General features: G+C 41.3%; 2 protein-coding genes across 3 annotated transcripts; both read left to right on the forward strand.

Annotated features, from left to right (window-relative positions):
* Nucleotides 1-24,141: 24,141 nt before the first annotated feature.
* On the forward strand, nucleotides 24,142-24,889 carry LOC118974991 (heterogeneous nuclear ribonucleoprotein H-like). Its single transcript, XM_037028602.1, has one exon. It carries the CDS (start codon nucleotides 24,142-24,144, stop codon nucleotides 24,715-24,717), a length of 576 nt encoding a protein of 191 aa, XP_036884497.1. The 3' UTR covers nucleotides 24,718-24,889.
* A 7,706-nt stretch (nucleotides 24,890-32,595) lies between these two features.
* On the forward strand, nucleotides 32,596-181,707 carry FAM110B (family with sequence similarity 110 member B). 2 transcript variants are annotated; one of them, XM_037028569.1, is made up of 4 exons: nucleotides 32,596-32,929; nucleotides 64,387-64,484; nucleotides 113,503-113,589; nucleotides 178,810-181,707. In XM_037028569.1, exon 4 carries the CDS (start codon nucleotides 179,132-179,134, stop codon nucleotides 180,242-180,244), a length of 1,113 nt encoding a protein of 370 aa, XP_036884464.1. In that variant the 5' UTR covers nucleotides 32,596-32,929; nucleotides 64,387-64,484; nucleotides 113,503-113,589; nucleotides 178,810-179,131; the 3' UTR covers nucleotides 180,245-181,707. The 2 variants fall into 2 exon arrangements, with proteins under 2 accessions (XP_036884464.1, XP_036884465.1); XM_037028570.1 differs by lacking the exons at nucleotides 32,596-32,929; nucleotides 64,387-64,484 and adding an exon at nucleotides 108,165-108,316.
* The last annotated feature ends 106,651 nt before the right edge of the window (nucleotides 181,708-288,358 follow it).

Below are 288,358 nucleotides of genomic sequence, written 5' to 3' on the forward strand. Positions count from 1 at the left end.
AAGTTTTAAGATGGCCCTGGCTGGTGTGGCTCAGTGGACTGAGCACTGGCCTGCAAACCAAAGGGTTGCCTATTCAATTCCCAGTCGGGGCACGTGCCTGGGTTTCAGGCCAGCTTCCCAGGGGCGCGTGTAAAAGGCAACCATACATTGATGTTTCTCTCCCTCTCTTTTTCTCTTCCATCCCCTCTCTCTAAAAATAAATAAAATCTTTAAATAATAAAAAAAACGTTTTTGAGATAGAAGAGAAAGGTGATCAGATGAGTTCAGCAAGGTGAGGACAAGAGTACCCGCAGACAGTTGTAAGGAAGGATGAGCTGGTCGTGAGTCATTTGGGAGGCCTTTGTAACAATCCCGAGTAGGAACTACATTGGCCTGAAACAAGGCTTGGAGGGGAGAGACCTGAAACCCATTTCAAAGGGTGAATCAACTGCCTGTTCACACTGTGAGAGGAGAAACATGACGTTTATTCACCCTGGGCTTGCTAGCTTGACTGACATGTGAGTGTGATGCTATTAATCGAACTCCTGACAGGAGAAAGAACATAGTTGGAATAGGTTTGAAGTTTGGATTGAGGAAAGAGGCTGGGTGGGCTGCAGGGAGTGAAAAGTACTAATGGTGAACTTGGGTAGCATTAAACTAAGGCAAGACAACAATGTGACTCTACCAAAAACCATTGAATTACACAATTTAAGGGGGTGGATTGTGTGCTATATGAATTATATGCCAATAAAACCCGTTTAAAAAAGAACTCAGGCCAGGAATGAAGAATCCACAAAAATGACAGAGCAAAGGTAATAGGAGAATTTCAAGGAGGAAAAGGTAAATATTCTCCAGGTTTCCCACCATTTTGCAAATTCTATTATTCATTATTCTTATTTTATTATTCTTTATTCTATTTCCGATGTCAAATTTCTATTTTTTAATTCCTATCAAAAGGGCCTGCAACTTGCTCTTAATGAGACCTAAATTCCACTGACTCTGATTCAGCGGTAGATTCACATTTCAAATTTCTTATTAAAACGCTCGTGACTGGAGAGAAATCGACATTTTTATTTCATTGAGCAAATGCAAATGTCACACGAATTTATTGCACTACAATAAAAAGTGAAATGTTTCATTTGGCTAATTTTTTAAAATGATTTTTGAACAACCATATCAGGGAAACTCAAGAGTGAAGCTTTTGCTCTGGTATACTATAACCATATATAAATACTAAAAAAATTGTTGAAAAAAATTTTATATGGCATAAAGTCATCATAATCCTGAATGTTTTTAATACCAGTAATAAAGTATTGGTACATTTCTGGTTATGTGGAGGACTGATATGTGACTTCAAAATCATGCTAGAAAATGATACCAGTAAGTTTTCTATAAAAATGATATTAATATTAAATTATACTCTTAACAAATTAAGCGAAGAAGGCCAATTTAGAGTAATCTTGTTGAAATGCAGGTCAGAGCCTTATGGTGCTGCTTTCTCCTGAAAACCTTCCCAAGCCTCCTGTCTCCTACAGAATAAAAAACTGTCCCTTCCATGGCCTATAAGACCCCATGCCCCTGGGCCGTTTCTTCCTTACTTACGTGCTTGACCTGTTTTCCTGCTCTCCGTCCCCATGTCACATATTCCCGTGATCCAGGCTCTCAAAGAACCTTAAACACGCCACTCCTGACATAAGGCAATGGCTCTGCTCTGTCCTGTGGCCAGGACACTCCTAGGCGGCACAGCCACGTGGCAGCTTCCTCAGCTCCTGCTAGTCTCCGTGGCCTCGCCCGCGATCTCCAGGTCCTCCGCTGCTCTACATCACCCCAGAGCGCCTGTCCCTTCTAATGCCACGTCACTTTTTAGTTGGTTTCTTGTCTCTCCCCCACACTAAATGTTAGTGCCACAGAGGCAAGGATGTTTGTTTTGTTCACTCGTCAGTCACCAGCACCCAGAAGTGTGCCTGGCACATAATAAGTGGCCAATAAGCATTTGTGAATGAAGGAAAGAATCGATTCCTTCAGGTTTGCACAATACATATTTATCCGATTAATACTGTGGAAGTCAATACTCTAGACAACTGAAAAATATTTTCCTCGTTAACCTATATTAAGTAGTGTAATATATTCCTTATTAGGACTGCACCTCTTTGAAGTCTTGGAGTCTTAAGTAATTAAATAATATGTACCCTATAAAGGAAATAAGTATATATAAAACATGTTTTTAGTCCAGCCTATGGTTTATTGCTATTAACATCTGTGTATGTATCAAATATCCATGAAAATCTAACTCAGTGAATAATGCTGAAAATTCTATGTATTTTTCTTTTTTAAAAAAATATTTTATTTATTTATTTTCAGAAAGAGCGGGAGGGAAGGAGAGAGGGAGAGAAATATCAATGTGTGGTTGCCTCTCATGTGTCCCCCACCGGGAACTGGCCTGCAACCCAGGCATGTGCCCTGATTGGGAATCGAACCGTGATCGTGTGGTTCACAGGCTGTGCTCAATCCACTGAGCTACACCAGCCAGGGCTTATTTTTCTATATAAATATAATTTTAGTTAAAAATCTTAGTGAAGTTCCTTGAATTATTTTGCACACATACATATGTTTTCTTTAAATATATTTTTATTTTTTTCTCTTGTGCTTTTTGTACTGTCCAATGATCAATTGTGAGTGCAGAGAATAATTTACCTTTGCTTTCTTTGTATCATTCTCCCAAGTTTTACTAAAGAAAAAGTATTTTTTTAAGTATTTTATTTTTAAGTATTTTAAGTATTTTAAGTATTTTTTAAGTATTTTATTTCTTTATCTTTAGAGGGGAAGAGAAGGAGAGAGGAAGAGAAACATCAATGTATGGTTGCTTCTGGTGCATCCCCTGCTGGGAACTGGCCCCTGCTGGGAACTGGCCTGCAACCCAGGCATGTGCCCTGACTGGGAATCGAACCGCGATCGTCTGGTTCGAAGGCCCGCACTCAATCCACTGAGCTACACCAGCCAGGGCCTAAAGATATTTTTTAAAGGCTGTAAATAAGTTGCTGGATGTTTGGAAGTCCATCAGGACAAGGCAGAGGAAGGCTGCATGAGGACACTGTTACGGCGGTCCCCAGGCCCTCCCTCTCTGGCTTCCTTGGTCACTCTGTTCAAGACTAACTCTTCATAGAGTTCTGCTCTGATTAAACACCCAAGTGAATCAGTCATTGAAAATCCTTGGCATTTATACTATTTGAAAAAATAAATCTCTTAAGAGATATTGAAAAAAAACGCAACTGCTCACATTCTAATAAGATCTATTTCAGAGTGTAAAAGAACATCTGGTTCATTTGGGGACATATATCATAATCTTAAGAATGTGGAGTAGCTAAAGCCTGAGAGAATAAAATTCAGTGGAAAAGTATATTTGGCATTATTGGAAATGTGTTTTATTGCAGACAGTAAAGATTTATGACTGAGTCATGAGGATTCGCAGTACAGTTCTTTCATTTTCTCTAATAAGCACATTATATCAATAATAGATTTATGAAATATCAGCAAGGCACAGTATAATTTTTAAGTTACATAATAAATAATGATTAGAAGTATTACTAAATCAATTAAAATTTGGATTCAAAATTTCCTAGTAAATTTACCTATAATTATTTTAGAGGTCTGTGAAGGTTTCCATTTTGCTGACCTGAATTAATTATTACTTAATGTGCTTTATGCACATATGTTCAAAATTATCTGAATTTTTACATAGACGATCATAATCAATGTCATATTTTCCTAGTCTAGTTGAAAGGTATATGAAAATGAAGAGAAATAACAGAGTAGAAGTTTGCTGTGCAATCTTTCACATCTTGAATTTAACAGAGTATAAATATTTGTTCACTTACAAATTCATTCTTCAAGGATAATTTTCTGAGCATAAATAAAAGAGATTCATAATGTTATATAGATAAAGCTAGGGGGATATTTAACTGGTCCATTATAGAAAGCAGAGTTTCTGACAGAACAAAATGGAAGAGTATTTCAGGACTTATAACAAATACCCTGACTTCAAATTTTATGATATCATTCCCTTCCACATGAGTGTTAAGAATATGGTTGGGATTCTGGTACAATTCTCAGAGCCCTGTAGTTAATGTGGGGTCAGAAGCCAGTTTTTCCGAGCCGGGTTTTCCTGTGCATTCTTTCCAGCTGAGCCCTGTAAACACCTGCTACAGGCACTTTTGCCTTTAAATAGGTCCATCTGCTCCTTTTAGGTACGTAATGAGACATTTACAGAAGTATGGTGTCACTCTTAGGCAAAGTTCCTCCAACAATGGTAAATTCAACTAAGAATGTTTTCTTACAGGAAGCGTCAAATTATAAAGTCTGGAACTTCCAGAAAGAAAAATGTTAAGCCCCAGAATAGAAATATCCCAAGAGCAAAGTATTTCTTCCACGACTTTTCTCCCAACCTCTTACCCTCTCTCTGACCATAACTTCTCTTCCCAGTTAGCATCTGTCACAGGAGGTCAGTCACTAGGAAAAAAATAACAACATGGTATTTTTTACCAAGAAGCCAACATGGAAGAACCCTCTGAGTCTAGTTTGGGGGTGCTTTCTTTAGGCTTTTTATTGTTCGGATGTCGTTTCTTCACTTCAGAGCCTCCCCAAATGTTCTTCTTCTTCCTCAGTCTGCTCTTTTCAGAAGCAGGACTGACTTTTTAGAGTTGGCAGACCTTGTTAGCAGGCCCGTTGGGGGATGGTGGACTGACTCTCCTTTATCCTCTTAAGACAACTGATATTTCGCCATCAAAGAAGTCTCCACAACTTTGGGTTTCCGTAAGAGAGAAATACCGATGGAAGTCGAATTGTTTCTAGACTTATTAGTCTGGTGGACACAGGGAATAATTTGTATTGCAGAAGACCAAGTTTCCAGGCTTTCCACTGTAGCGAGGGAGAGTGCAAGCACCACTTGGTTCACTTTTCGTGAAATTCCCATTAATATCTTGAGATAGTACTCATAAAATATATACAAAATGCAGTTATATCCGCATTATAAATGAGGAGGGACAGAAAATGATGTGCTGAGAGTCTAGGGCAAATTTTTACTGATTTCTGCATTAATAGGGCTCACCTGAGAAAAATATCATGGGTCACCCCACACTCAAACAGATATAGTATGGTTGGGAAGATGGAAATAGGAAAACTTACTGTAACTTACTCATTTTAATTTTTCATTCCTACCACCCAGCATGGACTGAAACAACCAGTAAATAATGTAGCCCACATCCTAAAAGGCAAAGAAACTTTACAAAAAAAAAAAAAAACAGTACTTGCAAGAACAAAGAGAAAAGTCCTCAAAGAAATGCGTACTACAGGATCTTTTAGTAACCAAACTGGACTACAAAAAACTCCTTTCTAAGCAGACAGAATGCAGCCAGTAAAAGAGAATAATACGAATCTCACCTCTCTTCTTAGTCTAAAAGAATGGCACTACATAAATATTGTATCATTCGAGATGCTGTCCATGGGAAATGACAGAAACCTAAATCACCTTAAGCCAAAGGGGGAAGCTTACTAGCACTGCAGTTAAGGCAGAGATGAAGCTGGCTTCTGGGGCAATATGTTCAAAGTATGGTAAAAGGCACCAGAGAAGCCAGCTCCATTTTAACCTTGACAGTGAGAGCCTTGTCTTGGGTTACATGCCCATCTCTGTGGCAGGGGAGAGAGTAACATGACCAGCGGGACCTGTATCATATATCCCTGTCACCATGGCTGTGGTCGGAGTAAAAGGAAGGTGGAAATGCTTTTGAAGAAAGGGTGGAAAAATGACATGTGTTTTCTACAAATGCCTGCCAAGCATCCAAACTCTTACTAAGTTGGCATCTTTCTTTTCAGGTATAGATTTGTTGGTATAACTTTGATATACATAGTTGTACATTTTAATATGTGAGGTGTAGTGTGCTTCAGTTATACTCCCTAGTTAGCAACCTGCCATGACAGACGTTAGTTTGGGAAGCAAGTTGTGGTCAGATAGAGGCTGAGATATTAAGAGAAGGGTCATGAAAAAGTTAATAGTGCTTAGATGAGCCTATAGACTCACTTAGATCACCCTAAATGTTGAAAGGTTTACTAACAGTTTAACAGAAAGGCTGAGGTTTAATTAGTTAACTTTCTTCCATACTTATGCAATCCTTGACTTTGACAATTGCCAGACCTGTTTTTTTTTAAGGAGACTTCTGGAATGATTTAGAACCACAGGGTTAATCCAGCTCAAACCAGCTAGAGCTGGACGAAGTGGCCTGGAGGACCCTCTACTGACCTCCTCGTGAACTTTCTCATTACACCCTCAATATAGTACTAAAATGTCCCCCTGGCGGGTGGGGTGGGGAATTCTTCCACTATTTTTGAACATGTGATGTATGTATGTGTAGGCATGTTTGCTAACTGTGCAGGCACAGGGACATCCCCACCTATACATGTGATGATAAGCTCACCTGGATGTTTCTGCATGATTTCCCTGAATAAGGATGGATTCAATTCTTTGTTCAGGGAGGTACTGCTCTGACAGTGATCCCCAGTGTGCTCCTGCTTGAAGGCTTGCAATAAAGTTTCTTCTTCTAACATCTTCTTAGAGCTGTCTTTTGGCTGGCAACTACTGAGTAAAAGATGAATTCAGTCTGGTAACAATAGTCACACTCCATTTACAGTGAAGTGAATTTCTTGATCAGAAATAATGATGTATGGACTATCATGATGGTGGATAAGACGTTCTGTAAGTCCATGGATGGTGGTTTTGACAGTAGCATTGCAAGTTGGGAAGGCAAATCCATATCCAGAGTAATAATCCGTTGACGTGAAAATAAAACCCTATCCCTCCCATGTTAGAAGTAGTCCAAAGTAATCAACCTGCCTACCAAGCAACTGGCTGATCCCTTGGGAGAAGGGTGCCATTGCTGGTACCCGGTGTTAGCCTCGGCTGCAGGCTGGGCACTGAGTAGTGATGCTAGTCAGGTTGGCTTTGGTGGGTGGAAGTCTGTGTTGCTGATCCCAAGCATAACTTCCATCCCTGCCACCATGGCCAGTCCATTCATGAACCCATTGGGCAATGACAAGAATGGCTAAGGAATAAAACAGACAGGTATCCACAGAATGAATGAGTCATCCTCTCTCCTTGGTCATTAAAATCCTGCTCTGCTGAGATCACCGTTTTATAAACATTCACTTGGAACACAAATAGATTCACGTTCTTTGCCCATTCTGTCCGGTCTGTGCACTTCCTCTCCCCGCGCCCCCCACCCCGCCCCCAGTGGCTGGCATGTGCATTTCCTTGAGAGCAGGATCCTCCTGACATTTTGTGTGCTGGGCACCTCATTTATCTCACCCTAGTCCTGGGCAGCTTCATATCTCCAAGACCACATTACTGAAAGACCAAGCAAATTCTATTTTAGAACTTCTACTATCTGACTATTTAGAAATGGAGGAGGAAGTTAAACATGTCCAAAGACTGAAGAGGAATACTGACCAGTCCTGACCAGAAGCCCATTTGTTTATGAATCATTTCACTTAAGGTCTGTTGTGGGTCAGGCTGGGCATTTTGGACTTCAAGCTGAGACATGATTAAAGCTTATGGAAAAAGAATGATGCCATTAGATTTAGAGTATACGTGGGTCTCACTATAGGATGGGCCATGGAACAAAGAGAGAAGGGACTGGAAACAAGAGGACACATATTCTTCCTAAATGAGTATAAACAAAGTGGTAGTCATTATAATCTACAAAGCTTATAAGAAAAGACCAAGTGGTCAGTTCTTCGCAAGCTCGCAAAGTTCTTCCGAGTTCTTCCCAAGTTCTTCCTAGCTAGTGGTTGGGAAAGGGGTATTATGGCAGTGGGATCAAAGAGGTTTCAAAGATGAGATGGTAAAGAGTCTGAGAAAACTGTGTAGATAAGTAAGAGATGAGAAAGGGGGGAAGGCATATTCTAAGTAAAGAGTGAACAAGGCGATAGATATCTAGTTTAAGAATTATCCGAGCATGTACAATGGCTGAAAACATCAGGTGGTTTATAGGGCGCAGAACAAGAAAATATGAAGAAATCTCAGCCCTTAGGGAGGCAATAACTCTTTCCATCAAACCCTGGGAAACTCTACCACAGGCACTTGGGCTCACACACAAGCAGGTAGCCTCTGCTTTTTGAAAGTTTGCTTTTATGAAAGGCCTACATTAGTTCATACCTGCGTTCACTCACTGATAGAAGAAATCTGAAGACGATTTTTGCTTTTTCAAAATAAAGACAAAATGGGCAGAGAGTGTAGCATTTCTTTTGTGGGGAGCGGGGAGCAAAAGAGGCAGCACTCACCCGCAGCCGCTAGCGCGGCCTGCCAAGCTCCTCCCCTGGGAACCACCTCAGTCTCTCAGCATCAAGCTGCCAGAGCTTTGAACTGTGGCTGTGAGCATCTGTGCTTTATCTCGATTTAGTCAATGCATCTGTTAGCAAGATGTGTGGCACGGTAATTGCTTCTTTGCCTTACCCCATTTCAGTTTAGGAAAGATTTGAAAGGTTTCAAAGGAAAACTCCACTTTCGGATAACAAGAGAAACCTGTATTTGGGCATTAATTCTTCCATGGTTCCTAGTTATCGTCCTCAGGCAATTAATTCATTTAACTCTCTCAGTCCCAAGTTCTTCTTATGTGCAATACTTCGAAGGTTGTTGAGACTATGTAAAATCTGATCCCATGCCCTCATGCATTCGCAGACACAGGTATGATTATTATAATTATTAATAATGGCAACTTGAACAATTGTGTAGTTGTGTAAATTTGTGACACCCCTAAACTGGTAATTGAATATTACCCTGAATATTACCCTGAAGTAGGACCTTGAATAGATTCTGTTTTGGGCTTACTCTCCTTTGGCCTTATTTAAAATATTAGCAATAGCTTCTATGTAAAAGGAAATACATTTTAATTAAATTTACAAATGACATCAACTTGGGAGCAAAAGTATGTCTGATAGCAAATGAAAATTCAAAAGGAAAGCAAAGTGGTGGCAGATGAGACTAATAGGCACAATTAGAACATCTAACAGGAAAAAAAGAAACAATGAATTAACTTACAATATCTTTCTGTTCCTCAAACACGCTGAGCCAAGAAATTCTTGCATTATGGCCTTTGCTCTACTTGCCAGGAATGTTCCACTCATTTTGCTGGGTCTGTTGTGTCCTTCAGACCTCAGCCCAAGAACCACCTTTTTCTAACAGCTTCCTTGGGCACCCTGTCTTAGCCCTCACCCCTCCTAACCAGTGCCCAGTTATCATACTACTTTATACCATGGCCTTCACATTTATCAAAGTCTAACAAATTTCATTTCATGAAGCTCTTTTGGAATGTGTCAGGAGCTTCCCCTTGCCTGATGTCTATTTCCCTGAGAAGATTCTTTGATGGCACTCACAAATCCAAGGCCTACGGTATACTGTTACCTGGACTCCTCACATCCAGACTCTACCAGACTCGAAGGATGCTCTACTGATCCCATAAGCAACTTCCTTCCTTCTTTTCAGGGAGTTGCAGTCCCCAAGCTAGCAAAAGGGCTATTGGTAAAAGTGGGGGAAAACAAATAGGGAGGCCATTGTCTGTTCTCTGAATGGGGGCATGCTCTTGTTTTCTGTTTTGTTTGGCAGGAAGTGAGGGAGAAGTTGCTGGATTTCAGCCTTAACTTTTGCCAGTAGCTTTGCTCCATTTCGTCTGACCAAAGAGCCTCACATTAGCAGTTGCGATTCTTAGTTCAGCTCCACTGCTTTTTAAAAAATACTTTATGGCAAATTGTCTCAGAAAATTATCTAATTTGGCAATAGATGGACACTTTTGGTATTTTCATTCTATTACCAGCATCTTCAGTGTGACTTTAGAGAAAAATTAACAGAAGTCAATTAAGGGCTCCTATCTAGACAACATTTAATCACTTCAGTCAACCTACTCATAGCACTGAGGCTTCTTTTACAATGGAAAGTGCTGGTATAAACTTCCACTCCCACCAGCTGTGTATTAGAGTTCTAGTTATTCCAAAACCTGTATGTTTATTTTTTTTAATTTTACCCATTCTGATAGTTGTGTAGTAGTGACTTATTATGGTTTTAATTTGCATTTTCCTGATTATTAATGAGTATGAACACATCTTTTTATATGTTCAATGCTTACTGACCACTTCAATATCCTCTTTTGTGAATTCTGTTCAAGCTTTTTGCCCACTTTTCTTTGGTGTCTCTTTACATATTTTACAAAGGAAATTTTTTTAGTCATAGGTATTGCAAATTCTTCCCCTTCGTGGTTTTCCTTTTAGTGAACAGAATTTCCTAATTTAATGCAGTCCGTTTTGTTAATCTTTTACTGCATGGTTTAATTATTGTCGCCTTTTAAGAAGTCTTGGTATAACACAATAGTAAAATTCCTCCAATTTTGCTCTTATTTTTCAAGGTAGTTGAATAAAATTGTTGAAACACTATTTTTTTGATTACACACTTTTTATACCGTACTTTATAAGTCACTGTTGACCTTAAACAAATAAATAGCTGGATATTTCTACTGCAAGATGGGCCTACTCAGGACAAGAAAGCACTTCAATTTGAGACATGCAATCTAGCGGCGACTCACAGGCCGTGTCCAAAGAAACAAAGGAAACAAAAAAGAAACACGAACCACATATGCATGTCCATTTTCTCCTCTGGCTTCCTGGACTCCTTTTTAAATGAGGTTTGTCCCTATTTTCACACTACTTAAAGGAAGAACCAACACTTTTTAATAAAAAAATGATAAACAAATTTTGAATTTTTTACTTCTTTTTTGAAATACAGTCTCTCTTTATCTATTCTCTTCTGTTAACTAGACAAAAATCTTTGCTGACCCCCAAATGGGATAACAGCATTTCTGTTATACTTTGGGCTATAATCTACTGCATCAGGCATTTGAGAGAATTTTAACTCACTTAGACATATAACATTGTTTCCACATCAGAGAATCATACAGCCCTCTGCTTTTAATAGATGGTCTGCCCAGAAATAATTGCTTTCTAACTTAGTGTTACAGAGCTACCAGACTCAAATCAATTTTGAAGTGTTTTGCTTCTCAAATCCATAAGTTCTCGGGACCCCGTGGCACAATGGAAGCATGTCTGACTCCATAAATTCTCCCACATAGCAAAATAGAATATTTTCTATTTCTAATGGATGACATTCTTTTATACCTAGTCTGTTATAGAAGTGCAGAACAACCGGTCAGTTTGCTGTCTGCCTCAGCACCCAAACTTTCATATAGTTTCAGAGTTTTATCCCTTCTCAGTTCTCCCATGACCTATTTCCAACTCCCTTAAAAATGATCTTGACTATGTTGAAAATGTCTTTCTCCAAATTTTGCCTTTCTTTCATAGAAACATTACCTATCATTCTCGCTTATGGTTGGTTGAGTAAATAACTGCTAAGTTCTCATTTTGCTTTGTGAATTCTGTGAGTCTATTTATGGACAATACACAAATATTATCTTCAGCATGTAAATATTTTAGATTCTTTGATCAATTGCTTTGTTCATAAATTATTGGAAGGCTTAGCCTGTCATTTGGTGAAGCATCAGAGATACTTCTTACTATTCCTGCCATTCCAGGAAGCTTATAAATGCCTAAAAATTCTCTTACAGCAAATATTTTCCTTAGATTCCCTTTTAAGAGTTTTGAAGCTTTTCTTATCACTGCAGAGGAAAGAAATTCAAGTAAATGCAAAGGAACAGAAGCTGGAAACTTGCAGGCATATTTGTGGCTGGAAGTGATTTCACTCCTTGTACATCATGCGGTTGACCTCAACGTGTGGAAAAATGCAGTAAGTCCTTCATCATACAGGGTGTAGTTATAGTATCAGATAACATAGATGGTTTGTTTTTATTGCAAATATTTTATGATAAATACACAATATACTGAAATCTCTTCTCTTCTGAATAATTGATGTCTATCAGCATAAAGAGTTTTTTATTGATAAAAGCTCTTTTTAAGAACTTGTATTTCTACCTCTCCTCACTTCTATTACAAAAGACAATCTCTGGTGACAAGAACCATCTGACAGGAACCAGAGAAGAGGTGGGATGGTATAAAGTGGGGGAGGGGGACAGGGTCTGTAGGAACAACTATAAAGGACACATGGACAATACCAAGTGGGAGCAGAAGTAGGGAAGGAGGTGGGATGGATGGGTTGTGGGGGAAGGTGGTGGGGTGTAAATGCAGACAACTGTACCTGGACAATAATAAACTAATTTTTTAAAAGTTCCAACCCCACCAATGTGGAAAATATCTTTAAGTTTATTAAAGTCACTTATTCATGGGAGTATATGAAATAAGTCAGACCTACCCATCAGGAAAGACAAAAAGGAGGAATTCTGAGTTATTAATGTATCAGATTTGCTTATGACAAAAAGTTTAAAACTTTTCTGCTCCATAAATAATTCTTCTACTCTTATTAAGGGTGGGTTAAATTAATGTGGGTTAAACACATAAAGAGTTTATGCCCCACAAAGTACATTTTTCAAAGTAAAATATATTTTAATAAATAATCCCCCAAAATCATTAAGCTATTTGTTTCAGACTCTGATGCTTTTCATGGCCTTATTGATTTCAGTAATAAGAAAAAGAAACACCTCTTGTGTGTTTGGTTTTAAGGATTAAGTTGTAAAAATCTACTGTTTTATTTTTCTTTGGAATCTTGAGAGCTCATAGGGACTTATTATTTCGCTGTATCTGTAATATTCTGATTTAGAATACTAATCTGAGCATAAAATTGAGATGATTTCAAAAATACAGACTAAAATTTATATGCAGTTTCAAAACATGTTTAATGTAAAAAATTGTTGAATATTAAGTCATAATTATTCTTTTTATTACTGTATAATTCAATTAACCCTGTCTTTCTTTGTACATTAAAAAGTCTTATTTTAGCTCTTTTTTCAGGCACCTCAGAAGGGATTGGCTGCTTCAGGATGAAGTTGAATGTTTCTTTCCCAGCCACTGGCTGGCAGAAATGCATTGAAATAGGTGGTAAATGCAAACTTCATGCCTTTTATGAGAAGCATATGGCCACAGAAGTTGCTGCTGATGCTCTGGGTGAAGAATGGAAGGGTTACGTGGTTCAAATCTGTGGTAGGAACAACAAACAAGGTTTCCCTGTAAAGCAGGGTTTCTTGACCTGTGGCCATGTCTGCCTGCTACTGAGTAAGGGGCATTCCTGTTATAGACTATGGAGTACTAGAGAGAGAAGATGCATATCCGTATTGTGGATGCTGATCCCAGTGTTTTTAACTTGGTCATTGTTAAAAAAAAAAAAGGGAGAAAAGTATTCCTGGTCTCATTGATACTATTGTGCCTCATCCATCGCCTGGAACCCAAAAGGCTTAGCAGAATTGGCAAACTCTTCAATCAATCCCTCTAAAGATTATGTCTACCAATATGTTGTGAGAAAGCCCCTAAACAAAGAAATGAAGAACTTAGGACCAAAGCACCCAAGACTCAGGGTCTTGTTACTCCATGTGTCCTGAAACACAAACGTCGGTGTATTTCTCTGAAGAAACAATGTACCAAGAAAAATAGGGAAGAGGCTGCAGAGTATGATAAACTTGTGGTTAAGAGAATGATGGAGGCCAAAGACAAACACCAGGAACAGATTGCCAAGAGTAGTAGGCTGTCGTCTCTGAGAACATCAAACTCTGAGTCTGAGTCCAGTTAAAAATGAGATCTTCTGCCCTGATGGGTGTGCGTCAGTAAGTTGGGTGTTGTTCTGTAGACTGAAAGGTCACTGGTTCGATTCCTGGTCAAGACACATGCCTGGGTTATGGGTCAGGTCCCCAGTTGAGGGTTTGCAACTGATCTTATATGGATGTTTCTCTCCTTCACTTTATTCCTCCCTTCCCCTCTATCTAAAAATATATAAATAAAATCATTTTAAAAATGAGATTTTGTAAGAGTAATAAATAAATAAAAACAAACATCAAAAAAGAAAAAGTCTTATTTTACCATTTAATCATGCCTGTCAACAATATTCAACAATAATGTTCTATATTAAATGAGATATAAATGACCGGAAATTCTCTTACAACCATCAAGAGTCTTTTGAAACACTGTTTAGAAGCAATCATTCATCAGGGCAAAAGCAATTTTACATTTGTGAGTGTGCAAAACAGTTTATTCTTACATTTATTTTTGTATTATTATTTATTAATTATTGTATTGTTTTCCATATGAACAACTAAAGTACATATACTTTCTAACTTAAATTGCTTTTTTAGAATTTGAGGTACAGAAACACAAACATAGTATCTGTTTCATCAACATATTACTTAGTTAAATGCAGGTTAAGAAGTATATTGTAGATATATAAAATGACTTTTTTATATTTATAAAACTACAGGGAAAATGCAACATGTCAGATGGGCTATAGACTCGTGGGAAAAATGTGATTGGGTGCATATGTACTTTAATGAGCTTAATTTAACTAACCAAAAGTATGAATATGAATATATCAGTGTATATAACTACCTAGATGAAGCCACAGATAACCCAGGCCATGCAGGGAAGCATCTATTCGGATTGTAAAAGGACAGTAGTTCTTATGCCTCAGCTTTGTTACATTTGAAGGTCACATCTTCATTTTGAAAGAAATAAAATTATGATTAAAGATATTATTATTGAAGAATTTTTGGTATATTTTGTTGATTATGCCATTACAGTTTTCATATTCTTATCTCTCTTTTATCCCTCTCTGCCCTGCACCCCCTCCTACAAGCATCATCCCCTTTAGTTCATGTCCATGGGTCATACATATTTCTTTGGCTTCTCCATTTCCCATACTATTCTTAAACTCCCCCTGTCTATTTTGTACCTACCATTTATGTTTCTTATTCCCCCATTCTTCCCACCCCCTCCCCTGATAACCTTCCACGTGATCTCCATTTCTGCCATTCTGTTCCTGTTCTATTTGCTAAGTTTGTTTTTGTTTTTGTTTAGGTTCAGTGATTGAGCTTCCTGGACTTGCAAATGTATTTTCTTTGCCAGATTAGGGATGTTTTCCTTCACTATTTTTTGAAATAACTTTTCAACCTCTTGCTTTTCCACTTCTCTTTCTGGCACCCCTATGATTCATATGTTGGAACATTTAAAGTTGTCCCAGAGGCTCCTAAACCTCTCCTCATTTTTTTTGAATTCTTGTTTTGAAGACATTTTTTTTAATCAAGTGAGTATTCTTGGATCCCTTGTTGAACATTAGTTGGCCATATACTCACGTGTGTATTTCTGGGATCTTGATTCTGCTTCATGATCTATGTGCCTGCTTTATGCTAATGCCATACTGTCAGAATTACTATAGCCTTTTCATATAATTTGAAATCAGGAAGCATGATATCTCCAACTTTGTTCTTCTTTTTCAAGATTGCTTTGACTACTGAGGGTTTTTTGTGGTTCCAAATTAATTTTAGGTTACTCATTATTCATACTGATGAAAACACAGTCTCTTCAATAAATGGTGCTTGGAATATGATATCTTCACACACACACACACACACACACACACACACACAACACAATACCCATTCACAAAAATTAACTCAAAATAAATTAAAGACTTAAATGTAAGACCTGAAACCGTAAACTCCTAAAAAAAAACATAGAAAAAGCTCCTTGACATTGGTCTTGGCAATTATATTTTAATATATCACCTAAAACACAACAAACAAAATCAATGTAAACAAGTAGGACTACATCAAACTCAAATCTTCACAGTAAAAGAAATGATTAACAAAATGAAAATGCAACCTATGGAATGGAAGAAAATATTTTCAAACCACATATCTGATAAGGGCTTAATGTCCAAAATACATAAGAAAGCATACAACTCAACAACAAAAACAACAACAAAAAAAAACAAATAAATAAATTAAAATATGGGCAAAGAATCTGAATAGATACCTTTCCAAAAAAGATATTCAAATGGACAACAAGTACATGAAAACATGCTCAACATTGCTAACCATCAGAGAACTGCAAATCAAAACCACAATGAGTTGTCGCCTTACTTCTATTGAATGACTGTCATCAGATGAGTAAGAAATGAGTGTTGGAGCTGCTGCGGAGAAAGGGGGACCCATGTGCACTGCTGGGGAGAACACAAGTTGGTGTAGCCACTATGAAAAGCAGTATAGTGGTTCCTCAAGAAATTAAAAGTAGAATTATCATATAATCCAGCAATTCCACTTTTGGGTGTTTATTCAAAGAAAGAGAAAACACTAACTCAAAAAAGTATCTGTACCCCTTGCTCATTCCAGTGTTATTTACCATAAGCAAGACATGGAAAAAACGTAAAGGTCTATCAACTAATGACTGGATGAAGAAAATGTGAGATATACACATTTACACACACACAATGGAGTGTTACTCAGCCATGAAGGAAGAAAATTCTGCCATTTGTGACAACATGGATTAACCTTGATGACATACACTGACTGAAATAAGTCAGAGAAAGACAACTACTGCATGGTCTCACCTGTATGTGGAATCTTAAAGAAGCCAAAACAACCCATAGCAACAGAGAACAGATTGATGTGGCGTAGGTGTAGGAGGTCATAGGTCACGTCAAAATTCCATTTACAAGATAAGTAAATTCTGAGGATATAATATACGGCATGGTAATAGTAGTTAACAATATTGTATAATTAAAAGGTACTAAGAGAAGACCTTAAGAGTTCTCATCACAAGAAAAATTGTAAGCATGTGAGATGATGGATGTTAACAAAACTTAATGTGATAATCATTTTATAATAGATACATGTATCAAATTATGCTGTAATTTACATACTGTATGTAAATTTGCATACTGTATGTAAATTTACATACTGTATGTAAATTTACCCTTAAATTTACATACTGCTGTTTACCAATCATATTCCAATAAAATTGGGGGGAAAAGAAAATATAAGCATAGCCATATTTTCCAAGAAGAGAAAGCAGGAAAAATCTGTCAGTCTTGCCCCCAAAAATCTTTGCTTGCGGGTTTCCAGTATTCTGAAAAGCTGGTTTTCCTCCTTCCCCCACCCCTCCACAGCCCTGCCTGAGCGATGCCTATTTTATTGGTAAGTACACGAACTCACATCACAATTCTATTTTCTCATTATAATATTTGCATGAATTTGTTTGTTTATTTTATCTCCTCACCCCAGAGCATGCTTATTGATTTTAGAAACAGAAGAAGGGAGGAAGAGAAAGGGAGAGAAACATCTACTGGTTGCCTCTGGCAGGTACCCCAACCAGGGACGGAACCTATATCCTAGGCAGGTGCCCTGACCCGGAATGGAACCTGTGACCTTTTGCTTCATGGAACTGTGCTTTAGCCAAGTGAGCCACACCAGTTAGGGCAAATATTTTCATTTAGAGAAAAACAACACCTAATTCATAGGAGGCTAACAAGAATATTTTTATTGTTTATATTCTCAAATATGTAATTTTGTGAATCTTTTCTAATCCAAGGAAAAGTTAGATCTTTTGGTAATCTGCCATCTTCATTCTTTCCTGGGTTCTGCTGTGTTCTTCCAGGTGGGAAAAGTGATTTGGTGATCATTGGGAACTGCACTGAGACCGGGGCTTCCCCAGGATGACAGCACTTCCTGGCACTCTGGTCTGGGTTGTCCAGGAAATGTGGCAGTGTGGAGACTTTATAGCAGTTCCTAGGGGAGGCAGGTCAGTGAATATAAAGTGACATCATAAGTATGCCACTATCAGAGCTCATTATTTCAGTGAGTTTCTGATGAAATTTTTTCAACTGCTCTGATTTTCCTAAGTAATGTGAGAAATTTGAAAAGGGGTTAGCTACATCCCTTTTTCTCATAGCTTAGTAGTGTCAAGGGACATTAATGAGGAGCCACCCAAGTACCATTAATTGAGCAGGAAAATTTATTAGTGCACAGAGAGGTTTGTGTTCTGAGAATTATGTGATCTAATCAATGTAACGTAGAAAGACCTTCTAAGAACAGCATAATTAAGATGTTTTCTAAGTGTTTGGGAATCTAGCCAATCCTAAATTCATAAGAGATTATTATGCTTTATGATTATGAGAAAATTGCGCTCGTATTTAAATTTTCTACTCACTACTTTGCATAAAACTCCCAACTAACAATTAAATAGGAAGCCGAGGCTGTCAGAGAAAGATGTGCATTTGCAAAAATGCCATAATTATACATTGACATTTCTGTAGCCCATGCTGAGTGTGTGTGCGTCCATACTTCTGTTTCATCAGAAACACCCAAATGACAACATATGCTGATTATTTCCCCTGGAAGATTTCAACATACTGTGATTTAGTCTTCCTGTATGTTCTCCAGCAAAACTTGGATGAAGCTTTTTGGACTGGGTGGAATGGTATGGAGTGGAGATACTCTCTTCCTCACCTCATTCAGTCTTTTCCTAATCTCCCTCCCTCAGTTCCTCTAACTCATCTGGCTTCTATGAAAAACTGGCTGGGACTTTGCAACTGCCCATGTTCAAAAAGGATGTCTAGCCGTGGGTGGCTCAGTTGGTTGGAGTATCTGTCACCTGTTGCACCAAAAGGTTGTGGATAGATCCCTGGTCAGGGCACATACTTAGGTTGCAGGTTCAATCCCCAGTAGGGGCACATGTGGGAGGCAACTGATGAATGTTTCTCCCTCACATAGATGTTTCTCTCTCTCTCCTCAAAATTAATAAACATATCCTCAGGTGAGGATATAAAAAATAAAAATAACACAAAACAATATCTATTTAAAAGTCCTGGCAGTTAATGGTTAAACTAAATAGCAGAAAAGTAAGGCTATGTGTAATTTGTGAGTAAATAAAACAAGCGACAGACATTAAACTACTGTTCAAAAGGTTGATCTTTTACCATTTTTGTAAATGAAAGAACAATCAAAGGAGAGATAATAAAGAATACATTTGACTGGCTGTGTGATTACACAATGAACTAGGAAAGTTATGGTATTAAGTGCAGGTAAGATGTGAATGACTAGATGCAGGAGTGAAAACACTGAACATGAGAGATATGGTGACAGAATGAGTGAGAAAAGAATAAGTGGTTCAAAGAGCTAAAATTCATAACTATACCAAAAGCATTTTGATATTTTTGTTACGATTTCTAATAATTTGCAGGTTATTTTACTTTTTTTTACTATTGTTCAATTACGCTTGTCCCCATTTTCCCCCCATTATTTTTCCCTACCCTACCCATACCCCACCGCCCCCACACATTCAATCCTTCCCCTCAGGTTGTATTTGTCCATGGGTCCTTTATACATGTTCTTTGACAACACTTCCCCTTCTTTCCCCCATTATCCCCTACTCCTGGCCCTCTGGTTATTGTCAGTTTGTTCTTTATTTCCATGTCTTTGGTCTGTTTCGTTCACTTGTTCCTTCAGTTGATTAGGTTCCACTTATAGGTGAGATCATATGGTATTTGTCTTTCACTGCCTGATTTACTTCACATATCATAATGCTCTCCAGTTTCATCCATGCTTTCATGAAGGGTAAGAGTTCTTTCTTTCTGCTATATAGTATTCCATTGTGTAATTGTACCACAGGTTTTTTATTCACTCATTTACCAATGGGCACTTAGGCTGTTTCCAGCACTTTAGCTATTGTAGATAATGCTGCTATGAACATTGGTGTGTATAGATTCTTTCAAATTGCTGTTTCAGGATTCTTAGGACCCACCATGGATTCCAGCAATGGAATACCCAGGTCAAAAGACAGTTCCGTTTCTAGGTTTTGAGGAAATTGCATACTGTTTTCCACAATGGCTGCACCAGTCTACATTCCCACCAACAATGTACTAGGGTTCCCTTTTCTCCACAACCTCACCAGCACTTGTTGTTTCCTAATTTGTTAATGATGGCCATTTTTACTGGTGTGAGGTGGCATCTTATTGTGGCTTTAATTTGCATCTCTTTGATGGCTAGTGATGTTGAGCATCCTTTTATATGTCTATGGGCTCTCTGCATGTCCTACTTGGAGAAGTGTCTGTTCAGGTCTTTTGCCCATTTTTAATTGGATTGTTTATCTTCCTGGTATGGATTCATGTGAATTCTTTATATATTTTAGAGATCAAACCCTTGTCCAGGGTATCATTGGCAAATATGTTTTCTCATATGATTAGTTCCCTTTTCATTTTGCTGATGTTTTCTTTAGTCATGCAGAAGCTTTTTAATTTGATGTAATCTCTTTTGTTTATTCTTTCCTTTATATCCCTTGCCCTAGGGGATGTATTGGTGAAAATATCACTGCATGGAATATCTGAGACTTTCCTGCCTATGTTCTCCTCTAGGACTTTTATTGTGTCACAACTTATATTCAAATCATTCATCCATCTTCAGTTTATTTTTGTGTGTAGTGTAAGTTGGTGGTTGAGTTTCATTTTTTTTTTTGCATGTAGCTGTCCAGTTCTCCCAACACCATTTCTTGAAGAGGCTATCTTTACTCCATTTTATGTTGCTGCCCTCTTTGTCAAATACTAATTGACTGCAGAGACTTGGGTTTATTTGTGGGCTCTCTGTCCTGTTCCACTGGTCCATGTGTCTATTTTTATAGACAGTGCCAGGCTGTTTTGATTATAGTGGCCTTGTAATACAGTTTGGTATCAGGTATTGTAATCCCTCTTACTTTGTTCTTCTTTCTCAAAGTGGCACCAGCTATTTGAGGTTGTTTATGGTTCCATATAAATTTTTGAAATGTTTGTTCTGTATCTGTGAAAAATCTCATTGGTATTTTTTCTAAAAATTTGTCTATTTCACACAGGTTTTCAAATTTCTTGGCATATAGTTGTTTGTACTAATTTCTTACAATCTTTTGTGTTCCTGTGGTATAGGAGAGTTGTAATTTGTCCTCTTTTGTTTTTTGATTTTATTTACTTAGATACTCTCTCTTTTTTCTTGGTGAATCTGGTTAAAGGTTTGTCAATTTTATTTATCTTTTGAAAGAACCAGCTCCCGGATTTGCTGATTGAATTGAATTGTTCTTTTTGTGTCTATGTCATTTAATTCTGCTTTTACCTTGAGTATTTCCTCCATTCTACTTGCTCTAGGCTTCATTTGTTGTTCCTCCAGTTCTTGTAGTTGTAGGGTTTGGTGGTTTCTTTGAAATATTTCTATCTTTTTTAGGTAGTCCTGTATTGCTATGAATTTCCTTCTCAGGACTGCTTTCACTATGTCCCATGGGTTTTGGATGGTTGTGTGTTCATTTTCATTTGTTTCCAGAAACTTCTTGATTTTTTTCCTTGATTTCATTCTTAACCCATTCATTGTTTAATAGCATGCTATTCAGCCTCCATGAATTTGAATGTTTTTGAGTATTTTCCATTAGGTTGATTTCTAGTTTTAAGCCACTGTGTTTGGAGAAAATGCTTGATATGATTTAATTTTGTTCAATTTGTTGAGTCTTGTTTTATGTCCTATCATGTGGTCTATCTTTGAAAGTAGATATGCGCACTTGTGCACTTGAAAAGAATGTATATTTTACTTCTTTGGTTTGAAAAGTTTTATATATACAACATCATCGGTTAAGTCCATTTGATCTAGTGTGACATTCAGTGCCACCATGTCCTTCATTTGAAAAATCTACACATTTTTAGCAGTGGGGCATTAAAATCCCTTAGTGTAAGTGTGTTGCTGTCTATATCTTTCTTGAAGTCCTCCAAGATTTTCCATACATAGTTCCATATTCCCATGTTGGGTATGTCTTCTTAATGGATTGTTTCTTTGAGTATTATGAACTGTCCTCTGTCTCTTTTCATGGCCTTTGTTTTGAAATCTATTTTGCCTGATATAAGTATTGCTACTGGCTTAGTTTTCCTGTCATTCTGCTTGAAATATTTTTATTCCAACCCTTCATTTCCATACTGTGTTTGTTTTTATTCCAACCCTTCATTTCCATACTGTGTTTCTGAGGTGCATCTCTTCTGGCAGCATATCTTATGGCAGATATGCAGGTCATGTTTTCTTTTTCTTCAGCACCCTATATCTTTTGATTGGAGCATTTAATTCACTTACATTTAAGGGTATTGTTGATAGATACTTATTCTTTGCCATTTTTCCCCTTTGTACCTGTATTCCTCTCTCTCTCTCACTCTTTTTCTTCATCTTCTTAAAGCAGTTCCTTTTAGAATGTCTTGATGGTTTGGTGGATGTGTATTCTTTTACCCTTCTTTTGTCTGAGAAATTCCTTATTTCACCTTCCATTTTAAATGAGAGCCTTGCTGGGTTCGTAGTCTTGGTTGCAGCCCTTGCTTTTCATTACTTGGAATATTTCTCGTGATCCCCTTCTGGATTATAGTGTTTCTGTTGAGAGGTCAGCTGTTAGCCTTATCAGAGCTCCCTTGTATGTTACTTCCTGTTTCTCCCTTCCTGCCTTTAAGGGTCTCTCTTTGTTTCTGAATTTTGCCATTTTAATTATAATGTGCCTTGGAACAGGCATCTTTGGGTTCATCTTGTTTGGGACCCACTGTGCTTCTTGGACTCGTGTGACTTTTTCTTTCATTAAATTAGGGATGTTTTCCATCATTACTTATTCAAGTAGGTTTTCTATCCCTACTCCACTTCTTCTCCTTCTAGTATCCTTATTATATGGATATTATTACATTTCACCTTGCCCTGAAGTTCCCTTAACCTTTCTTTATTCTTTTTGAGTCTTTTTTTCTTTTTTTTTTGCTCTTTCTGGGATTTTTTTTCTACCTTGTACAGCTATGTAGATTTGGCCCTCTGCTTCCTTTAGCCTGCTTTTAATTCTTTCTACTGTGTTCTTTGACTCATAAATTGTATTCTATATTTCCTCCTGGGTCTTTATGGTAGTTTGTATGTCCTTTTTCATGCTGGCATAGTTCATAGTAAGTTCCTGGTAGCTTCTCTGTAGTTTTTTAAAATTCTAACTGAGTTCTTTGAGCTTCTGTATAACCATTGTTTCCAACTCAATATCTGATAATTACTTGACTATTTCATTTAGCACTCTCTCTCGGGATTTCTCCTTTCCTTTTGATTGGGATTTGTTTCTTTGTCTTCCCATTTTGGAGGATACTCTTCTAGTTTGCCTCTGCTTTTTAAATTGATCTGTTTTGACTCCCTGTGTTTGTGGTGTGAACAATGGTAGAAGACCTATGTGATTTAGTAGTGCAGTTTCCTTGATTTCCTGAACTTGATACTCTTAGGATGCCTTTTATGCCACTTACATTGGCTCTCTACATGTAACTGAGTTTTAATCTGTGGTTGGCTGTCCTTTGGTGTGTTCTACCTTTCAACTGGTTGACTAAGGGCCACTCCACCCATCAAGTCTTGTATGCTATTGAGCACATATGTCAGAACAAGACCACAAAGCCCAGAAAACAAATCCATACCTTCAAAAATAACTCCTACCACAATCCCACTATCAAAAGCAAATGAACCAGTGTAATAAGAGTGTAAAGAGATTGACTATAAAAGAAAGGAGAGTGGATATGAGATGACCTACTGAAAGAAAAGTGGTTTTGAGAGAGCAGAGGGAGGAACACTAGAGCAATGCAAAAAGATAAAGTAAAATTTGCATCATGAATAAAAAATGGAACAAAGAAAGCAAAATGGAGTAAGCAAAGGGAAAACTGCAGTATTAAGTTTAAACAGAATTTTAAATAAATAATATAAAATAAAGTGAGAGAAAGAAACAAAACTGAAAAAAATAAATACAGAAAAATAGGAACCAAATTGGAGAGGAAGGTCCACTATAGCACTATCAACAAAAAATGAGCTAAAATTAATATAGATTGGATGAGAATAAGAAGAAAGGGAAAAAAGGAAGAAAAGCTTAAGAGATGTCTAGAAGGAAAGTGAATTTGAGATGATAGAAGAAGAGGGAATACTAAGATTGAAGAATAAAAAAGGTAAGAAAGGGAAAAAATAATATTTGAGACAAAAGATAAAAAAAGAAAAAAGGGCAGGATGAAAGAGGAAAAAAACAGGCTAAGACAGGCAAAATTAAAATCTGAGGTGAAAAAAGAGTCAAAGAGGAGAATGCTACAATTTGAGATATGAAATACAAAATTAGTGAAGATTTAGAGATAAAATTTAAAAAAATGCAACAACAGCTACACTATCCACAACCACATGTAAAGATTGCTAAAAATGGAGAGAGAACATGTATGGAGGCTATGATGATTACAATGGCTATAACGATGGCTATGGTTTTGGGTCAGATAGATTTGGAAGAGACCTCAATTATTGTTTTTCAGGAATGTCTGACCACAGATACGGGGATGGTGGCTCTACTTTCCAGAGCACAACTGGACACTGTGTACACATGCGGGGATTACCTTACAGAGCTACTGAAAATGACATTTACAACTTTTTTTCACCGCTCAACCCTGTGAGAGTACATATTGAAATTGGTCCTGATGGCAGAGTAACTGGTGAAGCAGATGTTGAGTTTGCAACTCATGAAGATGCTGCGGCAGCTATGTCGAAAGACAAAGCAAATATGCAACACAGATATGTAGAGCTCTTCTTGAATTCTACAGCAGGAGCAAGCGGTGGTGCTTATGGTAGCCAAATGATGGGAGGCATGGGCTTGTCAAACCAGTCCAGTTACGGTGGCCCAGCTAGCCAGCAGCTGAGCGGTGGTTATGGAGGCGGCTATGGCGGCCAGAGCAGCATGAGCGGATATGACCAAGTTTTACAGGAAAACTCCAGTGATTTTCAATCAAACATTGCATAGGCAGCCAAGAAGCAGTGAACAGCAGCTACTACAGTAATGGAAGCCGTGCATCTGTGGGAGTGAACGGAATGGGAGGGATGTCTAGCATGTCCAGTATGAGTGGTGGATGGGGAATGTAATCAATCAATCCTTGTCGCTGACTCTTGGTTAATATTAATGAAAAAAAAAACAAAAAACAAAAACATGAAACAGGTTTAACAGTTTTGCAATACCAGCTTGTGATTTATGCTTTAAGTGGAAATCAGGACTGTTTTAAACTTAAGGTTCAGTATTTTTGAACACAAATATCATCTAGGATGTAACAACTAAGTTGAGTAAACGATAACTGTTAAACAATTTTTAGCTTTTCTCAAGTTAGTTCTATTGTAGGGTGTACTTAAGCAGTAAGTATATTTAGGTTAAAGCAGTTGAATTATGTTAAATGTTGCTCTTACACGTTACCCTGAACACTGTTTAGGAGCATGTTGGAAGACATGCTTTTTTTTGTAAAACTCAATATAGGAGCTGTCCACAATTAAAAGTGAAACATTAAAAAAAAATAAAAAATAAACATTTTAAGATCAGGAAAAAGAATGTGAGATGACCATTGAGAAGAAAATATCGCAAATCATGGAGAAGACCATGGTGGATTTCATCTTGGTAGCATCTAGTATTTATCTTTGTTTTTTCTTTCTGGATCTGCCTCTGGTGATGTCAGAAGGTGATCCTGTCTGATCTTAGACAGCCTGTTTGAGACTTCCAGGGACCTACTGTCTGTGGCTGACTCCTTCAGTAGTTAATCTAGTCACTCTGCACTCAGCAGTCAACCTTAAGCACCACAGGGTAGGGTAGACTCCCTACTGGGGGAGGAGCTATTACTTCCACTCAGGCTTCTGTTCCTTGGAGGGGAGGGGTTTGCCCAAGCAAGATGGCTGCTGCCAGATGGGTGTGATGCAGCACCAGGATCCCCACTGCTACTCTCCAGATCTCTCCCCAAAGCTTCTTTTTCCAGTCTCTTCTCAGGTGTCTCTAGCGCACTCTGTCCCTGCCTTTGCCAGAGCCCAAGGTAAGTGGATGCAAATTAAAGTGTGTGTGTTGGCCCTTTAAACAGCTCTTTGTGTCTCCAGCCATCCATCTCTGGCAGAGAGCAACCCTATTGCTTTTCACAGCTGGTTGTTATCTGTGTACTTTTGGGGCTCTGGTACTCCAGGCTGGGGTTCCCATTCTTCTCAGGGGATCCAACCAGCCACTTAAATATCCCTCCAGCACTTCAGCTGCAGCTGCCACCTGTGGGTGCCCAGCCAGCCCTCTCACATCTCCACCACACTTCCTACCAGTCCCATTGTGCTAAAGCTGATTCCTCTTTCTGTCCGTCATTATAGGCTTCTGTCTCACTATTGTTCAGGTTTTTGTTCCGGGTGATTTCTCCCCAGTTTAGTTGTAATTCCAGATTGGTCCTGGAAGGAGGTTAGTATAACTTCCACTCACTCCTCCACCATTTTGGATCTCAGGTTATCTATAAATGTTAGAAATAACCACTGCTAATCCTTCAGATTAATACTGGGTGACTGAAAAAATAGAATGTCTACATGAAATTCTGAATAGACCTTTACCGAACATTTAGAAACCATAACATACACTTGAAAAAAGTTCAGAAAGTAAAGCATGAAAAAGCACCTTGAACCCTAAAGCTCATATGTCTGTGTATGTACTTTAAATGTGCTTTAAATAGAGAAAAATGGTTACTATGTATCAATACCATCTTTGGTTCAGAGACCTATTATTCCCTTACATGTTCTTTTCTCTTGGTCTCTCTGGCTTATCTATTTTGTTCATTAGCATCTCTGCTATGTAATGGTAGAAAGGAGGACAAAAGTTAAAATTAGTTCATTTTCCTGGCTACAAATGATCTGGTTTAATATTTGATTAGGAAGAGGTTTGAATGAAATTAGAGATTTCAGTTATTCATGCCACCTCTGATTTTTGATTCCAGGAAAAATGAGAATTAGTGAGCTCTGCACAAAATAGATGGATTATATTTCTCTTAAGTAAGTAGCTTAAGGTCACCTTGTCATAAATAGTTTAACAATGCTCCACATATTTCATACATTATTTCACTGTCTATGAGAATTCAGAAGGCATATATATTAACCAAATATTCCACATACTATGCAAGCAAATCCTGACAACTTAATCCTTTTGAAAGAATTGAAAATCTGGAAGTAAATGAAAGTTCTGAGCCAACTAAAAATAAGAGCTCATGTATTTATTTCATAAAAGCAGACACAGCATCTCAGCTCTGAAGCATAGATCAGTTTTATAGCTGGCAAGGACGTAAACAGTTTCACATCCTTTTGCAAAATTAATTTGTTAGATGCGGTATATGGTTATCTAGAGTTCCTCAGAAAACTTTTCATTGTGGTCAGTGTTAATAACAGAACAGGAAAATCAATTCGGTTCAGTTGAGTTCAATTAAACAGACATCACCTGTGTGCCCTCCATGGTCTCAGTGCCTGGGGAGCAGTCCTTGTTATTCCATTAATCAGTTTCCCTCACTGGCTCCTATTTCTTCATCTGTGCTCTTTATGGTGGAGATTCCTGCTCCTGCTAAAGTTGGGGTTGACTCACCTTCCCATTTGTCCTTTCAGCTTCCCTAGCACTTCTGTACATAATTCCCCATGTTCTTGTCCCATTCCCTATTTCCTGCCTGTGCCCTCATCGATGTGTCAGGTAAGGACAGGTGGTGGTAATGAGAATTAGGGGCCTCGGAGATAGCCAAGTACTCTCTCTATATTTTTGTTTTTACTTTCCAATCCCTTGTAGTCTGTTAAGTACATACATTGTATAAAATACAACATAATGTCCCAGCAATGTCAATTTGCTATAAAAATTTCTAAACACAAGTTTCCATTTTCTACACTTGTCCTGTTCTAGAGCAATAACAAGCAATTCAAAGACCACTCCTGGTCCACAGACAGCCCTTTGAGTAGCACCAGTCTAGTCAAGGGCTAGAAAAAAGAAGCTTCTCTGAGATCAGAAAATGAGGTAGGTGTAGAGATCAAAATTCTGGAGCCCCTTGCAAACCTGTGGCAGTTGGAGACATGCCACAGGAATTAGGAAAAAACTCCCAGAGAGACTGCATGGGCAGAAATCGAAGCAGGCTGAGGGTGGGATGTCAGTGAGTACTGTAATGAGGTCAACAGCAAACAGGCAGTTGAGGGGAACAGGAAGTGAAGGTAGGAACAGAGAAGCCAGATGAGAGAGAAGCATAGGTTCCATGCAGCCTGTTATTTGGGTCCATTGAGGTGGGCACCTTGCCTTGCATGCCAAAAAGAGGTACTTAGCTCAGTGTACTGTGCTGATTAAGGCAGGCTGCTACAAATGTTTGTGTACCCCTAAATTCACGCATTGAAATCCTGTCCCCCAAGGGGTGTTCTGAGTAGGTGATTAGGTCATGAGGGTGGAGCCCTCGTGAATGGGGTTAGTGTCCTCATAAAAGAGACCCTAACCGAGCATCTTGCTTCCCTCCCCTTTCTGCCATGTGAAGACAGTGAGGAGATGGCCGTCTATGATCCACCAAGAAGCAGACTCTCACCGTACATGGAATCTACCATCACCTTGATCTTGGACTTTCAAGCCAACAGATATCTGTTATTCACAAGCCACCCAGCCTATGGTATGTTTATGATAACAGCTCAAACTAAGACACGAGCACATAAATGTATTACATGTTTTAGAATTATATCAAAAACAGTTCATGTAAACGTGTTGGAGTAATTTACTTGAGAAATCTAGTCACAGAATACACTGCCTTACTTGATGAGACAGACAGCTGTGTGAAGCATCACTGACATATAACAGAACTCTCCACAGGAATGGGAAAAAATTTTTTTAACTTGTGCCATCTAACGGGATTTAGCCGGCCACATGTAGCTATTGAGCATTTGAAAAGTGGCTAGTGTGACTGAAAAACGGAAGTCTTCTTCCAATTTAATTTTAATTTATTTTTTAAAAATAGCCACATGTGGCTAGGAACTATCTGATTAGATAGATGATTCACATGACCCATACACAGGCAAGTTTGGTTTGGAGTAAAAAGACATATAAGGTTTGGGGTCACATGGTTTAGTCTTTAATCCTTTAATTACTAAGTCTATGACCTTAGATTGTCATTCATCTTCCCTGGGCCTGAGCTTCTTGTTCATAAAATGGGGGTCATATTTATGTTTAGGGCCATTGTGATGACTAAAAATTAGGCATGTAAATTGCCTAACACAGACCAATAAATGATAGCTATTACTTAATATCAAATAGGTCAGTATTCATGCACATAATTCAATTCAATTGTTTTGATTTCTCTAATCATCACCATCAACATGTAATAAGCTATGAAATATGCAATAAGAGATAACCTTTGGGACTATGGCCTCTGGTGGAACAGCCTCTGGACAACTTACTGTAGTAACTTGCAATGTTTTTCTAGTTAGTGATGCTCTTATCTCAGCCTTGCTCTGAGCTGTCCTTTCTCAGTGTAATTGTTTCTGGCAACTCCTCCCGCTTCTCCTGTGGAGCACTCCTCAGTGCTCTTTCTATAACCTTGGGAAGAAGAGAAGGCTGCTCGGGGAAATGACACACTGAGCTGATTCAATCACTAGCTTTGATTTCAAATACAATTTTAAGTCCGTGGTGTCTGATCAGACGGTTTCTCAAGTCTTTTTTCTGTGGAATTGAGAGCACACATTCTCAGACCGTATTTGCCTTTACCCTGGCTGAGCATCACAATATCTGGAGGAAACTTTAAAACAAGTGCAACTCGAACCCTCCTCTCCTCGCCCCGAAGGCCTGGCATTGTTAGAAGCACTCCAATGCCACCAAAATCTGTCACAGAAAAGTCTGAGGTCCATTAAAACAAAGTTAAATTAGAAAAAAATAAAATACAATAAAAAAGGAAGAAGCACTCCGGGCAATTCCGTTTCACGGCTTGAAAACCGCTGGCAAATACCTCTGGTGAATGCCGCGTTTCCAAGGTGAGTTCCGGACAGGCGGGGTTGTTTGAACCCCGATTAAGTGAGAGACTGCTAGGTGAGGAAAGGGCACAGACATCGCACAGACCCAGGACGTGGGTAGGGGGGAACTCCGGATACTCGACTAAAACATTCCCTGGGGAATCATAGTCGGTCACTGAACAAGTGTCACTCAGAGCTGGGCTTAGATTCCACAACTAATTTCTCTTTGCTTGTCCTAAGCCACCGTGTCATATTTCTGGAGATGGTTCACCTCCTTATACTGTTCCTTGTGAGACTCAAATTCATTTATAATATTCAGGCTCCGGCAAAAGTAATGCCTGCCTGAGTGTGGTTGGTATGGTAATAATATGGGTGTAATAATTTATAGTTTTAATTTGAACATTTCACCTAAAATGTCATGTGGTGTGCCCGAGTGTGATATTATGTTACAAATTACACGCTTACGATTTTGTAATAAAACGGGGGCATTATTTGTGCCAGGCCTTGCTTTATTATTCAGCTCATGGGCTTTTTTATATATGAAATTTGACACAGCAAGGTACATACTCATCTGAAAAAAGACTGGTAAAAACTCTGAACTGGTTTCCTCGTTTCTCATAAGAAACCACGTCTGTAGTCCGAGGCTCAGAGTAATGCCCTTAGGACCATCTGTCAGGCCTACCCCCAGGAAACTGACGTTCCCAGTGCTCACAGTGACTGTGAGTGTGGTTAAGCAACACACTCAGTAGTGCATGGATGCTTGTTAGGGAACTAGTCAAACAGTATTACATACTTTTAAAGACAAAAATGTCTGTGAAACAAAAGAATTTCAAGCATAGGCAAGTGGCTTACTTCTGAATAATACTCAACAAAACAAAATTCCAGCACAGCAAACCAATTTCAACAATTCCTGAGTCTGTAGCCGGTCATATAATTTTCAGCTCTAAGAAGAGGAATTGTCCTATATCAGCAAATACTGGAGATTGGGAAGGCACATTTGGAGTATTTGATAAGATTAAAAATTTACTGAGATGTTCTAGTTGAGACATTTTATTGCTCTCCAGTTCTCTAACCACATCTTTTATTAATTTTGGGTTTTGGCGAAGGCAATATGAAAATGTTAACTCTACACTGGGCAGTAGTAATCCCCTAAATGAGAACCTTAATCCTATTAAAAGTTAGGGCTTCCTACTAAGTGACCTCCTTGGCATATACTTTATCATGAAGAGGTAATTTAAATGATAAAGAAGCTGGAAGTTATTTCTGATTTTCAGAGCATGGCTCATATGGGAATCTTTTCTGGCTTTATAAGTGAGTGTTTTGGAAAGAAACGTAACTCAGAATAGCATAAGCTAGAAAGACAATGTATTGGTGCATTTCCTCAGAAGTCCCGGAGTTCTGACTGGTTTCAGAGATGGCTACCTAGAGGGGCTCATTAATGTCATCAGGGCTCTTTCTGTGTTGTTTGCTCACTTGGCTTTCCTGTCTAGGAGGCTACCTCCAGCTGTGCAGGTAGGCTTACAGGCATGGTCTCAGAAGCCATCATGTCAGTTCAGAAGGAGAACCCCCATTTTTCCTCACACCCTTGGTGCCCAGGACCTGGGATGCTTTCCAGTGGGCAAGCCTGAGTCCCATGTCACTGCAAGGCAGAGGTTTATCACACCCAACAGGAGGGAGTAATTTCCAAAGGAAGAGGTTGGGGCAAAGAATTTTGGAAAAAAAAAACAAAACAAGAACCATCTACTTTAAAGTAAAGTAGATGGTTGCATTTGCTATGAAATGATAAAGAGTAACTTCATTCTGCTGTGAACATGACTTGTTGGAGTTCATGGAGACCACAACATAATCCGTGATCACATGGAATGCATTAAAACAAAGTTAGGCCGTAGGAAGGTCCCATTGAAAACCCAGTATCACGTCACTTTCTTACAATGGCTGTCTTGTAGATAGCCAAAAATCTGTTATAGAAGTCTGATTTTATTTCTTTGATAATTTCTGAACCAAAGTGAAACAACAGTTGTACAATTTGGATATATATGATCTTTCTGAGAAAATGGGATGAATGCAATTGTATTTTAAATGTACTAAAGGTACAAAAGAAATCTTTGCTAAATATTTTAGAGAAGCAATTGTGCTGTGAGTTTCTCTCATTCAACCATTTTGATAAAAATGGATTTCATCTTTTAGAGTTCCCAATAGAAAGAAAATAACTATACTAGAATGTATTTGGTAGTTCTAAAATAACAAAACCATCGAAAAAACAACCAAGTCATTAAGCAATTCTAAAGGAAAAGCATTAGCAAACCATACATTATGAGATGAATAATGGCACACTCTAAAATATTTGCTTAATTTTGAAACACACTCTAGGGGCAGCATATCCATCCTGCTTGAGATTTTTTTCTATATTCTTTATTAGAGTTTAAAAATGTCTTCAGAAATTAAATCTACAGATATTAAGATGGCCCATGTAAGTATATGAAAGTTAGCAGAAAACATTGTCAGGCACCAAAGATCATCTGGGTGGCTTGACTACCTGGTGAGGTTATTACAGTCACAAAACAGGCTCTAGGTCTTGGTGACACGTGTTCTAATCTCAGGCTTCCTGACAATTGAGATCCAGGAGGTTCTCCACTGTTGGGGAGTGGGGGTAAGGACACTGGAGAGGGTTTGAAAGTGGGTTGGATAAGTGTGGGGGAGGGGTTTCGAGGTGGAAGTGTAATGGAGGGATTTGGGGGTGGGAGTGAGGGGAGGGGATGAAGATGAGGAAGGGGGCAGGGCTAGAAGTGGGGATGCAGGCGCGGTTAGTGGGAGGAGGTAGGGGCGGGATGGAGGCGGGGCAGTGCGCTCCAGGGGCGTGCACTCTGCTCAGGGACACACGCTCTGGGCCACAGCAACTCGCCTCAAGTTCCCTCCCTCGCTCTCTGGGGAAGCCTGCTTGAGTCCTCCCATTCGGTGCAGACTGAAGCATCGCGGGCCGCCTGCTAGCCGGGGCTCTCCACGGCCTTGCGTCCTGGGCCCGCTGGGCCCGCCCGGTCCACTCTCTGCTCGAGGTCCCGCTGAGGCGGCGACGAGGACTAGGCGGCCCCTGCGGCCCGCGCTTGGTCCTCCAGAGGCACCGGCAGCCCGGATCCCGTGTCTCTCGGGCCGACTCTCCCTCCCCACCATCCCGGGAACCTCACGCCAGGCTTGGGCTGCACTGCCCGGGACCGGGGAGAGCAATCGAGGTAAGGCTGGGCCGGTAGCCGCGTAGGGGGACAGCGCAGCACCCTGACTGCGGACAATGCTGAAGCCTCGCGCAGCTGGAGAGTAGTCAGGTCCGCCCCTGCAACCCACTACCCGGCTTGGGTGTCCGTCCAACCCGGCCTCAGGGCCGAGTTGGCCCAGATGGACACAGGACGGCTTTCTGGGCTGTGAGGGTAGGCTCGGTGCTTTTGCCCTCCCTGCGCTCCCTAAGCCCCCTGCACTCTCTGCTTCACATTCCCTGGTCTTCGAGGAGGAGACTGGGCAGGGGCCCCAGGAACAGTGCCGGGACTAGCCGTGGAGTGGGGGTGGGCTTGAGGCGCAGGAACGATGGGCTCTCAAAATGAAAACGAGCCCTCTGGTTACTGCGGGAGGTGTGGGGTTGGCCAGAGACTGGGACTCCGCGCAGCCAAGTCTCCTGGGAAGGTCTCTAACCTCGGGTGCTAAGTACTTTGGGGGTGTTAGTGTCTCCTGACCGCTGGCTGGGAGTCCTTGCAATAGTGTAGATTGAAAGGCTCTGAAAGTTTGTTTTTGGTTATGCCCACCATCTCCAGCCTTCGTATCAATTGTCTCTACTTTCTTTGAAAGCATACAGACGTGAACTAGAATTTAATTATCCTTGGCTCGCGCGTGCCCCCATCACCCAGACGAGATCATAACTTGGCAACAAAGCGTGTGCAGGCTATAAGCAAGCCCCGCTGCTCCCTGCCCAGCCCAGTGCCTGCACGGTGTGAGTGGCAGTGACAGTTCTCCCTCTCTGCGGGCTTGTGAGGAGGGAGGGAGGCGGAGAGAACTTTGCTGTATGCTTAAATTACTCTGGAAAGTGGAAAGAAAACACCTGGTGGCCGGCTTTAACCCTTTCCAGGTATTATTACTCAGGCTCCGAGTCACCAAATGAGCAGGCTTTCTTTTCTGTCGAAGATAAGGCTGACTCTGGGCTTTTCCTCCCAGCCGTGTCCTGTGCAAACTCTGACACACATCTGTGACAACATGGCATCGCTGGCACTGTAAGCACTACAAAAACTGGACTGTTTTTGAAAAGGGGAATATGAAAGTAGAATAAGCATCTTTGCAGTATAACTTAGTATGGCTTCCATTTTTTCAGTTCCCCTCTTAACATGGAAGAGACTTATTTAGCACACCCCCCTCAATTTACACTTGGAGTCCTTCCAGAGGAAATACTTGCATTCACTTGTACTTCATTTGTGATCCCACAACACCTGGTTTTCAGATGAACTATTTATTAAGCACGGTTATTTTGACATAGGGGCAAGTTAGTGGCCAGCCAACATTCTTTGCCAGTAGGAAATGTCCCATTCATTTACCCTATGGTATTTAACCTATGGAGTCCTTATAGATCAGACAACAGTAAAGTCACTATTTGTACAGGGGAGTGGTGATGCTTTGTCAGCCTGATATTCTGTAAAGGGCTTAGACTAGTGCCCGGAAGCACTGTCCTGGGTAACTGTCAGCTAGCTTTATTTTAAATTTTTATTATCAATCCATGTGTTTTTGTCTATTTGCAAAATGGATGTTTTCGTTTTGTGTTTGCAATTCCAGATCTTTTCAAATCGCGGTCTATTTTGAGCCTGTGGTTTAATTTTAGCTGAGAACTGGGGTTGAGTAGTTGTTTTGCTCCTGACTGACTAGCTGTTTTGTGTATTGTTATGCAAGGTGAGTTGATTTAGCAAACCGTGTGCAGTAGATCTGCAAGGGTCAGACCACAGCCAAGAACCTAGTCCTTCAAGGAGACTAATTACTGTCAGGGACCTGATTTTGTAAGGAGAAGCCTAGACTTTAGGAGAAACCTGGACTACTGACCCCACCCCCTCCAACCCTCTTCTTCTCTAGGTTCAGAATAATACTTCCAGTTCGAGGTTTAAAGAACCCTGTTGACTCAGCAGCTAGGTAATTCCCACGGTGTTAAAAGGCAATAAAAGGTAAACATGCACACTATATATTCATCAACCAGAGCATGTAATTCTTATTCGTGCTTTAAAATCTTCAGAGCACTATTTATAGCCTAACTAGCTAAGATAAGAAAAATTAAAACTACCTACTTGCCATGAGTCAGGAACCAAAAGATTATGTTTGTTGTCTAGACATTTTAAAAGATCGTCAGGAGTGTGCTTTCATTTTGAGATTTTTTTCCCCTCTCCATTTAACTGTGAAGTGGCATCTTTTTTATTCCTGACCAGTTTAGTTAGCTAAGCAAAGGCATGGTGTTAACTCTTGGGTCCCTGCAGAAGCAAAGCTGTCATAGGCCCCGGGCGGCAGTAGGTGGTGCTGTGGGTAGTGCTGGTGGCGGGGGCACGAGTGCTGGAGGAGAACTGGAGGGATGAATTCAGCAACCCAATCACTTGCCCTCTCCCCAAATGTACTCTCACCCCAAACAGTCTTTTTAGGAATAAACTTTCAAAAAGTTTGTCCTTTGCATTTTCAATTTATTAATACTATTTACTTGGCCAGACTTTTCTCTCTGAAAACCATAGTATTCCAGGGGTTAAGACAACCATTGCTTGTGAAACTATTTAGTCAATTGTGCCCTTACTCTTATTTCCCCACCACAGAGTAAGAGTAATCATTCTGAGCCTAAAGGATCCTCAAGTAACCTGGACTTTGTTTTGTTTTGTTTTTCACTACTTCTAAAAGGGAGAAACACATGATAAGAAACCTATTGGCATCATGACTAAATTAAATCATTTATTCTGATTTTTATCACTTTTCTGACTCCCCGTATGATGCAATGACGATTGATATTCAGGTTGAACCTCTGTAAAGCAATGACTCATCCAAACAAAGTAGAATTCATTCTATTTAGCACGGCACTGAGGATAGAAAGTAAATACACTCAGAACAAGGGTTTTCCGGATTACAATCAGAGTCATCTCTGGGCCAGCACTGGGACTGGCCTGGCCCTGGGCAGTTGACAACAGTATTCTGTCTACTCCTTTAACACAGAATGGTTGCTGTTATCTCCTTCTGCAGCTGAGGTGAAGCGACTTGGCAGAATCAGGCAGCTAGTAAGTAGCAAAGCTGCAGGTTTCTCCAGCTGTATGCGCTCCTCTGGTGCCCGTGGCTCCCTCCACCGTGCCATGTGGAACAATCTATGGTTTGTGCGTACATGAAGCGTTCACTATATTCTTTCTGGGTTTGATACCAACAAATCATTTCCTTATAACTCAATGACAAGCTTTGAAATCCCTGGGTAGCATTTGGTCTTAAAAGAGTCCAAAACAGGAGAAATGGAGCTGTTTTTGACTTTCAGAGGAGACTGTAAGATCTCACAACACTGTGTTGAAGATTACTTACTTGAGGAGAGTTGAGGAGAAGGATGGTGGGTTCAAGTTCTTTGAACCATGTAAAGGCCAATGCAAATGGTTTAGATTATGAAGTGATGATGTTGGGTCTATTTTTGGCCTTGTTGCTCAGGTGATCTGGCAAAAATCCTGCCGCTCCTGTATGTCCATGACTTTTTTCCTTTGGGTGAAAGGGCGTTTATTCATTTTGATCACTTACGTACATCAAGAGGATCATGATAATTAATGAAATATTGGCTCAAAACCCCATTCTGTGTATTTGTGTGTTTTTTTAAATTTTATACTTTATCCAGAGCTTAATTTATTATTTTTAAATGCCAAACATTTTGGTGTTCAAAACGTTTTAGCAATACCAAAAATAAATAAATAAGTAAAAACGAGAATTGTTCAGAAAAAAAAGCACGAACTATGCCCAAAATGTTTATCAAAGAAACTAAAGGGAGCATTGATTCTGAACTTTGGTAGGAGAAGGTATGGGATGATTTGTATGGAAGATTTCGGAGATAGTATTAAGAAATGTATTAGTTGATCAATTGTTCTTGGATGTCTTCAGCCCAACAATGAACAATGATGAATCCGTTATCAGTAAAGCTTCAACATTGTTGTGGAATACATTTTCATCCTGTTTTTAAACTTAAGTTTTTTTCTGGTTGATCTTTTGTGATAAAAATTAATAAACTTAGATCATGCATATTCCTATTTTGACACCTTTAGATTTTTCCCTACTTGTGGGAGGGGACTCTGTGTGTGTGTGTGTGTGTGTGTGTGTGGTTTTTTGTTTTTTTTTTTTACATTTTTAACATTTTACAGTTTGAACTCATAAGAAGATTCACATAAACACAGCGTTCAAAGACACGAGCCTTGTTTTGGGGGATGGTTTTGTTTTTAGGAAATGAGTAAATGAAACAAATTCCTTCCTTCTTCCAGTATGTTTGGTGATAAAAATAGTGAACGTGTGGATGATTGAACAATTTTAAACTGGGATTAAAGCTGGGATTTTAAAATTGTAAACACTTAGGGGGAAGTTCAAGAGTGAATCCTAAGCAAAAGGAAGCAATATGTTATTTGGCTGACAACTTTCCAGAAGAATTATAAGAATACTGTGGTGTGTTTTGTGTATCAGAGCAAAATCAGTGGGTTTTAAAATTGTCCAGCTCTGGATAGAGCTTTTCAAAACATAATTCGGAAGCATATGGACATTTTCCAGTGGTTATGTTGTAATGCAAAGCCTTTTTCCCCCTCACAGCCCCATTAGAAGTTTGTTTTTAGGAGGAATCCCAGGTAGGCTCGGAATAATCATTCTTGCCAGCCCTTTTTCTTTTTCTTTTTTTGGTTCCATTGACTGGAACTTAATGGCATTTTATGTGAAAGAATGTTTAATGGCTTCTTCTATTATGACTATGATATGAAATATATTTATAGAGGATTCATTGTGTGCCAGGTACTAGGGATAAGCAGCATCCAGGAATGACAAGGTCCCTGCCTTGTTGGGGATTTACTATGTAAAGTGGGAGGGGAAAAAAGATAAAAAAATAAAATAAATAAATGACAAGCTAGTTTCAGGCAGCGGTGAGTGCAGTCAGGCATGCGGGTGGCATTCCAATCTGGACTGTGTGGAGGGCCCCACGGAGAATGTTTCAGATAAAATTTAAGTGAAAAAAAAAAAAAAAAAGAGGCAGCCACTGCAATTTCCTGGGCAGAGAGGACAGCATGTGTCAAGGCCCTGAGGCAGGTAGAACATTCCTTTGTGAGGAGCAAGCGACAGCAGCAGAGCATCCAGGTCAGCAGGGCCTTGGAGGCCATGGGAGGAGTTTCTGTTTGTTTTGAGTGTAGTAGGAGCCCCTGGAGGGTATGAGGTAAAGAGGGCCAGGCTCAAATGTTCAGAACTGGCAGCTCACTCTGTCCGCTCTGCAGAGAATGGATTACCGGGAAGGAGGGGAAACAGGTAGCTGGTTAGGAAGCTGCTGCGGTGACCAGTGCCAGCTGGGCTGCAAGGAAAGTGGAGGAGATGGAGAGAACCTGATGTTTTCAGGATTCTGAATATGCCCTAATCCCTCACAGCCTTGATTTTAAACCGCATCATTATTATATATAGCACTAAGAAAGACATGTCAACGGATGGTCACTGGTGCCAGTTCAACACTAACAGGAGTCCCCAGTTTGGGGTGTGGTGAAGAAAGAAACTTTACGCAGTGCAAACAGCCCAGCTGTGACGCAGCACAGCTGCAGAAGAGCATGGCTGTGGGACAGTTCAGTAGTGTTACAGCTCATTAATGGGTTAAAGACGCAGTGCCTGTTCGGAATGGGTGGCAGATCACTTGGTGGTTAAAGGCTTTGTTTCCCTCTCTTACACCAGGGCAGGGGAAGGCGTGCTCACAGCCCCGGGGATTCCAGGCCAAACACTTAGATGTAGGACAGCAAATAGGTGAGTCAGTTCATGAGAGAGTTTTCTAGGTGAGTCTGTCTCGGTGCAAAGATTGGCTCTGTGTGAAGCTGAGAAAGTTACTGAGGCTATGGAACCTCAGTTTCCTGATCAGTTTCCTGATCTGTAAAATGGGGATGACCACAGTACCTACTTTATAGGATTGTTGTGAGGGGTAAGATGACGCTTGCAAAATGCATCTCATGGATTTCCTATATTGCTCCCACTGTCTCGTATATTCTCATCACACTGGTCAGAGGATGAAAGCCGCTTCTTCAGAGAGTCACTCTGACCACTGAAGCTAATGTAGCTGCTGCTTCAGCCACTCTCATTTCCATGATCCTATTTTATTTTGTTCAGAACCCTCATTCCTAACTGAAATTCTGTAATTTGTCTACGTGTTGGAAGTACATTTCTCCAGTTGAGAGGGACTCTATGATGTAAACTGCTCTATCCGCAGTGCCCAGAACAGTGTCAGGCCACATCTCAGGGCTTGATTCGTATTTACTAAATGGGGGGTGAGGGTAACTCTGCTGATCACGAGGACCTCGAAGGCACCGCAGAAGCAGGCGGGGATCTTCTCCCCACTTTGTTTTCTGTGCTCTGAGATGATCCATATCTCTGTTGGACAGGTTCCAAGCAGTCTGTGGTGGGGGAGGGCAATCAGGGGATTGGGAGAGTTTATATTTGGAAACATGGGTTTCTTGGGGTAGTTGGACACATTTATTGTTTGGCCTGGCATTTCAGACGGGGTCGCTTGCTTCATCTTCAAGCTCAATGTCACCTGAGGCCTACCCAATGCCTGAGATGCCAGCTTACAGGTACCTAACTCTTATGAAGGCCACAAGAGTAGACATGGTTGGGAACTGTGCCCACTATGAAAGTAGCTGATGCTTGTCAGACTGCTCTGGACACCACAGAAGCTGGCACTGAAATTGGGGCTTAGCTGGAAGCCTGATAGACCTGCCCACTCAGCACTCTGGACTTTGGGTTATTCATCTGGTTTCTACGTTGTTACTTCCGTTACCACATCTCGTTATAAAGACTTTTGTCGATGCATTGATTTTGATGCTATCTTTATTTTTCAAAAGGAAATCATTCCCATTTTAGAAATAAGAATATAGATTCTTCTCCAGTTTTTAATATTTCACTTCACTTGCTTATTGACTATAGTCTTTGGCTGAAGGTTAGTGAAGAAAATGTAAAGACTTATTTTTCAAATCCTCATACGTTATTCCACAGTCATAAGTGTGTGGGCATGTTTACTCACACACATGTGTAAGTTGTTAGTCACCTTCCTTTCCCCGGCTACCATTTCCACCCATGGGCAAAAAGAGAGGTTGGGAAACTGGGAGTTCAGCAGTGCTGGGAGATACCAAAGAATTCTGATAGCACTTTTGTGTTTTGACTCTGTAGTTTGAACAGGGTGAATTGGGAGGCTCATTGTACACTTCACTGTGAGTTGGGGATTTTTAAAATTCTTTTGATCTATCCCTGGCCTGTGCTCACTTGAATGACCATTCACTGGAATGTTGTGATTTTTAAGAATCAGATGTTTTTCTTCCCAATAAATTTTATTCTTGTTTACTGACCATGAGGGAAGAAGAGATATCATTGTGTTGGTTTTGAATGTACTAGACATGGAAATTTTCATTGCCACTGTGGGCTTTGTTCTACCCTGCAGCGTAAATCGGATAATGTGACTGAACTTGTTTATAATGTTTTGGCCAGGGTAGTCGCCATCTTGGAAGGGATAGACGGGCTCTCCAGTAACTTAGTTCGTTAATTTAAGGAAAATTGTATTTTTTTCTAATTCTTGTTAGTGAATTTATATTTATAGTTCTTGTAGGGAGAGAGAAAATTACTGTCACAGAAATGTTTACTTTGTGGGGAGTTGAAATATTATTAAAGGTAGTGCCATAAATTTGTGGTCTATATTAATCAGCAGTTTTCAACTTTTTTCATCTCATGGCACACATAAACTTAAGTTGTAAAATTTTGTGGCACACCCAAAAATACATTTTTTGCAGATCTGACAAAAATATAGGTGTAAGCACGTGCACTACCCACAGCACCACCTACTGCCACCTTGACTGACTTTTTAAAAAATCAGTCACCTATACTTGTGTATAAGGATATTTCTGGTACCAAGAATTAACCAATCACCTGCAACCTGTTATGCAATGTGACCAATAAGATGCAACTCTGTTATATGACCTGTATATTTATGGTTCCAGACCAGGCATTCACATCAGACAGCTATTGTTGTGTTGGCTGTTGTCGTTTCTTCATTTGTCAATCCAAGGAAAAAGAGGTCAGTGCCCCTGATTAAATAGTCAGGTATTATATGTTTTAAAAATCTAATGAACAAATGGAACTAACAAGCAAAATAGAGACAGACTCATAGATAAAGAGCAGGCTGACAGCTCTGGTGGGTGGTCAGGGGGTGGAGGGATGGAGCATAAAAGAAAAAGAACTCCTGGACATGGACCACAGGGTGGTGATCGCTGGAGGGTGGGTGGGGTGGGGGTGGGGGTGGGTGGAAGTGGAAGAGGACATAAGGGGAATAAATAATAATGGAAAAATACAATAAAATAAATTTAAAAAAATAATAAAAATTCTCATGGCACACTGGTGTGCTGTGGCACAGCAGTTGAAAATAGCTGGCCTATATTGTTTGGAAATTAGTTTTAAGTGAATTTTCCTTAGCAGTGATGAGAGTACCCCATAGGTCATATATAATTGGTTTGTGTGTGTGTAAATGTGGTGGATATGAGTGTGCATTTGAAGTGTCTGTGTACAAGCATATAAATGAGTTTGTGTGTGCAAGTGTGTTTGAATGTATACTTGTGTGTGTGAGTGTGTGTATGTATGGGAGTTTGTGTATGTGAGTGTGTTTGTGTATGCAAGTGTATGCATGTGTGTCTGTGTGTGTGCGAGTGCATGGGAGTGTATGTGTGGGAAGGCCCAGTGTTCAGTATGGGCTTCACAGTGGCGGTGTTTCCCAGTTTCCCAGAAGCAGCTCTGCTCTCAGCCAGTGCAGCCTGTTCCAGCTCCTGTGGCCTGATTCACTTCTCTGGTTTCTCCTACAGGTATTTTTCTTTTGGAATTCACCAGCACAGGACTAAACTGCTTTGGTTGTTAATTCCCCATTGCTGTTGCACATGCCTCTTCCAGAGGTAATTTCAGTGCGAACCATTCAGCTGTTGAAAAGCTCTGTCATTCCTTGGCCCTTTCCCAAAAGGCGTTTAGGCAGTGCGAGTTAGTGATAAAGAGACGACATCACAAGGCCTTTCATACAGCATCCAAGACATTAGTACACGTCTTTGTTCATTTTGTGTCGGAAATACTTAAATGTCTTCATTTTATTTGGGATTTTTTATTTAACCAGATGGTATTTATTAATCACATACACCAGAGAAACAGAACCAATTGGATCTCAATCTTAATATCTCTCTCTCAGTCTCTCCCTTCTCCCCACTCCATCCTCCTCATTATTTCTACTTATCCCTATCTCTACCTCAAAGAAACTTATTATAAGGAATTGGCTTATGCAATTATGGAGGCTGAGAAATCCCACAGTCTGTTATCTGCAAGCTGGGGACCCAGGAGAACCAGTGGTGTAAGTTCCAGTCTAAGGGCAGGAAAAGACCGATCAGAGATCGGACTCTTTCTTTGCCCACCATTTTGTTCCACGCAGGCCCTCAGCAGGCTGGGTGAGGCCCGCACACATTAGGGAGGGCAGTCTGCTTTTACTGAGTCTACTGATTCAAATGTTAATCTCATCCAGAAACATCTTCAACCAGAACAGTGTTCAACCAAATATCTGCACAACCCTATGGCCCAGTCAAATCTATGCACAAAATTAACCACCAACATACTTGTACAATAGTACAATCAAAGTGTTTCAGGAATTAGGTAAGCTAATTTCAAAATGTTTTGAAAACATTTTGTAAAGATGCTGTTTTCGAAGCCTGTTTAAATGATGTTCCTGGAACGGTGCCATCAGACGCCCGTCTGTCTAAGTCCTGCCCTACCACACAGGCTTCCTCAGAAGTGCTAGCAAGATTACACCTGTACCTTCCTGCTCAATACTTCCTTCACTGAGTCAGCGGACTGCTGTATTTTATGATGTGTGCTTGATTTGCGACTGTCTCTCTAGTGGGACGGTGTGCTCGTCAGGGGTGGAGATAGTATCTGTGTGCTTCCACAGAACATTCTTTGTGCCAGGGAGACAGTGTTGTCCCCTCCCGTCTTTGTGTGGTCTTTGCATAGCATACACAGAAAAGGTGTTCTTGGCCATGACCGTGATGGGCTAAGGCTCCACCCTATGGTGTCCCTCCCAATTTATGGTCAAATTTAAAGTGACAATAGTTACTTCGTATAATTATGTCTGATTTACAGTTTTTACTCTTACTTGGTCGTCAGATTCCAACCAAGTAGGGAAATGGTTTGAATCTTAAAAACATACATTTTCTGGTTTCAACATCAGACTTGATGGTAGATACCACTTATTATACCATTCACTATTATACCATGATAGTGAATGTAGGAAGAAATTGAGTGCTATATAATTTTTGAAAAACACTTAGATTATTCACGCCTCTGATTTTTCCTTCATTAGCACATGCAATCAATCATAATGCTAGTGATAATGATTTTATTGGGTCAGACTCTACACCTGCTTACTGTGTTACTGGCACTGTTCTCAGCACTTTACTGATATTCTTTGTATTTGTGTTTGGTGCCCTCATCTTCTTGTTGGAATAGTTGATATATTTTCGTTTAGACATGATTTTATCTTTGTTTTCTGAGACATTTGGCTTCGAGAGGTCAAGAACTAATTTTAAGTTGCATATACTTAAAGTCATTCATTTCTCCAAGAGTTCACATTTCTATTTACTTGTTTAGAATTCTCTGGCCTTTCCTAAGTCCCCTCTTTTGTTTCCTTTTTGGCCAAGAGTTGGTTTGAGACTAAGATCAACCACTGGTAACAGCTTGCTACGAGGCCCAGGTGACCATGACAGTGGTGCATAGCTTCTGACCAGACAATGTGGAATATTCCAGTAAGCTGACTTATGGGTCTTACTACACCCCAGGGGAGAGTTTTCTCTAAAAACCCAACTGAAAATGAAGTTGGCCGGGGCAGAGAGTATGTACAGCTAAAACTTCTTGCCTAACCTGTTGCACCATTAAGATGCTTAATTGAATTGTTCTCTGAAACCAGTGCTTAGATTTTTGTCAGCTGATACAGTGAATAGTGGTGACCCCAGTCATTGGCAACACTGTCATTTCTTGGTCAGTACATGCTCTAGTGCCTGCTGTGTGCCAGGGACCATGCTGCCAACTGGCTGGGGGGAAGTTGAGTCTCCACTCATGCTGAAACTCGGGCTCTAGGACCTACAGGCCATTTCTCTTTGAACTTCACCTTTATCGCCAGCCATCTCTTAGTTGGAGCTTCACTTCCCTAGTCCTAACCCCAAGTATACTACCTGGTGTAAGAGAATTGAAGTATCCTGCATGGTGCTTCTGACATTGTCCATCCTCAGAAATGTGCTGTTGCCCTAGTTGAAACTGGTAGTGCCCTGTGAGTTGGTGTCACGTGCATCACCTGTTGTCTACATGACTCAGGGGATGCAGCATCAATGGAGGGAAGATTCATCTTTTTATTATAGGGTGAAAATCATGTTGTCATTTTCACTGTCCCTTTTTTGGCCCTTCTATCCCCTTTAAGCAAAAAGTAATACAAAAGAAATATTCCATCAGAAGGTATTTTTTTTTCTTGCCTTTTGGTACGTAAGGTAGTGGAGCTACAAGAAACTTCCTTCTACCAAAAAAAAGGTAACTTCCTCAAACCTAAAATAGCAAGCATAGCAATAACTTGAGTCTGTGCTCATAGATTTTTTAAGAGATTCGTTGATGCTTGTGGCCTAATGAAGTGACAGTGTAGAAATCAGGAAAAGTTTGCACTTGGGAAGAGGGAAGGTGAGTTCTCCCTGCCTCTGAGGTGAGGCTGACACCAGACATGCCCCCTGTGAGCTGGAGAGGCTTCCTGACTGACAGCCAAAGACGGGCCCATATTCATCAGCCAGTGCTCTTACCAGGGGATGCTCAGCAGCTCACTTGCACCGCACAGTGATACCGTAATTAGGCCCCCGATTCCCTCTGGTATCCTCATATCTTGGGTTTCCCCACTGTCTAACCCTGAAATGTCTTTCCTGCCTGTCTGTGCTTTGCGTTCCTGGTACACCTTCCACCCTAGTGCAGGATTTTGTCATCTCTTCCTTTCTGTCTGATCTCCCTGCCTCAGCCTTTTTCCCTTTCCTGTCTCTACTGTACTGCCTCCAGTATTAGCTGATATCGTCCCGTCACATTGCTCAGCTGCTCCAAGCCCTGACCATGTGTCCAGTGCAAAGTCTTGTTAGCATGCTTTTCTGTGTCTCCCCTTCCTTGGCCTCCGTGCCCCTCCGACCGCTTCCCTGGACGTATCCCTGCCTTTGCACGTTCTGCTTCCTGTGCCAGAGTGCTCATTAATCTCTTCTGTGCTTCATGCAACCTTGGTTATTCTAAAAGGCCTCTATTATGTCTCCTCTTTAATTATTTTCCTCCTGTAGTCTGAATAAAAGGAATAAGAGAAGCAATCACATCTTTCATGATGCTCGAGTAACTTCAATGCAAAGTCATAAAAGTGTATCTCCGCCTTATCATTTCTGTGAGAATTGACAGAGTGGAGTAAATCATGTTCACGGCAGCAGCTTCATGTGAAACCGCTCTGCTACTCTGAGAGTAGTTTGTACCTCGAGATTGAGGCGAATGGTCTCTCAGGTGCTGAAGGAGTTTGCGGATGGAATCAATATATCACTATTGATAATATTCTGAAAGATTGCATCAAAGACAAGAGATGTCAGGAGTAAGACATACCCTGATTTTGCAGAAGGCACCGAAAGATCCTAGATCTGTGCTGTCCAGTATGGCAGCGTTGGCCATAGGCAGTTACTAAGCACTGCGTTCGTAGCTGACCTGCATTGAGATGTCCTGTAAGTTGACCTGCATTGAGATGTCCTGTAAGTCAATATACAGCTGACTTTGAAGATTTAGCTTTAAAAAAGGATGTAAAGGGGCCCTGGCTGGCATAGCTCAGTGGATTGAGCACAGGCCTGCGAACTAGAGGATCACGGTTCAATTCCCAGTCAGGGCACATGCCTGGGTTGCAGGCCAGTTCCCTGCAGGCCAACTCCCAGCAGGGGATGCACAAAAGGCAACCATACATTGATGTTTCTCTCCCTCTCTCCTTCCCCTCTAAAGATAAATAAATAAATAAAATCTTTAAAAAATTCTTTTAAAAAAAGCATGTAAAGTAACTCATTAGTAATTTTTTACATTACATGTTAAAATAATATTTTGGATTTGGGGGGCTAAATAAAATATATTATCAAAATTCATTTTACCAAATTCTTTAAAATTTTTAATACAGCTCCAAGACAATTTAAAATAATGTATATGGTTCCTGGTTTTGATTTGCCTTATATTTCTTGGGGAAGATGTTCTAGACTCTCTACAATTCATTGATATTACTCCACATCCTTGGCAGCATTCTCAATCAGAGTAGTAAGCAGATGGTTGTGTACTTGTAGAAAAGGAAGAAGTAGTAACTAAAAGCAAGAATAGTTTCACTAGGAACAAATTATGCATAGCTTCATTTTTTGTATGAAGCTACTAGGCTAGAAGATCAGAACAGTCCTATTTGGACAGATTTCTATTTGGATTTCTGTAATACATTTGGATCATCTCCTCTGATAAAGCTTGGGACGATTTAGAGAGCAGAGTTGTGGTTAATAATGTAGCTGTGCTTGTAACAGGTTGAACTCCGTTCTCAGACTGTCTTGCATCAATTGTTGTGTCAGAAACAGGCTGAGAGATGCCCTCAGCTTCCCATAGACATAGAGCTTGTCTCGTGTCAGTGAAGATAAATCATTGTGATGAGGTCAAGTTTGTTCAAGTTCTGGTGGTCTGAATGAAGGCTGTGCCGTTCCACCATGTTCTGCTGAGTGGTCTGGAGACATTCATTGGCCACATTTATTGAGTGCATATGTGCCCAGGCACTATGCTAGTTACTGAGAATAAAAAGTAGTAGTACTATTAATGTATTATCCCTGACCTTAAAATTTTGTCTAGTTCGAAAGAGCACGACTTGAGTAAAATCGAAGACCTTTTGGTAGCACGCTGACAGAGGCACTTATGAGGAGGGTGCTAGGCAGTGTGGGAGGTCTCGCCCCGCCTCTGCTGGTTTGTTCAGAAAACCTGTCTTGGTCCTGGTAGCTAACTCTTGCCACAAAGAATGGCTTAGAATTAATTGGACTAAAACTAAAAGCATTACCTTTAATGGCTCATATCCAAGAACTTAGTATATAGCAAATTAATTTGTGAGAAAAAATCCTTAAATCTGTTTTATTTTTTCCCCAGCTTCATTGAGGTATAGTTAGCAAATAAAAATTATCCATATTCAAGGTGTATGAGGTGATGGTTTGGCATGCATATACAACTGTGAAATGATGACCACGGTCAAAGTAATGAGCACATCTATCATGTAGTTTATGTATTTATGTATTTACTTATTTATTTATTGTGGTGGGAACACTTAAGATGAACTTTCAGCAAATTGTCTGTAGACAGTAAGGTATTATTAACTGTTGTCTCTATGTGGAGCATTACGTTTCTAGAACTTACTCAGCTTATAACTAAAGGTTTGTACCCTTAGACTGATACCGCTCCATGTCTGAACCACCATTCTGCTCTCTGCTTCTGTGAACTTGACATTCTTAGATTCCACGTATGAATATGTGAGATGTTTCTGCAGCTCTAGTAGAAAGCTTGGTAATATCTTGAATTGCTTCCAGAGATGTCCAGGACAAAATCATCCTGACTGTACTTTTGGAGATTTACTAGATTCATGTAATTTTACTTAAATCCACCTGGCTTTGCCTACTAGGTACCTGTCTGGCTGCATTCATCCAGAAGCAGGTAATTATGTACTGTGACCAGGCTTTTTGAACTTGAGTTGGAAGTTGTTAAGCCTCTTAACAATCTAAGAGGCTTGTTGTTACGGAAGGTCCTTTTCAAGAGTTTATGTAGCCCATTGACTTCTTTGGTTCCTTCAGCTTGGGTCTTCCAAGTATATAGTGAGTGGCTGTAGGCAACATCCAGGGGGCATGGTGGTATCGAGACCCTCGAAGTACCTCGCCCCTCCCTGACTGAGCGTCCTCCCCCCCCTCGCCGCCCCGGCCATCCTGTGCTCCACTTTGGTTGAAGGTTATTTGAGGGGCAGCTCCAGACATTTCTTCCTGTGTTTTGGTGGAGAGGTTGTAATTCTTACATTGTTATTTCCTGGTATGATCTACACTTCTCACATTTTAAAAAGTTGGCCAGAAATGTGCAGGGCAAATAATTTGATTATTTGAAAAATAAACTGTAAATAGCGGGTAAAATCGAAGCTCAACTATTGTAACTTAGTAGGAAATTATGGCTAGTTTTTTCTGTATCATAACCTCTCTTTTTATACTTAAATTTCCTCTACATCCAGAAATTGTATTTTCTGTCTTCCTCTGATTTTATTATTATTTTTTGTAGGTGTCTCACATCTTTTTGTGAAAGAAGGCAGAATGTAAAGTTAAACTAGAGGCTTTTTAATGTCATTTTCAGTAAGCTGTTTGTGTAAATTCTTTACTCTGGGCAGGTAGGAGTTACATATTTGACCTTGTTGGAATTTTCACATTAAATGTTAAATATTTAATCAACGGTCAGCAAGTTTTTAATTTTACTTATGATTTTATGTAGATGAGAAAATATTTAGAAGTCATTTTTCCACTAAAAATTACAAGTCTAATGAGTCCTATGGAAAACATAAATAAACAGTTTATTTCTTGTGTAGACTGTCTCAAAGGGGGGTTTGGTTGTGTTTCTGGGTCATGGCCAGGGCTCCCTGGGTGTTTGGTTGGTCACAGTGTGTGTGGGACAAGCAGTCCTTTGGGTTCCCATGACTGCGTGAGGTTGCTGGAGGTCGCGTAGGGTTATTTCATGTCTTTCTCAGAAAAACCTTGCAGGGTTGACATTACTGAGGTCCTGCTTTACTAATGGGGACATTGGTGCCACCTGGTGAGGTAGGATCTTCAAGCCATTCATGGAGTGGAAGATCACACACTTGTGTGAACTCTGGCTGTGCGTGACTTTGGCCATTCGCTGGATGGCTCCCACTGCCCAGCTCGGTCGGGGCTTCCCTGTCTTGGGGTCATGGCAGAGTGGAGTGGCGTTCCCACCTTTGCCTCCCTGGCTGGTGCCTTCCTGCCTGGGCTGCTCCCGCAAGCCCTGAGTTTCACTCTGCCCAGGCCTGGGAGTGGTTGTTGGTAATCCCAGGATAGGTTTCCTGGAGGCCATCCCCTCTTGAAGGCTATGTCTAGTATTGGATAATGTGCTCTCTCTGGAACTGGCATTAGCTGGGTATTACCAACAAAGATTTCTCCCAGTACTGCAAGGAAAGCAAATACCTAGTGTAACAGAATATTTATCTAAATGTATTGAAGATGGAATATAACAGCAAGAAGTGCTAAGGTCAGCATAAAGTATGAAGGGTGAGGGTGTGCGATGTGCCCAATGGTGGGCCTCAGATCCATGCACACGGCAGGTGGGGAGGGTGGTGCTATCCCGTCCGAGGTAGCTGCCTCCCTCTGGCACACAGCTGGGCTCAGGAAATAGAAGTTGGCCACATTGGAAAGGCCTTTGTGGGGTGCTCTGCAGATTGCTGAGCAAAGACCCATGAGGGAAAGCAGGGTTCAACTTCATGAAGGTGAGAGGTGACCCAGACTGGGATGGACTCTGTTGTGGGGGTGGGGCGGGAGGTCCTGGGGGGACTGGACAGTTGGCTCTCTGCCCTGTGTGCTGAGGTCAGCCCATGACTACCGTTGCTGTTGTCATGTCCAGCACCATCTTTTTCTTGTTTTGGGTTTGTTTCATCATGTCTCAGAAGCTCTGAGTCTGCCCCACAGTAGACTTAATGGAGTCTACTCAGGGCACCCTCTCTGACACAGTGTTGAAAAATAAAGTCACTCCTTTTTAACATGGAAATACACTGATAAACACTTGTAAGCTCAGTGGTGGAGGAGTGGAGTAGCTGGCCTTTAGTTTGGAAATGTTTGTTTCCGTGCTGGGACTGTGACAGGAACATGGGCTTCCTTGGAATGGTGTGGTTTGGACATTACAATCCTGGCATCTATGTGTGCAGAGTTATGCTTCCATCTCCGGCTTGGTACAGGCCCAAGCAAAACGGGCAATATCGGGGTTAATGTGCAGGGGTGGTGATCAGTTCCTCCCGCAAGGCCCTTCAGGATCACCACTTCATGGCCGCAGCCAACCCAGTAAGAACACTGGAGATGCTGGAGCTTCCTGGGCTGTCCTCCTCGAATGTGAGTTGGGGGACTGCTGAGAGTGTCTGGAGGTGCCAGTGATGCACAGGTGGCTTCAGGAGCCCTGACTGGGTCAGCAGTTCCCAAGGAGCACACCGGAGTCATCTGGAGGGCTGTGAACACACCCATGGCCCGTTGCAGGGGGCGTGAGGGTTTGCAGTTGAACTTGCTCCCTGGTGAGGTTAAACTGCCCGTCTGGGAGAAGCCCTCATTTCAGAGGTGCACGGTACTGAATGTGAGAGTTTCCAGACACAGGAAGCTTGGCAGAATCCTGGGTGGGAGGGAGGGTGGGTGTCTGGTAGGGAAAATGCTGCAAAGCCAGAGAGGGTTGTAAAGTTTCTCCCAGAGAAGGTGGCCTGTGGTGTCACTGGCTTTAACTTTTTCATCACGATCATAAGTGAGTACATAATTTTTAATACAACACTTCTACTTAATAAGACACATGTATACCTATTGTTCCCTAACCATTTTGTATGTCTTTAGGCTGTGTGGATTTTCATATATGAAATATTAGTTCAGTTGCAATTTTTTGAGGCACCACTTAATTAAACATTTTAGACACTTGGTAGCTAAACTATATGATCTTTATATTTTATTTTATTTTCCAATTTTTTTATTTAATTATTTTTATATTTTATTTTAAAATAAAATATTTTAACAGAATCTGTTTTGGAGCATATTCATAGCTTTAATAAAAACTTAAGTGTAGTTGGTTATATCTTTGTTACATCAATAATTTGGGCCGTGAAAATGTACTTATTTTCTTTGATTTGAAATAATGTTTCTGCAAAATAATATTCTTTTCTTGGGAATTTTATTTTTTTAATTTTATGAATTGAGTTTCTTTTTTAATTTTCAGATAGCTTGACTATTTTTTGTTAGAGTACATACAATTTAGATTCTTGGAATACTTTTATTTCAACAAAAATTAATATTAATTGATTAAATTTTGGGCAATATAGTGAAGATAATTTCTAAAGTTAGTCTTAAGTTCTTAAGTAAAAATTCCCTCTGGTGAGCATGCAATGAAATATACAAGTGATATATTATAGAATCATATACTTATAACTTATAAAATGTTATTAACCACTGTTACCCCAATAAATTTAATTTTTTAAAAAATGCCCTCCATGAACTGAAACATGTTTTTTAAAAGTTACAAGTATATAAAGTGAAACTTAGTAAAATATGTATTCTATAATTACGTCCTATTTGGAGACAAATTTAACTAGTGGAATATTAAACTATTTCTTATTAGAGCATTTAATTTATTCTGTTTTTATGGTTTAATTATATAGTTGGCCCATTTACTCTGAATACCTCACAACATAGAAATTAGGGTGTCTTTCAAATGGTTTTTAAATATGAGAAACTTGATGTCTCTGTGGTGTGGCCATAAGGGACTAGAACATGTATACACTATGCCTCTTTGGTGATTTTTTAAATCTGTGGAATAAGTACTTTTAGATAAATGATTATACTGGGCAGAAGGAAAGGTGGGAGCTGAAGTACAAGATGTATTATCTCTTGTTGCATAGCAAACAACCCTCAAACTCAGTGGCCCGAACAATAACGCTTTCCCATCGTTCATGTTTCTGTGAGAATTACGGGTGTCTCAGGAGCCACAGCCTCAGTGTGGCTGGGGCTGCAATCACCTGGAGGCTGGATGGGGCCTAGGGGACTGCGTTGGATGGAGGTGATACAGCCAGGTGGCAGGTGAGTTGATGCTGGCTGTGGCTCAGTGCATCCTGCCTGGGCCCTTTCCTGGTGATTTTTGAACTGTTGGCCATAGGTCAAATTCTTGGTCAGGGAATAACGTCCGAGACTTGACCCAGCTCCACATATCCAGCAACTTCAAATACCATCATATCAGGGGTCAGGATCTCCACATATTAGAATAATTTGAGGGGGAATACAAATATTTAGTCCAATGCAATAATAGCATTATTACTACGAATAGTTGACAAGCATTGCTTATTTACTTTGTTTCAGGGTCTAAGCCAATAGTGTCAAACCCTGAGTAGAACTGAGATTCAAATTTGGGATAACATATTTGATTGCAAAATATGTATCTAAAACCACTAAGCTATAAATACTACCTTGTTTAACCTAATTTTGATGATTAATCAATTTATTTTTATATGTCAGACCAACAAGCAGTATTTTATCCAAAACCTACTTTTTTGTGGACATCAATTTGAGATAGATGTAAAATAATTCAAAGACTGTGTTTTCTTTTTAAACAATTCTTTTTTTTAAAAGATTTTATTTATTTATCTTTAGAGGGGAAGGGAAGAAGAGAAGGAGAAAAGTATCAATGTATGGTTGCCTCTCGTGAGTCCCCTGCTGGGAACTGGTCTGCAACCCAGGCATGTGCCCTGACTGGGAATCGAACCACAATCGTGTGGTTCACAGGCCCACGCTCAATCCACTGAGCTACACCAGCCAGGGTCAAAGACTGTGTTTTTAAACATATCATTTAGTTGGGGATGTATGGGTTACATGAAACAGCCAAGTGGTCAAAAATTGTTGCAAAAAAATTACATAATAAATGCTGTACTTTATGGAGTAAGTTGTAGTTTTTATAATGCAAGTCCATATCACCATTAAGATAGCAAAATTGCCTTAAATGTAATGGGGCCATTAATTTGCTGTTTACTCATAGTGTAAATCATTTCTGGCCAGTCATCTGTATTGATATTATCCCCAAAGCCCTAAAGATAGCATAGACCAGACATTAATGAAAAGTTCTGTTCTCAGTGAAACCTTACCCTCTCTTATCTTGCAGACATGCCAGGTGGCCTGGCTCACAGACCCCACTTGCTTACTTGCTGGGGTCTGGCATTCAAGGTTTCAGGCACACCCTAGCAGAAAGGAGACCAGAGCAGGGCTTCGTGGTGCTGCTGATGCTGGTCCTTCCTAATCCTGCGTTCACAAACACAGTGACTGATATGTAGCAGGGCCTCACCGGGAAGACGCCCCTGACTCTACATTTCATTTGAAGGCTAAGGCTTTCCCGTGGCATGAGAAGTAAGACGTTCCCAGTAGACACAGGCTACCGTGTGGATGGTACCGTGTGAATGCCCATCCCCTAGGGCATTCTGGGGGGTGAAATGATCCTGCCACAAAAGAACAAGCACTGTGTAATCCCATTTAAATGACGTGCTTAGAGTAGTCAAATTCATAGAGACGGGAGGTAGAATGGAGGTTGCCAGGGGCTGAGAGGAGAGGAGAATGGGGAGTTGATGTGTAGTGGGTCCAGAATTTCGGTTTTGCGAAATGAAAAGAGTTCTGGATGTGGCTGGTGGTGGAGACTGGACAAGTGTCAGAGTTCTTACTACTGCTGAACTGTACACTTAAAAATGGCTAAATGGTAAATGTTATGTTATATGTTGTTTACCACAGTAAAAAATGCAATAATATTAAACAGAATACCTTAATAAAACCTGCATCTGACTGTTAAAAAAGGTGCCCAGTAGATTGTATTACATTTTATTTTATTTTCTATCTTGTTAATTTTTACAAAAGTTTATTCTTGCCCTGGCTGGCGTAGCTCAGTGGATTGAGTGCGGGCCTGCGAACCAGAGGATCACGGTTCGATTCCCAGTCAGGGCACATGCCTGGGTTGCAGGCTGGTTCCTTGCAGGCTAACTACCAGCAGGGGTCGCACAAAAGGCAACCATACATTGATGTTTCTCTCCCTCTCTCCTTCCCCTCTAAAGATAAATAAATAAATAAAATCTTTTTAAAAGTTTATTCTTAAATGTACAACAGGCTCCAAGACAACGCTTCATTCTAGCTGTAGATGGCAAGAGATGTTATGACAGGGAATCCAGATGTCGAAACAGGAATGGAATGAAGGATCACCTCACTTTTGGGCATGAGCTCACTTTTTGCCAGATTTCTTCCTTCCACTCACGGCCAGGGGGCCTTTTAGCCCCTCAATTCTCTTCTGCTCCTCTTTTTGCTTCTGCTGGATGCCTTCTCTCTTCCATCTCCTTGGGCTGCTTTTTGGGGGCTGCTTCAGGGGCTTCTTCTTGCCCTCTTTGCATATTGCATTTTACTAACATTGTGCCTAGTGTTTGTAGGAAGCAGAAAATACCAGTGTGGATGCTGGCATTGTGCTCTACACTTGCTTATTAACAAAACGACTTCACTTTTTGACAGAAAGATGAAAGTAGAGATTCTTTGGCCTAAAATCGTTGCCACCTGTTCTGGAAAGCCCACGAAGGGGATTCCCGTTAAATTATACTCCTCAGCCAGCCAGGCCAACACCGAGCCTCGGCGTTGTTCAACACGTTCTTCCCCTGAAGACCGAAAGTGCAGCGTTAGAAAGCAGTGCTCCGTGGGCTTGATGATGAGCGGAAGGGGTGTGCGTGTCTTCAAACTGCTCAAGTGACAGCGAGTCCTGTAGTCCAGCATTCCTGTGGAGGCTAATTTTTTTTAAAGATTGTATTTATTTATCTTTAGAGGGAAAGGGAAGGAGAGAAGGAGAGCAACATCAATGTATGGTTGCCTCTTGTGTGTCCCCTCCTGGGAACTGGCCTGCCACCCAGGCATGTGCCCTGACTGGGAATCGAACCTCGATCCTTTGATTCACAGGCCCATGCGCAATCCACTGAGCTACACCAGCCAGGGCCCTTGTGGAGGCTAAATTTTAAGGCAAAAGTGGAGAGAGACTTGAGTTTCACTAATGCTCTCTCTTATTTGATATTTGGAGATGCCTGGAAGGAAGGAAAAGGGCCAGTTTATAATCATACCAGGAAACAATTTTGTTGACATAATTTCTCGGTATGATATTCTAGGGTTTAAATATTTAAATTACTATATTACACTTTCAGTTTTTATTTTTCAAGAAGCATAGTGCCTGATTTAAAAGATAGTCATTTAAAATGTTTAATATTTTAGCATCTCTTTTTTTAATTTTTTTTTAAATATAATTTTTATTTAATTCTTGTTCAAGTACAGGTTTCTGTCTTTTACTCCCACCCCAGCCCTCCCCACCTCTCTCCCATTTCCACCCCCCCTCCAGTTTTTGTTTATGTGTCCTTTATACTAGTTCCTGTAAACCCTTCCCCTTTTCCCCTGAAATTCCCTCCCCTCTCCCCTCTGGTCACTGTCAGTTTGTTCTTAATTTCAGTGTCTTTGGTTATATTTTGCTTGTTTGTTTTGTTGATTTGGTTCCACTTATAGGTGAGATCATATGGTATTTGTCTTTTACTGCCTGGCTTATTTCACTCAGCATAACGGACAAAGCCAGAGGGGGCTAGGGTCAAGGGCAGGAAATGGGTATGGCTGGGGTGGGAGAGAGTGATGGGGGGAAATGGAGACAACTGTACTTGAACAACAATTTTACAAATGTGAAAATAAGAATTTAAAAAGAATAATTCTAAATAAAAAATTCTGCTTTCATAATTTATAAAAGTAGAATTATGATATGACCCAGCAACTCCACTTCCAGGTATATACCTGAAAGATTTGAAAGCAGGGTCTTGAAGAGATACCTGTACACCCACGTTCATGGCAGTGTTACTCAGAATAGCTACAACGTGAAACACAAGGGTCCATCAATGGATGTATGAATCCGCAAAATGCAGTGTATACATACAATGTAGTGTTAGCCTAAAAACGGAAATTTTTATACATGCTGCAACATAGATGGACCTTGAGGATATTATATTAAGTAAAATAAGCCAACCATGAAAGACATATATTGTGTGATTCCACTTATATGGAATACCTAGAGGAGTCAAATTCATAGAGACAGAAAGTAGAATGGTGGTTGGAGGGCCTGGGGGTGGGAATGGGGAGTTAGTGTTTAATGGGTACAGAGTTTCAGTTCTACAAGGTAAGAGTGTGGGGATGGATGTTGGCCATCACAACAATATTGAATGTGTTTAATACCATGATGTGTACACTTCAAAACAGTTAAGATGGTGATTTTTGCGTGTATTTTATCACAATGAAAAAGTTGGGAAAAAATAACTTAAAGGTCAGCCTCCAAATAAGATACATACTTTCTGCCTCAGGTTGTAGTGAGTTCCTGACTCCTGAGTTTGTTGTTGAAAACAACAAACACTTACTGTGTTTTTCACAATGTAAGTTAATAAGGGATTTTTCACATATGAATTTGAGTAACAACAAAATATGTATTTTCTACAACAGTTTCTTCCTGACAGAGAAGTATAGTGACTTTGGAAGAACATGCTGACCAAAGAAGAAACAACTCTTTAATATACTTTGGATATAGGAAATCTCTGGAGTTATATAAGAAAGCAAGTTTTTACACCAATAGCAAAATATCAGGAACAGAAATCAGGGGAAAAAATCCCATTTGCTATAACAACAAGAAAAATAAAGTACCTAGGAAGAAACCTAACCAAGAAGGTAAAAGACCTGTGCTCAGAAAACTACACACTGAAGAAAGAAATTAAGGAAGACACAAATAGATGGAAGCAGATACCATGTTCATGGATTGTAAAAATTAACATCATCAAAATGTCTATATTACCCAAAGCAATTTATAGATTCAATGCAATCCGTGTTAAAATACCAAGGACATATTTCACAGATATAGAACAAACCTTCCAAAAATTTATATGGAACCATAAATGATCCTGAATAGCTGCAGCAATTTTGAGGAAGAAGAACAAAGTAGGAGGGATCACCATACCTGGTATCAAACTATATTACAAGGCCACTATAATCAAAACAGCGTGGTACTGGCATAAGTTAGACACATGGACCAATGGAACACAATAGAGAGCCCAGAAATAAACTCCAGTTTCTATGGTCAATTAATATTCAGCAAAGGGGGCAAAAGCATAAAATGGAGTAAAAATAGCCTCTTTAACAGATGGCGTTGGGAGATTGGACAGCTACATGCCAAAAAAAATGAAACTCGACCACCAACTTACAGCATACACAAAAATAAACTCAAGGTCAAATATTTTTAATGAAGGAGATTCCTTCTTCTATTCTTTCTAACCAAAGTATCACATTAGTCCCACAGAATATATCAAAATCATTCTTCTTTATATGTTCTTCCTGGTGGAATTTAGGCTGGGAACCACTATAAACTCTGCTTTTTAATTTTATTATTTTTTATAAATGATAATTATGTTCAGCTACTAACTCACAAGTATTAAAACCCTAGAAAATGACAATATTAATTATTGGATCATGACTAATAATGTGCTAGGTTTAAAACCATGTATTAAAACCATGTAGAGTGTTAAAAATGAACATTTGAGATGTGCAACATGTTTTTAAATATATACTTTTGGAACCAGGCACATTTACCTTGAAAAGAACTTTGAGACACTGACATGATCGTAAGCAGTTTACAGCTTTTTCCATTACAACCTTTTTCAGAAACTTCTATCTTGGACATAACCTCTCTTTGAGTATATGTGGGTTTGCTAAGTGTTACTGTTTTTGGAAAATCAATGAACAAAACTGATGGGCTACATCTGAGTGAATTTAATTGCACACCATTGTACACATCCAAGTGAAACTTTGCAGTGTGCTTTTTTTCTTCTTTTGTATAGCCTAGAGATAGGCAAGGATCTCAGTGAACTCAGTCCAAATGAATGATTCAGTAGAACACATGGAAGCCCTCTGTGCCGTTGTCTTCCCAGCACATGAGGAGCATCGCAGGGAGGTGGTTGTGTTTTGCTTTGAACCTCAAACGGATGTGTCTCTGGTTGTGTAATCTTGCCTTTTTGGAGAGGAAAGATAATTTTCCAGAAAGTTTTGAACCAGTGATTTATACTCAGGGGACTTTTCTATACCTTGCCTTTTTACACATGTTTGTTGAAACACTTTATTCCAAAGTAGGTGTTATTTCCATTCGTTGATGGAAAAGTGGGTAGGAAGAGGTTGCTGAGGACCAGCCAACATGGAGTGTTTTTCCCTGCACCGAGTCCTTTGCTGCCTTCTTTCTAGTAAGTTGGCATTTGATCTTTAGAAAGGCCCTCTGAAGTAAGGGGTCTAATTGCCTCTATTTTACAGACCAGGAGACCTGGGCTTTGAAAGGTTAAGTTACTCAAGGCCATGTAGTGAAGGCATGGAAGCAGGATTTGAATGTCCCGCAGCCTTCAGAATGCCTAAGAGTATCCATGAGGAAATCATTTTAGTCTCAATATTGTATCCCAACTTCAGCCTGCCTGGATTTTTCAGAGAGTTGCTCACCTCTGTTTTCTGTAGCCTCAGAAAAATAGCTTTGGCCTGGGCTCATTCTGTCCCTCCTACACAACCCAAGTCAACACTGCTGGTGGGTCTCAGATCAGACAAGACCTACAGAACTGGAATATCTTAGAATCCCTGGTTTGTTGAGAAAGCTCCATGAAGTGTCACCTCCTGGGCTAAATCCTAGGGACTAAGATAACCGGACAGGGGTTAATGGTTTATCAGGGAGACAGAGCCATAACTGGTCCTTATATCTGGGCTGATGTGTTCATGGAGATGAGTGAGGCATGACAGCATGAAGGGGAGGAAATGGTGAAAGCATGAAGGAGTCAAGGGAAAGCATCTAAAAGTAGGGGTTGTTGGAGCAAGGCTGCAGATGAGGGGGCTGAAGTCTCCAGACACACATCAAGAGGTGTAGGGTATTTCAGACAGTGGACATTACGTGCACAGTGTGAAAGCAAGAAAAACGAGGCCCCATGAGCATGTTCTGCAGTCATTCAGAATTGCTACGCACAGCGTGTGGGGAGAGTGGTAGAAGAGCTGTATATTGACCGGGAACTGGCCGGCGTGGCGTTTGATCCTGTAGAGGGTGGAAAGCCACCAAAGGAGTGTAAAGATTGTAAAGATTGTAAGCATGGGGCAGGGGGCAGTAGGAGGGCATAGTCATTACTAGATAAGAGATCAGTTTTGCTGCCCTGTGGAAGGTTGAAAGGCTGAGCATTGGAAGACAAATTATGAGATGTTGGCAATGATTCAGGTATCACATTAGGGCGAAATACGAGGAATAGAATATGGTTGAATTCTTAGTTCAGTAAACTTGCCGACACCGGGTCCCCCTGCCTTATGAGGCAGTCTATTCAAATGTGACATTGTTCAGTGCCGGAATGCTCCTATCGTGAGCCATATGTGCCTCCCTGTAACTGCACCACTCAGAATGACGTCTCTTCCTCCAAATGAGTCCACCCCACCCCCACCCCCACCCCACCCCCCACCCCCGCTCCCAGGTGCTTCCTTAGTTGATTTAAATATTCCCAGGTTCCCTNACTTGCCGACACCGGGTCCCCCTGCCTTATGAGGCAGTCTATTCAAATGTGACATTGTTCAGTGCCGGAATGCTCCTATCGTGAGCCATATGTGCCTCCCTGTAACTGCACCACTCAGAATGACGTCTCTTCCTCCAAATGAGTTCACCCCCCGCTCCCAGGTGCTTCCTTAGTTGATTTAAATATTCCCAGGTTCCCTTTTTACCTGCCCTTGCCTTCGTTTGTCAGGTGCTGAGAATACTCAGCACTTTTCCATCCTGACTAGTGTAGTAGATACAGCGTAATTCCCAGCCCATGCATCATCTTAGAGATTTAGTTGTGGGAGGAAGGACAACACTACAGAGGATTTGTGCACCTAAGCTGGGCTTTAGAAGGGAGTTTAAAATGAGTACCTCCGCACACACTCGAACGTGACCTATACCCCTACACTGGCTAGCCAATTTGGACAGAGTAGTGCTTGTGTGTATTTGTATTGAATTTGAGCCTTCTCTTGGTTCAGCCTGTAATTTCACTGATGTTTATGCCATAGTTTAGGGTTGCCTGACAAACTCAAACTCGTAGGTCTTTTTTCAGACTAATTAATTAGTTTATACCTTCTACCGCGGGAGTGCATTCCTTACATTTCTTGGATGATGAACTTTGTAAGGTCAAGAGCTCTTTCTTATTTAATCTTGGTGGCATTTTCCATCTGGTGTAGGGACCAACACATGGTAGTCCCTCAGGAAATATTTGTTGAATGAATGAATTTGGTTTTTTTTCACTTATATTTTACAGTAATGCTATAAAATTGTTTGGTTTTCTCATATTTAGAACTACAATTCTATTATATAACATTTTAGCCATTTTAAAACTTGAATGAGCTATGTCTATGATAAGCCTGTCTCATATCTTTATTTATGTGATAAGTATAGTCATTAGACTAGGACAAAGCCTACTGGCGCATCAGAGGTGCTTCCCAATTAATACATCAAATGTTTTCACAAATAGTTTTAGAGTTGATTTTAAATTTACTTATTGTAAGTGTATTACTCAGTGAATTTCATAAGTATACACGATAATGCGAGCACTACTACCTCTTTACAGTGAATCTCTTCCCCCACATCCTCACCCTTGGCAACAATTGATCTGCTTTCTCTTGATACAGTTGCGCCTTCTCAAAAGTTTCATGTAAGTGGAATTACACATACAGTCTTTTGTGTTCCCTTCTTTCCCATAGTATGTTTTTGAGATTTACTTATGTTGTATGCATCAGTAATTCTTTTCTTTTCATTACAAAGTAGTATTCCCTTATGTGGTATAGTATGATTTGTTTATCCATTCAGCAGTTGGTGGGCATTTGAGTTCTTTCGAGTTATGGGCTCTTATGAATAAGGCTACTAGGAGCATTCTCGTGCAAGTCTTCGTGTGGAATGTATCTTTCACTTTCTCTTCGGTAAATGCATAGGAGTGGAATTGCTGGGCAATATGGTGAGTGTGTGTATGGAAACTGCCAAATTATTTGTCAGAGTGCCTGTAACATTTTGAATTGTCCACCAGCATTCTATAAGAATCCCAGTTGCTCCATTACCTTGTAAACACTTGACATTTTTGTCTTTTTAAAAAACATAATCTTTATTATATTTTTTCCATTGCCATTTAGTCCCCTTATACCCCCACCCCCAGCAATCCCCACACTGTTGTCCATGTCTGTGAGTCCTTTCTCCTTTTTGCTCAATCCCTCCACCTCCTAACCCCTGCTTAACTAGATATTTTTGCCATTTTAAATGTAGTCATTCTAGTGAGCGTATAGTGGTGTCGTATTAAGGTATAATTTTGCATTTCCCTACTGACCACGTTATGTTGAGGATCTCTTCTTGTGCTTACTTGGCATTTGTTCATTTTCTTTGTTGAAAGGATGTTTAAAGCTTGTCTTTTTTATTTTAATGGGGTTGTTTGGCACTGAATTTTAATACCATTAATCAGTTTCTGTAAGGAAATATAAGGCAGGTATTTTTGTTGCTCACACACTTTCAAGAGTGGAATTTCTTTCAAAGGTATTTTTGTTTCCTATGCCACATTCTTTTGCTCCTTTGGGTATATGTAGTGTGGTTCTTCTGTCATCTGTTGCTCTATTTTAATTTATCGTACCTTTGCTTCCCAAACGTATACTCTTCACTAAATCTGTCAGCCTATTCTCTGGGAAAACCCCATGTGAATTTACTTACTACTTGCCTAAACACACATTGGTCACTTGCAAACTTTGATTTAGTTCAATGAAAGCCTCCTTAATTATCTCAGTCATCCCAGTACAGTAGGCAAGGACATCACTGCACATTTGTTGGTTCCCTTGCACCTAGCACTATACAGTGTAAGTAACCGGGAGTCAACAGATGCCTGTTCGTGGCAGTAAGCTGCTGACCTAGGTGACTTAACCACTAAGCGTTCTTGAATGACTCCACAGCTTTAGAGAGTAAGAGTTCTGTCTGAACTGATGGATCTAATAGAATATTATCTTGAAATTCTTACTTTAAAAACTGCTTATCTAAGCTTTGACCATAGAATATCTACATTGTGCTTGATAGCTATCTATGAAATCTACTTGAAACTGCATTGTAGCAAAGCTATGATTATGATTTGACTGTGAATAAGAAAGGGAAATTCTATTTTGAGGATAGATGTATCTAGGTTAGACAGCCTGAAAGTATTTCAAATTTCATTTCAGATTTTTATGGACATTTATTGTTTAATCTGGCTTTGTCAGGGGAGTAAAAGGCAGAGTGTGTTCTTGGACATTAATAGTGTTTTGTATTAACATAAAATTGAGTTAACTCATTGAGTGATGTTTATGTGATGCAGGATAATAGACGTGTAGCAAAATAGATGAAATTATAGCTCTTAATGGGTTATTTATGGAAATTATAAATTGATTATAATTTAATGCAGCACTGAATTGGCGCCTAGGAAGTCAGAGATTTAACAACAGTTTTGTTGTGTGAGTGACTTTGGAGAAGTCACTTGGCCACTCTGAGCTTTCGTTTTCCATGCTATGAAATGAGTCAATTGGAGCAGGTGACCATTCAATCCCTTATTTTCAAGAATAGGTGCTATGACAAGAGAGAATAGGTGCTATGAGTTATTTTTATTAGGATGATTTTGGTGTTATATGGCAACTTGGAAGACGAGTCTCGTCCTGAAGTCCTTCATCTGTGGCATCATTGCCCATCTTTGTAATTATGTGACCCTGCCGGCTCTGCAGCATTAGAGTCGGAGTTCAGCTCCGTTATTTGCTCTCTTCAAACCGTGAGAAGGAAAAGGCAAAAATAATGATAAATATGAAGAGGGATTTTTGATACAATTTTAGGACAAAACACAAAATATTGGCTACAAAGAAGTAAAGTATAAAACATTTTTTATTTTTATTATGGGTCATGATCAATTTAAATTGGGCCCAAAGATATTTTTATTAAAATTTCTCTAACATCCTATCAAATACACACACACACACACACACACACATATATATATGACTTTACTCGTTTGAAGTCCTAGATCCCATACATTTCAACAAATAAAATAAAATCTTAAATTGCCACAAACTTGTCAAAAGGGCCATAAACTTGGAGTTTATATTTCGCTGAATTTTAATATTAATTTTGCTTTTGCTCTTGTTGAACATGGCTGGGTAATGGAGCAGGGAATGTAGGTAGATTAATTTGAACATTTTAAATGTGAAAGCGGGAAGTATCATTCCACTTGTTATTTAAATTGACATTTTCAGGCTTTCTTTTATTTTTTTAAGCTAAACAAAATCTAGACCAAGATTTGCAGGCTTATTAATAATCTTCTGCCAAATCATTCATTACACATCACTCCAGAAAGAGACTGTGGTTGGGAAGCTGGCATCGACCCTAATGAAGTGCTCTTCACCGGCATCTGTTGAAGTCCCGAGTGCCTCCTTAAAATATTCTACTGTTGATTACTTGTATATCCATGCAAAATAGAGAGTAAATCTCAATAAAAAAGATATCTACTATAGTCAGAGCATTTTCGTTCCCCATCTGTGAGCCCCCACTTTTACATAAACAAAGGTGGACGCCAAAAGCATACCCCACTTTTATATAAACAAAGGTAGACCCCGAAAGCAAACGCTAATGAAGAAGATGGTCAAGCTTTCCACTGTTATTTTGTTGGACTTGTCAGGTGTATGGATTATAATCATTTTATAATTCATTCACATATCTCCCAATACATACGTACTGGAAGATACTTCGGTAAAAAAGCGTTTAGGTATCAGACAGCCCCTAGGGACATGACTTTCTTCAAAAAGCCTCAGTTTTTTTCCACCTTTGGAAAATACAGTCCTGTAATTTCTGGGTCTGAGTATGTCCCCAGTTCACACTGATTGTTTGAAGTGAAATACTGTGTAGTCAAAGTCTGGGGCTGCGCTGCCTCCAAGGTCTGTCCTTCCTCAGGGAGAGAGAGGCCCCCACGCAAATGGACATGTGTTTGTGAGCTCATGTCGGAACTGCGTGTGGGGGACAGGATAAAATGTTGCTTTGTAATATTTGACTCCCTTGCAAACATGAACAAAGTTTCTGAAATATAAGATATGTTTTCCTCCCCAATTTGCAGGAGCTTGTGAGAAGCCTACATCATTTCCTGCAGGATTTTGTGAGCAAGTGGCGCTGGGTATCTTGTGTTGGGCATGGTGCAAAGCCACGCGGGGGCCCCCAGGCTAATGGCACTACACAGGGCGGGGGCCTCCAGGCTAATGGCACTGCACAGGATTCTTTCGTTTGTTTCCCACCGGAGGCACGAACACAGCCTATCCTCCAGTTTCCTCTTTTTCTAGAATCAATTTAGAGTTTGCTGGAGCAGCTACGTTAGAAAGAGGATTTGAACCCAATCATTTTCCAGGTATATGAGGAAATGTACCGTGTTTGCTCTTTTGGTAAAAATTTTAATGATACTTTAAACAGTAATCGCTTTCATTCTCCAGAGTAATTTGTCTTCTGTCTCCTTTTCTTTTAGAAATCCCCAGTTGGATATCTAGAGCACCTGTCCTCGTCATCCTGAGCCTTGGATTGGAAGTTAGCAACACTTTCTAAGGCCTGAGAGGGAAATAAAAGGTAATTACGTGTGAAAAATATACTATTAAATTCATGTATAACTCTGATGATCATAAATACAGCCTTTTATTTGCTGAGCAGAAATTAGGCGTCCCCTTCTGCCCCTTCTTCTCCTGCCTTCATTCTGCCCACTTTTCTCTGTCAGCTTTTTCTTCTCTCCTCTTCCCCTCTTTTCTCCTTTCCCTCCCCTCCTTCCTTCCATGTATCCATTCACAGCCATTTGTGGAGTTTGTCCCCCAGCACTGGTCACTGCCTGGGGCACACACACTTTATCACATTCTCTTACGCACTGGCAGAAAGGAAGAGATTTGCAGAAATCAGCTCTGGAACTGGCTGCCTGCCCACCCATCCACTGTGTTTGCTGGTCTGGCGGAGGCTGGTCTCAGCTCCTTCTCCTTCCTTACTGTTTCACTATCTCCTTGCTCTCGGCCCTCTTCAAAGTGGCCTGGGTGTTGGCAGGTAGTAGCTTTTTGTGTGAATTCTGTGGACATGTGGGCTCCCCAGTTTGGACTGTTAGAATCAGATGCCCTCACGGGGATAATAAGTGAGACAGGACCAGTATACTGGCTCCTGACCTGTGAATTTATTCAATATTCTCACTGTGATATGAGATCCGGTATATTTTTTCCTATCAATATCATAATACATATGTTGCAAAACAATTAAATGTTATGGATATGTAACATAGAATGTGCCTGTTGACATTAAAGTCACTCCCCAGAGGCAACACATATTAACTATTTTCCTGTCTGTGCATATACTAATGTTAATAAAGAAGTCCAATCTCTAAAAAGCGCCTTAACCAAACGGGGGGAAAATAAGTGGGGTAAAGGTGGCTTTGCAATTTCTGCTAAATATTGTACCTTATTTCTTTCTCATTCTCCTTGGCCTTTGCTAACTGAAAGGGCAATTTCCGTGAGGTGGGAACCGTTGGCATTCTCGTGTGCTGGGTTCAGTTTGCCGGTGTTTTGCAGTCACATGGTCAAAGAGTGGCTGTGCACCTGCCACTGCATTAAGAATGCATCCGTCATCCAGTATTCCATAGAGCACCTGGACTCCGGGGTTGCCCGGTCAAGGCGAGCGCCTTTGCCCTGGGTGTTGTATGGGAGTGAAGACCCTCTCCTTGATGTGCTGCTTCTGCAGTGCACACTCCAGCATGGCTCTCAAGACGTTAGTTTCATTTCTTCACAGTGTTTCTGTCTGTCCTGAAGTTGGCAATTGTTAGTTGGTTGATAGCTAGCACCGTTGTCTTCCTCCTAACTGGACAAGCACCTTACCGTGGCTCCTGCCTCAGCTCCCTGCTGCCTTTTCCTTTAGCCTCAGAGTCGACCCCCTGCCCCGCTTCGTGCTCCCCACTGTATCCAAATACAATTTGCCGTGATTCCTACAGTCCTACAGCCCTTATGCCATGCCCCCCCCCCAGTTGTTTACCTCACAAACTGTCTGTTCCCTCACTCTGTCGGCTGCTGAGGTGGGTGCTTGGCTTGTTCGGCTTAGGAACAGAGAGCTTCGTGTGGCCAGGCACATGGTGGGCCATACATAGGACCTAAGCAGCTGATGACCATTGAAGGGACATGGGGCATCTGTCCAGACCAAGACTCTTTATCCTGGAATGCCTTGTGCTCCGGTCAGCTAGAAACCTTGGCCTTTGGGTCACATGCTCCTGGGACCATTGAGCTGTGCCAGCTCTTAGGCAGGACTTCAGTTCCCTTTTTGTAAGTTTCTTCAGAGACACTAGGGTCCATATTTATGAGTTATCTTATGAACCGAGGGGTGTAGTTCTGGCCATATCAGTCTGGCCCCCTTCGTGTATGCTGCTGTAGCTGTTCTCATAAGTGGGGCAGAGGTCAGGCCTGGAGACCCAGACTCCTTGGGGACGGTGGGAAAAAATGTGGCTTTGACATTGGAGGACTTGGGTCAGTATCAGGACTCTGCCACATATAACGCATGTGACCTTGGGATAGCTGCTTGCACTGCATTTCTCAGTTTCCTCATCCATCAAAGCAGGGTAATAATGGCACCCACATGGTAGGACTACTGTGCGCATTAAGTGGGTTCGTCACTGCGTGCACTGGCAGAGTGGAAACGCTTGATACATGTGAGCAGCCGTTGGCTACAGAATGGAGATAACAACATTTACTTCGCATGGTATGTAAACGTTAAAAGAGGTGGTGTATATGAAATACCCCGTGCAGGGCACGCAGTGTCCTCCACACATGACAGGCAGCCCTCCACGATAATGGTGAAATAACCACAGCATTATCAGCAAGGGTGTTCTGACCGTGACCCTGAATACAGGCGAATGTCAAACAGGACTAGCCAAGAGTGGTGGCAAGTTTGGCTTGTCAACCAAACAGTACTATTTATTGACAACTTATGCTATTTGAAATCTCATCATTAGTTCATTAAATCATTTATTTCTACACTTTAGTCACAGAAATGAATTCCTAAAAGCATTGATTATGACTGACTGAGTGCGTAGAGAGTTATGTAGTCCTATAGTTCTTTCATTGTTATTAGTGCTCACTTTTTAAATATAAAGCACAGTGTTTTCTTGGCTTGTTATGAAATTTTTAAGCTAACTTAAGAATAAGGATAATTAGATCTTGAATAACACCAGGACCCATTCGCCTACATGAACCATTAGCCTGTGTAATTACAACATGTACACAGATACGTGTTATTATTTTGGTCTCAGCCTTTCCATCATCGTTCTGAACTGTGAAGTATACTGAAGTATTATCTGCCATGCTATTTGGCTGTTCCAACACTATAAAAGGGCATGGAAACTGAAGTTTATTAACATTTGGTTCTACTATATCTGAATTCAATGAGGCTTATAGAGAAACTTTGATGTTCTTTTTTCTATACTCTGGACCCAAAGCACATCTGAATCATCGATGCTTTGGAGACTCTCTTATCATTGGCTTTACACATTTGTTTTCTGTACACTTGAGACAAATGACTTTACTTGGCTTAAGAATGCCTTTTAAAGAAAAGAGCGTATAATTGAAGGGACTGTGAGTCACCTTAGAAAGTGAATGTTTTTGAGCCCTTCTGGAAATCGAGCACCCACGTGTGCTCGATTTGAGCCCTTCTTATCTTTGCACCCATGTCTGGCCTTGGGAACACTCAGTGAAGATGGAAACTAAATTGAAAACGCAGCAGGGGAATTGGAGAACTGAGTATGCCTTTGTTAGAATGCTGAGAATATGATGATGTTTCAAACGTGCCTTTAGGAGTACTGTAACACAGTTTAAACTGTAAATAAAGACATTTCAGTGGGAGCGATATTTTGTGTGTATTTGAATGCAGTTCTTTCCTCAGTTTAGGATGCTGATGGCATGGAGTCCGTCTCTTCCTGCCTCTGCCCTGCCTCCTCACTCCCTCCTTTCCTGTCTACCTTCCCTCCTCCCTGCTACAGTCTCGCCTCCTTTTGAGATGGACTTTGAGCGACGTGCTGTCTGTCCCTGCTCTCACAGCATTCCTGTGCAGTGGCCTGAACTACTTTAAAGGAGGTCCTTATGTGAACTCAGACAATGGCAGTAACTAGCGTTGAGCAGTAATGCCACTTCCCCTGCCCTTTCTGCTGTTGTGACTTGCATTGTAGTAGACTCCTCTCCATATAGTCCACACCCCAAAGAGGGAGTTGCAGCCCCTCTGTTGGAGTTTGCAGTGGTACATCTCTGCTATTGACATGTACCTACTGCTTCAATGGTTTTGTCAATATCCTTTGCTACATCTTTTCTCAGCTCATTTGAGGTAAAAGCATTCTGCCTCTATTACCATCACCATATTCTGGCAGAGAACAGCACTCTGGTTGCATCTCACAGGAAGACCCAAGCTCTGGCAGCTTTGGTGTCCTCTTCTCTGCCAGTGCTCATTGGTCGTGGTCGAAATCTAGCACTCCAACGCCTCACCCGCTTAGTGTTCTTCTTGACAGCAGACATTTCCCTCTTTTCATTGATTGATTTCGTGAAATTCTCATAACTTAAAAAAAAGTTGACTTTGTCACGTGATTGTAACAGGTTATAGTTTGTCTTGAGATTAGACAAGTGAAAATAAGAATGCACTTCTTCTCAAAATTGGTAGAAGTGCCAAGTGACAGCTCCTGAAAACCGTGCGGTGTAGTTGTTGCCCTGAATGGGATAAATTAGTGCTCCCTTCTCCTCCCACTCCCTGCCCAGAAGTGACAGGGAGAGGAGATTTAGTGCGATTTAGACTCTCATCGAGTTTGCCTCACTTGATTTTGGTGTTGATCTGACCTAAGTACCGGGCAAGAGCAAACTGCTGAAGCAGGTATATATTTTAATATGTAGTTACATATAACCCTTCAAATCCTAAGAATTTGGATTTATCTCATCCAACTCACAAATGTTTTTTTAATTTATGTAATATAAACTTAGATTTTTCTAAACTGAGTTTCCTAATTGATGTCAAGTCCGTTATTTATTTATTTATTTATTTATTTATTATTTTTATTTACCGTGTTTTATTGTTGAAGGAGAAAAGCAGCTGATGCTATGTTTTGGTTTTTCAGGTGTTATTGAGACCATTAAGTTATCAATAGATCTTTCATGTATTAATGACATTTAGGTGCAAGTAAATATTAAAATTTTTTTCAACTTAGTCTAATAATCCCAGGCTCTGATTAACCTTCTACAAGCCTGTACTACAGTAAATTAATTCTAATTATTACATCTGATTTTTTTAAAAAATTCACCCCATTTCAGGTTTTTGTACACAAATGTGTCATTTGGCTGGTCTTCTCTAAAAGGAAATTTGTTTCTTTTATTGACTTAAAATGTTAGTAATTTGTCACATACTTCAGTTATGAAGATGAATTTGTGTTTTCTAAGAAATATTATTTATAATCTTTAACAATTTTTAGTAGCATCTCTTTTCAGTGACAACGTTCTTGACTATGTGTTCTGACTTCTAAGTTAATTAGAATTGGAAGACAGTCGTTTCTTCTCTCTCTCTCTCTCTCTCTCTCTGTCTCTCTTGTTGTTGTTCAGGGTGCCCAAGCCTCCTCCTCCTGTTTTCCTTTTCTCTCTCCACCCACTGCGGTTAGCGTTTCATCTCAGAGGCCGTTCTGTCTTTGCTCTCTGCCACCTGTGCAGATAGGCGTCATCCACTGTGACACAGGCAGGAGCTGTCTGGCTTTGAAATGCAGGATGAATGGGACTAAATGAATTCTAAATTGTTCTGACCTAGTAACTCTCCCAATTTCTGTTTCTTAATCTTCCAAAGGAGGATAACTACCTATTGAAAAGCGTGTCATCTTTGTCTGCCCGAATGATTGCTAATGACATATAAATGTCCTGGAGCCTCTTTTCACTTAAATTTTGAATCTAATCAGGTGTTAGTCACTCTGGATCGGGTGGCAGAGTGGCCATGAGTCCTCATCAACCCTGGGAACGATGTCAGTGACTGTTCTGTCTGCTCAGAACGGTGGCGTCTTTTGTGTGTGAAATCATGGAGTGTCTAAGACAGAAATGTAGCAGATTTAACTTGGACTCCCTGATTTTACAGAGGAGAAATCTGAGACCATCTTACAGTTGCCTTCATTTAATACATTTGTGAGAATGTAGCAAAGATATCTTTATCTATTGCTATTCTTCATATAGGCTTTCTTCATGTAATCACAATGTTTATGGAAAGTAACTAGTGCATTAAATCACATTAGAAGTGATCAGCCTTCAATACCCACTGGACTAAGGCACAGATTTGCTTCGTCTGAGACCTGTAGGAGCACAGCTGGCATTCAGGAGTTTCCTAAGTGTCCACGTGATTGCATTTGCTCATCTAATAGTTCACTCGACAGACGTGCCCTGGACATTCTCAGTACCTTCTGAAAAGATGAGGCTCCTGCCTTGGAGAACTACGCTGTTAGAGTTTACAAAAAGGCAGCCCCCGCATGTCCTTCTGAGGTAATTCTGCCCTGTTGCCCTCAGTGCCTGGGATTAAGTTACAGAGAACCTGACTCTGAACCTGCCAGGGCCCCATCCCACTGGCCCTGCTTTGGGACAGAGGACAATCCCTGAGTCATCCTCACTCTGAGAGTGTGGAGGGACTGGCTCTCTGTGAGAGCCTCCAGTGTGGGTCATCTTAAAATTGCAAAGAGGTTAGGTCCGCCTTAATTTGACTTGAAGAATGAATGCATTTCCCTCAAAGTGAGTGTACTGTGTTCTTTGCTGGTTGACAGAGGGGGCGGGGCAACCCTGAAGTACCACAGGCAGTGTGCCAGGGAGCAAGGGGGCCATGTTCACCAGCTCCATTTTCCTTCTGTTCCCTGTCAAACTTCTAACCATCCATGCAGAGTCTTATTAGCATGGGATCGCCCTGCATTTACATAATCTCCAAATGTTATTCCTTAGTCCCCTCATCACACAGTTTTTTAAATAGTAATTTATCAAGTCATCACTATCTACTAGGCTGTGTTCAGAGTCAGGCAAGTCCATTGGATGGTGGGACAGGCGATGGGAATTCAGAGCTGAACTCCTGGCTGCCTTCCGACAGAGGATTGAGTCCCCGTGAGAGAAGTCAGCCTCCCGTCTGAAGGTCACATCTTCTCTGACTGACCATACCTGCCTTAGCACTCCTTGGGTGAGCCCCTTACTTTTTTTTTTCCTGAAAAACATTTACCTTTCAATTGGGGCATGAATTATTTTGACCCCAAAGCATCCTGTCTACGTTCTGTGACAATTCATTTATTGAAGCAGAGTAATTTATTTACTGAACAGAACAAAGCAAAGCAAAAGCAGCTTGATTTTCTCTAAGCATTTCATTTTACCACGTCTGAAGTAGTGCTCATGAAGAAAAACTGAGGTATAAACACATGGAGACCCAGGAGTTCTTGGGTGGTCTCCTCCTAGGCCAGGGACCATTGTTTCTTAATGTTCAGTTTTAATGAACCCTAAAATTTTCACTTATATTTTTCTTTCTCCACTATCCTTATTTCAGCAACCTGGTTGGCATGTGAAGGTCAAATAAATTTTAGTGACAAGTTCTTGTGTGTGTGTGTGCATGTGTGTGTTTTAAGCAAGGCTTTAGAAATGGGAAAATCTTGATTGCTAAGGCACATCACAGTCACGTAAACACTTGAATAAGTACTAATTGGAAATATCCATCTGGCAAGAACTAGGACCCCCCCTTTTAATCTAAAACATGATCATGTTTACCACTCTTTTATTCTACACTTTTACCCAAACTTAAAATGTCCTATCATGATTATGTATTTTCATACACATATTTTGTGTGTTGAATATATTGTGATTATGTACATCACTTAAATGTATTTTTGGTGGTTCCCCTCATGTAACTGGTGGTAACACTTCAGCCAACATGTTAGCAAACATTCTTTCATTTTGATTTGTTTCTGCTTCTTTGGGGGAAGATGCAGCCAGAGGGGATCACAGCAGGTGCACCGTAACGTGGTGAATCTTGATGCCAGGTAGGGAAAGTGAGCACGCTACCATGGATGGTGAAATTCACTCACCGTAGCGATCGCCAACTGTCACAAACACGTAGCAGCAAGGTTTTGTGCTCTAGTGATTGGCGAGGAACGGCTTCAGGTCAACGATGCCTCCTGATGTGAACCATCTGGTGAGTGAGGACTTCCCATGAACAAGTGTGTGTATCACCTCTCCCTCAGTGTCAGCTACAGGGCTCGGTAATCCTGGAGGGAATTTCTGCTTTGCATCAGGAAGAAGCACCAAGAATTGCAATTACTTCCTAGCACTCAGGTCTTTTCGTATGAAATAAACAGGAGTCTAGCTTCAGTTCCAAGTACGAGTTGGCTTCAGATAAGCTGTATAAACTCTCCAAGCTTTAGTTTCCTCTTGTTTGCCATGAAGAGGAATAGATTCTGATTTTCCTGCTTCCATAAGCCATATAATTTTTGTTCAACTGGTATAATCAAGCAGTAAGTTAGGACAAGTGACATTGGACCAAAAATATGGTTATTCTTTCCTTTTAGAAACTGTAGTCTGTAGTTGATCCAGGATCTTATGCTAGTTGCATTTATGATGAAGACGTTTTACAATCACAGATATTAATTGATTTAAAAGTAGAACATAATGCATTTTCATTAAGCTGTTGAGAGACAAAGTTTGGGTGCTTTCTCCTGATTTTCTGGCTGACTTCAACAGCAATGAGAACTCTGTGTGAAACATTAATGTCATTCAGACAGGATGTTGTGTGACCCATTTGGTTTTTGGCTGCTTTTTATGCAGATTGTTTTACACAGTGTATCTATTCCTGCTTTATTCAGATTTCTGGTTTACCTGGATTTTTTGCAATACAAATTTTAATTTTACCCCATAGGATCTCCTCATCTCATTTCTTGAGGTGGGGAACAAGTTAGGCGATGCTAACACAGCCCCTGGAGAGCCATGAAAGGGCTCCTTGGACTATTTTTGTTCAACTGGCTAATGCATGCACCCCGAGTGCCCGGGTTTGATGGGGCAGGGCTGTGCTTTTCTCATACACAAGATACAGGTGCAAGTGAAGAACATGTTTCCATGTGTTTTGTGTTTCGTTATCTAAAAGCCACATCGTGTTTGTCAATGCCAGTCATCAAATCTCCCCTTGCTGGATTCTTGTATAAGAATTGGAAAATACAAAAGGCATCTGCTTGTTAACATGCCAGGACTTCTTCTGACTTCTAGCTGTCCCACCTCACAGTTTGGAAACAGGCCTTGTTGCTTTCAGCCTGAGACTTTGCATGACACATTCGTCCTCGTAACACATGCTTCTCCCTCAGGGCACCGGGAGCTGACACTGTTTGCACCGAAATGGATGAGATGATTTTCCAAGGTGCAAGTGGAATGCACCAGGGGTTGGCTGATATTTAAAGAGCATGAATGAAAGCAACAGATACCTCACCAGAGCACGACCCAAGAGCTTTTTGACAATGATTCTTTCCTGGAATTTGAAGCCCCTATCAATGGCTATTTTGTGTCAACTAGAGTTGTTTGTCCATGGGATATGTCCCTCCCCGTGAGGAGAGACTGCTAGTAAATGTCAGCCCAGAGGCTGGCCGCACACGGTTTTGAGTGCCATGTGCATCAGCCCAGGTGGATCCTTAGGGACAACCTGTGTCAACAGTCAAAGTACTCAGACACAGGAGAGTTTGGTTTTCAGACGTGTTATTTCAAGTCTCGGGTTTTTACCTTTATCAGAAAGTTGCATTGTAAAGGAGTATGACCTAATGAAAAGTTTCTTGTAAGTCAAGAACTTCCATTTTCATTCTGAAATGAATCACGAATTCTTAAAACTGTGAGAAACTGAATCTCTTTCAGCCTCGATTTCCTTCCCAATCATACTAATCCCAAATCTGAAGACTCCCCGGTGTTTACTATTACAGGCACTCCTCCAGCTACTTGACAAGCATTACTTCATGTAATCCTTGTAACAGCTCTGGGGCAGGGCCAGCTACTATCCTCAGTTTATAGAAGAAGAAACTGAAGCATAGAGAGGTGGAAAAACCTGTCTAGGGTCACACTAATTAGTCGTATATAGGATTTGAACCCAATGACACTGGTTCTAGAATGCCATTCTCTTAACTCCGAAAAACTTCTATCAGGTTACCTGATTCCTTTGTATTTGGTTTGATCATGTGAGTGTACAGTTACCCTGTTGAGGAAGCTGTGTGAACCGGGGAATGTGACTACCGTTTCCCCGGAACACGTTGGGTGTCCTGCATGAAACACCTTGTCTGTGCTATTTGAGCCTTACTTTCTGTAGCGCTATGGGTTCATACCCATAATTCCAAATGCCCAGAGTCCCCAGGTACCACTCACCTGAACTGCTGCGGGGACGATGACGTGTCCAGGGTTGTGGCACGCAGACTGCACAATCGTGTGCGCAGCCCTTCATAAGCTGGCGAACGGCCTTATTTAGAAAACTTTCGTGAACATGTAGAAAATCAATATATTGTATCTGTGATAATATTTCGCGCTTTCTTTATAAGTTCACCGTAGTGCATCAGAGCTACCTTTCACCAACTTCATATGTCAGAAATGTTCATTTGAAAGCAGCAGATGCCAGGTAAATACAGAAGCTATTAGGGTTGTAACAGAGGAATGAAAAGAAGCACATACCTGAACCGATTTCTAATTTGGATGGACATTAGTGGGCCAGACTGTGGATATTTCAATTACAAAATAATCAGCTTGGCAATTTTGCAAATTATGGACGTCACCCAATAAGATAAAAGACAGTTTTAAATATTTCAGCTGCCATTGAGCTCCAAGCCAACAAAACTCACCCATACAGTGGATCCGAGGGGCTCCTGGATACGCTTTATTTAAATACCAGTTGTAGTTAAATCAGGCAGCGCTTGGAAGGTCTCATGAGTCAAGGGCAAAGTACTTCGTGGACGAATTGAAACAAATCGCTCAAACCGCTTTGCAATTTAAATACATTCAGTGTTTAAATAGGTTATGTAGCATTTATACTACTTAGTTTTAAGAAATAATGAGTTAATTGGCTAAAATAAAAGGCTCTTTTTAAAGCAACTTTAATTATTTAGAAGTGAAGCTTACTAGTCTGTTGAAGAGTTATTTTTAAAAATTCATGAAGCAAAATTAATTGGGATCTGATGGTAGGTCGGTGTGATGTAGGTCTGTGCCGTTGGGGACAGATGTCGCCACTTGTGTGATGGGAGGCGGATGAGCCCTGGGTCTGCATGGTGCACAGCTCTGAGCACATTAGAATTGCCTTCTCTTAACTGCTCAGAGCAGTGGTTGCACAGCGGTGGCCCCTGTCCCTGCCAGCGTAGTCACACCCTCCCTGGCTGCCCTGTCACTCTTCAGCCCCAAGGTTGACCAGTAGAGCTTGCAGTGAGCTCCACAAGGACAGGGAGTTGGGTCTGCCAGGCGACCGCTCCACCCCCAAGGCCTGGAGCAGGGTGTGAGTCCTAGCGACTGAGTGCTCTGTGGTCACTAAGGAATGGACTGAACTTCTTCCTGCTCTGACTGCGCATCCTTCGCCCTCGAGAGGCATAGGCCTTGCATGCTTCCATGAACTGCTTTACTTTACGTGGCACCTGTAATGCATCAGGCCCATTTTACGCCGTGTCACTCTGCCCCTCAGCCTGAAGTCCAGCTGATGGGTGTGTCCATTAGTTGATGACAACCCTTCAAGTTTTATCTATGGAGCAAAATTCCATGGCCATCTGTGCGAACCACTGCAGTATGGGGCACAAACCAAGGCATATTTTCATCACATGAAACTAAAGCAAAGTAGATGGCAATACCAAAAGGCAGGCATTCTTTTAAAGAGAATTTTTTCCTTTCAACTAAGAGCACTTTATTAACATGAGAGAAATAAAATGTGATACTCATTGAGCATGTTGACCAAGTTAGTATTATCAGGTTACCTATAACCTGAATTTTTATATTTTATGCAGTTAATGGTCAGAAGAAATCCTCACTATATATTAATACATAACTATAGACTTTCAAGTAAAATCTTAACTCAGTTTTCTAGGACTTCTAGATTCTCAGAAATCATTTGTACATTTTATGACAATTCTAAAGGGTGAAATTCTTTGAGGAAACTGAGACACAGAGAGGTTATAGGAGCCCAGGAATTAACTATCAGATAGAAACTGAAGCGTTGTAATTCTGTGTATTGTGTTCTTTCTGTCGTAATACAGGGTCCAGCAGAAGGAAGGCCTGCTTGAATGTGGTCGGTAGGGTCATAATATGGGTGTAAAAATGTACAGTTTTAACTTGAACATTCCACCTAAAATGTCACGTGATGTACTTGACTGTGATATTATGTTGCAGAATAACATGCTTATGATTCTGTAATAAAAAAGGGGTGTTGTTTGTGCCAGACCCTGTATGTGTACTGAGATTCCTCATTAAGCACATAGTCCCATTAACAAATCCGAGATAACCAGAATGTCTCAGTACAACTAGCCTATATAATCTCTTCCTTACTGGTTCATCCTTGAGCATCCCCATAGAGCAGTTTTAGTGAGAAGGAAATCCATGTGTACATCTTACCCTAAATGAATGTACACGTACAGACATGTGTTTGCAACATTTCTTAACCTTTAGCATGTATCACTTGCTCACATTCACTTTTGTACCAAAAGTGATTGACGCCAAGGTAGGCATCCATTAGTTGTGTAGTTTAAAATACTTTGTCTGCGGCCATACTCTATCTAGGACGCACCATTGTGCCAAATGATGTTTGGGGTTGGAGAGGCTCCTGATTCATTGCATGGATCACGGTCCAGCTGAATATGTAGCACTTGGTGGTGTTACAAATGCTGGAGAGAATTTGCCTTAAATATATATAGTGTTATATATATATATATATGACGGATGTGCACACTTCTGTCCAGAAAGTATCCAGCCATGCAATATGAAAAATAGAGGTATTTATTGAAGAAGATACAAGAAACATTGTACATAGGACAATGACACCTCAGTCCCCTTCAGAGTAGGCACCTTGGGACCTCACACAGTTCTCCCAGTCTCCATCAGCTACCCCATTGTATTTTCCTGAATCTCATCCATGGTCTGAAATCCCTTCCCTTTCAAAGGTGATTTTAGTTTGGGGAAAAGCCAGAAGTCACAGGACATCAAATCTGATCTGTAGAGGGGCTGAGTCACCTGGGTGATGTGATGTTTCACCAACAAACTCTGCATGAAACATGATGCGTGAATGGATGGTGAAGCTGCCAGTCACCAGTTGCCCATAGCTGTGGCCTTCTGAATCATCTGAATAGTTCAAGCTTAACACAAAATTTGTTGCAGACTCATTGCTCTACTTGCTCATTCATTTTGAATGTGGAGGCCACAGAGCACACATGCTCACTCAGTGCCGTCTGCCACAGTGAAGTCATCATTGTTCACTCATTCGCATTCCAGTCCTCTCTCGTTGGCTCCCAGGTTACATCCATGTTGTGCAAACCATCCTCATTATATTATTTCTAGAGCTGATATTGACAACCATAATATTAACACACTTGCAAAGCAGAAGAGAAGCGGGATGGAAGTTACGAAGGGAAAATATTGGTGGTGGTAGGGAGGGTTTTCAATCTATACTGAAATGGTATTCCAGGAGTGAATCTAATTAGATTCACTAAGGAAAGGAAACTCAGTAGATTTATATCTTATTAAAACAGTGAAGACTATACAAAACAGTGATACACCCTTGGCTCTTTGGAAGAAGTGACATGAGCCATCTGTAGGATTTTTAACAGTGAAATAATTCTTATGCCTTAATCCATGAGTCCTAGCCTATGTGTTAAGTAGTCAAGCATGGGTATCATGGCCATGTTTGGGGAGGGTGACTGTAGTGAGGTTTGAGGACTAGGAGTGTGTTCCTAAACTGTAGCTATATCTGGGGTGTCCCTGGAAGCTGCCGCTTTTGTTTCCTCCTCCCCAGAGGACAGGAGGCAACTCTGGTGCCTCCCTTTAAGTGCCGTCGTCCCAGGAGGTCGCCAGGCCTGGGCTGTTGGTCCTGACCACGGGGGGCAGAGCAGTTGACCAGGCACCAGAGACCTCATGAGGTTATAATTTATTGTTGCCTTCTTTTCCTTTCTCTCTCTTTCTTTGTAAACTGATATTAATCCAGCAACGATACTTAGTAAATGTTTGAAGAACTAATTTCCTACCAAACAGTAATAGAAGGATTCTGTCTTGGTACAGTGCCTACTTGTTTTGGTAAGTGATTGCTCTCTGGTAAAATTTGAGAGGCTATTCAATGTGTATAATGATTACTGAGATTTTAGTGTTTTTAAAAATAGCTTCGTCATGTAGGCAGTTAGTATGCCTGGCAACCAATTTGAGTTTTGGGGAAAAAATTTTTAATGTCAAAATAGGACTTAATTTAAACTTTAGCTTCTTTCTTTTAACTCTTCTTTCAACTTCTCCAGAATGTTTATTAGCTTAAAAAGCTTAATGGATTCACATTCTCTAGTATGTGTATGTGCTGTTGAAATTTAGTGTTGCTCTTAAATACTTGCTTAATAATCCTTAAACCCAGCCTGAAATCTAGAGTGCTTAAGTGTAGTTTATTACTATAAAGCCAGGCAGCCGTGAAGTATTTAGCAAACAGTATTCTGCAGTATTTTTTCCTCTAACTTGGTCCCTTTCAGGGGCACCTGCAATTCTTTTCAGAAAAATTATCCGCAGTCATGGTGGGAGCTGTTTTGGTGTGGTGAACGCTTTTAATTTAAGAGGAATGTTAACATCGATCTCACTGTTGTTCTTCTTTCTCATCTTGCTGAGCTTTGACTCCCCCACCCCCACAGTGGACTCTTGCCTTCCTTGCCTCCCCACCTCACGTCCTTGTGTTCTGCTGTCTTGTCTGTTATCATCCTTGTCCTCCCATTTCCCTCTGCACTCCCTTGGCTCTCTCTCTTTTCTGTACTTTCTCTAGGATCTTGATCCTGATTTATGAATCAGGGACACTTTCATTCCTTTTTCCCTGACCTCAGGACCTTGTGACTTGCTGCTCTATTTTCTCTTGTCCTCCTAGGTCGGGGTCTCTCATCTCCCCTTCCTATCCCTCTTGTCGATCCACTTCCTATGACCTAACTCTCCACATCCACTAGATCTCGGGCTCAACCCTTTGGTCATCCTTCACCTGGGAACCTCAGCCTCACACCTGGTGCCAGCTGTGCTTCACCATTGATTATTTCAACATCTATGCCACTTGCCAGGTCCACGTAACTGATTTTCCACATGGAACTCAATTCACAGTGTCACAAACAGACCTCCTGATGTTTCTTCTATACCAGCCTCTCTCCTGGCCTTTCTCCTAGAGTCCCACTGAGCATCCACTGCTAAGGAACCACCTTTGGAAAGCCTTGGAGCATCAGCTAAAGTCCTGGGTATTCACTTATGCAGTATTTTTGTTCTTTGACTCTCTCATAGTTGCCCTTTCCTTTCATTCCTGTGTTCCAAGTCCTCATGTTCTTTTCTCAGAGAGTATTGCTAAAGCCACCTGTGGCTGGGTACTCTGTCCCTTAAGTATTCCTTTTTCAGATCACCCTGAATATTGCCCGTACATGAATCTCAATAAAACGCTACCTTCATGCCACCTTTATTCTTAAAATCCTTTTACTGACTCCCAGGGTGTGAGAGTAAAAGGTGCAGATGTGGTGGGCTGGGCACTCACCTGCTTCCACAGTGGAATTTGAATTACCTTTCCAGCCCTTGCTGTTCTCCTTGGAACCCCTCTCCTCAACTAGGTTGGTCTACTCGAGATATTGGATGCTTTCTGAAAACCCTGTTCTTTTGCTCACAGAGTTACTTCAAATCCCCAACCCCCTTTTCTTCGCTTAACCAAGTAATGGTGAGACATGTGCGAAAGGGTAACGAGCATAGCGTATGTATGTCACTTTAATCCTCTCCACAGCCCTGTAATGTTGTTACTGTGCTGTGATGATTCCTGTATTGATGTTCTCCGGGTACCTGCTTCATGACGTCCTATGAGGAATTAAATGAGCCGATTCCTAACAAGCATGTAGAGCCACTCTAGTAGATAGTCTGCCTGGTCTTTAGACTTTTTGTTTCTATGTAGCAATAAATAGTTACTTTTTAGTTAATGAGTGAAAGTAGAATTTGGTATTCGTGAACTGAAAAGACCTCGTTACTGAGTAAAATGAGTGTTCCATGTGGCATTCCTGAGCCCCTTGTGTACCGCCAAGCAGCCCCGCAGCTGGGAGACCCTGTCACCAGGTGGGATGCCTGCTTTTGGGACGGAGCGTGTCAGCAGGGCATCATCTGTTGGTGGAATTCCGCTGCTGCCTGCCTGGTGTTCCACCACATGTTTGCAGAATGGTTGTTGCTGTACAGAGTGTGCGCACATTCTGCAGCTCCCCTGTCCTCTTTGTAAAGTGGACTGTGTTGGCAAAAAAGAAGACTCATCTCATGCTGCCTTTAAAGGCAGAACTCTAACTTAAATGTATGGCATTGTTTTAAGATCTCACTTTCAAATGATCACTGAGGATCATTTTTATTGTTTTATTTTAATGTTGGTAAAAAAACCTCTATAACGTAAAATTTACTGTCTTAATAATTTCTTAGTGTAAAGTTCTCAGTGGAGAGCTTTTTTATTATTGTTTCATATTATTGCTTTTTAATTTTTTGTGTGTTTATTAGCCACATCTCTCCAGCTGATAAGTAAACTACTTAGGGGCTGGGGTCATGTCTTGTCTGTTTCAGTCACTGCATTCAGTCACTGCATTCACCGTTATGTGCTAATTGTTCCTGAGTACTGTGTTTTGTATCTCTGACTTCATCTAGCACACACCAAATGTTAAACATTTGATGTCGGAGTTCAGGAAATTTTTATTAGGAATAATTTTTAGTGGTGGAATTTGTAAACAGCTTGTGTGAGGAGTCATGGTTGTTTTTGTTTTTTTTTAAATAAATGCCAAAGAAGATAAGTTTTCGTAGGGGAATTTTCTCACTTAAAAACCATTGTAGAGTGATGGGGATTAAGAATTTCATTCCCTCCCAGCTGCCCTTAATTAGGTTAGATGTTTCTGGTATGAATACTGTGTGTGTGAGAGAGAGAGAGAGAGAGAGAAGTGAACTATGGCACTGAGTGTTTTCTGTTTATCATTCTTGGGGTGACACCCCAAGAATGCAGTTACTGCCATTTTACAGTGCTGGGTCAGAAATGAAAGGTTCGGTGTTTGATTTAGGTTTCAGGTTCTCATATACTCTGTTCTGTTTCTGGGAGTCACTCTGGTTTTAATATGCCTTTCGAATTTGGAGAGTTTTTGGAAGTTAGTGAACAAAATAAAGCTCAAAATTTTATTGTACTCAGACTATTATATTAGAGACATTCAAACTTAATTGTGATAGACTAAGACTGTCAACTGCCTTTCATATTTTAAAAAACTAAGGGTATAAGCACATCATGGGAAACTAGTTTTCTTTAATGAAAGAATGTAGTTGGTCATAGTCCTTAGGGACACAATAAATATCAGAATAAATATCAGAACTGCCCTTAATTAGGTTAGATGTTTCTGTTTGACTCATAATAGTCTTGGATGGATGGGTGGATGGATGGATGAAGATAAACACTTTCTTAACTGTTCACCGTCATCACACCACACAGTATATAATTCCTAGCCTACAACTGCATCTTATTCAATACCCTTATCCCTAATACTGTACTGATTGAAATGGCTTGTTTTGATTCTTCACTGGCTTGTTTCTCTCAATAGGGCTATGGGTGGCTGGAAATCGGGGACTGACTTATGTTTCTATGCTTTTAGTGCCTAGCAGAGAGCCTAGCACGGGGTAGACATGAAATAAAGGTCTATGAGCTTATAAAAGCAAAATGAAATGCAGAGTATGTATATTTTAGCAATTAATGTTTGCTCTCAAGAAAAGCAGTGGGCAAACATCCTCTAATATTTCCTTTTTCTTGTGAGAATATGTGCATGGCATGTTTTCCTTAGCATTCCCTGGAACCGCCCAACAAGCCCATGCACAGGATACTGTACGCAGTAGATAGTCAATGACTATTTTGATGAATAACAGATGAACACTTTTCTGAACACATGCCACAGAAACCTGAATAAATTATAGTGTTGATGTTAGCTAATGTTAACATCCATATCATGGAAAGGCCGATTCCTCTTTTTTGCATTTCTGAGAAGTAATGCTTTCACACGATGATCTTCAGAAGAGCCTCCGTCATTGAAGGTTTTCGTGTTCTGCCCGTTCCCAGATTTCCTGATTTTGTAGAAAGGGCAGCGGTTTCCTCGGAGGCCGTGTTTTTCCACTCTTTGGTTGCACTTTCATGCCCCCAAGGACAGTTGATAATGCCCTGAGTCCTTTTAGGATAATGTTGATTTTCTGTGAATAGATTGAGGCTAGGCTTAGATGAAAGCATTTTAGCTTTCTATTGATGGATAACAAGTTTCTATAAAAATTCTACAGCCACGTCTTAGCTCATAGTTTTGGAGGTCACGAGTTTGTCAGGGTTCAGCTGGGTTCTCTGCTCAGGGTCTCACACTCAGGGTGTTGACCAGACTTTGGATCTCAGCTGAGCTTTGGGGAAAAATTTATTTCTAAGCTTATTGAGGTGTACGGGCAGGACTGAGGTCCCTGTTTCCTGGCAGTGGGCCCAGGACTGACATCAGTTTCTAGATGTTTCTAGGAGTCATCAGCTCCTTGCCCTGGGCCTTCCCCCAATGCCCCCCCGCCCTCCCCACTTCCCCCCACCCCCACATTAGCTTTCTCACAATATAACAGCAGGATCCCTCATCAGATTCCCCGCTCTTCTTATCTCTTTGGTTTTTCTTCTGTGACTAGCCAGAGAACACTGTCTGCTTTTAAAGGCTTCGGAAGATTAGGCTAGGCCCATCAGGATAATCTCCTTAATTTAAGGTTAATGTGCCTTAAAATCACTGGAGTAAAGTCAATTATATTTACTGTGCTGGGATTAGGCAGGGTGTGCACACCAAGGGGCTGGGAATTCCTGGGGCCCTGTTAGAATTCCGCTTCCACAGAAAGTTCGGTTAAGGTGCTCTGGAAATGCCACATTTACTTCCATGCCTATAGTGCTTTTACTTGGAGAAGCCGAAGACCATGTTTTATGGACTTTCTTAACCACACTGTATTTCCAAGGGAAAGAAAAGCAGTCTGTTCTTCCTATAAAGAGATGCTTTTATAGTCAGTAGGGCTGAGGGTTTGATATTTGTGGTGTTCATTCATTGATCTGTATTCTTTTCAGCCAGTCACCTTGGGGTCTGGCCAGATGAGGACTGGAATCAACATGAAAATGTTGATTGCAAGTGCACTCTTGCAATTAACATGAAAACCAAACTGATCCGAGTAAAGGGCTTAATTCAGGTTAGGAACATAACAGGCTAGGCCATAAGGAGAACTGTGAACTTGACAAACTAGGCCATGGAGAGCTGCCCTGAGTTCATGACCTGAGCAGTGACTTGCCAGAATCACTGTTTTTGGCAGATTAACCTGGAAACTGTATATATTGTTAGAAGGGAAGCCAGAAGCAGAGACCAGCCAGGAATTCAGAGGTGAATTCTCCTTTATCAGTGGCAAGGGAGATTTAGAAATTAATTGTGTTCCTCCAATGATATGAATTGTGATGGTGCTAGGAAAGTAAATAAGAGAGAGGGAGTTTAAACTGGATAAAAGAGAAAGGCTGGCTGCCTTTCATGACCTGTGGTCCCCTGAGCAGCATTTGGTTACTGCTGGGGGGCCCAGCCCAGGTCCAAGTGGCTTTAGGCTGTGTGTTGGGCAGACCATCAATTTGCTTATAGCACTTGAGTTTGCAGTTGCATTTATGAATGTTCTTTAAAGTGCATGTACTGTACATGGTATCGACTAGAAAAGGAAGTCACTCACCAGAGGTACATGAGTAAAATGCATAGCCAATGTGTATTTTCCACGGAGTTGTATTTCACATTTATAGCATTCGGCCTTGTCTGTTCTCCTATGTCTTGCAAAAGGCAGTATTCCCTAAATGAGGTGGATAATAAATGTGTAACATTTATTACTTTAGTGATAGGATGTTCACTGTTTCAGAATACCATACTTCTCTCTTTGCTTAACTTACCAACGTAGTCACATATTTGTTGTTTCCTTGGAGTCAGTATTCAAAGGGAGTTTGACTTTTTTTTTTCTTTTTTGTATTGTTGTTCAATTACATGTGTCTGCATTTTCTCCCCACCACTTTCAGCCAGCCCAGCCAAACCCACCTTCCTCCCTTCCTTCCACCCCCCCTTGGTTTTCTCCATGTGTCCTTTATAGTAGCTCCTGAAAACCCTTCTCCCCACTGTCCCTCCTCCCTCCCCTCTGGCTGTTGTTAGATTGTTCTTAACCTCAGTGTAACTGGTTATATTTTATTTGCTTTTTTCTTGTGTTGATTATGTTCCAGTTCAAGGTGGGATAATATGGTATTTGTCCCTCACCACCTGGCTTATTTTTCCAAGGAGGACATACAGAGGGTCCAGAGACACATGAAAAGATGCTCAATATCGCTAGCTATCAGAGAGATGCAAATTAAAACCACAATGAGATACCACTTTACACCATTCAAAATGGCCATCATAAACAAAGCAACAAACAACAAGTGTTGGAGAGGTTGTGGAGAAGGGGGAACCCTAGTGCACTGTTGGTGGGATTGTGGACAGGTACAGCCACTTCGGAAAACAGTATGGAATTTCCTCAGAAAACTAAAAATGGATCTGCTTTTCGACCCAACAATTCCACTGCTATCCAAAGGAGCACCAATTCAGAAGAACCTATGTACCCCAATGTTCATAGCAGCACAATTGACAATAGCCAAGTGCTGGAAGCAACCTAGGTGCCCATCAGTAAATGAATGGAGTTTGACTTTTATTTTCTATTTCCTTCACTGTTCGAAGAATTTTTAAGATCAAACGAACAAATGTAGAAATCATCTGTGAGCCTGGGAACTGGACTGTGACCATATCTGTTTTTGCATAAGTGTCAAATGCTGGTGTTACAAATACTCTGTGTGGAGTTTTCACCACTATAAATAAACTAAAACTGTATAGCTCTGTTACCATGGGAAGGAGAGCGTTTAGCTTCATCTTTGTGACTAAACAGTTCTGATGCAACGCAGCGACAGGGAAAGGGGCCACAGAAATCTGTACTTCGCCCCGTAGATGGGAGATGTTGAGAGGCTGACGTGTTGCAAGCAAACCTATGTAGTAAATCATATGTTCATCCAATAAATATTTGTTGGTGACCTGCTCTGAGCCAGGTATTGCTTTTCTACAGGCGGGGATGAAGAAGTAAACAGAAGCCGGCAAGCCCTGGCCAAGGGGCTCGGTTGGTTGGGCCGGCATCCTGTGCACCAAAAGGTTGCAGAGTGGATCCCCTCTTTGGGGCCAGTATAGAAGGCAGCCAATGGGTTATTCTCTCTCATATCAATGTTTCTCTCTCTCTCTTTTTTTCTCCCTTCCTCTCTCTCTAAAATCAGTAAACACATCCTTGGGTGAGGATTGAAAAAACAGACGGCAAAGTTCAGCTCTGGTGAGGCTTCTATCTCAGTGAGATGAAGCAGAAGTATAAATGATAAAAATATTTGGTATTTCAAGTGATAAAAACTACTATGGAGGAAAATAAAGCAGGGATGGGGATAGATGTTGTCATGAGCACATGTTTGCAATACAGTCTTTCCCACATCAGCCGGGCAACTGCTTGGCCAGCTGCCTGCTGAGCTGCCCGACACCAAGGAATAGACAAGAATCACACATAGTAACTATGCTGCTCACTCAGCTTTTGTTGAATGCAGGTTCACTTCAAAGTAGGACATCAACAGACATTAATAGTCTCCTCACAATCTAACAATCTAAGAGAAATATAATACACATACAACAATCCATGGGGGATAACAAACCCGAGTCCCAGAGTCTGTCTGCAGGTCTGGAAGAAAACACGGTGGATAAGGGAGTTGCCAGTGTCTTGCAAGGAAGAATTTCTGGAGCCAGGTGGGCAGCAGGGCAGGCAAAGTCCTCAGTTCTGCAGGGAGGAGCCTCCGGTGGCTGATACCAAGGAAGATCAGTGTGGAGCGGCGCTCCATACTGTGTGGAGCGCGGCTGTCTCCGCAGTGGTCTGGAGCCCGCCTCAGTTATACCTTGAAGTGGTGTACTCCATCCTTCTGGGTCTTTTGATAAGTGCCTTGGCACCCCTGATGCCAAGTGGAGAATTTGCCCAGAAGCCTATCTGTGGGTGGTCCTGCTGTGCAGACATGGCTGTTCTGATCACATGTGCAGATAGATATCTTACGTGTGTCTCCTTGCCAGATGTGTCTGCCCTGACTTAGATCATTTCCTTCTTGAAGCAAAGTGTCATGGCTGACCGGCAGCCATCTTGCTTGACATGAGTGACTTCATTTAATTTTACATACTCTATACTATCTTGACTGGACCAATTCCATTTTATTGGTCCTGCTCTCCACATATGGGTGGCAGAAGTGGAACGGTGGCATTTTAGAGCCATGGCAGGCAGAGTTCTCTGATGTCCCTGCACTGGGTGGCAGAAATCTCAGAGTATGTGAAAGTGACGATGTCACTCCTGTGATTATTAGGTGACATTATAGGAGACTCCATGTCAACAGATCCTCCTGCTGGCAATGAAGAAGTGAGCCATGAGAGGGCCACAGCAGGACAGCGAACTGCCTCTGGGACATGAGAGTGGCCCCTCAGAGCCAGCAGGAAAACTGGGAACTTAGTCTTCCCACCTCAGGGGACCGAATTCTGCCAATAGCTTTGGAAACTCAAAGGAGAACCCTGAGCTTCTTAAAGGAACGCTGCGCAGATGACACCTTGATTGCAGCCTTGAGAGACCTTGAGTCAGCCAGGGACCCAGCTAAGCCATGCCACATCCTTCATAGGAGACGTGACATAGGAAATGGGTGTGACGCGAAGCTGTGGAGTTTGTGGCAATGTGTTACACAGTGACAGAAAACTGATACAGATAGGGGGCCAGGGAAGGTGGCATTAGAAGGGAATATTTGAGTCAGGAGCACAGAGGAGAGTGTGACCCAATCAACTTTCTGTGGGAACAGCCCCTGAGGCACAGGGGACCTGGCAGTGCATGACCGGGACAGGTAAGTGAGGTTGGAGAGCTTGCTTGGAACCAGAGTGGGCAGGAAGATTGGGTTGTTGTTCAGGTTTTGCCTTTTGCCCTGCAGGCAATGGAAAGTGATTAGAAGGTGTGATTAGAAGGTGTGACTTTTGGACTGAGGTGTGACATGGTCTGACCTTTATTTCCACTGGGTCTCTGTGTCTGCTGAGCTAAGACTGGACAAGACCAGTAAGACAGGTGCAGTAATTCAGAGCACAGGTGGTAGCGGCATGGGCCAGGGTCCAGCTGCACAGGGGGTAAGGAATGGTCAGGTTCTGGAAATACTGTGAAAGTTGAGGGTGTAGGATTTAGTGACCATACATTTAGTGATGTATGGTGTGGTAGCAAGGGAAACATAAAGAACGACTCCAGGGTTTCTGGCCAAAGCACCTGGAAGGAAGACTCTGCCATGGGCAGAGAAGGGTGTGGTGGGCACAGGTTTGGAAGGGGGTTCAGCAGCTCAGTTTGGACCCCTTAAGTTTGAGTGCTGGTGCCATGCAAGTCTGTATGTCAAGGAAGAAGACAGACTGCAGACATACATGTGGGAGGCATTAGCCTGTGATGGGACCTAGAACCATAAGGTTCCTAAAAGGGTCACTACAAATAGGCAAGAAAAAGGTTTAGGATTCAGGCCTTGGTGCCCCAAGAAAATATTTTCAGTTATTTTATTTAAATGATTTTTTACTTCTCGCCGAGAGGAAGGTGCAGATAGATACACTTTGCCCACTCACACAACCAAAAGGAGAACAACCAAGTTAAAAGCAAAAAGCATCCAGAACTGCCCGAAAATCCAACTGTATGGAAGTCCAGCAACCAAGGAGTTACAGATTTTTCAATATACCAAATTATACATTGGACCCTGGCAGGTGGGGGAGTGAGTCTGGATATGGACCCTCTGTTGCCACCTCCTGATCAGAAGATTCCAGCACCAGCCAGGAGCCACCTACGCCGGAGGGCAGTACCCATACTCTTTGAAGGAAAAATAGATGCAGGTGTCCAAATTCGCTTTCATCCCCAGCTGAGCAGGAGCAAGAAAAGTATTTAAATACCTCACCTTAGTCCTCACCTTCATTACTACAGACTTGGTAGTGCATCAATGTGGTTTTTCAAAGAGAAGTTTATCGAAGGCCCACTGGTTGCTGGGTACAGTTGGCTGTCGTTCTTCGTTGAGACACAAGCTCACAGGTGCACAAGGGTCTGGTGGCTAGGCGAAGATGGAGCCTGCACAGGAACAGAGCAGGTGAGAGCTCGCGAAAGCCACGTGTGGGCCCTCACGAAATCTACATGTACCTAAAGCCCTGGCGCCAGCACATTTGAAATGAGCGGCTTGTGAGACTGAAGAGCATCATGTCCCTCCAAAGCGGAAGACTGTGCAACTGTGGGTGCATCTGTTTTTATATAAATACTCACTTTAGTTTGTAAACTATCTTCTCAGACCAGTTACATATTTATTCATGTATCTTCAAAATTCACAATTATTTCATAGCAGCTTCAAGGTCCTTCTCGGTTTTGGTTTTTTGCTCTCCATTTTTCTGTACCATAGGATGAGATAGTCTCTTTAATCTGATACTGAAGTGCTGCAGTCTCCAAGCAATTTGAGACCTTTTTTCTGAAAAAAAATTACATGGATAGTTGCTATAAAATTTTGGGAAACTGAGACAGTTATTTATAACCTCTCTTGTTCCAGAAAGGACGTGAGTGGCAAAGTAGCAACCTTTGGGGGTGTGGGTTTTGTGTGGTTCACCTTCTGGAGTGAGGGCTGGGGCCCAGGGCAGCTGTACTGGTTGTTACGGGAACTGGGAGCAGGGCGGGTCATAAAGCAAGCACGTTTTCCTGTGGGAACCCTGACCTGCAGTGTTAGAAGGCCCCCGGAACTGCCCACGTGACCTGCCGTGAGCACCTGTGCAGGCCCGAGGCAGGCGTGTGCTGCTGAGCATCCTGTGTTAGCCGGCTGCACTTGAATATGTTCATTCTTCTCTCATTCCACTACAGGGCCTTCTTTGTCTTTTTTTTCTTTTCATTTGGGGTTATGTTTCTTTTTGGCATTTAAGGAGTTACCATTCCTGATCTAAAGATTACATTTTAATTCATTTTCCTTAAACTTGTGGACACAAATTCTTTTGTCATTTGAGAAGGATACATCAGGCTATTCTCTACTCCCTCAGTGTCCTGTGTGTTTTTCAAAGCATGCCATTTTCAGTGCCCTTTTGAAGTTGAGTGAAGCGATTGTGCTCTTAAGTGACAGAAGTGACTTTTTTCTTTTTGAGGTGCCTTAGGCCTGTTAAGATCCAATTCTGGTCAAATGAAGCCTTCCCGTGTAAGTAGAATGGTCTTTAGCCATCTGGAGTCACGGGTAGGACATGCTCTGTTTCCAGCTGTGACCAGCATTGGCACCTGGTAATGTGCTATGTGCAACAAAGGATAAACACCTTCAATTAGCAACTTCAAGGAACTCAGAAAACATTTGCTGTATCTAACATAATACAATTGGATACAAGGGGTTGCTTTTTGTAGTTTTTCTTTGAAGTAACATTCAGTATATATTAAAAAGATTATATATTAAATATACATATATATATAATCAGTTTCCAATCTGTATTAAAGATTGTGTTTCCCTCTAGTCTACATCAGAAGATGGGAAGCTGTGGTCCGTAGGCCCAGTTCAGCCCCGTGTTGTGTTTTCAGAATAAAGTCCCGTTGGAGTGCAGCCGAGCTCATCCGCACATGTGTCTGTGGCCTGGATGGTTTCACCCTGTAGTGGCCAACTTGAGAAGCCATGACAGAGACTCTGTGGCCTGCAAAGCTTAAAATACTGACTCTAGCACTTCACCACAAAATTTGCCAAACTCTGGCCTAAAATATGTATCATTTTTTAAACCAAAAAAAATTTCAGTCATAAAGTACTTTTTGGAATAATTGATATCACTAGCTTTTTTAAGTTGTCAGGACATGTCCATCAAGAAAATAACCAATGGTTAACAAATAAAGTTGAAGTGTCGTCGTACCATTTCAATGGTCCCGGTTACTAAAACCTATTTAATTAAAGGAGCATGATATGTGGAAATGTAAAATAAAAAGCATCGAGTCACACTAAAAGAGAACGCTGACATTTCCGTGTGAACCTAAGTATTAGGTTGCGTTTTCATAGGGCTTGATAGCATTTAAGACTAAAATCTTCATGACGGCGTAATTCACAAGTCTCCCGAGGTCTCCCTTATAAAGCATCCAAGATGACATGTTTATAGGCTAAAGTGAGGGCTGCATTGGCTTTACTCGCCTCAAACGAGAGCTGAGTTGCGTCGATCCCTGTGTGTGCGTGCATCTGTGATGATGTTGATGCTTTTCTGATCGGCTACATTTCCGTACTGATTCACAGTTTATTTGAACTGCCGTTTTGCTTTCCAGAGCCTCCTCTTGTTACTGTGTCAGCCAGTCAGACAAGGACGAATCCCCACTGTCCCAGCACTCTCCTTCTGTCCCATTCCTGGGGTCAGTGCCAGTTACCATCATGCCACCTAGCCCCCGAGAGACTGTTCTCTCCTTGGCTGTCTTGTGCTTTGGGGGCCAGGGGCTCCAAGGGAAGAAGCCTGTGTTCCTAGTGGGAGTGGGCTGCCTTTCTTTGCTGTCCAGAGCTTGGAAATGAGGGCAACAGAGGGGTTGTGTTAAGTGCTGTAAGATCTAATTACCAGCTGATTTATAGCCACATGTACACGATGGCTGAGTGCTGAGTTCACTGCCATGAAAACACACTCAGCCTGGCCTGGGTTGCCTGGAGGGCTCTGCTCCCCTCTGCTGGCCCCTGCCGTTGGTGCTGCTGTCCTTCGTGAGAGCCCTGAGCACCTCACACCCACAGCAGGGGGAAGGCCCCAGAGCACAGGATGCTGGCATGGCTGAGGAAATGCTGGGCTTGATTGTGGAGTGCCTGAGAGGAACTGGAGACATACACACACATGCACTTAGGTAGCTAAACACACAGTTTCAGCAAGTCTGCTCTTCTCTATTTCCTGTAGATTGGGAAATTAGACTGTCATTTATTTTCTTAAGCAATAAAGCTGGAGGCTCTGCCCATTTAATTGTTCTTATTTTTTGTACTGCTCTGAATCAAGCTGGAGGACCCAAATTCAGCAAACAAGGCGGTTTTAAATGGAGAGCACCCCATTTCTGACCTTCCCACTCCCTTCTCAATCACCCTTGAAATGTCGTGGGAAGACTCAGGGCTCACGAACAGCAGTGCAGCTTCGTGATTCAAAGGGATGTGCTGGGGCTGACTGCCAGTGTGCCCCTGATCCCAGCACTCACTGGCTGGAGCCTGGAGAAGGTTATGACCTCTCATTCCGTTTCCTCCACTGTAAAGGGGTGATAATAGTATCTGCTTTATGGAATGCTGCGAGGGTTAAATGATGAATGTGTTTTAGCATGGGACCAGGCACACGGAAAATATTCCATTAAGATGAGCTGTTCCAGGCCATCACTGAGCCAAAGACTGCCCTCATTCTTGTGTTACTTCTTCCTCCCTTTACTCCCTCAGAGGTGGCCAGCAGACCCCGTTGCTTTGATTCGTCTTATGTGGGTCAGTGGGAGCAGTCTGCCCCAGTGGGACAGGTATTCAATCGCTGATATGTTTCAGAATTACCTGGATGTAGCTTTGTATAGTCAGTACGCCCTCCGTATTGGCCACAGGGGGTCAGCTCCCACCTGCTTCCCTGTTTGAAGGTATGAAATAGCTGTTGATACAAATACTTATTTAAGAGACTGAGTCGTAATGAAATTAAGTAATTTAACCTAAATTCATCTCTAAGAAATAAAACAAATATTCAAGCCCCAGACTAGCTCAACACCTTGTTTAACACAAGATGCTTATTAGCTTTGTGTTTGGTTTTTAATTTTCTTTTGAAAAAAAAAAGTTTTTAATTACAGTTGACTTTCAACATTATATTTGTTTCAGGTGTACAGCATAGTGGTTCGGTTTATATAATTTACTAAATGATTTCCCTATATGTCTGTTACCCACCTGGCACACACACAGTCATTACCATATTATTGACTCTATTCCCTTTGCTGTAATTACATCTTCTGACTCCTCTGTAACTGCCAATTTGTGCTTCTTAATCCCTTCACCTTTTCTACCAAGGCCCCCTTTTGTTCTCTGTATCCACGAGTCTGTTTCTGTTTTATTTGTTCGTATGTTTTGTTCTTTAGATTCCACATGTAAGTGAAATCGTACGGTACTTGTGTTGTTTTTAAGAGTGATACAGAAGTCACCCAGAAAACAAAGGCCAGTGGTGTAGTATATTTGTATGAAACGTGCTCGTTTCTTCCAAAACACTACTTTATTACAAACATGAGACAAATATAAGAAAAACTGATTAGGTAAACACTGAAGAGGCAAAAGTTAACTGAAGAAAAGGTGTTCCTTAAATGGGTGTTACCAGTGGTTAACTATGTAAAAATAAGCTTTCCAAGGGCTCACAAGTAGAAAAATACTCTTAGGTCCTAATAAAGTAATCTGAGTATAAAAGCACAATCCAATGCTCACATAAGTAAACTGTGTTATAAATTCACGTAGAATTGAGTCATTCTTTTTCTGTAGGATAAGAAAAAGAGCTTGACAGATTCAAAAGAATTAAAAATAAACATAATTTTACCAGGTTATAAAATTAGTAATCAAATCTTTTTAAAACTTTGTAGTAAAACTGTTTTTATTATATTGTTTTTTATATGATAAGGGTTTTTGAGGTAAAATTTGAAATTCTTAAGCATAGTTTGTTAAGTTCTATCAAATATGTACACTCATATAACCACCGTGAAATACACAGAACATTTTCATCACTCCAGCAAATTCTGCTTTGCCACTTTCTACTCATTTCCCCCGTTTCCACCCCAGGAGAGATTATTGTTCTGATTTTTATCACCATAAACTAGTTTTGCCTGTTTTTAACTTTACATCAGTGGACTCTGTAGTAGTAAATACTGTTTGCACTGGTCCCTTCGTGTGGTGTCATGTCTCTGAGATTTGTCCTTGTCATCTCAGGAGCTCCTTCCGTGTTGCCGAGTAGTATCCCGCTGTGTGCTCACACCTCAATTTGTTCATCTGTTCTTTTGCTCCTGGACATTTGGGTTGTTTCCAGGTGAGCATTTCCAGTAAAAGTTGCTGTGAACACTGTTGAACAAGTCTTTCTGTGGAGGCAGTTTCCCTACATCTGGGATGGAATTGCTGGGTCGTAGGTAAATGTTCCGTTGACTTTGGACTTTCCTATTAAGTGGTGTACAAGAACCCCAGTTGTTCTACGTCTTTGCTAAGATTTGGTGCTCTCTTTGTTTTTAGTGATTTGATTGGCTATGAAATAGTGTCTTTTTATTTTTTAAGTATATTTTACTGATTATGCTATTAGAGTTGTCCCATTTTTTTTCTCCTCTTTATCCTTCTCAGCCCTGCAACCCCTTCCCTCCAGGATTCCCTCCTGCCCAGCCCCCTGCTTAGTTCATGTTCATGGGTCACACATATAGGTTCTCTGGCTTCTCCATTTCCTATGCTGTTCTTACCCTTCCCCTGTCTATTTTGTACCTATCAATTATGCTTCTTATTCCCTGTACCTTTTCCCACATTCCCCCTCCTATCCCTCCTAGCTAATAAACCTCCGTGTGATCTCCTTTTCTGTAATTCTGTTCCTGTTCTACTTGTTTACTTAGTTTTTTTTGTTTTAAGGTTCAGTTGTTGTTAGTTTGGTGTTTGTTATCAGTTCACTGCTCAGAGTTTCAATCTTTTTCTTTTTCTTAGGTAAGTCCATTTAACATTTCATATAATGAGGGTTTAGTGATGATGAACTCCTTGAACTTGACCTTATCTGAGAAGCACTTTATCTGCCCTTCCATTCTAAATGATAGCTTTGCTGGGTAGAGTAATCTTGGATGTAGGTCCTTGTCTTTCATGACTTTGAATATTTCCTTCCAGCCCCTTCTTTCCTGCAAGGTTTCTTTTGAGAAATCAGCTGACAGTCTGATGGGAACTCCTTTGTAGGTGACTGTCTCCTTTTGTCTTGCTGCTTTTAAGATTCTCTCCTTATCTTTCATCTTGGATACTGTAATTATGATGTGTCTTGGTGTGTTTCTCCTTTGTGGTTTTAGTTACTACTTTCCTCATGACTAATGACATTAAGTACCTTTTCATGTTTTAATAAGTCTTTTGTATATCTTCTTTTCTGAAGTGTCTGTTCAAGTTTTTGCCCTTTTTCAATGATGGATTGCTTGTACTTTTGAATTGATTTGTAGTTCTTTATTTTTTTTCCGGGCTGAATGTCCTTTTTCCAGATATATGTATGGGGAATGGTTTCTCCCATTTAGTGTTTTCCCTTTTTCTTTTCTTAATAGTGTCATTTGCTAAGCAAAAGTTTTAAATATTTTTAAAGACCAATATGCCATTGTTTTTACAGTTTGTGTTTTTTGTGACTCTCGGAAATTTCTAGCTGCTACAAGATTGCAAAATATATAATATCATGCTCTGTTTTTTTCTAGAAGCTTTATAGTTTGTGTTTTTAGGATTTAGCTCTATGACTTCCCTCAGATTGATATTTTGGGTGTGTGAAATGATAGGCAAGGTGTATTGTCTTTTCAAATGGATATCCAATTGTTTCGTCATTATTTGTTAAAAAATACTTTTCATTCTCCATTGAATTGTCTGAGTTCCTTTGTCAAAAAATTAGTTGTGTATTGGTGAATGTATTTCTGCTCTCTCTCTTCTGCTTCACTGATTTAGTTGTTTTTATTGACACCAATCTCTTGGAATTCCGCAGTCTTTACAAAAGCGCATACTGTCCTTGTCTGAGTGAAGGACACTTTCTTCTCACTGTGCAAACAGGTGAACCTCCATCTCGGTCCCTCACCGTTGTTCACGAGTCCACAAAATGTGAAGTGTCAGTCATACATGACCCTGGTGTGGAATTTCACAAGCAGAATTTGTTTTGCAGTTGGATAACTTTAGTTTATTCAGATATTTAAAATTTGGGATAATACATTTTATTTCACAGCAATTTAAGTCCAGGGATAATGCTGAAAAGAAATATGTATGAAGGCAGGAGTGAACACAAACTATAGAACAGCCCAAAACTAGTAAATCAAAAAGGATAAGTTAACTGAAATTCCCATTAATTTTACACAACTGAGGCTAATCAGTGTTTAAAATAACAGTGTTTTAGCATTGCTTTTCCTTGGTTGCCAGTGGATTATTTTTTTACCTGCAAAATACATTCTCCCGAATTATTCACAGCCCACATTTCAGGAGGACAGACATTAAGTTACTTTGTCAAGAGAGAAAAAAAAAAACAGAAAGTTCTGTTCCACTGCTGAAAATAAGGAAATATTTAGAAAATGAGTAACTACAAATTCAGAAAAATTTTCCCTCCCGGTCCTTCCCCTCCTGGCTTGTCCCAGGCTGAGGCTTTGAGGCAGGAGGCCCATGCCCGTTGCTGCAAGGCCCTGGCTCTCTCACCTGGAGCATCTCAGGGATCTGCAGTATCAATTCTCATCAGCGGGGCCACCCGTCACTACTAATGGAGACCAAGGCCTGTGGGACCCTCTGCTCCCTTCACCCACAGAAGCCAGGACCCACTCATCTGTGTGAATGAGCTGTGCCTGTGCCACTCTACACAACATAAAATTAACTAAGACCGCCCACCCCACCTGCAGGGCAAGGGAAAGCCAGGCTCCATCTTTTTCAAGTCTGACACTGACTCATATCATACATTTAAATTGTTTTTGTTCTTAAACAAGAATAAAAGCAAATGCGGAAATTACCTTTGGTGGGAAGATAATTAAAACGGTGAAAGCTTCTTTTAGTCTATAAAATGTGCAAATGCAATCAAGAAATCCAGGCGGGCAGCTTCTCTTGCTGCCCTCTGGACTCCGATAGTGCTTTGACGCTAACCTGCTAAGTTCATTATGTCATTTCTGCCCATTAGAGAACATTTCTGCAATATTAATTTAAAAGCCATCTATATTATTCAGTATGCAAATCTCTCATGTAGGCTTGACTCACACTTGATAAAAAGCCTTCATCATGTGCTGTTCCATGTAAGAGGAATTTAGACCCTCCTCCTCTTCATTAGAGGACCTGCCTGCAGTGGAATTAAAATAGCTTCCCCCTGAATGAGAGCATTGACTTGGCAAAGATATGAGCAGTCATTCAAGAGGAATGTAATCGAATACTTGAGATTTAAATTAGCTTGTAATCTGACTTTGAAAATAAAGTAAAAGAGAAACCCAAGGAAGTTTCCTTAAGATGAATTCATGTCCTGCAGATCACTTCCAGTTTCAAAGCTAATCACATACGTGTGATAAAAGCCATATGTAATGAAGCTTATCTTTTGCATGTGCTTGTTCTCCCTGGTACTCTGATACTACTTAGAAAAGGTGCCCTACATAGAGAGAACCCATGTGTACAAAAATGACTTTCAAATATCACCAGACCTGCAAGCCAGTCCAGTAATGTTTGGAGGAATAACTTTTTCTTTATTGTGTCCATAAAGCATAAATTGTTAACCCAAGCAGCAACCTTAAATACATGGCACAGATTTTCTTCTTTATTTAGAAACCATTCAGATGTTCATATTTTCAAAGGATTCTTTCTCTTCAAATAGCTTCCTCCTTATCCTTGAAGGACACAATGTTGTCTTCTGTTAAAGTCAGTGAGTGGTCAGTGTTTCCGTGGGACTAACACTTGTTAAATGTAAAAAGGTCCCATAATCATTGTCCCTGCCCTTAATGGGATTACATAATGAAAAACTATTTTTTTGGTTGTAAAAGAAAACAAGGAAAAGGATCTCTATGTACAAAAATTAAAGCATGGAGCCCAGATACAGAACACTAGATACCATTTATGAGAAACAACATTCAAAAAGAAACAGGGTGGGGGGTGGGGACTATTTTCAGTAGGAAAAAAATCTTCACAGGAAGTCACACACTCAGCTATATAGATGGTGTACAGCTCAATTTGCTAAAAGGCAAATTTCTGTTAAACAAGTCCATTTGCATATTGATTTCTATTGTGGAACTTAAAAAATTAGTCCCTAGATATAATAAAACTACCTTAAAACTGTATGCATATAAATGGAAATATCTTTCTGATGAAAGCATAAAACCAATGTCTATTAAGGATTCAGAGCTGTGGTTGACAGGTTTTTGAAACTGTGCAAAGGAAAACAGAGTCCGCACAGGCAGACACGCTGAAAGAGGCTTGCTTTACTTTATTTTAAACTCGATTCCCACTGTAGTACTAAAAATCCATAAAGCTTCCGAAACTTGCCAAGGTTCCAGTTAATTTTGAATCATGCTAATGTTTCTAACTTCACATCCAAAGAAATTATTTTTCATTCTCTCCATCACTTAAACGTACTGGCTTCCTTCCAGACATTTGAACCTGGCCATATCTTCCAAATGCATAAGAATGTCTTTAGATAAAAAGGAGAAAATTATCCAAATAACTGTGGGAAGGAATATGTAAGCTGTACTTGGCATCAAAGCCAACAGAGGCTTGCCCTAGTGTTTAATAATAATCAGCAAATTGACCGATAATCCAGCATGAACTTTCGGTTCCCACCGTAACGGTTTGATTTATGCCTGGGAACGATTAGCACATCAAAATCGCGTTTGCTGATGGAGCCGCTGACTAGCTACAAAGCTGCGCTGTGCCGCGGAGACTGGCTGTAGGTCAGATCCAGTGACCGGGGCAGGTGAGGTGGCAGGAAGCGCCAGGCCTGTGGCTTCAGACCGGCTGCTCCTTAAACACTCAGCCGCCATAGTTTTCTCCGTGGGTGGGAACAAACACAGAGTTTTGATAAACAATTTATTTTCAGTGTTAGTAATAGCACAGTAGAAAATTAAATAATTCAGACAAGTCAATTGTGCAGACAAGAACTATTCACACTGTGGCCCTTGCCCCCAGTTTTTTCTCTGTACAGAAAGATACAGGTGTATATAAACACGGAGGGATAATTTTAACAAGAAGGAATCATGATATACATTGATGTGTGACTTTCACTTAATATTCAGCTCTATTTCCATTTAATAAATATACTTTCATAACACATAATATCACTTTTGAAGAGATGCATAATGTTTCATTAATTTTTATTCATACGCATCACTGCATGTCATCGGTTGGCTATTGTTGAGAAAAGATTTTCAATTTCTGTTTTTTGCTCTAGAAAGTATGATATGAGAAATACTTCTATTTTTTTTTTGCCTATATCCTCTATTATTTCTAATTAATTTTGTACATTTTGCCAGCTATTTCCTGAGGAAGTTTTCCCAAAGTGAATGGCTGTGGGTAAAGGTATACACATCTGTACAGTTTTCACGAACTTTTTGCTCCAGGAAAAAAGTTGTGCTTATGTAAGTCCCAGGATTTCTAGATGCTCTTAACAAACTCTTAACATGGTAACAACATGTCCCATCTGGGCTGTGCTCAGGCCAGGACGGCCGTGTGTTTATATCACAGATTTCTTTCTCTGGGTCAGAAAACAGTCAGAAAAGGGGACAGTTTTTCTAATGACATTAATACCATTTGGCCTGGATGTTTTAACTTTTTCACCAACCGAGCAGGAAGAACTTAGATAATGTCTGCAAAGTGCTGGGCGCTCCCTAAATGTTTTCTTTATGTAGTAACTCCTGTCTTCATCCTCATGTTACAGATGAGAAAATTCAAACATAGAAAAATTAAACAGCGTACCCAAGGTTACCAGCTGGAAAGTAGCTACATTGGGGTAGAAGATAAGAAGTATATTGTTCTAGCAACATAATTTCTCCCAAACAGAAATAACCTCAGAAGTTTTGACATGATCCATTTTCAACACAGTTGGCCTTTCACCTCTACTGACTTTAAAAGTGTCAGAGAGGCCCCAGGTGAATTTCATAACAAAATATGTTCTTGGGGTTACATATTTGTTTATACAAAAGTCTAATCTTTCGAAGTTCATCACATTAGAACGTAATGGTAAACATTCATGCCATGCCTGCCTTGAAATTCTCGCACAGAGTTTTTGCTTAAAAGGGCATCACTTATGCAAGAGTATCTGCCTCGTGCAGAAGTGTACCCAAGAACCGGTGCTGATGCTGTACGGGACTATTGGCACACCGCAACCGAAATGGGGGGCTCCAACTTTGGGAGACAAAGCTGAAATTTAGGGATTAGTCCATCATTATAATTTAAACTTTGTGAGGAAGGATCCTGTGGCCAATAGAGAGAGGGTCCAGTCTTGGGTCCTTTTGATGGTACAGAGATTATTGATGATAGTAAGGAGATTATTGATGACAGTATGAAGATTATTGATGACAGTACAGAGAATATTTATGATAGTACAGAAATTATTGATGGCAGCACAGAGATTCACATCTTAGAAGACACCGGTCAGTGTTTAAGAAGCATGGTATGATTTGAGAACAAAAAGGAAGCTAAGAAGCTCTGGACTACTTCTGCAGTCTAATCCATAGGTCTTATCAGATAATTATATCTGTTATTATACCTAGTTGTTATTTGATTATTACATTATTACAGATAAGATTATTTAATATCTGATTATTTTGCCCATAGGGTAATTAATTTTTTGTTTGGTAGAACAAACAAACATGGTTTTATTGAGAAGAGGAGTCGCCCCGGCTGGTGTAGCTCAGTGTTTTGAGCGCGGGCCTTTGAACCAAAGGGTCACGGTTCGATTCCCAGTCAGGGCACATGCCTGGGTTGCAGGCCAGTTCCCTGAAGGGGATGCGCCAGAGGCAAACACACATTGGTATTTCTCTCCTGTCCTTCCCTTCCCCTCTAAAGATAAATAAATAAAATCTTTATTTAAAAAAAAGCAAGAGGGGTGATACACGAACTAATTAAGCCTGGGGTCCCTGAACAAGCCCCATAACCACCCCCAGCCTACGTCCTCAACTCCGAAGCGAGAGTGGCAATAAGAATGCTACTTTGAAAGCACTTGGCAGAGTCTCACAACACAAAATGTGTGTGAAATCTCCTTGTCAACTTAAAAGTTCCGTTCAGGTTTAATCATTGGCTTTGTTTTACCCACCTCCTTTTCTGGTTTGGAAGGTCCGTGTCCTCATCCTAGCACAATATTTGACAAATAATAGGAGCCAAATAATAATAGTTCAATGTCATTGTGAGGGATACAGAGCCTTGTTGGGAGGGGGGAGCCCCACTGGAGAATCGGTGAAGTTCAGGGCCCCGCTCACGAGTAACAATAACCTGTTGAGCATCGGGTGTCATCATCCATCCGGCAGCATTCTCGGTGCTTCTCCGCATTCACGTGTGAGTTCGTAGTTAATCTTCCCAGAGGCCCTGGAGCAGAGCTCTGCCGGCATGGCCCTCTTGTTCTTGGAGGGCAGTGAGACATCCCTGAGGTGAAAAAGCTTGCCCACGTTCACAATGCCCGTGGGTGTCGGAACGGATTCCCCACACCCCGATTCCAGAACACCCTGAACTGCTGGGTTGTCCACCTCCGGAGCCTCCGTCTTAGCGCCTCAAGGGTCAAGGTGGTTTCACTTACCTCTGTGTTCTCAGTGCCCTGCACATAGAAAAGCACTAATGGTTGCTGAATAAGCACATGAAATCCTTTCTGTTTTATGTAACTTCTCTTTTTACTGTGGCCAAGAGCCTTTACATACCACCCTGAAAGATGTACGTGCCGAGACAGCCCCATTTGATGTGGAAAGTCTGAGGTGAAGATATAGTTCACGGAGAAAAAAATCACGTGTCCACGCAGCAAAGACAATGATAGCAGGTCTTCCTAATACAAAAAGTGTGGTCTTCATTCCTCCGCTTCTTCCCATGATGAGGGGCCAAAGCTGTCCCCTGTTGGGACTCTGCCACCTCCCTACTGTGTATCTTGCCATGTGTCCCAGGTTCTGCGTCCCGGATGTCTTTGTCTCTGTCCGAGAGTGGTGAACACACCAGAACTCCATGTTTGAAGAAAACCTCTGCCACCAGTGCTGCCACAGTCCCAGAATCATTCTAGTTTGGTGGCTCCCCTTCCCGCGGCCCCTCCCCTCACAGCAGGCTCCCTGGTGCATCCTGCCTCCTCTCCCGCACACGCATCATGGCAGGGGCCATAACCGGACCCAAGATCACTCCGCAGGGGCTTCATATATATTTCTTGAATTAACAAAGCAGTGTCACCTTAGTATTTTAGGTTCTCAAATAACCCTTCTTTGCCTTAAAAAACTTTCATTTCTCAAGTCCAGATGTGAAGGATTAATCTTAGTTACTTAAAATCGTTCCCATTAAGGTATGTCTTAAACCACCACAATGTCTCCATTGTTGTTGTTAAAGATGGTTTCTTAGCAACATCAATTTTTAATTGCCACAATGCCCATTCACGCATGGCATTCTGCTGTCCACGTGTCATTTAGACATGTGTGTTCTGATACCAATAGCTACATACACCTGTATGAAATGTCCATGTGCTTCCTACCTCAGCAGCTCACAAACAAACCCATGTTCGACTTAAGGAAGGCGGGAGTTTTTATTTCTAGAGATTTTTGATGTGGACACCGGCCCACAGTGTCCATGTTGTTATGGATGAAATGAGACATTTGCATGGACTACTGAGTCCAGTGGAGGAAAAGGGACAGCATGGCTTTTCCCTCAAGGGGAGCAAAAAACACGGCCCTTGCCATGACCGGCCTTTATTGGGTTTCTCTGCACATTAAATCATAGTCCTCATTTATTATGCACAGGTTGCTTTAGGTGGTTACCTTTTACAGAAAACAAAGGAGCCAATGCTGCTAATCACACCACAGAAGAGGGATATTTGCAAATGCAAAGGGCAAAAGTGGTTGAACTGGTTACACTCATCTTTGGAAGGTTTAGCATGGATTTTAAGAAGTTATTTTGCAGTAAATGTTTGCCACAAATCCAGGTAAGGGCGTTCTTTAGCAAAAAGCGAGACTCAAAGCTGCCTAGGCACGTTGCAGGCCTGATTTTTCATAGGACAACCTATCCATGGGCGTGGGTCCTGTGCATCTTCCAGTGGGGGCTGGGCCCCTGCCATGCAGAATGGTCTCCTACAGATTATAAGTCATTTCATTGTGCAGTGCTTAAATTTGTGCACAGTGAGAGATTTGTAAAAATTCTCTGTTATTGACTATTTGACACTGTAATTAAGAAACAGTCATGTGGGTAAAAATGTGCTGTTCTAGAAGGCAGGAGAGTCAAAAAGATGCTTTCCTAAAAATAATGTGATTCTGAGCTAGAACCCCAAAATGCAGAACGTAACCATCATACTGACGGTCTTCCTTAATGGGACTCATTAGGTATATGTGTGCTTTCTGCATCAAAATTTCAAGACTTTCTTATGTTACCCTAACCGTTTAGTTTTCTTAGCTTTGTGGGAAAATACCTTTATGTCAAACTACCATATTCCAGCTTTTTTCTTACTCCCATCCACCTGCACAGAAGCACCTCCCCGGGTTCTTCTTGATTCGGGCCACTTTCCATTGGACATGCTGGTTTCCATTCCTTAGCAGGTAGGAGAGCTCACCCCCAGTGCAGGAGTCTTAGGTACTTATAAAAAACTAGCTCAAGTAAATAGGGGTCATGTTTTTGAGCAGGAAGATAGAGGCTGGCTGGGTGGTTTGGGGATATGAGGAGGTTTGGGACTGGGCAGACTCATGTGTTCTGCTGCCTTTGTAGGCATGGAGTCCTTTCATTCTCTGGGGCCAGAGTGCTACATGTTAGGATGTATGAAAGGTATGAATCATCATGGGTGTAAATTTTGTCTGGATATATCTTTTTGAAGAGTACTGCCATACCTAGGAAATTCTTCTTTTGTCTTCTTGCACCCTGTGACTTCTTGCTTTGCAGTCTGACAAAACCAGTTACATTTCTTGGTTAAATATGGAGGACTGGGCTCATCACCATGTAGTCATGGCCTACGTTTCAAAGTCCGAAGTACTGATCTCAGTGGTCCATCTGTTGGGCAGGCTTCAGTGACAAATGGTGAGAGAGGCTAAGCTCACATCAGGCCTCATGGGCTTATTATTGAGGGTTACAGCGGGAAAGTGGCCAAGGAGATAGAGAGAGGGGGCCTCTGCAAGATGAGCTGTCCAAGAGCTGTGTTTAGCTACCATTCACAAGCTGTCCAGCCATGCATGGGTGTGTGGGGTCCTGGGCGTCCCTCCACGAGCACGTGTGGGCTGCACTGGATCTTCAGTCCACAGATATACACAGGAGGCTGTCCAACGGCCAAGGTGGCCAAGGCTCCTACCTTCATTCGGTAGCAGTGACCAGCCACTGGAAGCAAGCCGCCATGACCAAGAGTCCCCCAGGGTGGCCTTTCCTCAAACTCAGAACTCCCTCACTCTCATTGGTTCCTACCTTTCCATATTCCTTTATCAGAACTATAAACTATGAATCACTGGAAGGAAAGAAAAGAGGGAAAAAGGCAGTGGTGTTGGCAAGGCTTTGAGGAGACACTACAAGATGCCCAACTGGATTGTAAACTGGGTCCCGCTGAGAGGAGTCCCATGGCATGCTTATGTAGCCTGGCACACCATTGTCCAAACACTCATGTGTCTCAGCCGGAGGGTCCCCAGGAGGCCCTTTACACTGCTGTGCGAAGGAAACCCTGAGGCCCTATTCAGGCAGGGGGTCCCTTCATGGTAAACAGGGTGGGATGCTAAGAATCTGAAAGAGGGAGCTGAAGGCTGCTCATGGCCTTTGGGGCCGCTGGAGTAATTTCCAGCAGCCTGTTGCAGTGTTTCCCAGGCCAACCACGTTACAACTGCATTGAGCACCATATGCCACATTCCTTTAAAAAAAAAGCCAATGTGTGGGTGTTCCGAAAAAAGAAGGAAGGGGGCACCCAGTTACCCATATGCTTGCCCAGCAGTTGTCCTACTCCTGGCAGCCAGAGACTCGGATGGCTTAGGCTTTCATTCCTTTCCTCGGAGTGGGGGTGGGCCTTGTTCTTGAGCCCTTCGCATGGGCTCTGGGGAAGCTGCTTGTGAATAACTCTGCCCAGTTCCACGTGCAGTGAGCTTGTGTTGTGGCCTAAAACAGTGGAAGCTGCCTGTTTCATCACTCACTGGCCCACCTCTCTACCTGGACCACCCAGCACTGCCGGCCCCTTCTCTCTCCTGGCAGAACTGGGTTGTGGGGTTGGGCTGAGTGTCCCACAGCCAAAGAGTATGAATGTCAGCCTTGGTGGCCCAGCTTGTGATCGGGCCTCCCTATGCCCATGTCCCTGTTCCTCAGGGCAGAAGCACCTGCCCTGAGGTCCCTTCCAGTGAGATGGAGTTTTACAAACAGCTGAAACTGAGACACTTCTGGTCAGAATTTTCTGACAAGGCCACAGTTAGGTGGGAGCCATGAATCATTTTTCAGTGTGTGAACCCAATTTCCTTTCTAAGGGAAGAAAGCTGTAACAGAGTTCCGTGTGGAGATTCTCCATACACAAGCTTTCCTCTCTTCCTTCTCCAAGGTCAGAAAACAAAAACAGAACTTGAAGAAGCCCCTTCAGTGACGTAAACCATTTCTGTGGCGACTGCCTGCTCCTGCTTGCCCCGGGGTAGCAAATGTGAAATGTACATGGTTTTTATTCTTTGTGCAATGAAGGGTAAGTGAGGCTTTTGACTTGGAAGATAATGGAACCTATTACTAGAAAGAACTGGGAGGAATAAATGGGCAGTCAGATTTCCAGAGGGCTTTGACCTAACCCTTTTCCTCCTGTGAGCTGTCTGAGGCTGTCTGCACAGCATGCTGTGGCTTCTGGCTCCCTGGGCTCTCCCGGACCTTGGCAGCATGCTTGGCCCTCACCCACACTCCAGCCAGAGCCTCCTTCAGCCACAGACCCTGACTCTCCGCCCCCACTTGCTTTCACAGCAGCCTGCACTTCCCAGCAGTTACTCATCCTAATCACTCAGTTGTTAATGAGTCACTTACTGTTTATCTCCCTAATTTGAATGGAGGCCCCATTGGGAATCAGACTACTGTCTCACCGCCTAGAGTATTCCCAAAGTCCAGCCCAGTCCTTGTACACAGTAGGTGCCTAAAACGATTTCCCTAAAAAATGAATGCTTTTTGTTAGATTCAAGGAAGAGTTGGTTGAAGTTCAAAGACAAAGGTGCTTATTCCAGGGGTTAAAAAAATACATAGACTCCCCTAATAGACTGGCAGTAAGAAGGATTGCCAATTAACTGTTACTGAGTTCCAGACAAATATTGGTTCTAAACATGCTGGAAGATAAGACCTAAGGAAGGACATTTGCCTCCTTTTCTTAGAACGAGTCTGCCTTGTCTTATACAAAACAGGCATGAGGCAAATTAATCAAACAGCTTTTTTAAAGTGCTTTTATTTTGAGCTTGCAGTCTGTTAAATGAAGAGGAAGGCAGAGCTGTCGGCTGTTTCCTAAATAAATGCCTCGAAGTGTTACTAGTCTGTACCCACAGCCTCCAGGGAGCTGTGCCTTAGGCCAAATCACGGAAGCCAGTTCCTTTTGGAACTGGTAGTGGCGACTGCGCTTTGTTAGTTCACACGGACAGGGCTTCCAGGTAGCACACGCAGGGGTTTTTTGGCAGGTGTGTCTCCATTGTGTTTTGCAAATTTGTGTTTGTGTCTATGTTTGTTCACATCTCTTCAGTCTTGAATTTATGAACCATGAGTTGATTTGCTTTCCCTTGAAGTTTATGAGCCACACCATTCCTTCCTCCAGTTTATTTCCCAGTTGTTGGTATCCAAAGATTGAAGGAGGAACAATGCCCCTTACTCAATATTCCTTTTCCATGGCTACTCATCAATGCCTGGGAATAATTGGTTCCTTAGAGCAGATTGTAATGATAGTTGGGGATGATAGTATTTTGTAAGTGTTTACACATAAAAATCAAACAAAATAAGCTACGAAAAATGCGAAGTGTGCGTGTTATTGCTGGGTTGAAGGTTGACTGGTAGAACACATCAGTTTCTGGGAATTGCGGAAAACAAAGCAGATTAACAGATTTGACTAATATCATCCCAGGACTGGTAATTTTGCAGAACATATTTAGAAGAAAGAGAAAATCAATAAATAGAAGCTGTACAGACAGAAATTGCATTTGTCTGGCTAACCTCGCTCCTCTCTCCTTTTCACATAAATTTGTCATTTTAGGTTTAATGAAACATCTTATTACTCACTTTCCCCAATTTACTGTATATTGCATGGAAAACACTTTTCAAATCTACATCATTTAACTTATATTCGAAGTCATTAGTGAAATACAATTATAAGCCCATAATTTCCTGAAAAGTCCTTTTAACATTGGCTCACATGGAATTAAATGAAATGAGTGACGATTACATAGCCAAAAAGAAGTTGGTGAGATAATTTTTGTTACCACAGTGGATACCCATGACAGTTCTGTACGATTAGTCAAGTCTGCTGCCAGCTCGTCTCTATTAATTACTTCTTTGTGGTGTTTCTGACAAAACTGTACAATGGAGCAGTATTTAGCATTTCTTTTTTGAGTAGTGCGTTACTGGAGACAGTGGTAGACAATATGGCATGGTGAAATTTTGCTGCTATTAATAACAGCTTAATTTAGAACTCACTGTATGCCAGGCCCTGTCCTAAGTGTTTACAGCTCCTTGTCAGTAATCCCGCCAGATGTCGCCCATTGTTGCCTCTGAGACACAGAGAAATCCAGTCCCTAGTCCCAGGTCACACAGGTAGAATGTAGCTAATCCAGAATTTAAACTCAGGTAGTATAGCTGTTAGAATGTATGTTTTTTGCCTATGCCTCACACTGCCTCCCATGGGTTTGGCCTCTAGAACTAATTTTGCCATTAATTGTGCAGTGGACAAACTTTTATGTTATTGAAAATATATGATGTAAATATGGTGTTGAGAGTATAAAATTAGAGACTTATGAAAACTCAAGAAGGTCAAGGGATGTACAAGCAAGAAGTATGCAGATAATTTTCTTAAGAGATAAATTTTAATATATACAATAAAATATGTTTTTATTTTTCACTTCCCCCAAAATTGTAGCCACAGAAGCTTCTCAATCTGACCAAATCTCAGTTTGGTCTAATATACTATTAGACTAAATATACTATCAAGTTTGGTGTGATTATCATAAATCATAAAAGTTAACAGAAGTTACTTAAAAAATCTGATGCTTGCATAGATGGTGGATTTCTCGTTTTTCTGAGCTATGAGTTTTACTCAACTTTAGATTGATTCAAAAGAGGATAGTTTCAAAATTGGATATTTTATTTGATAGCTGGTTATCATTTTAGGCTTCATCTAAACAAATTATGTAATACTTTATTGAAGATCATACAAAAGCTCCACAATAATTTTAACCCCATAATAATTTACCTGGATTCAAGAGTAGGCAGATTTCTTTAATTTTTGCTTTTACAATGATTTCTGGTATTCCTCTTTCATCTCTTGTGGCTCTGAATAATTATCTGTCATTCTCAAGAGGATGATTTTTGACGCTTTGATTAGCACTTTCCACTCTGCATGGCCGTTGGTGTGGCATTTCAAAGTATATTGGAGACTAATTAGCACTTGAGGACCAATAAGTGGCAAATGGCTGATCAGGGTAAATTAAGTAAGACTCAGATTTTCTAGCACTAGCACTAATATACTCCCGGTATGGATGTGATTATTTACTCTCAGTGCTGGAACCTGTCATTTAAGTCAGCTGACAGTACTGTACACTCAGTTTAACCACTCTTTGTTTCTCTAGAGTGGAGGAAAAACAAGAATGCACTTTAAAAATCACTTACAGTTTATAAGGTGACACATTAATCCTCAAAATGACAGGAAATCAAGATGATTTCGTCTGTGGGGTTTAATTTATTAAAATTTAATTTGCTCGTGTGCTTTGCTCCAACAGCTCTGTGCTAGCAAACTCGCTATAATTAGATTAGCAGCCTGCTAAATGCTGGTGACAGCCTGCACCTCAGAGAGCATGTGCTGGATTCTGCCTGAGCCTCCCCTCATTGGTTGCTAGCCTCGCTGCTCGCCAGTTTGATAGGTTTCCACCGCACTCTTTATGCATTGGAGACATAGATACAGAGCTACTCTACTGTGTTCTGGCAACAGTGGAGGTGCTTAGCTGGCAACGTTAGAGAAGGAAGAAGGCACCGAAGAGAAGGCGTTCTTCTTTGTTGTAGAGCATCGGCAGTCCCCGACTGCCAGCTGTCAGAGGGAATCAGTGAGGAAGTTTCAGTTCATGGTAATTACTCTGAGTCTTTATCTCACAGGAAAAACACGGCCATGCATGAAATGAAGCGTGTTCATCGTGTCATCTATTGAATTTGATCTTGCTTTTTTGTTAATAGCATGTGTGGTCCAGCATTCCATACCAAAATGTGTTCTCCTGGAGAAGGCTTGGCTGGTAAACAGCTACTCTATTCATGAAGGAATATTGTCTTTACCTGGATTCAAGAGTGCATGTGCTGGGGAGTGATTCTTATTGGTTCTCTTCTGTTTTGGAAAGCCCGGTGTTGCATCAATTTCGGTGCCTTTGGAGGTGCGTGTCGGTATCCGGTTGACTTTGTATGCGTTGAGTCCAGCTCTCCTGAACAATGAGCCATCGAGGAGAGTTCAGTGAAACACACTTTAATTAGGACGGGCCAGGAACCCCCCGCTGGCAGTGCAGGGTCGTGGGAGAAGCAGTGTGCTATTGTTTCTTCAAAGATGAGTGCAGCCTTCATTTTGGGTGGTTTTCTTTGTTTCACCTTTTGTAGTTCTCATTAAGCCTTTTTAACAAAGAGAGTGATAGCATATTTCATGCTGCCAAAAATATTTCTAGGTGTGTATTCAGCTGTGCCAAGGAGAGAGTTTTTGAGTCCGGGCTTTGTTTAATGGGGATGTTGCTTTTGGAGTGGAAATTAATCACAGGAAGGTGGGGTTCTTACTACGAAGACTAATGTTTGTCAACATTTTAAAATTTCTGTTAATGGTTGCCTGGATTATTTTCCAAATCAAACAGTAAGTAATTTTAAATGCTGTAATAAATATGGTACCTGCTGAAGGAAAAAAACATTTAAACGGCCAAGGCTGAGCTTAAAGAAACCCCAACAAATGAAATGTGAGTTTTTGCTTGTCGGTGTGCTTTTTCCATAGAGTTCCATTTTATTTCAGAAGCGTCCCTGCTACCATTTAGTCCTCAAAGTTGAGAACTGATGTGCTTGCCGTATCAGACTGTGGAGACCACAGAAACTTGTGCACTGAGTCACCAGCGACACGGCTGGCTGGCTGCCACCATGCGTCTGCTCTCAGTGGAGAACCCTGCTGATGTCTGAAAGCTGTCAGGAATTGTTGCCCTGCTCCTGAAAAGTCAAATATGGCCATTTAAGTGCTTTGTTAACATTACTGCTGTGACTTAAAACCATACACTGGTTGAAGGGGTTCAGTGTATTCTTTGGTAGAGGAAGACTTCAGATGCCTCACTATGCTTCACTGCCCCGCCCCCAGATCTCCCCCCTAGTCTGTCCTGAAGTGCAGTAAATCATCCAATGTAACATTTCACTCAAATATCAGTTGTAAGGGGGAAAAAAGAAGAAATATTGTGAAAGGTTGTCATTTATTGTAATACAGTGTTGTGTACAGTAAGAAAGTTTGGTAGTCGTTCATTGTAATACAGGGTCTCTATGGCTTCAAGCAGTCTGCAGTGTTCAGTTTTAAGACACCATGTGTGCTGAAACGACCACGAGAAGGGTGCCCGACTGAACGCTTACCTCTTCTGTTACAAGGGTGTAACAGATCAGAAGGTCGCAGCGCAGTGGCGGAAAGCACAGTGTCGACTGTAGTGATGTTGCTCTTCTTCCCACATGTAGACCCCGCACTCCCACTTCACTTCTTCGCCCTCTGCGGATGTGCACCGTAGCCCTTCTCTGTATCCACCGTTAGGCCCAGATGCTTGTCTGGCGAAGAGTGAGTCGATGCCATTGTGTAATTGTCTCTCCCTCTGCTTCTCTTCATCTCCTGCAACACTAACTACATTTCCTTGACCTTAGAGACTTTCTAAGAAGTGGGCTACCTTAACATAAATTAGTGTCAAAGGCAAACTTTGTCAACTTTCTTTCTGGGAGCATTGCCCTATTGAGCCGTGTGTCACCAGGAGCTGTGGGACGTATTCTGAGAGATGTCGACTCTCAAGGGCTGTGTCTTAAACACTTTTGGTGTCTGGGAGGAACTTTCTCAAAATGTAACTTCAGTGTGTACTGTGTGGTACACCGTGATGTGCTCGAAGGGCCTTCCAACGTATACTAACGGGGCATTTTTCTAATAGCACCAAAGAAAATGTTTTTATATTTATGTAATAAAATCTGTGCTCTTAACTATAGCTAAATCATATCTTAACCTTTAAAATGTAGTTTAAACCACATTAAAAAGAGTCGTTAATATTTCTGAGGTAAGAAAATAAACATGAATTTTTTTAGCACTTTACACTTTTGTTCTCTCCCTCATTGTAATTCTGTAGCTCTTTACTGGTGAGAGAATCACATTTCCGACCCATCAAATAGGTTTGTTAACATGAACTGGAGTATAAGATATATAGTGTTTCAAACTTAAAACAGTATCTGTTATAAGTGATACTGTCGAACTTTTTCTGTTAGGGGCTTAAAATCACAGCAGGAAAAATGGTCATAAATTTAAAAATGAAAAGTCACTTCATGTAGAATATGATGTGTGCTGTGCCAGAAAGCAACTGGGCTGAACAAGGCCTGAAATATTGTAAAAAGGAGGGAGCAATGGGCAATACCTGCTATTGGCTATAAAAGTATAGGGAGCTGTGATATCAAAAGAACCAAGGGCAGCCCCTGGCTCGTGTAGCTCAGTGAATGGAGTGCAGGCCTGCGAACCACATGATCGCTGTTCAATTCCCAGTCAGGGCACATGACTGGGTTGCGGGCCAGTTCCCAGCGGGGGACTCACGAGAGGCAACCATACATTGATATTTCTCTTCTTCTCTCCTTCCCTTCCCCTCTAAAGATAAATAAATAAAATCTTTAAACAAAAGAACTGAGGGAGATCTGTCATTAGTAATCAATAAATATTTCTGAACTGATACTCCCAAAATATTCTGGATTGGAAAAATATTTGAAGAGACATCAGGCCTATTATCTAAATGTATTTACTTTTTTCTTTTATTATCTAATTCTATAATCAGGGCCTCCTACTATGTGCTAGGTTCTGTGCTAAGCTTTAGTGAGAAAAAGAAGAAAGACACAGCCACCCTACAAGAAGCAGCCTACCAAAGAGGCACAGCAAAAGTATAATAATAGGCAGTGTAAGGAGCAGAACAGAGCACCAAGGAGAGGTGACCAGTTCTCTCGACAGCTGGGGGGAGCGAGAAGGCTTCAGGAGCAGAGAGATAGCGGTGCCTGATCCAGAAAGAACGATTTCCCACCTACCTTGTACCATATCCACTGTGTTCGGGTTAGGTGGGAGTCAGTGCGGGCCACAGATCTGTTTCATACTCTATGGTGACTTTGAGCTTCACCCTGTTGTCTGATTTGTGATCTGTATTAAATGTTCAAGATGGGGGTTACAGGCCCCAAACCCTGCACAGTAGAAAATTCACACATAACTTTTGACTCCGCCAAAACTTAACTACCCTCAGTACCTGCAGGAGATTGGCTCTGGGATTCCTCCGCACTTACCACCCGGGGATGCTCAAGTCCCCATGTAAAGTGGCCTAGATCAATGGATACGGTCAGCCCTTTGCCTCTGTGGACTCCCAAGCGAGGAGAGCAAACAGAATAGGCATTCACTGAAAAAAAAGTTGAAATATATAACTGGACCTGCACAGTTCAAAACTGCAACCCATGGTCAACTGTATAAACCATCTTTTTTTTTCTTACTTCTACTCTCTCTTCTTAAAATACACATCCAATTATTGTATGGAAATGTTTTTATTTATTGTGATAGATTTATATCACATGGGATTGAAAAAATTTGTATGTATAAGTTAATTTTTTTCCATTTTACTTTTTTAACTTTTTCATTGTTGTTCAATACAGTTGTCTCCATTTCTCACCTCCACTCCCCCCACTGCAGCCATGTAGAAATTTAAAAGTGCATCTTAAAGGAATGACAAAACACATTCATTTCTATTGTACTCTGAAGGATTCAGTGATGACTTTTGGCACTGTTGGCATCGCCAGGAGTTGTAACTGGCTATAGGATGCCTGCAACTTCTCTTTAACTGACTCTTTAGAGTCATTTGTTGTATACATGCTTATTAAAGACAAGCTTGTAAAAAAGTCTGGGCTTTGATTGTAACACTTGCATTTCATCTTACTATGATTAAGGCCTTTTGCTTTTCTTATACATTTCATTGAATTTAGACAGATTTTAAATCTTGCCAAATTGGGAGGGTAAGTCCACTGTCAGGGTCACATAGTTGCATCAGGTCTTGCCACCAGTAAAACGTTCACGTGCAAACAGACACCACATTTCAGATCCTGCAGAACAGGCACAGATCCCTCCTGATTTGCCCTGGTGTTTTGCCCTGGTTGGGCTTCCAGACTTCCTTGGTCACAAGCCACCCTCCTCTCAGAGTTGAAAGAGCTGTCCTCGGAGGTGCTTATCAGAGCCCAGAAGCTCTCCCACCCTGTGGCCTCCCTTCCGTTTTCTTCCTGTGTGACTGCTCTATCCCAGTCTCCTTTCCTACCCACCTTTCAGGTTGATATTCCCCCAAGGTCCTATCCTACATCAACTTCCCTCTCATCTGATTTCCATCACCACAGATTTAGCTGTCACTTCTGTGTCACCCCCTGACAGCCTCCAGGGCCTTGGCTGCCCCCTCTACCTGGAAATTGCTTCCCTCAGTAGACCCTGGCTCACTTCCTCACTGCCTTCAGGATTTTGCTCAGATGTCTCCAACTCAGGGACATTCTGAGACAGCATCTCTAGTATTCAGTCTGCTCTTTCTGAAATGCGAATATCAGAGGTCCGAGATTTGGTTCTTAACCACCAGAGCCTAGAGCAGAACTTGGTCCCTGAGAGGCCCCTAAGAGTGCACCAGACAGGCTCTGAGGCCCTTGAAACTCAAACACCCTATCTGTCATACCCGGGGTGGACTCAGACTCAGCTCCAGCAATGAGATGACATCCACCAACCTTTATTTATATGACTTCTCACAGCTTGATGTTCTTCCTTCTGTATAACTGCTGTCTACAGTTAGACGTCTCCCTAAAAACGCACTGAGGTGAGCCAACGCACTTGGCTTCTAAATAAAGTTTGTAAAAATGAACACATTCAGTTTGTGTACATGTTTGTTATTTATTTTTAAAACTCAATGACCAATTTTTTAAAGTATTATCATTTTCTGTCACTATATATATTTGATAGCCTGCCTGTTTTGTCAAATAAAACAGCAATAGCCGTCTGTTCTTTCTCTATTTTTAGATATTTCTTGCCGCAGAGAGTACTTTAAGAAAGGAAGTCTTCCCTGTGACTTCTGCCTACCATCCATAAAATACTCATTCCTTTCAAGTAAGTATATTGTGTTGCTTTGATCTATTCTCAGAAGAAGGTATTGATTCTCTCTGAAAACCTGTGTCATTATTACATTAAGACAAAGAGGCTGAGGTTTTAGATAGTTGACTATCTGGCAAAAAAAAAAAAAAAATCCCTTTCTTTGAGGTCCCTGCCAGGACCAAATAATACAAATGATGGTTCACTTCCCCAGGGGTTTCCACTATGTGTCTTCTACATATTGCTAGTAGTTACGTTTTTTTAAAGCTGGGTCCCATTTACCAGTAATCAGGTTTCGAGCCGTGCATGGATTTGAAGACAACATTAAACAATGAATATCTGTACACTACAGCAAGAGGTACACTATCTGTGGTTGAGGAATGTGATGGTGCTTTCTGGACGGGCAAGTGGCGTGGGGCCAGCAGCAGATGCCCTGGGAGGGGGGGGAGGAGGCCTTTGCAGGATAGCCTCTCAAAGGAGGCCATATGGAGAGAGTAGAACCAGTGTGCCAGCCTAGGGACAGCCCGAGAGGGTGGGGCAGGTGTGTGTGTGTGCACGAGGAAGGCACTGCTGGGTACCCTGCCCCACGTGCATGCCGCTCCCAGCATCGCTCCCTGGTCTCCAAAGCCGATGGAGAGCCTGGAAACATCCCATGACCAGACCATGAAGGAGCTGAGGGAGTAGATGAACTTTAAGGTACAGATGTTCCTCCTCTTTACAGAGGGCTTGAGAGTTCAAAATTGCCAAATGAGGAGTTTGGGAATGTTTCGAAAATTGAGAGATGGCTCTCTAGCTGACTCATGTCGGCAACGACCTGAAGAGTAGTAAAAAGAACACAAAGTCCTAACCTCGCTGCCTTGTCCCCAGGGGCGATGTGCTGTGATTTGACTGACACCCTCCCTGGAGTCTCCTCTCCGGCCTCCATATGCAGGGTGCCATTACTTCTCTAGTGCACTGTGCATTTTATGGTTTGTTACTATGGCATTATGCAGGACGTCATTAGGTAGATACTAGTGCTCTTCAGGAACCTCAGACTCTTACCTGAGGCTGACAAGCAAGAATCAACCTGTGCCAGCTGAAATTCTACAGCCTTTGGAAAGAGACAAGGAAAAGCCAACCAGATTTCTTAGTGATACACCCTGAAACCCATCACTCTCCTCACTACATTACCTTATTTTCTTTTTTTTTAATTTTAGTTATTTATCTTTAGAGGGGGAAGGGAAGGAGAGAGGGACAGAAATATCAATGTACGGTTGCCTCTCGTGTGTCCCCTGCTGGGAACTGGCCTGCAACCCAGGCATGTGCCCTGACTGGGAATCAAACTGCGATCGTGCGGTTCACAAGCCCGCGCTCAATCCACTGAGCTACACCAGCCAGGGCCATTACCTTATTTTCTTATGCTAGATATAAGAAATTCTGATATGAAAGCCATGGGCCTCTGTTAGCTCCCATCCCCAGGCCTTGTAGAGCCCAGGAGGTAGCATTGTACCTGAGCGCAGGTAGATTTAGTGGGGAATGCCTCTGACAGGGCTGTATTCTCCACTCTACATTGTTCTAGAAGCCAGAGCATCCTGGTTTGCCTACAGACGAGGGGTTTTCTGCCGCATGGGGCTTTCCTGTGCAAAAGCAGGAAATGTCCCCAGCAAACCAGGGTCCTGTTGGTCTCCCTCTTGATTCTCAGCACCCTACTCTCATACACAACCAGATGATGTTAATGCGCACCAAGCTGTCTCCTGACAGCAGGTGAACCCTTAGCTGCACTGCTTACCGACCCTGCTAATGTCTTCTCTAAGCCTCAGTTTACCATATACCAGACAAGTATAACAGCAAGTTAGCAGGGATTTGGGGAAGGTTACATAGCATAAGCTCTGGGAAGTGCCTGGTACAGCATGGACATTTGAGAAGTGGAGGCCCCCTCCTTTTTCCCTCCCAGAGGAGCTACCTGGAGAAGACAGTTATCTTCGCAGGTGGAACCATCTTGAGCTTTGGCAGTATTGTTATTTAGCTACATCCTGTGTGGGGAAGATTAGAAAGGACTTAACTATGTGATTCATTAACACAATGGCACCTGGGTTGTAGACACTAAATCCTGGCCCCTACATCTAATGCTCAAATACATCTCTGTGTACAAGTTACTTGAAGTGGTTCTTGTACAAGCTTTCCCATAGGTAAGACAGAAGCATTTAATGCTTTAAAGATTATTGTGAAAAGCATCGTTTTTGTCTTATTCACATGTTTTCAACTGTTCTGGGCCATTTTTTAATTTAAGGTTCATTAAAACTTGGTTCATTTCGGAGCTCTTAAAATGCAGATAAATAGCATCATGAAGACGTATTACACTCTGATTAATGTTTTTCACTGCTCCTCAATACGTGGCCTAAAGATTGGTTTTTAAGGTACAAGGTGGACCCTTTTTAAAGTGGTCCCATGTTTAGGGAAACTGAAAAAGCAATGAAGGCATAAAATGACCTTGTAATGTTCTTTTGGTCAAACTTTTGAGTTTTTCCAACCTAGAGTATAAAACCTCCTGTGTAATATGTATGTATGTCGTCATCTTGAAAGGAATATACCAACACCGATTTCTATGCATTATTCATGTGATTGCCATTTCAGGAAGTAGGTTACAATGTTCCCTTTGTTTTTTCGTTTTTCTTATCTTAGTCAGATTTAAGTAATTGATAGTTTCTCTTGGAAAGTTTCCTTTTTCACAACTTCTCTGCGAGGGACTCTTATTCTTTTGTAGTGTGAGAAATTGCCACGAGCAAAATCCGCATCTGCAGACTTGTGTGTGTGTGTGTGTGTGTGTGTGTGTGTTGCATGGTCCTGACCAAAAATAAGTGCTAGTTTTCCCCAAACTTCATTTTTCCCATTTCAGTGTTTCCTAAAGTTGGGCCTCCGAAGCAAGCGATTTGTTCCCTGTCCGTGACTCATCTTTCTTGCCAGCAGCTCTCTGACTTTTGCCTTTTCCTAGATCAGCTCTTTGCCAAGTGAATGACTCAGAGCTCAGGTTCTACCCGTACAGTCAGGTGTGGCTCCTCCAAAGCCCTCTCAGTGACCTTGAGCAAGATGTCCTCGGGAGCCAGGAAGAGCCAGCCTCAGTAATGAGACCCACCTGCAGTCAAACAGAGCCAAGCTCATGACCATGCTGCTTTTTATTTTTTTTAAAAGAAGAGGAGCAGACATTCTCTTGAAAAAGTAGCTGGGGTTTTAGTTGATTTATTCTGCTTATTCACAAAAATAAAATAGGCTTCTGGAACACTAGATATTAAGATATTCCGCTCTCTAAAGTAAAATACTCTTATACTCATGCACAAAGTATAATTCTTTTTCTTGAAGATTTAACAAAAATTTGTTATTTGTTAAATAATAAAGATGCCCCTCTCAGCTACATTTTAAATTGCTAAACCGCCAAGTAAGTTATTTGGGATATATAATTTATTAAATTTTTTAATCAAGTAAGACAAATTCTGTAGGTTACTGTGTGTAGGGTTTTTTGTTTGTTTTTAATTATTAATGGCTAATACATTATAAACCAGTTCATCGTCAGTGTCGTCATTGGTTGCCCACAAAGAGCCGCAGAGGAGTGAAGCCAGCTCCAGGGGAACGGTGCGGGAGGCGTCCTGTGCCTCAGCTGCAGCCTTCACTTGTCCCGCAGAGAAGTCACTAGGGTCTTCCTTGCAGAGATGAGGATGCAAGAATGAAAGAATTAAACCTCGTACCAAAGGGGAGCCACGTGATAACACATGCTGGGTGTAAAACCCAAGTCTAGCCAGGCTCCTCTATCAAACCCTTAGCAGCCTGTTCACACCAGTTTCCTTCTGTCTCATGCTGGGGCCATAAAGGGAACGGGAAAGTTGTTTGGGGGAAACTGGGCTGTGGGGAACGTAGAATGGGGGAATGACAAGACAACGTGGATATCTGGTAGAATATTAGAATCACTCCCTAGAAACCACTTAAAATCTTCAATTGATTAAAGAAGGGAAGAGACCAGAATGTCAAGTAACAAGAGTCAGAGACCCTGGGAGCACACCCACCAGAGGTACAGAGCCACTGCAGTTGTGCCAGGAGAAAAGCTAGAATGTCAAGACTTCCACATTTTGTCCTCCAGCCTGTTCAAGTGTCTGCTGTTGTTATTAGGTGTGGATTGACAAACTCTTCATGTGTCCTGACTACTCAGAGAAGTTCGGAGAGAGGCGAAGTTCCTCAAGACCATGTAATCAGTGAGCATTTCCATACCCATCCTCTCCATACTGGTCTCTCTCTTGAATAGCCCGTGTTATAATGGCACTTCTCCATAGCACCATGGTCTGAGGGTGTGTGTGCCCTGCCAGATTCATATGTTGAAATCCTAATACCCAATGTGATGGCATTCGGAGGTGGGGCCTTTGGGAGGCAAGTAAGTCATGAGGGTGGAACCCTCACAAATGGGTTCTTATAAAAGAGGTTCAGAAAGCTCCCTAGCCCTCCCTGCTCTATGAGGACACAGAGAGAAGTCAACAGCCCAGAAGAGGGCTACCACCGCACACAGCCATCATGCTGGCACCTTGACCTTGGACTTCCAGCCTCCAGAGCTGTAAGAAATACATGTTTATTGTTTATAAGGTGTCCCATTGGTGGTATGTTGTTATAGCCACCCGAACAGACTAAAGGCCCCTAGGGTGGAAGTGGACTCTGACTCCGGGTAGCATTTGGACGTAGCTCCTCTCATAGCTTCACATATCTTTCCTGGTCTGTCCTTGTCCTGAAATGTTTGTCTCGCTTTCACTGGAGTGTCATGGGTCTACTTCTCTGTAGGACACATTTAAAACACAGCTGCCCAGCATTTTCCTTGGTCACAGAGAGACGGTTTTCACCATGGCGGTTAGCAGGAAGGCCCTTCTTCTGAAGGGAAGCCCCAGTGAGTAACTCCTGGTCCTTGGCCACACATGCGTATTCGGGCATCAGGCCCTGCTGGCTCTCCCTCGTGCATATGCATTGGCATTACCAGCTCATCGGCAACCACTGACGACTGAGCTTTGGGCTGGTCAGCCTGCCTCCAGGCTGTGCTCTCAGAACAGTCAGATTAGTAAGCAGAGAACTCTTTTACAAACGCTGTTTCCGTCACGTTACTTCTCTGCTCCAGATCCCTGTTTTCTCCCAGTTGCCTATCAATCAAATGTAAATTCCAGAGACTGGCAGTTAAAACTACCTCTCAGCTGGTCTCTCCATACTTACCCAAAGTCAGTATCCATTATTCTTTTTGTGTTCTCTACGCAGCTTGAGAGTTTTTGAGCTTCTTCTTGTCCAGAAATCCTTATCAATTCCTAGTTCCCAAAGTCCAGGAGTTCCTTTGAGGCCTATTTCAGAAGTTACTTTTTTTCCTTTAGTAAGAAAACAAACATCTGAGCAAAATCCAAAAATATTTATTATTATGTATTCAACAAATTCATGCAACAAAGCTAGTCATGATTCAGTATATGACATGTATACATTTATAAGTAGTTTTTTTATAAATTCTTTTTTTTAAAGATTTTATTTATTAATTTATCTTTAGAGGGGAAGGAGAGAGGGAGAGAAACATCAATGTATGGTTGCCTTTTGTGCTTCCCCTGCTGGGAGTTAGCCTGCAGGGAACTGGACTACAACCCAGGCATGTGCCCTGACTGGGAATCAAACTGCGATCCTCTGGTTCGCAGGCTTGCGTTCAATCGACTGAGCTACACCAGCCAGGGCCATTTATAAGTAGTTTTGAAACTATTCTTTGCCTTAAACATTTATATGATTCTCCAATTCTATGATAAGTTCATTTAAAACTTTTCCTTTGATGCAACAACCGCACGGGCTCCCAGTTGTCTGAGAGGCTGAGGAAACAGGCAGTGCTATCCCAGGCTGCGAGGCGTGCACGGTGCACTGTGAGACCTTGGGCCTGGTGAAACCCGAGGGGAGAGTGTAGGTCGTTTTGCACCATTAGCACCATTTTGTGGACTGATTAACAGCCTGAAGATGAGTGAAGTTATATTCTAACCCTGTGAAGCCCTTTATCAAAATAACAATTTTGTTAACCAACACAGAGTGGAAATGTCTGTAATAGAGTGACATCTAAACAGACACAGAAAACACAATCAGGAGAATAATGGCATCTCCTTCGTAAGGAAAAACAGACCCACTGGCAACAGAAAGCCCAAGTAGAAACTCTGTCGAACTCCCACGCATGTGTGAGGCCCCGGTCAGATTTCCTCCTCTGCGTGCAGGTGATTCTTATGCTAAATCTCCATTCATTTGGGATTTACTGTCTCTGTACTCATGGTCCCTTCTGGCCATGAGTTCACAATCATGGATTTTTCCATTCTCTGAGGACATGAAGGGCACTTGTTGGAATCTGACTTAATATCACAGTAAGTTGCTTCTGAGTCTTCCTAGTAGATTATAAGCAGTTTCAGGGTAGGGGCGATTTATGTTTTAACTCTGAATTTTTAGAGTCCAGCATGGACTCTGGCAAACTATAAGAATAAACAACCATTTGTGGATTTTAATAGGACTGAAGGGCTTGTTGTGCATATAAAGGAAGGTGCAGGTTTTTCATCTGCCTTTGGATAAGGCCTGTAGCAGGTCTAAGGCACGGATGGCAACATGGGGTTTAACGGGGCCGGCAGGGTTATTTCACTGGAAGAGACAGTCTAGTCTGCTTGTGGAGAAAGCAAGGAGAAAACAGAGATGGAAACAGAGAAAGCAAAAAAAAGACAGGAGAAATTGATATTATGGTATAAAAACTTGAACTTAACTTTAGTCAAAGGAGGGAGTAATCTTTAAATCTGAACTTCTCAACTGCATTTAAAATATAGTTTTGTTTACAAAATTTGGCTTAGATAAAATTTCTTTTTTCTTTTCTTTTTTTTTTTTAGTTCAAACTGAGTGTTCCCTAGGGATTCATATATCCAACATTCAAAAATTCAATTATTTGTGATTGGTCTGAGTTCAGTAACTGCCATAATTCTGCAACTTAGGGAAGGTACCACTTCAAAAGTCCACATGTCAGAGCTGATGCAGAACACGGAGAGAGTGCGGCCATCCACTCTGCACTCACCCGGCTTCATGGCCTATGTGTTAATCCATTCACCATTTCCATCAAAAATAGGGATTAGGTGTCTTGTGCCCGTGCAGTTCAATGAGGGTGAGAAACTCTTCATGCCCCTGAGGCACATCCTTTATATTTGAGACATGAATATAAAATCTTTATATTTGAAAAATCATTTTGAGAAGAGTGAGAACTCCTTGTCCTGCAGGTGGAAGTGAAGAAAACGTGAGGAGGTCCAAGAAAGTGAAGGATTTTAGACAGAACTGATGCCCTGATCACGTAAAAGAATACTGTGGCTAATTCACTAATAATTCATTCCACAACATGTGAAATATTCCACTGCTGAACTCTGAAGTCTGCAACCTGTTTTTCCTAAGGGTCAAGGCTTCTCTGGTGGCTAAGACCTTGCTCACTGACATTTGACTCTCATATGGAGGGGGATGAAAGAAGGTAAAGGAATGTATTGCTGGTGTATACCTCACTTAAGAGGTGAACATACACCCTGGCTGGTATGGCTCAGTAGACTGAGTGCTGGCCTGCAAACCAAAGGGTCGCTGGTTTGATTCTCAGTCAGGGCACATGCCTGGCTTGTGGGCCAGGTCCCCAGTGTGGGGCACATGAGAGGCAACCACACGTTGATGTTTCTTTCCTCTTTCTCCCTCCCTTCCGCTTTCTCTAAAATAAATAAATAAATAAATTTAAAAAAAAGAGATGAACCTACTATTTTGAAGCATTACTTAATGGCAGTTGCCCTACAAATAGTGTCAGAGTCTCTAATTTAAAGTGAATATATAAGATTCTCATACTTTCTTTCCATCCATGCAGCAACAGACTTGAATCTCAATTTTTCAAACATGACTTTTTGCTGGAAAGCTTAATGCCCAGTATACCTACCTCTCCCCCCCTCCCAGGTCAAGACGGGGTGGTAAGTTTCATTCGTTACCTGTTCTTGTGGGTTACTTCCCAAGAGGTTTCTCCAGTGCCAGTGGAGTTTTTTACATCATTGCTAGGAGAAATACAGTAAATATTCCCACCCATCAGCATTAGGGTGTGAGCACAGCCCCTAGAGCAGCACTCACCCTCTGTTCTCCCAGGACCCCTCCCAGTGTGAGGACACTGCCTTATTAGGTGTGTTGGCTGGCGGGTCACCCTGCTCACACAAGGCAGGCAGGGGCCAGGGCAGACAGAGTTGGCATTGATACATGACTCTCGTCCCCAGCCCGCTGCCATCTCTGCCTCTCTCTCAGGCTCTGCGTTCTTGCTCTAAGCCAGGCAGCAGATGGCGAAATAGGAGAAAATGTAGAGCTTGGTTTTCTCTTACTCTCCTAGTTTTATTTGTGGTTCAGTATTTCATCTTGTGTTTACAAGAGAGATTCACCCCCTCTTTTATTTTTTGGTCATACCCTCCATTTAATACAAGAAGATGTTGGAAAACTGATTCCCTTACAGATTTCATTTTCAAATTTGACGACTGGCTTCTTGTGAACTAGGACAATGCGTGCATTTGTTAACCCAGGCCTGAGAAAGTTCCACTTAGGAGTTTTTACAGAGTACAATGAATTTGCCTGATGTGTCCCTGCCACATGAATTTAGAAAGCATTTTAAGACTTATGTTCACCTTCTTCCCAGAATTATACACCAGATACTTATTTTTCTGCCTTGAACTTGCCACGGGACTCGTCCCTGTTATGTAACGTGCTGCATGGTGTTTTGTGTAGCTGTTTATTCCTCACTGCCAGCCCTGAGTGCTGCCTGTCTGTGCAGCGTACCTTATTAATCTCCAGTACAGCTGTGCTTCAAAGCACCTCATGAATATTAGACACTCGCATTCAGTCTATTTCTTGTTTTTAAGACTATTGAAACCTGGTTTTGAAGTTGTTCTTATATTTTAAACTAATAAGCAGTTTTATTACTTTATTGGCTACTTTACTGGCACGTCGCCTTCTTCAGAAGTAGGACCACCATATTCTTCTTAGGGTATTTCGTGGAGTGCTACTTCTGTTTTAAACTTGGGCATTACTACTGTGATATACATATAGAGTACTTGGCAAATTGCCTTCTTTAGTTTGCAGTGTCCTCACTGGTTAGTGGTGGGTGGTCATACTCTCAAGTGCACCTTCTGTGTGCTGTGGTTCTCAGTGAAGACAATGGGATGCCGGTGGGCAAGTAGCTCCCGGGTGTGATGACTCACTAGATTCTGCTCAATCAGAAGACTGTGTGGCTGGTGTTTGCTTAGCATTGACTGGGCTTGCCTCAGGGGCCAGTCATGGTGCTAAATCCTTTATTTGGATCATCTCCTGAACTTCTCAGAACAGGTAGTTGTTGGAACAAAGCAAGTAATCTTGGGGCAAGATTCAAGGCCCTGTTTGTCAGGCTGCAGATTCAGCCTTCTTACACACCTTGCTGAAGTGTGCCGGGTTTGATGGTTTTATGTGTCCATTGGAGATAATTGGAGATAATTGTTTTCTCTTTATTTAGAAACCATATTCTTTTGGCAGCTCAGATTTACTAAAGGTGTCTCTTTTTTAAAGAGTATTTTCATTGTGATCCTATTGCAGTTGTCCCTGTTTTCCCCCTTTGCCCTCCTCTGCCCATCCCAGCCCCCACTCCCATAGTCAGTCCCCACACTATTGTCCACATCCATGGGCCATTCGTATGTGTTCTTTAACTAGTCCCTGCCCCTTCTTTTAAAGGTTTCTCTGAACAGAAGAACTTCCTTCAGGTGCCAACCAAGTATTCACTTCAGGCGTGTTTGTTGTGGTGACTCTGAAGAGCCCAGTGTTCCTGTATTGCCTCCATCCTCACCTGGGCTCTTGGATAGGTCACCTGGCTGTCCAGGATTCGGGTCTCTGGTTTGTTCCCTCAAATCAGCTTTCTGATTTGAGGCACTGATTTGATTTTTTTTTTAATAGACTTAACACACTTTACAAAGAACTTGCACTTCAACGGCTTTGATGGGTGAGAGGAAGTATTATCTTGGCTTTATAGATGAGGCAACAGAAACACAGAAGTACTCCTTCTCAGAATTGCATGGCTCCCAACCGGAAAAGCCAGAACACAATCCCTCCTCTATGCCTCTACCTCACAGGTCCAGAATGAGACCTCTGCAGGGAACCAGCACCTCATGTGCTCATTACTAGAAGGGATGAGTTAAATGTCACAAATAGCTTCCAAACTCTGTTCCTGGAGCACTAGGAGTTCCAAGGCATCAAGATTTGAGGCTCACTGCGTCAACCAAAACCACTCTGTGTCTGTCTATTTTATGTACATCATTCCACAAAATCTGTACTTAGGGGAAGCTTCTGCAGCTGCAAATACCTGAAGACTGCTGAATGTCAAGGTTCTTACTGCATTCTAAGCTCTAGCCTTTAGGGGCCAGCGCCAATTAAAAAACATCAATGAAATTAATATAAACCTGAGTACATTATCAATGGGAAAATATGATTTGAGTTACAAAATTAATTTTCAGCTTTCCCAAAATATATTCGTTGGGAGTAAGGCCAAGAGACTTCCCCAAAAGTAGAAGTCCCAAACACCTACCTGAGTATCAGATGCCTAGATGGAACTCTGGTCCTGCCTTCTCTGGGGCCTGGCTGCTCTCCTGGCCCGTCTTATCTGCTCTGCCCATTCCAAAGACCACCAGCAATGGCTTTAAAGCATCAGGGGGCTCCCTGCTCCCCACCATTTAGTGCCTCCCATCACTTATGAGGTCAAGTTTAGGGCCCTTCTTTTGGACAAAAGATTCCCCACGATAATCTGTCACCTCTCCTGTCTGTCTCCCCGCTCACAGGGTATCTCTCTGCAATGGTGGAAGGGCCCACAGCCTCTGTGAATACCAGGCACTCTGTGCCCTTGGGCACGGATTTATACCGTTTCCGGGCCTGCCGCTCAGCTTCTGGGGTCTGCACAGGGGTCGTTTCTTCCAGGATGGCTTCATTTCACCCTTGGGCTCTGTGATTTAACCCCATGTGCCCCTCTCTGGTGGTTTCATAATCCCTCATGTATCTTCATCTCTGCACTGAAACAGACCCTTTTAATTCAGATGGTATCTCCTCCTCTCCAGGCTGCTCTCCCTAGTGACAGGACACAGATTTCAGTCACTGTTCCCCTCATGGTGAGTCATTGGCCCTGCTACCTGGCTTGTAGCAGGGCCCCAATAAATGTTGGCTAAGTGAGATTATATGAAAAAGTAAATTTCATTGTGGTATATATGTTAATCAATGTACAGAATGTCAAAAATGACCTTATTTTCCCCTTCTTTTAGTATACTGGCCATATAAATAATTTCACAATTTTAAAGGCTAATCACAACGTTTAGTTTCTCCACTAAATCTTAGTTTATTATGCGCATACGTATGTTCAGTGAGTCTGTATAATATAATGAATTTCCCCACTTTCCCAGTCACTCCATAGATTTCATTATTTTACTGCCTTGAATTCCTAGTAACTTCAGGATTCAAATAATATTTTCAAGACATATATCTAGTTTAGAACTCTTACAAAAAATGACATTTGCAACAGAATGTCCCATTTTCATAGTTAAATTCTGAGTTCAACCAAATACTTCTTGCCATAATACAGTATGTAAGTTCTCCTTCTTCTCAGAAGGAACTGGAATAGAGGGGTCCCGTGTCCTGCTTTTTATGGGCTGCTGTGGTGCAGCCCAGCCCTAGAGTAAGAGGAGGAGGATGAAGGAAGAGATCGTTTGTCCAAAAACCTTTAAGGACAGATTTTCCTGCTTTTCATACTCTCTTTTTGCTTAGAGGGCTTCCAAGGTGAAACCATACACATCAGCTCGCCGCCGTGTAGGTGTCATCTCTTTAAATCCACGACATTTTCCGTGTTACGACAGTGCTGTGTTCTCTTGTACATCAGTATTAGCTTTGACAGGAACACAGCCCAATGCCATGAATATTCCTTCCGTCGAGGTGAAAACCCTGCAATGAAGCTTTAAAGTTGAGGATGACGATCCAATCGCCCAACAAAGGGCAGGGAGAAGCTAAATAAAAACCTTCACAGATGAGTGGTTTTATTTCACATCAACTATGTGGTCTTAATACTGCCCATCAGATCCTGCCTTTGTGCATGATTTGCATCAGCCAGTGACCTTTAGTGTACAGAGATCTTAAGCTGTTTTATCACTTGAAGGTCATATGTGGCTAAGCTATAATTTCCACAGTTCTGAGAAAATTAGAGAGCTGTATCAAACTTACCATTTGCATGGGGATTTATTTCAATGTCAAGTGCTTGTACTTGACTGTTTTCCTCTGTTGTAGTGCTTAAAATATGGTGCCTAGATTCATAGTAAATTAGTTGTGTGGTTTAATTTACTTGTTGGTGGTTTTTTGTTTGTGTTTTGCTTTACACATACACACACAAATATACTAATACAGAATTTAAACCTAAAGCCATTACCTTCTACTATGCAAAGTACATGTCTGTCTCTGGTCAGTTGTTCTGGTTGGAACCCATAATTCTACTCTGAGGTGATTCAGCTCGGTCTGATAAGTCGACTACGACCAAACTAATTAAGACAAATTGAAAAGAAAATCACTGGGAGAGAACTGTAAACATCCTAACATTATAATGATATGATACAGAGAATTTGAGGGATAGATGTAATATGGGGACATGGATGGTAAGTTTTGCTTCCAAGTTAAAGCTATTCATTGTAAAAGTTCACATCGTTCATTTTTTTTTTTTTTTTGGTCGCAGACCATCTTTTAGAAGAAAACATTTCACAGAGGTAAAATACCACTAAAGCCAATTTTTACCTTGAGAACTTATTTTTGCCTTTCTGGCATCTTTTAGAAAATGTTATTCTTTATACATCTGATTGGTGATTTGTGCCCTTTTCCCCAGATGTGTCCTACGTGACAAAAATTCAGTAGCAGATCTCGAATTCACTAGTTTTATTCAAAATCAAGCTAATGTTTTTTGTACACTCTTCAGAGTTTCTTTCAGAGTCTCATTGTTTTCATCTCATTTTTATAAAGACTGACTTGAGTTTTACCTCACAACACCTACCAGAGGACACTGCCCAGTTTTTAGTGTTAACAATACTAATGACATTAACAAGAATAATTATAGCTGCGACATTCATTGGATGCTTGCTGTGTCCTTTGCCCAGTTTAGAGCATTAACCTGGCTCTTCTCACTTCATTCTTACCTCTGGCCCTTGGTACAGGCAAGGAAACCACAGCACCTGAGTCCCAGCCCCTTTGGGCTGCTTGCTACTTTGGGTCGGCGTGCACTGCAGGTTTGGTTTGGCCTTTGCCCTCCTACACGAGGGCCCTTCTGGCAAGTCATGCCTTTTGCTTGACCACTCAGCTCTGTAGTGGGCCAGAGAGTGTCTAAAATTAATATGACACTCCAAAAGGTGAATGTACTCATTTCTCTAGCCATAATTGGAATTGAGGCAAAGCAGAATGAAAACATTTTCTTGAAAAAACACAAACCAGCCCCAGTGGAGGCGCCCTAATTCAGGGATTTGTGACCGCGGGGCTGCAGGGTTGGGGCCTCTACTACCCTCGTTTCCGGCTGGAGTATGAGCCTCTCTCTAGTCCATGCTTTCTGCTTGCTCCCCCTAGGGTCCCTTGGTCGTTCATCACTACTCAGCTGTCCAGCTGGTGTTCGTGAAGCCCCTGCTGGACAGCAGCCACTTGTATTTCATCTACTTGGTGGGTGTTGCCAGTGTCCAGCTTTTTGGCCCGGCCCCGCCTCTCTCTCAGGATCCAGCGGTTTTGTAATCCCGTGTGCAGTAACTCACAGCGTGAGCGAAAGGGAAAGCCACGGGTGACTTTATCACCACCATGTCTCCATCGGAGCACGTGCCTGATGGCCATAGACAGACTAAAGAGGAGAGAAAAAATGTAAGGGGACTGGGTGAAAAGGGTGAAAACTCATGGACACAGTCAACAGTACGGTGATAGCAGAGGGCAAGGAGGGCGGGGCGGTAGCAGCGGACACGGGGGGGGGGGGGGCATAGACGGTGATGGCAGGAGACTGGACTCGGGGTGGTGAGCTCACAGTCCAGTGTGTAGATGATGTGTGATAGAATCGTCCGCTGGAAACCTATGCAATTTTATTAAACAATGTCATCCCAATAAATTCAATACAAATTTCATGAAGTTTAAGCTTAGGTAAGTTCCAAACATTAATGCCATATACATGCTCATAAAAATCAAAATCCTACCAAAAATCATAACTGATGGTGACCATAAAAACCCAAAATGCAGATCTCTCTTCTCCTCCATGTGATTGCTGGGTTGTAGGAAATGTATGAAATGTCTCTCCTTGGCAAGGCAGTCTGTTACCATGGAAACCCACTTACTCAGTTTCTAATCCCTCTGGCTAGTTCCAGGAACATTAACACTAGGGTAGTACTAAAAAAAATAAATCTAAGATTAATATTTAGCTTTTGAATAGTTAAAATTATTGAAACAAGCAATCATTTAAATTGTAAATGGACTTTTCTCATCTGAAAAGTGTCACATTTGATATTATTAATAATAATACTTCATATAAGCAGAGTAACTGCTTGCTACTACATCCTCTGGACATTAACTTGTTTTTCCATATCGAAGTTTGGGGAACGACATTAGGTTCTTCTGGGAGGAAACAATGTTCTTTAAGCCAACTTCGCTGTTTATGTACTGATTTTGCCTTTAACTCCGACCTAAATTGTGGAGACAGGGTGTGTTTATCAACCCCGCACAGACGGGACGAGTACCTGTTCACTGGAGGAATGGTGATATACTAAAATACTTACATGTGGTTTTTAAAACTGTATACCTAATAACCTTAAAACATTAAACACTTCACGAACTTTCAATATTTAAATACATTTTTGAAAATTTCTGGCAAGTTACTGTTTATTCATTCAGTTTGTTGGTTCTTACTTAATTCATAATTCATTTATGATCCTCCTCTCAGGTCCCTCTGAGTAATTTAGCTCTCATTTACCTATTAATTTGCAGCCATACAAATAACACTTATTGTTATTTTATGTACGTCATTAAGATATTTACATGTACGTAGACAAGAATACTGCATATATATTTTGAGCCATATTTTCATTCCCTTTCAGAGTAGGTCCCATCTATTCTTTATTTTCTTAATATAGTATTTCATAATAAGTCTCTTCTATCAGGTAAGCACACCTGATACAGTCTGTGTTTTACCTGCTTTTTACCATTTAAAGGGGGGTTTTTGGACATTTCTGTGAATTTTTCATTCTCTTTTCCTACCTCCCAATTGATAAGCATTAAAAAATATCACCTTTTTTTCTGGTGTCCTAGTCGTATTGTGTGAATTTGTCCATGCTTTCTGCTTCTCCAAATTCTCTGTCAGTACCATCCAGCTGAACTTCTCCCTGCCCCTGTCCCTGTCCCTGGTCCCTTTCTTTTCTGTCGTAACTAGAGTCTAGGAAAACCTTCTGGAAGTCAGGGATTATAAATTCCGTTCTCCTGGTTCTGAGGGATGCCCAGCACGGGCACGTTCACAAACCACAAATACTGAAATGACACTTCTTAAACTTGATTTGGTGCTGCCTCTTACACTTTAAGAGGACAGTCATTTATTTCATTTTGGGTATTTCATTTCTGTAAGGTAAATTCCAAAGGTGGGTGGGCTTCTGATCTCAGTTGAATACATTCCACATATTGTATCAGTTTCCCAGGGCTGCCTGGACAAAATAGCACACACAGAGTGACTTAAAGAACGGAAATGTATTGCCTCTCAGTTTTGTAGGCCAGAGGCCTAGATCAGGGCATCCATGGTTCATGCCTCCTTCCATGCCTTCTGCTTGCTCTGGTGTTCGCTGGCAATCTTTGGCATTCCTTGTCCTGTGGAAGCCTCAGCCCAATGTCTGGCTCCTTCCTCACACAGTTTTTTCTCCTTGTAAGAGTGTCATGGAGACCATACATGTACCAACCATGCTGGATTAGGGTCCAAACTGCTCCAGTATGACCTCATTTCTACTTAACTAATTAAATGTTCAACAACCCTACTCCCAAATCTGGCCCCATTCTGAAGTCCTGGGGTTCAGAACACCCTCAGCAGTGTTTTAGGGGGATATAATCCATCCCATGTCATTACAGTAGAACTTGTTTGGTCTCCTAGCTCCACTCAGTTACTTACAACAAGTAGATTTGTGTTTGGATCATAACACAACTCAAATATAATTGATGTGGGTGTGTTTAATACATGAAGTCTTGAAGTTTACTCTTAGCCAGCCCCACTAAGCACTATGGTTCTACATATACTTGGAGAATCATTTATTCCTCATCAGACTAGCTTAACCTTATTTAAAGAATAAATTAATTGTATCTAATCTTGTGCCAGCAATTGTTACTCCCAGAAGGCAGGGAAATCTCTAAACATCTTTTTAACCTTTTCATCACACGATAATTTCATTTTAATCCAAAAATGGGCATGGCCGTAATGAGTATTTAGTCAGAGTAAAATAGAGTCTATTATTAATTAGAGCTGTATTGATTTCCAATCTAAATAAACTGACTTCTCCCCAAATCTATTATTTTCCATGTGTTAAGAATTAATTTCTTAATGAGGCTCTACTACAGCGATTTTCAACCACTGTGCTGTGGCCACCGGTGCGCTGCCAGAACGTTTAATACCTGCGATGCCTGACCATTTAGTCGGGGGCATTGGCCTCTTTCCCCTCAGATTGTCAAATTAGAAAATGACAACAGCCCACACAACCATACCTGTCTGGTGTGAATGAATCAAAAGTATACCATTTTTGGTGTGCCACAGAATGTTGGTGACTCGTTTGTGTGTGCCACGAGATGAAAAAGGGTGACAGTCACTGCTCACCTGCACTGTCGTACTTTTCCTTCCATGCTTTCCTCCACCCCCTCCCTTTTGGCGGCCATCAGTGTAGCTCTGTCTGTAGGTCTGTTGCCATCTTGTTTCTTCATCTGTTCTGTCTTTAGATTCCACATATAAGTGAAATCATATGGTCTTTGTCTTTCTCTGGGTTATTTCACAAAGCATAATGCCCTGTAGGTGTTCCTATGTCGTTCCAATGACAAGGTTTTATTCTTTTTTACTGTAATATTCCAGCATATATATGTACCACATCTCCCTGGCCCATGCATCTGTCTGTGGACATGTAGGTTGCCTGTATATCTGGGCTGTTGTAAATAATGCTGCAATGCACAGAGGGATGTGCATATCTTTTTGAAACAGTGTTTTTGTTTTCTTCAGATAAGTACCCAGAAGTGATATAGTAGGTTGAATGGCAGTTCTACATTTAATTTTTTTTAGAATTTTATTTTACTTTATATCAATCGATTTTAGAGCAGGGATGTCAAACTCGTGTTCACCAGGGGCCACGTCAGCCTTGCAGTTGCCTTCAAAGGGCCAAATGTAATTTTAGGACCACATGAATGTAACTAGTCCTTAACGAGGGGCAAGGAGCTCGCTGCTGCCGCCAGAGAGAAACAAGGTGCCGGATAAAACAAAGTGGAGGGCCAGATTGGGCCTGCAGGCCTTGTGTTTGCCACCTGTGTTTTAGAGAGATAGGAGGAGAGAGAGAGAGAGAAACATTGATTGGTTGCCTCTCAGACACACCCCAGCAGGAGACTGAACCCACACCCCAGTCATGTGTCCTGACCAGGAATTGAACTGGCTATTTTTCGCTGTGCAGTGTGACAGCCAAACAACTGAGCCATACCAGTCAAGGTTGTTGATTTTTTTTTTGATGATAGCCATTCTGGCACATGTGAGGTGATACCTCACTATGGTTTTGAATTTCCATTTCTCTGATGATTAGTGATGGTGAGCATCTCTGCATATGTCTGTTGGCCATCTGTGTCGCCTCGTTAGAGAAATATCCATGCAGGTCCTCGGCCCATTTTTTAACTGGGTTCTTTGCTCTTTTTTTTTTTTTTGGTGTTAAGCTATATGAGTTAATTACATATTTTGGATATTAAATGCCTATCAGATATATATTATTTAGGAATATCTCCTCCCATTCAGTGGGTTGTTTTTTTGTTTGGTTGATGGTTTCCTTCGCTGTGGAAACCATCAGAAACTAGTTCGACGTAGTCCCATTTGTTTATCTGTTGCACTTGCCCAAGTTGATATTAACCAAAAATATTGCTAAGACTAATGTCAAAGAGTTTACTGCCTATATTTTCTTCCAAAGATTTCATGATTTCAGGCCTTATATTTAAATCTATTAATTCATTTTTAGTTTATTTTTGTATGTGATATAAAAGAATGTCCCAATTTCATTTTCTACACGCATCTGCTCACTTTCCTCAACACCACTGATTAAAGAGACTGTCTTTTCCCCATTGTATAGCCGTATCTCTTTTTTCATAGATCAGTTGCCCATATAATTGAGGGTTTATTTCTGTTATTTCTATTCTATTCCCTTGATCTACATATCTGTTTTTATGCCATTACCATACCAGTTTGATTATTGAAGCTTTGTAGTATAGTTTGAAATCAGGGAATGTGATATACTTTTCACTTTGATTTTTCTTGAGGTTTCTTTGGCTATGCTGGGTCTTTTGTGATTCCATGTAATTTTTAGAATTAATTGTTCCAGTTCTGATAAGAATGTTTTAATGTTTTAATAGATTGTATTGAATGTGTGTATTGCTTCAGCTCCTAAGGACATTTTAACAGTATAAATAGTTCCAATTCATGAGCATGGTATGTCCTTCCATTTATTTGTATCCTCTTCAATTTCTTTCTCGCTTGTCTGATAATTTTCAGAATATGTGTTTTTCACCTTTTTGAATAAATTTATTCCCAGGCATTTTATGCCTTTGTGCAATTTTAAGTGGAGTTGTTTTTCTGATGCTTCTTCTAGTCACTCATCATTGGTGTGTAGAAATGCACAAATTTCTGTGTATTGATTTTGTATCCCACAACTTTACGGAATTCCTTCCTTAGTTCTCACAGTTTTTTCGTGGAGTCCTTAGGGTTTACTGCACTATAATTTAATCATAGTGGACTTAAGTCACCAACCACTAAGACAGCATTGATTCTCAATGGCAAATGGCATCTAGCAGTTCCCCACTGTACCTCTTTGTAGCCATTTCCTCAAAGCCATAGACAGGTCTGTGCCCTCCAGCCATGAGGCACTCATAACTCTCTTAGTTGGAGTCTCTGAACATCCGCTTCATTTATTTGCAAGGGAAGAAACAAAAGCAGTAAGCTGGAGCTATAGCATTTGCCAAGTTGTACTTTATTAAATGATGCACAGGCCCTACATCTAAAACTTGAAAGGAAAGGATATTTTCAGTGTCAATGTCATTTTTAGACCATCATATCTTACTTTTCCTTTCACTGAACCAAACTAACTTACTAAAACTTTTCACAAGTGGGTTAGCATGAGAGCAGGGTGAGGATGTTAGGAGACCCAGATTGCAAACAGCCTTGCTGCTGCTTCGGTGGAACTGGGAGCGAGTCCCCGGGCCTCAGCTACAGAAAGAGGAGCTCTGGGTAACAGAACAGCAGACGGAGGGTACAGTGCAGCAAGTGGATATTCCCACAAATCAGTGTTCTTCTATTTGAGGGCAAGAAAGTGGGAATTACTATTTACAGTATACCAACTTTTACTGTGTAATTTGACTTTAAGGCTAGAGGTTTCATTGTTTACAGGTTTTACTTGGTCTTTAATAAAATTGCATATTTCTTACATTTTTTTGCTTCAGATTATATCCAAACTGGTTAAGAATATTTTTAAATGTAGCAAACTACTTTAAATCAGAATACATGATGTCTAATTATTGAAAGGAATTCATTTGGGGAAGTACTAGTATAAAACCCATTGTATTTGTTACATAAAAGGGTTGATTTTCACCAAGGTTATAACGGTGCATGTCACTCAGAGCAACTGAGCTGGGGTTGTTTGAGCTTCCTTCTCTGCCCCTCCCCCCACCCTGTTAGCCTGCCTGGTGCCATTCCCCATCCCCACCTTGGTACCCCCAGTTCACTCTTCTGCTTTTGTCTTTTCTCATCTCATATGTTTTTATTCGGGGCATCTCTCTTTCCCTCCTTCCCAGGGAAACCTGCACATCTGTACCTCCCTCCACATAAGTCTGCTACCTTCGTGCACATATCACTCCTTCACTGCTCAGGTCTTAGCTGAGCGGTAAACCAAGATGGGCATTGGTCAGGCTAGAAACCTCAAAACCTGTGTAGAAGTCCTAGATGAGAATAACACAATTGGATCTGTGCTTTGGAAATGTCAGTCATAATCTTTATCTGTGCAATATTACATAATGAAATGCTTATTATAAATAGGCCTATTGAATTAAGCATCTCCACAAGGCAAAAAAAGGATAAATATGTATCTAAGGATCTGAAACCTGAATTTTAAAAATTTCTTGTTTCATTTAAGGCAAGCTTCAGTCCTCAGAGATGTGAAAATTTGTAAGGGGGCTATGGAGAGAGGTTTATACAGCTGATTCAATTAAAGCAATGCATAGACTATGGCATATATTTTTTGTTTTAAAATTGTTGTTCAAGTACAGTTGTCTCCATTTTCCCTCCACCACATTCCCCCTTTGGCTTTGTCCCTGGGTCCTTCATACATGTTCTTTGACAACCCTTTCCCTCTTTCCTCTGTTATCCCCTTTCTCCCTCCCCTCTGGTGACTGTCAGTTTGTTCTTTGTTTCAATGTCTCCAGTTCTATTTTGCTTGCTTGCTTGCTTTGTTGATGAGGTTCCACTTATAGGTGAGATCATATGGTATTTGTCTTTTACCTCCCGACTCACTTCACTCAGCATAATGCTCTCCAGTTCCATCCATGCTGTTGTGAAGGGTAGGAGCTCCTTCTTTCTTTCTGCTGTGTAGTATTCCGTTGTGTAAATGCACCATAGTTTTTTGATCCACTTATTTACTGATGGGCACTTAGGCTGCTTCCAGCACTTGGCTGTTGTAAATTGTGCTGCTATGCCATGTATTTCTAGAAGCAAATATCCATGTCTCTCCCCAGACATCAATCAACTTTGGCTGTAAATTGTACAGATGCAGTACCCAGTATCCCACCATTTTCACTATTCTGACCCTTTCCAGGAAATATAATGGCACAAAATTGAGTCATAATAGTTTTATTTTCCCAGCATATCCTGTTTCCTTACCTGGCACTCCATAGCATGTATGTCAACGTGAATAAGGATTCGATCAAACTTCTTGTGCTTTGAAGTCCATTTCTAGCATCATCACCTCTAGGAAGCCCCTGTCTTCCTGCGTCCCTCAGCCCCACACTGCTCACTTAGTGCCTTTCTTTGAAGTTGCCCAGTGCCCTGTTCATAATTTTAACAGACTGTACATCACACTGCCCCCACCCCCATAATTAATTGTCTGGTTGTCTGCTGAGTAGAGCAGTTTTCTAGAAACCGAAACTGTGTCCTTCTTTGTCTCGCTTCTTAGTACCCTGCGCTGTGGTTATTGCTCAACCCACTCCATGTGCATTTGAAAACCTAGGACAGAGGTATCTTGACCCTACTTCCAGCTTCTTAGCCTTTGTTTCCCTGCATACTTCCAATTCGTGCTGTCAGTTTCAAGGTTTACCTTTCAACTCGAGAAACACATTAATTAGCTGAGAGATGTTTCTTGAAGTGTAATATGAAACCACATGGTCAGAAAGGGACACTGTAGTTCTACCCGTTCTGTCCCCAAGGATTGTAGCAAAGCCTTCGAAGTCTGTGCAATGGGATTTAAGGAAGTCTACTAGAAAGGATGACAGACACCTGAGTTTGGGCTGGATCTGGACAAAGTAGTAAATCACCTACTGAAACTACAAGTAAAAATGAAATGTAAATATAGCTTTTTGTATGAGGACTGTTTTCTTTGCACCCATGAGGGGGAACACCAGAAGGTAGAATGAGACTAGATTAAAGAATGATTACAGACTTTTTTACAACACATCAAACTGAGCGTAAATGTTAAAAATTGAACTGCAATAACTCGCTTGCAGCCTTCTGTGTTGTAAGACAATATTTAACTGCTTTTGAAACAATTACTCCCCACAGTTTTCATACTAATAATCCTTATTTTTATATTATAGTTAGATATTCTCAAAAATTCATCAGAATTACCTTTTTTCAGTTCTGAAATATTTGAAATCTGTTTTTATATGGAAATACAATCAATCAAAATAAAACTACATTGTATGAAATAATATTCCAAAAAGGTTCTCAAATGACATGGCTCAGTGATGTCTTAAAGGAGAGAAAAAAACAGCGTATCAGTAGAGAAAACCAGAGTCTGTCTTCTCCTGGGAATACAGGTTGAGTTTTAACTGAACGACTTGTATCAGCACCTGCTGGAATTGGCACGTTTCAGGCCGTAGATTTCTCAACCAGCAGTCTGCATGGAGAAAGACGCCTTTTTCACCTTTCCTGAGAGATGAGAGGGTCCTCAGATGGGTGACTATTAAGTGTGCAGACGCGAGCTCTCACCAGCAGCTGAACCAGGTGCTCAGGACAGCATTATGGCCTTTGTAGGCAGGGAGGGGGCACTTTCAGAGATTTTTGCCGTTTTCCTAAAATTGCTATGGGCTCCATGTTACCTAAGGTCGGAGGACAAGTTCTGAATCCAGGTGCCCACTCCTGGGTCTCATCACATCTCTGCCACCTAATGGTGCGGTGACTTTGGTGAGCTAGTTAACCCCTAGCAGCTCCATTTCCTCAGGGTTGTGTGCACTGAGAAGGTGGACGTAAAGCATTTCCCATGTTGTGTTATCTGTGGTTTTGATGGTCCAAAGACAGTTGAGTTCATTTTCAGAGGTTTCGTTTTTTCTATATTCAGATGTGTTTTCAACTCTGAATGTTTGGGTAAAATGTGAGGATTTGGTTTGGGGCCCAGTACGAAAAAAATATGAAATACTCTGTTGCAGCCATAGAGTTAGAACAGAAGTTTCTAGTAGATTTGAATTCTGCCCAGTCACTTCTCTTCGATTTTACATGGTTCCAGTCTGCGTGAATTTGGATCACATGTTTTTGGCTAAGTAAAACCAGTTGTCCATCTCCACTGTTTACATTTCAGTTACCATAGTATATTAACTGCAGTTGCACAAAGCCCACACTTTCGTTGCTAGTTTTTCAATCCACAGATCACTATGTAAATAGTAGGTGCTTGTCCTGACTGATGACCAATCGTGTCACTCCATTCAAAGTCCGTCAGTGATGGGTCACTGAACATGTGTTCATCCGTGGATGGGAAAGCATGCAGTGAGGCGATAACTTAAGACATTTTATAAAAATGGGTACTTAAAGAGGGAATTGGCCAACCACGAGGGAAGTGCGGGAGAGCAATGGGAAGCAGGGATGCAGGAGATGAAGTCTGAACCAAAGGTAGACAGAATGCATAGCTCACCGTGGGAATGTCGTTGGCACTGCCATCATTCGAGAGACTCGAATACGCAGACAGGACCTTGAGTGAAGGGAACTAACCAGCATCGATGAAGAGGGCGGTTGTGACAAGAGGAATAGTTGTCCCAGAGGAAGTGGTGCCATCAAAACCTCCACAGGAAAGGAATTCTTGCAGATAGTTATGACATTGCAAGCACAAATGATTAAATGGTAGAAGCTAAAACAAAATAAAATAAATGCCGGAAGCTGGTCCAAAGAGGACTGTGACAGTTCATGAACGCATAGCAAAGATGCGTGCCTCGTTTCTGTGCTGTAGGATGGGATGAAGAAGGCAAGCATCAATCATCTCCACTATTTGTGATGAGTTTTTACAAAAAAGTGAATTCGCAGTGCATTTATGTTGTCAAATGATAGTGTTGCAAATTATACTGTTCATTTCCCTATGTATTTATTATCAACAATAGGGATTTTCAGCTAAAAATTTGTAAAGCTCACAGGACCTTTATGATTCTTACCATTGATTATTGAATACCTGTTGCACAGGTTCAGCTTCTGTGGTTCTTTTTAAGGTGATAATCTTGAAAAGTGAGGACCATCTGTAGTGAACAATAGTCAAATTCTCTTGTCATTTGGATTTCCTTTTTTTTAATGATTTTGTATTTATTTATCTTTAGAGGGGAAGGAGAGAGGGAGAGAAACATCAATGTATGGTTGCCTTTCATGCATCCCCTGCTGGGAACTGGCCTGCAGGGAACCAGCCTGCAACCCAGGCATGTACCCTGACTGGGAATCAAACTGCAATCCTCTGGTTCGCAGGCCTGTGCTCAATCCACTGAGCTCCACCAGCCAGGGCTCATTTGGATTTTCTATTCTGAAAAAGTAGTTTACACATTCTCTTTAATATTGTATTTTCAACTACTTTCCTAGCCTTTTAAAGGCAACTTATATAGTAACAGATGCCTTGTGGTTATGAAACTTCTCTGACTTTCTGATATTGACTTTTAGTTTTCAAAGAGTCCAACCATTAAATATTCGGAGACTCATACTATTGGGGTGCTTTTTATAAAATATTCTTGCAGTATAAACACTTTTGTTTGTTTCCATTGTAAAAGAAGGCCCTGCAGGTGTGCCGCATAGGCGAACAGCCAAATAAGTTCATTAACAAAGCATGACAAGTCTCAGGGACAGTTCTATGCTGATTGCTAGCTTTGCCACACAGTCTTCAGGGAGGTGAGCACGTGGTCTTGTCTGCTGGTTTCAGTCAACACGCTGCAGGTCTCCCTGTGTATTTTGTAATAAGCATGCATAATGTCTTGATTGCAAAACATCTAAAATAATTAAAACTGTCTTGTGTCTTTCCACTTTCTAGTAAATACTGATAACCTGAAACCTCCAATTTGCTTGGTTTTGAAAGGCATTAGTATAATGAATAATAATAAGAGCCTCTGGGTTATTGTCAATGCATGAGATCCTGTGCTGTGGTCTGTGTAACCGAAAGGAAGCTGATTACGATGTTAGAGACTGGCCCTGGTGGCACCAGCATGACCCCCATGGTCACACTGTCCCCTGCCAGGCCTCACACGGATAGCAGGCTTGGTCACATACCACAATGAAACACTGTGTGGGGGGAATGTCTGAGCTTTCCAAGGTTGGTTTAATAATGGTCAGGGAATGAGGCTGGTTTAAACACACCTCGGAGGACCTCCGAGACGGGAGAGACTGCTGCTCCTCGCTGTCTTTCCCATCTCCTCAGCAGTCATGTAGCAAGATACCCAGTTGATCTTGTTCTTTTCTGGATCTGCTCTCTTCATATACATGGATTTGCATGTAGTTTTTCATGTGATTTATTTTATCACACTCGTCCACTTTATAAAGAAAAAATAAACCTTGATTCCAAAACATTTTGGCCTGAACCTGAGGTGAAGATTACTGTGAGAAGGAAGAGGACACAGGTGCCGGTAAAGAAAGGGGGACTTGGAGGGTCCTGCACTAATTCCCAGATCCTGGTTATTATTATATTTTAACAACACCCATCAACAAGGGTGGTTTCGGGGATAAACATACGCACCTGAACCAGCACTGACCGGTGAGACCTTCAGGATCCTGTGGGACCACAGAGGCCGTCCTCGTGTCACTGCTAGACAGGTCTCAACTTCAGACTTGATCTGAAAAATACACAAAGCCCATCTTTTGGCCTGAATCTCACATGAGACTTTCTGGCACATTTGGGAAATGGTGACTTGGGCTTCGCTGCTGTTCCTCGTTGACCTCCTCCTGGCCAGCGGTGTTTGCTGCTCAGGGCTGCCAGACCGTTCAGCCCCGGCCGCCTGGCTGCAGCCTGCAGCTCCTGCTGGTTCCTGGAGTGCAGCCTCCCAAGCCTCCAGGTCCTGCTCCTGCCGCTCTCCCAACGGCAGTGCACCTCCATCCCCCGGATCTGGCTTTCTGTGGGCCGTGACTTAGTTCAGACAGCCCTTCTGCTGGTGGTGTCCCCGCTGCCCCCTTCTCCACTTGGTCACTTCTGCGCCAGTTAAAATGCTGACATATTTTTGCTTACCCTTCCTGGAAACTTCATTACAAATTCCCCTGAGTCCCAAAAGTAATTGACTCAACCACCATTACCTCCTGTGTTTTGGATGCCTGGTATGTGCCGAGGCACTTGGCACACATGATCTCAATTCACCCGATGACCCTATTTGACCCCATTACAGGCACTGGTACAGGAGGAGGAACCAGCTACCTTGCCCAGGGTGTCACTCGTACATAGAGAAATTTGGGTTGAAACACATCACACATTGCAGGCGTTTTGTCTGCCTGCTTCATTTTCATCTTCCCCACTAGGCTATACAGGCCTCTGTCTTATCCGTTTATCACTTCCACCTCCATCCTGAACACCCAGCCCCATGCTTGGCCCACAGCCCTTGTCCCATAAATGACATCTATCGGAGAGCCGGATGAGGGGTTGAATGGGAGTTCGAATCAGTTCCCAAGTAGCTACAGGGTAAAAGACTAAAATCCAATTTTACAAAATTAACATTTTTTTGTTATAGAAATTTGGCTATTGTGAGAGTCTCTTAATAGAATTCTTAAAGACTCCAGGGCTTAATTTACTTATTGGCCTCAAAGAAAGGCACAGTAGCTGTTTCTAATAAAGGCACTGAAAAATGATGGTTTAATTTCCTACAGTACAGATCCTAGGTGAGCATCCCTTTTGGTTACTGGTCAGGGGGTACGTGAGGGCATTTTGGGAGGCTCATACTCCTCCCCAGCTGTGCTCCATGCTACCGTTAAAGGTCACCCAGGGGAATAGGGTCTATAATCCTGACAACGGCAAGGTGCCTGGGACACTGATGGAGTTCCGAAAAGGCCACCAGGAATTCCCACTGACATCAGAAAAGCAGAAGGTCAGGCAGGGCATTGTCAGGGTGGTCACTTGAGCCAGCAACATCCCAGCCTGCAGTGGTCACTGGCCCTTAGACGGAATAAACCCCACCGCGTCCCTTCGATTAATCCACCGTTCCTCGCCCCTAATTTATTGGGGAGTGTGGGGCAGGCCTGGCGACAAGTGTCTGTTGGAACTTACTCAGTTTACTGACTCAAAGGCTGTAGTGAGAGACAGGGCCAAACTGAACATCCGAACATCATGTCTTCTTTGTTTACTCTGGTGATTCCTCCATTACTATCCACTAAATAGCTCAGGGGCACAGAATTCCCTGAGAAATCGAGATAGGGCCCGCCAGGAAGGTCTGAAGATTCCATCCAAAAGGACTGAGTAACCTGGCATTTGGGGCTAGCAGGAATTAAACCTACTACCTACTTAATAACCACTTTTTTTACATTTGGGCTGTTTAGAATTATTGACCCAATCAATTCTTTAAGGCAAATGATGACATCAGTGTACTCATTGGTTTGGAGGGGTAAATGTATCGTACTTACAAGTTTAATTTGCCCCACACCAGAAAGTGATACTCAATGCTATGATTAGAAAAAAGGAGAGAAAATCTGTTTATGAAATTTATGTCATTATTATTGCATTTTAATTTGTAGAGGAGGAAAAGGAGAGGAAGTGGTTAAGATGAGTAAAACTTAAATTTCCTTGGAGAGTGAATGACTCACAACGGCTCATTAGTTGAGCAGAGTGGAAACTGTTACAGTGATTCACACATAATGAAAATTTAATTCAGGTTTATGAAAAGGGGACAGTGTTTTAAGTGCACTTTTCCTGATAATGTTATTTTTATTTGCCATAGTCTTCTTCACAAGAAGCCAGAGCCCTTGACCAAGAATTCTGTGTATTCTAGAAAAATCACCTCAGAAGTTGACTTGGATTATGTTACTGCCCAAGTATTACACTTCCCTTTTTCTTTCAAATGCAGGCAAACTGGGTAGCAAATCAGATTAAAATAGCCACAGTTCCTTTTCCAGTTAGGGGGAGAATTTCCACAGAAAGCCAATTATATACTAGCTGTTTGACTATGTCACTCAAACAATGCTGTGAAGTTGTGCCAGACACTTTCAGGAGTGACATGGAAGGGAGACACTGGTGGCGGTTAGTCCTCAGATAAAAGGTTGAGTCTTTAAATAGCTATGAAAGACGCTTATGGAAAAATAGGTTTCAGATTTTAGCAGGCCAAACATAAAACCTACTCCTAAATGTCATTTTGGAACTTCGCTTTTCTGAAGATAGCATTATTTCTAAATCTGTAAAGCTGATTCAATTGGATACTATTACTTGATTATAGCAATTCGTAAGTTTTATGTTAGGAAAAATATTAGATATTCAGATAATGCAAATTAATTTGTATAAAAATAATTGTATGTTTTGTGTTTGTTTACAATTCTGTGTGTCTCTGTTTTGCAAACATAAGGCAGTGTTCTAAATACACGTGTTTATTTTGTGCCAGATCCAAGCCTCATTTACCAATGAAAAAATAATCTGTGCTTAGAAAATATCTCTCTCAATATAAATGACACAATAATGCTCTTCACTCCTAAATTGTCCACTCAATGCCTTTGGCTTGTATTTAACGTAAATATTAAACATTTATCATCTGCTTTTTTTAACTCAATAGATTAGAAGCAAGAATTAGGAAGAGATTAAGAGACATTTGGACGTATGAATAACAAGACAATAACTAACAACCTGGTTTCCTATGGAACACCAGAAAGCTGAAAAAGTAAACTTCTGGAGACGATGTTTATGTGAATTGTAGTAATACAATAGCCATGGGTCATCAATAAAAGACACGCAAGCATGCAAACTGCCTTTAAAAGACTCCATCACGAATGCGTCTTTAAGCAAACTGTTTTGGTCCTTAAACAAACATGCAGTGAGTGAACGAAGGACATAAGCTTTCTTTTCCCTTGTCCCTGAAAGCATGCACCAGCCCCTGTTCCCCGAGGCAGGAAGTAACTGAGGCATTAACGCCACACTCTCTCCACCTTTAGTGAATGTCAAGTTTGGGCCTGGCCTCATGGTTGGCACTTTTTGTGTCTTATTTAGCTGAGATAAGAGAAACAAAGTCACCCATGGATAGTCATAGTTTGAATTAGGTACACGTGAAGCAAAAGACCATTGGTGAAGAACATAATTTTATTTTGGGTTGTTTTAGGCCAATTTAAAACTACAATAATATTAGAGTTTAAGAGTATTATCTTCCCACCCATAGCTTACTTAGTAATTTTTACAACTCTAACTTATGCATATCACCTTGTCTAAAGCTCCACTTCCAAAGTCTGAGCATCAGAATTCGTACCTTGAGCATTTGCTTGCGGCGTTAGTAATGACCCACCCACCCTGCAGCTGGGCTTCACATGGCTGTGATTTCACCGTTGCACCATGCACTGTGGTGCTGAGAGCCCACAGGGCCAGGTCCCAGAGCCCCCTGGTGGGCCTGCGGCTCCACCTCGTGGTCATGGCCCCAGCCTGATTGGGCCTCGTGCCAGATGCGTTCTGGTTCCCATTAAACCTGGGAGCAGTTCCTAGCAATGTGTTTCCAAGAACATACCCAGAGGAAATATCATCTGGCTTTATGGTTCTAAGGAATCTTTTAAAGTTTCCTGCAAAAGAAGGAAACAAATCTCTGACCAGGAGTGACTCATTAATAAAGAAGCACCTTCTGGTCATGGACCTTCACAGTGTTTCATTGGTGTCCATATCTGCAAATATGGGTTCCTGCTTGGGCTCATGCCTTGGCTACTACCTAGTAAGCAAGGAAAGAAGGTAAGTGTCACCAGGGAGTGTCAGTGGCTGCTCCATCATATTTTAAAAGGCTCATGGCTCCCTCGTAGCCACTTGTCCCTTTATTTACATATTTCATGTTTTAAACTAACTCACGTCCTGCCCTGCCGTTAATGTTCTGCACACTTAGTAAGTTTGCTCTAGCCCGCCCTCTGGGTATTAAATGAGCATGCCCCGTCCCTTAAGAAGGGAAATACTCACTAATAACTCAAAGCTAATATTGGTACAGGGAGACACTACTCCCAGATTATTGCTGTGGCACCAGACAGAATCAGAAGTCCCAGTAGATTCTGCCTCTGACTGGTCCCCTTTGCATGAGAAGGGACTGTATTAGTCTGAGAGAATTACTCCGAAAGCCATAGTTGCTCTTCTTGAAGAGTCACATGGATTTATATTGAGTGATTATTTATTCCAGTAATGATACAAGAATTCATATTCCCATGAATTCCCAGAACTTTCTTTGAAAGCTCTAATTACATGTAACTCTCAAAAAGAGGTGCTGGCTTTCTCTGTGGGTGTGCTCATGCCGTGGCCTCTGTCATCACAGCCAGCCTCACGTTGGCCTCCATGACTTTACATTCTTGATATGAGACACCTCACATCTTGAGATGGGCCATCTCCCAGCCATCTCTCTCGTGAACCCCAGGCATAGGACGCAAGGCACAAGAAGATTTTCTTTCTTGGTCACGTGGATGAGCTGGGGGCCTGTAGACACATTTGCCAGCACTGGGGGAAGTGAACAGTGTTCAGTAAGGCTCATAGAGCAATATGAGCCAGACACCATTCGGCATGTTTGGCTTGTGTTAATTTACTTAATCCTGATGTAATAATCTGTGGAGATGGATAATCCTTTACCAGTAAGGAGACTGAGGCACAGAGAATTTAAGTGTCTTGCTGAAGGGCATGAAGCTGGCCAGGTAGAGTCAATATCTAAACCCAGCAGGTCCTTCCTCTCTAGACTTCATGCTGCATGGTCCTCTGATTAAAGGCAGCATGAGCAGAGGTCTTAATGGACACCAGACCCCTGCAGGAGCCAAGTGTCTGGGGCTACCTGGTCCTCTCTGTTGGAAAGTTTGTCGTTGTTCTAATTAGTGGCTGGATCATTGTAAATTCTGGTAAAATCCACCTTCTCCAGAATCTGTGACTCATCTTGACTGACACTCTTTTCCAAAATATTCCATTGTTCACCTCCTTGTTCCCCTCCCCATCCAGTTTCTTAAAGATTTGCCTGGCTCATTTTTCATTTTCTTTAGAACTACAAGAATGAATTCCTTTTGCATGTACTTTGTGTAACTACACAATGGTCATAATATGGTATCTCTACCAGACAGAAAATCCTGTACATAGAGACTCAAACAAGAGCAGAGCCAGACTCAGGCTTGCACGTGTAGGAGTTTCCTTGGACTTTTTCACATCTTGGACCCTTATCTTCCCAATGTCAAGGCTGTTTGCAGATTGATAAAGATGCAGGTGTCTATTCAGATGTTGAAAAATGCATTACCCTGTGAATAACTTAGAGCAGGAGGAAAATTTTTATTCTTGATAAAAATGTTGGCAGAGGCAGAATTACAGTGATTATGAACTGGGATTTGGAGGTGAGGAAGGCCTAGACTGGAATCCCAGATCAGCCATCTGGTCGCACTTTGGACTCTGGCGGGTTCATTTACTTATTCAACAGGTGTTTGTAGACTGATGTGTGCCAGGTACTGCTCTAGGCTCTGGAGATGCAGAGAACAGAGAACAGACCAAGGTTGCTCCAGTGAAATTTAATACTAATCTGGGAGGCAGTAAATACATGTTATCTTGCTGGCTCCACCTTTAATGTGCATCCCGGAAATGACCCATTCTCACCACCTCATTTCCGTAATCAAGGTCCACACCCCTGGTATCATCAAAATAGCCAGTTAACAGATCCCTGCTTCCATTCTGGCCTCCTACTACCTCTTCCCAACACAGCATCCAGACAGGCCCCTCTAACTCATGAGTCCAAGCCCTCACTCCTGGGTTCAAAGTACCACAGTGGTGTCGTTCTCTGTAGAATTAGTCATGGTCCTGATAGCGGCCCACAGCATGCACATAGTATGCCTGTTAGCCTGCCCACCTCCTTTCATGCTGGGCGCATGTGTGCCTCCAGCCCCCTGCACGTGTCTTTTTCCAGCATCTTTGTGATCACTCTCTCACCTCTTTCAAAACTGTGTTCAGATGTTACCTTTCCAGTGAGGCCCCTCCTGCTCGACAGTCAGGACAGTCTTGAACGTAGTAGGAACTCACGTATCTGTTGAATGTACAAGTATGCCAACCCTAAAATCCAGACCAGATGCAGCCCTTAATGTCATAATTGTTCTGTAACCCACGAGTGGAGTGAATTAGCCTGTTATCAAGATCTGGGGAGCCCTCTTCTTTCCAGACACTGACATTTGGATGTGTCACGATAGTATGCCCAGAGAATGTGAATGAATGAATGAATATTTAGCTTCTTAAGAAAATATAATGGAAAAACAAGTAAATTGCACTTGACCAGGATGTATTCCATTTCAGGCTGGTAATTCTAGATTCCAGAAATGGGAAGATATAACAGAACACAGAGAATCAGGAATGGCTTGTTAACCCCAAACCATTTCGTGCTTCTCCTTAATGTGATGCGCACAGCATTTGGGAGCTGCCTCTAGGACTCGAAGCCTAGCAGCTCCATCAAGACCTAAAGAAAAGCACTGAGAAGGCCAGAAAGCAATGTCTCAAGACCCCATGGGATGGGCTTAGAGCAAAAAGCCTCTTTTGTGGCTGGTTTATTGCATAGCATTTCTATGCAGTTCTTTCCAGATCCCTTAAGCAGGAAAGAGAAAAATCAATAATACATAAGCCAATTAGGGCATCTAAGCGAAGCGGTGTCTCTGAGCCACGCTGAGCTCCATGAGAAGAGCTGACGCGATTCTATGCGATGCTTTCTTGGTGGCAGCTGGATGCAAATAGAGAAACAAAGAGTAGTTTGTTCAAGTTGGCTTCCCAGTTCGAAGATCCATGAACCGACATGCAGGAAGACAGCCAGAGAAAACTGAGGATGGGGACAGCTGCAGGGGCCTCGGTGTTCTGTTCGTGTCTGAGCGCACAGCCACAGAGCCGTCCCCAGAAGCCCCGATCGCGGCAGCTCCTTTTCCTCCCTGGCCACGTAGCGACGGGAGAGGGGTCTAGCATGGAGTCGCTTTGCCTCGTTCCAGTTCCAGCTCCACCTCTTCCTAACTGAAGTAAAGCTAGCATGTTTTGTAGCAAGGTGTTGAATGTCTTCACATTTCAGGGCCATAGTTTCTTCATCTGTAAAATGTGGGAGAGTAGTAATCCCTACCTGGTAGAATTATTATAGGAGTTAATGTGTTAATATTTGTAAAGATACTTGGAACAGATCTGTCATATCATAAGGACTATCTAGTAGTTTTTGTAATAATCATTATTATTGGGTAGTATGTACCTAATGAATATATTATTAATAAATTTAGTCTGTGTTCATAACCCAAGGTATTTTTGCAATTTCTTTATTTGATCTACATTAAGACTAATAGAGACTTAGGTTCCTTGTTCCATTAGAAAACAGAGATTAAATACAGGACAACATTTTAAAACAAATTAAAATATCCCTTTTTATAATCACTTAAATACTATGATATATCTCAGCCTCCAAAATATGAATCTCAGCAGGGTTCTCAAGTACGATTCTTAGATACGAAGAAGATATATCTAATGTGTATAACTGGCATTAAGTTTAAGTTTTTAAAATGTTTATGCAGTTATCATCAATCTGTTTATTGATAATAATGCCATTTCCCTTGTCCCCAGAGACTGAGTACAGTACTCATGTATTCTTTCTCTCTTTCCTCCACTCGCCACTGACCTTGTCCGGTGACATTGTCCACACATTTGACGAATGGGAGCATTCTGTCCTGCACATGCTGGCCCCTCTGGTCAGGTAGACAGAGCCAAGAGCTATCAGTTGAGTGTCAAGAGCCAAAAAAACTCTGGAGATTTACTAACTGAAGAAGGGAAACTAGCCACACAGTCCAGAGCTTTCAGATTTTAATTCTTCCCATCCCGAAACAGAGCCTTTTTTGTGCACAGTGTGGGAGACCCAAATGTCAGTAAAGGGGCTTAGGTCAGCAGATTAGGGGCGGGAAGTTCAGGCAGTGGCGAGGAGCTTCGGTGGGAAGCTTCATCGAACAGGTAGTTCCTTGGGAGCAGAGGCTCCTGGTGAAGGCGGGATTGGGACAGCACAGCCACGGGGTAAGGAACCGCGATGCATGCACAGAGACTGCACTACGGAGGATGTTTTTATGGAATGCGCCCACAATTTCAACTGCAAAACAGCAGGCTCTGCAGAAGCTTCCGTTGTGAACATCTCCCAGACCACTTACAGGTGAAAAACCCCAAAAGCTTCTTTTTTAACATTAAAAAGGTGGGTGGAGTTTTTGAGTAGAGTCTATAGGATTTTCCATATACACGATCATGTCATCTACAAACAATGACAGTTTTGTTTCCTCCTTTCCAATTTGGATGCCTTTTATTTCCTTTTCTTGTCTGATCACTGTGGCTAAACCTTCCAATATTATATTGAATAGAAGTGGTGAAAGTGGACAACCTTGTCTTGTTCCTGATCTTAGTGGAAAAGATTTTAGTTTTTGCCCATTGAGTATGATGTTGGCTGTAGGTCTCTCATATATGGCCTTTATTATATTGAGGAATGCTCCCTCTATTCCCACTTTGCTGAATGTTTTTATTGTAAATGGGTGTTGTATAGCATTAAGATAAAAAGAGAACCAACTGTTTGGGATACATATTTGCCAACGATACCTCAGACAAAGGTTTAATCTCCAAAATATACAAAGAACTAACTCGACTCCACTCTAAGAAGACAAGCAACCCAATTAAAAAATGGACAAAGGACTTGAACAGACACTTCTCTAAGGAGGACATAACAGAGGATCCAAAGACACATGAAAAGATGCTCAATATTGCTAGCTATCAGAGAGATGCAAATTAAAACCACAATGAGATACCACTTTACACTGGTCAGAATGGCCATCATAAACAAAGAAACAAACAACAGATGCTGGAGGGGTTGTGGGGAAAAGGGGACCCTGGTTCACTGTTGGTGGGATTGCAGACTGGTACAACCACTATGGAAAACATTATAGAATTTTCTAGGAAAACTAAAAATGGACCTGCCTTTTGACCCAGCAATTTCACTGCTGGGATTATATCCTAAGAACCCTAAAACACCAATCCAAAAGAGCCTATGCACCCCAATGTTCATAGCAGCACAATTTATAATAGCCAAGAGTTGGAAGCAACCTAGATGCCCATCAGTAAATGAATGGATCAAAAATCTATGGTACATTTACACAATGGATTTCTATGCAACAGAAAAAAAGAAGGAGCTACTACCCTTTGCAACAGCTTGGATGGAACTGGAAAGCATTATGCTGAGTGAAATAAGCCAGGCGGTGAAAGACAAATACCATATGATCTCACCTTTAACAGGAACTTAAACAACAAAACAAACAAGCAAGCAAAATATGACCAAAGACACTGAAATTCAGAACAGGCTGACAGGGACCAGAGGGGAGAGGGGAGAGAATTTCAGGGGAAAAGGGGAAGGATTCACAGAAACTAGTATAAAGGACATATGAAGAACAACTAAGGGGGGTGGAAATGGGAGGGAGGTGGGGAGCACTGGGGGTGGGCTGGGATGGGAGTGGGGGATGGAAAACTGTACCTGAACAAGAATTAAATTTAAAAAAAAAGTGGGTGGAAAAGTACTTCTTTTTTTAATGGCTATAACTTCAGATGTTAGTTCATGCAGTCTGGGGATAAGCGTTTCCCTTTGCTACTCCAAAACAAGTAACAGTGATAACAGTGATGAATTTTTAAAACCTCTCAACCGTATTTGTGCTCCTGGCCTTCCAGTCTCATTTTTTATTCTCATTTTAACATTGCCTACAGACATCATTCGTATCTATTACTTTGAACGTTCAGAGTTAATATTATTCGTGATTAATCTGAACAAGTGGGATCGTGGTATTTCTTTTGGTAGCCAGAAAACAAACACACTCTGATACGTGCCCATCCCTCTGTCTCAGGCAGGCTGCTCGGAAACTTCTGATCCTCCCTTCTGATCTTCCAAGCTGGAGCGAGCAAAAGTCAGGCAGCATCGCTGAAAGCAGCTCGTGTGCGTGCTCTGCCTTCTCTTAATTGGTTTTCTCTTCATTTGAGTTCCAGGAAAATAGGGGGACAGAAATTTCTCATTGTGATAGATCAAACATTCCAAATAACTCGCTTCTCATTGCAATGTTTTCAGAAGTTGTTGGGGATACATTCCTGACTTTTTTCATGGGTCCTTGCGGTCTTCCTGTTGTGGTTCCCCCTGATGGCCTGTCTGCAGACATTTGTCAAGACCGTACTGCTTCTCAGGCTGACCTGTATCACACGAGAGTAGGTGTGATAGCTGTGATTGTGCAGCCCTTCAGTGCTCCCTGCGTCAGGCGTTACACTCAGAGCTTTTGGTATGTTATCTCGTTTTAAGTCCGTAGCCATCTGGTAAGGTAGGGTATGCATCCTTCCACCATCAAGAAAGCCAAGGCTCAGCTGCGGGTACATAACCTGCTGTGTGACATGCAGGCAGTAAGCAGTGGAACCCAAGGTTACCCCAAGGTCTTTCTGACTTCCAAGTTTATACTTGCAAGTCAACATTTGTACTGTCTCGCTGAACAAGTGGGCAAAACATCCTGCCTCTCAGATTTGTGTCCCTGACTCAGTGACTCCAAGGACACCCCCCCTCCCCGTGAAGGCCTGTGGTTTCTAATAGAATGAGAGCTGAGGGAAGGCAGGCGGCCTGAGCATATTTACAGAAGATAACCAAACTGCATTTGCACATACATATTTTATCATTATTTAAGATATCCTGTGCATAATATGCTGCTTTCTTATTGAGATTGCTTTAGGACATCTTTGTGTATCACTTTTCTGGATGCTTCCCTTTTTCTTTTTTCACTGAGTCATAATTGACATGTAGTTCTACATAATCATGTGATATTTACATATATTGCAAAATGATCATTATTATAAGTCTAGTTAACATCATCATCGCACATAGTTAAAAATGCTTTCTTGTGACGAAAGCTTTTAAGATCTACTTTCTTAGCAACTTTTAAATATGTAATACAGTATTAACTGTGGTCAACATGCTGTACATTACATCCTCCTGATTTATTCACGCTCTAGCTGAAGTTTGTACCTTTGGATGCCTCCCTATTGATCTTCCTTATCTAGCTTTTTTTCATTTGAATTATCCTGTAAATTGTTTAATAGTGAAAACATGATGGAGGATATAGGAATGAGAGAATAACCACTGCTACCCATTGTCTACCAAAAGAAACTCAGAAAGTGCACCTCAAGGAGACCTCTGGTATTTCACCAGGGGAACGTTCTCTCTAGTTCATTTTTGTGTCAGATACGCACTTACATACTGCTGAGTTCTGGCCCAGAAGTGGCTGCCCCTTTGCCGTAGGTAAGGATAAGCACTATTCAAAGGGAGCGGGATACCAGCCCCATTGTTGAGGTTTTGACTTATCTACCCAAGAGCTGAGTTATAAAGAACTTAGCAATATACTGTATTTTACTGTGTATAATGCGTACTTTTTTTACACAGGTTTTTAAGGGGAAAATAAGGATGTGCACTATACGTGGGTATGATGATTCCATACCATGGGTACAATAATGGATGTTATAGCCCTGTGTATAACACACGTAAAAACATGAATGCACATTGTACATGGCAAAATACAGTAGTAAGTGCATGCCTCTGCGATCCGTGAAATCTCCGAGGTGAGAAAGCAAGAATGGATGTGACTGGGCTCTAAAACATATAATAGTTATTTAAAGTCCTAGAGGGGTGGCTGGACTCAGAATCAACTGAGGCAACTGTTAACAGACCCATGCCTTGCCCATTCAGACAACATCCTCAGGAGGTGGAGTTCAAGGGCTAGTGACGTGGGCTGCCTGCCCTCCGTGATAAGTGTGGGAATGCTCAGTAGATGCTTCTCTGGAGGCGTATCAGACACATCAGTCTCCCTTCTACTTACCCTTCATTCGCTCAATCGTTTGAATGTTAATGATGCTCCCTGGAGACACAGGAGTGAAAAACAGACACCATGATGTCTTCATGGAGCTTATGTTCTGGTGCACCAGACAGGTAATGAATGAAAAAGGGGTTTCAGTTCATGGCAGATTTATGCAGAAAAATAAGCATTGTAATAGGTTGGGACGTGATGGGGGTACAGAGCTCTGCGGCCGCTGGTCTGAGGAAGTGACATGTGAGCAGAGGCCAAATGAGGTAAGCGGAGTCACTGATCCCCATTGCATGTTGTCCGCATGCACACACAGTGGATGCAGCGTAAGTCGTCTCACTGACAGAACAGCATCACAGACCCCCCTTTGGTTTACTCTGGAGTGGGTCTGAGAGCCTGGTAGAGTTTGTCAAACTCAGAAACAGTTATTGGAATTTTAGTCAATATTAGGTTCCCAGATTCCAACGAACCATCTGAGAATACTGTATATGTTATACTTTTAATTAAAACATTTCATTTGTCCTATATGTAAATGTAATATGGTGACGTGTTAGACTCCTTTTGTATTTTTTCCCTTGAATTGCCCAGGGAATGTGCCAGACAGCAAAAATTATAAAAGTTTAGAATCATTATAATTAGTTTATTTTAAGTTGATTTTATTATGAACAATGTAATATAGTTACACGCTCCACATACTCCATACGCAGCTGCTTTCTCTCAGAAAACTGTCCGGTTGTCATAGAGTTACTGAAGGCCTCCTTTTGTCTTTGGCCTTATTTTCTAATACACCGAGAATCCTTTTTTTTCCAAATGTTTCAACATTTCTGCCATATGCCTCCGAATAATATTTCACAAATACTCATACATGTCTGCTTCCTGGAGCTCTGTGTCCCCAGGGTCACTCCTGGGCGAGCTGCTGTCTCGGCTGCTCAGCCGCTGCCGAGCTGGGGCTGATCACCAGAACACGGACTGCCCTTGACTGCGCCCACAGGGGGACGCAGGAGGCGACCCTCTTTCCTTGGATTTCTGTATCTTTTCTTTCTAGGTGTATTCTTTGTCATAAGAAACATGTCCTCTGTAAGCCTCCAAAAGTGCCTGGGAAGCCTATTTTTTGAATCCCCGCATGTCTGAAAGGTATCTTTATTCCATTCTTGTGCTTGAAGAAGGATTGCCCAGGCATAAAACTGTGGGTTAAAAATCTACTGTCCCTCCGTTTTGAAGACACTGCACCATTATTTTCTGGAATCTAGTACTGCTTTTAAAAAGTACAATGCCATTCTGGTTACTGAATGTGTCCTGTTTTCCTCTCAAGGGTTTTAAAGATCTTCTCCTCATCCTGATGTTCTGAAATTTAACAGGGACGTGACTTAGTGTGGATTTTTTCACTTCTTTCTTTATTCTTGGGACTGCCATTGCTGCCTCTCAGTGCCTGCACCCCTCCACCTGACTAACTTTTTTGTGTTAGTTCTTAAATAATTCTTCCCCTTCATGTTCTCTGTTCTCTTTGCCTAGAATTTGTATTCCTTGAATATTGAAACTTCTGGGTGGACCCTCTCATTTTTACCCCTTTTTCTCTTTTATTTTTCTTAGTTTTAGTTTTGGCTCTACTTTTTAGGAGATTTCCTTGATTTTCCTTCAAACCCTTTGGTGGAATCTTTATTTCAATTAAATATTTAATTTCCAATACTTATTTTTGTTTTCTTTTTAAAAAGCATTTGGTTTTTACTTGAGGGCTGCAATATAACTTCACTTTTTTTTTTAAAGATAATTCCCTAGGTCTTTTGAAGTTTTCTTCAAATGTCCTTTGAATATTTTGTGTTCCTCCAGGTTTCTTTTTTCCTGTTTGATTATTTGGGTCTCTGGCTTCCATGTCAGAGGCCAGCCTGCCTATTAACACTTAAAAGAGATTCTGAGACTCAGGGTGGGATCTCAGGCATGTGAAAGTGAGAACTGTGGATGGCCCTCTGCACTTTCTACAAACTGGAACCCCTACACTTCCTCCCCTGTCTACCTCCCGCCTCCATCCACCCCGACACCTACCCAGGGCTGATCAGTTTCTTCAGAGACTGAAAAAAAAAAAATTCCTTCTGTAAAGGGTCCCTACCCCGCCCCCGCTCCTGGTGTGGTGAGAGTTCCTCCGCAGAGGAAGGAGTGAAAGCCCCCGCTGCTTGGCAGCGTCGTTTTAACTCAGCCCTGCTTCCAGCCACCCCTGCCCCTGGAATCCTGTGGGTGCTGGCAGAAGTGGGGGTCTTGGGGTGACCAGTGCTTTGGAGCTTCATAGGCTTGAGTTTTCAGCTTGTCTTCCAACATCCCCGTCCCGTCGGTCCACACTGCTCCCCCAGGGAAATCCATTCGCTTTCTGCTGGGATCGTCCAGCACACCGTTAGAGTGTAACTTTCGGTGACAGTCCCCGAGGTTAGTTACTACTCATCCATATGCTTTGTGCCTCTCTTATGCTTTTCTTGCCCTTTTTATCATTTTATTCTCTTTTTAACAAGATTTGGGGAATGAAAGGAGATAACGAAAGAAGCCATGCATTGGGGATTTTCTCTCTTTTTCACTTTTCGTATTTCACATTATTCAAATTACAACAGTCTGTATCATTAACTAATATCCTCCATATGATAACCTCCATATGATCCTTCCACTTTGGAAACCATTGTGCAGCAAAATGCTACATTCTGTAACACGTGAACGTGACATGGTAAAGTGTTTATACAGTGAGGATTTAGAAGCTGTTTCATTAACATGACTTGTGCTTTATAAAGATTAATTGGAAAAGAATTTTGTCAGTTGCCAGACATTTTTGTAGCTTTCCTGATGGTTGATTCTTTTGTTTTAATTTTGATTGTTGATTCTGAGATACGATTTCCTCCAATATAGACTTCCTGTAGAAAACAGAATAAAGGCAGATTTCTAAGTTAATTAATAGTGTTTGTGACAGGGATTCATTTTGTTCTATTTATATAGAAAATGTGTTTTTCTGATTCTTTACAAATTAAGAAGCTATGATATCCATACAAGAAAAGGTCTTTTTAATATTACACCCTCTATAAAATCTCTGGTAGTTTGGCTTACCTTATCTCTTACCTTTTTTAAGTAGTTATGCAGGTATATGTGTATGTGTGTGTGGGGGGGGGGTGTCCTTAGTAAGAGTGTCAACTAGAGAAAGTGGTAATGGAAGTTGGAATCATCCAGCCTTAAAGGGAAAGACCTGGCCCCAAGCAACATCTTCTTGGCCAGTAGATCTAATAATTAGGATTGGTCTCTATTCCATGTGCATATCAGAGACCACATATACTGGCAGAACCTTTACTATTGAATTAGTTAGGATACTCAGCCACCCCATAGTAAAATTCATTGGACTAGAGGGTCTTTTAAGTCCCTTTTGACTGTTACATCTGACCTTGAGGTCCTCAATTTCCTCAATAGCAAAACATAGTGAACTGTTGCTACCAGGAGTTCTGATAGATTCATCTCAGGGTGGCACTGCCCACCAGGAAAGTTCATCCTCAGAGCCCAGCACAGCTAATGAGCTAGTGAAGTGGAGGTTGGGACTTCATCTTACACTGCACGCGTAACCTTTTTCATTAGACCTTTTCATTATATTTTGCTCACACAGAAGTACCATGACCATCCGCAACCTGGTGACTGTGAAGGGGTGGGTGCATCCTGTACTGGCTGGGGCACTTCTGAGAAATGCAAGAGGATAAGAAAACAACCTTTTTTAAAAAAAAATTACTAATTTTAGAACAGATTTCCATATTTAAATAGAACTTAAATTTGCCAAGCATGTGTTTTTTTAAGACTTCCCCAATACTTTTTGCACATCTCTATTAGAATGGTCATTTAAAATATAGAACTAATAAGGAAGACTTAGGAAATGTCAAGTGTACGACTTCTGAACTTGTTCTTCTAAGTCGAGTACAGAGAAATAGGGGAATTTAAAAAGAAAAACCATCCCATTTTTAAAAATCGGTTGACCAAGAAATCAGTTCTACTCCAAATCCTTTTTCTTTAATGCTGATTTTTTTTTAAATCTCTGATCAAAATAAGTTTAAAGCAGATTTTGGAGTAGGGAATCATTGAAGTTTAGAATTGTTCAGTTTGAATTATGTGGAATTTATACATGAAAATATTTAGGGCAACCGATTTCAACTAATACTATGAATGCATAAATTGCTTGTGTTTCTAATCTCATCTCATACACTTTCAACTTGGTATCTTCATAGACATTAAGAAGGAAGTTTCTATGATGGCGCTTTATTGTCTTCAGTACTATTTAAATAACATATTTCGATCCATACCATATTCTGAACCATAATAAGGGAAAACGCTTTTTTCCAAAATAAAATTTCATTTCAGAATTTTGGAGCTCTTGAGGACACATAGTTCCATTTTTCTAACTTTGAGGCCAACGTTTGAGCCTTAGGTTGTTTTCTCAAGAGTAAGATATGAGACATGTTAGAGCCCATTTCTCTCTATAAAATATCTTATAATCTGACAAACATGTTAATTTCTATTATAATTTAACCTTCTATGTTATTTTTTACATCAAATGTGTTCATTTATTGGGGTGGTAGATGGTATTCCCCCTGCCAGGTATTTTTGTTTCTCATATCGAAATTATAAATTTACAGATGACAGAGAGGTCCTATGCACCACCACCTCGTACCTCCCCGACCCCACTGGTTATGTCTCATGTAATAGAATGCAGGGTCAGAGTCAGGAAATTGACATTGGTGCAATGCGTGTATAGTTTTATCATTTCGTTACATGTAGAGGTTCGTGTCGGTAACCACTTTGTATTCCAAAATACAAGGGTCTCCCTTTCTCTACCCCAGTATACACAGACACAGACACACACCTAGCTCTAACCCCTGACAACTATATATCCACTCCCCATCTCTATAATTATGTAATTTGAATGTTATATAACTGGAATCATATAGTATATATATCATACATTCAACTTGATGCATGTTTCAGTAGTTTCTTTTGAATGCTAAGTAGCATTCCATAGTATGGATATACCACAACCTATTTAACCACACACCTATTAAGGGGCATTTCGGCTGTTTCTAGTTTTGATTACAAGTAAAGCTGCTATGAACAAATGTGTACAAGATTTTGTGTAGCTATAGTTGTCATTTCTCTGGATAAATGCTGGGTTCTATACCAATCTACCCATAGTTTTTTAAAGAAACTTCCCTACTATTTTTCAGTGTCTCCACCATATTATATTCAGACTAATGCACACAGTGATCCCATTTCTTTATACCCTCGTCAGCATTTATTTGTTAACATCACTCTGTATCTTAGTTGCTCTCCCAAATGTGCAGTGCTAGTATTGTTGAATATCTTTGTGTGTATGTGTTTGACCTTTTAATGGCCCTTTATTGAAATGTTTCTTTGTCTTTTGCCCATTTACTCATTTAAACATTTGGTCTTATAAAGTTGTATTTTAAGGCCCTGGCCTGTGTGGCTCAGTAGATTGAGCACTGGCCTGCAAACCAAAGGCTAGCTGGTTCGATTCCCAGCCAGGGTACATGCCTGGGTTGTGGGCCAGGTCCCCAGTAGGGGGCACATGAGAGGCAACCACACATTGATGTTTTTCTCTCTCTTTCTCCCTTCCCCTCTGTCTAAAAATAAATAAGTAAAATCTTTTTAAAAATAAAAATAATGTTGTATTTTGAGATTATTTATATACGAGGTCTGTCCAGAAGGTTTCCAACCATGTAATATAAAAATAGGAACATTTATTGAAGGAGATACAAGATACAAGAAACATTGTACATAGGACAATGACACCTCAGTCCTCTTCAAAGTAGACACCTTGGGACCTCACACAGTTCTCTCAACAGACATCAGCTGTCACCTCTTATTTTCCTGAGTCTCATTGTTGGTCTGAAATCACATCCCTGTCAAAGGTAATTTTATTTTTCGGAAAAGCCAGAAGTCACAGGGCACCCAATCTGGGCTGTGTGAGTGCTGAGTCAGCCGGGTGATTTGATGTTTCACAAAAAACTCTGCATGAGATGTCATGCATGAGCAGGCATGTTGTCATGATGCATCTGCCAATCATCAGTTGCCCATAGCTGTGGCCTTCTGAATCATCCAAATAGTCTCCAGGGAGGAATGTTCAAGGTTAATGCAAGATTTGATGCAGATTCGTTGCTCTATTTGCTCATTTTGGATATGATGGCCACATAGTACACATGCTCACCCATTGGCGTCTACCACCCCTGCTGACTAGTACAGTGAAGTCGTCATTGTTCATGCATGCACATTCCAGCCTACTGTCTGTAGCTGCCAGGTTACATCAATGTCTCACAAACTGCTCTCATTATATTAACAATGACTGGATTTTTTTCCAGACAGGCCTTGGTATTCTAGACATGAGTCTTTTGTTGGGTACGTGTTGTGCAAATATTTTCTCCCCATCTGTAGCTGTATTTTCATCCTTGCAACTTGGTCTTTTACAGAGCAAAAGTTTTTACATTTTGATAAATCTAATTTGTCAATATTTTTCTTTTCTGGATCATGCTTTTGATAGCATATCTAAGAACCCTCATCAAGCCCCAGATCCTGAAGATTTTCTTCTGCATTATCTCCTAAAAATTCTGTAGTACCAAAACATTTTACAAGTCAATCTATGATCCTGGGTTAATTTTTGCATAAGGTATGAGCTTCTCATTTTTACCTATTGATTTCCAATTGCTCCAACACTATTTGTTGAAAAAAAATAAAACTCTTCTTTCCCCATCAGATTGCTTTTGCACCTTTGTCAAAATAAATTAACCCAACTTGGCTGGGTCTACTTTGGGGTTCTCTGTTCTGTTCCATTGATCTGTATGTCTGTCTTTCCACACTACCACGGAGTTGATTTTTATAGCTATCTAAATAGTGAAATTGAGCAGAGTGATTTCTCAAACTTAATTCTTCTCTTTCAAAAATGTTTTAGTTATTATGTATGGTCCCTTTGACTTTCCGTATTTTAAAAATGATCTTGTGTTTGCATATAACTGATGAGAAGTTTCATGTGGTGGCCACTTTTCCTCCCTGTCTCGCTTAGTTTCATTTCATCCACTTGGCTCGTACCTACTTTTTCTTTGTTGTCTACGTTGTCTGATGTGAGTGTCTACTTGGAAAATACCAAAGAATCTACAAAAAAGGAAAAGAAAAAGGTGACCCTAGAACTAAAAACGTTGATCCAATAAGCTCATAGGATACAAGAGCAACACAGGAAAGTCAGTTGTATTTCTGTGTACCAGCGATGGGTACATACATGGAAACCAAAATTAAAAGTATAATGCTATTTATAATGGCTTAAAAATAAAATAGCCAAGGGTAAATCTAACAAAATGTATAGGACTTGTATGCTGAAAACTGTAAAACTCTGATAAAAAAGTCAAAGACTTTAAATAAAGAGATGCACTGGGTTGATGCTCTGGAAAACTCTGTCTAGTAAAGTTGTTAGCTCATCCCAAACTGCTGAACAGGTTTGATGCAATGCCTCTCAAAAGCCCAGAAAGATTTTTGGGGGGTAGATACAATTGTGTTTTGATGAACTTCCTTTTCACAAGAACATGTAGGATTTTCATGTGTTTCAGAATGATGAATTGACGAGGGAAATGGTTTTCCCACACTACCAAGTAGTTTCAATACTTTTGATGATACACCATCTTTACTGTAAAAATTTAGTGCCTTGGTTCTGTATGCCAGGCCCTATGCTAAGTGCCTTCCATTCTGTGATTTGGAAGCTTCACAACCACCCTCCGAGGAAAGTGCTATTATTATTCCCATATAACAGATGGGAAGATGGAAGCACATTGAGGGAATTGACCTGCTCAGCGTCACAGAGCTGGAAGATGTGGAAGCAGGATTCGAAGGTAGACCAATTTGGGTCCAAAGCCCTGCCTGCACTCAGTGTCCCTGCCCCTCCGGAGGCCTTGGCGTCTTCATTGGTTTCAGCAGACGCTCATACCACACGCTCTCTCAGATAATCCTGCTTTTTGAGAATCGCTGTCATCCTTATATCACTGCACTGCACAGTTCCTTGCAAGGCTCTGTTTTGAGTATTCCCAGTCTACCAGAACATTCCAGATCTGGCAAGAGAGCCGAACCCAAAGATTATATTACATTGTCCAGCCTCTAAGGGAGCATTTGATACTTTCTGGAATTTTTGGGGGGGCAGTGGATCTTCATTTAAAAGAGTCTTTCCCATCTTTCAGAGAAGGATGACTCTAGGAATATTCTCTTTTTCCCTGTATGTGGAAATCACTTTGGAATCACACATCACTTTTCTTAGGTATCGGGAGAAGTAGGTCACTTTATCAGGTTTATCATAATGTTTGAAAAAGCTGGCATTGAAAAAATAAGAAGTTGAATATTGAGTAGTTCTTTGTCCAAAAACTAGCAATGGATTACTTAAATATATTTTAAGATGAGCAATATTTTTTAAATATAGTTTCCTTTTTCCAATGTCCCCTTAAGATAATTTTCATTTTAATGGTCAATTATAGCTTGATAAAAGGAGTGATTTAATTTCTTATATATATTGGCTTTATTTATTGAAATATTTGTCTAGATATCCTTGTAAACACAGGAAAGTTCTAACTAACCTCTGTAAATTTTAGAAACGATTGTGCCTTAGTAAGTAAAACAGATGAAAGTTTAAAAGCCTCTATCTTTAAAGCTATTAAACAAGAGAAAAATCCAATCCCCTCCCTCTAGAAATCAATAGAGAAAAATGAATGTCACAGAACAGCTAGAGTTCCTCTAAGCTAATGGAGGAGGGAATTACATGAATCGAGACATTCATTTGGAGATGCAGGCATTGCATCCAAAGTGGCTTCCGGCAGCATCTCTCAGTTTGGAGCCAGTGGCCTCCTGTCTCAAACATGCCAGGTCCTGACTGTGGGGTTTAATAACTTGCTACAGTGTGATCGCTGGCCAAGTGTTCTCTGAAGAATTGGGGATGACATGATCTCAAAAATAAGCTGACATATTATAGGCAGATAGGACACTTCTGTAGCACATTTACTATAGTAACCGTCCAGCTCTTGGTAATAGTAAAGGCTGCCTCTGACCTCCAGGTATCAGCCAGGCCTGTGCTGCCCGTAGGCCATCCTTTAACCCAATACATAGCTTCTGCGTGGTGATTTCCTGGGTCAGCCCTTAAACTCATTGGGCAGTTTAAGAGTGTTTGCACTGTTTGAAGGACTCAACACACTCTCTACATAGAAACATGCTATTTTTAAAAAAAAGCACAAGAATTCTGAAACAAAAAGAATGTAAGAGATCCACCATGGCACAGACCCAGGCTGCTGGGACAGTGTGGAAAGGAAGGTAGGCAGCCTACCTGGGTACAGTGATGGGTTCATGATCGTAACGGGTAAGATACCCCCCTCTTCTTTTCTCTTTTACATTCATCTAGGCCACTTTGCTGTTACAGTCGCTTCTTCTCCTTTACTGTCTGTTTCTTGGGAGACTTAATCTGCTTGTCACAAACATCCTTGCCATTTTCTAAAAATAGCCTGTGTAATTATGCTTTCTATGCATAGTAACTTATTATAATTTATCTTCAATTTTTCTTTTGTCTTCACATTCTGTCTTCATGAGTTCCCTGTCCTCATGTTCCTCTCTGCTTACTCTAAATAGAGTAAATTAAATCTGTGCAATGAGAAGAGTTTGAAAGATACACAGAGCTTTTGGGGAAAAAACTTGACATTTATCTGCCACACCTTCCCACCCATTATAGGAATCCCCTCTAAAATTTCTTGGACAGATGGTAAGCTCACATCTATGCAAACCCTTACTGAGATAAAAAGTTCACTATTTACAAATGAGTTAATTCCAGTTAGGGACCTTTTTCATTGTTCAAAAATTCTTCCTTCAATCAGTCTGCTAATATTGCCTCCACAGTCAGTGTTGTTCATCTGACAGACTTTCTCCAGCTCAGTGACAGAAACAGTGGCTAACACGTATTGTCCCCTGTGCTAAGATAGGTCCTGGTGTCATCTCTATGGCATGGGTAAGGAACCTGAAGGTTAAAGAAACTCTGGGTCACATAGTAGTAAAGGGCGGAACAAGCCAGGGTGGGGAATCTGATTGCCTGACCTCACACCCTGAAGAATGCGGCCACACCAGCCTTATGGGACTGTCCTCCAGGACAGGATGGAGGACCCGACAGGACAGGATGGAGGACAGGACAGGATACTTATCCCATTAGGTCCTCTGTAATCTGTTTCTCTCAGACACCCTCCCCTCTGTCTCACCACCGCAATGGTTAGGAGAAAGTATGAGTATTCTCTCACTTTCTCCCCGGGTGCCCCCCTGCCCTCGTTCCTTAGATTCCCACCACGGCATCTCACCACCATCACTCTGACTCGCGTGTCTGCTCTCGGGGCTGCTGTGAATGCCACATGGTGTCTGTCCCACTCATGTCTGTATCTCTGGTGCCTGGAACACGGTAGGCACTTGACTGGCATTTGCCAAATGTTTGAATTCCCTTTCTTAGCTGTTATATGTTCTACCAATTCTTGGCTGTTTTTCCCTGGGGCCTCTCATTCCCTTTTGGTAAATTTTAAAATTGCAGAAGCAATGCACTCTTCCTCTGTCTTATTGGAGATAAAATTATAATTTATCAGATAATGTGCTTTTGGCAGACAGAGGAGGAAATAGAAAGTTGCTGCTTCCTGTCACTGTTAGGTTTTGCTCTGTGGCAGTTTGGAGTCTATGAGAAGGTAAATACTGATTCACTGGGCATAGTGCACATTCCCACAGCAACATCACTGTTTATCTTCACATCCTTCAGCATCAACCTGATGCTGTCTGCCCTGTGCCCACCCTCAGGCTCTGAGAGGTCTGTATAGTTACTGCCTTGAAATGCAGCAGGGCCAATGCTACAGAGCTGGTATCATTCAGAAAGGTCTCCTCCCAGACTTCCAGCCAAGATGGAGGCATGGGGGGGTACACTTTGCCTCCTCGTACAACTGAAATAAGGACAAGGAGAAAATTTTAAACAAAAAATAACCAGAATTGCCAGAAAAATCGAACTATATGGAAATCCAACAACCAAGGAGTTAAAAAAAAAAAACATTCATTCAGACCAGTAGGAGGAGAGGAGACAGGCAGTGGAGACAGTGAGGACTCATGGCAAGGCAGCAGCTGGCTGACTGAGTAGCCCCGCATTTGCATGTGAATAAATCAAGAGGAACAACTGGAAAGCAAGAGAAACCAAGAAACCCAGGGTTCCAATGCAGAGAAATTAAAGCATCAAAACCTCTGTCTGCAAAAACCTCTGGGGATTGTAGGAGGAGGAGAAACTCACAGCCTCACAGGAGAGTTCGTTGGAGATACCCACAGGGTCCTAGGATGTACACAAACATATCCACCATGGAATCAGCACTGAAGGGCCCAATTTGCTTGTGGGTAGTGGGGGAAGTTACTGAAAGCTGGCAGAGAGCCGAGCAAGCAGCATTGTTCCCTCTTGGACCCTTCCCTCCATGTACAGTGCCACAACACAGCCAGGTGGGTTGCCCCACCTGGTGAACACCTAAGGTTCTGCCCCTTATGACATAACAACTGTGTGGAGACCAAAAAAAAAAAACATGGCCCAAATGAAAGAACAGATCAAAACTCCATAAGTAGAACTAAGTGATGAAGAGATAGCCAATATCAGATAGATGCAGAGTTCAAAATACTGGTAACCAGGATGCTCACAGAAATGGTTGAGTATGGACACAAAAGAGAAGAAGAAATGAATGCTATGCAAAGTGAAATAAAGGAAAATATACAGGGAACCAACAGTGAAGGGGAGGAAACCAGGACTCAAATCAATGATTTGGACCAGAAGGAAGAAATAAACATTCACCCAGAACAGAATGATGGAACAAGAATTCAAAAAAATTAGAAGTTTAGGAACCTTTGGAACAATTTCAAATATTCCAACATCCAAATCATAGGGCTGTCAGGAGGAGAAGAGGAAGAGCAAGAAATTGAAAACTTACTTGAAAAAGTAATGGAGAACTTCCCCAATCTGGCAAAGGAAACTCCCAGGAAGACTCCCAGGAAGTTCAGGAAGCTCAGAGAGTCCCAAAAAAGTTGGACCCAAGAAAGAACACACTGAGGCACATCATAATTACATTACCTAAGATGAAAGATAAGGAGAGAACCTTAAAAGCATCAGAGAAAAGGAGACAGTTACCTACAAAGGAGTTCCCATAAGACTATCAGCTGGTTTTTCAAAAGAAATCTTGCAGGCAAGAAGAGGCTAGAAAGAAATATTCAATGCCATGAAAGGCAAGGACCCACATCCAAGATTCTCCAGCAAAGCTATCATTTGGAATGGAAGGGTAGATAAAGTGCTTCCCAGATAAGGTCAAGTTAAAGGAGTTCATCATCACCAAATTCTTATTATATGAAATGTTAAAGGGACTTATATAAGAAAAAAATGATAAAAAATATGCATAGTTAAATGACAACAAACTCACAACTACCAACAACTGAACCAAAAAAAAACAAAACAAGATGAAGCAAACAAGTAGAACAGGAACAAAATCACAGAAATGGAGATCACATGGAGGGTTATCAGCAGGGACAGGGAGAAGGGAGAATGGAGGGGAAAGTACAGGGAGTCAGAAGCATAACTGGTAGGTACAAAATAGACATGGGGAGATTAAGAATAGTATAGGAAATGGAGAAGCCAAAGAACTTATATGTTAGACCCACGGACATGAACTAAGGGCAGGGGGCAGAATGCAGGGAGGAGGGAAATAAAGGAGAGGAGAAAATGGGACAACTGTAATAGCATAATCAATAAAATATACTTTTTAAAAAAAGGTCTCCCCCAATGTCACAGTTATGAAAAGTTCCAGACAACGTTCTGGCACCTGTAAGAAAAAGCCATGATTTACCACCTGTGTTAAAATCTGTGATTCTTGTTTTCATTCCCCTCTACCCAGACATTACTGTGAAGTCTCTCGTGCATAAAGGTACACTTTTCTCTTTCTACTGTATTCTTACAAACATACAAAGGCAGGGTGTCTAAGAAAAAAGCCCTCTCTTGATTCTGCTCACTCCTACAGCTATCATGGCATCTTAAAACTCTTGAAATATGACAACACCATCTCCACTTTCTTTGTTCTCATTCTGCCCTGAACTCCGCCACTTTATCAAAACTCCTTTTTTTGAAGTCAGTCGTAATTTCCACCATTCTAAATCCTTGCCCCCCTTTTCTTTTTAGCACTTAAATGTGTAATGCTCATATTTTATTCATCATTTTGGTCACTGCCTAGTACATAGTAGATGCTCAGTAAACAGTAGTGGTGCTTCCTGCAGTCTAGATTCTATGTCTGTAGAAACGTGTTTAAGGATGTCCCCGTTGGGGTCCGTTCCCTCGAGGGTGGGGATTAATAGGAAGTTGTCCTCGTCACATTCAGCGGGACGTCATGGTCTGAAGGATTCACGCCCTTCTGTAGGCAAGCCCAGAGGTGGGCTCTGGCTTCTTCAAGACAAGAGTCTGGTTTTTATATAATCAGGTGATGACTACATTGTTATTTTTCTGTTGTTTAGAAGATATTCTCATTTCTTTGGCAAGATATTAGAATAATTATTTTCCACTAAGGAGGGTATAGTCAAATTTTGAGAGCACCTTAGAGAATCTTACCAAAGAGCTTTCATTGCCCCTGCCATGGATTGGATTTATTGTGCCCATTACTGTATGTTTTATGAATATTTTCTCACAAAGTTCTCAGAATATCTCCCTGCCTCTTGCTCCCCCTCACTATTTTATCCTCCGGCACAGCAAGGCCTGCTAACTCCAGTATTGCCCAGCCGGGGGCACACAGATTTTGTTCTCACAGCAGAAAGGAGGTTTTGTTACAAGGCAGCCTTGGACCCAACATTGTTTGGGCCAGGGGTGGTGAGGAGGGCACGAGCTCTTGTTCTTTCCTCTCTTCCTTTCCAGCTTACCTCCAAATGGGCCCTCTTCACTCCTGACACCCATGGATGGGTCCATGACAGTTGGGAGCAGTCCAAGGGTGCAGGTTTAGAATACAGACAGACCTAAGGTTGACACCAAGCTCCTTCAACTCACTAGTTTCAGGAACGTCTCTTAAACCTTTCGATCTTTAGTTTTCCCATCTGCCAAGTACGACAAGTGATACCTCTTGGGTAAGGCTGATACAATAAATACGAGGTGTCTGCCCCATTTGGCATGAGGTCTGACAGAAGGAGGTACCCAGTAAAGGAGAGCTACTGCGTTTCTCAGACTGAAATGATTGAGCCCAGAATTTTGAGAGATCATGAAGCACAAAATATCAGCAACCATCTTTTGCCACAAGCAAAATTATTCTCTTTTATGCCAAAAAATAATAGAAAATGCCATTTCTCGTTAAACAAATAGAAGAAATGCTAGAGACTGAGGGAAAAAAACTTCCTAAAAACTAACTCCCCTTTTCACTTTGGATGAGTCATTTTTCTTCAGTAAACAGGAATAAGAAGCTTGCAAATGAATCCAGATGAGGCAGATAGTATCATTTTTAAGTGAAAGCATAAAAGGATAGGGTAGAAAAAGCACATTGTACTAGAATGGACATTGAGGGCAGAGTTTTTAGATCTCATGAAAGCTTTGTTATATCCATCCAGCAATGGAGTTCTTTATTTCAAGTATTTACCAGATTACTTTCTCTTTTTACTGTACATTTTCAAGGGTCTGAATCCTCCAAGAGCCCATTAGGTGAGTGAGCTAGCTTTCTTTGTTTGAGTAGCAAGAGTAGGAAGGTGGGGAAGTAAAGCCTTTTCAGTAGATTTGGCTGTTTGTTCCTTTATACTGAGGCAAAAACACACCCTGAACTGGACACAATGAGACGCAGGTCCTATGAGAGGGTTCGAACTCTGTGGTCCCCCAGCAGTAGGTACAGGGTACGGTGGCAGGGAGCCAGGAAGCCAGGAGGCGAGTGGGGCGTCTCCACCTCTCTGATGATAAAGACCATAAAAGGAAGTGCCAAGAAGGAAGGGTTGGATATAAAATGAGAAATCAGAAAAGGCTTCCCAGTGTGTCTGGGCATAGTGTCTCCACCCGGAAAGAGTCTGGTCCAGGCCCGGCCCCTTAGGTTGGGGGGCAGGGGGAGGGGTGTTCCACGGCAGGGAAGCAGGATGAGGAGGCAAGCATCAGAGAATGTAGCCGGGAGGAGCGGTGCTGGTGACAGGCAAGGACCGACAGGTGGGAGGGGGCCTGTGGCCTCAGCCCCACATGCCTCACCTGATGGCCAGTCTCCCCCTCTCGCTCCTAGCACTGTGCCTGCCTCTAGACACAGCTGGACACATGGGTAGGCAGCCGCTTTCAGCGTCAGCAAGCTCACAGGCAGCACAGAATGGCCCAGGCAAGGCGGAGCGAGCTTGTTAGTCATTCCTAGCTCCTTGCCACATGGACCCAAACATATTTCAAGTGCAAATGGTGGTGAAGCCTTACCTGGTACCATTCTAAGCTTGTAAATGATTCATATAAGAGGTGTTAAGTGTTGAAGATTAACATATTTGCTGCAGACACAGGTGTCTGTCAACTTCCATGTCTTACTTTGAAAATGATTTGTCTCACAATTCCATCTGAGTCCTCAGGAAATGAAAAAAACACTGTTTTTCTTTTCTGAGTACACTTGAGGCAAAGAACAAGTCGTTCTAACAATTGCTGTACTAAGAGCTAGTCAAGAGGTGAAAAATAATTCCAGGTGTTCCTGGCAAATGAGATCAGCAGTATTTTTTTAACTGAACCTACTGATTCTGCTTTAAAGTTCTGCCTGGTATTGATTTCTCCTTGCACCCTATTTGTGTTCTTTGCCCAGTTCATCGCCGACGCGTTCCTTACGTTGTGAACAAACAGGCTCTGTGTGCGCACGCGCGCCACGCTCTCCTGTCTGGCTGAGGCACTCAGAGGGCGGCTGCAAACTCGTGAACACTGTGTTCCCAGGTTTCACTCCCCAAGTTTGTCGTCCGACCTCTTCATCGAGCCTCTACAGTATAAAATAATGTGCTAGGTAGTGTCCTGAGTGCTGAGCATTTTCCATAACTCAGTGCACATTTTAGCAGAGTGTCTCTGTGTGCACGGCTGGGGGCTTTGGTAGAAATAGCAAAAAAAGCATGGGATCTCTGCCCTATGTAGTAAGACAGATTGAAACCACAGTCTTATGTTGCCTGATCGCTCTTTTTAATAATCATTATTTTCATCAAAGTTTAGCTTGCTTTGGTACGTCTGCAGTCACTGGTGTAAAGAAAGAAAATTAAATTAATGGAACCCGGTTTGGAAACTCCTTGAATGTTTGTGAAATTTCAGCTGTTGTCAAGTTGCATGGACATCTGATTTAACAACAAGTTAAATGATTACTTTTCCTCCTCTCCCTTCTGGGGGAGGCTGGTACTAAGTAGCGAATGGCCAAAAGAGTACATTTTAGGAACTGAAATACAATTAGTGTGGGTTCTGAAGCCATGATATTTAAATATAAAACACTTTAAAATACGTCATCCATATCTTGTTAAGAGCGGAAGGAATGGCGGTGAAGCAGGTCAAGGTGAACCTATGCTGACAGGGGTGTGGAGCCCACGACCACTCAGTAGATGGATATCTTAGACAACTTTCTTGGTTAGTGTCTTTGCACATCAATGTCCTCAGCTGTGAAGATTAGATAACACTTGCTTTAGAGGTATTGGTGGGATTGCATTTAAAAACCCATGAAATGCATTAGTATGGTCATGTGTATGCTTAGTAAGAAATGCACATATTAACGGGTAATTTGTAAACCATTTATAGAGCAATTTGCCTAATATATTCACAATGAACACAGTTCACCCTCCAAAAAATGCTCTTTACTTTTTTCTTCTTGTCAAGTTAAAGTGTTTTACAATTTTACTTTAACATACTTCAGTATTTATTTTTAAGTATGTTTTATTCTTTGCCCCGAGGCTGTCCCCTAGAAGTTAAAATTAGATTCAGAACTGAATGTCCTCTCTCTGTGGTCACCCTCTTCTTTTTGTATGTGCTGTGCAGGTGCCCCGAGTATAAGTTTACACAGATACAGGAAAAAGCAACATGCAAAGAGCAGATGCTTAAAATCGGTGTTGGTGGGAGGCCTGGACACAGGGTCCCCAGGCCATCTGGTTATCATTCACAGGTGTTGTGCTCACCGTCTTGCTGGTGCAATATGGATCAGACCACCTCTCAAAGGGGTCCCTGTGAGGACGATGGGTTGGTGAGTGCAAGTCCTCAGCACCATGTCTCCAGAAACTGTGAATTGCCCCTGGAGTTCACAGTCTTTGAGTTCGCTGAGATGTTGTCCCTGCTGCTTGGAAGGTGCTCCTGGCCCACCTCACGGCAGGAGCCAGCAAACGCTTAGACTCATGTAACCAGTGAGTCTTATAAAACCTGTGATTGAGGGCAGTGGTTTACAGGCAAGGACAATAGTCACTTTAACTCCACATTCACTGAGAGTGTAGCCGTGGCCTTACATGTTCTCCTGGCGCGACATAAAGCCACGAACAGCTCTCTCCAGGAGAGGACAGCAGTGACCGAAAGTGGGATGGTTTTAGGTTTGTTTAGATAAGACCAGCAGTCCTATTGGATTTTCATTAGGAATTCTAGTGGCCCTGCTTTTTAAGTACTTGCAGTTATTTTTATCCAGTAAATCCTTCGATTTCCAGATGATTTTGGCACTGGCTATGCACAGCATGTGTTTTTGTAATCTCAGGTAAAAGGTAGGGCTCCCCACCTTCACTCAAGTGGGCGGCCCCCCTATTGCAACACCGTGTTTACCTTCCATCAAGGGGAAAGGCTGAGCCAGAGTGTGATTTTTTTGTTTGTTTGATTCCCTACTTCATTTTAATTTTGATTGTCTTGAATAGGAGGAAGACATTTTAAGGGAAACCCATAACCTTTTTTTAACAGTGGATTTACTGACAAAGAAGCATGTGGAGTGAGTTTTCTCAACAACTTCAGAGAGTGGCACTCAAGAATCCATCCTGGATTGAGATCCGACCTGAGATTATTGTTCTCCAGCCAAATTTATAGATTTGATTTCATTTTCCATAATGGCTTTATTATTTACTCTGGCCTGTTTCACTCACATAAGTGTTAGCTTTGAAATTTGCAACCATATATTTTCTTTGTAACTCAAATAAAAATGGGGTCACACAAGTGCCCTTTTAGACAGAAACTGCACCGTCGGTCCACTTTGACAGAAGTAGCCCGTGCACTATCGCTGGAGAGTAATGGAGTCATTCTGAGACAAAAGATCATTCAGTCGCCCTAAAGCTTGAAATCTAATGATGGCGATTATCATGCCAAGTTGCAGGCACCAGGGATGAAATTGAATAACAGGTCACCATTTACTGAGCACACTCAGTGCCGAGCTCCACGCTGAGCACTTCCCTTGTCTTACCTCATGGGATTCTCACGTCAGCCCATGAAATGTAGAAATCATTACTGTCAACATTCTGTACACCAGGAAACACGTACCCTGAGCCTGAGTCGCTTGCTCAGGGTCTCAGAGCTGCAAGTGGCCTGGCACAGAGAACCCCATTTGGAACCTGGACCTCGCTCTTGAACCAAGCCAGGGCACTGCGCCCGCAGGCAAACAAACAGAAAACCTGCAGGAAACTGCACGTGGACCCATTTTACTTTCCTGGCCTGGATTCCTTAGGGGAAAAAGAGGAGGAGAGTGTATCTTTTTCCCACGCCCTAAGAATTCACTCTGCTGCCTTCTCCTTTCTGCCCCTGGGATGAAATCTCAGACAAGACCCATAGCCTCTTCAGTTCATCTTAAATTATTCAAAGTCTTCAGATCAGTTTCAGGCATGAAAGAGCCCAGTCCAACTTCGTGATCAAAACTCTCTCCTCTCCTCCAGTTCAAATTAGCTCCGCCCTCTCCCCACTCAGGGCCCTGTTGCTTTGGAAACCTCTGGAGGAGAGGACAGGAAACTTAATAACCCTTGGGTAATCTTTTCCTCTTTTCCTGCTCCAGCTCCTCTCCCACTCATGAGGACTCACTTCTAACTTCTCAGGGCCCCACGTGGGTGTATGAGTGTGCAAGGTGGGCAGCTTGTGCAAGGAAAAACGATAAGATTCCTCTCCTTACGTCTGACTACTGTAATGTGATGTCGCCTGGGTACAAGGGATTTCCGGAAGCTTTTTCTCTTTGGAAACTTTGGGTTCTCTGGGGGCAGCCATCCCTCCCACCACTAGGGGGAGCGCACAGCCTTTTCCTCGGCAGGTCTGTTGGCTTCCTTTGGCAGGGAGATCTTTGAGGGGAGTTTGTTTTGAGATAACCCCTGACTACCTTCCCCTTGTGTGCATCCTGTATTTGGGGATTCCAGTGAAGACTTTGCTTTTGCACCTCTCAGGCCTGAGCTGCAAGCCACTCTGCACATTCCTCAGTTCCAAGAGACCTCCCCGTGTCTCGCTTTCAGAGGGCCTTGAGTCCAACCTCAGCCTGTTTGAGATGGGTAGGCACGCTTGGCCACTGTCCCACACACAGTTCTAAGCAAAGAGTTTGAGATGGCCCCGCTCCCACTCAACTTAAGCAAAGTTGCCTCCCACTCGCATTGCTCTCTTTATTGGCCCACCGGAAATCAGCGAAAATTCTGTGGGTAAGAAATTGTCCACTTCCACTCTTCCGCCCAGACTTGTTCAGTTCACAGTGCCCCTTGGAGGATATTGCTGGTATATACTCAGTTGGTGGAAGACATACATTTATCAACAACGCCTGTGCACATTTTGTGCTGCTCCACCCGTGTGCCTCAGCACAACATATGAGAGCCTCTGGGGGAGACATTATTCCTTGGTCCGTAGCCATAAAGTCATTAGCAGGTAAGGGTTGGCCTCTTTGGCATATCTACACTCATTCCAACATTTGTTTCCTATCCTCTGGTCCAATAGAATTTGTGTGTCAGAAGAAACAAAGTGAAAGCAGTTGCTAACACGTGGAAAATTAAGGCAAAGGAATGGAAACCTAGGGCAAGGATTTTTTTCTTTATTAAATGCCATTTGAAAACCTACTCCAGCCAATCGAACGCATAAGCAAAAAAATCCCTAAGACACTGGAATCAAAGTGTGAATGTGATTAGGAAAAGCCCATGGGTTCCATGAATATACAAAGTGATCATATTGTTGGCAAGAAGATGATTTCATTTACGGCTCGGAGCTGATGGCTGAATAGAGAAGGTTCAGCTGTCAGAATTATAGACGGTCAGGGGTTGCACCGAGTGACAGAAAAGGAGGCACATCATTCAGTGACTGGGACAGTTCAGGCCACGCAAGGGTGGTGGTTCGGACTTAATGCTTCTAGATGATTTGTTCTCTGATTTCTCAGTTTCCGCTCAAATTTGGCATTTCTTTGAGCGATGCTTTTGTTGCATCCCCATTTAATTTTTCATTTCTGTTACTCCCCTTTAGGTTTCCATTCTTTACAAGTTTCTTTCACAATATAAAAGGAGTTCATAAAAGTGACTGTGCGTTGGGAAGGAAGGAGGGAAAGGGGAAAGGGTTGAACAACTTGGCATATTAATTCAAATGCACCGATTAATGTCTTCCACATGGAATGGCATTGTGCTTTAACCCACAGAACTAAGCATTATTTATTAATACATTTTGCTTCTAAGTATAATTTTTGTGATAACCACAATACTGTTAACTCTTTGTGACACACATGGAAGAAATGACAAACAGAGTGGAGGGGAGGGCAGACGTGTGGATGCACAGAGCTGGCTGGGAGGGACGGCCATGGCTCAGTTTGGTGTAAGCCCGGGGTGCAGAGGAGGATGGGACAGAGGACTGGACGCAAGTGTGCACGTCCCCATAAGCCACTTCTCAGTAGCCAACCCGAAGCCCAGAGTCATCCTCAACCTCCTCACCATCACATTCAGTGTGTCTCCAATTTGGGCTTGCAGGACCTCTTGAAATTGTCTACACTGGTCTCCATCTCCAAAGACACCCTCCTGATAAGGGTGACATGAATGAAAACTCTCTTTATGCTTTTATTTTACCTTCTCAAATTCCCTAAAGAGATAGGTATGACTATTATCACCATTTCAGAGATGGGAAACCTGAGGCACAAGAATGTGGAGTAACCTGTAGCAAGGCTACTCGGCAGTTATGAGTCAGGGTCAGGATTCAAACCCAGAGGCAGTTTCAGAATGGTCAGCCACTCAGAGCCTGGCTGACACCTCTGGCCTCTCCGCAGCCACTGGTCACCTGCAGCTCATGTCCCCCTCTCTCTGTAGCCAGGGGGGATTTCTTAAACAGGCGAGCCTGGCCATGTCACTGATGCTCCATTACCCTGTAATATCACCTCATTACTCTGTATAGAGTCCAAAGTCCATCTGCCCCTTTTCTCACCCCCTGTAGGGTTCTCCCTGCTCTTCCCCTAACACTTTTGTGCCAGCAGACATGTCTTTTAATTGTCTTGGATGTACCAGGACCTTCGTTGAGAGCTGCCGTGATCACAGACCTACTGAGAAGTGGTGTGTGGGACATCCTTTGTGATGGCCCTGCCACAGTTTCCACCACCGTTCCTCAATTAATATTCATCAGACATATTTTGAGTGCTTTTTAAAAAATTGCCATGAGTCACTTACACGTAACTGCTTAATTGGTAGTAATCAATTGAACACATTCCATGATTCAGTAAGCACTCTCATATTTTGAGTGTATTTCTCCTACATTTGTAAAGAATTCAAAAGTGAACATTGCCCTGGAAAACTGTGAATTTTTATTTCAATGACCAGGATACTTTTCTGTTTGTAAACGGGAAAAACCAGTTATGACAGCGGCCCCCTGGCAAGCTGGAACCTTCGAATGAAGTCAGTAAGCACGAACACTATTAGCAAAAAACAAAAAGCAACTGGGACAGTTCTATTCCTATTGCAGTGTTTTGTGATTGGACATGTACAAAAATTGGAACATCGCTTCTTCGAGATTTCTTATTAACCTCAGAGGTAAATCGCTTCTTTTGCTATTTGCCTCCAAGAAATGTTGGAGCTGAGGACATTTTCAAGTTCACCAAATTCGACACATTCATTTTCCTGGATAAGGCCACAACACTGAGGCGCTAGTTGACTTGCAGTTGCGTTAGTTCCCTGCCATGACACGCACGACCAACGGCCCGTTTTCACACACTGAACAAACTCCCGTGGAGGAAGCTGGGCTGTGTTCGTCCCGGGGCCCTTGCTCTGCTTCACCACTTCCTTCCTCCCTAAGATTTAAATGCGAATTAGGCATTAACTGTGTTTTTCTTTTTTACTTACTGGAAGCAATTAGCCTGCAGTGTTTTATAATAGCGAATTTTAAAATCAGGAGAGGCCAAGCAGAGTTCTGAGTTTGCTGTTTTGGCAGCGACATGGTTCCCCCGACAGCCCCTAGCCGGAGGCCACAGTCACCCGTCTTTGGACCTCAGAGGCACTGAAGCGTGTGTCTCCTGGGTTGGAAGAAGGCTATCTTTAAGAGTTTTTTTTTAGATGGATAATATTTGGCCACTTTTAGCCAGTTGTCAAAAAAAGGAATTGAATTTGGGACACAGCAGAATAAATCAAAGGGCATCGTTTCTTCATACATATACATATAGAGTTGACACAAAACTTTAATTGAAACTTAATGTAGAAAATTATCAGGACAAATATCTCATATTAAACTCTACTTTTAAAACAACAGAATCATTAAAATGATAAATTGTTAATGAAGAATAATTACATTATTAAAAAGTGCTAGTATATGGACACCAGAATGCAAGCTATAGATATTTATGAAAACTATTTGGACCTTTGAATTCATTTTGTTAAATAAAATCAAGATTTTTTATTTTTCAATCACAGCCAACATACAATATTATATTCATTTCAGGGATAAAACAGTGATTAGACATTAATATAATTTATGAGAGACCACCCTGAGTATAAACTGTGTATATTGAGGCTCATTTTCTGCTTCCCACTGCCCCCAAGGTTGCAGATGTCCCTGGGCCAGCCTGCCGGGTCTCCCCAACGTCACACTTCTGCCGAGGCTCCTCGTCTTCACCTAACTGTCCCTCTGAGCAGCTGGCTGATCTGAGGTTAGAAAGTTTCAGGCCACTTTGGTTTTAAAAGTTTCAAATTCTCTGGGATAACTATTTTTGTGCCCCCAGAGACCCAGACTTTTACTCATTTAAGAGACAACAAAGTGTGGCTCTTTCCTCTGTGCCAGAGGCATTTCGAGTCCAATGCTCATTAGTACAGGACTGAGTCTCCTTCCCTTTTGCCCCCCAGAGGCTGGGCCAGCTTCCTAGCATCTGAGAAGGGCAGAATCTCGGGCTCCACCCCAAAGCTGCTGAAACAGGCTCTACGTCTGAAGGAGTTCTCTGAGGGTACACAAGCGCCACTAGGGTGAGTGGCTGTCACCATTCTTTCGTGTCTGTGTCCTCTGTGCCTGGCTGGCTCTGTGCCATGCAGCCCTCCTCACACAGACCAGGACTCCCACACAGATAATGTGACCCCTAAGGCCCGGGGTCAGGCAGGGAGGGAGCAGGGAGGGCTCTGCCCCACAGTCAACCCCCCCCCCCCATTCCAGGTTGCTGCCAAGTTCAAGTCTGCCCTGATTTGGTGGGCCATTTTGTACCTTAGCTCAGCCAAGTTTTATTCTCCAATCCTTTTCATCCTTCCATGAAATTTTCAAATCAATTTTAAATGAGGTAGAATGTAGCAAAATGGTTCCTAAACAGAAGTTTCTCTCTCCCTCAGGCTGTGTTCTCTTTCCTTAGCCATAAGTCAAGGGTCAAGTGCGGCTGTGTAATAACTTTTGTTTATGAAACCCTACATGGCTGACACTCATTTTCCTTCTCTGAAACAAGATGAGGACGAAATAGAAGGCCCACCCCTGGCGTGTTCCCGGCAGGGCCTGGCCGTACCGGAGGGGCCCTGGGGCAGGGCTGCGTCAGCGCAGGGTCCTGTGCCGCAGCGTTCTCTGACCACTGTTCATTGTTATCATATTGAGGACATCGAAACATGGGTCCGGTTTCCAGGTGTGTCATTGACCACTTGACTGGCCTTCTCAAATGTACCTGGTCTACCTCATACAAAGCTCTGGGACTGTACAGCTCCATCCCAGCCAACACTGCTTAAACATCAGAGAGTCAAAGAACAGGAGTCAAGGATTGTGTAAGAATTAAGAGAAAAAGCAGCCAAGGCCCCCGTCAGTGTGGGGTTTTGGAGGGGGGGGGGTTGTTTGTTTGTTTGTTTTAGATTTTATTTATTTGTCTTTAGAGAGGAAAGGAAGGAGAGAAATATCAATGTATGGTTGCTTCTTGTGAGTCCCCTGCTGGGAACTGGCCTGCAACCCAGGCATGTGCCCTGACTGGGAATCGAACAGCGATTGTGTGGTTCGAAGTCCCGCGCTCAATCCGCTGAGCTACACCAGCCAGGCCCCATCAGTGTGTTTTAAGTAGCCTTAGTTTGTTGGCTAAAATGGGTAATAAATTTAGATTGTGCCTTATTATCCCATAACATCCGATCAGTTCCTGCAGCTTGTTCCATGGCTTTCCATTCTTCTAATAAGATGCTTTATTTTTTCTCTCTTCAAAGAATTCATACTCAAACTTTTAAACTCTGACCTGGTTATTTCTAAACCTCATCAGTGTGTTGAAAGTTTTAGGGAAATTGAGAATGACAAAGGAAAGGGAGAGAAACAAAACTGAAGTGTAATTACCGATAATTTCTTCTAACGTAATTCCATTCTTTCACATTGGTTTTATGTCTCATACCTGCTTCCTGAGGTTGGGTGGTATGGAGTGCCTGGAGGGATCAGTTTGATGGTGTCTGCTTCCGTTTGCCCATGTTCGTGCCTTCTGTTCCATGAAGAAAGAGTGAGAGGAAGCCAATGAGCTTTCCGAAAGACACCTCCTCTAAAAGAAATATTTCCCAGTCTCATGAGTTGAGAGTGATGATTTTTTTAAATCTTTACCCAAGGATATATTTATTGATTTTAAGAGAGAGAAGGTGGCAGAGGGGAGGAGAAAAAAAAACATTGATCAGTTACATCCTGTACGTGCCTCAACCGGAGATCAAACCCACAACCTTTTGGTGCACGGGGCAATGCTCCAACCAACTGAGCAACCCGGCCAGGGGGAGAGTAATGATTTTTATATAGCGTTCTAAATGGTACCAAAGCCTGCCTTAACAGACAGGTCAGTAGTGGACATTTTAGAAGACAGGCCATTATGAACTTTAATGCCAGTGGATGTTACATGTGAACTATAGCTCATCACTCAAAGAACGTTTTCCTAAGAACAGCAAATGCAGGAACCATAGAAAAGTTCAGTCATGGGCCAATATCCCAGGAGAAATTGGAAATAACTCACTTGGTGTTAGCTCCTCAGAACCATGTGACTTTAGATGAAAAAGGGGTAGGAATCTCGTCCAGGCATCTCATGTCACTCATAGATGAGGGGACAAGGCCCCAGAAGAAGAGGTACAAGCTCTGTCTCCTGTTGCCTGCTGGGCCATCTCCCTGCCTACTGGAGGTTTGCCGTGGTCCATCAGCAGAAAGCTGATGGGTGCGGATGTCAGTCCTGTCTCTCACTCTGCCCCTGAACCTTCTGGCACCGTCCCTTCCCTTGATGAATTTTGGAAGCTACAGAAGTAATCAGTGAAGAGGCCACAGCTGCTCTGCTGTAGCAAACATGGCCTGTCCTGGGAGCAGACGGCTCTCAAGCACCCGTGGTGTGATCCGGAGGGTTTGTCTCCAAGCCCAGGCTCTGCTGTTGTTTCTGTCTGTGGGACCCCTTAGTGGAAGGGGGCCCAGCTCACTTCCCAGTGAGGTAAACCTGGAGTGGTGGATGGACAGAGCCAGAGGCCAACAGAAGCAGAGTAATTGTCGCTTCTTTTCTGGCCTTTCCTTCAAAATATGTTTAAAAAAAACAATCTCATTTAGTCTTCATAAGAGGAGGTCTTTTTTTTAAAACTAAATTGAAGTATTATAATAGAACCACACAATTAAGAAAATCATTATGTATAAATTGCCTTGAGGCTTCTCAGATCTTGCACAGGAAAGCATTTTTATTAGAACAAGTCCTTTTGCAGATTACCAAAACTGTCTCTGATGTAACATGGCAATTGGGTGTATTTAGAGATTAAGAGTTTCAAAAGATAATAAATAAGGAGAAATATCACCCCTCCCCAGTTGTTATTAATAGACACTTCATTTTTTACCATGAGAGCAGATGATTTTATAGTAATATTACTACTTATTTTATAAATTAGTTATTTAACATATTAGTTGAATACTTTATTCAATCGTCCTAATTATAACCAGAAATGCTAAAAAGGTCTCGGCCAGTTACTTTGAAAAGCTGATGGCCCCTAGGTATTCTTTGCCAGCAGTAGCCGAGGGAGGGAGGAGCTGTTCCAGGGCTGCGGGGGTAAATGCTTTATTGTTTCTCGGTGGAAAACCTCCCTATAGATACACACTGGAAGACTGAGGAGTGTTTCATCATATTGGTGTTGGTTGCGGGTGGGAGTAGACCAGTTCAGAAAGCCACAAATCCATCCCATGAATGCTTAACTCTTAGGCAAGTTCTCTATACAGTAATATTTTAGGTATGATTGACATTTTAAGATTTTCTTTGTTTTCTAGTAGGGGAAATACCACCAAACGAACTCTTGATTTCTGCTCATTAAATGTGAAAAATGATGGAGCATTTCAAATCAAATTGTCTATTTCTATACTTAATCTAGAAATATTTCTAACTTTTTCTAACTAAAAAAATAAGCTTGTAATAGGATGAACTTCGTAAGCATTCTTTGTTTCCAGGAGAAAGTGGTTTTAAATTATTGATTGGCAAAAATAAGATAAACATACTGATCACTAAAAAATGTGTCATCTTCACTGCCGATCCCATTTCTGTCCAGCGCTTTAGTTGTTGAAGAATTAAGCGCTTGTTTCAAGTGTTAATTGAGAAATGAGTAGTAAGAAATCAGTTTTGCTTCATTTCGGAAACAGACAAAACTTAACCAATATTGCAGCCTAAAGCAGGTAGGGATTCTGAGGAACTCAGCAGCATTTAATGAACCAGGCTTTGCTAAACCCGCATTTCTACATTCATCGAGCATTTCCTGGGTTTTGACAATAGTGAGGCCAACTGGGTGTGATCAGGGGCGGTTCCCACCAATGGGGAGGCAGCTGGAAGAGTTCACGCGTGGGAAATGTCAGCCCTTTTCTCCCAGACTCCAGCCTCTGCCCGCAGCGCGCGAGGCTCGGGCCCGGACTCCCAGCCCGGCCGCGCGTTCTGGGACCCGAGATCGCCTCCCTGCGAGGCCCGGCGCCGCGGGGGAGCGCTGTCGGCTGGCGGGGGTGGAGGTGGAGGCGGCGGCGGCGGTGGCGCCGCGGGTTTCTAGGTTGCTGCTGCCGTGATGTCACTCGCCCATCCTAACCCGCAGTTGGCTTTTCTGTGTTTCAGCTCTGCCTGCAGTTGAACACAAAGAGCTGGAGGAGACTCCCACATCCTCGGGGAGAAGAAAGGAGGAGGCGGAGCAGATTCAAGGAACTTGTGGCTTGTGGCCTTTTTGTACCGGGGCTGCCAGAAAGGGGGAAAGTGACTTAAAGCGACGGTGGCGGTTAATGGGTTGTGAGATGAGGCGCTGCTGCTACTGCCGCTGCTGACACTGAGGTTCCAGGGTCCGTCTGCTGCCCTTTGTGCTCCGTGTACATGTGTCTATTCAGCGCATCCGGAGGCGCCCAGAAGAAAATCCAACACGGCCGCCGGGGAAAGACCACCCACCATGCCCACGGAGACCCTACAGACAGGTAGCATGGTGAAACCGGTCAGCCCCGCGGGCACCTTCACCTCCGCGGTGCCTCTGCGCATCCTCAACAAAGGGCCCGACTACTTTCGCAGGCAGGCGGAGCCCAACCCCAAAAGACTCAGCGCGGTGGAGAGGCTGGAAGCGGATAAGGCCAAGTATGTCAAGAGCCAGGAGGTCATCAATGCAAAGCAGGAGCCCGTGAAGCCGGCGGTGCTGGCCAAGCCCCCCGTGTGCCCGGGCGCCAAGCGCGCGCTGGGCAGCCCCACGCTCAAAGTGTTCGGGCCCAACGCCAAGACCGAGAGCGGCGTGCAGAGGGAGACCCTGAAGCTCGAGATCCTGAAGAACATCATCAACAGCTCCGAAGGCTCCAGCTCGGGCTCGGGCCACAAGCACAGCTCCCGAAACTGGCCCCCTCACAGGCCAGACGCCACAGACCCGCACCGGCACTCGTTCGCCGAGTCCCTGCAGGTCTACCCGACGCAGGGCCGCGGGAGCCCGCGGGAGAGCAGTTCCCACGTGGGCAGGAGGCTGCTGGAGCAGACGGCAGAGTCCTTCCTCCACGTCTCGCACAGCTCCTCGGACATTCGCAAAGCGACCAGCGTGAAGCCCTTGAAAGCGATCCCCTGCAGTAGCTCCGCCCCTCCGCTGCCTCCCAAACCCAAGGTGGCCGCCCTGGCCACCATGAAGTCCCCCGAGGCCGACCCCGTGGAACCTGCCTGCGGAGTGAGCCGAAGGCCCTCCCTCCAGCGGTCTAAGTCAGACTTGAGTGACCGGTATTTCCGGGTGGACGCGGACGTGGAGAGGTTCTTCAACTACTGCGGCCTGGACCCGGAGGAGCTGGAAAACCTTGGGATGGAAAACTTTGCAAGGGCTAATTCCGACATCATATCCCTCAACTTCCGCAGTGCAAGCATGATCAGCTCGGACTGTGAACAGTCTCAGGACAGTAACAGTGACCTTAGAAATGATGACAGTGCCAATGACCGGGTGCCATACGGCATTTCTGCCATCGAAAGAAATGCCAGGATCATCAAGTGGTTGTATAGCATCAAACAAGCTAGAGAGTCACAGAAGGTCTCCCACGTGTAAGAGCAAGTGCGTGCGAAGGAGGGAGGGGTGGGTCTCTGTCCGTGCATCCGCAGTTGTGAAGGTTGTGAGGTCTCCTTGAAGTGTTGTGAGCTTCTCCACTCTCTTTGTGTTGCTTGTTGTGCAATGTTTCCAAGTTGCATGCCTGTCAACATGGGGACTGACCTGGCGTCCACGTCGACTGTGGCTGCAGAGCCTGGCTGAACACACGGTCCTCCGCCAAACGTTTCAGGCCAGAATTTGATTAGGGCTTTGATCTCAAGCTAAACTGTTTACACGAAACGGTATACAACTTCTTCAATATTTATGTGGTTCTTGTGTTTTCTATCCCGCGCTATTGTGTCTTAATTAAAAGTTTTATCAACTGGCTTTTAAATTGAGAGTAGAATCTTTTTGAAATACGAAGCCAATTTGCCTACATGTGAGACCAAAACAATGGGGAAATAAACGGGATCTGCTATCAAGCAGAGAGAATGACTGACCTAAGATAGAACCAGGCTGGGTTTTCTGAGGAAGAAAGTGGTAAGCCTGATGTTAAACACGTACATGTTGCAATTCTCTTGCCACTTGCTTAAAGTAACGATTGGGCAACGATGCTACATTCTGTCTCCCATTCAGTGTGTAAATAAATATAGGTGGTTCTGTGTAATACTGACCCCAAGAAAAGACAGTCAGATTCAAGGAAATCTATTAGATCTGGGAGGTTGAATATCCAGGGTATTGTTGATGTTTTTCTGATTTGGGTTCATTCAGACATTTCTACTATTAATCTTTTGACAGGAATGGCCCCTCTAAACCTGTTACTTGATGTCTTAAAATTTTGGAAGGTTTGATTTTTTTGTTTGTTTTTGCTTTTCTTTTTGGTCAATAACTAATTCCATGCTGATTTCCTGCTTCCCTTCTGTTGTTGTTGTTTTACTTGCAAGAGGGAAGTGGGGTTTGTGCAGGTTTGCGCGATCTGAAGACATGAACACAAACGGAAATACCAGCCATATCAGTGTATAGAGCCTCCTCTTCAACAGTGCGCACATCTGGTAGCTGAACCATAACTGAGCAGTGTGATTGTGTTGTCTTGCATATGTTATTCCCTCAAGCTGTGGGCCTTTGTCGCAGCCCTAGGAAACTGTAGAAACACAACGCTGTGTAGTCCCCCCTCCATGGTCTCTAGTGCTGCATATCGATTTGTTCCCTTTCCCCCCCCCACCCCCCACCCCGATAACCTGTCTTCCAGTTGGCTGTCCACCAGCTGACAGCTGTGGTGGGGTAGCAGAGAGTTACACGTGCAGCCTACTGCATGGCTCTCGTAGTTATGCTCTGAAGTTCAGGCGCACTACCACAGGCTTCGTCAGCTTCTAAGAAACTTTTTATGGTGTAAATGCTGTAAGACTTTGTACATACTTCGGTTGTTATGAAATCTTGAAGAAAAAAAGAAAAAGTTACGCTAATAAATAGCTCTGGTGCAGGCACTAATGGTGGTGGTTTCTCTGTGTACATTCCTTTGCTCCCTCTACAAAAGGTTCACTTTGGAATGTGAGCCGGAAGGGAATTTTTGATAGTCTTGAAGAAACGTTGTTTCATTGTAATTTTCACCATATCACAACTATTTTGAACAGCAGTGTTCTTAATTGTAGCCACAGCAATGTGCTTTTGCTAAAATAGTTGCCTCAAGGTTCCTAAAATATAGGCTTTCTCTTCTTAATTCACACTTTGGTTATTTTTATCCTAAACATCAAAGTCTTTCACATCTTCCACTAGACTCTTCAGTTGTAAATGTGTTTGAGTTCTTACCGAGGAGGCGTACCTTGGAAATTTACAGCCTCATTCTTACACCCGCCAACACCATTAACACGACATGAATTTGTGTGTCTGTCACTCCTCCATTGATTCTCCTTTTGACGTGTCATTTGTGGAGTCACTTGTTTTCCAGGCCTCACAACAGATGGGTGACTTTCGTGGCCAGCAACATAGTTTCTGCCTCAAGGGACTGGGATTGTCACATTTATTTTAAGAGAAATACCCCTCTTCGTGGAAATGTCTTATCCCCTATTAGGACATTTAGTACTCAACAAATATTTCTTGAATCAAGTTATTTGAAGGTTAATATTTCTTAAAAATTCTATAGATTCGATAATATGTAACTGTAAAAGAAAGCATTATTTAAAAAGTCATTTTCAGAAACAAATGATGCGACTCCCAGCTATTACTGTTCATAAACATTTTTTCTTCTGAAATTGAAATGTGGTTCCTTGACTCTACTGGTTTTGAGTTCTTCCTGGTTCTCTGATTAATTTTCAGTTCAGCTGGAACTCTGCTTCCTAGAAGAAACATTTTGAAATGCGGTTGAGTGGTGATCAGATAGTGCATTGAAAATAATGGGATGCAAATACACCACACATATTTTCTTCCTTCAGCACCGGGATAGAAATGTGGCCATTTAAAATACAGGGTCCGGCAGGAGGAAGGCCCACTTGAGTGTGGTTGGTAGGGTCATAATATGGGTGTAATGATTTATAGTGTTAATTTGAACACTTCACCTAAAATGTCATATGGTGTGCTTGAGTGTGATATTGTCATGTTAGAGGATTACACACTTATGAGTTTGTAATTTAAAAAGGGCATTATTTGTGCTGGACCCTGTATTCAAGTGTTAGCACTCATATAACCCATCTCTTTCTGGGGCTATTGAAATACACCAGTTTGAGAGATGGATGGGCACTTCTTTGCTAATTTAATATCACTGCCCTATGTTGTTTTACTCATAGATTCTATTGAATCTTCCAACATTTTCAAATCACATTAAATTGGGTTTCAACGGGTCTATAAATCATCCCACTATAATTCAGTCTAATATTCTGTGGCCTTATTTGTACAATGAACAAATGAGGCTTTTTTGCTTCCCTTTAAAGAAAGTGGGAGCTCATTTTCTTTTTGTTCTCAAAATTAGAGTTTCTATAAAGGACTAATTCAAATGCTTAGTAGTAAAATCCTCAGAGGGAGATTATTTCCTAATTGTGAATTCTTTTTAGCAAAATGCTCACTCTGTCAGTGCATGGAAGTAAGTACCTTGTGCGTGCATGCGTGTGTGTGTGTGTGTGTGTGTGTTGTGTGTGTGATGTTGGTAAGAATACACTTTTTCCCTACACAGGGCAGAGTGAAGCATGATTGCACTAGATGGATCTGAAAACTGGTCGTTTCTTTCTGAAAACAACCAAATTATAAGACGGTCCTCCCACATCCACCTCCTCTGCCGTTGTCTTAGTTCTAACTCTCGTCTTCTCTCACCTGACCTACTGCTCCTACCACTTCCTGACCGGAAGTCCCCCTCCCTCAGCCAGGCTCTTCTCATCCCGGGTCATGCCAAGGACATCATAGCCACCACTGAGTGTGTAAAAACTCTGTAAAAATGTCCTCTATGAAAAAGACAACCTCCAGCTTGAATGTTTTGTTGAAAGTATAAGTCCTAACTTCTTAACAAAGTCTGCTGGGCCTCCACCTTGCAGATCTCATCCTCTCTGTCCCCTTCGGCTGCCCATCCTGCACACCAGGCTCCAACTGAGGGCATTCCCATTGGCAACTTCTTACCACTGCAGTAACGATTGATTGCTGGGCAACACATTTCCTTAAAATTCAATAACTTAAGGCAATAAATATTTATTATCACAGTTCCTGTGGTTCAGGAATCCTGGAGTGACTTAGCCAGATAATTCTGGCTCAGGGTGTTTCATTCAGCTGCAGACGAACTATCAGCCAGGGCTGGGTCATCCGAAGGCTTGGCCGGGGCTGGAGAATCTAATTCCCAAACGGCTCAGTTGGTATTGGCAAGAGTCCTTACAACACAGCATCTGGCTTCCCCCGGAGAGGGTGACCCAAGAGAAGGCAAGGCGGAAGTCACACTGCCTTTTGTGGTCCAGTGTTCTAAAGCAACCCACCCAGCACACTCAGTTCATACAGGGGTGTCCAACCTTTTGGGGTCTCTGCGCCCCACGGGAAGAAGAGTTATCATTGGCCACACATTAAATATGTTGTGACACGAAAATCACAAAAAAACATCTCATCGTGTTTTAGGTAAGTTTACAGTTTTCTGTTGGGACACACACAGCAGTCCTGGATGGCGTGCTGTCAGCAGACTGCAGGTTGGACAGCCCTGAGTCACTAAACAAGCCCCCGCCCATGGAGAGGAAGGCTAGACGTCATCCTTTAAAGGAAAGAACATCAAAGATTCTATAGACATGTTTTGAAATCACCACTACTGCTGAGGCTCAATAGCTTTTCATTCTGTGAGAACTTCTTTCTCCTCGCTCCTTGACCTTGCAGGCTCTTGCTCTTTCAAGATTCAACGCAACTGCCGACCAGCGAGATTACTTTGAGTTTCTATGTTGCCCTTTCCCTCTAGGCTGGCTAACCTAGCCGGTGCCTTTGTGAGAATTTTTAAATAGTGAGCCTTCCTCAAAACATTTTATTTCCTGCCATGAAAAAAGAAACTGTCCTAGTAAATATACAGATATCAGATAATTGTGATATGAACCACAGTCCCAGAGTTGGTCAGTGCGTATCATGCAGCCCAGACTATATAGTCGATACTTAGTAAGTGCAGCATGGGTTTTTTTTTACCTATCATATTTAAGTCCTGTGCTATGACACTGTACATATCATCACAATGAACCCAAGGTGGTAGCTACTGTCCCATGTGAGACGTTAAGAACCGCAATTCCAAGGAGATGAAGCCCCTTAACTAAGATCCCGGAGGAAGCAAGTGATGGAATGTACTTGGTCAAAGTCTGTGAGCCCAGCTCTGCCCTCCCCACAGTTCAGAACAAGACAAGGACTGAGGCAGACTGAGCGCTGTACTCAAAAACAGACGTGCCCTTGAATTCATCTTTTGTCTGCTGCCTGCATATATCTAAACATGGCTCAAAACAGTCAGAATTTCAGCAGTTTCACTCTTACCTAAATGGTAACCAGTACAATTTAGAGAAAGACTTCAGCTGTTCTATTAGGAGTAACACACAGCCCATTGGGTTCAAACAGACAAGGCTGTTAGAATTGCATTCCTTCGTTTTTGAAAGTGCTGTGTTTTGAAGCCACATCCTGACTATTTTGATCAAGGACTTTTAGAAGGGCAAACAGTAGAGAAAAATGTTTGGCCACAGTTCAGTAGTTAGGGAACACATTCTGACAATTGGGTGAGTCAGCATCTCTCCGTTCCCCCAGCCTTGAGGATCTTCATGGTGTATTCAGACCAGAACATGCACTGGAGAAAGAACGCAAAGGTTAACGGTGCTCCAGAACTAGATTCTTAACTCGGGAAAGATAGGACTGTTTTCAAAATGTCAAACCTGCCTCATCCCCCTCGCCCTGTGTGATGACTGTGAGTTCTATTGGCTTCTGCAGTGCCGTCCGAGAGCTGTGCTAAAAGGCCCACAGGCTTGGAGGCTGCATGTTCAGCTCTTAACAAATTACCTTCAGGGAGGGTCTCTCTCACATGTTCAGCTCATGCCCCCTTGCTTTGGCAGAGACCCAGCAGAAGCAAAAGCTGGCCAGACAGGGCCTCTGCAGCCCTTGGAACCCCTTCCTCCAATAACTGAGCTCACCTGCCTGAGAGTTTGCTTCCACCATCTCCTCTGTAAAATGGGAGCGAAGCTGTTTGCTCTGTGTGTGCCCTTGGCCTCAGGGCTTTCTGACAGCTGAGAGCTGTTTTGGAACATTAGGTTGAAGTGTGAGGATATGAAAGTTTAGAGAAGACTGCGTTCATATTGTCATGGCAAGTGGGATGGCAGGCAAGGCCTGAGGGGGCCCAAACAGTTTGCCGAATTACACTTTGCCCATTGGCTGCTTGAGAGAGGTCTAGTTGGGAAAAGAAATGAAGTCTGTAAAAGGATTCTTCTCTCCATGGAAGGAATCTCCAAAAACTTTTTAGGTTGTCAGAAGCTGACAGAATTGAATGGGCCCAGGTGCACACCAATGTAAAAAGTTATAAGAATAATAATGATACAGTTTTCATCATTGAGCATTTCATTCATTCCACATTCATGAAACAACTACCAGTACATCTCAGATGTGATGCTAAATTGTCACATTATCTCATTTTATTGCCATGAGAACCTTAGAAATAAATTAGAATCCATTTGCCCTTGAGGGATTTTAGGATTAAGCAACTTCTCAAAGGCACATATCCAATAAGTGGGAAAAAAATAATGAGGCACCTCTTCAGACTCATTCTGTCTGAAATTTTAGCACCTGGTATGGTGGGGGCCATGTTGGCCCCTCTGCAGTAGGTTTTACTGCAGAATGTTTTTCAGAAACTTAGAACATTAGTGTGTGTGCTGGTTTGTGATTCTTCTATCCAGTGAGTGACTCCAAATTGTTCATCCTACTTGATCACATCAGAACTGAAGCTTCCAGGTTGTTCTGAGAGGGACTTTAGTGATCAACTGTCCCTCTCCATCGAATTTTACAGGAGACAAAACATGCAAAGAAACGAGGTGATGGGAGTCAGCATGGTAGAGCAGGTTGACTGGCAGATGGGGCTGGAGCAGAGAAGACTGGTCCCCCACAGGTCTCTCTAAGTACCTGGTCAGGGAACTGCGAAAGTTTCTTCATATGAAGTGAGAGCAGCTTTAAAACATATGCTCTCTTATTCTTGGGCAGTTCCTTGTCTCAAAACTATCAGATACTTAAATAAACTTCAACTGGGAGATTTTCTATTACTATACATTAATTATTTTTCAATTAACAAAGTGGTACTTTGTTAAGTACTTAAGTAAGCAAAGTAGTTAACAAAGATTGAGAAATTTCTCTAAGAAAGTTTTTTGGAATTTTTGGAAGTTGGTTACCACTATTTTAATATGATTTTAGGATCTTCACAGTTCACAAATGCCCAGTATTCCTCAAGGACTTAGGAACCATTCTTCTAGGCCTGATTTTTCTGCCGCTGTGTCCCCTGGGACAGACATTTCCACAGGTTCCAATATCCACTTCCCTCTCCTTTCTGACCCACAAGGAGATTGCATTTCCACAGCCCATAGTGTTGGGTTGGACGAGGAACTATGAATGCAAGTGATGCCCATAACAGCTGGGGGAGGCATGGAGCGAGGCCCAGCTCCTGTTCCTCCTCCCCTAACATGCCACCAAGCAGAGTTCCAGAGCCAGAAGTCGGATCCTGGCTGTGGAACAGAGCCCTCCCCCGAAAATCTGGAAGAAACAGGAGAACCCCAGGGCATGAATTCTGTCCTTGTAAGCCACCTAAAATGTGGGGTTTGCTTTTTACTGCAGCACAGCCTAAGCCATCCTAACTATCTCCTAAGTTGCAAAGCAATCTGTAGAGGTGTAGAAGCAGATGCATGAAAAATGCCATGTTAGTCCAGCAGGAGGCAGGAGGCGGGATCAGATGGCCAGCTTTAGCCCGCTGTTTCTCCAAGAGTGCCCCGAAACACTGCATTGGAATCTCTTGAGGTTCTCAAGACAAGCTCCACCACTGACCTCCCAAGACTGAAGCATAGGGAGTGGACCCAGGGATCTGCCTCTTGAACAAATGCCCTCCAGAAGATTCTTAGATGTATTAAAATTCCTGTCTCTACTTTCATAAAGAACTGTCAGTGATGCTAACTGGGAAACAGATGAGAAATGCTACTGTTGCCCAATATTTGAAAATACTTTTGGTACATTTTACAATCATTATTACTAGCACTAGCCTTTGGGGTTTTTTTAATTTTCAGAAATGAAAAACACATGGAGGACTACTTGCTGTGACAAACACACGGGGCAGTTTGGAATCACGGCTCGGTCTCTGACCCCAGTGCACCAGACCACCCCCTGCCCCCAAATCTTGCCTCTGGGCCTGTACCGTCATTTCCGAGTGGCTGCCCCCTGTACTCACTCCCCTCATGTTATTCCCATAAAGCAGCCAAAAGTGACCTTTGAAAAACGGATACACTCAGTGTCATTCCACTGCTCAAAATCTCTCAGCGGTTTTCCATTGCAGTTATGACAAAATAAAAAATGCTGCACCCAAGTCCATAGACTTGTCTCTTCCCTACCATGCCCCTTGACCCCTGGGGCTCTCATTCTCCCCGCGCCCACTCTGTGTAATAGAACATACAAGCTCTTCCCGCCCAGCTCCCAAGGTCCAGGATCATACTGCTCCTCCTTAGTAGACCATTTCCCCCTTGATATTGTGCCTTCGTGTTGCTAACTTCCCATCTTAGATTCCTAGTTTCACTTTCCTTGAGAATTCCTCAGAGGACCCTTCCCACCACTGTGTATAAATTAGGCCCCTTGTGTTAATCTGTCCCCTGCTTATTCCCTTCCTGGCGCTTGCCACAATCTGCAATTCTCTCATTTAAGACGCTGTTGTCTATCTTGGGCACTCCTTTACCCCCTTTACCTAATTTAATGCCTGGCAAATAAAATGCATCTTTGGAATGAATGGATGAACCCAAACCAAACTTCTCATCTAATCCCACGTCATGGTGACAGGCGGAATCTCCTATCCCCTTCACCATGCCCTGGTCCTGTCTCCATCAATGACCCCACCGTTCTACGAATGAGAACTGGGATTGACACCTAGTTTCTTTCCCTGGTACCTGTTCTTGGAAAATGAAGAGGCAGCATGTTTTAGGCAAAGGGAGCCCATGGCATAGACTATTCTGCATAAAGGGATGTTCTAAGCAGTATATTTCACTCACTGTCCACCCACCTGGGAAGACAGGGACGGCTTCTGTTCACTGGGCCCTATAGCCCAAAGCAGTGAGACGCTCAGGCCTGTGTGTGTGTGTGTGTGTGTGTGTGTGTGGCATTGGGACAATTCAAGATGGCAGGCCTGATTTTCATCTCCACTCCCTCATATGTGTCCCAAAGACCAAGGAGTAACATGCCCCCTTTCCTTGCCAAAATACAAACATTTACCCTTTCTGTGAAAACACATGTTCACGGTGACACGTCTGGATAGGAGGTGCCCTCCTGGCGGACTGTCTCCAGGGGAGCTCTGGCTCAGTACCGCCTCCCTGTGGGCCTTCCCGGGTGTGCACGCTCACCTCCCAGCCACAGGTCTGCCATCCTGCTCTCTGAGAATTCTGCTGAGCAAAGGAAAGGCAAACCATGCGTGAATGCACACGCCCCCCTCCACTGAATTAAACTGTGGTGGCTCCTCATTGATAACATATGGAAGTTCAGCTGGGAGGAGGGGACCCAGGAGGGAGAACTCTCATCATTGCCACCTCCCAAAGTGCTTAGGTTAGCATGTTTTGCCTTCGTGAGTTTTAAGATGTTTGGGGCTTTCGAGGATTTCCAGGCATACTTAATCTCTTCCGGTGGTTTCCCGTTTTTTATGAAGATGGAGAACAGCAGCCAGGTGAGTTATTTTTGTGCATCGCAAGCTCAGCTTCTGGCAGGCAGGCGCTCCGCAGGCTTCAGCCACATCGCTTTCCTCTGTTGAGTTCTAGACCGTTTCAAGGACTTGAACTACTGAGCATTTTTTTTATGGAAAATGGTGAAATATGTCATGAACTTCAGGAGCCTGTGGGTGTTTCACTGAGGGTTTTCCTGTTTTCTCCCAGGGGACTGACAGCTAAACGTGGTTGAGGAATGAGGGCTCCTGTCTGTCTGTGGCGTCAGGGAAATGACCCCACCTGGTCTGGACGAAGGCTTCATGCGTTTCGTCCACGTTCAGATTTCTCAGAGCGTCCCAGGGTACCGCATCTGCAGTAGAGCTAACCCAGTCCCCCGAAGGCCCCTAGCTCTGAGTTTATGGGTTTGCTTCCATCTGCTGAGAGTTCTTCAACTTAAGGAATCAGCGAATTGAAATCTGAACTGCATGTCGGCTTCCTAAAGTTTTATTTTCAGCATTTAATTCACCACCTGATGCCTTTTAAATCCAGTCTAAGGGTTGAATTTTTTTGTGTGCTTTCTGCCCTTACATGATTACGTGTTCATATGTATGCACATGTTGGATTTCTTAAAGAATTTATTCCAGGCAACTGTTCTGAGGGTCACATTACACTATGGTTATTTTTTAAATTAAAATTCTGGTGATTTGGGGGGTCTGTTCAGGGGGATTTGAAATGCTATACACAGTAGCAGGTAAGAAAGCTGGTTTCTAGCTAAAATAGAAATGGAAAGCATCTTCTTTTCTCTAGCATTTACTTGCTTTTCACTCTCTTCTCCCAGGGACTGGGTTGCTTTTTCGCATTCTCATGTAGGGGAAAGAGGAAACATGACAAGCAAACCTTTTGCCCAGTGACAAAGCTACAGCTCATCTGGGCCATCCCGCGGCTCCACTTTCCCCTTGCTGTCCTTTACCTGTGCCCCTCGGAAGGCAGCCTCCCTGCGCACAGGCACTTGTTCCCACTCTATGTCGCCACTGCCTAGTTAATTATCTGGTGTGTATTGGGTGTAGGTGCTTAATGTCTGATGAGTGAATGTGGGGCAGAGAGAACCCAAGGTCACGTTAGGAGTCCTAGCCTGAGAGGGAAACAATAAAGGCTTAGTGGTAGGGTTCACATCAGCTGTGTCCTGTCCCTCCCCAGGGTTCCTCAGAGACATGGCCTTCTCCAGCTGACTCCCTTCTGTGAGTCGCTGCTCTGGGCCAGGCACTGTGCGAGGCTTGGGGATGCATCCGAGAGCCCACCGGTGAGAATGCCCACCCACTGGAGCTCTGGTCTCCTCGTGAGACGGACAGGAAATAGCTCGGTAAGTCAGGTGTAGTATAGCATAGAGTATGTTAGGTGATGACACAAGCTTAGGAATAAAAAACTTGGATGAGTGGTAGAATGTGGGCTTATTCAGTGTATCACTTGAGTGCAGACCGAAGGAAATGAGGGTGGATCCTTACAGATATCTCTGGGAAACGCAACCCACGCTATGGACACATCAGATAAACTTCCAGACGCCTCTAGGGCCGATGAGGAGCAAATCAGGTAGCACCTGCTAACTATTTAGTAATAAGCGCCAAAGGAACAGGAAAAGTTCTATGTATCACGTGCCATCTTAGGGAAGCTCCAGGTTAAACAAACAAGCTACTTCTCTACTCTTCCTCTAAGCCTTTAATCTCTGAGAGGCAGCTTCAGTGCAAACTGTGTCCTAAGTGTATTCCGGCAAGGAGCTACTTTGGGGGAAACTCCGTTCTCCAAAAATGACAGAAGTGAACTGAGAGTCCGGGAGGGCGGGTGGCAGTAGAGGCTGGCGCGTGGCCCACCCTCATCACTTGCTCCATCCCCAGCACCTCCTAACCTAGCCTAGAACATCAGCTTACCCAAGGAGGACGCCCCTGCCACAGTGAGCAGCTGTGTCCATGACAAAAGGAACACTTAAAAATGTTATGTTTTACTTATATGTGTTTACCTAGTCCTACTGCTAATTGCCACTGTTAGCTATCGTGCTACACTGTTACAATTGTCACTGTCAGCTAGTCCGAGTTTATTTTGTTTAAGTAATAGTATGTATGTAGCAAAAAAGTAAATGATATAGAATAATAAATAATTTCAAATAAATACCTATTTTCATATCTTTATAATAGAGCAATAACATGTATATATTTACATATATACATACCTATATAGTGATTACACATTTACTTTATATACATATCATATATGCATATGCAATGTATACCTATGTAATAATACCTGTAGTTCATATTTGCATACATAACATATATATAACCATAGATACACACCATAGCTACAAATCATATATGGTATATACATATGTAACATACATACATATACCCTATTTTCATATATATATGAAAAGCTGGCCACCTTACTTGAGCTCAGGGTTCTTTTCCCAGTGGTGAGGTGGAGAAAGCATTAGCCACCAGCCCCACTTGGAGGACAGACAACAGAAACCAACAAAACAGTGAAGACCAGCGAACACTTGCAACCTGGAGCCTCCTAGAGCAACAAAAAAGTCTGGAACCTAGACTGGAGCCGACCATGGAGGCTGAGGCAACTCTGAGTGAGGACTTGAAACTCCAGTCTCTGGTGCAGTCAGTGGCAACAGCTGACACTCAGCTATCCGCTCCCTGAAAGTGCCAGGCCCTGCCTGTCTCCCCGCTCCTGCCAGAAGGCAGCAGAGAGGGTGAGAGCAGCTGGGGGATCGAGGGTGCAGCTCCCAGCTCCTGCTCTTCCAGCACCTTACTCACTTGCTGAGCCTCAGTTTCATCATCTATAAAATGGACACACTGTTGGCAGGTCCACCTTCCACAGCAGGTCTGAGTACCGCTCTGGTGAAGGTTAAATGTGTGTACACAGTGAGCCCTTCGTGAGGGTTAAATGTGTGTATGTAAGTATCTCACAATGAGGTGGGGCATCTCCCCTCCTCTTTGCTGTACTCTTTCAAGAAAAACAGAGTGTTGTCTTTCTGAAAGCATTCAGTCCCCCGGAATGGCAGCCTGAGCTTTAGGAAATGCTTTGCTGCAGGAAAACTTCTTCCAGTCATTTAAGTAAGAATTACCACAGCAGGCTTGGTGTGTCCTTGGTGTTTTGGAAGCACAGAGGGAAATCAAACAGGTTAGTGGGAGAGAGGACATAAGTCCTCCTGGGGGCGTCCAGCCACCTGGAGCAAATTGTCCCTGCTCTCCTCCAGTGCCAGCCCAAATCCTCTGAAACCCAAATCGAACCACCTCCTTCCCACATCTTTGTCCCCGCCGCCCCCAGGCCCCAGGCCTCCTGCCCACCCAGGTTCCCAGTACTAAACAACCTCTCTCTGCATATGTTTACAACGATTAAGTTGTACAGAAAACATTTGGCAATAAATCCCAGCAGTTCTTCTATTTTTTAGTTGTTATTAAAATTGTTCTTTAAACCTTCCATTAGTCTGTTTAACTTTCCCTGCTGAGAAGACAATAGGAACATCACCCAGCTAAGGGCTCCCACTGTGGCTTCATCTGGGAAAACCCACTCTGCGTGCAGGCAGCTGGGGCGCTAGGGCATTAACCCTAATTCTAATTCACTTTGGAAGACTTTCTGGGTTTTGTCTATCTGCAAAATTAACTGTAGTTCTGAAAGTCATTTGGGGTGACAATGGGGTGTAGAGATGTGTAGACATGTGCAGTTCATTAAAAACCTCGGTCCACAAGCCGTGCTCTGAACTGAACGTTGCTATTCCTTTCATTGTGACAGCCTGCAGTCGAATTTAAAGCAATTAGGTTTTTCCATGGGGCTGCGCTGTTACCGTAAGAGGAAGTTGAGTGACCTTGGGGTGGGGTGAGAAGAAGAAGAGAAATTTCTCTGAGTGCTGTCTACTGTTGTGCACTTGACTTATTAAAACAGAGCTTTTTGTAGAACTCATTATTTATTACAACTTCCATGGAGTAGAAATTAGGCTACACGGTATTTATAGTGACTCACAGTAATTCGGGGCTCAGTTGCACAGAACTGGATTTTGGCAGTGAACCTGAAACAGAAAGAGACAGTTTGCTGGAAAACAGACCAAGAGCAGCCACTCAGTGAAAACCAGCGTATTTGCAGAGTTTGTCTGAGATGATTCAAGTGCATCTCCCACTGCCAGCAACGGAGGGCTGGGGAGCTACAGGGTTGTGCCACAGGATTAAGTGTTGTTCTGGGTGCCGTTAGAAAGTGCATACTTCAGAAGACTTTGAAGTGTTGAACCCACAGGATTTTCTGCGTGAATCCTTTTATACAGATGTGTGTGTGCGTGCATGTATCTGAGTATGTATGTTTTCGTACTTTTATTAGAGAAGTTGTGTCTGTGATTTAGGGAATTGAAAGTGTGAAGAGGGGATAGGACTCTGCCACGTGGAATGTTTTTTAATCCTCACAGAGGATATGTTTATCAATACTGATTTTAGAAAAGAAAAAGGGAGAGAGAGAGAACAATCGGCATAAGTGCCCCAACTGAGAGTTGAACCCTCAGTCTTTTGGTGTACGAGAGGCTGTTCCAACTAACTGAGCCACCCAGCCAGGGCTGCCATGTGGTTTTTGTTTGGTGGTTCTCACTCCATCAGAGCCAATATTTTAAAAACACTGATATTTCCACTCTGAGACCTTACAAATGAAATGAGTGTTCCTGCTGGTAGTACACAAGGCTGGAACGCCAACCGCTGAGTTGCCTCAGGCCAATGCAAAGACATCCTCCCCAGGACTGGTCCCTATGCATCAGTCAGTTTGACCAGGGAAAACAATGACCCTATCTTTTCAAACAGCACGGCTCCTTAGAACTCCGACACTGACTTCTGCATAAGGGGGCATTTGTTGTAAAAAACAGCAGTGTGTCACTGAGTGATGCATGGCTAACGATGGGACACCAAGGCTCTCCATGGGGCACCAAGGCTCTCCACAGAACAAAGGGGAAGTTTCAAGGGCATCCACACAAGAAATTTAGGGGCAGGGAAGGGTGAGGGAGACAACCAAGGACACTTCCAGAACGAACACTCTAAGCAGTTCAAGTACTGATCCCAGCCTAGAGTTTGTTGTTGTTTCGATTTGTAAGTGCTCAGAGTGTGTTAGCCTCTAACAACTATTCTTCTCCTTCAAAATGAATACCTAAATATTTTGTCAAGCAACCATGTCACTGATTAGGTGTGATTGCTCCTGTGTGATGACAGATTCTCAACAGAAGGGGTACAGCCAGGCTGCAGACGCCCAGGCTCCCCGGACCTGATCCTGGAGCTCTGGCCGTGCAGCCAGTGACGGGGAGGTGCGCACACAGGTCTGCACACTGACACCCTTCTTTCAGGCACTGCTTCTGTTCCACTTACTCTAAGGGAATTATAAATGGCCTATTATAAACCACATTAATTTCAGCTATTCCTTTGTGGGCCGCAGTCCTCAGATTCATGCTCTGGGCCTTCCTGGTTCTGTCCGTGCAGTACCCACCTTCCCCAAACACTACCACTAATTTCCCCTACATTTGGGGGGGCGGAGGCTACCCTCTCACCACCCCCCAACTTCACCTCACCCCATCCAGCTCTGTCAGCTGCTGGTTTGCGCATGACTCAGGCAGGGCCAATTCCAGACCGCTCCACCAGACCCCTCATCTCCTGGCTACAGGGCTCAGAGGTCCTTCCTTAGAGAAGTGGGGAGAGACTTCCCCAGAACAAGCCAGTAGGGGTGTCCTGGACCTTCTGGTGGCCATCAGCTGTTGGGTGTGAGGCCCAACAAAGACAGGCGGGGAGAAGAGGTGGCCCTTCAGCCATGCCCACCTGACTTCCAGTTCTATTAGCAGAAAAAAAGGCATCGCTCCCCAACTTTTGTGCATTAGTTTGAGTTATGTTTTCTGTCTTTAAACAAAGAATTGGACGCATGCCCTATGTATGGTGTTTTTGCAAGTCTGTTAATTTAAAGACTGCGGAGAATTGTACAGGGCTTGAGTGAACTTCTTAGACTCTTGCTCTCCTTGGAAATTGGTCCAAACGAGGCCTTCGTTAGAGGGCGCAGGGCAGCACCGACAGGAATGATCCGCGGGCTGTTAACAATGGCCCACTCAGCCACCACAAGTCAGGGGCTCCCTCTGAGGCTGTGGGCACTTTAAAACATAAACTCGTTTGTTCTCATTATGCAAGCAATACATACTAATTATAGAAAAAGTGGAAAAATTAATAAGCTAAAAAGAAAGAAAAGATCATGTCTCTGTAATACTCACGATCAAGGCGGGCAGAGATGCGGCTCATTCTCGCCTATCCCTCCGCTGCACTTCAAACACGGAGACAGCTCCAGGGTGCAGCACTACCCCGGCCTCATGACAGGCACAATAGTCAATTAAAATAGTTAGCAAATGAATGAACGAAAAGGTGTGCAGCGCAATGTGCTGATTCCACATCTTGTAAGCCCCCAGAAAAATCACCTTTGCAAGACACTCAGGGGTAAATGAGGCTCTTTGCAGCCAGAGACAAACACAAAGGATCCGGGCTGCCTGATTCCTGCTTAGCTGCTGTCGGCACAGAATTTGGAGAAGCTCAGGTGTCCTTCTGAACAGCAGTTGGTTCTGAAGTCAGACTTGCTTTGGGTCTTTTTTTTTAACTTGCTGATTTTAGAGAAAGAGAGAAAATGGGGAGAGAGAGAGGGAAACATTGATCTGTTGCTCCACTTATTTACACATTAATTGGTTGTTTCTTAGTATGTGCCCTGATCAGGGATCGAACCCACAGCCTTGGCATATTGGGATGATGCTCTAACCAACTGAGCAACCTGGCCAGGCCCCCTATTTGGCTCAGAGACTTACTAGGCTTTTGAGTTTTACTCAGGGTTAGATGCAATGACCTCATATACTCGGTTCTCTTCCCTAAGGAGGCCCAACCCTGATTCTTATTTCCATTTTTTTTAGTGCAAATATATTTTTCTTTTTTAAAGTATATTTTATTGATTATGCTATTACAGTTTTCCCCCTTTATTCCCCCTCCACCTTGCACACACCTAACCCTCCAGCATCCCCTACTTAGTTCATGTCCATGGGTTGTACATATAAGTTCTTTGAATTCTCTATTTCCTATACTATCTTTTCCTCTCCATCTACTCTATGCCAACCATTTATGCTTCATCTTCCCTGCACATTCCCCCCATTCCTCCCCTTCCTCTTCCCACTGAAAAGCCTGCACATGATCTCCATTTCTCTGATTCTGTTCCTATTCTAGTTGTTTGCTTAGTTTTTGTTTTTGTTGTTTTTCTCTTATTTTAGGTTCATTTGTTGATAATTGTGAGTTTGTTGTCATTTTACTGTTCATATGTTTGATCTTCTTTTTCTTAGGTAAATCCCTTCAACATCTCATGTAATAAAGGTTTGGTTATGATAAACTCCTTTACCTTGACCCTCTTTCTACCCTAAGGATCAAAGTTCTGCTGCTCAGAGGCTTCCCTTGGCCCTTGTCCTGGGACAGACACTGTCCTCCTTGTTCTGTGAACTTGAACCACAGACCTGAAGTAGAATACATTTCACTTTGGGTGGATCATGTTCATATTCAGAAAATGGATTTTGGGGAAACAACCAAACGAGAATAATGTGAGTCAGCAAATTTTATTTTTATTTTAGAATGATACAACTATAGAATAAAAGATCATTTGATAATTCTTATGCCGTTTTTCAAAAAATATCTTGAAAACCATTCCAAAAACAGACTATTTTAGGAAATGACGCCCCTGTGAGGATGTGTACCCATCTCCCATAGTAACCATTCTGGAGAGTAAGCCTCATTTCGATGTCTGATTCCAGCCAGCTTATTGAAAAGCATATGTCCTTATAGTGATACCACCCAACTCCAACCACTTCAGAAATACCCCTTCATGTTAGCTTGGGGACAGGGGAAGCACTGTTTGTGTGGGTCACGTGCCTTTCACTGTCACAACAGCTGATTGTCTGAAAGAGCATTGGTGGCACAAAGCCATTGGTGCCCTGCCTTGCCCCTACCCCAAGCAGAGCCTAGTGACCCTGCTGAGCCTCACTCAGTTCCAGGTGTTGAAGAGACTACAAGGAACACTTTTCATATATCTGCTTTTAGGAAAAGGCTAGCTAGAATCATTAACAATCCAGGAAAATTTTATTCTTTAATTTTTTGTCTGTTAGCCTTTAATAATCATTATCTGGACTTAAATTCAAGCTCTGACTCTTAAAGTTTATTTTTAGGAACAAAGCAGAATTCAAAAACCATTTCAATTTTACTTTACATAATATATATTCTATCAAAAATCTATTTTAATAAATACATTGAAATAAAATATATTGTGTGATGCTATTTGTGAATAAAATACAGGTCATACTATTATATAAATTGCATAAAGTTTTTGGTATGCTATGCAATATTAATGCCAATCACCAAAATACACCTTGTATCTAAATGGGACTAACAATAGGAACCAGTCTTCAGTACACATGTCTTACTATCTAGGTGCAGGCATTGAGCTAAGGGCTCTTCAGCATAATCACACTTAATCCTCACAGCAACCTTGAGAGAGACGAGGATGACTTATTTCTCTGCATGGCTGAGGACCAAATAGTTGGACTTCGGAAATTTTCTTTTGGTCCCATTAACTCTACCTGGCACAAAGGACTCTCTGGCATTAAATTGATGAAAGAAATAAAACTCATCTACGCTTTTACATCATTACAACCTGGAAATATTTCCAAAGATCATGACAGGCTGGCTCCACACTACTGCAGGGAGCTTTTACGAGTGTGGCAGTGGCGCTTAATATCGGCAAGGCAGCTCCCGGGGACCTGTGTCCTGGGGCAGGGTCTCAGGCCCTCACACAGGACTCACACAATGTTCTCTGAGGACCACCAGGCTGGATCTGGGAGGGTTGTAGCAGCATTTGGACGTGCCGCACTGGGGGACACGCTTCTCTGTGCCCAAACAGGTCAGTGGCTGATTGACTGGGATGAGGTGCTGTGAGAGGGAAACGACTGCCAAGCCCCACAGATACTGCTCCCATCAGAGAAGAAAATCATCCTAAACTAAATATCCTTCCATTTCTTACAGGAAATTCAGCTCCATTATAATCTCATGAGACCACTGTCATATGTGCAATCCACCATTGGCAGAAACATTACGTGGCACAGGATTGTACTGTAGGGTGAAGGATACACACACCTCACCCTTGCAGGTTATCACCACCTTCATAAACACGCCTTGTTCTACTCCAAACTTTCCCCTCTCTTCCCATCCACTAACACCCTCACTACCCCCATCTCTACAGGGATGAGGCCCCCATCCATAATGGGTAGGAAGGACGGCAGAAGAGCCCACCAGAACAGTCAAATCTGATGGGTCAAGGAGAACTCTGCCCCGACAGGTGAAGAAGGTGGCTGATCAAAGAGAGACGAGGGGCATTAGAGGGTGAAGAGACATTCAGTCTGATAGGGAAGGAGAAAGGCTCCCCTCACCCTGGGGCTAAGGGGACAAGAGGTAGGGGGTATAACCCTGTTACACACCCCTCCACTAATTCTTGGAGGTCTTGGGGGGTGGGAAAACTGCTGTGCCACCCTCCGCTCCCCATATAAGAGCATCTCCTGTACACATGAGTCAGGCCTGTGAGGGCCATGGTGTTGGAGCACAAGCGAGAAGGAGAAGGGAGGGTTGCGGGCTGGAGCTTTTATGAAACCCTCTGTGGAGTCTCGGACACCTGTTCCAGGCCTGGAGCTGCCCATTTCTAGGGAGGCTTGGATCACGCCCAGACCTAGTTTAATTAGAAAGAGCTGATGCTAAAGTCACAGCTGGGAAGATCCACTTGAGTTATGCCGTGGGCTCGCTGAGCATCCAAAAGTGGACAACAATGAAACAGCCTATAAATAATTTGTGCTGAGGCAGGAGTGCTCGCCTGGCTTCTCAGCAAGTTTTATTGACAGTCCGGAGAGGCTCTGCGAAAGGACTCACACATTTCTGGCGCAAGGCCGAACTCTTTCTCAAGTGGTGCTAGTCCCCTGCTGGAAACGTGTCAGGGTTTGACGCATTCTCGGCAGCCCCTGAACTGCACACTGGAGAATCTGCTGGAGCTGGCCCACTGCGCAAGTCACATGCCTGCATCTGTAGCAGCTTCTATTGTGCTTTGACAAGAAAACAAGGCCGTGGAGAAAAAGTAGGGACAAATGATCTGAGAGGAAATCACTGACAAGAAAACGGATGGTCGCACCTTTTGGCTCCAAGTGTCTGGAAGGCTCTCAGAAAGGCAGCCTTGCTTATCTGCATGTGTCAACTTGGCGAGTGTTTTCCACCAGACTCCACACCGCAGAGACTCACCAACGGCACGGCAGCACCATTCAAAGGGGGGGCTGGGAACTGGTGTTGGTCCAGATAATGATTGTTACTGGTTCCCAAACAGTTAGGTATGGAAATAATGAGTGATGTTCAGAAATGTTTATGGCAATGTGACAGGGCTGCAGCATTCAAGCACCGAAAACAGCAGTGACAAACAAAAACAAAACTGTACAGCGATCCCTCACTGCAGCTACTTTTCACAGCAGCTCTGCAGAGAGCACACTGGGCGGGGAGTGGACTTCGGTGGTTTATCATCAGCAGGCACAGAGTGCCAGCCTGGTACGAGCAGCTGGGAGAAAGGCATATTGTCCTTGAGGAGCTCCTAGTTCAGTTGGAAAAGGAGATAGGCCATTCCACTCATGTAACCCATTCAGATAGACCCGAGGATAGACCTTCTCCAAATTTGCTCCCCAGTCCCTCCAAAGCAAGGCTGGTCTTCCTGGCCGCTTGGGATACCTGGTGATGATGGTGATGTGTCCATGTATTGAGCATTCCCTTTGTCTCATATTCTAGTTTAAAACTTGACCTATACTATCTATTTAATCTCCACAAAACACTCTTGGGAGTGGGTACCTTATTGTCACTTTTAACTTATAAAAGTGAAAATTGGGGCTTAGGGAACATGAAAAAACTTTGTCCAAGATCACAGATTTCATAAGTGGAAAACCAGAAAGCACACATTGCCTGATTTCAGAGCCCAGATTCTTAAGCCCTACCTTCATTGCCTTTAATTGACCACATTGAACTTGTTGGTGTGGTGGGGAATAAAGGCAGACTCTGGATTCCTGGAAGGCATTGCATCTTCAGAAGGTTACAAATGGTTGGCACATAGTAGGCTCCTGTGAAAGACTAGAAGACTGTTCAGCAGGTGGTCATCCCTTCCTTCCCCAGCCAGATGCCGAGGCCAGAGTATACCTCCCTTTGCCATTGATGGCCATGTGTCTTGTTTGGCTAATAAAGTATGTCAGTGGAGCAGGCTCTGACTGCAAGAAAATTGCATTTCCACCTGCCCTTCTGTGCTTCTGCCTTTGCTATGAGACTATCCTTGGATACCCAATGGTCTAAGGAAGATGAAAACAAATGAAGCAGGTCAAAGCCCATTGCACAGTTGGACACCAATCTTGGCAAAGCCAGCCTCGATCAGCCTACACTTCTATAACTGCCAGATGAGTAAATGAGAAATAAATGCGTATTGGTGTGTGTCACTGAAGGTTTGAAATTGTGATTGTTTATTTTGTAGCAATACCTGACTAACAAAATGTCCAAGAAATATTGATTAAATAATGAATTCCGTGCCCTGCATGTCATAGAAAAGGGTACTGACTCAGTGGAAGGGAAAAGAGTCCTAGAAGAATGCCTCTTTGAGTTAGCTATTTATGCACATTTATCCCAATGAATGGATCTCCATACTTCTCCCAGTGCCTGCACAGAGCAAGCAATTGACACCAACCAAATGAGTGAGTACCGGATATTAGATTAATATAAAGTGATGTATATGATGTATAGGAGCTAGAAAAGGCTTTTTAATCTAAAGAATTAAAGTTACTAATACTGAAATTCATAACTTAAAAGCATAGTATCCCTGAAATTTTATCACAATTCAATGTCTCAAGTGTGAAATGGCCACAGCCACCCCTTTGTCTCCGTACACCCATTGATGTTACAAAAAGCCAATGCTAGAAATGCAGCTCTCCGAAAGGTGATGCTTCCTCAGTACCTGTATGCCTCCTTTGCTGGCAGGGCTCAAGGCCAAAATGGTAAAATGCCGAGAGATAAACACTTTGCCTAAGACTGACCATATGAAAGAAAGCCAGAAGTACCGGCTTCTCTCAAAAGATTCTGACCAGATTTTGCAGATGCAACAGGTTTAAATAAATAGCCAAACTTTTCAAAATTTGGATTTATTGGGGGTGACATTTGTCACTAAAACTATATAGGTTTCAGGTGCACAATTCTGAATGCATCATCTGATATTGTGTTGTGTTAGCCACTGCAAGTCAAGTCTCCCCTTTACCCTTTTCTACCTGCCCCCACGCCCCTTTCTCTCTGGTAATGGTCATGCTGTTGTCTATGAACCGAGGTGGTTTTTTTTGCTTAATCCCTTCACCTTTTTCACCCAGCCCCCCAAACTCCTCCTGTCTGACAGCTGTCCGTCTGTTCTCTGTATGTATGAGCCTGTTTCCATTTTGCCTATTAGTTTATTTTGTTCATTAGATTCCACATACGAGTGAAATCATATGGTACTTGTTTTTCTTTGACTGGCTTATTTCACTTAGCATAATGCTCTCCAGGTCCATCCATGCTGTTGCAAAGGGTAATATTTCCTTCTTTTTTATGCTCAAGTAGTATTCCATTGTGTAAATGTACTACAACTTTGTTATCCACTCACCTACTAATGGGCACTTAGGCTGCTTCCAAATCTTAGCTATGGTAAATAATGCTGCAATGAACATAGGGGTGCATATATTCTTTTGAATTAGTGGTCTGGGTCATAAGGCATTTCCATTTTTAATTTTTAAGGAAATTCCATACTGTCTTTCACAGTGGCTGCTTTAGTGGTTTCCCTAGAAGTTTGCAATTAACACTTACAAAAAATCCAAATTCATTTTCAAATAACCCTGTACTACTTTACATGTAGTGTGTTTCCTATATGAAGAAAATAATTCTAATTTCTCCCTTTAATCCATTATATTATTGCTGTCCTTCATTTCACTTATATATAACCATACACAAGCATGTATATATGTGTGTGTGTGTGTGTGTGTGTGTGTATCTACATATATATATACACATACATATATATGAGGAGGTCTGTCCAAAAACTCCAGCCATTGTTAATACAACAAGAACAGTTTGGGCAACACTGATGTAACCTGGCAGCTGAGTAGAATGGACTTTAATGTGCATGAGTGAACAATGATGACTTTACTTACTAGTTCATGGGAGTGGTAGACACCACTGAGTGAGCATGTGTACTGTGTAGTGGTCACTTTCAAAATGACTAAGTAAGTAGAGCAACAGATCTGCAACAAATTTTGCATTAAGCGTGAGCATTCCTCCACAGAAACTGTTCAGATGATTCAGAAGGCCACAGCTATGGGCAACAGATGATTGGCAACTTCATCACAACAACATGCCTGCTCACCATGTCTTGTGCAGTCTTTTGGCAAAACGTCAAATCACCTAGGTGACCTAGCCCCTCTACAGTCCGGGATTGGCACCCTGAGACTTCTGGCTTTTCCCAAAATGAAAATCACCTTTGAAAGAGAAGAGATTTCAGGCTGCCAGTGAGATTAAGGAAACTATGATGGGGCAGCTGATGGCGATTCCAACAAAGCTTTTTGCAGAGTGTTTTGAACAGTGGAAGAGATGCTGGGACAACTCTATGAGGTACCAAGGCACCTACTTTGAAGGGGACTGAGGCATCATTGTCCTATATACAATGTTTCTCGTATCTTGTATCTTTTTCAATAAATGTCTATTTTTCATAGTACATGGGTGGATAGTTTCTGGACAAACCCCATATGTATATATACACACACACATAAGCAAAGGCAATCTAATACTCTGTTGTTATTATTGTCTTGAACAGATTGTTATCTGTTCAATCAATTAAGAATAAGAAAAATAAATTGTTTTATTTTGCATTTGTTTAAAAGCTAAATAAATAAATATCCAAACCTTTACATGCTTATCAACACTGAACTTCTGAGAGAGCTCATGAATAAAAATTAAATTTAACTGTAAATGCTCCCTTGCCCCTAGTGGTTCTCCACAGAAGGATAGACAATATTTTGAACAAATCAGTCAAAGCCATCAACTCAATACGTTCCTTCTCAAACAAAGCAAATAGCATGTGCTTTTTACTGTTAACAGACACTAAACTGACAACAAAATGTGGTGGAATTGTGTGCTGTAGCATATCTGGAAGTATAAATGATTTCTCCTAAAGAATGTTTTCTATTTTATTTCTATGAATATTTAATGTACACATAATCCTGGGTGTTCAGTTTGTCTACTGCCTAAGCAGATGGCTAATAGTATAAAAACTTGGAACTTGTTCACACATCCGGACCCCAGGCCATTTGATTTATTCTGAATACCAAATTGGGTGATCTGAAAGTTTTAAATTAAAACACACAATTCTTACCACCTTGATTACATGTTTAAATTCTGCACTCAGATTAAGTAATGAAATCACAGACTATGAAAGAGTTAAGAAATAAAGCATGATAGGGCCTTTTAAAAGAAGTAAATGAATGGATCAAAAAACTATGGTACATATACACAATGGAATTTTATGCTGCAGAAAGAAAGAAGGAGCTCCTACCTTTTGCAACATCATGGATGGAACTGGAAAGCATTATGCTGAGTGAAATAAGCCAGGTGTTGAAGGACAAATACCATATGATCTCACCTTTAACAGGAAGCTAAACAACAAGCAAGCAAAATATAACCAAAGACACTGAAATAGAGAACAGGCTGACAGTGACCAGGGGGGAGAGGGTAGGGAATTTCAGGGGAAATAGGGGAGGGATTTAGAGGAACGTATATAAAGGATACATGGACAACAACTGAGAAGGGTGGAAATGGGAGGGAGGGGGGAGTATGAGGGTGGGATGGGATGGGAGTAATATACAGAAAACTGCATATTACTGTATATTATTTTTCAACTGTACTTGAAAATAATTAAATAAAAAAATTGGGGAAAAAAATAAAAGAAAAGAAGTAATTTATTCCCCAAGATGGAGGAAGTAAAACATTTTATGCCAATCCTGTCCACCCTCATTATGTAACACATATTTTAAAGGAATCTTATGTATTCTGTCACTCAAAGTATTCCTATTTTATTATGTATCAAAACAAGTTTGCCTACTGGTTCCAAAAATCACTGGCTATGTTCACATTTCATTGGCTTTGCCTCCTTTCATCAGTGATATTCTGTTCCTTCCTCTTTTCCATCTTCTAATAAATCCATTTCTTCCCATAGCTTCCCAAATTATTTGACAAGGATATAGGCAATTAATATTTTGTCATATTCAGTGATTTTTCACATAGGAGATAAAGATCAACTAGATGAACAAATACAGACAATAGATTAATATGGAGTTATGTACGTGAGCTAGAAAATGCTTTTTAATCTAAAGGATTGAAGCTGGAGAGGGAGATGCCCCTAGATCTTGCTGGCATGGGAAGCAAAGCAGGAAAGCTGTAAGCTACTGCACCGAGCGCCCTGCCAGCTCCCATCCAGGGCAACTTCTCCAACTGTCCAAGGACCTTGTTCCTGCACTGATGCCCTGTTCCGTGCAACCTCAGCTCTTCCCCACTTTATGGCCATGCTCTCAGCACATCATCCTTGTGTGGAACCCCTGAAGTCAGAATCACCACCAAACAAGCCCACTGCCCTAGATTGATCCACATCACCCTCCAGCTACCCTGTCTCTTTTCTGTCTGTCCAAAGCCAAACTCCTTAGATTTGCCCACATTCTCTGCATCTGCTTTCTCATACCTTGTCACTCTTTACCCACTGCAAACAACTTGCAATATTTTCAGGTCAGTGAAACTACCCTGTTGAGTGCCTCACCACCCCTAGTTGCTGATGAAATGGGCATTTCTCAGCCAGGCCCTCTTCTTATTCAATTTGCAGCAGCAAATGGCATCTTCTAGGGTCACCTTCCCTCTATTGCATTTCATGGGCCCCATACTCTCCTGCTTTGGCTCCTGCTTTGCTGGTCATTCTTTCTCAGTGTCCTTTGCTCCCTTTTGTCAAAGCCTTTTAAATGGTGGAGTGTTTCAGAGCTTGCTTTTACGCCCAGTATCCACTCTGCTTCATTTTTTCTATAATCTCATTCAGTCTTATCAATGTGCTAATAACTTCAAATTTCCATCCTCAGCATCTCATCTGAGTTGCAGATTTATAAAACTCACTCTCTACTTGTTATCTCAACCTATAGAACTTAAAACCAAAGGTGAAACATGCAACAAAAAATTATCTAATTACTGATTTAAGTTCCCAACTTATTTCCCCACCTCCAGTCTTCCCCATCTCTGTAATCGGCGCCACTTGTCGCCCTTGCAATCAAATCATTTTCCTGCCCACTTCAAATTACTAACTCAGTTCTATGTGGCTTTTTTCAAAATCAAAACATACCCCCAATCTGTCCAACTCTTTTCACCTTCACAGCCACCACCCTCCTACCCTCAGCTGCCACCAAGCACACTGCATGAGACCAGTGAGTCTCAGAGTATGGGTCCCAGACCAGTAGCATCAGCAGCATCTATGAAATTGCTAGAGAAAGACCAATTCTGAAATATTGAATCAGAAACTCTGTTTTAATAAGCTCTCCTGGTAATTCTGATACAATCCAGATGACTAACTTGTCTTTCTGCTTATTTTTTTTAGATCATACTAACTTGGAATAAAACTTTCAATGACTACGACTTATACTTTTAAAAAAATTTTAACCACAGCACACAAAATTCCACAGGTTCTAGTCACTTTCTCCATCTTTTTAAAAAAATATTTTATTTATTTATTTTTAGAGAAAGGGGACAAAAAAAGGAAAAAGGGAAACACCAATTCGTGGTTGCTTCTCAAGTTCCCCCTACTGGAGACCTGGCCCAGAGTCCAGGCATGTGCCCTTGGCTGGGAATGAAACTGGTGACCCTTTGGCTCACAGGCTGGTGCTCATTCCACTGAGCCACACCAGCCAGGACACTTTCTCCATCTTTACTCACATCTCATAACACACCCTCCATTCCACCCAATGCTCCATTATCAATTCAATACATGACTAGAAAAGGTCTGTATTATGCACACACTCCTTAGCTGCAAGGGAACCAGAAAAACAATTACCCAGTATCTTTAGCTTCTGTAGTTGAAGCTAAGTTGGGGTCCATGAGATAAGGAAGTCCCCAAATATAATTCCTCATATATACTACTTAACCTTTAATAAAAGACTAGTGTCCACTACAGCTCATCTCTTCAGACAGACAGGCAGACATGCACATGCATGCATATATGCACATGCATGCACAATTATTATGCAATATATTTTTATTTAATTATTGTTCAAGTACAGTTTTCTGCCTTATATTCCCAGCCCTGCCCCCTCAGTGCTCCCCACCTCCCTCCCATTTCCTCCCCCCACCTTAGTTATTGTTCATGTGTCCTTTATACTTGTTCATTATTATGCAATATTTAATGCAAGTAATCGTCTTACAACTGAAAATATGCTCACCACTCCCCCCAAAATGATTAATTCTAATTCTCATTAATTACGGCAGCCATCGTGATCCAGAATGATAAAATTATGTCCATTCTTTCTTTTAGCTCTGTCATAACCCTGTCTTTTTATTCTGTGTCCTACCAGCTAAATGGTACAGTCAACAACCAATAGCAAAAACACACATACACACAAACGGATGAAGGGAAAAGAAATATCAGTAATAGTTAATAAATATGTGCATGAAAATACAAGGAATAAAATGTAATTACATGCTGTAGTTCTTGTTTCTGCAACTCGTCCTCAGGTTTTATTTAATAATATGTCTTGCCTCCTCCTCCACTACCCAGGCCTTTGCCTTCAGCCAGCATTTTGAGGGATGATGAAAATTTTGTTGCTAAGGGCTGTGTTCCCTTGGTAGCACTTCTTCTATAGGCATCCTTTAGTTTGCCAAGTACTAGTAGATGCCTCCTATCCACCTCTGTAGCTTATTAGTAACTTGAATTTCCCTACAATTAATCACCCCAGTAAATGCTATAACCCTATTTTTTTACCTGTTTATCCAGTGAATATAGAGTCTGAAATAACGAGGTAGCAACCTCAGCATGACCAGCTACACAATTTGCAGAGCCCAGTGCAAAATGAAATGTGGTATCCTTGTTAAAAAGGCAACAGCAGAGCATCATACCAAACCTGGGCTCTTCTAAGGTGAGGCCCAGTGTGAGTGCGCTGACCTCATGCCCATGAGCCAGCCCTGCATCTCAGTTTTGAATTCAGTGGAGCAAGTATGTGCATTATAGCAGATTATATTTTGTTGCTGCATCAATACGTTCCATGCCACATGCTTATCTTCCAATATGTCACAAAGTTATTCATACTCCCCCATTCAGAGGTGAGATCTATGTCCCTTCTCCTTGAACCTGGGAAAGTCCTTATAACTGCCTCTACCAGTATGATGTTTTCGTTCTCTCTCTTTCTCTCTCCCTCTCTGCCCCCCTCTCTTTCTCTTCACTCCCTGCACTCTGGGAATGCAGAGCTACCCTGAAGCTGTCACGCTGCAAAGAGAACCCATAAAGAGATGTCCGAGGATCCTCAGCTACCCGGGGCCCCCAGCTGTTCTAGTCTTCCCAGTCTGGGCACTGGACTTGTAAATGAAGAAGCCTGGGAGATGATCCCAGCCCCAGCTGCCATCGAACCGCAAGCTCATGAGAAACCCTGAGTCAGAAGCACTCAGTCAAATATACCCCATTTTTTAAACCAAGGAAATCATGATAGATAACAATGATTACTGATTTAAGCCAGTAAATGTTGGAGTGGAAAGATCTCCAACCAGCAGAGTCCAATTCTTGGGAATGGAAGACAAAAAAATAAATTATGCAAGAAGGTTTTTAAGTATAATTGTGAGAGATGTCACTCCCCCTTACATGCTTTGGTTCCCGCGCTATCATATTCAAGTTTCAGGAAGAGCAGCAACGCACATGGAACTGCATTCAGACCTAATACTGAATCCTACAAGACAGCAACACAAACTTTGCAAGTGTGGTTTCCCAGTTAAAGCTGTAACTTAAATGTCAACAGCTAGAAAGACTATACAATTTATCATACAAAGCAGGACATTCTAAGAACAAAAGGGACCAATTTGAGTGATTATTCTGGAACAACAGGCATAGATGAGTCATCTTAGACAAAGTAACACATATGGTCACCCTATCAATAATGTGTTTTGGGTCATGGGGTGTACAGTAAGACTGGCAAGGTCACTATGAACATCTACCATCAACTTATAGCTATGAGTAGCGTTAGTTCCTTGGTCAAAATAATGTGTGGGGTACCATGATAGAGAATAAAGTCTTAAGCAAATTAACCATACTGGTACTGGCAGAATCGAGGCATAAAAGTAATGACAAGTACAGAATACCTGTGTATATTCTGCTGGGGACCAAGTGCTATCTCTCCACACAAGGCACACTAACCTGCTGCCAGGTGACTGGCTGGCCCATCCGACATGTATGCGCTCCTCTCCTGGGACTCACAGTGGTCAGTGTTGCTGCAGGTCAGTAGCCAGATGACCATAGTAAATGTTCCATAAATGGTGGCTGGTAATTACAAGTTTATGTTTCAGGAACTGATAGATAAATTCCTATCTTACATTTTTTAAATCTTCACCAGAGGACATGTTTATTGCTTTTAGAGAGAGAAGTATCAATGCAAGAGAGAAACATCAATCAGTTGCCTCCTATATGTGCCCCGACTGGGGATTGAACATGCAACCCAAGTATGTTTCCTGACCAAAGATTGAACCCACGAGGTTTTGGTGTATGCTCCAATGAACTGAGCCACCAGGCCAGGGCCTATTTTACATGAAAAAACAAAACATTCTTCACTTATTGAGCATGTTGGTTGGATTTCAGAATTCTGTTCCAGTTTCTAAAAATCTCCTAAGGGATTCTGATTAGAATTCCATTCCATTTATAGATTGGTTTGGGATTTAATGAGGGCCAGAAAGGAAAAGGAGCATTCTTCCTATCTTGATAGGTCACCCACTTTTAAGGAGTAACTTTGTTCCAGACTTTCTTAAAGATAGGAATATAGACTAATCTCTCAAAATGTCTATGTTTTATCAGAAAATGACATCATTCTGTAACGACAGGGCTAATCTTAAATTAACTGTATCTTTACTTGTCATAACCAGATTTTTAACTAGAATTAATTAATAAAACTTGGAATTTAACAAATACTAGACTAATATAAGTCTAATAATTATTAGACTTAAGCCAATTTTACATAACACAGTCAAAATACTCTATAGACATATATTGGTGTGCATGGATAATAAATATATAACATTTTGTTCTTGATAGTTCACTGGATTTCTCAGGATAACATTACACACATAACCCACTATTTATATCTATCATCTATCATATTTGTTCTCTGATGTCTTTTAGCTCTGCTGAGGAATAATCTCCAGGTCACTTTTTGTCATAGGTTAATTCCGTCAGGTTAATTTTGTCATAAATCGTAGATGTCCCTGAGTCAGGCACTCAGGACGTTTTAGTGGCGTCCGCTCGTATTCAGTAACAGAAGGAAGAGAGATTTGCAGCTGGCTCTTCGGTGCTTGTGGCTGTTCCAAACACTTCAGATTTGAATTTCTCATTTGCACAGCTGGTTTTATTTGCTCTGAGTATTATTGTGACAAGGACAGAAGCAGCACATGTGTTCTATACAGAGCTTGAGGCTCCTTTAAACATTTCAGCTTCCAGATCCCAAACTGCAGATGACCCCGTCAGAGTTCAGATTTATACTTACTCTTGGAATTATTACAATGTTTTGCTTTTACAAGAGAAGTCACGGGAAATAATTATTAGGGACAAAATCTGTCTTTCAAAGCCTACTAAGTAATTGTAAATGGAATTAAAATTATTAATTTAATTCCTCTTCAATAACTCTAAAAGATATAAATTAAGTACACAAGTAGTTCTATATCTGCTGGTATTTCATGTATTTAAAATATTATTGACACTTGTTCACGCTCTATTATCTATCTTCTTGATTCAAAAAGAAAGTCAAGCACAGAAGGCTTCTTGAAATATTAAGAGCCTTATCTATGAATATTAACTTTATATCTTGGTGATGACTTTCTTATAGGATCATTATAAAGCTACTAGAGACAGAAATATAGCAACAGAGCCATAAAAATACATAAAATACATAATATGGAATATTTTATATTATTCTTAAGACTAAAAGCTACTGCAAAGTGGGATTTCCTGAGCTAGTAAGTCATCCCTTTGGGTACTATATTTTTATCTAGTTTTATTTTAGAAAGATGAAGTTCATTATTTGTAAAATACTGGGTTCCCACCTGGGTTCTCTCTGCCTGGTTTTAGGAATTGTATCTGTACCCCTTGTGGCTAAGGGCGAGGGACAACCTCTGGAATTCGAGCCTCAGGGGACAAAGCTTGTCTCTGGTAGCAAACGCTGCCTCAGTTTCCTCTCCCTGCCCCCAAAGCTTGGTCGGAAGTCAATGATGGGTAAGACCCCTCACAGCAGGGAGGCAACCTAAGCCAGACTTAACCACGTGGGAGGCCTTCATGGAAGGACTGGGGGGGGCCCGCAACAAAGAGCAATGGACTCTCGCTCCCTGGCTTTGACACAGCCTGAGTCCCCATGTTCTCTGGGAGAAGCGCTTCCTGGCTCTAGTTTCCTTAAGCCTGAATACCTGCTGGGGAGAGGCACGGCTTTTTGCCCTGCTAGAGTGTGTCCTGGGGAAAATCTGGCACTACAAAGACTTCCTGATAAACCTGTGAAATCTACTCTGCTAAGAGTGCTTTCATTCATATGTTAAGTGTCCAAGAGGAAATGAGTATGTCTCCCAAAGTTTCTACAACTCTCTTCCTGACAGACACTGACTCAGACTCTGAAGCCCTCAGATTTCTTTGAAATGTTATCTACTTTTTGATCCTCACCACCCTGTATTCCTGTGTATTACAACCCAATAAAAAACCCTGGAGGAGGGGGCTCAGGGCCTTCTTCTCCTTGAAGAAACTGGCCGCTGCTGGCCTTTGTCTCCCCTGAGAAACTGGCCACCAGCCCACTCCTCCTCCCCAAGCAGATCCAGCATGTCTTGGCCATATTCACTTTTTGTCCGTGGCACTCAGACAAAAAGTAGCCCCAACACCCACCCCCTAAAGTCACAATTGATTACCTATGGAAACAGAGACCACGTCTTTAGCAAATCTTAGTGGTGAACACTGTGAGTGGTATCAACATTAAATGCTTGCCACAATGATCACTTCTTATATTTAGGGATTTATGGGTAAAGGTAGGGAGGAAAATGTTTGGCCTCAAGGTAAGGCAGGACCCAGAGTAGGAAAGCAGAGGGCGCGGAGCACATCCTGGGTAGGGCCCCCACCTCTGCACGGCAGGACCCCTGGCACAGGAGCCCAGGTGGTGAGACAGAGAGATATCAGATGTGCCAAAGTATGAACGCTCTTGGTATGGATGCAGAGAAAGAAGCATTATGCTTAGTAGCCACTGGAAGGGTCTGTTGAAAGAGTGTTTTTAATCCTCACTCGAGGGGATATGTTTCTTGATTATAGAAAGAAAGAGAGAGAGAGAGAGGGAGAGAGAGAATGAGAAACATCCATCAGCCGTCTCCCAAACACTCCCTGACAGGGGATTGAACCCACAGTCTTTGGGGTACAGGATGACACTCCAACCATCTAAGTGAACTGACCAGTTTGCAAGAGTATTTTTAAATCAGTTTCAGACACAAGCAGTGACTAGTATAGGAAGTTTGCTCTAACACATGCTTATTAGCTCTTTTGTTCGACAAATACTGCTGAGTTCCTATAATATACCAGGTGTGTCCTAAACGCTGGCAACACAAAGAAACTTTGGTATGTTCTTTCTCTCGAAGATTTTCTTAGTCTAGTGAGACTGTATAGAACGAAGGGGAGAAGTAAGATAATGAGGGCACTTGGGGAACATTTACAGCAGCAAAGGTTAGCTCAGCAGGAAGGCGGATCGAGTTGGGCTGGTGTGAATACACAGCTATGGAAGGCTAACAAACGTTGATCAATTATTTTAGGGGGAGAAAATGAGAAACTTAAAAATTCCTCAGTGATTGGATTTGGTAAATTGGAGATGCTATTAGCATACACAGCATCCTGCAAGTACTGGTTTTGAAGAACAGCTTTTGTTAGGATAGAGATGCGGGGACTCTTGAGACCTTTTGAGCTATCCAAATGGGCCAGGAGTTAGTTAGAGCAAGAAATCACAGTCGGGTTAGAGAAAGAGTGACTACGTGATTTACCACCCATGCCAGGACTCCCCCGAGAGTGCTCTGGGCACTATTAATACCTACACCAGGACAATAAAGGTAAACTAGAGTTTTCTCAGGCAAACCAGGATAGGTGGTGACTTAGTCACAGTCATCCACAGCATCTCAATCACTGGCTTTGTAAGACAGTATGAAATGGGTAATGGAGAATGTGGGAAAAGAGGAATAGCAGACAGATGACCATACCTGCTCCATGAAATATTTTATTAAGTTGCAACTCAGGGGACATTGTCTTAGTTTACATCCTGGAAGGTCTTCTGAAAGACTGCAGAAGAGGTTTTGGCAAACCTAGAGTTAAATGTTCCAATTAACCTTTATAAATCTATTTATAGTTACCATTTTGCCACAAAAAAATCAAATGGAGGATGAAAAGGGGTGGATAAGTAAGCCATAGCACCTCTGTGAAGCTCTGTTTTCAACACCAGGGCTGTTCCAAGCAGCCAGGGCCACCCTGTGAGCTGTCGCAGGTCCACAACGGGTCAAATGGAAAAGTACGGCTGAGCAGGCTTTTTGTTCGTACAATAGGTGCAACCTGCAGAGGAGGGAACACGATCGAGAAATATCAGGGGTCAATGATGACGTGCTTGTTCCCAGGAACTGTTTGTTTCCTCATAAGGAAATAAGTAAGTGGACCCCATTTGCTGCAGATGCGAATAGGAAGGTACATAAAGAACTGTGAAGGGGGTACTGAGTGACGTAGTACGTCTCAAATCTCTAATCTAGATGCTAACTGAAGGCTCTGTAAATTTTCACTCTTTAAAAATGAAACACTTTTTTTCCTTAGGAAAAATATCACAGAGTTTTGAAAGTCTTAACCATGACATGCTGGAACTAGTTCACACTTGTCCACAACAGTTTCTTGTTAAATTTTCAGGAATTGTTCGAGCTGGTTGTTAAACATAGGCATTATTAAAAATTACAAAATAATTATACAATATTACATTATTATTACTATATTATTATGTTATATAAAAGGCATAAACACTTAAAACTCAACACTTCCTAATTGCTGTGTTTTGTTTTACTATGCTCTTGAGTATCTTCACTTTTTTTGTACCCATAGATAGAAATACCATATAGGGGCAGCTACTGTATATCTCTCCCAACTCCACCATCTGTGATGTCAAGTGGGTAACTTCAAGTCAGCCATATGGGTCTATTTACACCGAAAATATAAGTACACACTACAAATCAGGGCAACATTCCAACCCTCAACCCCAATAACTGGTTGTTAAATATTGATATAGGTATGACCTGGTAAAAAATAATTAAGGGGATTTCACTTACTATTAAGTCCGATACAAACCAGTTGTCATGTGAACTGTTGATTGCATATTATAGTGAACAGACTGTTAAATGCTTCCATAGGACTCCTTTTTTAAAAAGATTTTATTTATTTATTTTTAGAGAAAGGAAAGGAGGGAGAGAAACATACATGTGTGGTTGCCTCTTGCACGCCCCCTGCTGGGAACACCTGGCCTGCAACCCAGACAAATGCCGGGGCTGGGAAGAAAATCCCTGACCCTTCAGTTCTCACTCAGGCTGGCACTCAGTCCACTGAGCCACACCAGCCAAGGCAGGACTCCTTTTCAAAAGTAAACTCTTAAGAGTGACAGCCCCACAGTAGCAATCACTGCAAAAGAGCAACTGTTTAGGAACTGCCTAGCCACTTTCTTTAACTGAAAACACTTTATAAACCAATATTTCTCTGGGAAAAAATTTACCCCAGTAATCATACATTAACACACACACACACAGAAAACACTCCATAATTTTAGTTTGGACACTGCTGTGTATTAGAAAATACATATTTTATTCTGTATTCCTGGATTACAGACACTTAATCTCAGTTTTCTGTGAATTGGATTCTTCCTGAACTAATGTACACTCACAGGCTGACATGGATCATTTAACATTCTGTGTATTATTTTGACACTTGTGTTGCTGCTTTATTACTTCAGGTTTTTTTTTCATGATAAAAACATACTAACAAGGAAGGCTGACTTATAAAACCCAAATTAACTGGTTTTCTAACCGCAGTAGTTTTGCCATGACATATTTATGTGCCGGGGAGAAGGAAACTTATCATTAAATTTTCTAACCAGGAGATGCAGAGTAGAGTTAATGAGCCGCAGCCCCAGTAATGTTGCCCCAGGAGAGCACAGCCAAGACCACCTGAATTCCCGAACGTGGATGGTCAAGGCATTGCTAACCAGCTGGCGCTGATTACAATGAACAGGCGCTCCTTTCATTTGTTACTTTTTTTGTGGTGTAGATTGCACTGAGACCCCTTGATCAGATTGTGTAACCGAATGACGAATGAGTAGTTTGATTCAATTTTCTCATCTTTCTACCCGTTATGAGAGACTTATAGGAAACTTCAAAACAAAAGACGTACATTTTAATTAATAAACCATAAAAGAGATCTTAATATATCACATTCAGAACATCAAGAGGAAAAGTGCTTTACACGAAGCATCCATGCTGTGGTATTAGTTAAGAAAAAGATGCAATTTAATATAATGCATTATATACAGCCATTGTTTGTCACCAGTGGGCTCCATGCTTCCCTGGATCATTGGAACCAAAGAGGAAGACATGATTCTAGTGGCTCTGGTGAAACATTGTGTAAGTTGCATGGGCACTTTCAAGAGGCTGCCCGTATGAAGAGACCACACATGAGTTTCTAGAAGATCTTACTGTATCCTTTAATTTAAGCCTTCACTCCAGCTACAGGCTGCAGCATTCAGCCTAGTTCACAGTGAACTAGGCAAACTTTGGGGATCCTCTTACCTTACATAAGGTGTAAAGTTAAAGGACATAACAAGGGTCTTATGCAAGAACATAGCAAAAACAGGAGAACAATTTGGACATAGAAAACAATTAAATTTAATTCTTTTCTTCCAAAAATAATTTTAGCAGTAGAGCTAAAAAGTGTTTGACTACCCTTCCAACAACAAAAGTATCATCTAACTAATTGCATAGTTATATATTTAAGAATGAAAGCACTGAGTGAAGAAATTTTTTCTTGGTATGTATTCTCCAAAGATGTTCCTGTAATAATTAAACCTTATTGGTGTACATTCTCTTTAATAGATAGATAAATAAATAGTGATAGATAGATATATAGATAGGTAGAAAACAGGTGTAGACACATTTACATGAAGATATATAACCAACCCCATTTCTCTTCCTTAACCTTGGCCTATTCCATATGGAATTCAGGAGCACAGGGTTGGTCAATTTCTTCTTTCTGTGTCCACTGAATAAATGTCCAGTGTGTAATACAAGTATCTAAATTGAGTTTTTCTCTTCTCTATTGTTACAGTTTCAACCTCATACTTGCCACAAACCATATGATCATTTCTCCAGGGTGAAGAAAGCTTTAAGCTGAAAAATTCATAGATGTTCTAATAGGAGCCCAGGCCAGCCTTGGGCATCTATTCATGGTTTCTCTCTTTATCCAGTAACTCCCCCAAGAGTGTAACTAGTTTACACATTGTTTTGGTAAAAGCCTCCTAAAAGGAGCATCTTAAAGACAGCACAAATGGAAGCGCTTGGCAATGCCCCCACGGAGAGAGAGCTGTGTCAGTAGATTAGGCTCCTCCTAACGTGAAGTCCATTGTCATCTAGAATACATTTTTCAGCTTGGAAAGTGACAGAGCGTATCTCTGAGGAGAAATGTCTGAGGCTACCTCTGCAAATTAAACAAGAGGTTTCTGAGTCTGGAAATTTGATTTAAAAAATCATTCTTATATAAATCAATCCATGCTCACTCTTTCAAGTAAATGTAAGCAGGACATCACCTATTTCATATGTCACCTTTCAGCTAAAAATGAGGCCAGAGGGCCAGTTGGATGAGGACAGTTGGGAGAAAACTATAACAAGATAATTTCTCAAATGAAATGAAATGACAGAAGTTGTAGCCTTGTATTATTCTCTCTGATTTAGAAAATGAGGAAAGAAAATTATAAACAGTTTCAGTAATGAACCTGGTTTTCATGCAACTAACAATAGAAGTAATTTTGGTATATATTGTGATGGACATTAGAAGTCTATTCCTGTTTATTTAACTCTGAGTTACCATTATTTTTATATTAAGTTAATAGAGGAAGAAAAGTCCAACCATCATCTTGGCAAGCTACTCGAAGAAACAGATCTGATTTCCTACTGGGAGATTATAAACATATCTCTTTCCTGTTAGGATAAAATCAGAACTGTGGTTCATTTCCTGCTGGCCTTATACCGGCTGCTTCTGTGACACTGTTCATGTGGAAGCAGTGAGATTTTTTGTATATCAGAGTTATAATCATGAAGGATATTGGTGCAGGAAAAGAATACAAAGGACAGCCTAAGTATAGCGATATGAGGTAATCAAATGCATATGTTGGTTCTTCAACTGTATTTTGAGACTAAATTCTTGAGTGTGAATAATTAGCATGTGCTTTTCTTCTGATGGGTTGTTTTTATTCTTCCTCCCAATATGTCGTTTTTTTTTCTTGTAGCCCAGTGAGCATTTATTAAAGGCTAATTTTATTGAAACTATGAGTTTACATTTTTTGTGCAATGCAATACATGTTTATCAGAAATAAAAGATGAAGAGTATTTCGAATGTCTGCCGTATAAATGGCAAAGTATGACCTGTAGGGCTTCTTCTGAAGACAAATCTACCTCCATAAATCAGAAGTGGGTGGAAGCTAGTCTTTGCACAGGACCTTTCACTCCCTCAATGGATATTGGAGAGAATAATGCATTCTTGCATAAGCACTTTCAACAGGTTCTTTCGACCAGCTTTCGAAAAGCGTGATGACCGTGTAGACCTGGGGAAATCAGCAAACTTAAGTCCTCTCACGGCAGCCACACAGGTCCAGAATGGCCCGCATTCCCCTCACTCTTTGGTGTTGTGAAAGTCAGCTCACTGAATATTTAGCCACCTTTCTTTTTTTTTTTTCCTAATATAAGCCCTGGTCAAGCCCTATGGTACACACAAACTTCACCTGAAAAGAGATCTCTGACACTTCACAAGGCCTCCATTAAAACGAATGTAGAGAGTTCATGGGCCTTCTGTAGAGCAGCAAAGCATTCTAACCCTGTATTTCAACGCTTTACAGAGAGAAGTAGTTTCTTCCCATGTTGATTTTTGTTTTAAGTATGTAGAGGTTCATTCTTCTTATAATGATTACAAGCACATAGAATCAGATATAAAAAGTACTTTATTTGTTTAAAAATAGTGCTATAAGCTTACCAAATGTTAGGCTCTATCCTAGGCCCCAGGATGCAGTGGGCATTAGACAGTCACTGTCTTTGTAAGGCTTACACCCTTACAAGAAGATTCAAACGTGTTTAGAAATTCACACTTAGTTGGTGAAGCTGTAAGTAAAAGCAAAGAAAGCATTGTAATAGCTGAGGAGTAGTTGCCTGGACGGTGAGTGCAGGTGTCTTCTGGGTAATATTCTCTGTTATCTAATGGCAATGACATAAAAGTTATGCTTCTCCAGGTGTTAGATTTCACATTAAAAACATTTTTAAAAACAAAAAGAAAAATAACTATAGAATGCCATGGCCGTGGTGATAAATGCTCTATAACAGAACAATATAGGTGGTAGAGCCCTGTATGGCCCAGTCGGTTGGGCGTACTCCCACAGAGCAAGAGGTCACTGCTTCGATTCCCAGTCAGGGACAGGCCTGGGTTGCAGGTTTGGTCCTTGGACAGGGTACATACAAGAGGCAACCAGTCCATGTTTCTCTTCCTCTCTTTTTCCCTCCCTGCCCCTCTCTCTAAAAATAAATATGTAAAGTCTTTTTTTAAAAGAAAGTGGTGGGGGGGGGGTGACCTGGCAGAAGAGAAATTGGTAGTCAGAGAAGATTTCTCTGAGGAAGTGACATTGGAACAGAAGGTACACGGTCAATGGTAAGGTAGTAAGCTACACAAAGAAGGTCTCAGGAGGGGTATCCTAAACCAAGAGAAAACAAGTGTAACAGCCTTGAGGGAAAAAGACACTGACATCAAAGTAGTGATAAAAACGCTGATGAGGTGAAGGTAGAGCAAATGAGGTCCCCATTAATAAAGGTCGAAGACACTGACCAAAGTCCAATCATAGAGGGCATTCTGAATTACGTGAAGGGGTTTGCATTTTCTTTGCACCGTGGAAAGCCACAGGAAGGTTTACAGCATAGAAATGGCACGAGCAGATTTATATTTAAAATAAAATCCCTCTGCTATGGACAGAATTGAATATAGGGGGAAAGGAAGGAAAAAGGGGAAGATGAGGAACAAGAGTAGAAGCAAAGAAGAGCAGACAGGAGATGATGGTGGAGACTTAGACCAGGAAAGCAAGGCAGAAGTGGCAAGATGTCAGTCTTGGATACGCTCCAAAGGAGGAGCTGACGAGATACACTGATGAGCTGGGTGATAAGGCAGAGTTATGAAGATGCAGGAGGCACAGGGAGGAAGGAAGAACACCAGAATGTTACTGTGCTCTGAAAACCAAACATAGAAAGTGTTTCAGGAGGAAAAAAAGTAAGCCTTATAGCATACTCTCCTGAAAGGCTGAGCACAAGGACCTTGTCACCTTGACAATTATGTGTTCAGCCAGGAGGCACGTATACAGCTGGAGAAGACTGAAGAGAGAATACAAGATGAGTTTATAGAGACAATGCTTTCTAGATGGATGCTTACAAAGCAACAGGGACCTGAGGCGAAAGAAAATGAGGACTCTTAAAAGAGCCCTTTTTAGGGGAATTATTATAGTATGTTCACCAATGCTCATACTCTAGTAGAGAAAGATAAATTGATAACGCAGTAAAGAAATACAGCAGACTAATTACAGGATCTAAGTCCTTGAGTAGACAAGATTCAACACACATGTCGTGTTGCCCTCAGGAGTAGACAGAGTTTAGGCATTGTAAGAAAGAGGTGTACATAAAAAGTGGGCAGAAGTATCAACAGGCTGGTAGATTTGGTGGTGGGTAGACAGGGTAGTTCTTTTCCTAATAGTTATTATTTGTTTAAGTGAAACAAGAAGTCAAGTCATCACCCTAAGAGAAGAGAAATAGGGTATTTAGAGATTTGAGGAAAGAGAAGATGCAAAATAATAGTTTCATGAAATGGAGAAATTAATTAACAAGAGAATTAAAGGTGAATTTTTGGACAATGTTGAAGACTGACTTGAAAATTGTGGTCGTAAATTTAAATGGAGCATATTCAGCTTAGCTGTGAGTTTTTGTTCAGCTTATTCTCCTGTTCATGAGTGGATTAGAAGCAAATGGAAAACTGGAGTTCTTCCAAGTGAATGTGATGGAGAGAAAGTCTTGGACGATAAATATTTTAGGCTTGTTTTGTGGGCCATACAGTTTCTGTCACAACTACTCAGCTTGCCACTGTAGAGCAAAAACAGTCATAAACTATATGTAAACGAAGGGGCGGTTGGCTGTGTTCCCATTAAACATTACTTTTAAAAACAGTCAGTGGGTTGACAGCTCCTGAGGGCCTTATTTTACTGACCTATTGTCTGAGGAATTGAGAGTACATCCAAGAGACCTACTATAGTGAGAAACTGTGAATTCAAAGCTGAGTAATGTATGAAGCAAACATAAAGGTGTGTTTCATACGCAAACATCAGATTTCAGATTTCATATGGACTTCAGATGGATTGCCAGTGGCTTGGAGGTCTTGAATGGGTCCAATAATAAACTGTTAGAATAGGGATACTAATGAAAATGAACTTTAAAAGAGAGAAGTTAATGTTTAGAGTGTTTGCTGCTGAGTTTCTAGTGGTTGTAGTTGATACCCTCCTTGGATCAGATCAGTATGAGGACGGGAACTTGGGAGCTCTGGAGCTCCGTGGGTTGAAAATATTTTGGACTGAATCCTGGTGAGGGGAAGGAAGGCCTTACCAAATTCTCTTCTTGAATCTTCTCTTAAATCAGGGGCATCTGGGGTTTTATAAGTTCCTTTTATATAGTGCCATAGCATCAAGATGGGTTGACTTTCGAGGACTCAGGTCTCTCCCGAACTCTAAGAGTGATGGCATGGCCAAATAGAAGTCTCTAACGTCTCACTTTAACTCATTCATTGATTATTCCCAGTATATCTAGTACCACATCTCTTCTAGATCATCATTTGTTAATATTCTAGAGAGGGAAAAAAGACAGGTTTATTATGACCCTTTCAAAATCACTTTAGTGGATAATGGTCACTTAGTGGATAATTGTCACTGAGGGACATCCTCGATATATCTTTCCCAAGTAATGCAGTATTTACATTGGGAAAGTTTAATGATAATTGCAGACGTAAAGTATTATTGTTTGTAGCCAGTTCCCCAAATTAACTCATTTATTTCGTTATGCATATGCTTGGCAGATGAAAATATGTAAGGTCTTGTCTCTGTCCTCAAGATACTTAGACTAGAGGTGGAGTGGATTATCTGAATAAATAATTGCAAGATGCTGGATTGCTACGAGAAAGCAAAGAAAGCAATTTGTTATTCATCACAAGTTTCTTTTTTAGTACTTTCTATATGTCAAGCAGACAAAAACAAACAAGATATTTTCTTTATTGTCAAGATGCTTAGAGGCTATGTGTGGAGGGGGCTATATAAACAAATAATAGGAAGACATTACACTTATTGTTATAATAAAGAGGTACAAATCAACTACAGTGATATCACAAAGGAGCTAATATCATTTTGCTTGGAAGGTAAGAAAAGTCTTCACAAAGGGAAGACTCCTGAGCTGTGTCTTATACAGGGATTTCGATATCACCAAGCACAAAGGGACATTCTAAGAGAAGGGACATTCTAATTTAGACCTTATCAGTCATGAGATAGGACACTCAGAAGGGCTTTAATAAAATAAACATCAAATTTGTATCTCAGAGAGATGGTAAAGAATGGCTTGGAGGAAGGTAAGACTTGAAACAAACATTTTCTAGTTTATTTTTTTAACCTAAAAAAATGGGGGTCATGATCAGTTAAGTTGATATCATGGCTACTAATGGGCTGATTTTTGAAACACAGACGTTCAGAATTGGATGGTTCATTAGGTCTTTTATAATTCTAATCTACGCTGGTTTAGGTCCCCTCCTCTGCACTCAGTTATCTGTGTTTAAATCCATCATTGCGCATACCCATCAGTACACATGCCAGGTTATGCAATAAATATTCATATATGGGTCTTTCTCTGACAACAGACTGGGACTTCCTTGAAGACGAGGAGCACAACTTATTTACTTAATATACATCTAGCTAACATCTCATTGTACAATCTCAACAATGATTGTTTTATGTTTAATAGTTATTGTATGCTCGGAGTTGGCAGAAACATAATGTCAACTAGCAATATTCCCAGTAACTTGAAGCCATATCTAACAATACAAAGAGGCCACCTACTCAAACTTCTAAAATATTGTTTAGCTGATATTGCAGAACTGAATAACCTAAAAGAGCAAAGAGTGTGAGCTCTATCGGACTTACCTGCAATTTGAGCATCTTCAAAGTAAAAAATTTTAACCTGCTTATAATTTATTTCCTAAGATGCTGAATCATGATATAATATATGAACATGACACAAAAGCAATTTTTGAGGCAATAGTAGAAATCACCAAAGTTGGGGTCTAGCTGTGTCAACAGCGCAGCTAGAAAATGATGAGTACACAGATGATCAGCTGTGTATGTCTGTACTGGTCTATGGCACTTCAGGCATGGTCACCTCTGTAGCTTGATCACATGCACCTGCTTGAATTGAAGCCACACTGCTCTGTGGGACATAGAATAGTTGTTTTAGCAGACTTTAATTTTTCATTTTCCCCCATACATTGCCAAACACAACTTGATAGTAGTGGCACTATTTCAGTAGCTTATTAGCCATTGAATAAGACATAACAGAAATGAATTTCATCTTGTATTCTTTTTAGTATAATTTAAAACATTATAATGCCCTTCGGCACTATAAATCAGATAAAACACAGCTCCGTCTAGAAGTTCTAGGATGCAGGTGGTATCTTGTAGGCTGTGTTATTTTTAAAGAGCACTGAAAAATTAATTGTTTACATCTCAGAAAAGAAAATGATCCTCAGTTTCCTGCAGGAATGAAAGGGGTAATATGCTTAAACATTACTGGTTTTATATCTCTGGTTGTGATACCGAGAATGGTTATGTCCTTTCTAAGTTTACAGCACATGACATTTACGACCTGACATTAGAACTCCTCCCTTTACGGCCCATTCAGACACAAAGATGTGTTCTCTGAGGGGATTTGATTTTCTTCCTCCGAGCAGAGAAGATCCCAACCACATAACTCACAGTATCTTCACGGCGACAATTGTAACACTTTGCACTTCATAATAGACCCACATGCTTTAAAAAGATTTATTGATCATGACTCAATGAATCTCTACCAGATTTCTATGAATTAGGTCTTATGGCCTTATTTAATTTTTAATTGATTTTTAGAGAAAGGAAGGGGAGGGAGGGGGAGAGAGAGAGGGAGAGAGAGAGAGAGAGAGAGACAGAGAGAGACATCTATGTGAAAAGAATCATTAATCAGTTGCCTCCTGTACATGCCCTGGCCAGAGATCAAACCCACAACCTAGGTATGTGCCTTGACTGGGGACTGAACCTGCAACATTTTGGTGTATGGGACACCACTCCAACTGAACCACCTGGCAAGGGCTATGGCCTTATTTAATTTTTATACAATAGCTTATCTATCGCTGATGATAAACAGGTTGATCTAATTTTCCAAGGGGGAGAGGAGAGAGAGTGGAACAAGGCATTTTCAGTAAGGAATTTTACCACATGGTCACGTTAGATGAAAGTCTGTTTATTATTGAACCTCATGTAAAAGTCGGTGAATAATGAAGGAATTTCCAACTCTCCGGGATGTACTGAATCAGTTTGAAACAATCATTTATGCACCAGTTAAAATTGGGGCCCGGTTACCTGCCAGGAAACTCAGAAGACTTTATAAAGATGACACAATCACTTCACCCTGCATAGAGGACCGCCCTCAGGCTCATTTAGTTTTTCATGTCAAACTTTTTGCTCTTCCACACAGTTCTACACATGTGAAGTTTCAACAAATATGGCCGAGGAAAAGTGAGAACGATTTGGGCTAAGTAAAGTGAATCGCTGTGAGTTACTGAGGAAGACTGTCCCATCACTTTCATTCTGTAGAACTTGAGCTGCTTTTGTATTTAATCCTAGAAATTAAACGTGGTGGTTAATTTTCCCCCAGTGGCTGAAAATATATGTACTTTTAAATTTTAGTTTTCCATTACAGTTCACATTCAATGTTGTTTTGTATGGGTATTAGTTTCACGTGTGATGGTTAATTTTATGTGTCAGAGAGAAAGAGCCTGGACCAAGACAGGGCGACATTCATCAACAGACCAATGCAGTTGTCCTAGTTGTTCATGAAGAGACTGAGGGGCCTCTGATATTTATTGGTCTCCAAGACCATGCTAAAGATGACTGCTCTAGAAGACATGTCTCATCATCACTATTTGGCTTACTTGCCCTCCTTGGAATGTCTTCATAAGCCAGTGAAGAAGCAGGTCTGGATGGCTATGATTATCCTAGGTAATCCAATTCCCATGCTGTAACTTACTGGACCAGAGGCGGATGATCTACTAGGGGTCTGGAGGATGGCTAATCCATTGGCTACGTTGAACCAAATAAGCATTTCAGGATTTGAATTTAAGATCGTAAGGATTTGAATTCAGACACACTGAAACAGTCACGGTAGGCACTGCTAATTAAAACAAATAGAAATTTTGCTGCAATCTTTTCAACCCACAAGAGGCTAACCAAAAAAGGCATGAGGAGAGGAGAGTGAAGTATGAAGGTGAGCAGAGCAACTACAGTGAGAAAGGCTTTGACTGAGAGAAGGAGAATCACGCACTCGAGAGCTGAACTTTGAAGCCTAAGGAACACACTATGCACTAAGGACCCTGAGAAAGACCCACACCTGCCAATACACTGCTGATCTATTTATTTATTATTAATGGTGGGGTTTTTTTCCATTACCATTTATCCCCCTTAAACCCTCTCCCACCTCTACTATATACTGTTCATTTAACTTCTGACTTCAGCTACACCAGTATTTGACTTTGGGTAAGTCAAAATCCAAACTTCGACTTACCTTTTCTGGTCTTAGTTTTCTCATGTGTAAAATAAAAGGCTTTCCTGGGTAGAGTTCCAGGGAATCCAGCAGTTTTAAGTTTGTCTTTGAAATAAAGATTGTCTAACTGTAGGCTTTCCTTTAATCTTATTAGGCCGCCTATCAGTCCCATCTGTGGCAACAATGGGGTTGTTTTCCTCAGAGAAGTAATTTTCAAACATTTTTTCTTTCTTTTGCCAGGGAGCACTTTGTTAAGAAAAAGGCTTACAGGGAGGTTTAAGCAAATAAAACAGATAAAAGCTGAGCGGATCTGATCGGAGTGGCAGGAGCTTGCCCCATGGCCTTTCCCAGGCTTCCCCATCCTCACATCCCAAGTTCAGCAGACTCCAGTTTGAAAGCCTTTGCCTTTGAGAAAAAAGAAAAAGATGATTTAGAAAGTCGGAGAATAAAAATAAAGTTATAAACTGCAGGAGCAGCTAGAGACCAGCAGGATTTTAGAGATACACAATCTGGAAGTATTTCCTGCTTTGGCAGGGTGAACTCCACAAACAGCACGGGCAGGAACCTGACAGGGCAGGGTTCAGGAGAGATGGCTACCAAGTTGGGGCCAGAAATAAGTGGGTATTATGAGAAAAAAATAACAGGAAGGAGCAAAGGTGTACGCTGTGGTGTTACTGTGTCCAAGGATCCAAATAGCACAGGAGAAAATAAAAGAAAGAACGAAGGAAGGAGAATACAAGTACTTTCCAAATATGGCTGAGATTTAAAAGAAGGAGCCTTTTTGAAAGGGTACTATAATTTAACTAAAAAGAGAAAGCAAGGAAGACTTAGAAGGAGTTTCTCTTATGTATTTGATAGGAAAGACCAGACTCAGTGTTGTTTTAATCAGATCAAAGAAGCGAAGGACACCAACCATAATAGTGGGGTAAAAACCTACAAAACTTCTCTCCTCCAAAAAAAAAAATAATAACACATGGATAAAAAATTGTCAAAATCAAGTTTTTATGCACTTTGGAAATTAAACAAAGCTTTAAACAATCTGAAAAGCCCGTATTCAAGTAAAAGCTAAGTATCAGTAAGAACAGTGAGTTTTGCAGCATCTTCACTTACCTAATCCTCACTCTCACCTCTTGAGTTCTGTGGGAGCCTTAAAAACTAACAGCAAGAAATCATGGTGAAAACCAGCAACCTGCAAGCTTCTGGAGGCAGCATGAGGCTGGTGAAGCTCCTTCAAGACCTGTCCTCAGAGAACTGTCAACGGTGTGGCATTTCCTGGCAATTATCCCACTTGCAAGGTTACCTTTATTCGTTATGACTTTGAGTTCACCTGTCCAAACAGCCTTTGCCACAGGGACACTTACTGAAAACAATCAGAGGCAATTGAACATTGCAGCTGTGTGAAGCAGAAGATAACAGCTGAGACTAACAAAATCCTGGCCAAAGGATCAATAAGAAAAGTTGAGGTGTGAGATGTCCACAGGGAGCTTCAAAAGGCTGCGAAATATTCACTGGAATCTAGAAGGCCACATGTTCACACAGGGCTGCATACATGAACAGGGTTGTGTGCTCAGAAAAGACCAGAAAAGCTCCTGAGCTATCACTTTGGATGAACCCTCAGGTTCTGCACAAACGAAGAAGTGAACGCCAAGGCAGAGCCACAGACTGCCTGGCTGTGCATTGGAGACATGCGCCAACACGCACACCGCACCGCAGCAAAGTCTGGGAGAATTATTGATTCCAGATGGAAAAGAAAGTCTCTGTCTAAATATTAACTGGCCAGTATGCTAACCAATCAGAGACATCAATGATCACCCAAGGAATACAGATCATACAGAATTAGTTCAGAAGTTACTCAATAAATAACAACAATGAACAGCCAACACAACAAAATTTGGGAATGGGGGAAAATCTAATTTCCAGAGTTACTACATTATATTATTTAAATGTCCAGTCTGAACAAAAAAAATATGTGAAACTGGCAAAGGAACAAGAACGTATGGACCATACACAGAAAAAAAAATCAGTCATTAAAACCTGTCCATGAGGAAACAGAGACATTGAACATAGATAAAGCCTTTAAATCAGCTATTTAAAATACATTTAAAGGACTGAAGGACACAAAGTCTAAATAAATAAAAGAAAGTACGAGAACAAAGCCTCACCAAATAGATAATATCAAAAGGCAGAAATTATACAAAAAACCAACTGGAAATTCTGTAGTTGAAAAGTACAACTGAAATGAGAAAATCACCAGTGGATTTCCATATCAGAGTTTACCAGGCAGAAGGAAACATCAACAAACTTGAAGATAGGTCAATCTAAATGATCCAGTATGGGGACCAGAAAAAAAAGATTGCAGACGATTAAACAAAGCTTCAGAGATCCGTGGGACACCATCAAACATGCCAGCGTACGCGTAACGTGCAATGCAGAAAAGGGAAAAGGGCAGCAAAAAACGCTGGAAGACAGAATGGCAAAAAACCTTCTCAAATTTTATTTAAAAAAACATTAATATACACATCCAAGAAGCTCGTAAGGATGATAAATGTGAAGAGATCCTTCCTAAGACACATTAAAATCAATATTCCACTTTCAATTCACAGAACAACCACACAGAAGAGCAGTAAAAGAACCAATGACTTGAATAACACTATGAAGCCCCTAGAACTTGCAGACATCTATCTATAGACCACCCCACCCAACAGCAGAATATACATTCTTCTCAAATGCACATGAAACATTCTGCAGAGCAGTCTGTGTAATAGGCCTCAAAACAATTCTCAATAACTTTTAAAAGACTGGAATCATGCAAAGTATTATTTCTAACCACAGTGGGATGAAGTTAAAAATCAATAGCATGATGAAACTGGAATTCACAGATATTTGAATTTTAACCAACTCCCTCGTAAACAACCAAAGAGTCAAAGAAATCATTAAAAATTAGAAAATAGAGGCAGAGGAAAGCAAAAACACAACATACCAAACCATATGGAATGCAGAAATGGCAGGGCTCACAGAGAAATTTACAGCAGTAAACACACACATTGAAAAAAAAAAAGAAAGACCTCAGATCCATAAGCTAACTCGACATTTGAAGGAAATAGAGATTAGAAAAGCAAACCTAAAGCTAGCAGATAGAAGAAAATAATAGATTAGTGTGAAGATAAACAGAATACAAAATAGAAGAAAACAGAATCGATGAAACCAAGAGTCAGTTCTTTGAAAAAATTAACAAAATTGACAAACCTTTAGCCAGACTAACAAAACAAAATGAGAGAAAGCCCAGATTACAAAAGCAGGAATGAAAGAGGAAAACATCACTACTGACCTTATGGAAACAACAGGATTCTAAGGGGATATTATGCCAACAAATTGCATACCCCACGTGAAATAGACACATTTCTAGAAAGATACAAATGGATTCAATAAAATAAAAAATATGAACGGACCGATGACAAGTAAAGAGATTGAATTATAATCAAAATCCACATACATACATGTAAAGCCTGAGAGCAGGTGGCATCGCTAGCAAAATATTTAAGGAAGAATTAAAATCAATGTTCACAAAATTATTCTAGGAAATAAAGCGTGAATCATTGCAGAGGGAACTCACTTTACAAAGACAGTGTTATGGTGGTAACAGAAGCAGACAAAGATGTCTCTAGAAAAGAAAACGGCAGGTCTATACCTCATATGAACAGAAACACAAAAATCCTCAACAAAAGGCTAACCAAATTAAATAGTGATGTATAAAAAATATATACAGCATAACCCATTGAAATTTATCCCAGGAATACAGGATTGTGTTAATCCATGTAATATATCATATTATAAGGTTGAAGGTCAAAAACCACAGGATTATCTCAATGGATGCAGTAAAAACACTGGACAAAAATCCGAAATCCTTCATGAGATAAATACTTAACTAGAATAGAAGAAAACTTCTTTAACCTAATAATGGACATCTATTTTTTTAAATCCAGCTAACATAATTATTGGTGAGTGACTGAAAGGTTTTTTCTAAATTCAAAAATAAGACAAGGATGTCTACTCTCATTATGTATTTCAACATTGTACTGGACATTCGGGCCAGAAAAGTTAGTCAAGAAAAAGAAATAAAAGGCATCCAGTTTGTAAAGGAAGAAGCAAAACTATCTCTACTTCCAGGTGACTTGATTTTGTATTTTAAAAATTCTCATGGACCCACAAAAAATCTATTAAAATGACTAAATGAGTTTATCAAGTTTGCAGGATACAAGATTAGTATACAAAAAATCAATATTTCTGTATACTAGCAGTGAGCAATTGGAAAATAAATAAAATAAAAAGAATAAAATATTTAGACATTAATTTAACAAAAAAGTGAAACATTTTTATACTGAAAACTACAAAACATCAATGAAAGAAGTAGAAGCAGTTCTTAACAAATGGAAAGGTATCTTACATTCACTTGGAAGAGTTAATATAGTTAAAATGACAATGCTCCCCAAATTCACCTATAGAGTCAATGTAATTCCTATCAAAATTCCAGCTGGATGTTTTGCAGAAATTGGCAAGTTGCTCCTCAAATTCATAATAGAAAATGTAAATTGTCCAGAATAGCAAAAACAATCTTGAAAAAGAACAAAACTGAAGAGCTCAAACTTCTCATATTCAGAACTTACTACAGAGCTATACTAATCAAGACAGTGCGGTTCTGGGATAAGGTACTGACCTAGATCAGTAAAATAAAATTGTCAGTGCAAAATTAAACCCACATACCTCTGATAAACTTATTCTGAACAAGGGTGCCAAAGCAATTGAATGTGGGGATTTTTGCTGGCATAATTAGATATCCACATACAAAACCATGAAGTAGGAACCCTACCCTTTACAAATATAAAAATTAATTCAACACAAATCAAAGATCTAAGTGCCTAAGCCAAAACTATAAACTCTTGGAAGAAAACCAGTGTGAATCCTTGTGACCTTAAATTAGGCAATGGATTCATGTATAGGACATCAAAACCATAGGAAACCAAGAACAAATATAGATAAATTGGATTTAATCAAATTTTTAAAATGTGTGCTTTTAAGGACACAGTCAAGAAAGTAAAAAGAAAATCCACAGAATGGGAGAAAAGGTTTCAAATCATGTCTAACAAAAAACCTACATCTAGAATGTATAAAGAACTTTTACAACCCAATAGTAAACAGACCACCCAATTTAAAAATGGACAAAGAACCTGAATAGACATTTCTCTGAAGACTTACACACGGCCAATAAGTACATGGAAAGATAACCAACATCATTAATCATTAGAAAAGCGCACATCAAGACGATAATGAGATGACACGTCACATCTGCTGCAATGACTATAATTAAAAAGTAGAAAATAACAAATGTTGGTGAATATATGAGAATGTAAAGTGGTGCAACTGCCTTGGAAAATAGTTTGTAAAAGATGATGATATCAGGAATTGATCAAATGTAGAGGTTTCCATTTTATCCAACAATTTCATTCCTATGTAAATACCTAAGAGAATTAAAAACATATTTTCACACAAACACCTACACCTGAATCTTCAAGAAGAAGCATCATTTATAATATCCAAAAAGTGAAAATAACCATGCAATTCAAAATGTGTCTCATATAGTAAATTGATAAATGTGGATAAACAAACAAGAATATAATGGAATATTACTTGGCCATAAAAAGAATGAAGTAGTGATTCATGCTACAACATGAACAAACTTTGAAAACAGCATACTAAGTGAAAGAAGCCAGACACATATTGGATGATTCCATTCATATAAAATGTATGGAATAAGCAAATCCACAGAGACAAAATGGAGATTTTATAGTTGCCAAGGGCTGAGGGAAGAAGAGAATGAGGGAGTAACTACTAATGAGTTTATTTTGGGAATCATGAAAATGTTCTAGAATTAGATAGTGGTGGTTATTGCACATATTTGTGAATACGCTAAAAAATCACAGAAGAGTACACTTTGTGGGGTGAATGTTATGGTATGTGAGTTATAGTTAAATTTAAAAAACATGGGACTCCTAACTTAAATGGCCTGAGGCAAGTGTCTGAAGAATCTGCTCAGTTAATTTTCCTTCTTACTGTTGTCCAGAATAATTCATTGTCCCAATACGTAGCACATCTGTACCTGCCCTCACCATTTTAGAATACTTCCCCTTTTTTCTGGTGCCTATGGAGGTTCCTCACTTACTCTACTGATTAAAGGTTGTGAGACATAAGGGAAGACCCATGAAACACCATTAGTGTTAAGACATTGAACTAAATGTCATCAGCTATTATAGTTCAAAAGGAGAAGATAGGAAGGGACAAACATCCCCAATCAGGGGTGAAGGAGATGGAACTGGGGTGAAGACGAGAGGCCTGGAAGTGAACAGGAAGTGCTGAATAAGGAAAAAGAGTTGAGGCTTGAATAAGCCTAGGTTCCCATTTGTACGAACTGTCACCATTTCTGGTTGCCGTGGTGTTAGGCAAGCCATAACATCAATAAATTCTGCTGAGGTACTGTCAGTCAGTCCTTCTGTATCCCAGCACCCAGGATCCAAAACTACTGGAGATGGGCCTAGAACTAGAAAAACCATGAACAATGGCCTCGTAGAAATGTAAATCCCTGTTTCCAACCAATTGTATGACAGGTTTAGAGATACAGATATCTATGATATTCTGGGGAAAAGTATGAGGGAAAATTGGCTGTCTATTGGCAATTTTATGACAATCGCACCAAGACAAATTTTATTTGCTTTAAAAATTAAAGGGTTGTGTTGTAAAATGTGGTTTTAAAATACTATGCATTCATACTAAGAGTCCCAGGGAAAACTGGTTGAAATATGAATTGAGCATTTAAGTTGTGAAAGAAGGAAAAAAAAGGGCAAATGTTTTTAAAAGCGAAAGAAAATTATTTATTTATGCGGCTCATAGAGCATTTGTACCTGATATGTCTTAAGTTATAAATAATGGTTGTTCTCCACAGCAGAAAGGTTGGCGTTGCCAAGGTCAGAAAATACAATGATATCACTGTTTAGTTTCACATTCTGACTACCAACAATTTTGTATAATTTCTTCAGGAACCAAAAGGAGGAGGTGAACCTGAGTTATCATAAAAAACCTGGGAACATTGATGGAAAGGGTAATGTTTGTCGTCCAACCTGGAGTTTCTCCATTTGTACAAAACAGCTGACTGACTCAGGGCTGCAGGCCTAGCCAGGTGTGTCATTTATCAGAAACTGCTTCTAGAACAAGGAAGATGGAATGCGCATTGCAATAAGACCTAAGAGGACAAAAAAGTGGCATTTGGGATTATTGTGATAGAGTCCAGAGAAGAGTAGAGAAAGGAAAAAGTTATGGTTTTTTAAGGTGTATCTACAAAATAATAGAGAAAATAGGAATATAAAACACACTTTGGAAGACACAGGAGGCTCAGATACCATATGATTAAACATTTAAAAGATCTAAATCTGTGGGGGCGACTTTCCTCCCAAGTCCTCCAGTGTGCCATGGATGAGAGTAAACATGACTGAGACATGATGTGATCTGCTTAGGGAGGAGAGGTGGCCATTTTCCCAGAGGAAAAAGGCCGTGAGCAGTGGCCAGTTTCTCTGGGGAGACAAAGGCCAGCAGCCGCCAGTTTCTCCGAGGAGAAAAAGGCCTTGAGTCCCCTCCTCCAGGGCTTTTTATTGGGTTGTAATACACAGGAATACAGGGCGGCAAGGATCAAACAGTAGATAACATTTCAAAGATATCTGAGGGCTTTGTATGAGTCAGAGTCTGTCAGGAACAGAGTTTTGGGGTTTCTTGCTCGAACCCTTAACATATGAATGGAAACACTCTTAGCAGAGCAGATTTCACAGGTTTATCGGGAAATCTTTGTGATGTCAGATTTTTCCCCAGGACACTCTCTAGCAAGGCAAGGAGCTGCACCCCTCCCCAGCAGTTATTCAGGCTTAAGGGGATAAGAGCCAGGAAGCGCTTCTCTCAGAGAACATGGGGACTCAGGCTATGTCAAAGTCGGGGGGCCAGAGTCCATTGCTCCTTCTTTGTTGATGCCCCCGAGTCCTTCCATGAAGGCCTCCCAAGTGACTGAGTTTGGCTTAGGTTACCCCCTGCTGTGAGGGGTCTTACCAGTCATTGACTTCCCACCAAGTTTTGGGGGCAGGGAGAGGAAACTGAGGCAGCATTTGCTACCAGAAACAAGCTTTGTCTCCTGAGAATGGCATTCCAAAGGTCGTCCTCGCCCTTAGCCACAAGGGGTTGAGATACAATTCCTAGAACCAGGCAGAGCGGTCTACAATATAAAATCAACATTATAAATTGTCAAATGAAATTTACTCTAGCCTTCTATTCTGACAAGCATTCCATCATGGCTGGGAAGGCCAGGGCAGACTTGCAATCCGGGTCCCCCCGGATTTGTGCAGTGAGCTGAGCACCTGTGGGAAAGCCCGGACAGCCTGAAGCCCTGCACCTCTTCACCACCCACTCTGACTTCATCCTCACTCAATGGGTCTCCTGTGCTTGCCTGTGCATATCTCGTCCAACCGTCCACATGTCCTGCAAACTGTGGCCACACTTCAGTAAGTTATATCTACCTTGGGAGCATGGTCTCAGTGAGAAGGTCTGTGGGGACCTGGGAAGCGGGCTTCAGCAGGAAATTCCTTGGTCCTAGGTACCTGAAAGTGATTTTTAAAGTTCTAGAAGGAGGCACAGGATTTGAGTTGGCACGTTCCCTTTCTCCCACAGAAGCCTCCCCCGATGGGGAGGGTCACTTCCAGAAGAGGACCAAAGAGAGGCCCTCTGAGGCACGGAGCCCCGGGCAGGAGCATTTCAGTCTGAGTCAAACAAAGAACTATGTTGACATGACAATTGTGCCGAAAGGATAAAGGTCTCTACTGATGATGGGTTAAGCAGACCAAGAGGCAAGAAAAATAAGTGAGATAAACTGAAAAATAGTAAAGATAGTAAAATTCATTCGGTTCGTTGCCAGAAAACTGGAGATTCAATCAAAACATTCTAAAAGATAAAGAGCCACTGAAGGCTGGAAACCAGGGAAAAGGCACAACCCCTGTGGGGAAGCTTGGGGAGTATATTGCAGAAAACCTTGTTCATCACACACAGGAGTACGGACAAAATCCATCCAGGGACAGAACTGGGCTGCGAAGAAGCCAAATACAGAAGAAAGAGGTTTCCCAACTAGAATTCTGATGAACATTTATTGTTTGATTTTAGTATTGTTTAAGAAATATTTAACACTCACAAAAACTAGATTTGGTCGGTAGGACCGGAGTCCTGCAAAGCCAGATGTACTATTAATGTACTATTGACGAGGATGCAACATGAAGGTGGGCTGGGGGGGGAGTGGCTGGGAGCGTAAGAGGGAAGCTGACAGTAAAGGGTTTCTTCCTTTTACACTGCGGAATAGCGAAGCCGCGCGGGGCCGGGGCCTGGAGACAGAGGTCTAGTTACAATTTGTCATAGAACAGCCATCACGATTTAAGTAGCATGGAAAATAAACCTGTGTGTGTGATCTTAGGTTCATCCGCCTCTTCCTGTTTGGACACACAGAGGCAATTCTATTTATTTATTTTTAAACTTATTTTTTTTCAATTACAGTTTACATTCAATATCATTTTGTCTTAGTTTCAGGTGTACAGGATAGTGGTTAGAAAATCATATACTTTACATCATTCCAAATCTTGAAAAATCTAAAGTATTGTTTTCCATAAACAATACTAAACTATGAAATGGTTAATGACTCACAATTAAAAATGTTCTCAGTAAACAGAGCATTTTCTATATTACTTGGAAAATATCTTTTGCCTTTAGTGGAAAAATTTCTTTCATAAACAGTCATTTCCTAGCCGCCTTGTTTATAAAATGTGATAAATTACTATTTTATATTTATTAATTACATATGCAGCTCATAATTTTAAACCTTAAGCTTTGTTGAATTAAAAGCAAATACCGTATATATTTGCTTTGGAGATAGTGATTGAGTTGACCAGTGATTTAACTGATGACATTTTAGTGCAATATAAAATGTGTAAACAAACATGGAGACTAGAATTTCCTCTTTTTATTCCTGCAGGATATTTTACATGACAGGAAAAATTAAACTGGGATTTGGAGACTCTTATATTGGAGAGTGGAGAGTTTTTGCCATTTTACTTTAATTACCTTCATATTTTATTTTGTTGTCTGAATTAATCAATGAAAGTATTTGTCTTCCATTTGTTATTATTATATCTCAAGCAAAATTACTTTCTTTGTGTTTGATCAGAGATAGAGCAAGGAAAAAGAATTTTCAGAAATAAAATATTACAATTATATTTTCTACGTGGTCTAGAACATTGATGTTCATCAAGTCCCCAATTTAATAATCAGTATGTTCCATATTTAAATGATGAATACTATATTATAGGGTAATATAACCTCCCAATTCTTTCCTATTTTTCCAAACATTTATCTGAATCCTCTGCTATGCACGTGCGCAGACAGGTGCTTGCTTAGCACTTTGCAGTCGAAACAAAGGAGCCTGTGACACTGCAGATATGTTAGTATCTAATTTTAACAGATGGGCTGACATTGCGTTTTAAGAACTTTCCAACTGTTTTTATTTTAATGCTGGTTTACAAATAACTACAGCTAATGTATTCTGAAGGTTTTTACATTTACCACATACTGTTCTAAGCTTGGAAAATGGATTAACACACCCAGTCTTCACAATAACTGTATGGACCAGCACAGAGAGATTGCACTCCCTGCAAGGAAGTGCCACAGTGAGGATTTGAACCTCAGTAACCAGGATCCATCCTCCACACTTTTAACTACATTCCCTCTAAACGTATCAGTGCTTTACTATTAAGAAAACACCCTTTAAGCCCTGGCTGGCGTAGTTCAGTGGGTTGAGCACAGGCCCAGGAACCAAAGGATTGCAGTTCGATTCCCAGTCAGGGCACATCACTAGGTTGCAGGCCAGTTCCTGGCAGGGGATTCAGGAGAGGCAATCATACATTGATAGTTATCTCCCTCTCTCCTTCCCTTCCTCTCTAAAGATAAATAAATAGAATTTTAAAGAAAATTTTAAAAATTATTTTAAAAAAGAAAACACTCTTTAGAAGTATGATGAAGGTAATTTTGAGATGATCATCCACCTTTTTATTTAATTCGCCTTTTTGATAGCCTAATACTCATTACCTCAATGAAAAGGGATAATCTCATCTTTAAATAAAGTTATTAAGATATATAATTATGAACTGATAGTGATAGTTTGGATAGTCTCAAAAATATTTTTTCTTTCATTTTGCTTTAAAACTCAAAAAACATATTTGGAAAGAAATGAAGAAAGTGTTATAACTAGTACATCCGTATGGAATCACTTTAATATGTACTCACGGTGGTGTAAGGGCTTATAATTTAATTGTTCTAATTTGTTTACTGCAATACATTCTCTTGCTGCAAAAGCTGTAAACATTCTTTGTATCATAATGCCAGAAGCATATACTGAAAAAAAAATCCCTTCATCTAACTCCATTCTCATCACAAATTGATTCAGCACCAGATGAGGAGAGAAGAGAAAGAAGTACACCGAGAAGAAGAAAAACTGTCCAGGACCTTGGTCCCAAGAGAACTCACTGATCCCCTAGGTCCAGGGCATAGTTAGAGCCATTCTGGCGAATATTTAAAATTGGTGCTGTCTGGCGGGATCCCCTAGAACGGGGTAAGCGAGAGCAGCTGACCTGCATGGGCCTGAAGATGTTGGCCCTCCCTTGTGTGAGGTGGGAAGCTCAGCAGTCACATTTCCCATCTTTCCCTGGTTCATGTGAGCAACAGAAGCTTAAAGTTGCTCCTGATTCTCATAGATCATGGTGTCTTTTAAAATCTATGTGTCTCCCAGGTGGGTACTTCATGCCGATGCTGTGACTATCCCTCATTGTAACAGTGTGTTTTCATGTTTCTTTTATCAGCATTGTCCTCATCCAACTGTTGTAACTTCATCCATGGGATGTGTGCCCTCGTAAATTCCAGTGATGAAGTTTGACTCACGGCTTGATTAAACTCACACACAGACATACACACCAGGTGAAGGAGGAAGCCACTTTAAAGAACTCAACTATTTGGAAATAGCTCCATCAGTGAAAGACACTTTTTCTTCAGTAGGATTCAAAGGCATCCTACCAAATTCCAAGAGCAGGACGCTCTTCTGATGGTATTTTGTATCCTCAGACATTTGAGAAAGAAAACAGACAGCAGCACTCCTGGTACACAAATAGAAAGCCAAGATGGTGAGGAAGTACACTGGCCACAGGAGGATATTATGCCTTTATCATTCCCTAAGACGTCATTAATGAAAACAAGGAATCGATGCAAACTCTAGTTTGTTTAGGAAAAGTCATTTCTGTGACAGCAGAGCCGTGACCCCAACCGCCCCTGTGATAAAAGGGTAATACACAGGAGAGGGATACTATATCCATTTAGTGTCTTCAATGAAGAGATTTAACTTAATGACTTATTATACATGGTCTTTCCTACTTAGTAAGGAGCTAATTATTAGGAATAGACTTACAAAGTCACCTAGCCATCTAGGCCTTTGTACCAACCCATGACGTTGGGGCCCTGCTTTTGTTGGTTTGCCTTAAGACTAGTTTAGTTGCCTCACCACATCCCTTGTGGGTAAGGAGCCTGTAAGCTGTTCTGGAACTTGTCATTCAGGTATTGGATTCAGGTTCTGTAGCTGAATTTGGAACAGGATTAAGTCACTCAGTCAACAACAAAAAACAGTACCCCCCCCAAATGCATCATGGGAATAAAGCAACCCCAATTCTTCCCACATTAAAAGTGGTGACTGGAAGAAAGGTGCGTGCCTGGCCTGGAATCTGGAGAGCAATGCTTTTCTGATGCATCTTACCCGGGGGGTGTCTTTTTCTCTAAGAATCAGATTAAAGCTATTTCTAAAGACAGATCGTCCAACTCAGAAATGAATTAATATGGCCCCCTGATTTTTATCGCCTCTCAGTGGTATCAGCAAGGGGTTAGGATTATGGTTATGTTTTTTAATCTAGCAGGACTTCTGGTCTGAAATATTTGCAGCAGTTTTTGAAGTGCCTTTCTGAGACACCTGGAAATGGTGGTTTCAATTCAATCCTGAGGTGCAAAACCGCTGTTGACTGCAAGAAAGGGCCACCAGGGAGAGGACTGAAGGGTGCAGAACACCCGAGGTTGTCCTGTGATTTAATATCGGAACTCTGTTTTCAGCTATTACACACACGCGATGATATTCACCAGAGATGCCACTGAGCAATGTGTTAAGAAACATGCAATATTCTGAATTTCATGCTCCTAAAAGTTGAGACATGCAGACTTTAAATACTTGCTGTAGTTTCACAGCTATCTGCTGTGTCTCCCCTCCTGTTTCGCCGCCAATTCAGAGAGGCTTCATATGATCGCGCATGTTTTTTAAATGGTGAGTGGATTACAAAAGACACCTTGAAAGAGAAAGAACATTGTACCGAGGTCAGAGACCTCTTCCCCTACCCCTGTACTCCGTCTAAATAAATAAATAAACAAACTGAAGACACTTGAAGAAAATTAAGGCAAAAGAAAGCAATTATACTAATATCTTAAAAGAGGAAAGCTAAAATGCAAAGTTATTTTTTATTCTTGCCTTATAAATGTATTTATAATTTGTAAATACATACTTGGAATTTGTAAAACTAGGCTAACACTCTTTCTTTTATTTTAAATCACAGGGTGCTTTGTTTTGTTTCATTTTAAAGGGAAGAAAAGAATTTCTCAGGTCCAAAACAATGTTTATTTGTAAAAGTTGAAGATGTCTTAAAAAGGGATATAGATCAGCACAGCTCTGTCTTCTGGAAATACAATGAGAGGCACATGCATACTTTAAATGTTTCAGGTAGTCACACTGTAAAAAGAAAAAAGTAAAACTAATTTAATAATATGTTTTATTTAACCCACTGTAGAAAGATACTATCATCTCAACATCTAATCCATATGTAAAGTTATTCATATATTTTTATGCATGTTTATACTAAGTCCAGTGTGTACAGCACATTTGAACTTGGACTATCCATATTTATCATTTCAAGTGCTTGGTAGCTCCTACATCAGACAGCACAGATTTAGCATAAAGTTTAAGTCCTGTCACTCTATAAAATGGAGAGAATAGCATCTAACTCCTGGCGTTTATGATTGTACCTCATACTCTGCTGCCATTATTTGAAGTGCAGCAAAGTAGATTACTAGAGTGCAGACCTCATATAATATTTAAGTCAGTTAAAAACAGTTATTCTGATGTTGGAGACCCTGCTTTGTTCCATATAAAGTGAAGGTGTACACAGGACTGTGCCAGGCTGTGCCATCCAGCCCAGTGGCAAAGTCTGAACATGGAGGCTGTCCTTTGTTTAGGTTTGGAAATGCACATGTATTATAGAGGTTACACTTCTCTGAACTTCAGGGAGAGAATTGGGAGTGGGAAAACTTTTGGCATTGAAGCACACAGTCCCCAGAATAAGAAATAGCAGCCAAGGGCTGTGGCTGGTGTGGCTCAGTGGATTGAGTGCCAGCCTACAAACTGAAAGGTTACAGGTTTGATTCCCAGTCAGGGCACGTGGTCTCACACCTTGCTGATTTTTCCTTTCTTCTCTTTTCCCTTCCCTTCCCCTCTCTCTAAAAATAAATGAATAAATAAAATGTTTTAAAAAACTATTCCTGAACAGTTTTTTTAAAAAAATAGTGAATGATTCTCTCCAACACTTTACTTAGGACTATTTACATTATTGGTAAGTCACCAAGGATGTAAAGCCAGTGCTTAGCCACGTGGAGTGAGCAGGTCCCAGAGCCCCTGATGTCATCTAGTCAGTTACACTGTCTAGGGCCACAGTGCACTCACCTAACAATTTACAGGAATTTATTGCCCTCACTTGGATCCCAAAGAAGGGTAATGGTACTGGCTCCTCAGAGGACACCATGGGCCTTAAGACCAAAATGAAGAGTTTGATCATGATGTAGATGACAAAGATGCTTATTGAGCCCCTGGTACACAAAGAATTGTTACTAACTCCTGTTAACCCCATCCATCTCTGGCCCCAAGGAATTTATTCCAGAAGTAAATGGTTTGGGCCTTTTAATTTACATTTTGAAATCAGTCTGTCAAGATCTCTTCATTTTGATTAATTAGCAATTTTTGAATTACCAAAAAGACACAGTCAGTGAAAGTCATGCCTTGGCCAGTATGGCTCAGTTAGTTGGGGCATCATCCCATAAACCAAAAGGTCACAGGATGAATTCCTGGTCAGGGCACATCCTAGGTTGCACATTCAGTCCCCGGGCAGGGCACGTGCAAGAAGCAACCAATCAATGTTTCTCTCACACTTCGGTGTTTCCCTCCCTCGCTCCTCCCTCACCTTCTCTAAAATCAATGAACATGTCCTCGGGTGAGGATAAAATAAATATATATAAAAAAAAGAAAGTCATAACAGTTTATCTTCAGGGCTGAGCTGGAGATCGACAGAAGAGAGTGGTGGTGAATGATACAGTCAGAGACTCGGGGAAAGGTTTGGGAACACTGTCTCTGAAGGCCTGTAATAAAATCACATGGGGAAGTCTCTTCACAAGACATCTCATGCTCTTGTGTGTGGAGGGAAGCATGGGACAGGACCCCATCCTGATGAAAGCAATTATTTTTCTTTTTGTTTTCCCAGCTCCGCCAAAAAGAACTAAAACCTCAACAGTAATCTAAATAGACTTCCAATGACTAAAAGATCCTCTTTGATTTTTCACTACTCAGCAGCAAAAGCGACACATTCTGAGCGTGTAAAGTAGTTCAGCTGAGTTGAATAGCTGAGTTGATGCTTTTCATAAAGAGCCACTCAGAGCCCAAACCTAGGGAATCAATATCTTCAGCCATATCAGCAACACAGCTGAGGATTTTAAGGTTCATTTCAGTGAGACTGAGCACAGCAGTGCAACGCCTCACTGGATGGGCATGTGGGCGAACAAGATTGACTTGGGGCATGAAATAAGTACTCTTTGTCATTCTCACACCAAAGGGACATTTGTTGTGAAACACCACGGACTAAAATCTGGTCTGACATAAAGTTAGGCTACAAACCAGAAAGGAGAAGTCACTTCTGTTCCTCTGGACTGGATAGAAGAAATCTCCTTCACTGGTTTGCACATTCTGTGGCGATATGCTGAGCACAGAAAGCATATTCCATAAATCCACAGTCTTGTCTGCAGTAAGAGCATTTCATCACTTCTCGAACTGCAGGGCTAGGTGTTTTCTGCTCTTACTGCCTCCTTATGAATCAGAGCGACAAAGCTGCCCCACATACCTAGTTCTTTTTTATCGAGAGACCCGAACCAAAGCATCGTGCAAATTTCATCTGCCAACGATACACTCAGAACAGCCAGAAACCTCAGGATGTTTAGCTTACAGGCTCTGGTGAAGATAATATTCAATCACAAATGTGCAATATTGGCATTTTCTCTCATCTCTGCCTCCCTGATAGATCTGTAGGGGGGAGTTTGTGATAATCTGTAGGGAAATGCAACACTCTGCGATGTCCCTGCATTGTGGAATAAACCTCAAGGAGAAAGCTCAAATGCAGACTTCTGTTTTTGGTTCTATTACAGAACAGACCTGGGGGGAGGCAGAGTGAATGATATATTACTGAATGGACCCACCCTTGTGCTCCAGGGGTCCCTCACCCTGTACTAGGTTTGCCTTGCCCACCACCAGTGAAAGATGTCTCTCAATGACAGAGATTGGTGAAAAGGAAAAGGATTATTTATTTGAAGAGCTATACAAACTTAAGAGTAATGAGTTAATGTTTTCATTGAGATCCCAAAGTCCTTTAGAATACCCACAAACACACAATCCTTCCTTCCCCCTCTGCCCAGTCTGGGGTACCGTATCTCAGAAAAAGAAATAGAAGTCCGTGGTTCTTCTCTGCCCAAGCCACGTGGTACAAAAAAGACCTTGCACAGCTGCCACACCTGGGTTTAAATCCCCTTGCCAATCTTCCTCTGCCGCACCATTTCCGACTCCTCCCACAATTGGCCATAGCTGCCAGCATTTCCATATTTTTCCAGCTTTACTGGGCTGCCATAATAAGTCTGGGCAGGTGTGGCCCTGTGATGTGGAGACAATCATTTTCAAGCTATCACGCAGGCTCTGTAACCAGGGGGAGTTGCCTCCCAGTAGCATCATGGGGGGAAGTCACTCCCTTCTCCCTGGCTCAAAGCATGCCCACAGCTATTTAACATATCTATGAAACCAGTTAAAGGTTATAGATATGTTAAGCGACCATTCTAGAGGTTAGCTGCAAAACTGTTGCTATTCAAAACAACTCTCAATGGCCCTGCTCCATGTGTCTCATCCCCAGCTCAGAGTGAGGATATATATATATATATATATGATGGACCCCATTGCAAATCCCTGCTTGGGCCCCACCTTGGCTGCACCCTGTTATAGTTCTACATGCTGTTTGCACAAGTACAAAATGCATAGGATAAACGGTTTGTCAAATTATTAAGAGATTTATAAAATATTGTGTTTATGAAATTAGTTAGAGAATGTCCTAGAAGTTCTAAGATAACAATACTAAACTTTGTTCTTACTATAAAATATAGGTCTCTCCAAAATATAGACTTTAATGTTCCATGTAATTTATTTTATATCCATTCTTAAGAGTATAGGCACCTTCTCAGACAAAAAATTGGAGGCGAGCTTAAGGTATGTGACTTTTAAAAATGTACAAAATATACTTGGGGTGGGGGGGGAAGCCACTGCTTTATAGGACATACAGCTTGTAATAAAAAGTTGAAATATCTGCATCCACCCAGTCCCCACCCCCATGAGAGGTATGGAATAAAGGTAATAACCAAATCGCCCAGACCCTGGATGTGGTTTTTGTATCTAGAATTAGATAAAAACTAGGTCCTTCCAGAAACTGATGAGCAAGCTCAATTCTGCAGAAAGCACTGGGGCTTCTCTTGGGATCTTGGAAGGCAGGAATGGGTGTCCTCTAGCTATGATCCCGCCATGGCCGGTGGCAGGCAGACTATTAATGTCAGGACACTCTGGGAGGTTTGTCCTGCTTCTGATGCTTTCTGTCCCAGGGGATCCCCTGGGAACATTTGAAGAGAGCATGCTTGTGCTAGTATGGCTGAGGGAAAAAATGTTCCAGGGGGAAATAATATTCACTGTTTGGGGAAATGAAGTTTATCTTTGGACATGTTCAGAGATGGGTCCATAATAAGCACGTGGAGAATTGAAAACTAAACATTCTACGCCACTTGGAATTCATCTGGGCTGTGTCCCGAAGAGGATCTTCTGGTCTTCAGATGAGATGCAGTTCTTAGGTTGTGATTAATTACCCACAAACAGGTTTGCAAAAGCAGGTACCCCGACACATTTTGGAGAAAATCCTATTATAGCAATTTTATCTCCTCCATTTTTCTCTGGAGGTAAATGTGAATGTAGTATTCCCGGCCATTTGTTTCTCATGGGTAATTCTGAAGACTTTAGAAACCTTTATTTGTTTTTTAAATTTCATTAAATTGGCCCATACAAACCATTTCAGGGGGGAAGATAACCAAATGAATAATTAAGTTTGTATCATATTATAGTACTTTATAATATAACTGATCTCTGTCTCTTTCTATTTACCAAATGAATTCTATCTGATTTTCTTCAGTCAAAACATCTTCTATATATTAATAACTACATGCCATATTATCTCAAAGACGAGTTTAAGCAAGGAATTCTTTTTCTTAGAGGTTGTATTAAATATACAAGCCACTATACAGTTTCATGTTATCTTTGAGGACTTAGTAAACAGTTAATTCCTACCTTCAGTTTGATTTCAAGAGACCTGCAAGGTCACTACAAAATATTATTGAACTTGCATTACAGAAAGTGGAGTCCAATAAATCTGGACTTTCTGGTATTCACAGCATGGCACATGCCATCTCTTAGAATCTGTTCAACAGTGTCTGTGGCAAGATAAGTCTTATTTACTATACTGTCCTGAATAAAAGAACATTGAAACGAAGTATGGAATTTAAAATAGCCTTTTCCCCAGTGCAGGGAAATGGAGCCTCAAACCTCTGACTAAAAAATTCTTTGGGGGTTGTGGCAGTGAGGGAAACTCCCAGCCTCACAGGAGAGTTCATTGAGAGACCCACAGGGTTCTAGAACATATGTAAACCCACCCACCTGGGAATTAGCACCAGAAGGGACCAATTTGGGCAGGGAGCTCAGCAAGCAGCATTGTTCCCTCTCTGACCCCTCCTGCACATACAGCATCACAGTGCGGGCAAGTGGGTTGCCCCACCCTGTTAAACACCTAAGATCCTGCCCCTTACAGTATAATGGCTGCCCTGAGACAAAAAATATATATATATGTATATGGCCCTAATGAAAGAATAGATCAAAGCTCCAAAAATAGAACTAAGTGATGAAGAGGTAGCCAATATTAGATGCAGAGTCCAAAACACTGGTATTCAGCATGCTCACAGAAATGGTTGAGTATGGTAAAAAATCAAGGAAAAATGAAGGCTATGTAAAATGAAATGAAGAGAAATGTACAGGGAACCAACAGGGATGAGACAGAAACCAGGGCTCAAATCAAGTATTTCAAGTAAAAGGAAGAAATAAACATTCAATCAGAGCAAAATGAAAAAATAAGAGTTCAAAAAAAATGAGGAGAGGCTTAGGAACCCCCAGGACAACTGTAAGAGTTCCTACATCTGAATCATAGGGGTGCCAGAAGGAGAGGGGAAGAGCAAGAAATTGAAAAGTGATTTGAAAAAATAATGAAGGAAGACTTCCCCACTCTGGCAAAATGAATAGACTTCCAGGAAGTTCAGGAAGTTCAGAGAGTCCCAGAGAAGTTGGATACAGGAAGCACATACCAAGGCACATCATAATTACATTACCCAAGATTTAAGATAAGGAGAGAATCTTAAAAGCAGCAAGAGAAAAGAAGAGAGTTACCTACAAAAGAGTTCCTATACGACTAACAGCTGATTTCTCAAAAGAAACTTTGTAGGCAAGAAAGGGCTAAAATAAGTATTTGAAGTCATGAAAAGCAAGGACCTATGTCCAAGATTACTCTGTCCGGCAAAGCTATCATTTAGAATGGAAGGGCAGATAAAGTGCTTCCCAGATAATGTTAAAGGAGTTCATCATTTCTAAGCCTTTATTATATGAAGTGTTAAAGGGACTTATCTACGAAAAAGAAGATGATCAAAAATATGAATAGTAAAATGACAATGAACTCACAACTATCAACAACTGAACCTAAAACAAAGTAAAATAAAAACAAAAAATAAACTAAGTAAACAACTAGAACAGGAATAGAATCACAGAAAGGGAGATTATATGGAGGGTTATCAATGGGAAAGGGGAGGGAGGAGAATGGTGGGAAAGGTACAGGGAACTAGAGACATAAATGGTCAACACAAAATAGACAGGGGGAGGTTAAAAACAGAATAGAAAATAGAGAATCCATAGAACTTATGTGTATGACCCATGGACATGAATTAAGGGGAGGGCGGCAGGGCAGGTGGGGGGGTGCAGGACAGAGGGGAATAAAGGGGGGAATGGGACATAGTAATATCATAATCAGTACAATATATTTTAAAAATAAAATTAAAAAATAAAATAGCCTTTTCTCTACAAATGGTCACGTTCAAGAAATAAAATGTATATTGTCCCTTCACAGGGACAAAGAAGAAGTAACCTCAGGCTTCTTAACCCCACCACGAGTCGCACAGCGCCTAACATGCTTGAAAGCTTGTGAGCCCAAGGCATTTCGAGGTCTTTAAATGAATTGCTTATTTATTCTTACAACTTCCCTTTGAAGTTGGAATTATATTCACCCCTATTTTACAGCTGTGGAAACCGAGGCAGGTTAGGTGACCTGCCCAAGGTCATGCCAAAAGTAAACAGCAGAGTCAGGATTTGAATCCAGGAAAAATGAGTAGAAACAGTCAAATGGCAAATAGCATCTAATAGATAATTGCTCGTTTCACTATCGGTTTTTATAAATACCTGCTAATGAGAAATCACACTTAAAATAACTAAATCCCTATTTCAAGAATTCTTTTAAGCAAGTACCTGGGGATGCCTGGCAAAGTCATTTATGTGAAGCCACATAAATGACCCTGAAAGCGCACACCTGAAGAACTGATGAATATTCTGCTGAAACCCTCCCCGATGCCTCCCGTAAGACTCTGAGAGCAGGCAAGAAAGAAATATAAGCGTCAAGATAAAGGACCCATGAGCACTCTCCTCCTGGGGAGCAGCCCATGACATTCCTTTCCTTCTCCTTCCATTTCTTCTTTCCCCCGCCCGCCCAGGCATGCACTCCTAAACTGTAAGAGTCCCTGGAGACTCGCTACCAGGAGAGCAATGGGCAGTGGCAGCTTGGCCCAGGCTGATCCCCTGAACCTGTCCTCAAGGCCCCCTTTTTTCTGACTTCTGAGGGAGCTAAGGCAGCCCACCCTAGGCTCTCCCATTGCTTCTTCTACACTAAGCCCTTCCTTGACTTACTGTCCCCAGTTGTAATAAGCATAACGCTTTATAATTTATTACCCTCATCTTTATGGATTCATGTTGTGAAATTTTTCAGGAAGTCAAGAATCCACACACTACCTGCTGGCCCTAGGCAGATGCGCTCAGGGCCAGGCCAGACACTTGGATGGGTAGTGCCTTTGGGAAAGCCGACACTGCAGCTGAGGCCAATCCTTGAGAAGCTGACCGCTGGAGGCTGTCTGCCATAACTGGGGCACCAGTCCTCTCTCTGAGAGTAACCTAGGCGATACCTCCTCATGATCACTGCAGTCCATGCCTTGTAGCACTTATATCTGCTGCTTCCTGTCAGCTCGGGAGGCAGTTCCTGCAGGATTTTGGAGGGCGTGTCTTCTTTGAGAAGATGGAAGACAGGAAGAAGGTCAGTTATGTAAAGTATACGCTTTTCACTACTGCTGGTCTCAGGGCTGCAATCGATACTCACCTCCTCTCTTCACTCTCCATTCCAGACTCCGTTTACTTTCAGGTAACACTTTAGCTGCCCTCGGTGGCTCACCTGACGGCATGACCAAGACTCTCACCCCCAAGAAGCTAAGCCCCGGGGTAACCATGCACTTCTCAGGCCGTGGCTGCTGCACTTATGTATTAACCATCAATGCTGAGCAAGAGATTATGAAAGGGCATCCAAGCAGACCTCCTAAACGCCGTGCATGTCCTCTCTCTTCTGTTGTATAACAGCAGTTCTTCCTCCTCCTGGAGACCAAGGCCAATTACCCCTTCCAGGAAGGTGACTCACTGTCTTGCCAGCTGGCCTCCTACTCAAGGAGGCAGTAGCAGCTTATAATTCAATGGGAATCTTGCTGTATCTTTTGGTGGAAATATTCTGTCTTTAAGAACCAGCACTCTGAACATCCATAACCTAGCGCTGTGGGAACCAGGAGCACAGTTCCCTCAGAGGATCCCTGGAAGTGATGGTAAGCAGGGCCAAGTCGAACTGCATCCTTGGTTCTGGACCCATGTGGTCTTCCTGTTGGCAACACAGACCACATGAAGGTCTTTTTTTAAAATATTTTTTTTATTTAATTCTTGTTCAAGTACAGCTTTCTGTCTTATATTCCCAACCCTGCCCGCCCCCCGCCCCATGCTCCCCACCTCCCTCCCATTTCCACCCCCCACCCTTAGTTATTGTCCATGTGTCCTTTATACTTGTTCATGTGAGTCCATCTCCTTTTCCCCTATGATTCTCTCCCCTCTCCCCTCTGGACCCTGTCAGCCTGTTCCCTATTTCAGTGTCTTTGGTCATATTTTGCTTACTTGTTTGTTTTGTTTAGATCCCTGTTAATGGTGATATCATATGGCATTTGTCTTTCACCGCCTGGCTTATTTCACTCAGCATAATGCTTTCCAGTTCCATCCATGATGTTGCAAAGGGTAGTAGTTCCTTCTTCCTTTCTGCAGCATAGAATTCCATTGTGTAAATGTACCATAGTTTTTTGATCCAGTCATTGACCGATGGGCATCTAGGTTGCTTCCAACTCTTGGCTATCGTGAATTGTGCTGCTATGAACATTGGGGTGCATAGGTTCTTTTGGATTGGTGTTTCAGGATTCTTAGGATATACTCCTATACAGTGGAATTGCTGGGTCAAAAGGCACGTCCATTTTTAGTTTTCTTAGAAAATTCCATACTGTTTTCCATAGTGGTTGTACCAGTCTGCAATCCCACCAACAGTGAACTAGGGTCCGCTTTTCCCCACAGCCTCTCCAGCACTTGTTATTTGTTTCTTTCTTTATGATAGCCATTCTGACTGGTGTTAAGTGGTATCTCATTGTGGTTTTAATTTGCTTCTGCATAGCTAAGGAAAACAATATCAAGATACAAAGAGAAGCAACTGTTTGGGAAAACATATTTGCCAATGATACCTCAGACAAAGGTTTAATCTCCAAAATATACAAAGAACTCACTCGACTCCACTCAAAGAAGACAAGCAACCTGATTAAAAAATGGCCAGAGGACTTGAACAGACATTTCTCCAAGGAGGACATACAGAGGATCCAGAGACACATGAAAAGATGCTCGATATCGCTAGCACATGAAGGTCTTTGACGCATAGTGCGGACTGTACCCCTCTCTCATACATCATCACCACTGAGCGGGCACTTCAGCTGTGCCATCAGTGGGTGAGTGCAGTGACTTCCATGGGCCCTTGTTCGAATGTGATATCATCTGGAAACCTGTGCGCTGGACACTCTGTAACTTTTGTCCTTATATTCCCACCTGTGCCCACTAGCACATGTGATATATATGAGTGGACCATCCCAATTCACCTGAAAGTCTATAACTCCCCAAAGTGTTAGTTCTTCCAAACCAAAAACCCAGAGGGGAACAAGAATAAATAAAAAAACTCTACCCTTGATTAGTTCTTCCTTTTCTATTAAATTCTCTTAAGGAAATATAAAAATCAGTCCTCTGAGCTGTTCTGAAGAAAAATGCTCTATTTAAAAAGATTCTTACCAATAAATATTGTTGAAGAAAAGTGTTGATTTTCTTCTAGCGAAAAATGTAGGTTCTTCTTAATGATTTTTTTCTACCCTAGGAGTCTTTCAGATTTCCTCTAGTACAAGGTAGCAGGTTCTGTAGTGCCTTGTATCAGACCCCAAACTTCATTCATTAGTTTAAGTCTGTGTTTACAAGTACCCGTCAGGCAACAACTTGAACCCAAGCTGACATCGAAGAGCAGTCCAGTGATGACTGAGAGCCTGTGAAGGCGGCAGCTCACAAATGCGAGGAGGCAGCCAGTGATCTGCGGCTGCAGCTGCAGGGTCCTCTGGTTTCCCCAACACCCCCCACACATTTAATCATCCTTTTCCCCACAGACACAACTTCCTGATGTTTACTCTTCTAACAAAGGGGTAAACAAAATCTATAATACGGCTTTTTGTTCTTTCTACACCATCCTTGCTAATTTTGAGGGAAAGTAATTTGAATGTCTGACACCAGGGAATAAGTGGACATGGCAATTTAGCAACTCATTTTTGAGGCATTGTTACCACTGAAATGTTAGTTTTTATGGTTGTGTGATTGTCATAATTGAAAAAAAAAGATGGTAAAATCAGCCCCTCGGCTGGCTCGCTTTTCAGGCAAGAAAGAGATGGAATCCAAGGAGTGTATCACCTGGGAAACAGTCTGGGCGACGACAATAGACAGGCCTGCAGTGCTCATCAGGGCCCTGTATGTGTGTGTTAATGACACTAATTAGACTCTGCAACTATATTTCTACCAAGGGCTTGACAGTTCCAATTTAAGCTTTTCTTACTCTGCCTAGTTTCAAGAAATATATAATGCATTTCATGGTACTGCTGATTACAAATCTCTGTAGAAATGTTATAGCAAAATGCTGATTAAATATGCAACCTCGGCAAGTTGTGTAAAATGAGCTCCACATGATATATACAGGTCAGCTACACGTCTTCCCATAGGTGACACTTATATTTTAGGTGCATTCACAAAAAGGGATAATACAGAATTGGATAGTTCCATATTTGTAAAGTGTTTACTTGGGGTATCGCTAAAGAGAGGAAGATAAATGTCTTTTGTGCATAAATACTTAAATAGGCCGAAGCAATTCTTTACATAGAAAATTAGCTATAAATTTACTGCTTGTATGTCATAAAGTATGAGTAAGTGTCTTCTTTAGACAGAATTAATATATTGGCTATTGTGTTTTAACAGTGTTCAAAATACCGATATATTATTATGCAAGTGTGCAAATAAAAGCTATTTAGTTGGTTATGCAAAACCCACCACGCTCCTCAAAAAGGGCATCTAACATTTTTGTACTTATTGAGAATATTTAACCACTCTTCCAGTTTTCCTACAGAACAATTTTAAATGAACATGAGGAATATCTCAAAAGAATCATAAATTTAAAGGTCAAAGCTACCATTTTCTTTAGAAGCATTATTCCTCTGAAAATATTATCAGACTAAATCAACCGTTACTGAGAAAAACACAATAACTTTTGTTTGAAAAAGCAAAGCAATGGGAGATTGCTTCTACATTCCTGTCTTAAGTATTCCTCCTGCTCAACATTTAAAACAATTAGTTTCAGTTTTAAAATGAGACAATCAGTTCTGATTTTATAAAGAGTTCTCAAATTTACATTTGGAGGAATGATTGAAGTAAGATTATTACTGGCATTCCAGAAATTTATTAATATAGTATACTGCCTGAATAAGAGAGGAAGGTTGATAAAGACTATAAACCATGGCCCAGGAGTAGCCACATTTATAGGTTTTATAAATACTGATGAGAATACGATAAGTACATATATGAGAAAACATAAGACTCAGAAAGACCAGTTCAAACCCTGAATAACCCTCTGCAATTACTCTCAGAACCGTTTCCAAACCAAAGACCTGCCTGTTTCCTAACCCCAGCTCTGTGGCACACTGAGCCAAGCCACCAGGTCTTGCCTTCTCAGTTCCCTCCTCCTGAGGATGGGGGTAACGCACTTTCCTCCGATGGTTATCGCCGTAAGGATATGCTCACTGAGGGACTTGGCCCAGAGTTAGTGCTCACTAAATTGTAGGCACTCTTGTCAGAACCAAAGTGAAAATCTAATGGGAAACACCGTCTCATCGTAAGCCTTAAACTAATCGATTTTACATTTACAAATGACAAGTAAGCATAGCAAAGAGGTCTCTGTAGTGTTCTTTGTGACTTTGGAATGTATGTCTCCCAGTATTTTTAACACTAGCTGTTGGTCATGTACCGTGTGGTCTGTTCCCCTCATCTCCTTTTCCACAGATGAAGCTGGAAGGGCTGTTCGCCTCACCTCCCTCATCAGGCCTCTCTGACCAGGGCTGTGCACCATTCCTGCCTGAGGAGAGAACACGTGCCTTTGGGAATCTTGAATACACAAACTCATGATTCCTGGAATAAAGCTTAAGCCGGAGCTCAGGGAGGAGGCCCGAGTTGCATGAAATGTGAGAAATATCCCCAGTGACGAGGAAACTGGAGCTTTTGGTTTCCTCCACTGCCTCCTACAGCAGGTCCGCGATGGCGCCCACTGGCAAGTTGCTGATCAGTTTCTCAGGAACTGGTGTCTTCTTCACTCATAAGGGGCAACGGAACTTCATCGGGTCGAGTTTTGCCTGGCTTGTTCACCTGGTGTGGCCAGACATCTTGTCTCTTCTCCGGTTTGTTCCCTCTACACCCTCCTCCTGCCAAGTGATCGTCACTGTCCCTGTTCTCACCAGGAGCCACAGTAATTCCTCATCAAAAATATACCTTTAGTGTTTGTTTTATGCTCAGGGTGGGTGACAAACCTGCATTGAAAACATCTCTCACCCTTCTCTCAAAGCCTCAAACCACTTACATTTAATCCTGGCTATTCATTCTAATACATAATAATCAAAAATGTGTTGGAAAAATATTTTTAAGTTGCCTGTAAGCCCTGACAATGTGAGCAAATGGGTCAAAATGTAAAATGGTTCAGTCTACATTCTTTTGTGCCTGTAGCATGCTATGAACCCACTAGTTCCCAGAACCCAAATGTAACAAACAACAAACAAAATAAAATGTGTGCTGGGCTGGGAAAATATTTTGTCTTCTGATAAAATGTAGTTGACCTAAAATAATTTGTATGCCACTTTACTCTCATTTAGGTATTTTTAAAATATTTTATTTATTCATCTTTAGAGGGGAAGAGGAGAGAAGGAGAGAAATATCAATGTATGGTTGCCTCTCGTGAGTCCCCTGCTGGGAACGGGGCTGCAACCCAGGCATGTGCCCTGACTGGGAATCGAACTGCGATCGTGTGGTTTGCAGGCTGCGCTAGGTGTTTTAGAATATAGCACTCAGAAAAGGTGCCCAGGGAAGCAAAGCTGGGTGACAGTCTGAAACTGGAAACTGGGTTTCTCGGATCTGGACTTCCCCAGCCTTGCCATGTGCCCAGTGTTCTCACCCCGTATACCCGCCTCCGACTACGTGCACTTGAGCAGTCAGCACGTGGACATGTCCTGGAACGGCCTGCCTACACCTTGTGTTCATATTATTTTTACCCTTCTACCTTCAGGAGAATCAGGCAACACTGTATCTCTCTAAATATACTTATTCAGATACTATTGATTGAACTGTTTTCCTCCAACTTTGGCTTTGGTTAAACTGAAACCAGTGCTGGTTTCTGTCAACAAAGACACTTCTGCTAACGTCATACCCAGTGGAGGGGAGCAGCCTGACTTCCAGGGATGTGGTGTTGGGATGGCAAAGCCCCCCACCCCAACCCCAGCAGGGGAAACCATCTCTGAACAACGAGACAGGAATCCACATTTCTGTTCAAGAGGTTACTAAAGATCACCTGGGGCCCTGATGAGGCTGTTTTTCAATAAATCAAGAGCCAGCTGGCTTTGTCTCCACAAGAAAACAAAGGGAAAAATGAAGGCCACACTCTTAATAATACAGATGGCATTTTAAGAAACTCTGAGAAAGGAAATAAAAATAAAGCCCGTGCCCCACCTCCCAGACACATTCTGAAGACACGGGAGATAATAACCATGAAGGCTTTATATCACACAGGAGGCAGATCTTTATATAAAGAGTAAGCCCAATTTATCGTATTTATAATCATCCCAGTGTTTACATGGTAATTATATCTTAACTCTGCTGGCCTTTGTAATGACTGTTCTTACTGCCTATTCACAGTCTATTTATTCTACCCATGTTTTGAGCTAATTTCCCTATAGCATGCTCATACACTTATTTATGTAACAGATGTGTAGATGGTGCTGTTACGCCCCAGACATTGCACTAGTAAAACCCAATTCCCTTCCCTCGGGGAGCTTACATTCTAGTGGGGTGTCAGACAAGAAATAAGTAAATTGTAAGCATATCAGAGAGTGATAAGTGCCAGGGAGAAAAATAGAGCAAGGAAGGTGCCTTGGAGGTGTTGGGAGGGGAGTAAGAACCTTAGACAGGACAGTCAGGAGGGTCCTCACTGGGAATGTGAGTTCTGAGTGAAGACTGGTAGGAATGAAGGAGGGAGCCATGAAGCGGACAGGGGACAGGCTTCCAGGAGGAAGGATCAGAAAACGAGGGAGGACCAGGCATGGACCCCCCAGGAGGGACTTTGGTGAGAGTCAACGTGCAGAGCTACTGGCAGAGTGACAGGAGACGAGGACGGACAGCTGAAGTGAGGTGGGAGGAGCTGGAGTGCCTGAGCAGGGCTCACAACCTGGCTTAGGTGATGGCAGCACCACTCCAGCTGCAGGTTGTACAGAGTGTGAAAAGGGCGAGGTGGAAGCAGGGAGGCCACTGAGGATGTTTCTGCAGGTGGACAACAGAGGTAGGAACTGACTGGATTCATAGTGTATTTTGACAGGAGAGCTTACATGGTTGGCCGGTCGGTTGGATGTCAAATTCAAAGGGAAGGAGGCAAAGAAGACCCCAAGGGTTTTGACAGAGGCAACAGCAAGGTTGGTGTGAGGGAAGAGAAATTGTGTATACTGGCGCCTGCCCACCATTTCCTGGCTCCTAAAACCCTTGTCATTCCCTAAATGATAATAGAACTAGGGCCACTTTTGTTCTAATATTTGATTTCTGACCCCAGCTCCTAAATCCCTTGAAATGTCTTGGGTTACAGCAGCGCCTTTCCTTCTGATGAGGTGACTCTGGGTGGCTCCTTGATGGCGGCTGGTCACCAGAAAGACCACGCCACGATGAGAAGCTTGGAAGTTTCAGCCCTGCCTCCCATTAACTTAAAAAGGAAGGGCTGAAAAAGGAGTTAATGATCAATGCTGTCGACGTGAGGGAGCCGCCATAAAAATCCCCAAAGTATGAGGTTTGGAGAGCTCCTGGGTGGAAAATGGAGGTGGCATGGCCCTACGCATTAACATGCGTAAAAACGCTAAAGTTGGTGGGAAACGCGTGGAGAAGCTGAAAGGGCAGCGAGGCCAGACATGGGCGGAGAGTCCCATACCTCTCTCCACGCACCTTGTCTCGTACATCTCTTCCATCTGGATGTTCATCTCTATTCTTTGCCATATCTAGTTCATAGTCTTTAATGAACTGGTGAGCATATTTGTTTCCCTCCGTTCTGAGTTGCTCTAGCAAACTCAAACTGGAGGAAGAGATTGTGGGAACTTCCAGTTTGTAGCCCAGCAGATCAGAAGCACAGGCAACAACCTGGCTTTGTGATTGGCACCTGAAGTTGGGGGTTGGGGTGGTCTTTTGGGACGGAGCCCTTAACCTGCACACTCTGATGCTGTCTGGAGACAGTGTCAGAATTGAGGGAAATGGTAAGACACCCAGCCAGTATCACAGAGAATGGCTCTGTGGAGAAGAAGCCATATGGTGTCAGAAGTGAGTGTTGAAGTTGTGTGAGAGCCAAGGATAAAGACAAGAGGAAAACTGGGGTTTCTTCCTTTTCAGTTGGGAATACAGTTAAATAAGAAACAAGTTTGGGGTGGAATTCGGGAGATCAGCTAGAGACATGGTACTTTGAGGTGCCCAGGAGCCATCTGAGTGGACAGGCTGAATAAGCAGTTGAGTTCCGTAAGTATGGAATGGAAGGGAGCGATCTGGACTACAAATACACATTTGGGAGTCACTGGGAAGAGACGGTGTTTAAGCCATTAGACCAGATGAGATCTCAGAGGGAATAAGCGAGAGGAGAGACGGTCCATGGAGGACTCCGTCTTTAGAAAGAAGTGGAACCAGGACAGAAGAACAAGAAAGGGTGTACTGGAAAGCCAGGTCTGCAGCATGTCCTGGGAGCCAAACGAAGAACGTAGTTCAGGGAAGAGATGATCTGCTGTGCCCCCTGTCACTGGGAGGTCAGGATGATTGACGGTTGCCTTTAGAAACGTAGAAGTCACTGGCAACATTGAGGAGCTATTTCAGTACCGTGAAACAGGGAAACCCCGGGTTGGTACAGACACAGGGAAAATGAGAGGAGGCAAACTGGAGCCTGAAGGGTAGCTAACTGTCTTGAGGAATATCGCTACAGAGAAAAACATGGCAAATGCAGGGGGCAGCAAAGTCAAGAGAGTTTTTCTGTTGTTGGTTTTTGGGGGGTAGATCAATATTTTCCTTTTTAATAATTTTAAATGTCATTTTAAATGTAATGAATTTTACATGTAATGTTCACATTTTCAATTAAGGCAATGACAATACTGGCACTCTACATAGGCAGAAAACAAAACTGGCTAATTTTGCCTTTGTTTTTGCCATTTGTTTGTTCGTTTGTTTTTACAGCAACAGAAATAAGTCTACAAGCTATGTCAGCCTCCTGTGACTCTGTAAGGAGTCACCACAAACTGAGTGGCTTCAAACAAAAGGAATTCATTATGCCATCATTTTACTAACTGGGATCTCGGTCAAATTATCTCTGGAACCTCCCGTATCTTTACATGAAGATGAGGATCATAAAGCCTTCTCACCCACGATCTTGTGGTAAATATTTAGTCAGATAATCTATTTGTCATGATTATCACAGTGCCTGGCAGATGAACAAATAAATATTGACTTACGTGTATTATTATTATTATCCTGACTCAGTCTATGACCAGAATTTGACAGACACATAAAAACAAGAAAATATGTACAATAGGTTATGTACCCAATTGATTTTTCAATTTAATCTGTTTAATGGTTATATTACCCTCTGAATATCCCCCACATAAAAATGTCAAATGATAGAACGACATTGTCGATAAGATGGAATGCTCTGAATTTTGCCTGTCTTTGAATTCTGTCTCCCTTAAAGTAGTATGACTTAGGAAGCATCATTTCACGTGGCTTAGTTCTCTTATCTATAAATTGAAGATACCGTATTTTGCCATGTATAATGTATACTTTTTTGCCTAACTTTTTGAGAGGAGAAATACAAATGTGCATTATATGTGGGTAGTCCTAAGGATATGTACTATACATAGGTAGTGCTAAAACCGTGGCTGCACATTGTACACAAGAGCATATTATACACTGCAAAATACGGTAATTGTTTTTCCCTTCTAGGTTCAGATTGGAAGGGATGATCCAGGTCCAGCAATTGTCCCAGTGCCCAGCATAGGGTAGGTGTTCAGTTTACCGTAGCCAGAGGCAGCAGAATAGCCCAATAAATAATAGCCAGGCCCTGAGAAACATGAAGAGGGAAAGTGTTATGTATATTAATATATCTGGACATTTCTTCTATGTGTTTTATTAGTTACTTCTAATTGTGAGACAAGTCACAAGTCAGTAATGATATTTCAATTTGGGGATTAAGGATCAATAAAAAGTTAGAGACCTCATTTTTTGTTTTCTAAATAAGAAAAATCAGCAAGCTTCATACAACTGGAAAAGTAGGAAGGACATGATTGGAATTTAGAGGTCAGTCTTTCAAACTGAATGATTTGGCTTTATGAAAACTCATTTATTATTTTTGTCAAGGACTTGTGGGAATTTCATTTTAGGCCAGTGCTGCCTACAAAAGCAGTGATTAGGAAATATGGGGCTATAACAGATTTAATAGTGAGAGCCAAGCATGGATTGATAAGCAGACTTGTAGGGAGAATTTCACTTCTCCAGCTGTAAGCAGCGGGTGGGACCTCCCATCCCGCTTGTTAGCTCCGGGAAGATGCTCCTGGCAGTGACTGTGAAGCCTTAGATCCGAGTTGGGAGAAAGAAAGGTCCTTTGCAAATCATGAGCCTCTTAACTTTCACTTAATATCACCATTTTTACCTTTTACATCCTTTTCCCCTAGAAAAACTCATCATCTTTGAAAAAAATGTATGAATATTCCCAACAGATTATTAGTCATTTGTTATCTACCCCTCTCTCTTTTTATCATCTTTGAATTGTTTAATCTATTTATCCTTTTCATAAACAGTTCTTTTCACCTGACTACACTCTCAAGTCTCTGTGCAGAGGTGGGAATTTGAAAATATGGAGTCGAGGTGCACTCCAGGAACATTTGTTTCTCAATATTTGGGGCAGTTTCAGAACATTAGTGGGAATTGAATGATATTGATGCTATTTAAAGAAAAACCCTTTCCCTCTCAAGTATGTGATTTTTCTTAAATTTTCTAATAATAATAAATACTTCAGCATCAACTTTCTTAGCACTATGTATAAAAAAATCGACTTTATTTCAGCCTGCCCCATTCCACATTTCTGCCAAAGCTAAGGCAAAGTTTGCCATAAGCATTTTCTTCTGACTCCTTTTGTACAAGATAAGCCAGGCTCCCTAATGTGGTATCAAAGGGCTAGTCCGAGCTGAACAAAGAGAAAGAAAGACTGGCTATTGTTTACATGAGATGTGACATGGATTGAAGCATTAAGTGACACATACCACATCAAGGAAAGTATATCAGACCGAGGCCTTTTACTTAGCTGAGATATTTCTTTAGACATTTGTGTATGTGTGTGAAAATGAGGGCATTTGTGAAAAAGTGGAAACTTCATCACACAAAGAAAATATGAGAGTGAAGATAGAGGCCTTTGCTCTCAAAGCTGCACTCACCGTCTTTAACCAGATCCCTGTTCAAATCTTTCCATTCAAATTTAAGACAAAAAACTTGGGCCTTGCTTTTGTGTCCATTCCGTTACCCTCTGTCTTTTGATTGAAGTATTTAAGCCATTTAAATTTAAAATGATTATCGGCCCTGGCTGGTGTAGCTCAGTGGATTGAGTGCAGGCCTGCGAACCACAAGATCGTGGTTCGATTCCCAGTCAGGGCACATGCCTGGGTTGCAGGCCAGTTCCCGGCAGGGGACACACCAGAGGCAACCATACATTGATATTTCTCTCTCTCTCTCTCCTTCCTTTCCCCTCTAAAGATAAGTAAATAAAATCTTTTTAAAAAATAAATAAATAAAATGATTATCGATAGGTACATATTTATTGTCTTCTTACTCTTAACTCTTTTCCTTTTTTGTTTTTCTTTTCTTCTTCTACTTCTTAAAGCAGATCTTTTAACATTTGTTGTAATACTGGTTGGTGCTAATAAATTTTTAACTATTTTTCATCTGGGAATCTGTATTTCTCCTTCAATTTTACTTAAAAATGTTTTTTTATCTTCACCTAAGGACATTTGCTTTTAGAGAAAGAGGAAGGGGTAGAGGAGAGAAAGAGAAAGAGAGAGAAAGACATCAATGTGACACAGAAATATTGATTGGTTTCCTTCCATATGCACCCCAAGTAGGGATCAAATCAGGGATGGAACCCACAACTTAGGTATATGCCCTGACTGGGGATTGAACTGGCAACCTCTGATTTACGGGATAATGCTGCACCCAGCTGAGCCACACTGGCCAGGGCAATCTTCTTCAATTTTAGATAATAACCTTTCTAAAATAGTTCTGCTAGGACTCCCAGTCTTTATGGGTAAAGTAGTCTTGGTTGTAGGTCTCTGCTTTTCACCACTTTGAATATTTCATGCCAGTCCCTTCTGGTCTGGTTTTTGTTGAGAAATCAGCTTACAGTCTTATGAGAGGTCTATTGTGGGTAATTAATTTTGCCTGGCTACTTTTAAGACTCTCTGTCTTTAACCTTTGCCATTTTTATTATAATGTGTTTAGATGTGGGCCTCTTTGGTTTCATCTTCTTTGGGACTTTGTACTTCCTGGACTTGTGTGTCTTTTTCCTTCACCAGGTTAAGAAAATTTTTGGTCAGCCCTGGCTGGTGTAGCTCAGTGGATTGAGCGTGGGCCTGCGAACCAGACAATCGCGGTTCGATTCCCAGTCAGGGCACGTGCTTTGGTTGCAGGCCAGTTCCCAGCAGGAGCCAGTTCCCTGCAGGGGATGCACGAGAAGCAACCATACATTGATGTTTCCTTCCTCTCTCCTTCCCTTCCCCTCTAAAGATAAATAAAATATAAAAAAAAAGAAAATTTTTGGTCGTCATTTCTTCAGATAGGTTCCTGATTCCTTGCTCTCTCCCTTTTCCTTCCGGTACCCCCACGATGCAGATGTTGTTATACTTCATGTTGTCTCAAAGTTACCTTAAACTACCCTCATTATTATTTATTATTATTATTTATTATTATTATTATTCTTTGCTGCTCTGATGATTTTCTTCTACCTTGTGTTTCAAATTGCTGAGTAACCCTCTGCTTCATTCAACATACTTTTTGTTCTTTCCAGTGTATTATTAATGCCAGATACGGTATCCTTCATTTTCAACTGCTTCTTTTTCATGCTGTTGTAGTTCTCACTAAGTTCCTTGGGCAGCCTTACAATTATTACTTTGATCTCTATGTCTGATAGATTGCTTGCTTCTTTCTATTTTCTGGAGATTTTTCCTGTTCTTTTATTTGGGGTCTGTTTCTTTGTCTCCCCATTTTTGGTGTCTCTTTATATTTGTCTCTATGTTTTAAATAGTTCTGCTATGACTCCCAGTCTTTATGGGGTGGCCTTATGTCATAAGTGTCCTGTGGGACCCAGTGGTGTGGTTCCTTGGTACCCGGAGGTAGGTGCCAGAAATGCCCCTTGTGTGAGTTATTTGGGCCTTGGGCCTTCCTGTTGTAATTGAGTTTGATTGCTGCTGGCCTGTTTGTGGCCGGGACTGACCCTCAGGCTGGCTGACTATGAGGCTCAACCCTGACCTTGACGTGCAAGCTACTATGTAAGTACAGTTTTGACATGACTTCTTCTACGAGTCCTTGGTTATCAGACTCCTCTTCTGCTAGGCTTTAGTTGGTTATTCAGGGTGATTGTATCCCAATGTAGTTGTATTTCCAGTTTGGCACTGAGAGGAAGTGAGTGCAAGACCTACCTACTCTGCTGCCATCTTGAAAGTCTTTATATTTCTTAATTGAAAGACAAATAAGAGAAAAAAATTGGAGAGAGAGAGAAAGAAAGAAAAGAGAAAACTTGAGCTCACTGTTGGTTGACTTGTACCTTTGGTTTTATGTCATTGCAAGAGAATTCCAGAGACTTATTTAGCTCTGCCTATTTACTATTAAAAATAAATCTCAATCTAAGCATTTTGCACCAAAATTTTAAAAATCTAATCATTTTCTTAATTTTTAGCTTTACAGGAATAGGAATAAGTTGTCCAGGTTTTTTTTATTGACGTTAATGTTTTAGGTTTTTCCTTTCCAGTGCTTTCCACAGATCTGCTCTGCAATGGTATGTTTGGGAGTTAAGCACAAAGCAAGAGAAACGTAGTGAACATAATGATTGCCAAGTAAAATGGTTTCCCTGGCAACCATTACCCAATGAAAGCCCTAAGAACTGCCATTCTTTCCCGCATGAATTTTTCCTAATGATTTCAGACATCACAGATGGAAGAACTATGTACAAAAGTACCTGCTCCAAATGTATCGCTGCAGAGACAAAGCTGACTCGGTGAGAGTCTCTCTGTTCTGTTCTGTTTTGTGGTTAACTAATAGATTTCTCCTTTGTAGTATAATTTTTCAATAATTTTAAAATGAATTCATTCCTTTGTGCATTATAGTATGTGAATGTATTAGTTTTCTATTACTGCTGTAATAAATCACCACAAATTTAGTGGCTTGAAATAACAAAAATGTATTATCTTGCAGTTCTGCAGGTTAGAAGTCTGACAGGTCTTGCAGGACTAAAATCAAAGTGTCAGCAGGGTTGCGTTCCTCTCTGGAGCCCAAAGGGAGAATCTGTTTCCTTGCTTTTTTCATTTTCTAAAACACAGCTTCATTTTTTGTCTCACGGCCCCATTGTTTTTAACTTATTTTCGGTTCTTATTTTTTAATCTTCCCCAAAGGATATGTTTATTGATTTTTAGAGAGAGAGAGAGAGGGAGAGAGATACATACAAAGAGAGGGAAACATCAATTGGTTGTCTCCCACATGCGCACCAACTGAGGGTTGAACCCACAACCTGCATATGTGCCCTGACTAAGAGTCGAACCCACAGTCTTTTGGTGTATGGGATGATGCTTCAACCAACTGAGCTACTTGCTCTGGGCTCTTTTCTTTTTAAAGCTGGAAACAAACATCATCTCTCTCTAGTCTTTTTTCCATTATCATCTTATAGCCAGTGAAGATTTTTTCTTTAAAGACTATTTTAAGTATCTCGGGCTCACCTTGATAATCCAGAATAATCTTTTCATCTCAAGATTATGCCCTTTATCACATCTGCAAAGTTCTCTTAGCCATGTAAGGTAATGCATTTACCTGTTCCAGAAAATAGGCCATGGACATCTTTAAAGGGCCCTTATTCTGCCTCCTACAGTGAGTCTATTGTCTGGCATATTGTCCGGCACAAAATAAAAAGATGCTTCTCAAAATATTGGTTTGAAATACAGCATGCACTTTGAGCTGCTTCAAGTACTAATGAGTATTACACATTGATCTAGAGCAGAGATCAGCAAACTTTCCTATGAAGGGCAGACCCTACATATATTTGGCTTGGCCAACCATACAGCCTCTGTTACCACTACTCAATTGTGCCATTGTGGTGTCAAAGCAACCATTGACACCACATAAATGAATGAGCTTGGCTGTGTTCCAATAAATTTTCTATACAGAAACAGGCAGTGGGCCAGATTCAGCTTCCCAGATTTCAAGAGTTACTGTAAAGCTGTGTTAATCAAGATATGCTGATTTATAAACTAGAGCTATGAAATTTCTAATCTCATTAGTAAAATTTGACACACATTTCAGGACTGAGGTATTTTTATAGATACAGAAAATAATAAAACTAAAAGTTTGCACTTGGCCTTTTCAACCATATAATTAAGAATATAAGCATTCTTCATTATCATGAAATCTCTGTCGAGAACAAATGTCATGGAATAAGACTATAAAGGATGAGATGACTGAAAATCAACCTTCACTGAGCTTGATATATAATTGGGTAGGTGACACGTATTCATTAAAAGATCATTTTTATCTATATATTTGGTTTAATACATACATTGTTTAACCTCCAAAAGTATCATCTTTAAGAGTTAGGTATGGAAGATCCACTTCTGGTATTGCCAAAGTACTTTTTATTGGGCTGACCTTCCTGCAGGCAACAATGGTAAACTCTAGAAAAATATTTTTAAAAGATAAACAAACAACTATATATAGGCAGTAGAGAGTGACCAAAAGGACACAGAAATTGGGGGGAAAATTATCCTTAAAGGAAAAGAACTTTGTTGAATAAAAATGTGTGCTTGTGTGACTTTTTGCTCAAGAGGGTGCCCTAGACTGTGTGTCATGAGGGGAAAGAAAACGGAAGCAGAAAAGTTGTCCTACTGTCTAAAGGCGTCAGAATGTCAAGTTCATGATGTTATAAAAGAGAGAGAATAAATAGGAAATTTCAGAAACTAGGGAACCACAGAAGGGGAACCCTTAAAATTGCATGCAGCCTCTGTCCAAATGTTTGGCTGAGCCCCAGACTTGGCTGCACTGAGAAAACACCAACACTCCCAGTGAAAACAACAGCTGGAAGGTTGAAGAGCTGACATTTCTGGTGGCTGTCCATTCCAGGAGGCTGTCCATTCCAGGGAAGATAGAGTTAACTTCTGCGAGAATAAAAATCTACAGTTACAAGGGAAGGACGAAAGGGTCCCAAACCTCTATTTCTACAAATAGATGTATCATTTAAAATGTCCAACACAAAATAAAAAACTGCTGGATATGAGAAGGAATAAGAAAATGAAAATAAGAGCTAAAAGAAAAGTAGTATATAGTAACAGACTTCCTAATACAAATGTTGGAATGAGAAGGTAAGAACTTTAGAGTTGGTATAATAAATAATTATTGGTATAACCAAAAATTTTAAAAAACACAGGCATTACAAATGCACAGAAGGTAAAAATCTGCAGATTAATGGAAATGACAAAAAGGAGAACCAAATGGAGACTCTAGAAGATAAAAAGTCAGATGAATAGAATTAAAAATATTGATGGCAGAAGAAAACGTCAGTGAACTTGAACATAAATTAAATGTGAAAAAGGAAGAAAACGAAAACCAAAGATGTGAATTGAGGCCAGGGAGTGGTACAACAGAAAATTGATTAATATATGTGCAACTGGAGTCCCAGAAAGAGAGGAGGAAGAAAACGGGACAAAACAGAATTTGAAGAAACAATGATGAATAGTTCTTCAACTGAAGTGAAAACTACAAAATAAAGATCCCAAGAAGCTCTAAAAACACCAAGCACAAAAAAGGGTGGGAAGGAAGAAAGAGAAAGGAAGGAAGGGAGAAGGAAGGGAGGGAGGAAATATGCATCATGGTTACACCTCCAAACACTAAAATATAAATAGGAAATCTAGAAAACAAAGAAAACTGTTATATATAAGGGAACAATAACATTAATTACTAATTATTTCATCATAAACAATGATGGTGAGAATATTACAACTGGCAAAAGTAGGAAAAGTTACACTGGAATCAAACCATTTTCAGAAAAAAGAAAGAAAAATTTACCAGCAAGACTGCACTATAAGAAACATTAATTGAAAGTCTTCACTTGAAAGGGAAGTGACAATAGATAAAATTAGTGTTATATAAATAAATAAAAAGAGTGTATGACATGCTAATATATGGGTCCATATGGAAGGCTCTTACCCCTTTTTGTGTATGTATGTATGTATGTATGCACATGTACCATATTTTTCAAACTATAAGATGCATATCCCCCCCAAATTTGGGAGGAATAATAGTTGTTAATGCTGCTGTTGAGTTCTGTTTACATTTACATTGGTGAAATATCATTTCATTTATGTTATTAAATATTTTACCATATTTTTTGCTTCAAAGTTTTTTTCCTGTTTTCCTCCTCTAAAACCTAGGTGCATCTTATAGTCCAAAATATATGGTAATATGTGCATATCTCTCTGTTTATTTGCCTTTCTTTACATATTCTAAAGCCATATGAACTTCAAAGCAAAAAGAATAGAGTATGGTGAAATTTATAATGTAGTTGATGTAAGATACACAACAACAATAACACAAAGGCTGGGGCAATGAATTCAATGTATAGTTCTTGCCCTGACATGAAGAGGTACAATATTAACACGAAGTACAGTGTGATAATATCTATGTTGTAATCCTTAGGGCAAACACAGACATACACACGTGGCAAAGAGGCACGGAAGCAAAGCAAATACAGGAATTACTGTACCATGAAACACTAAAAGGTATCCACTAAAGCAAAAGAAGGCAGAAAAGGGGGGACAGATAAACATAAATCTGATAAGAAAGAGAAGTGAATAACAAAGTTTATGGAACTGAAGGCAAACACACCAATAATTACATTAAATATTAATTAGTTAAATATTTCCAAAGCAGAAATTATTAAACTGGATACTTATATATTCTATTTTACTTCATTTTATTTTATTTTATTTTTTACAATTGACATGCTTATATTAGTTTCAGGTGTACAGCATAGTGATCAGACATTTATATATCTTATAAAGTGATCACATTGGTAAGTCCAGTACCCATCGTACAGAGTTATTATAATATTATTAAGCTTTGAAAGCCATTTATGAGAGCTACACCTTAAATATAAATAAATGATTAGATTAGAAGTGAAAAGGTAGAAAGTGACATACCATGTAAAGTAACAGTAAGAACAAGAAACCTGAGGGATTATATTAAATCAGAAGAAAGGTAATGTCAATACAAGAATTATTACCAGAGATTAATAGGGAGAGTTCATAATGATAAAAGCTTAATTCACCAGTAAGACAGAATGATTATAAGGTCTGTGCAATAGTTAGAGAGCTTAAAAATACACAAGGCAAATATTAACAAAATTTGATGAAGAAATAAACAAATCCACACTCACAATTTGGATGAATCAGTATTATTAAAATTGATCTATAGAATCAACACAATTTCAATTAAAGTCCCAGCAGGATATTTTTGGTAGATAATTGCAAGTTTACTTCAAAACTAATTTGGAAATACTCAGAACTAAAGTAGGCAAATAATCTTGAAAAGAGAAAGAAAATATTTTGAAGACTTTTACTTCCAGATTTCAAGAGTTACTATAAAGCTATGTTAATCAAGGCACTGTTGTAGTAATATATGATTGACACATAGACTAATAAAATAGACCCATTCTTGATCAGTTTATTTTTAACCAAGAGGCTTAATTAATATATGGAAAATGAAAAGCCATCAGCAAATTGTGATAAAACAACCAGCCAAAATTAACTCAAGATAGATAGTGAAGCTAAAAGAAAACATAACAATTGGAAGCTTCTAGAAGAAAATATAGGAAACTATAATCACAAACTTGGTGTAGGAGAAAATTTCTCAAGACCCAGAAAGCATTCTCCATGGAAGGAAATACTGGAGTAAATACTGAAGTAAATGTATTTCATCAAATTTAAAAATTCTCATCCTGAAAAGTCACTGTGAGCAAAATGAATATACAGATCACACCAGAAAAAATATTATATGCACATATAATACTTATAACATATGCTATCATTACATATAATACATATGCTCAGAACATGTAAAGAGCTCTTACTACTCTGTAATGAAAATATAAACAACTCCAAAAAACAAGGGAGAAAAACCTGAAAAAACACTTTACAATGGAATGTATACAAAAGACCAATAAGCACATAAACAAGTTTTCAACGTAGTTAGCCATCTAAGAAGTACAAATTAAAACCACTGACACCTACTAAAATGGCTAACTTTATTTTAAAAAAGCAACCTTGAATTCAAGTCCAAATGTTGGTAAGGATGTGGAGTGATGGGAAATCAAATACATAGCTGGTGATGTGGTAAATGGTGTAATTGCTTTGGAGAAGGCTTGGCAGTTAAATAAAAGTAAATTAAATAAATAAAGTTAAATGTTTGCCTACCCGATCAACTAGAAATTTCACTCCTAGATATTACTTAAAATAATGAGAATATTATGTATTTCAGAATGCTCATAGACACTTATTTATAATAGCCCCAAACTGAAAACATTCCAAAAGCTCACCAACAGGAACATGGGTAACAATTTGTGGTCTATCATGCAGTGTAATGCTACTGGAAACTACTTTCTGTATATAATAAAATAAACAAATCAGTGAATATATATAATGATAGGAGTCAAGTAAAAGACAGTTCTTTCCTGAAGGAGAAAATTGCAAATATAGAAAGCCAAAGACTAGAATTTATCCTCTCATGTAATGCAATCGGATGTAACAGTATAAACTTGTACCTCTAACTGTATAAAACTTTTCCTTTTCTTCTATATCTGTTTCCATTTCCTTCTCCTCCTCCTCCCCCTTCCCTCTCTCTCTCACTGTCTCTCTCTGCTCCCTCTCCCCTCCCCCACCCGCCCTGCTCACACACTGCACATTTCCTAGCTCTATCTGCTGAGAAGGTCTATAAGGACTCACAACACAAAAGCCATGAGCACATCTGGTACCTATATCTTGGCTTCTAAATACCATTGCCCACTTCAAGAAGTTAGGAAAGACTGATTCCAGGACTGACAGGGAAATGAGATGAAACAAGAAGATCTTGTGTCACAAAATACGTGTGGTGGTCAGTTTTATATACCAATTTGGCCAGACTCTCCCTGGTCTCAGTTACTCACTCAGACACTAGGCTAAGTGTGGTGAGCATATTTTGCGGATTTAATTAACACCTACAATCAGTTGACTTTAAGTAAAGTCAAATCTTCACTCAATCTTCTTTGAGTAAAGAAGACTATCCAGGATACTCCGCATGGACTTGAACTAATCAGTTAAAAGGCCTTATGAGGCCAAAATGAGGGTTCCAGAAAAAGAAAGAAGTTCACCAGGAGATCGCGGCTGCAGCTCTTCCACGTTTCCGGTCTCCCAGAGTGCCCTCCACATTTCCGGTTTGCTTCCACACCTCCACACTCATGTAAGTAAATTCTCTGCAATCAGTTGTCTGCCATCTATCTATCTATCATCTATCTTTCTATGTGTCTATCTATCCATCTATCATCGATCTCCTACTGATTCTGTTTCTCCGATGTAACCCTAATTGATGCAGCAAGGGATATGTCGCTCTATCAATATTTTGACATGTTGTCAAAAATGATGACAACATATCAAAATGTATAGCAGCTAGCTTGAAGAGGTTTCTAACTTACCCAATATGGGAGTTTGGGGCATCAAAATAAGTAAGGGCTGCAACTCACTGAAGAAAGTAAGAATCTCGACTTCCGCCAAGATGGAGGCATAGGTGGAAACACTGTGCCTTCTCCCACAACCAAGTTTGAATACAACAAAGGTCTGGAGAAACAAAGACACAACCAAAGGACAGAAAATTGAATTATACGGAAGTCCGACTACATCTAACCGTTCAACGGGGACGGTAAGACGGGCAGAGCCAGCAGCGAGCAGGGTCGGGAAGGACAGGGCCCCCCCCCCCGACCCAGGCGCGCAGGCAGCCCGGAAAAAGTTGGGGTGCGGGGCAGACTGACCTCGGGCGCACATTCGCGCACAGTGAGACAGACCACGCAGGCCCCAGGGGGCGAGGGCTGACGGCGGTGGCACATTCGAGTGCTGTGGGACGAAACGCGTGGGCCAGGTAACGGCAGCAACTGTGGCACCGGTGAGGGCCATGGCGGCAGGCGGCGGACAGGACGCCTTAGTCCCTCTTTGACCCCGCCCCCACATACAGCCTCACAACCCAGCGACTTAGTTGCTCTGCAATACCAGTGAGAGCCACTGTCTCTCTTTGACCCCACCCCCACATACAACTTGACAACCCAGGAACTTAGTTGCCCTGTTCTAGTGAACACTTTAGGGCTCTGATCCTGCTATGGAACAGGTACGAACAACCCGAAAGATGGCGTGAGAAGAACTCAAAGTCCCAGAGCCAATAACTCTAGGTGACCAAGAAATTGCCAGCCTCTCAGAAGCACAATTCAGGACACTATTTATCAGGATGCTCACAGAACTGGTAGAATATAGTCACAAATTAGAGGAACAAAGTCACAAATTAGAGGAACATATGAAGGCTAAACTAATTGAAATGAAGGGAGATGCACAGGAAACCAATAGTGATGGAAAGGAAACTGGGACTCAAATCAATGGAATGGACCAGAAGGAAGAACAAAACATCCCACCAGAAAGGAATGAAGAAATGAGAATTCAAAAAAATGAGGAGAGGCTTAGGAACCTCCAGGACATCTTTAAACGTTCCAACATCCGGATTATAGGGGTACCAGAAGGGGGAAAGAAACAGCCACGAGTGGAAAACGTATTTGAACAAATAATAAAGGAGAACTTCCCCAGTCTGGCAAAGGAAATAGACTTCCAGGAAATCCAGGAAGCTCAGAGAGTGCCAAAGAAGTTGGACCCAAGAAGGAACACACCAAGGCACATCATAATTACATTAGCCAAGACTAAAATGAAGGAGAGAATCCTAGAAGCAGCAAGGGATAAGGGGACAGTCACCTACAAAGGAGTACCCATCAGACTGTCAGCGGATTTCTCAAAAGAGACCTTACAGGCAAGAAGGGGCTGGAAAGAAGTATTCCAAGTCATGAAATCCAAAGACCTACAGCCAAGATTGCTTTATCCAGCAAAACTTTCATTTAGAATGGAAGGACAGATAAAGTGCTTCTCAGATAAGGTCAAGTTCAAGGAGTTCATCATCAACAAGCCCTTATTATATGAAATGCTAAAGGGACTTATATAAGAAAGAGATGATGAAAAATATGAACAGTGAAAGGACAGCAAACACACAGTTATTAACAACCACACCTAAAACAAAAGCAAACCAAGAGGACAGCTAGATCAGGAGTGGAACCATAGAAATGAAGAACACATGGAGGGTTAGAAACAGGGGGGTGGGAGGAGGAGAAGGGGGGAGAAGGCACAGAAAATAGCATAGATGGTAGGTAGAAAATAGATAGGGGGAGGGCGAGAATAGTGGGGGAAATATAGAATCCAAAGAACTTGAGACACGTGGTTATAAACTAAGGGGGGGGAGAATGGTAGGGGAGGGAGGGTGCAGGTGGAGGGGAATGAAGGGGGGGAATAGAACAACTGTAATGGTATAATCAATAAAATATATTTAAAAAATAAATAAATAAATTTGCAAAGAAAAAAAAGAAAGTAAGAATCTATGTTTCTATATTGATGTTAAATAGATAGATAAATAAAGTGAGAGAATGGGAAAGTTCTTTCTCATAGTAGAATGCCAATTTATAACTGTAAAAGGACTAGTACAGCTAGAAAATCATCAATGATTTTCTCTATAAAGGCTGGTGAGGAAGAGGATATTTACATAATCTCCAAGTATTTTCTCACAGATTATTAATTATAGAGTAAAATAGTAATTTTACAGTGGAAGGTCATGGATCACATCATCTTAATGAAAAGATTATAGTTAACACGGGAATACCGGGACAGACCCAACTCATGAGCTTTCTGGTTGTGACCCAGAGAGCCACAATATCACTTCCACAGTAGGCCTGACAATATACACAACTAAAGTCCACTCATGAGGAAATAAGTCAGTCCAAAGTGAAGAAGACAAGCATGTCTTCTCCTTTAAGATGACAGTGTTCAGAAAAATTATTTCAAGGCTGAGATTTGGGGACAAAAAAGACTATATTAGCATGAAAACAAAGGATAATTTGTAATCCTGGATTAAATCCTGCACAAGAAAATAAAGTCAGCTATCAAGAACATTATTGGAATAATTTGCAATTTTACCCATGGATAAAATTAGCTGTAAGGAACATTGCTGAGATAATTTGCGATGTTGTCTGTGGATCAGTTAATAGCAGTGTATGTGTTAAAATCCTCTATTTTGATAATTGTACTGTGATTATATAGGATAATATCCTTGTTCTTGGAAAATATATTCTGAAGTATTTAAGAGCAAAAGGGTACCCTGGCTGGTGTGACTCAGTGGATTTAGCACTGCCCTGCGAACCCTGCAAACAAAGGGTCTCTGGTTCGATTCCCAGCCAAGACATATGCCTAGNAATAAAGTCAGCTATCAAGAACATTATTGGAATAATTTGCAATTTTACCCATGGATAAAATTAGCTGTAAGGAACATTGCTGAGATAATTTGCGATGTTGTCTGTGGATCAGTTAATAGCAGTGTATGTGTTAAAATCCTCTATTTTGATAATTGTACTGTGATTATATAGGATAATATCCTTGTTCTTGGAAAATATATTCTGAAGTATTTAAGAGCAAAAGGGTACCCTGGCTGGTGTGGCTCAGTGGATTTAGCACTGCCCTGCGAACCCTGCGAACAAAGGGTCTCTGGTTCGATTCCCAGCCAGGACATATGCCTGGGTTGCAGGCCAGGTCCCTGGTTGGGGGTGTGTGAGAGGCAACCACACATTGATGTTTTTCTCCCTTTCTTTCTCCCTCTCTCCCTCTCCCTAAAAATAAATAAATAAAATCTTTAAAAAAAGAGCAAAAGGGCTAAATGCCTCCGCATTATTGTCCAAAGACTCAGAAAATATGCAGATATAAATAAACATGTAATGAGACAGTAAGTCAAATGGGACAAAATATAAACAATTGCTGGATTTTGGTAAAGGTATAGGGAGTTCCTAGGTCTTATTTTCATTAAAGGCAGTCAGAAAGCAAGACTAAAGATCAAAAGCTGAAGCAAAGCTGGTTTTTACATTCTGCCTCGTTGCTACAGGTTCAGAATGCAAGACCAGAATTTTGTTTACTGACTCTGTAAAACTGTGCTACCTGTCCTTTTGGGTTTTTTTCTTTGCTTTCTAGGTTCTCATGTCTGGAATTCACCAAATCACTGTTTCCAACTGGGTTGTTCTCCACAGATTGTTTCAGAGTTAAAGAACTATTTATTTTTATAAACCCCAAGAGAAGGTGATCAAACAGTTACCAGAGCTAAACAGCAGAACATGGGAAAGTGCCTTTTCCACGGGGTCCCATGTTTCCCTGAGACTGTGGCCTAAATAATTCTAGGAGAAAGTTTCACCTCTAATTAGTAAGCAGATGATAGCAGGCTTCTTTTATTTGCAAGGAGACGCTGTAACCGAACTTTGAGAAAGAAAAGCAATCACGTGATTCTATTGCTGTGTTGTTGTATTGCAGAGAAGGGGATACACTCACACTTGTAATGTGGGTTGAATTTTTCCCATTTGCAGAGGCCTCCATTGTGGAAATAATGGGTTGTATGTGGTTTTTGTTTACTAGCCCCCCCATCCCTATTTGAGATAGGGCTCTCCTATCTCAAATAATTATTTTTGCCAAAGCTGCAATTACTGAGATTACAAATAATGGGAAGCATCACAGCTGCCCTGGCAGGTTCCCAGCACGTAATCACCTGTCATGTGAACTAATTCCTGCCATGACTGAGGCCCCTTATTTGCAGTAGGGTCTGACAGCTCTATTGTTTAAAACGCCACCCAGTAACAGAGCAGGCAGGAGCTTGTCTGTACTCTAACTCGTTTCCTTGCGTATTTTCTATGTCAGCTTCAGTTAACCTGTTGTACCGTGCAGCTGATGAGTGATCACTTTTCCTGGAGCCTGATACTGCCAATAAAAGACTAATGATACGTGAGACCACGGCTTAGTTGGATACAAGCAAGCATGGATTTAAGAAAAGCCTTATAGAAAACATTAAAATTGAAGTAATGGGTTACAGACTAGAGGAACAGACACAGAATTGTTCAGGTTTCTTTTAAGATAAAATGCCAGGGCTTAGATATGATAATAACATTTTTCCTTGTTTTGGGAAAACAAGCTTATGACAATCTATGAAAAAATGGCTTTTAACATATATGTGTTCAGTGTGTTTTTCAATATACATTTAATACATTTCTAATATATGACTAATAATGAAATAAATATTTTCAAAATTTTGTAATTCTTTTTCTAAAACCCAACTCTAAATACTAATTAAATATGTCAAATCTTAGGAGACAGATAACAGAGATACAGGGCTCGCTTTAACTAAAAGAAGAATCCAAATACATTCTATAGGTGACCTTGAAAATGGAAAATTACAAGTGCTTATTCTGTTGTTCGAACTGAAAATTTTTGTGATCCTAAAAAGCTTCATTGAGAAAAATTGGCACAGTGTTAAAGTGACCCAAATAGAGATGCCAGGAAGAATAAGGAAGGCTTTGTGTTAATTCTTAAGTTAAGTTCTATCTCCTGACTATATCTTATTCAAATTCATGCATGATTTGCTAATGTCTTCCACCTGCAACTTCATGTATTTGTGGTTGCAACTGTTGTAGATTTCTCCCGCCCTTAATCAAACAGCAGCCTTATTCTGTTCCTGTAACACACAGAGATGACACAATTATGTCTGCACTCATTTCCATTGTCTAATGTTTGCCTGGCCCGCAGGCCACAGGTGGTCCTGGATGGCTACAAATGCAGCCCAACACAAAATTATAAATTTACTTAAAACATGAGATTTGTTTGTTTTTGTTAGTGTTTGTGTATTTAATATGTAGCCCAAGACAACTCTTCTTCCAGTGTGGCCCAGAGATGCCAAAAGGTTGGATACCACTTGTAAAGAATAATCACAGACCATAGCAATTTATAGGGATAGTGCAGAGGTCCATTTGAGAAAAACATCAGATCCATCATGTCCACTAGCTACCGAGATAGATGAATTGATACATAGGTGGGTAGGTATGTAGACGATAGATAGATGGATAGATAGATAGATAGATAGATCTCAAGTCCAACATTGCCAGCCTCCTGCCCATGTAGGAGGCCCTTCTACATCTTGCATCAAGACCTTCACTTGTTTGTCACATTTTTATCATCAAGCCCTAACCCTTTTCTTACATTTATAGTAAAGATTTTATCCCCAGTGGAACAAAGAACTTGAAAGGCCAGTCAAAATGTAACCAAAAACACAGGTTCATCTGCCTCCCACAAAGAATGCCACACTCACGAGACAGGTGCTGGTGCAAAAGGAAAGAGGTTTATTCAGGTGCTGCTTCCTGGGAGAACGGTGGGTTCCCATCTCAAAGACCAGCCCTGCTTCCTGCTCCAGCCCAAGGTTTTTGAAGGGATAGGGTGGGGAGGGCTTTTTTTAAGTCCAATTATCTTTCTCGATTTGGGCTGCTGGGGCCCTACCATTCATCTTTTGAGGCTCTTGTGTGCTCGGTGTAAGAAATCCTCCCACACCGTCTTGGTGAAGGCAGGGGATTACCCTGATTGGCTGCAGTAGCAGGGTTGGTGGAGGTGGCAGGACCTGCCATCCGGAAGCCTGGAGATGCCCCAGCCCTTAGCCCACTTCCTGTCCCTGGACAGGGGTCCTGCACATGCTGGGGAGCTGGTTGGAGTACTTGGGGGTCAACCCTGGATCCCAGCCCACCCACATTTTCTGCACAGCTCCCAGGAGGCCCACCCCTCCAAAGTGGCCGGCCAGGATGTGCTCACTGTGCCACAGGCTGCAGCTGGCTCTGACCATCTTGTAACAAAGTTATCAACCCACCTGATATCGATATCATTTTATTAACCAGTGTCACCCCAATAAATTCGAGTTTAAAAACAGAAGGGACAATAACTAAATCCAAAATTACAACAACAGAAATTTATCAACCTAACCCCCCAAAAGTAAAAAAATGCTCACAGAAAGTACTGTTCCAGTGTTCTTGGGTCATCCTCTAACTGCTCTGAAGGAAGAAATGTTCGAATGGAGAGCCCCTGGCAGTCTTACAGGTTATAATCTGAAAGGAATTGATACTCTGAGTGCAAGATTTTAAGAGGAGAGGATTCTAAATATGGTTTTAGGATTCTGCCTTCCGATCAGCACAATATAAAACTGTTTGACACATGCGTTTTCACTCCAGAAAGCACACAGATGAATGGCTGTGGCAGAAACCTGATTCCGACTTATGTAAACTGGCCCCTTTCTCTCTTCCTCTTGGCCTAGATCCCAACATGCTGGTGAAGTACAACTTCTGTGAGGACAGGCAAATTTCACCATTTGCAGAAATTAGCCAACTATGTAGGTAGCAGAACAAAGTGGTTTTTAGACTCTACCACATTTCTAAAAATAACAGTAACAGTCACTCCAATGGTGCTTGTTAAAATGTCTAAAACTCTTTCAAAAATAACAGTTAGGAATGCCATTGAATTATCAGTTTTTTTGAAGTCACCTGCTAATTGCCATAAAACTTTCTCTGTTGACATAATCCGTTGCAGTCATTCAGTCTGTTACAGGTGAAACAATTTTTACATAATTTGGGGTGGAGGGAGGCATAGAAATCCAATTTTTTTAATTGCATAACATTCTGAACATGCTTGGAGGGTTTTGTATCTGAAGGGAAATAAAGCCCATACTGAGTCCATTTGAAAGAGGGAGCAAGAATGTAATATTACAAATGAAACTTGCACCCAGACCATTGTGCCTCAGTTGGTTGGGCATCATCCTGTAAAGCGCAATGTTGCCAGTTCGATTCCCAGTCAGGGCACGTGTCTGGGCTGTGGGTTTGGTCCCTGGATGGAGCACGTATAAGATGCGACTGATTGATGTTTCTCTCTCACATCATTGTTTCTCTCCAATCTTTCTGCCTCCCTTCCCATGTCTCTAAAGTATAAATAAACAAAATCTTTTTTTAAAAAACTTGTCTACTTGATCTTCTTAGTATTTTTATCTTACTCTTTAGGGTTTCTTAAAGCTAATTCCATTGTATAGAATAGCATAACCTGATAGGAACACACATATATATATTGCATGTGCATATAACTTACTTAGAATCCATGCTGAAGTATACCAATTTAGATATATTTCAATTTTGCGCATATTTCCCCCCACATAGCAATTAAATATGTTAGGCCTATGGATTGTGAAAGTGCACTACAGCTCGTAGCAGTATCAAAAGTCTTTAAGAACACGGGTTCTAGAGTCACCCATATTGGATTCCTATCTCTTTGAGTAGCCTTGGGAAAGTTGCCTATGATTTTTAAGACTCAGTTTCATCAGCCATAAAAGGGGGATAGTGATAGTCCCATCCTTAAAGACTTATGGCATATAACACACTTTACACAGGGCAAATTGATCAACCGAGAATGGTACCATATCAGCCAGTTTGTGCTGAGATAATACTGTGTAACAGCTTCAGACTCTGAGGCGTGTCTGTTACTCTGGTTCCACCTCAGGGCTGATGGACTGCAGCTCTGTGAGTCTGTGGCTCTGCTCTAGGCTGCACATGTCTGCTTCTGCTAGGAGCCAGGCTACTAAGACGTGGCCCCTATTTAATAACGTTGTTCACATGGTGGAGGACAGAAACTCAAGGATAGTGATGGAAATACATACCATTCCTTAAGTGCTCGAACAGCCACACTGTTGCTTCTCAAATTTCATCTGACCCAAGTGGGTCACATGGCCAAGCCCCAAAGTCAATGCAGCAGGGATCGATACCCCCACCAAGAGGAAAGAAAGTCCAATAGCAAAGGGTATCTATGGGTAAATATTTTACTCGAGGGGAAAGGTGAAGATTTGTGACAACAGTACAATTTACTATAGATGCAAATGACAAAAACAGCTTAATGGGGTTTGGTTACAAAGGAGAAGAGATACCACCTCACACTGGTCAGAACAGCCATCATAAACCAATCAACAAACAAGTGCTGGTGGGGTAGTGAGAAAAGAGAACCCCTAGTGCACTGTTGGTGGGAATGCAGACTGGTGCAGCCACTGTGGAAGACACTATGCAATTTCCTCAAAAAAACTAAAAACAGAACTGCCTTTTGACCCAGCAATTCCACTGCTAGACTTATACTGTAAGAATCCTGAAACTTCAATTCAAAAGAACCTATGCACCCCAATGTTCATAGCAGCACAATTTACAACAGGCAAGTGCTTTAGGCAACCTAGGTGCCCATTGGTAAATGAATGGATTAAAAAACTGTGGTACATGTACACAATGGAATTCTATGCAGCAGAAAGAAAGAAGGAGCTCCTACCCTTTACAATGGCATGAATGGAACTGGAGAGCATTATGCTAAGTGAAGTAAGACAGGCAGTGAAAGACAAATACTATATGAGCTCACCTATAAGTGGTACTTAATCAACCAAACAAACAAGCGAGCAAAATAGAACCAGAGATATGGAAATAAAGAACAAATTGACAGTAATCAGAGTGGAGGGGGAGGAGGGGTAATGGGGGAAAGAAAGGGTCATCAAGTAATATATATAAAGGACCATGAACAAAGACAAAGGGATTTGAGGGTGGGAGGGAGAAGTGGTAGGTGGTGGGGAAATGGAGACAACTGTACATGAACAAGAATAAAAAAATCTAAAAAAAAGTGGTGAAGGAATTTGCTAAAAGACCATGCTGGGGCACCCAATACAATCAAAGAAAGGGAGAAACAAGTCAATCACGGACAGAGTAGACACATAGTTGGGCTCCACAAACAGTGGGAAGAGTGTTGGCAGAACCAGAGCTCAGTGTCTCTTTCACACCTATAGGTGTTGGCTTCATTCCCCACCCCCACCGAAGACTGAATCAATCACATAGCAGAAAACATAGCGCTTTTGGCTCCTGAGTCACACGGGCCATGTTGTCCTCACAGAGGGTAGCTCTCTCTCTTTATCAGTTCTGGGTATAAAGTCCTAGAGAGGAATCTTGACTCAATCGGATGCCTGTGTGGAACAACTAGAATCACATGTCCCATCAACTGCTAGGCCAGGCTGGGGTCATTTTCCACAGAAGCCCACGATGGACAAGGCTGGTATTGTGTCAGGACAAGTGTGCGCCATACGGGGATGTAGTATCTGTACACATTCAAGGGTTAGAGATTATTTCTAGAACAGGTCGTATTTTGCTTTATACATTTAAATGCTTTTTTCATGTAGCACAATAAATCTATAGGGCAACGTTCAGTGATACAGGTGTGAACTCCACATATAATTCTGAATTGGCCTTTCGAGGCCCATGTACCTAGCCAAGAAGCAGCCTGCTTTCATGAAAAAAATACTTGAGGGGCAGCGAGATAGGAGATCTGGGGGGAAGCTGGCTTGTTGCTGACTTGCTAGGTTACCACAGGTTAGTTGCGTAGATGCATCAACTACCTTTAAAGACTCATTTTCTTCTCCCCTTGCCTGCAAATTCCCCACCCTCCACCCAGGACAATAAATATTTTTCTGTCAGTCTTCCTTTTGGTTTGTCTAGATTTTTTTTTACCAGGCTTCATTCCAAAAGGAAGCCTCAGGGGAAGCCTAAACAGGGCCTTGCTTCTGCAATAAACCTGTTCAGGATTCGGGTCGGAGCTTACAGCGGATTCTTTTCTGCTAGTTGGCTGTGACCCTTGCTTTGGAACCCCAATTTCTCCAGTCTCTTGTCTCAGTCTCCAGCACCTTTCTGGTGGTCTGGTGCTTCCTGTGTTTCTCAGTCTCCTTTCAATTCTATATTCATTTTTGAAGGAAGGTAAGGAAAGAGAGAAGGAGAAATTGTCGAAGCTGAAATACACATCAAACCTAAGTGGTGAAGAGTGAAGGCTTGGAACAAAACTACCTGGTTTCAAGTTCAGGCACAACCATCATCTGTGTAGCGTGGTCCAAGTTGTTTATGCTCCTGTCAGTCTGCATCCTCATCTGTAAAAGGGCATAAACATAGTACTGTGTCCTATGGTTTTGTGAAGGTGAAATGAGTTAACATGTTACAGAATGTTAGAACAGTGCTTGGTACGTAGCAAGTGCTCAGTAAATGTTAACTATTTTTAACTGGTCTAGACTGATGTGTAGTTGAAGTGTGTTTGTATAACTATATATAAAATATACCTACAATCATGGCATGTATATAAACATACACATATATACATATACTTGTATGCCTAATATATGTATATGGTAAAGAATTGTTCTCTCTCAAAGGAGAAAGACCATTATGAGATGATTTTGAACCTGCATTAATGCAATATTTCCCAGGTCACATTTCTCCTTAATGGCTAAGCAGCAGACAGGACCTGGAAGGTTCATACAGATGGCTATTGTATTTGGGGTACAGGTGGCTTCTCTACAGTCCTGCCAGGGGACTTCTGGGTTCACCTTGAAGTGTGCACAGCAACATAGTTCTCTTGGCAGTATAACGGCCCGATGGGACTAGAAGAATCTGAAAACCCACTCTCCAGCTTAGCCAGGCGCATCTTGGGAGGAGTTGATGAGAAGAGGGCCAGAGTACCCCCCTGCCCTGCACGTCCTGTGAGGCCACCCTCGGATGGATAACATCACGCCTTCTCGTAATTTTCAAACCATCTACTGTCTGACTCCACTGAAATATTTTTGAATTGATTATTTTTAACTAAGACCCACCCACAGAGGTGAAATATAAAGAAATTTCTGAAGTTCTTATAAGAAGTGAGTGCTTTAAATTTCTGACAAACTTTTCCTATTTAGAAAAATAAACATATTTCAATGGCATTCCCTTGGGGGTGGATTTTCTATGTAGAAAACTGCATATTAAAGCAATTAATGAAGCCAAGTATCTTCACATCACCTGAGCGGTGTCAGTAGTTAGTCTTTGATTGTTTACATACTTGATATTTCAAATATGGAGATTTAAAAAATTGCAACAAATGAGACAAAATACATAGGGTAGCTGTATAGCATAGTAATGAATAGTACAGACTTCAGCAAAATTCAGAAACTAGTACAAATTTCAGATCCATTACTTTAAAAACTATCTTTGCTTATTTTTGACACACAGAGTCTTTTACTATTTGATTATCTTTTTAATTTTTGAAAAATTTTTTACATACCTAAAATATACTGGTACAATTAATGCCTGTATGCCATACTATAGTAAACATAGGACATTTTTTCACTTAATCACAATGTCAATATTACTCCTAATAAAGCTACAGTAATTCCTTGCTATCATTTAATATAGACTCCACATTTCAGTTTCCCCAGAAATCTCAAAAATGTCTTTTTCTAGTTGGTTTGTTCCAATCACAATCAAAACAGGGACCACGTGTTACATTTGGTTGTTATATCTGTTGAATGTCTTTTTCAAAAATGATAGAATTTTTATGATCTATAATAAAATTAACCTTTCTGGTATACAATTCTATGAGTTTAAATAAATGGGTGAATTTGTGTAATCACCACCATCAGATACAGATTTATCTCTGAAAAAAAAAATCCCACTTGCTGCTTCATTATGGTAACTGTCTCTCTCCAGTAGCTGCTGAATTATTTTCCATCCCTGTATTTTTACATTTTCCTACATGTCATACAATCCTGAGTAGTATTCCACTGCTTAACTATAATATACCACAACTTGTTTATCTGTTAACCAGCTAAAGGACATTTGGGTTGCTTCCAGTTTAGGAGAGTACAAAGAAAACTGTTATAAACTTTCACATACAGGTTTTTATGTCAATATTTTCATTTCTCTTGGGTAAATACCTAACAGCAAGACTGCTGAATGGTATGGTAAGTGCATGTTTAACTTGGTAAGAAACGGCCGACCTATTTTCCAAAGTGACTGCGTCATCCTGCCCTTCCAGTGGGCAAGGACAGTGTTCCAGGTGCTGGGCAGGCGCACCAGCACTGTGTCCGCACTATTACTGCAGTCCTTCTGGGGGTGTGAGAAGTGCCACAGCTTCAGGTTGCAATTTTCATGTTCCTGAGAACTAAGTAATGTTGAGAATATTTTATATGCTTACTTACCTACCACATATTTTATTTAGTAAAATGGCTTTTCAAATCAATTGCTCATTTTTGAAAGGGGCTGAGTTGGGTTGTCTTTGTTTTTGTTTTTGTTTTTTACTCTTTGGTGAGTTTTAAAAGTGCTTTATATATTCTGGATACACATACTTTGTCAGAGTTGTAATTTACATACATTTTCTCCCAGTCTTGGAAGACTCGTCCTTTCATTCTTTTAAGAGTGTCTTTTACAGAGTAAAATATTTTCACTTGGATGATGTCCAGTTTGTCAAGTTTCTCTTCTGTGGATTTGTTTTTGGCATCATGTCAAAGAACACTTTGCTTAATCCAAGGTTACAAAAACTTTCCCCTCTACTGTCTTCTAAGAGTTTTATAGTTTTATATTTTGCATTTAAGTTTATGATCTATTTCAAGTTAATTTTACATAGGTTCCAAGGCATAATTCCAGGCTTACTTTTATATGTACGAATATCCGATTGTCTTGGCACAATTGGTTGGAAATCCTATCGTTTCTCTAGTGAAATGCCTTTTACCCTTGCAAAAACCACTTAATCATATTTGTGTAGATATATTTGTGTGGGTAGACCATTCTGTTCTTTTGATCTACGTGTCTAGACTTTAACAAAACCACATTGTTTTGATTACTGTAACTTTAGAGTAAGTTTTGGTATAAGATAGAGTGAGTTCTCAAATTTGATTGTTTTGTTTTCAAAATTGTTTTGGCTTTTCTAATACTTTTGGTTCTGTGTATAAATTTTAGGATCAACTTGTAATTTTGTACAAGAAATTCTTTTGTGATTTTGACTGGGATCATATTGAATCTATAGATAATTCTGGGGAGAATTGACATGCTAACAATATTTTTTTCTTCCAATATATAAACATATTATACCTTTCATTTATTTAAATTTTCTTTTATTTCTTTAAGCAGTTTTATTTCTTTCAGCCTTGTAATTTCTAACATATAGATATGGTACAAATATTTAAATATTTATATATATAAATAAATATTTTATTTTTGCTGTTATTATAAATAACACTATTTTTTCATTTTTATTTCTAGCTAGTCCAACCAGTATATAGAAAAACACTTGTTACTGTATCCTAACTTTGTATGCTGTGTCGTGGTACACTCAATTATTCATTCTAAAAGGGTTTTTTTTACAGATGCCGTGGAATGTTTTATGTAGACAACCAAGTCACTTAGGAATAGATGGCAACTGTTCTCCCTTTATCTCCCTTTTTTATCTCCCTTTTTTAATCTCCTTGCCTTTTATGTATTTTCTTGCTTTACTGCACTGGCCTGGACTTTCAGGATAGCATCCTCACCTGTTCCTGGCCTTAGAGGGAGAGCACTCAGCCATTCACGACTTTCCTTGGAGAATGTTGCTTTTCTGTTGTCGCAGGCAATCTTCCCACTTAGGTCAGTCTGCAGGTCTGTCTTACCTTCTCTTGGTGCTGGATGCCATGTCAATTTAGTTTTCCAAGCCTTTACTATGCTGTTTGGGTTTCCTCAGCGTACCCACCACACGCAGGTTGTTCTGGTATTCAGCCACTGGATCATTTATGTGGAGTGCAGTTCTTGAACAGTTGCCATCTACAGAGTTCAGAGATGACCCTGGGACTTCAAACACAGGGCTAGAGGGCCCCTGCTCTCTGGAATGTGGAATTTGTCCTGCAGACTCTGGCCCTGCTGCTTCCTATTCCACTGTGCAGAGGGTGGAATTCTCAGGGTTTAGCACCTCACACTGCTGTGCAGTTCAGTCCTACATGCCAAAGCTAAAGCCATCATGCATCATTACTCAAATTTTGACTTTTGTCTCCAGTCTATCATTTTCAGGATTCTGATGTCATTGTTTTTGTATTCTGTCCAGAGTTTTAGTTGTAATCAAGATAAATATTGAATGTAGTCAATTTAGTGCATCTTGTGCAACATTGGTAATCACCGTGAATCTCTTTTAATCTAGAAAGTCCCCCATCCCTTTCTCACTGTGCGATTGGCTTTTTGAAGAAATTGCATCTGTGGAGCATTTCATGTCCTACAGTCTGGATTTTCTATTTGCTTCCACATATTCTTATTCATCATCATTTCACCTATATCTTTTCATCTATATATTTCCAGCAAACTAATCACTGACTCCAAAGGCTTATTTGGAGTCAACATTTACCTGCGTAAATGCTGACATGTTTCTTTAGGTCTTTGCACTTTGGTTTCTTCTCCTGGAGGTATAGAATTGTTTTAAAGAGTAAACGGAATAATATATATATTTAAATATTTCTAAAATAGAGTTTTAATATATATAAAAACCTGAATGTAGTGACAACTAAACAAGGACTTCCTTTTACTCGAGTGACTATAAGTACAAAGGTACACAGGCCAAGGCCCAGGGCCGCCTAAGGACACCCTGTGCCCCCCAGTGTCACCGGGCTCCTCACTCCGTCACTCAGTCAAGTGGAGCCTCTGTGCATTGGCCCCTCAGTATTTCTTCACTGCAGGCTGAGACCCATTTGCAGAAAAGCCTGCCAGTACCAAACTCAAATTTTTACACATCCAGTTATTTTCATGTTATTGTAAACAAGTAAGTAGTTAACTATCCATGAGGCTTTCACCACTGAGTACATAAGTTGTAAACCTTTTGTCAATGCCCTTACATCGAGGGAGTGCACCTCTGTTTCTGATTTGCTGACTGTTTTTACTATTAAAGACTATTAAATTCTATCAAATGCTTTTTTCTATGTCTATTAAAATAATATTTTTGTCAGTTATTCCATTAATATAGTAGATTTATATTATTTGATCTTTACTTGCTAAACAAACCTTGCATTTCCAGGATAAACTGTACTTGATTATGATGGATTATATATATATATATATATATATATAATGTATATATATATATATATATATGCTATTGCATTTGGTTTTCTAAGCTAATATTTTATTGAACATTTTTACATTTGTGCTTATGAAGAATATTAGTCTGTAGTTCTCTTTTCTGATGATATCTTTACTTGGTTTTAAAATTAAAATAAAACTGGCTTAATAAAATGAATTGGGAATTGTTTTCTTTACTTTTTACTGAAAAAGTTATAGAGAATTATATAATTTCTTCCTTAAATGTTTGATAAAATTCAACTATGAAGTTACCTGCACTTTATTTGTGAAATAGTTTTTAATTATAAAGTCAATTCTTATATTGAGATATTTTTACATTGATATTGCTATTTCCTCTTGTGTCTGTCTTGATCATTTGTGTCTTTCAAGGAACTTGTCTATTCATCTAGGTTGTCAAATTCATTAGCAACTGTCCATAAAATTCCTTTATTTTTTTTAATGGCTGGATATTCGCTAGTGATTACTTTTATTTCATCCCTAATATTGGTAATTTGTCTGCTTTCTTTCTTTCTAAGCAGTCTGGCAAGAGATTTATCTATTACATTGGTCTTTTCAAATATTAGTTATTCATCTAAACATTTTTATCTGTTGTTTTTCTAATTTCTATTTCATTGATTTTAGCTTTTATTTTTATCATTTTCTTCTTTTTACTTGTGCTGGGTTTAATTTACTCATCTTATGGTGGAAGCTTACATCATTTAAGACCTTTTTTATTTTTATTTTTTCCCCAGGCAAAACGCCAGTGGGGGCTGACCTTGGCCTAAATCACCTGTGAAACTCCAGAACCTATGCACCCAGTGTACAGCTATAGATCACACCAGAGCACCACTACCCTGCCCCTGCACAGCTGATCCTCCATGGAGGTTGGTGGTCAGTGGTCACAGCCAGTCCTTGTAGCTGACTGGCCTGGGTAAATTCCTCCCATCACCTTCCAACAGCAATCAAGGCTCAACTACATGAGGAGGGTATATTCAGCCCAAAAAAAGACCCAGCTTGAACCCTATAGGACACCTACTACATTAGTCCACACTACCAACACATTGAGCCAAAGCAGCCCTACCTAATATGTAGAAGCAAACATAGGGAGGCTACCAAAATGAGGAGACAATGAAACATGACCCAAATGAAAGAACAGATCAAAGCTCCAGGAAAAGAACTAAACAAAATGAAGTTAAGCAATCTATCACATGCAGAGTTCAAAACACTGGTTATAAGGTTGCTCAAGGATCTCAGTGAGGACCTCAACAGCATAAATAAGATCCAGTCAAAAATGAAAGATACACTAATTGAAATAAAGAACAATTCACAGGGAAATAACAGTAGGGTGGATTAAGCCAAGAATTAAATCAATGATTTGGAACATAAGGAAGCAAAATCAACCAATCAGAACAACAAGAAGAAAAAAGAATCCAAAAAAATAAGAATAGCATAAGTAGCCTCTGGGACAACTTCAAGTTTTCCAACATTTGCATCATAGGGGTGCCAGAAGGAAAAGAGAAAGAGCAAGATATTGGACATCTATTTGAAAAACTAGTGAAAGAAAACTTCCCTCGTTTAGTGAAGGAAATAGACATGCAAGTCCAGGAAGCACAGAGAGTCCCAAACAAGATGGATACAAAGAGGCCCACTCCAAGACACATCAGAATTAAAATGTCAATGGTTAAAGATAAATAGAAAATCTCAAAAGCAGTAAGAGAAGAGAAGTTGGTTATCTACAGTGGAGTTCCCATAAGACTGTCAGCTAATTTCTCAGATGAAACTTCTCAGGCTAGAAAGAATTGGCAAGAAATACTAAAAATCATGAAAAGCAAAGATCTTCCCAGACACGAAAGATCTAAAGGAATCATCACCAAACCATTACTATATGAAATGTTAAAGGGACTTATTTTTTTAAAAAAGATCAAAACTATGAGCAACAAAATGCCAATAAATATATATATCTCAATATTTGAATCTAAAAAACAAACTAAGCAAGCCAGAACAGAGACAAAATTATGGATATGGAGAGCATTTTGATGCTTGCCAGATGGGGGTGGGAAAGGATGGTGAGGTAAGGGGACTAAGAAGTATGAATAAGTAGTTACAGAATAGCCATGGGGATGTAAAGTACAGTATAAGAAATAAGAGTAACCAAAGAACTTATACACATGGCCCATGGAGTAGAAATTGCCAGAGAGAGTTGGGAGTGCTGAGTGGAGGGGGAGAAAGGAAGGAAAGTTTGGGACAACTGTAATGATACAATCAATAAAATATAATTAATAGAAAAAAAGAAAAAACAAATTATTTGAGGCTTGTTTTATGGACCAGAATATAGTCTATCTGGGTGAATCTCCATCTGTATTTAAAAACAATGTGTTGGGTGGGAGGGGCGGGGGGAAGGCAGAAAACTGTACTTGAACAACAATAAAAAACAAACAAACAGAAAGAATGTGAAGTGTTTATTCTGCTGATTGTGGTGAAGTGTTCCATGAGTATTAATTAAATCAAGAAGATTGATAACATTGTTCCACATTATTCCACCTAACAATTTTTTTGTCTCTCGATTGTTAATGGATGGCATTACAGTCTCTGTGAGGTGGAGTTAACTGTTTCTTCCTTTAATTTTGTCAAATGTGCTTCACACATTTTGATACTCTGTTATTCGATGAACAAATATTTATAATTGTTATATACTTCTTATGAATGGAACCCTTCATCTTTATTGTCTCTATCTCCAATAATACACTATCTTGGAAATTCATTTTATTTTATATTAACAGGCACTTAAGCTTTCTTGGGCTGATCATTTGCATTGCACATCTTTTTCTATCCATTAACTATTGATGCCCTGTATCTCTGTATTTAAATGTAGCCTTGGTAGAAAACATATAGGTCTCATGGTTGGTTTTGCTTGTTTGTTTTGTAACCCATTCTGATCATCTCTAACAATCTTTTTGAGTGTTGCTCTATTATTATTTAACATCATTATTAATATAGTTTGGTTATGTCTATTTTTTAAAACATTCTATTTGTCACTTCTGTTTTTTGTTCTCTTATCTCCCCTTTCCTGCTTTTTTTGAATTATTTGAATATTTTTAAAATTCCACAATATCTCATAGCTGACTCTTTTGTTAAACACTTTGTATTTTTTTAGTATTTTCCCTAAGAATTAAAATATACTTCCTTCAGTTTTCCTTGTCTACTAACAGTAGAAATGCGCTACTTCAGGTAATAGTTGTTATGTGTTACAGCTACATACATTATGAACCCTACAAGACAAGATTATATTTTTCTTTAAACAACTCAAGCGTTTACAGAAAAATCGGGAGGAAAGGGGTCAAAGGGTGTTTTTTTCTGCACCATTCAGATATTTCTTATTTTCAGTGCTCTTTTTTTTTTGTCCTGAGCATCCAAATTTCTATCTGCCTTCATTTTCCTTCAGGCTGAAGAATACCCTTTCGCATTTATTATAAAGCAGGTCTTCTGATGACAAATTATTTTAATTTTCCTTTATCAAAAAATGGCCCTTGGGGTCTCATTTTTGAAAAATACTGTGTGTGAGGAATACAGATAAGTAGGCACCTTAGGCCTTGCCTTTAAAGGCTTTCTAAATGTCTTAATGAGATAGAGTGCTTAAATGAAATCACATTGTGTTTTGCATATGTTTTTCCTACATAATAAGTCCTTTCTCCTCTACCCACCCATCCTTTGAGCTGAAATTTTATCCTATGTCTTTTTTTAAAGATTTCATTTATTCACTTTTACACAGAAGGGAAGAGAAGGAGAAAGAGAGGGAGAGAAATATCACTGTGTGGTTGCTCTCATGCACCCCCTACTGGGGACCTGGCCCACACCCCAGGTATGTGCTCTGACAGGGAATTGAACTGGTGACCCTTTGGTTTACAGCCCGTGCTCAATCCACTGAGCCACACCAGCCAGGGTCTAAGTCTTTAATAATTTAAACATCACATCTTCTGTGAAGTTTTCCTTTATTACCTCAGAAGAGTTTGCTTTTCTGCCACAGTGCTAGCCAGAGAAGCGCTGTTTTCTTAGTGCTCATATTTATAATGTATAGGGTCCAAGAGAACTTAAGACTTGCTTGAATGTGGTTGGTAGGGTATGTGAATGTCTCACACAAGATGAACAGCAATTTGAACATTTCACCTAAAATGACATATGGCGTGCTTGAGTGTAACATTGTTATGTTAGAGAATTACATGCTTATGATTTTGTAGTAAGAGATTTTATAATAAAAAAGGGGCATTATGTGTCCTGGACCCTGTATATTAAATCTTAAATAGGAAAAGAGCAGATCATAAACATGGAGGGTGAGGCTGTCCTAAGTGAGAGCAAATCTTATCTGAACGTTTCTTTTTTTATTGTTGTTGAAGCACAGTTGTCTCCACTTTCCCGCCACCACCCTCCCCCCACCCTCCCCCACCTCCCATCCTCATGAACTTCTCTTTTTACCTTCAATTCCATTTATCCTCCACTTAGAATCTCGGCATGCAACTATGCTTATCTTTTGTTCATTGATCCGATTATGTGACCTCCTTCACTAGTGACTTTTTCATGGGATTTCCCATTGTTGTTACTCTGAGGTCTTCGACTGCACGTATGCTGCACTTTTCCCTTTCTTATATGTATATGTAGGCTCCACCTCTGTAGTTCTTTGAAATAGTTAGTACTAAGTACTGCATGTACAATGACAATCCCAATAAACAGAATGTCCAATGGAATTGAAAAGTCACCAAGGGAGTTCTGAAACCCTTCTCCATTAGCCCCCAAACAACGCCTCACTCTAGCTGTAGGCACACGGCAGAGACAGGAAGTCTGGGAGAATGCACCACTGCTCTGGGCTGTTGCCTTCATTCTTTTTTAAAAAATCACAATTCATTTATTAGCTGGGCTCTGCAGAGACAGAAAACTGATCAATCCCGCACAAACACAAATAGCACAAAAGAGCTTAAATGACCATCTTTTTTTTAGGTTAAGAATCTAACTTAACACTTTGCTATTTTTTCCCCATTCTTAAATGGTGTTTCCAGTGGGTACAGAATTCTGGTTGGACAGTTGTTTTCCTTTCCATATTTTCAAAAGCTTATTCCATTCTTTTCTGCCTTTTATGGCTTCTGATGAGAGGTAGCTGTTAATCATCATTGTTCCTCTACGTGCAACATAACAGTTTTCAAGATTTATGCATCTTTGGCTTTTAAAAATTTATCTTCATGT

Source organism: Sturnira hondurensis, unplaced genomic scaffold (genome assembly GCF_014824575.4).
Source record: "Sturnira hondurensis isolate 20B ecotype Veracruz unplaced genomic scaffold, ASM1482457v3 Scaffold0020080, whole genome shotgun sequence".
In the NCBI taxonomy this organism is placed as follows: domain Eukaryota; kingdom Metazoa; phylum Chordata; class Mammalia; order Chiroptera; family Phyllostomidae; genus Sturnira; species Sturnira hondurensis.

Bases quoted from the DNA above. Each gene is read 5' to 3' on its own strand.
- LOC118974991 (XM_037028602.1), top strand. From the start codon at position 24,142: ATGTATGGAGGCTATGATGATTACAATGGCTATAACGATGGCTATGGT.
- FAM110B (XM_037028569.1), top strand. From the start codon at position 179,132: ATGCCCACGGAGACCCTACAGACAGGTAGCATGGTGAAACCGGTCAGC.